The 253,746-nt window shown below is 47.4% G+C and overlaps 3 protein-coding genes across 7 annotated transcripts; 1 reads left to right on the forward strand and 2 right to left on the reverse strand.

The window, feature by feature from the left end:
* Positions 1 to 2,524: 2,524 nt before the first annotated feature.
* Positions 2,525 to 72,142, forward strand: SH3PXD2B (SH3 and PX domains 2B). Of its 3 annotated transcripts, XM_071570350.1 has the most exons (14): positions 2,525 to 2,688; positions 14,160 to 14,240; positions 32,319 to 32,394; positions 40,425 to 40,501; positions 44,597 to 44,688; positions 53,639 to 53,664; positions 54,038 to 54,073; positions 60,191 to 60,325; positions 61,781 to 61,885; positions 63,726 to 63,843; positions 65,052 to 65,269; positions 66,149 to 66,198; positions 66,412 to 66,537; positions 67,387 to 72,142. In XM_071570350.1, exons 1-14 carry the CDS (start codon positions 2,617 to 2,619, stop codon positions 68,881 to 68,883), a joined length of 2,709 nt encoding a protein of 902 aa, XP_071426451.1. In that variant the 5' UTR covers positions 2,525 to 2,616; the 3' UTR covers positions 68,884 to 72,142. The 3 variants fall into 3 exon arrangements, with proteins under 3 accessions (XP_071426451.1, XP_071426453.1, XP_071426452.1); XM_071570352.1 differs by lacking the exon at positions 60,191 to 60,325; XM_071570351.1 differs by lacking the exon at positions 54,038 to 54,073.
* A 2,199-nt stretch (positions 72,143 to 74,341) lies between these two features.
* Positions 74,342 to 211,695, reverse strand: NEURL1B (neuralized E3 ubiquitin protein ligase 1B). 2 transcript variants are annotated; one of them, XM_071570374.1, is made up of 5 exons: positions 211,616 to 211,695; positions 82,919 to 83,479; positions 80,061 to 80,768; positions 79,011 to 79,136; positions 74,342 to 78,138 (listed from the first exon to the last, which is right to left on the reverse strand). In XM_071570374.1, exons 1-5 carry the CDS (start codon positions 211,656 to 211,658, stop codon positions 77,894 to 77,896), a joined length of 1,683 nt encoding a protein of 560 aa, XP_071426475.1. In that variant the 5' UTR covers positions 211,659 to 211,695; the 3' UTR covers positions 74,342 to 77,893. The 2 variants fall into 2 exon arrangements, with proteins under 2 accessions (XP_071426475.1, XP_071426476.1); XM_071570375.1 differs by lacking the exon at positions 211,616 to 211,695 and adding an exon at positions 107,698 to 107,790.
* A 22,225-nt stretch (positions 211,696 to 233,920) lies between these two features.
* DUSP1 (dual specificity phosphatase 1) lies at positions 233,921 to 236,504 on the reverse strand. Of its 2 annotated transcripts, XM_071570378.1 has the most exons (4): positions 236,056 to 236,501; positions 235,793 to 235,941; positions 235,467 to 235,686; positions 233,921 to 234,966 (listed from the first exon to the last, which is right to left on the reverse strand). In XM_071570378.1, the coding sequence occupies exons 1-4, from the start codon at positions 236,423 to 236,425 to the stop codon at positions 234,596 to 234,598; spliced, it is 1,110 nt and encodes a 369-aa protein (XP_071426479.1). In that variant the 5' UTR covers positions 236,426 to 236,501; the 3' UTR covers positions 233,921 to 234,595. The 2 variants fall into 2 exon arrangements, with proteins under 2 accessions (XP_071426479.1, XP_071426478.1); XM_071570377.1 differs by having other exon boundaries at positions 235,793 to 236,504.
* Positions 236,505 to 253,746: the final 17,242 nt, after the last annotated feature.

Raw genomic sequence — 253,746 nt, forward strand, 5'->3', positions numbered from 1 at the left:
AGGCACCATCCAGCTGGGCCCAGACGGCTGGAGTCTGCTTAGAGCCATACAGAAATTCATTTGCACATCCGACCTGACAGCTGACTCTTCAGAAATCATTTCCACTCTTTCTTTAAATTGCTCAGTTGATCCTGCCAGAGAAAAGGGAGAGTGCACATACTTGACTCTTGAATAGGTGGTGAGTTCTCCTGTATAGTTATGTTATTTGGCCAAACAACAATTCAGCCTTTGGTTAGGGCAGCAGGAGGGACTTGTTTATCCTAAAACTCCCCACAGTTGCACCTGTACCACCCAACCTTATTGGGTGACATGTTGCTGCCAGACCTCTGCTGCTCCTGCAGCCATATCACCAGAGGTGTGGGCCAAGCATGACACTCACAGGTTACTCACAAGCCCCTCATTTGGGGTCCCTTAGCAAATGTTTGGCAGTTTCCTTGACAAATTATTGAGGCACACTAGAGTCCAAGCCAGGCTCTGCCTCTCCACAGTCGCTTCCCGGCGTGCCTCCCTCGGGAGGTGATCTGGTCAGCATGCAAAGCCACTCTGCACTCATCTCTACAGCTCTCATCAGACTTGTTAATTAAACACAGGAGCCATTTTGCAGCATTAGCTGTGATTGTCTCTGCTTGTTCCTGGGTGCTCATTAGCTGTCAGGCTGCAGCAGGTGCCCGGTGCTGTTGGGGCCAAGGAGCAATGGAGTCTCTTCAGCATGTCACAGTGCCAGGAAAGGTGATTCTTAAGTGCTTCTCTACCTTATTTTCTCCTTTTAGCATGTGAAGACCAGTAATTGTTTCATTCTTCTCTTAATCTGCTTTCTCCAGTGTTCCACATCTCAATGTACATTCCTCTTACCAACATGATACATAGCTGCTTTGGATGCTTTCCTCACCATCCTTTTGAAGATTTGTGCATCCTTTAGGGCTTTTAAAACTCTCTCTGCTCCTGCCTGGACGCTCTACACAACGTTAGAAGCTGGAGTTCTCCTGCCTGTTGGTGTTATTCCAGGCTCTTGATTAGCACTTCAAGGTCCAGCTTCAGCATTCCTTATCAATGTCAGGACTTTCCTGATGGGAGCAGTGAGGGAGGACTCCGTGGCCTCCTGCCTGTCTGCCTTCACCACATGTCTGACTGAGGAGTGCTGTGCAGCTGGTCCACATGTAAACCAGCCCTGTGTCTGTACAACCAGGAGGCACTAGGAAGGTCATCAATGGCATGATGTCCCCTTCAGACAATCTAGAAACCTCACAGTCATCCCTGCAGGGGCACAGTGGACTTGGGCTTTGCTGAGGGGTAGGAAGATGAAGATGGGCCCTTTGGGAGGGAAAATAAAGCACTGGCAACCTGCCTGCACCTCCATTAATTCTCTAGGGTGGCTGTAGCAAAGTTAATAGTATTAAAACGAGCCACATTTAAGGAGCCGCTAAGGAGTGAGATGAGTTGTTTATGATTAAATTAAATTCATATGAAAACTAATGACCTGCCAGTGTAAGCCTTGAGTAACTTTATAATGTAATTAAAAGCCCAATGGGAAAGAGAGCTGTGGTTATGCCACGTGTTGAGGAGCTGCTGGAAAGATGGAGGCCGTGAGTAGTGTTGATGCAGAGAAGTGCCTGGTCATTGCCTTGTCTCCTTTGCTGCCCCAAGGGCAGAGCTGGGCACAAAGTGTGACAGGATGGGTGGGGCTGCCAGGGCGAAGAGGTGGATGTGGTGGCTCAGCTCCTGGCTCCCAGGGATAGAATCACAGAATGGTTTGAGTTGGAAGGGACCTTAAAGATCGTCTCATTTCAATCCCTCTGCCATGGGCAGGGACACCTTCCACTAGACCAGGGTGCTCCAAGCCCCATCCAGCCTAGCCTTGAACAGTTCCAGGAATGGGGCAGCCACAGCTTCCCTCAGCAACCTGTGCCAGTGCCTCTCCACTCTCACAGTTAAGACTTTCTTCCTAATATCTAACCTAAGCCTACTCCTTCACTTTGAAGCCATTCCCCCCTTGTCCTGTCACTACATGTTCTTGTAAACAGTCTCTGTATGCAGGTATGCGAGTCGTCCTGGGCAAGGCAGTTCTGCTGATTTGACCATTCCAACAACCAAGCCAGACCTCTTCCCGCTCAATTCCTGCATCCTTGAGGCATGTGGTAGCCAAGCCAGGACCACCCTGGGAACCGCTGTAATGGGACAAGAGCAGGGTGAAGAAACAAGAACTGGTGATAGCACGCACAGGCAACCGGGGCAAGACCGGACCCTTCCAGCCCCTCAACCACCTCCCTGCCAGGGACAACCGGGCGCTGCGAAACACTGTGCGCTCAGACAGCGCTGAGCTTGGAGACGGGGTGGGAGCAGCGCGGAGCGGAGACGCGCGGTACCGGCGGTCGCTGCCGCGGGATCGCGCGGGGCGGGCGGTGCCGGTCGCCCCTTTAAGCGGGCGGCGGTGGGGCCGCCCCATCGGCCGGGATAGGCCGGGTCGGGCCGGGGCCGCCTCCCGCTCCCAGCAGCGGGCGGCGCGGCGGGGGCTGGCTGGGCTCGGCCGGCGCTGCAGGCTCGGGTCCCGGCTGTGAGCGCCAGTGCCTCCGCCGCGCCTCTGCCGCTCCCGCGGGCTGCGAGGGGCCGAGCAGCGGCATGCCCAGGCGGAGCATCGCGGAGGTGAAGGTGCTGGACGTGCAGAAGCGGCGCATCCCCAACAAGCACTATGTGAGTGGCGCGGCTCCGGGCGCCTGCTCCGCCGAGCCCGGCGCTGGGCAAACAAAGGCCGGGCGCTGCCGGCCCGTGGGCGGCCCCGCTCCCGGCACGGAGCTCCGGGAAGGGAGGAAGGAGGAGAAGGAGGAGGAGAGCGGCAGCGCCTCCAGGTCTGCCGGTCCCACCCCGGCGTCTCCCTTGCGGGTCACCCGGTGCCCCTTGCCAGAGCGGGGATGTGCCGCCTCTTGTCGCAGACCCCGCTCCCGAGGCACGCCGGTGCCGACCCTGCGGGGGACCCGCCGGAGGACGCTCGGGGGCTTCGGGCGGGAGGTGCTGGAGGCGCTCCCAGGCAGCGCGCACCTTGGAGGCGGCCCCGGGCACCGCCGCGGAGCGACTCCGCTTCTATGCAGGAGCAGCGCTTGGCACGGGAGCCGTAGGACCTGTTTGCCGCACAGTCCCGGGGCAGGGGACCACCTGGCTCCTGCATTCTGCGCCCTGGATGGTGCTCTGTCCGTGTGAGGGATCCCTCGTGTCCCCTGCACCCCTGCTGCGTGAGCTGCCCAGGCAGCACCTTCCTGCGTGCTCCAGGGCATGTTCCAAACTGTTGTGGGTTTGTCTGTTTTTGAAAGTGGTTTTGGGTTTTTTATTATTTAAACTTCGGTGTGTTTCCAGGCGTCCGTGGAGAACTGTGGATGAATTCTGGCAACAACCATAAAACAAAGACCAAAATGTTTTCCCTGCTCCATTTGCCTTAGACCAGGGTGACCCAGTGACACACTGTTCGTGATGCGTTTGAGTTGTGCGGATGTGGTGTTCGCTCTGCCTGGAATGTGTGTTGAGTCAGAGGAGCCAGGGTCTCAGAGCTGGTGGGAGATTAGAGGCTTCTCAAGCTCCCCTCGGCTGGTTTGTGGCAGTAAGCAACAATTGGAGGAAAGCTGAGGGCAGGCCAGCTCTAGGAGGGGAGAGTAAAGGGGACTGTTACCCTCTCCTTGCATCTAGGGATGTAGTGTGGCTGCTACCACCCATCCTCTTATCACCCCTTCTTCCTCTCCTGCCCTGCCTGTATCTTTATCTGGTCTCAGCTCCAGATCTGCCCCTTTTCCTGCCGTGTCCATCCCAGACTTACTCATTGTGGCTGTGTTATGCACCCGATCTTGGAGGAGCATGTACGTGAGGAGGTTTGTGAGCTACGTACGCTTCTGTTTGTCTTGGCGAATCTGTTGCATCGCTGTCAGGTCCCGGAACGGGGCTCAAACAGGATCGCCTGCAGCTGCTCCTCTGCCTTCCCTTCAGACCCTCTTGTACCCTTGCTAGGCCTGGGGTCTCTGTGCACCCCACGGGACCGGTGTCCGCTTGGCTGGGACATGCACCCCAAGAGCTGGACACAAGTGGTTTTGTGTACTGTTCCTGCTCACCCTCCACCCGCAGTGGCAAATCGGGTGGAGTTGGGCATAACACAAATAATCCCTGTGAGGCTGGAAAACTGGGACAGAAATGTTTTCTGAGAAGAGAGCTGTATGGCTGGGCAGCTGGGTGGGGACACTGGAGCAGAAGCTGCTGGGGTAGTGGGAGAAGGCGGCTGCGTGCAGCTTATGACAGCCAGCTGTGCAGTCCGGCCGTTCGGCCTCCCGCTCCCTCCTCAGCCGAGTCCTCTGCCTCTAACCTTTCCCTGTACTTGTCTTGGACCGAAATCCAGCAGCGTGAGCCAGCGTGGCTTGCAGCGGGGCTGAGCCCAGGGAGGGGCCAGCAGCTTGCAGGCAGCTGCCTCCCTGGAGCAGCGCTGGAGTGAATGGGAGTGCTCGCCTTGTTTGAGGAATCGATAGGAACCAGGCACATTCACAAAGCCAGTTAATTATATGAAACCAAAACCTTTTTTTTCCTCCTCTTGTGAAGAGAGGGAAAGGAGGGGCAGCAAATCATGGCTGAGTCATCTTTAGACTGTGTTTGCTGGCACACTGCAATCCGAGTCCACCACAAAGTGTCCATGTTAAACCTTTGCTCTCTGGCTTCTCCTTGCTGAGTATAGATGTGCTCTGCTCCATCCCCTGAGGCAGTGCTCGAGTCCCTGGGGAGGTTGAAGGACCACGCCGGCTTTTCCTCCTGTTGCACTGGCCTGACCGGCAAGTGACCTGCACTGCTTGGGCTACTCTGCATCGGCAAGAGGCTTTTCTTTGCTGGACAAAGGTTCAGTTGTGTTACTTGTGGTGAGGCCACAGCAGAAAGTTGTGAATTCCACTTTCCCAGAAAAGTGAGATCAAACCAGTGTTTCAAAGTCCTTATTGATGCCTGCGGTGGGGAGGGCTCTAGGAAAGGCTGGCCCTATTCAGACTGGTATGGTTTGCCTTTCACCTTGGTAATTGACGCAAAAATAATTGTGTTGCCTGAGACAAAAACTTGTTCTGTTGCACAATAGGAGGCACAATATTCCTCCAAACTGCAGGGCTTGGGCTGGGCAAGGACCCGGCAAGGTCCAAGGCAGGATTTGGGTAACCAGGTACCAGCTTGAACATGTGCTGAGCTGAGTGTCAGAGTCCACTGGGGACCCAAACACATCCCTGTGCTCTCAAGCTGCATTGTGCCACTTGTGTCTTTAGGCTTTTTTATGGGCAGTACCTGGCAGAGTCAGTGAGAAATGATCCTTGCATAGGTATTTGTTGCAGGATGCTCTGGGTAGTGGCTGCCCATTGTCCAGGTGAAGAAAGGGACTCCATCCTACAGGCAGTGGGTGGAGGATTGCCCTGCAGTAACATTTTCCATATAATCCAATGTTAAGTGATCACAGTTTGTGCCCCTCAGGGACGTTGCTGGCAAGGGCTCCAGGGAAATACTGCAAATCTGAAAAGGCAAAGTCCAAGAGTAAAGTTTAAAAATAATCATTCTGAGTGACAGAGTAGCAGACTGCCATTTCTATGGTCTGGCCAAGTCTCTGATAAATGAATGTTTATTCAGAAAAGACCCAAAACAAAGCCATAGTTGAAACAGACTAAATTTTCCTTTAAAGGACTTCACATAGGATCTTTTTATAGTATTGTGTTTGTTATTCTCTAGTAGAAGCCCTAAAATAAAGCTTTTCCCTACTAAATCCAGATTTTGGTTGTTTTCTTTCCCTTGGGCAAGCTTCAGGATGTTTCGTTTTAATACAGCTGCAATGTGTGTGCTGTTCTGTGTGTTAATAGCAGAGCCATTGAATCACATCTTCATGTCTACATCCTGCCCACCAAGAACACTTCCACAGCTCATGTAGTTTTAAATAGATGTTCTAGAGCACAAAGCAAAATTATATGTATATGTTTGACAGGAAAGAGAGAGCAGCATGCTGTTAGGTTGTGTTAGTTTACTGGGAAACCTGGACTATGGTCTTGCAGGACATCCATTCCCAGCCACCTTGCACGCTGATATTGCTTTGAAAAAGGGAAGCTTAAACAGTGTGCAGCATACATGTCTTTTGCAAGCTCAGTTTACAAGATGGCAAGCTTTAAAAATGGTGAACACCTCATTTGTGGCAGCTGCCTTGCAAAAGTAATTAACAGTGCATGCTGGAATCTGGTTGATAGCATCTATACATATTTTAAAACAAGTTTGAGGAAAACCACATTCAAAAACTAAATGTGTTATATTTTTGATGGGGAATTTGTGACATGGTGGTAGGTGTCTGTGTTCCTGTTCCTAGTAGGGGTGAGGCCACTTGTGGTTTCTTGGTTTGTCCAACCCATCCCAACTGCTTATCTGGAATTCATTATGGAGTGTTCAGGGAAGACTGTTTGAATGGCAACTGAGGCAAGAGAGCTACCAATCTGCAGATGTAGTGGTTCTTCAGTGCCTTATATGTATAGAACAGAAGGTGCCCTCTGAAGAACATGTGTCCTATGGGCTGTATATCATGGTCCCCTGGTCCTGACTTGCCTGTCTGGAGCAGAGCCCTGTGGGGACCTGGCAGTTTCACCGTGTTATTCTGTGTTATTTCTGCTGTTGTGAATCATACTGGTTGCTTGGCTTAAAAAGGGCATTAAGGGATGACTTCCCCTGTGCTGCACTCTCTGGGAAGGGTGGCCGTGCTCTTGGTATGGTGAGAATGTCCTGTGGGAAACCAAAGGAACTGGGTGCGTTTAGACCAAAGAAGCAGGAAGTTACAATTAATAGTGTGGAATCTATGCAGGAGCTGTTAACCAAACTAGGACTGAAAGAGAGCAAATGTATGAATCAAGAGTGAGCCCAGGAAGCTGGAGTCTGAGCAATGGTGGCCTGTAGAAGTTTGAGGGCTTTCTCACCATCCTTAGTGATGTTTTGCTGTTGTATCCTGTGGTTCTGCAATGTCTCATCCCATTTCCTGTTGGTTGATTGATGCTGTCCAGCTCCAGGGGCAGGAGTTTGAAGCCTGTAGCTGGTAAAAATTTTAACCTGTCCTCTTGCCTGGTCCCACTCTGCTGTACAACATTACAGAGCCGACCAGTCCTTCTTCCCACCTCACCCCTCAGTAGAGTTGGGGTTTAAGGGAGCCCTGTTAGTTTTCTGGATGAAAACCAGCACTCAAATGCAAACTCTCTTTTGTTTTTCTTCCCTAGTCATGTCCCTCTAGGCTGTTGAAAACCTTGAATGTCACAGTTCAATGGAAGGGCCAAATGCTGCCTATTACCTGGCCACTGAGGCGATTGCAGCTCTGCATGGAAAGCTGATGCTCGTACTCAATTCCAGCAGTGAGCTTCAGCACTGAGGCCGTCCATCGCCTCTGCCTGCTCAGAGCTCTAGTGACCTTGATCCCTCACAGCTTTGCTTTGGAGGGTATCTCTGTCTTCCGGCCGTTTCATGTAGCAGTGGGAAATAGGAAACAAAAGAATCCATATGTTTGACCTTCAGTGTGACTCAGAGCAAATGAGCGGGTGCATATGTGGTGTGACCGAGGGGTCTGAGTGGCCTCGATGGGTCGCCCTTGGGGTTTCCATGCTTGGCATAACCTTGCGTGTGTGCACTTTTCATCCCAGTAGCATTGGCTGTGTGCTCAGGCAGTGCTGTGCCTGAGCTGTACAAGAGGATACTGTTGAAGGGATGAATCAGTGCGAGGGAAGGTGACTGCTTTGTTGTCCTGATGTCTGGGCAAGCTGGCTTGGGGCTTATGCCATGGTGGTGAGCATATGCCTGTCCTGGTGCTGCCTGCAGCCCTGTTACCCAGCTCCAACTTGTTGCTTCTGCCTCTCTCTTTTGCTCGAGGGACCACAGCAGCATCCCTGATGCCCTGCAGTTGCTTCTGGAATACCTTCTCTGTGCCTTTCCCAGTGCTGTCTGAACCAGCATGACCCTTCTCCCAGTTCTCCCTGTCCACAATGCAGGACTGAGGGGGTGACAAGTTAATCTGGGGACAGAGCTGGGTGTTGGCTCCCAAGCTTCAAGCTTTGGCATCCCATGGCACATGAGCCCCCATGCTCCCCTCCCCAGCCCCAAGGCCTGAAGCAGTGAAGGCTGATGGAGGGAGGCCAAGCAGAGCAGCTTGACGCCAAGAACTTTCTTTGTTTCTTGCCACCTCCCTCCTTTTTTTTCTTTTCCTCTTACAATTTCCCACTCCCTTTTGTATGTTAAACCTGGTCTGGTTTGGCTCAGTCCCTCAGCTGCCTTGGTTTTCGTGCCCCTCTGGATTTCTTGGCACTCCTTTCTTGTGTGGTGGCCGAAGGAAGGGTGCAAGGCTCTCACACCACTTCCCTGCATTTGGGAGCTGGGGGTAGCATGGGTGGAATAGAAAAACTGATGCTTTTGACTGATGCTTTTCCCCTTTGCTGGCGAGTGATGCTTTAAATATGTGGAGTTTTCCACAGAGAGGTTTATTGTACATAGTCTCCCTGGACCCAAGACCACACAGGCTCAAACTCCTTGGAAACAGCTCTGCAGACAGCTCTGCCTCCACAGGAGGCTGTTATGTCTGGCTCTGCCTTAGGAGCTCTGCTGAAGGCTGGAGACCGACACTGGTGCCCATTGGGCAGAGCTGCATGTCCCTGCAGCTCTGTGGAGGTGTTCTTCCAAGTGACAGTGGGGTTGCTTTCCACCCTTATGTTGTCCTCATGCCTCCAGCATGGAAATTGTGGGGTCTCAGTGTGTGGGATCTCTGAGCACAGGGATGGTGGGGACACTCTGGGACTTTTGCAGAACCACCCAAGTAGGGCTGTGCCATGCCAGCGGAGTTTCTATTAGTATGGTTGTGCTACTCTTAGGGTTGAGCTGGTGTAGCTGGATGGTGCTGAGCTTGGGCTAGAGCTGCACTTAGTGCCTGGTTCAGCTGTGCCAAGCAGAGAGTTCTCAGACCAGCCAGCAGCTGCCCTCTCAGAAAGCTTTACTTGTGGGCTTCATGTGTGCCCAACCTCAGCCAGGATGCCTTGCAGGTGTCCATGCAAAACTTAGGAAAACTGCTTCTGTGGAAGGAGAAAGGCTGAAGATACAGGTCTAGGTTTTCCTGCACTTCATTCTGCCTTTTTCCTGCTCAAATTTAAGCAGTCCAGGCTGCTTCCCAGCTTGCCCATAGCGTGTTTATGCAAGGAGTCCAGACCTCTTCTAGAAGGTCATGCAGCCTTGTGTTTCAAGAATGGGAAATTGTTTCTGGTTTGGTTTCTTTTTTCAGTATCTGTTCTTAATTCCTTTGCCTCAACTCACCCACTTGAGTCATCTCCTCTTTCTACCCACATGGGTGTATGGGACAATGTACATCTTGTGGAAGGTGCAATACCAAGGGCTTGTGAAAGGCTTTGGAGTTCTTGGTCCCTTTGAGCAGTGGAAGTCACCGGGAGCCACTGCTGTCTGCAGCACTGAGGTTTTTTAGGAGTCCTTGGAAAAGTACTTCTGGTGTTTGACTGCTCCCAGGGCTTATGCTACTTCATTTCTTCAAGAGGAAGAGAAAAAGCAATTAAGTCTCTGACTGCCCTTTCAGCTAGAGGTGATTTGCTCTGGCTTCTCATTCCCTGTTATGCGCTGTAGTCCCCGTGACTCTGACCACTCTGGATTGGATCTGAGCTGGTTTCTACAACCTCCCTGCTCTTCTGGTGATGCCCGATGCTGCAGCTTGCTCTCTGCCTGGGCAGCCATCCTGCCCAAGAGGAGTGTCCTGGATCTCCCTCCAGCTTTCTCCTGCTGTGGATTGCCAGCAGTTTCCCCCGGGGCTGCAGAGCCCTTGCTGCCATCCATCCAAGCTGACTGGCAGCTCTCTTTGACAGCTCTGTTACGGTTGGCCAGGTGCCATTTGCATTTATTTTAGCAAACTGTCGGGTTTTGACAGTTCCCTTCCGAAGGTTTTCAGTCCCATTTTCCACTGGGCCAGTCTACCCCTGAGCTGCCTCTCCAGAGGTGTTGGGGAGGGTAGAGCAGTGACAGATGCCAAGTCATGCTGGAGGGGACAGAGCTCATGGTGTCACGGGGTGGACTGCAAGATTCCATGGGTCTTTTTCCATGTTATATTTCCATTTAGGGCACTTGGTTTCTAATGTGACTAAGGGGAACCACTGGAGCAGTGGTGGTCCTGATGCTACACTTCTCAAATGGTAATTTTTAGGTAGTTAGTATGTGACCAGTTACTTGTAATGTAGGGAGTTTGGAGATCCTAGGGAGTTGGGGAGCCAAATTCCCATGGAGCCTGTTAGGCTTTTGCATCTGGAAGTTTCCATTTTCTGTGAAGGATCTCTTTGACTTCTGCCTTCCGAGGGGTGGGAGCATGAAGACCATTTTGTGTTTGTGTGAACTGCTCTTCTCACCTGTCATTAAACAAGATCCACCTGCACCTCCAAAATTGTCCCTGTGGCCTCTCTACTCCCATGATTGGAAGGCAGGCCTTGTTTTCTTTACTGAGGTTCTGACAAGGTGGTCCTACTGGGAATGCCTGCTGCCCCATAAGAGGCTGCAGTGGGACTGTGGTTTCAGATAGGGAAGCTGGAGACTGGGACAGGAGTGATGGGAGATGGAGTGTGTGTGTGTGGGGGGGAATGGGGGTGGAGGGCCTCCTTTAAACCTGAAAACAGGATTTTTAGTGTATTTGAGTGGCCCTGACAACTCTGTTCTTCTCCTCTGCCCTTATTTTAGTAGGACAAATGCCATGAGCTGCATCTCAAGGATTTTGGAATCATGGGTGTGAATTTCAGCCTAACCCGTCTGACCCATGGCTGAAGTGAAGCTGAGGAGGGTTCAATCCTGGTGGATTCTGCCTCTTCTGAAAATCAACTTGACCCATTGCCTTCAGGCATCAGACCTCACTGTGGGGTTTGACTGACATATGTGCAGTGATGTAGGCTGGAATGGAACAAGGGATGGAGGCTTTCGGGGTTGGGAGGGGGAAAGGGTAAGATGTCCTTTCCAGAGAGGGGGAAAGGAGCTGATAGTTCCCGAGTTTCACCAAGTCAGCTAGTTCCCTTCCATGGTGCAGACCCTGCTGCTGGCCCAGGAAGGGTTGTAAATATTTAGATAGCTCTGCCTGTTGGTTTTGGCCAGGGGCCCAGCCCACGGGATGGGGTTGCAGAGCCCCCCTCCTGGATTCGACCGCCCAGTGCCTCCCTGCCATCTGCTTGCTCTTCCCACCCCAGGAGGAAACATTGGAGAGGGATCCAAGTGGCAGCCCCACCATTCCCAGCAGTGCTCCCTATGGGTGCATGTCCCAGAGGCAGTGCCAGCTGCAGCCCTGGGAGATCCCCTTGCTCTTTCCATGGAAAAGCCTGCTGGTGGTTTCTCTTTGTTATTTCTTTGAGGGACTGTAGAAATCAGAGCTGGAGAAGACCCATGAAATAACTGTTTCCACATGCTCTCAGCCACACAGCTGGGCTGGGGAAAAGCCTGTCCTCGGAGCAGCCTCTGCAGGACTGGGGGTTGGGGTAGCAGCTGATGACGTAGCTCCTATTGGGACAAAATTTGGTTTATTTGGGATGCTACTTCATGGTGGCTGTTCCTGGCAGTGGTGCAGTGCCAGGCCAGCAAGGGAAACTTCAGATCAAGTCCCATGTTTTCAGAACTGTCTTGATTATTGCAAGGGTGTTCCAAAAGCACCTGAGAAAGGGATGTGTAGGTGCTTGTGTGAGCTTAGTGCCTCATCATCTCCAGGCCCTATAGAAACCATCGCTGAGTGGCTGAGGGCACTGTTCAGACTTTGCCAAATCTTCTTGTTAGTTGAGGAGAGCACTTGAGTTATGTTTTCTGGTCGTTTTTTTATCCCTAGGATAGCAGGGACTGGCTTAGGTATTGGCAGAGATGAAGATGGTTCTGGTCCACAGAATACCTTGGATGGGGCCACTGGAAGGACAAGGAATGTTCCCAAGGAAAGAGGAAGCCAGCTTTACTGAGGCAGTGATTTTATAGATACTGAGGAGGTGCTGTTCCTGTGGGCTTCTGCATCTTTTCCGCTTTTCGGAAGTAGATGAGGAGATACCCCTGGAGACCTTTCTGCTGTTCAAACTGGATGTGCAAGAAACTGTTATCCTGACTCCTGGGAGATCTGCATTTCAGCAAAATAGGAGTGAGCTCATCACTTAGAAGAAGTGCTCCTTCCCTCAATAGCAAACGGTACAATAAAGCGTGGTGTGCCCTCAAATCTCATGGCTTTATTACCCTTAAGAGCTCTGAATTCATTTTGGCTTCAGTAAATCCACATCCTGATTAAAATCCCAGTCTAATAAGCTGTTGACTCCAAATAAAGGCAGGATAGGAATAAACAATGGAGAAAAGTTGGCTCTTTTTGCTGCCCCAGTGGAAGGCTTTCTCCAGGCAGGCAGCCAGCGGTGATATAACCCCGTGAAGTGCTGTGGACTGGTAAGAAAGCTGGGATATCAGCTGAGCTTCCAACCCAAATGAGCTCATGTTGGCCTGCTGGCAAGTCCTGGAGTAAGGGTAGAGGCAGCTTGGGAGCTTACTTAGCATCAAGTTAACACGTAGTTTGCTGATGCTGTGGTTCTTCCCTGGTAACAGAGTGTGGTCTATCCAGGCCTCCACAGCTGGCAAAGATGTGTTCCAGGAGCCCTCTGTCTTCCTTGTGTTAATGTGTAGAAAGTGCAGGTCTTTCGGCTCAAAACAGAGAGTTTGCGAGTGAAAGAAGAGATTGGTGGTGCTGTGACTTGCAGCTAGCTCACAGCTGTGTTTGGGCTGATCATCTGGTTTAACAAAAGTGGATGTTGAATTGCTAGGTTGAAAGTAGGGACGTTCTTCATTTTAGCAGTAAGAACTTCATCTTACTGCCTCATTTTCTATCTTAATTTGGAGGTGATTCCACTGGGAAGAATTTGACATTCCTCAGGAGTCTCCTCACTTTGGTGGGTCATGCTGTGTCAGCCCTCTGAGCATCAGAGTGAGATTTTGGTTAGATTTTTAGTACAGCATATGAGTAGGTTTGGAGAGCTCAAATAATTGAGTGCTGTATTATCCATGCGAGTCTCCTGGTATCTGAGTTTTGATATTGGGCCAGGATGTTTGTCGCATTCCAGAATATGGAAAAATGGGCATCTCAGTGGGAAAACCTGTGAAACTTTCAAGGAATTCTGTTCTAAAAACTAAAACATCAGCATTGTAAGAGCCTTCATGCCTTACTGAGTTAACTGAAGTTCTAACAGGTCCCTTCACCTGGGCTTTTCAATGTTTTGTTCCTGCTTCAGTGAATTGATACTTGAATTTCTGGTGAAAATAAGGACATGAGTTAGGAGCCAAAAATTAATGTCCACTCATTCTGCTCAGTCAATCTGTTATCAATTTGAGGTTTGCATCACTTGAGTGTTGTTACACCAGCATCTTATCAAGGGTTATCTTTGATTTCTGTGAACAACAACTGAGGACATTAGATAAAAAATTGTGTCATTCTTTTATTTGCTTGTTGTCTTTCATAGAAGAATAAATCATTAAATGAGCTGGAGTTTTTTTGAATTTGGTTTTGGTTTGGATTTTTTTTTTGCATTATTCACCAGTAAAATCTTGGTCATATGGTCTGTGAATAATTTTCAATGACTAGGATTGACTGTGTAGCATTTTAAGGATCAGGAGTCATTTGCACCCCAGAAAGTTTGAGAACGCAAAACCTCATAGCTGCTTATGGCAGAACAGATGGAGTTTCAAACCTTGAGTACTTGAGGTCTTGCAAGCCCCAGCCCAAGGAGCCAGACTGGTGAAAGGACTGCTCTGGGATCTTGACATCAAACTTGATGCTGCAGCTCTAGATGGGACAGCCAAGCCTCTGTTATTAACTCACAATGTGTATGGAGGTACTTGAACTGTGTTCTTACAGAGAAGTGCCCTTTCACATTTCTTGTGTGCCCTTATTTAGGGCTAGGGAGCTGTCTCAGTTTACAACTAGCAATAAGCATGTAGTAGACAGTTAAGTTGCAGCAGTGGAGCTTAATAATTTAAGCTTGCATATGTTTTGTATTGCTGAAATGACTTTTAAGTGCTCCTGTGAACTCCCCTGGTTGACATCAGCTGTGCTGGCAGCATTTGGGTTGTGGTGTGGGTTGTTGGCTCCCTCCTCTGATCCCTTCCTCTTTTCCCTACAGGTGTACATTATCAAGGTCAGCTGGTCCAATGGATCAACAGAGGTCATATACAGACGGTACAGCAAGTTCTTTGACCTTCAGGTAAGAATTTCTTTAGTTCTTGGGGTTTTGACTTGGGAGGGTGAAAGCTGAGGTCGGTTGAGCTGTGTGTTTTCTGCCTCAGTGACTATTCCTGCTGAGATCTACCAGAAAATGCTTTGATTTGAGGCAACTGAAACACAATTTTGGGCATCCTTGAGAAAGCAAGAAAAAAGCAATCTCAAAAACTGGATGGGCTCTTCACTCCAGTGCCCCTTGCATATCACTGGGGTCACTCCGGGTCTTTTGCAAGTCCCAGTTTTAATGTTCTGCTGTCAGTTCCTGAGCTAAGTGTGTGTAGGGCTACCTCAATGTGTTTGAGTTCCTGCAACAGAAATCTGTGCAATTGATGGGGATTTTATTAGGGGGAGGTTTGTTTGCTTTGGGGAAGGATTTCGCTAAAGTTAGGCCCAAATTCCATTCCTCTGGAGCTCATACCATACCTTTCTCAGCAACTACCACAGCAAACTAGGGCTGGCACTGAAAAGAGCTGATTCCCTGGGTTGGTGTCCCACTGACTGGCATTCTGGGGAGGGCCAATGCCAGGCCAGAGGGCAGCTGGCAGCATTGGCTTTAGTACCTGAAGGGACCCTACAAGACAGATGGAGAGGGACTTTTTACAAAAGCATGTAGTGACAGAACAAGGGGAAATGGCTTCAAACTGACAGAGAGGAGGTTTAGATTAGATATTAGGAAGAAATTCTTCCCTTTAAAGGTGGTGAGGCCCTGGCACAGGTTGCACAGAGAAATTGTGGATGCCCCATCTGTGGAAGTGTTTAAAGCCATGTTGGATGGAGCTCTGAGCATTCTGGTCTAGTGGGAAATGTCCCTCTCCATGGCAGTGGGGTTGGAACTAAATGGTCTTTAAGGTCCCTTCCAGTGCAGGCCATTACATGATTCAATTACCTCCTGGTGCAGGAGGAAGCCAGGAGGAAAATGGAGATAGGAGGGAGGAGATTGGAAAGGCAATTGGGACAGGCTGGGTTGCAGAAAACCAAAGCCAGTGTTCTGGATGAGCAGGCAAAGGGTGTTTTCCACCCCCTCCTTGGTGGAGATGAGCCAAGGGGTCTGGCTAAGCTTTATGAGCCAAAACACAAACTGAGCTGCTGGAACAGGCTCTGTGCAGAGGAGAAAAGAAAGTGCATGAAGTGATCTATGGACCAGCAGCAGCTGCCAGAAGGGCCACTGGCATGTCCCTCCTGGGCTATGTGTGAGACCAGGAGAGGAGCTGGGCACCCTTTGCCTCCAGCATCCTACTCACATGAGGCTGAGCATCGCTATAGATTGTATTTAATAGAGTGCAGTGCTTGCATGGAATTGAGGATGCCTTCCCTGAAATTGCTGCATCTAGACACAAATACACTGCTAAAATTACAGCCTGCCCAGCAAAGCAAGCCCCTAGGAATCCAGATGGCTTTCTCAGGTTCAGCTGACTTCAGGTCAGCCTGTAGAGCCTGGGCTTGTGTGAGATGCTGCTCACATCAGTGGTGCCCTGTTTTCTGCCTGACAAGGCACCTTCTGCAGAAATGTGGATCTGACCATGTTGTTGAGGCCATGGTCCAGTGAGAACCCAGATTTGGCAAGACCCTGGATGTCCATCCCCTGCCTTGTGATGCTGCCATGCGGCATCTTGCTGGACAAGGCCAGGTAGAATGGCATGGGCAGCTGCCAGTGCAGGCAGGGGTTAAGCTGCGTGCAGCTGCTTGTTGTAGCCAAGGAAATATTAAAGTAAATAAACAGGGAACAGCTGTTGGGCAGCAGCCAGGGCTGGAAGGAAATGGAACTTGTGCTTCCTTCTCCACAGCATCTTATCTTCATTGGTGCTCCAAGGTGGTGGCCAAGCTCATTCCATTCTTTGCTGCAAGGGGGGCACAGTCTTTTGGGGTTTGTGTGATAAAATAGTGCCTCCAACTCTGTTGTTTCCCTGGACTGCCTTGCTCCTTGTGGGGAAGGACTATAGGGAATAGTGGCCATCCTGCCTATCTCCATCCCTTTCTATCTTGGGTGGATCTGTGTATGCTCCTAGATGGAAAGTCTCATCACTGGAGGCTGTCCAGAGCCAGAGGCTCAAACTGACTCTTCAAAACACCTGGAGCACTCTTAGAGACAGGGGTACTTTATACATATACATATATATGCATATATATGTATCTCATGGTGCAGATGGGAAAGTTTAAAGCAAACATCTCTCCCCATCCCGGTTCCCTGCAGCTTTTTCTTAAGAAAAAAAAAATAACCACTCCTTTTTGGCTCTGTTGAAAGAATGAAAGAATCTGTGGTTTTTCCCTTCCTTCCCTGTTATCACACATGCTTCCTGGTGTCCTTATTTTAAACTTGTGCAGTACAGTGGAAATTGGATTGAAAGGCGAGGAGTGAAACAGATCCTCCCAGCGCAGTGGAAAAAAATGCTCTAGGTAGTCTTGGTGGCACTGACTGTTGCCATTGCTGGAGGCCTATCTTGTGTGACTGTTGGATGATTCTATGCCAATTTTAGCTCTTTAGGCAGAAATTTTCCATGCTGGAAATTACTCATGCCTCTGGTTATTAAAAAAAAAAATCCACAAAATCCCCACAAAAAACCCTGATTGACTAAAATGGTTCAGCTGCTTCTGAAAACAGTAAGAGGGGAAAATATTCAGGTCTGATGATCTTTTGATGCATTGGAGGAAGAATTGGAAACTTGAGTTTCAGGTGATCTCTGTGTCAAGAATCTGTCTTTCATGTTATCCAGTTGAAAATCCATCCAAATTTATTCATACTTACAGCCTTGAGCAATTGCAGTACATGCAGGTTTGGGTAGAGATATTTGTTAATTTAATATCAGTGTTTCCAGTGATTCTGGCTGTGCTTTTTGTGCTCCTGTCAGAAGCTGAGCAAGGTTTCATTTTTTCAAGAGCAGCTCTGGCCATATTCAGGTGAAGGTTGGTGCACCCTCTTTCGCTCTCAGTGACTCTTGTCAGTGACATGGAAACCATTTGATCCAACAGGAGAACTTGGTGGGGCAGGAGTGACAGGTGTTTTGGCTGACGTTTTGCTGCAGTTCAGAGCAGCCCAGGCACAGGCTCATGAGTGGTTGGGGATTTTCTCCTGATATTCCCTGTAGGCCACATCTGATTCGCTTGTCACCTTCCATTGTGGCCAAACAATTATTTTAGGAGTAGGGCCAAGTGAAACACGAGCACACTTTATACCAACAGCCTCGCTGGCTCCCACTGCAACCGGAGGGCAGTGTCTTCCCTCCCCAGCCAAGCAGGAATGACACTCAAAACAAACTGTCTGCTGAGCTGAAACAGGAGTGAAGCTTGGAGTTTACTGGTCTCTGACTCCACAGAATCATATAGGTTGGAAAAGAACTCCAAGATTTCGTCCAGCTTTTCACCAATCAATTAGACCAGAGCACTGAGTGCCATGTCCAGTCATTCCTTGAACACCTTCAGGGATGCTGACTCTACTACCTCCCTAGGCAGTCCCTTACATTGCCTGACAGCCTTTTCCATGAAGAAATCCTTCCTGCATCTGTCTGGATGCAGAGATGTCAGACCAGTTGTATTCCCTGTGCTGAAATGGAGAATGTGTAAAGCCAGTTTGCTAGTCTCAGCAGTGCCACAGCCTGTGCAGGCAGCATTCAAGGTTTTGCCTGAGTACTGTGAACTTGCAGAGCTCTTCCCTTTGGCTGTCAGTGGTGCCCAAGCCTGGTCCTCTCCTGTAGAAATCCAGGTTTACAGCTCATCACTGCAGCAGCCTTTCCAAGCACCACCCTGCACTTCCCTTCCAAGTGTGGCAAGACATCCTCTTTCTGCCTAATTACCTGTTTCCATTCCATTGACCACAGCAAGAGCCATTTGTCACGCAGGATGTCGTCACCTTCTCTGAAAGAGCTGGTGACCAACACTTGTTCCGCAATTGATCTCTCTTATCCCAGCACGAGGAACAAGCTGCTTCCTCCTGGTTCTAGGCCCGTGTTTTAAGCAGATGAAGTGGTGGCTCTTCTGCCTTGGAAATCCTGCAGGTCATGCCCTTTCCTGCTCTGGGGTCACCACAGGAAAGCTCAGTGTACCATACCAGGTGGTGAAATTGAGCGGAGAATGATGAAACCAAAGAACAATTCCGCCTCCTACATGCTGCTCATTGCAGGAGAAAACACTCAGTGACCTGGACAGACCTCAGGAGCGTTTTTGCTATGTAGACCCTCTGTCCTCAGGTTCCTTTTGCCTCTCCTCCTTGTTTTCTCAATAAACGTCACATCGCATGGCAGTTCACATGAGAGCAACTTTTTAGGGATTAGGAAGGATAAAGTTGTAATTCTAAAGTTTGCAACCTCATGTAACTATCATTTGTAGTAAATTTGTAACTGCAAATACTAAACTCAGTTCTGCATGAATCTCTTGGCTGGAGGAGTAATTTCTTTCAAATAGTACTGAGGTTCTTGCCTAACACTTGTTATACCAGATGTGAGCTATTGGGAGCAGATGGATGCTGTTCCTAAGAAATAAAGGCAGTAAGACTGATGCTTGCAAGGATGAGAGTTGTATCCAGGACACTAATTGGGGCTGGCAGGTATGCTGGGAATGTTAGCTGGCGTGGAAGTTGGTGATCAGACATTTGAGTGGCTTCTCTGGTGGACAGAGGTAAAGGATCAGCATCTGGTGTGCCTGAAAGATGCTTCCAGCCATGCCAGCAGGGGAAGAGTTGTGCAATTCCTGCAGGGCTCCATTGGATCATGTTGGATGCATCATTCAGGAGAGGGTTAACAAGTTTCTTGGAAGGATCCTCTTGAAACCATTGGATATAAGGACTGTTGGTTAGAGAACAGATCCTGGCTTGTCTTTAGTGGTTTTTTTTTATGGAAACCCCCAAAAGAAACATTTTTTCCTCACTCTGTAATTATGAGCTCATCAGCCATTATGGTAGTTATTTCAAGTCTTCAAGTGACCAGGAGACACTGTTGTCGTGCTACACTCCTGAAAGATTCTTACATCCAAACCCAACCCTTTTGCACCTTTCCTGATGTTACCAGCCCACTGTGCTGTCTCTGGGCAGGAGCATCCTCTGACTTTCAGGTGCAGCCACCTTCTCAGAGTTAGAGAATCATTTAGGTTGGAAAAGACCTCCAAGATCATGAAGTCCAACCTGTGACTGATCCCCACCTTGTCAACCAGACCAGAGCACTGAGTGTCATGCCCAGTCATTCCTTGAATATCTGCAGATACCCACCACCCTGGGTAGCGCCTTCCCATGCCTGGCAACCCTTTCCATTAAGAATTTTTTCCTGAACCTCCCCTAGTACACCTTGAGTCTATTTCCTCTTGTCCTGTCACTGGTTGCCTGGCAGCAGAGCCTGACCCTCCCACCTGGCTGCAGTCTCCTTTCAGGCAGTTGTAGAGAGTGAGAAGGTCTCCCCTGAACCTCCTTTACTGGGTGAGCTGAACACCCATCACTCCTCATACAACTTATTACTTTTGGACCAGGAGTCATTGCCTGACTCTTTCCAGTCATGTCTTGTTTTCCATGCTGTCATGTTTCAGGGGTGCCCTTCCTGGGGACAGGTTACCCCAGGGCTTTTCCCCTTCCAGTCAGAAATCTTTCCTTCAGTTCTTGTTCCAGCTGAAGGCTATAGGAGAGGGTGATGCTCTGTGGCTGCTTCTCTGCATGGAGGTTTGATGTTGAGCCCAGGGTTGGACACATGATGCAGGCTGGAATGAGGGTGTTTGCAGCACAATTCAGGGACAGACAAACTGAGAATTTTAAGCAACGTTAAAGTTTGCTCTGGCTCTCCCTCCCCCTCCTGTCTGTCTGTGCATCAAGTGTGTTTCCCAGTTCTCTTGTGTGTCCATATGTTTAACAAATCCTTTGGGTTCTTAGCTGGAAACTTTCAGTTTTGACCTACCTGGAGCCATGTCATCTTGGACAGTCATGCAGCTCTTAGGCCAACAGCTTTCTGTGTAACATCAAAAACTAAATAGTCTGTTGAAGTGGTGCCTACTTCCGTGAGAAAGTTGGCAAAAGACAATGGTCTGTGCCTGTCATCTCGATGTGGAAGACAGATTAGGCCTTTTGGAGGAGGGTCCTCACCTGTTGTGTGAGGCGCCAGGCAAAATCAGGCGGGGGGGGGGAAGTCTGTATCTTAGTGATTCAGACTGTTTTTAAATAAAACACCAAATTTAAATGGGCTTGGAAGACTGTAACTGGCACACAAAGAGGAATTGTTCTCATCAGCTTGTTTCAGGCAGTTGGACTCTTGAAAAACAAAAATGAGCCTCTTGCATTGCTTCCAGTACTGTGAGCCCTGTGTTTGCTTTCCTCTGCCTGCACTCCTCCTTTTCTTCCTGCTCCTCCTCTGCTCTTTAACCTGGCCTCCTGGCAGGGCACACAGTTCACAAAGGTGAAGTGTTATCTTAATTCTCTCAGTGTGGAAAACAAGGGGCAGGCATACTGAGTAATGTGTCCCAAACAGCACAAGGCTCCTTTAGGTGGGAATACCAGACAAGGAGCTCCTTGGATTTCACCCCTCTCCTGGGTCATGCCTGGGCGGCCTCTTTGATGGAAAAGCCCTGAGGCAGCTCTCTGCCAAGCTGTGGCTGCAGGAGATGGATGCCTTTTTGTGTCCAGGGATTGTAAACAGGCCTCCTTCAATAGCTATTTCGTAACAGGAATCTTATTTCAATACTCTGGAGATTTCTTTTTTTTCTCCAGGGTTTGTGGAGTTCAGCAAAATTCTCTGCAGTTGCGTGTGCAATGTACTTCGTGGTTTCACCCTGCCACAAAAATAAATCACAGGATCTTGCTCTTAGGCAGCTGGATCATGAAAGACAGGCCCTTGCGTGACCGAGGACAAGGAAAAACCAACAGCTTCCTATGGCGAGGTTTCTTCTACAAAGCACTAGCAACTGCTTTTTCCTCTGTGCCCAGACTGCACCGAGAGCCAGCAGCTTAAACACCATATGCAGAAGTGTAGAAATCTTGAATTCCCATAATGGAACTCGAGAGAAGGAGAAACACTTTCCATTAAATAAGGACTACCTCTCTGTGTAGAAGAAACCGCTAGTATTTTTCCAGAAGTGCATCTAAGATCTTCATCATTCTCCTTTCTCCCTCCAGAAAGAACATGTACAGTCCAATGCACTTCAGCCTAGTTAAAAGCTGGCTCCTTAATGTTTTCTCTCTCCAAATGTCTCCCATTTATAGCTTTCCAGCATTTGGCAGCGGGAGCCGGCGCATTCCCGTGCGTGCTAGTGCTGAGGCAGGTCACTGAGTTATAATTGGCTCGGGCTGGCACCCCGACTCACTTTGCATTCCATGCCTGGCAGGAGAGCAGGGCTGCTGAAAGCTGTGCCTGCCCCTGGGAATCGGCAGCTTGTCGTCCCTGAAAGTCAGTGCTGGATGAGGGTTCCCAAGCCAGTGTACACCTGGGGCATGTGTGTCTGCAGGAGAAATAATCTTCAGTTCTCATAGCTAAAGCCTTTCTTCAGCAGCTGCTGGAAAGAGCACTCACTGGCGCTTGGTTTATTCCAAGCTGATTGCTCTTTGCTTTTTCTCTGAGTGTGCAGCTCTGTACGCTCTTGCTGTGAGTCCATCTCCGCCTGCTCCCTTGTTCCCAGATGCATCGCCCGGCGCTGTCGTGGTGGACCGATTGCAAAAGAGAGCTTCTCCAAGTCTATTCTCTGTTCATTCATCCCTGTTGGCATCCTTGGTCTCCTTCCCGCTGGAAACTTGGCAGAACAGCTGGAGGAGACAGCATTCACAGCCTTTGCTTCCCAGCCCTGGGGAAGGTTTGTCCCAGGGGAAGCATCGCAGGATGAGAGATCTGGAGACGAGCCTGAGTGTAACCCATAGAGGGGGGAGACAGAAGGATGGGGAGGATAAAAGTTCCATCCCTTGGAGATGGAGTTAAGGTCTCATGCTGACAATCCAGTGTGGTTTTATTTGGTGAGTCCTTCAATAATGCAATGTTTAAAGGTTGTCCTGTAACGTGAGGTGAGGGGTTACACCTCTCTCCCTGAGTCAGGAGTGAGCTGATACCCTTCCACTCCTCGGCTACTTATTGAAAAAGCTCTAGAAATTCAGCTGCCTCATTCATGGGAGGGCTGAGCAAGATCCCAAGAGGGCAGGAGCTCACTGGTGGTCCCTCTCTTACCTGCTGCCCATGGGTTCTGTCCCTGGGGAGGTGCCCAGGGCCCTGTTACAGTGCCTGTGTGTGACTGGGAGTTTTGATGAGGTTTTTTGGGTCTGGGCTGATGTGAGATCCAGCATTTCCACGTGCTCTTAATAATCTAACACAGCCCACTTTTCTGGTGGAAAAAACTGCAATTTATATCATGTGGCAGCAGCCCTGGATCCAAAATGAACCAGTTTCAAGCTGATTGATGCTGCCTGGAGAGAAGCTGAAGATGGATAGCAGTAAATCAGTGTAAAGGAGTGCTGTGTCTCAGAGCAGTGGATTTTTAGTAAATTGGTCAAGACCTGTTTATTTTGCAAAATCCATATGATATAATATGGACTGAAGTGTGCGCCACCCACATATCATGGACATCAAAAAGTGGAAGCATCTGTGCAGTTTTATGGTGAGTGGGAGTTGGAAATAAGAGCTGGGAGGTGGTGGTTCTGGGCTTGTCCTGCCCTTGTAGAGGAAGGTGATAAAGCTGAAGGGACGATGTGTGTTTCCACAGTCCTGATTTCTCACTCTTTTCCGTGCCTTTCAGTGGATTACTTCAGGCTGTCACAGGTCTACCACAACACTGTAAATCACTGCTCCTGCACTGCATGTTGGAAGTGCTTTTGCTGGAGGATGTCCTGCAGTCTTGCAGTCCCCTTGCAAAGCAAGGTGTGAACCTCTGCAATGATCTCCTGGGGTCCTGATGGACCTGGGCACAAGTGAAGAATTTAACCACTTGCTCGCCCTTCCCAGTGCTGTGCTCCATCCATGAAGTGATGCTCTTTTTTTCCTACTTTCCTACATTCTCCTACGTGCTCTCTGCCCTGAGGCCTGTTTATCTCCTCATTCCCATCACTGGGATCCAGCACAGGATTTTCCTGGGTGTGTGGCTGGTGTCCTGTGGGAGAGACGAGGAAGGTGGGTCTGTGCCAGCTGCAGAGGCTGCTCCATTGGCTGGACTAGGGGAGACCTTGTGGGGTGAGCAAGGCTGGGTGTGCAGGATCTGCCCTTCCTGTGACTCACGGCTTCCAGGCAGTGGGGAGGGGGACCTCGTTAGCCAGAAAGTGGAGAGGGGAAAACGTGACATGGTGCCAGTGGGTGGATGCTGCAGAGCTCCAGCAGCCAGCCCATCCCCTCCATGGTGCCATTCTGACTCCATGGTTTTCCTGCCAGTGGCTGAGGCTTTGCTCCTCCACTGCCACAGGGGTGTTGCAGTGCTTCTGGATTCATGTCAGCCCTTCTGCTCATCTTCCCATTGCCTCTTGGCTCCCACACATCCCTGGGATGTGGGGTGCTGATCTACACCTTGGTCTGTGGTAACTTCTGTGTCCTTTTATTGCCTGGGATTGCAATGTGAGCAGGTCTCTGGTGGCATGAGGACAACCATCATTTTCCCATCATAATTCCCCCTCCCTGAGCCTTTCTGCCTTGCTGGTACCATATCTTGAGGCCTTTGCAGTAGGGGTGAGTCGCTGAGTAGTGAATTATAAATGATGTTTGTGGCTGTCTTTACCTGGCATCGTGGAAATTAGATCTTGGAGATTAGGCTTGGGAGGTATAATTAAGGGAGGCAAATTTATTGTTTTAATACTGCCTTTGATAGAACTTTTAAGGTTTGGGCAAGAAGAAGCTTTCATTTGGATGTAATTTTTCAGTGATGATACAACATTAACTTAGCCAAACCAGGTATTTTTCAGTACACAAGGTGCTGTTGTGCACCTTATGGAGAATTCCTTGCCCTCCCATTTTCCTGTGCAAGCTGATCATTTACCATCAACTATGCTCTGGTACTTGACCTTTTTGGAGAGGAAGAAAGTGTTTTATTGTAGCAGACTTTGAGAAATACCTCCCTCAGTGAGCAGTTTGGGTGCAAAGAGGTTTGAGACCCTTCTGGGTCTGATCCCCCTACCCAAGCTGGCAGAAAAACAGCTCTGCAAGCTTGGAGTGGATCCTGGAAAGCCAGGAATAATGAGGGGAGGAGGATGGAGGTGAGACCTCTCCCTGTCTTGTGCTGCAGGCTAAAGTTCTCTTGGTTTTTCACTATTAGTTTTCTTTAAAAGGCTTTCCCCTTGATGAGTCACTTGAAATATTTTCTAAAAATCCTTTTAAATTTAACAGTTAGATTTTACTGTTCAAATTGAAGCATTAATTGTAATGGATACTCATCTGCTGATTTTCTTCTTGGCAAATCAGCATTTTCCAGTTCCCTCCCAGCTCCAGGAAATAAAAAGTCCCTTTGGAAAGTTCCCAGGAGCTCCAGGGTTTCTGTTTGAGGGTCAGCTTCTTTCCACCTGGCAACAGGTGGCTGCTTGAAGCCCCAAAACTGTGGTGTGTTTTTTTACCAGTCAGTGCATTTGGCCAGAGGCTTTCCATATTTTCACTCTTTGGGTCTTTGTGGTAAGATGAGAAGAGCTCTCAGATGAGGGCGATTCCAGGGTTCATGCTCCTTAGAGGTTTTGTGCTAGAAAACCGTGGCATTGCTTGATCCTGGCTGGATCCTAAAACAGCAGGTGCAGTTTGAGGTGAGCAGTTTGGGCTGAATTTTGTGTGAAACCTGCATTCTCATGTTCAAATGCGCAGAAAGCAGCAGGGTTGGTGCACTTCTGCTGCTGGGGCTGCTCCACAGTGCCTCTGTTTGCTGGCTCTGGGCCCTGGCAAAGGGCGAATATCCCGGGTTAGTATGGCATTTCCTTTGGAAAGCTGCTTTTATACGTTTGCTTTATGCAGTCCCAAAGGCTCTCTGCAGGGCTCCCCATTACCCAGCACCTCAGCACCCACTCAACCCTCCCTGGTAAGTGCATTAACTCCTCCATAAGCTGTTGGGGCCCGTCTCCACCAGACAGCACTTAACAGTCAGTGTTTGCACTAAGTGGAGTTTCTTGGTGAGCTCCAGCCTTCTGGCAGGGACCGTCTGAACTCAGAAGTGCTCTGAGTCCTGTCCTGCTGTCATCTGGGTGGTGGCAGTGCCTGGCTCCTGCCCCAGCCCTTCCCCATGGCAGCCCTTCCCCATGGCAGCTGTTTGCAGAGGCTTCCTGGCCCGGATGGGGTTCTTGGGCACCTCTGAGCTTGACATCTTTAAATCCCACCCTTTCTGTAAATGGAGGAATACAAGGACAGCGTGGTCCTTGCTGGTGTTGCAAGTGTGGTGGAGATGCTGGACATAGAAGCTGGTCTGGTCAGTGGTGCTCCAGGGCTGCAGAGTTCCATCAGCTCCTGCTAGACAGAGTTTTCTTGTCAGGTGGGAAAGGGCAGAAGGGAACATGGTCATGCTAAGGACTAGAGTGTATCTATCTTCGTATGGGGACTCTGGTTTTGACAGTTATGCCTCAGGGAGCTTCAGTGGCTCATTTTCCACATATGTAATTGTCCCAGCTGCTGTGGAGCTGTGCTTGATGACACCACCATGAACCCAAGGGGAATGAAATCCTCCCTCATGTGGAGGTAAAAATCTCTTCATATTTACTTTTCTGCTGACTCTGCTCATTTGAAAGATGGGGGTTGTGTTTAGGGAAGTAACAGCAAGGAAATAGATGGTTAACAAGAAGCCTGATGCAAGAAGAGGGTTATGATGCTGGTGTTTCTGACCAACAGTACTCTCCCAAGGTGTTGGGCTGCATTGTGCAGGCCTGCCTGTAGCTCTCATGGTGCCTCCTCCTTTGTCTCATCATGTTTGGGCCTGCCACAGATTCAAAACTTTGCATTAATTTCAGAGAAGGAATGTGCTTCTCTTCTTGACTGGGGAAGGTTTTTGGAAAGGGAGGGGTGAAGAGAAATCAGATAATGAGCTACTTTGGGGAGGAGCTAGGGACTTGTCATCCTGAGGTTTGGGCAAGCAGCTCAGAGGGGGGTGGCATGTGCATGAAGTCTCTGTGACCTGAAACGCGTGACTGGACTTTGGCTATTGGTGTGAAGCACTGTGTCAGATGTGCCACTAAATCTGGTTGGAGTATGTGAGCACAGCCCTGGCCCTTACTCTGCCCTGGCTGCTCAACACATGCAGTAGGGCAAATGTCTTGGGTTTTCTCCACTGTTGTTTCCATTTCTATGACAGAAACTGAATCTAATGACTTCTTGACCTTACGAGCATGTCTACTTTGGGATGCTAGAGAGGAGGATGGGGGTGAACACCAATTGTCTGTGCAGCCTTCCCTGCAGCTGTGACAGCTCTGGTGACGGTGTTGGTGAGTCTGTGTTTGGCTATGCCAGCTCTTCCCTGCTCCCATGCCGAGGCTCCTTTCAGGGGTACTTCCTGTGTGACACAGCCCCAGCTGTACTGGAGGGATGTTCCCATGGATGGGATGGGGAAGAGGAAATGGTGCAGACCGGTGTCACCCCCGGGTATTGCTACTCTGTTCTCAAGCACGTCTACCAGCAGGAGTCATTTCCCACAGCTGGGTCATCTTGATGAGTTATGGATGTTGTGTTGGTGCCTCGGGGGGTGTTCATGCTCTGCTCCTGGTGCCCACATGGAGTTCTGCCACTTTCTGTGCTCATCTCTGCAGCCTAGGGCCTGCCTACCCAAATGCCATCTAGAGGCTGCAATTATCAGAAGTTAAGCGAAAAATGGATTAGTAAAGTTCTGTAATAAGAATGGTGACTTCCAGGACTTGGTACCAATGGATCAAATGGAAAAAGCAATACATTTTAATCACCCAAAAAGCAAACAGAGGGATATGCAGCTCTGTGAGGAAGCTGTGTGAATGAAGATCACTCAGCACTCTTCTCCAAATCTAAGGTTTTCTTTTTTTAAACACTAAACTCTCTCCCTAGTCTCTCCCGAATATATTCCTTATAGGCTTACAAAAGGAAGGAAAGCAAGCAGGAGTTGTTTGGCCTTTCCAAAAATCATGGAATCATAAAATCACAGAATGGTTTGGATTGGAAAGAGCTTTAAAGATCATCTTGTTCCATCACCCTGCCAGTGGCAGGGACACCTTCCACTACACCAGGTTGCTCAGCATCCCATCCCTGCCATTGGCAGGGGTTGGAACGAGATGGTATGTAAGGTCCCTTCCAGCCCAAACCATTCTGTGATTTATAACACACTGGGTTCTCAGGATGGAAACATCTCCTGTCCTGGGCAGTGGAAGCTTTTTGCCCAATTGCTTGTGGAGGACAGTTGCACTTGGACCAAACCTGGGAAACCCACATGCCTGGGTTTGGTTCATGTGATTTCAGCCAGCGCCTGGTGGGGTAACACAGACCTGGCTGTGGCTCCATCCTGGTCATGCCTGGGGGGCACCATGAGCAGAGAGCTCTGTCCTGGCCCAGCCCCATGCCTGCTGCTCCCTGCGCCAGGGAGCTCTTCACAGGCACCAGTGTCTGTCTAATGCTTCCTGTGATTTCATAGGAAATTTCTCTTGCAGTGGCAGCTGCTGCCAATATGTGTGGCCCTTTTTTTCAGTCTGACCTCAGTTAATTCTTTTTTTGTCTGTTACTGAGTGATGCGCAAAGTTTTCCATCAGGTTTTGACAATCCAGCCTCTGTGATACCATTTCCTAGTGCTGAGGAGGTCAGGATTGCCTGTGCCTCGTAATGTGTAAAATGTACTTGAACTTGTCACACTTGCTCAGTTGTTCTTCCCTTCAGTTCGTGTTACTGTCTGTGAACACCCAACTCTCCTTGGCCATGAAATGGGCATTATGTGGTGCCGCACCCCTGGAACCATTCCATGGGACTGGCCCCCTGAGCTCAGCATTGCCATGCTTGGAGTCTCAGCTTACTCTGTGTTAGTTCTTCTGTCTTCTGGGCTGTTGTATTTTCACCGCTTTTTGTTCACAGACAGTCCTTGCAGATGCAGGGAAGGTGCCTCTCATAGGATCACAAAGAAACCAAACAGTGGTAGCCTATGAGCCGCTGCCAGATGTCATTCTCTTTCCCAGACTATCTCCTTGGCAGAGATTTCACAAACCAGCTGATTCCAGGGTGCAAGGAGTGCTTTGATCTGCAGGAACACATTTACAGAGTCTCTGGTTCTCAGCATGCAACTGTGTCCTTCATCATGTCCCCATCAGGCTGGATCCTGCCATCATGGCAGGTGCCCCTTTCCCACTGCATCAGAGTATCTGTGAGGTGCTTTCCTTTGGTGAATCAAATCTAGAGGAGGGCTCTGCTTCCTGTAAGAGAAGACCTGGGTAATGGCCAGCTGAGCACGTGGAGGTCAGGGTGAGCAGTGCATGGGAATGTCCTCATCTGGAGTTCACCACTACAGGGACATTGGGACACGTGGTGTGCTTGGCTGCCTGTGGCATTCCCTTGCTCACGAGGGATGGGGCCGATGGGGAGTTTGGGAGTGTGGGATGAGAGCAGACTTGGCTTGGACTCATCTTTTCCCCATGGCAAGCTGCTGCCTTCTCTCAGCAGGGATGCTGTTGCTCTCACAAAGAGTCTCTTGTGATTCTGCCACTGCACTCAGCCAGACTATGAAGCTTTTTATTGAACTCTTTTTTTTTTCTTCTTCCCATCGGGTGGTATCAAAAGCTGGCTTCTCTGCTCTGGATAACAGGCATGTCTGCTGGAGGCATGGATTAGGTCAGCTCACAAAGGGGAATGTGGTTTTACACCAAACCTTTGTCAAGCAGGCAGAGCAAATCACAGAATCACCGAATGGGTCAGGTTGGAAGGGACCACAGAGGCTCATCTTGTCCCACCTCCCTGCTTGAGCAGAATCATCCCAGAGCACATGGCATAGGATTGTGTCCAGACGGTTCTGGAATATCTCCAGTGAGGGAGATTGAACATACTTTCTGGACAATCTGTTCCAGTGCTCAGCCACTGAACAGTAAAGAAGTTCTTCCTCATATTCAGGTGGAACTTCCTGTGCATCAGTTTCTGGCTGTTGCTTCTTGTCTTAGTAAAAAATCCTCTTGGTAAGAGAGGGGAGAAATTCCCATGCCCCATGCCTGCCGTTAGGGCTCATGGCCTGCCTCCAACATCAGCTCCTGGTATTGTGGAAGAGTTTGCTCTCCTTGCCTGGGTGTTTCATCACCCCCCAGCCTGTGCTGCTATAACTTGCAGTTCAGTGATGTGAGCCACCATCCCCTGCAGAAGCTGGCACAGACTGGCTTCCTCTTCTGTAGCCCTGGTATGTGCCATATAATCCTTGATGGTCAGTGATGGAGAGCCTGAGCTTTAGAGCAGCTTCACAAAAGCAAATCCCACAGTCCCAGCTACCCACAACTTGCTACAAGAGTTATTCTTTGTCCTTCTGGTTCATCATTCCTAGGAGAATTCAGGACTTCTGTGTTTACCATTTCACCCTGGCATTATACTTTAAACCAGATTTAAGTGAAGAATATTTCTTTTTCTCTCAACTTTATATTTTAGGGGCAAAACTATTCCACTGTATTATGGAAAGCAGAGAAGGAGCAAAGTGATGACGCACCTTATTAACTACTGGCACTTGGCTTGAAGTTGTGTTTTTTTGTCGGCAACTTCTCCAAGCTTATTCCAGCTGGGAAGTGATATGGCCTACTTGCAGGCTGTTAGACCTGAGGCCCTGCTCCTTCAGCAAACATATCTCTGGGGTTATGCCGTCTGCATGTTGTATCCCTGTAACGCTTCACCATTAACTCTTATTTGGGCAAAGCCCTCTGCTTCCCAGGAATACTGCTGAGCATGTACATTCCCCTCTCCCTGGGATCCCCTGCAGCCTGCGGCACTGTTAATTGATTCAATTAGGATATTATTGTACGAGTTTCCTGTTGATGAAGAAGCTGTCTGCCAACGTGTTGGCTGTTGTTACAAAGCTGCTTTTCAAAGGCTTCCCATCCCCAGCGGCTTTATCGCCTGCCCTGTTAATGGACAGCTCAGGATGGGGACAGTTGGCTCCCACAGTGAGCACAGACCTTCAGCTGACTCCAGACACACTCACTGGCCAGACATTCCTGGGTTAATAAGAAAAGCAGCTAACTGATAAGATAAATTGGTGGTGGAGATGAATGTGGATAAGCATGGCCTGACCTGACGTCCTGTTGTGGGAAGCCTGGCTGTGGACTGGATACATTGCTGGGAGCCAGCCTGGCAGCTTGTGATCTCCTTCCCTGATGCAAAGGGATCAGTGAAGAGTGTGATACAACAACTTCCTGTGTAAAAAAAACACACCAAAATGCTTTAAACTACATCCACTCCAATCTTTTTTTCTGTTTTGTTTTCTGTCACAAATTCTTTAAAATAATATTGGAAGAATGGAAACAATAGAATTATTGTTTGGGGTTTTTTCCCCTTCTTTTTTTTCCCCGACCTGGCTGGGTGCATTGTTGAGAGCAAGACTTGGCCTCTCTCTGCTCTGCTGTGCTCGGCAGAAGTGTCGCTCCAGAGGGCTGTGTGTCTGTCTGCCTCTTGTCTGCCCATCTCCCCAGAATCTTGGATGGCCCCTTCTGGGAATGTGATGTAAGCAGTGTTGTTTAAAGCTTGCATGGAAAGCCTCCTGCAAAGAGGGTTTGTGAGATCTCCCCATGCTAACCACCTCCCTTCCACAGTTTTTGCTTGATGGGGGAGTGTGTTTCCCTTCCATGACTGGGGGGGAATATGTTCTCCCGGGAAACCTGCCTTGGTTTTTCTTGGCATCTTCTGATGCCTGTCTGTGTATCCCTCCCCCAGGACTGGTGGAGTTGCTGTACTTTTATCCTTTTCCCACCCCTTTTCCAGAACTGGGCCTGTTTTCCTTGGCTTTCTGGGCAAGAGCAGTGCAGCAACCTGTGCTGTAGTCCCCATCCTGCAAACTTAGCAGGGGAAAGATGAGCCAGAAAGAATACAGGAACCTCGAAACCTGAAAACCTGCCAGCTCTCTGGAGACCTTCCTTGTCTCTGGGGCATCTGTCTGGACTGGAGCTGATCTTTTCCGATTGCTGGTTTTGTGTGTGTGTGTAGCACTACAGAAGGACCATCAGCCACAGGCTGGGTTTCTGCAGGTGTGTGCTCCTGTATCTGCTATCCCAAACTGCCTCCCGTGGTTACAGCAAGTGCTGGGCTTGTTTTCTTTGGAGTGAGTTTTAGCTGTTCTTCCCACAGGCTCATGTGTAGGAAAACTGGTGAATGAATATTTGCTGCTGCCTCCTCCAGAGCTGTGTGATGGGGCAGCAAGTCTGTGTGGGATCCATGGGACTGACCGCCTGCCTTGCTGCTTCCCCACCTTCTCCTCTTCCTGTATGTGCTGGAGAGTTCTTGTGGCACCTTGAAACCTCTTTTGCTCCCTCGAGCAGGAGAAGAGAGAGAGCTTGTGGACTGCCAGGCCTAATGGTGCCAACCCACACAGGCTCTGGTATGGGCTCTGGTGTGACTGGGGGAATACTGGTGGCACCAAGCTGGGCTAGAGCAGGGTGGTGGGGCTGCAGTGAGGGGGTCCCCACACTGAGCATCTGCTGCAAGAGGCACTTTCAGTCAAGCAAAAGGAAGTGGAGATGATCTGGACTGAAGTTCTGGATGAGTTTGGTGGGATCACATGGTTGGGAATGAATCTGGACAGAGGCACAGCCCAGGCACGTGCTAATGGGAGAAAACACAGCTTGCACCATTCGTGCCTTGGAGGCTCACAGTGCTCCAAGAGTGAGAGATCCTCAGCTCCAGTTCAAACAGAGGCAGGGAAAGCTTCCAGTGACGCAAGGATTGTGTTGCTTAACAGCAATCAAATGTGTGACTTGTTTTCCTTACCCTTTGCCAGTCACAAGCTTTCCTGAGCTCTTCCCCATAGGAAAAGCAGGGCCAGAGGCACCTTTCTACCATAACACAACATGGTTGTTTATGGAGTATCAGGAATGTGGTGTAATTCTGCAATTCTTGTGGACTGATGGAAGAGCAGGAGATCTTGGCTTGCCCAGGGAGGCTGGGAAAGGGGTGCTGCCCTGGGAGCCTGCAGTGCCTGGAGGAGGCAGGCCCTCCTCGAGCTCAGTTGTGGCTGCTGATAACCTCTCTTCCATTTCCTTTTCTAGATGCAAATGCTGGACAAGTTTCCAATGGAAGGAGGGCAGAAGGATCCCAAGCAAAGGATCATCCCCTTTCTGCCAGGTAGGAGACTGGGTTTGCTCCAGCAAAAAATATGCTATTTTAGGAACGACAGGAACTTTTTCCCAGTCTGTGTGTGAGCATACACATACTTTAGCTCTTATCTACTAAACCATCTGAGCAATAACAAGTTCTTGGTCTGCACTGTGTCCATTAAAACATGTGTATTTGTTAGCAATGTGCCCAGCAAGGCTAAACCCCTCAGTGATTCTCTTTCCTTCTAGAAGTCATTAGTGGAAGACCTCGGCTAAGTGACGCCCCTAGCACAGCTTCTGCCATGGCACAGGGCTGAGGGTGGTGTGAAGCTCCCCAGAAACTGCTCATACACTGTTCTTCCTGTCCCATTCAACTCAAAGGACCATCCAGAGAGAAGGAAATAACAATGGAATTCAAGCCAGTTGACAGCTTTGGCTTCCCCTTGTAGTGTTTAGGACTGATTGCTCAAAGGCAGGATTTCTGTTGCATGACGTGTGCCCTGTCAGCCCGACCTGCAGCTGAGCAGATGCAATGGTCCATGGCACTTTGTGGTGTGTGGGATTGCTGGTGGCTGCTGCTGTGGGGAATAAAAAGAACCCTAATATGCCTTGTGAAAATAACCAGCCTGAGGGGAGTCTTTCATGCACCCATAGCTAATGGATTTGACAATAGGGTTGTCTTTGCCTCGACCCCCAAGTAGCTAATGAGCATATTTAGAAATGTCACAGTACCATAATCAGTTCCAGTGACTGTCAGGTCCATTTAATGCAGCCCTTTGTGCTGTGCTTTGCCTCCTGGCTTGTCTAGAAACATAAAGGCATTTGTGGACTTTGCATTTCTCTGACTAGTGTGAAGAAAATCATTTACACCCCTTTTTGAGTTAGAGAATGCTGTCTGGGATTCCCATAGGAGAGTTTCTGATTCTGGCCTGGCTTGTCCTGGCATTGTAACACCAGCAAAAGCAAAGCACACCTGATGTTAATACAGCAGAAAAACCCTTGCTGTACAAGTACTCCTGCCAGCAAGGAAAACAGAAAGCCAAATTGGCAAAGGGCATAACTTGGAAAAATTGGATATACACTTTGGCTGTAGTGCACTTGCAGAAAATTCCCACCAAAATGCTTTTATTTTCCGAAGGCTGTGGCTCGGGAAGGCTGGTCGGAGCTCTGCTTCTTGCAGTGCACTCATCAATGTCTTTGTCTCCTTCTTGATGTTGAAATAGTTTCCCTTTGCTAGGAAACATGTCACTAGGATTTCCACTGGAGAAAAGAGGGCGTTGAAGTTGCTGGAAAAGAAAGCCTGGCTCTTTGTAAGCAAGCAGTTTTGGGGAGTTAGGATGACCTTCCTCTAGAGAAGCACGTGCTTGTGTGTGTGTCCTCTGCAGAGATATTTGCCCTTTTGCTCTGGTTCCCTTTTGGCAACAGGCTTAAATAATACCATTTCAGAGGGAGTCACATGTTGACTTGGAAAACTGCTAGTCCATGCTTCTACCAGGAATATTTCTGGATGTTTCATTTCTGCTGTGGCTTGTGACAGCTCAGAGGAGAGAGGCTATTGATGCCTAACAGCTGGTCCCTGCAGCTTTACCATGTGTGCTTTGAGGTGTCAGCACAGGGCAAAGGGTAATATGATGAGAGGATTCAGCATGGGATGGCATCCCATCTCCAAGCTGGAGGTAGCACTACAAGTCTTGCACCTTGCCTGTCTTCATGGCACAACTTGCTTCAGGGAAGCTGTGGTATTAGAAGTGGGAATTATGTTGCCTTTGCCGTCCTGCCTTTGCTGCTCATCGTAGAGAGGTCAGGAGCTGGTGGCTTTCCCTGGAGCAGGACAGTCACTCCTAGTGAGAGGTGTGCAAGCTTCTTCTACTCTGCTTCTGAAAGAGGACTTCACTAGGTAAGAGAAGGCCCTTTTAATAGTTGCTGGCTATGTTAGAGCATTTCCTTTACAGCGCAGCTCTTTGCCTTCCCAGTCTGGGATGACAGTGAGTTTTGTTACTTACAGCTGAATCCAATCTTCATCTTTCTCAGCCTTGGGGTGCTGTCCAGGTGAGCTCAGTGCAAACAGCCTGGTTCTCTTTCTCTGCAAAACATGCATCAAGTGTGCTTAGACTTGCTGGGGTTTGATTGTGTTCCATTTCTGTTAGTACTATAGTTTGGTCCCAGTCCCATTTTGGGCAACATTTGTAGCATCTGAATTTCATTACCGGGGGAGATTTGGCTCCAGTGGTTTGCTGGAAGTACAGTGCTTTCTGGGAAGTCCACTGTAGAGCAACATTAGACATCGTGGCCACTGCAGTTCTCAAAAATGTCTCCTGTGACCCTGTGCCTCGAGCAGCCCTGGCTTTCTTAGCAAACCCTGAAGCCTCCCAAACCCAGGGTCACTACCACAACCTGACAAGGTGCCATCTGGGTTTGTCTGTCAGGCTGGTTTCCTGGAATGGGAAGAGAGTTCCATGATTACTCCATAGTTACAACACCCAGCCCACAGGAACTCTACTTTGCGTTAGTTCATTTTGTTAATGCTTGCTTTGAGGATTTGACTTATGGGAAATTTATGGAGGCTTTGGTCTGTTGAAGTAGATCTTTGATGGTATCAGAAGAGACTTTTGTAAGTGCAAGTCCTTCAGCCCACTCAGCTCTTCTGAAATGGAGTCATAAAGGTGGGTCCTCCGAAGTGCAGTAGATCAATTACACTTGAGGTTTGAGGGCCAGGTGTTGTGCCTTTCTGGATGTTGGCACCATGCTTATCCCACAGCACAGCTTGGTGGGATCTGGTTTTGCCTGGCAGTACATCACAGTGCATGGTGCCTGAAAAGCTCTGCTGCCACAAAGGGGAATTTGAAGTGGACACTTGGATCCTTTAGCTGGCTCTGAGCCACCAGCACAGCCTGCTCAGCTTCATGGGGTGCTGGGATGACTCCTTGGAACAGCTCTGGCAGCACCCAACCCGTTCATGGCATAAACTATGGTCCCTGGAGCAGAGTCAAGAGCAGCTGGTGAGAAAGAAGAGACGTGTCACTGCCCAGCTGGGGAATGTCCTCGCCTGCAGGAGTCCACACCAAGGGTTACACACTTGTTGACTGAGAGATGACGGTATGGAGACCCCAGGAAAGAATGAACTAAGAAAACAAATGAGCTCAGTTGGGCCTGCTGTGTAAGGGCTGTGCCAGATCTTTCAGGAAACAGCTTTTATAAGGAGAGTGGAGCCTTCCAAACTCCATACAGCTCCAGTGGCCTGGAGCAGATCCTGGCCAGTCTGCCTCACTGGAAACGTGAGCCTCGGCAAGGAGGGGTTGCCTGAGGCTGAGTTAACCTTGGCTGTAAAATTGCTTTTTAGGAAGCTTTAGCTATAGACAATAGTGAACTCCCAAGAAGGGAGAAGGAAAAAGGGGGTTCAGTGAGATAATTTTAAAAAACAGAATTATGCCTCCTTTCTACTCCTTTCCCAGCCCACCAACCTGCTCAGTGTGGGATTCAGTGCCACCCACAAACTTTGGGGCTTTTTTCCCAGAACAACTGTGGGGGTGCTTGTAGCTGTGAAGGAGGTGTGAAGGCCCTGTGAAGGAGGAGGAGGACAACTCATCCATTTTCTGGCTATGGTTCCTGGCTTGCCCCAGTCCTGTTGCATTTTCATCTGAGCTGGAGATGGGGCAAGGATTCTAATTACTACTTTCTGCTCTCACAAGATGGGCATCTCTTCTATAGCCTGGTTGGGTGGATGGTCCCAGGCTTTCCTGCAATCCCTGCACAGGACTTGGGCAAACAGATGTAAGGGGGTGTGTGTGGCTCATCTTCACGAACGAAGATTTGGGAAGGGCTGTCCCCATGTGGGTGTGCCCTTCCAGCCTGCGCAGTGGATTTTTAGGTGAGGCTCAGCATGCGCAGACCTGCCCCACCGTTTAAGTCCTGAGGTTCATCTGCCACAGCCGAGCGAGCTTGGACAGTGCCAGTGAAGTCCTCAGGACTAGAACCTACAGCACCCGTAGGACTCCTGGAAACACTGCCTGATCCCCCACCCCAGGAATAGCCCACGTAGCTGGCTACTCCATGGGCTGGGATTAATTATGTGTACATTTGAGGCTGCCTTTTTTTTGAAGTGAGTTTGGAACCCATGCCAGGGAAAATCTGGATGTGATTTGAAAGGTGCAGAGAAGTGAATTCTTTCCGAGGCAGTGGGGCGGGGGCAAAGTGGGGGGAGTCCTTCAGGGTAAAGCAAGAGGCACAGCTGGGTTTCCTCTCTCAAAATATCTGGCTTGGTTCACAGCTGTGATGGGCAAGGTGATGTGTTTCGGGTTTTCTGCCCCTCCAGCTTGCTGGAGATCCAGTAACAGCTTTTGGCTCAAGAGAAGCCTCCACCATTTTGCTGGTTGAAGTCCCTCTGCCTTGCGTTTTTCAGCTCCTTGGTCCTCAGTATAACTTCAGCTCTTCCTGGAGAATTCCCACAGGAGGGAATAATTTGCAGAGCCCTGTTTCCTTGTTTGTTTGTTTGTAGAGATTAACCCCTCCTGTGGCCTGCCTGCTCTATCTCACACTGGTGGAGACACGAATTCCTTATCAGCCCTTTCCCTGAGCTTTCCTGACACTTTTCAGTCCTGATGAAGGGCTGGGGCAGCAGGAGCCATGCTGCATTTCTTTGCAGCCCCCACTCCAGAGCTGTTCCAGCACCCTGTGCTCTGGGTCAGTCAGATAAAGCAAAACAGCCTTGATTAACCAGAAAAGAGTTTGGTTCCTCCAGTCCTGGGAGAACAGAACCTTTCTGGCACCAGAGGAGTTTTCATGGCCAGACAGAATAGCTCCAGTGGAGCTTCTCTTTTTCTTCGTAGGTATCAGCAGGTTTTTAAGATCCAGAAAAAGCAGGCAGCATGTCCTGGAGGCTGGGTGCTTGCACAGGGAGACATGCCGGGGCAGCCATTCTGTACTGGTCCCTTATCTTGGTCTTCTGTTTCCAAAATCAACTTGCTTGACACATTCCGAGGTGATAAATGTTTGATCTACTCATAGCTTTGTTTGTGTGTATAAAGGACAGTGTATTTTACCACAGTTCCTTTGCAATGACTTTCTTGTGCTAGCAGGGATGGAAGAGACTCGCTGCTCTGATTGCTCATGTGTAACATTTTGTATGTAGATAAGAAAATCTAATCATTCTGAGTCCTGGAGTTGTGACAACAGTGAGAAGCTGGTGGAGTCTGCAGCAGCACTGACTTTTCCAGCTGATGGAAAACCCCCACTATCAGCAGGATGTACAAAGTTGCCCCTCCTCACATCTTCCCCTTTGTATTCCTTGTGCTGAGGTTGAGACAGGAGCACTGTCTCAGGAGGAAAATGAGTCTCTGAGGATGTTAGAATCATGGAATCACAGAATGACTTGGGTTGGAAGAAACCTTAAAGATCATCTAGTTCCATCTTCCCTACCATGGGCAGGGACACTTCCACTAGACTAGGCTGCTCAGAGCTCCATCCAACGTGGCACTGAACACTTCCAGGGATGGGGCAGCTCCAGCTACTTCTGGAGCTACAGCAATAAGGGATGCAGATACCAGATGAATAATATGATATGTTTTCTCTTCTTATATAGTCTTTGACCATGTGAAAAGCCTGAGTGGACAGCAGTATTATTCCCATTTTAGATATGGTCTTAGGAAAACATGCATCTCACTGACCCAGCAAGTTGCCCATCTTTCCCTTCCAGTGGTTTCCTGTGCTCTCTTACCTTTCAAGTTGAGGATTTATACGGCTGTATTTGGCAGCACTAAAGGATCTGCAATTATGTTAATTAGACATTTTGATTAAAATCAGCTCTTTGTTAGAAAATAAACTTCCTTATTGAAAAATACCAGATCTAGAGCAAAGGAAGAGAGGAGTTGGATTTCCTGCTGGTTCACATGCTCCATGCCTGGGCTAATTTAAGATCACTTCAATTGTGGTGATGTATTTATTCCACGAAACTATATTATTTTTATTATTATTATTATTCACTAGCATATGTTTGTTAAACACTTAAATATTCCCACACCCAGAGCTTATTATTTTAGATATTTATAACATTCCCACCCATCAATGATTTCATTTTGGCAGACTTAAAACCAAAACAGCTATTCCTTACAACTGCCAACAGAACTGGTGTGATCCATTCATCTTTTTTAAAATCATCATTCAAATAGAATCCTCTGCAGCAGATACACTGTGATTGGTGATGGAAAGAGAAAATTGTTGATCATTTGCTTGTCTCATGAAAAATATTTGCTAAGGGAATGAATGGAGCTCTGACCTGGTTGTTGTTCCCAGTCTTTCAAGACAAATTCTCTGTTCCCAGGCTATTCACCCTCAAAATCTAAAAGACAGATTGAATAGAGTGGTAATTTTTTTTCCACTATATCATAAACACTGTCAAACATGGCTCTGGCAGGCTTCAAGAAGGAATGCACTTCAGAGCAAGGCATTTCCCACCATGAATGTCTCAGCCCCTTACTGTCAGTGGGACATAAATGAGGAGCAATTCTTCTGGCATGTGCTGGGCTGACCCCATGCCTGTCAGTGGAGGGCAGGGATGAACCTAGCACTGAGTAGGTTTGCTGTGTGCTCCCTTGGACAGTCCAGTTTCCAAGGCATTTCTGCATTAACTGAGTCTAGCAGGAGATTTGGCTCTTCCGTAAAGTTCTTGTTCATGTTCTTTGCCAGCTGAAGTTGGGCTGGCTTAGTTCATCTCTGCTTAAAAAATGCATTGGCAAGCTGCACAAGTCATGCGTGGTTCAGATCCTGGCCAAGTCAGGGAGAAGCAAAGGGAGGCGACCCAGCCCTGGATTTAAAATTGTGATAAGCACGTGGCCATTTTCCCATGTCCTCTTCTTGGGTAGCTTGGTAACATCCAACTTCTGGCTTCAGCAATGCCATGGCTCCTGTGAAGACTCGCAGTAGGGGTGGAAGCTGTGGTGTGACTGTCCAGAGTGCTTTTCTCTGTTCTCATGTTGCTTGCAAAGGGGGTGTGTTGGTGTTTGGTTGTGAGGGAAGTTTGGGTTCTGGTTTGCCCCTTGACATCTTTGATAAGTGAAGGGGTTACATGGATGGACACGTTGCTCTCCCTGAGTTCAGGGGTGGGATTGGAAATCCAGGCAGGGACAAAAAGACATGAGACTTTCTTGTGGTGTTGGAGAACTGTCAGGAAGAACTTGAGGGAACTTCACTACCACACGCCCCCAAAAACAGTTTTCCAGGTGGTTGTATTGCAAAGCAATGCCAGTTCCTGGTGCCCTGGGAAGTGGTCTGAAGTCCTACCACATACCAATCCTTTTGATCTCGAGTCTATACATGTATCTGTTTCACTGTCTGCTAATGGCTTTTGTCTCCTTAAATGCCAGAGAAGCTGTTCTCTGTGAGAGCAGCTTGAAGCATTTAGAACTCATTAGACTTCAAAGGAAAGAGGCCTGTACCACAAGCCAGAAGGGAGGAAACAGAGTGGCAAGAGAATCCCATTAATGGAGAACAAAAATAAACCCCAGACAGAAAGGAAAATTCTATAGGTCTGACTCAGAGCTGCAGTCCTGACACTGTGGCTTCCAGGACCAGTTTGTCACAGGAGTGGCACAGAGGGAAACCCTCTTGCTTGGCTGCTGCCCACACTAGACCTGATTGCTCTGAGCTGGGAGGCTGCAGCAAGGGTCCCACCTGCACTGGCAGCCACAGGGATGCCATTTGCCAGGAATCTTGTCCACCCAGGACTTGCATGCCAACAAGCTGTGAGATATCAGGCATGTGCTTTGATGGGGGCTGCTCCTCCATCATCACCATACTGGTAAGAGACCATGGGGAAGCAGTTTGCTGGTAATTGTTTCCTCTTCTCTCTCCTTGAATGTGCTTGCTACTTCAAATGTGCGTTATTCTGACAAGGTATTTAATCTGTGGGAGGGAGGGAATGGGTTTTGGGTTTTTTTTTTTGGGGTACAGTGCTTTTGGTTAGAAGAGGGCATGCAGGGAATAGGTCCTGACAGAGTGATTCTGGAGAGTTTTGTGTGGGTGTTGTGCTGACATGCCCTTCTCTCCCCATCTCTCCTGTTTCAGGGAAGATCCTTTTCCGCCGGAGTCACATCCGTGATGTTGCAGTCAAGCGCCTGATACCTATTGATGAATACTGCAAGGTAAGGACAGGTTTCTAACATCCACCAAAGATGAACCAAATTTGATCGAGCTCAATCTTGTGCCAGGATCGAGAGCAGGGAGTCTGGGTTGTCCACCACTATCAAACCCTTTTTGTGTTGAAAACCCACCCAGCGATTCACTTTTCACTCATCTTGAAATACAGAAGGCTTGGAGACCCAGGCTTGCAGGGCAGCCCAGCTCCACTGCAGCTTGCACCATGCTGCTGGGCTTTTTCTTTCCCTTCTCCTTTCCTAAGATGCAAACCAGAACCAACATTCCAGATGGGGTGGAAAGGCCCTGGCTGTGTCCTGTCTGATACAGGCAGTTTGGAGTGAAATTCTTGTGTGCAGAACTAGGCTTGTAGGACACTGTTCCTCGGGGGCATTTCCCATCTCTTGGGAACAGACCTCCTGTTTTATGTAGAAGACATCACTTTCTTGGTTCCACTTCCGTGGTTCCAAACTTGAGATGTAAATTCCTGTTACTGGTTACATAAACTGGTTATTTACACAGGGACAAGGTGACTTGTACTTGCAGAAAATCATTGGAAGCCAACAGAGATAAGGCTGAGATGATTTGCTCCGTATTCTAAAAGAATGTAGAACTGGACATAACTATAAGGGAAATTATGATTTTAGGGCATTTTTTGGGGGTGGGGGGAAGCAAAATACTGAAGTCCACAAAAATTTATTTTTTCACAAGTAAAGTTTGCCACATTTCATCATATCGAAGGACATAAGTACTTCCAGTAGCTATGAAATGGCCTGAAGGTAGGACTGATACTTCCAAAATCCAGTCTGAATGCTGTTGAAAACATATTAAAAGACTGCAAAACTCAAGGGAGATGAGGAAATAGTGAAATATCCATCACATTCCTTAGGTGCAGGAGGTGTGGCAGTGACTGTGCACTGAGACTTGCATGGTGGGAGAGGCTGTGGGTTTTGGGACTCAGCCAGACCTATGGAAGGGATGTCGTGGCTGGAATAACAAGTACAAGAATAAAGTGAATTAGTAAATGCATCTTGACAGCTCTGCAGTGGGGCTGCAGATGAAAAAACACTGCGGGCCAGGAGAGCAGGTGAGAGCAGAGTGATGGAGATATAACACAAGGTGTGCTTGGAGCTGCCGGGGTGGGAGCTGATGGTGCAAGTAACTGCTTGGCTCCATCTAGGCACGATCAGTCCCCTGTCTTGTGAGTCATTGAAATGTGTCAGCTACGTAGAGATGCACACAACCGTAAATTTAATTTTGGGGAAGAAAAAGTCCCTAAGTGATAAGATGCTGCTGCTACCTCTTTCAGAACAATGCCATTAGTGGCATAAAATATAATGAATCCATTTGACTTAACAACTGGAGCATAATGGCTGATGTTATATGACCCACTTAGGGAGCTGTGCTCTCCTTCTCCTGTTGATGCATTACCAAGGAGTACTGTGTTCGCTGTGGCCTTCCAGTTGCTGCTGCTTAACCGTAAAGCAGCTGAGCCAAGGGTGGGTGTGGGACCAACCAGAGGCTGCAGAGATGTAGAATGAGCAAGGAATTGTCAGGAATAGAGAGATATCCCTGCTGGGCACATTGTGCTATGGATTGCAGGGGCAGTGTCCCTCTCTGACTGCTGTATCTGTCACTAGAGGTGGATGTTGCACATGCTTGGAGGGTGGTGGTGCAGAAATACAAAATGCCTCCTCCAGCATAGCCCTGCTGAGGTGGAGAGTTGAGGATGTGAACATGTACCCACAGAAAGTGGTGTAAGAAAGTTTTTGTTTTGTTGACATCTCCTGCTGGGAATTAGAGTTTCTTTCTTCTCTGGGAGAGCCCTGGAAAGGTGGGTGAGATTTGGGGTAGAAGCAGGGAAAAGGAGCAAGGGAGGGAACCACTGATTCTCAAGGCAGTGTTCTTAATGAAGGGCTCTATTCCAGGTCCCACTATATTGAAAAATATGGTGATTTAAGGTGAGGTACAGGAAAAGCAGAAAAAGAATCAGAGCAACTGCTAAGAGCAACCATTTGTTCAATGAGTCTTTAAATAACTGTAGGAATGACAAGAAGGGGGAGTGGGAGGCTGCTGCATTTGTCCAGTTTGTTCTCTTTGTGTTCTACATCTATTGGTCTTTTTCCTGGTGTGGGAACTGCATTCTCTCCTGTCTCAGGGATTTTGAGAAGGTGTTAGTGGAGCATTGATGAAGGAGCTGCAATGCTGAGGTGCTCTACCCTGAAGGGACTGGGTGGACCACTAAAAATACTGCTGCTAGAGAATAATCTTTTCTCACACCCTGAAACATGGACTTCAGTGCAGCAAGGCTTCTCTGGCTTTGGTGAATGGCCTCTCTCCTCAGCTTGCACGCAGTAGGATAGGTAAGGTGACTTGCTGTGTCTCCAACGCCATGGGCTGAATCTGTGTTCTGATGGCCCTCTCTAGTTCATTCCTTTGGGTGGCAAAGCCAGAGGTGGGACAGACATGAAGCTGTTTGTCACTGATTTAGTGGCCATAGCTGCTGTAGTCCATGGCCAGCTGGGCTGCAGGGTGGCCTGCTTGACTCAGCCACCGCTAGACCAGCAGAGCCAGCTCTAGGTGGGCTTCCTTCAAAATGTCCTGGGAAATGAGCTGTGGGTCTTGTCTTTCCTCCTTCCAGAACAGGGTGTTTTCTGTGATCATCCCCTGCTTTCAGAGGATATGAAGGCTCCTCCAGGCCACAAAATGAGAATGATTTTGGCATGGGGGAGATTGCATAGCTCATGGCATGCTGGAACTGGGGAGTGGTACCACATGGGAATGGCATCCATGCAAAACTTGATCTTTGAATAGCCCTTCCCTGGACCCAAAGGCTATGGAGTGAGTAGTTTTCTCTCTCCTTTCTCTCATATGATCTTGTTCACGTCTGGCCCATGATTAAGTGGTCTGCCTGTCTGCTGTGCTGGCAGTGAGTGACTGTCTGCTGAATGGCTGGAAGGGCTTTTGGGGCCAGCAGTTAGGTCAATATGAAGCCACATCTGATCTGTGTGGTAACCTGAGGGCGTTGCAAATGTGCCTTTGACTCCAATGCAGCAATGAGTGGAGGTTTGGTTTGCCCACACTGCTGTCACAAGACTGCTGTGACAGCAAATAGAGGGGAGGGGGAGTTATGAAGAAAAATTGGTTAAACATCTGCTCCAGGTCAGACTGGAGCACTGCTCCCTGATTTCAAACAGTCCCTATTTTAATTGCTTTGGGGTGTTTTACCTTTTGCAGTTGCCATCAATCTGTGACTCCCTTCCCTTGCACGAGCAGTGGGCAGGCAGGGCTCTCTGCCAGGCAGCTGCTGTCCTGCCCAGACCAAATTGGAAAGGACTTACAAGATCTCTGGCCAAGGCAAATATTGGTGCCCCAGCCTCTGCCCCCAGCTCCCCCAGCCAGGCATACTCTCACCCTGCAAGTCCCACTTTAGAGCTTTTTTGCAACAGGCTTTCTGAAAGGGAAGAAGCAAAACAGAGGCAGTTTATATTTCCTGCTATTCCACAGCAGCCTAGTGGCCTTCCAGTCCTTGCCTTAATGAGTTGGTGTCTGTGCTTTTGTCTCCTGTTGATTCTCTTCCTGCCTCTTCCCAAGATGCTGTTACCCAGTGGAACATTTTTGGGATGTACTGGTCAGAGCTGATGGCACTGAGAGTTTGCCACATGTAAACTGCACAGCCTTTCCCAAGGATGACAGCTCCATGCCCTCAGCATGGCCGGGAAACTGAGCCCTGCCCCAGTCAGGAGGCTGGATGCTGGGATGGACATCCCTGTGTCTCTTACCTTGTGAGGGAACATCTGCCCAAAAGGCCGGAGCTGGGCTAAGCAGGGCCTGGGCAGTCTCTGCTTATTCTCCTTTAGTCTTGAATTGCAGCTGGGGTGGTGTGGTGGGTGTAACTAAGTGCCCTCTGGATCTTGCCCCACTCTGGTGTGTGTTTGCTGTAGCTCTCCCCCGCCTGGCTCTGCACTCCTGTGTGCGGGAACCACATGAGTGGCAAGCTGGATTCCATGTCCCAGGCCCTTGAGCTCTGAGAGCCTGTTCTCACCCAGATCCTTGCACAGTCATGGTGCTTCCCATCACTGGTGTCTCTGTTTCATCCTCAGGCTCTGATCCAGCTGCCTCCCTACATCTCCCAGTGTGAGGAGGTTCTCCAGTTCTTTGAGACACGACCTGATGACTTGACACCCCCCAAAGAGTAAGTTGGTTGGATGGCTGCTAACCTTGGGATGGTGATATAACACAACTACTTGTTGATATCTCTGAGTCTGATGTTCATCAATGGTTCCCCCATGAGTCACAGATCTGGGATTTGGAGACTTTCTTGGAGAGGGAGCAGGGGTTGTCCAGCTCAAGGTGGACGTCTCTGCCCAATCAGCCAACTCTTGCTGTAGCCTTCTCCAGTGGGGAAGTGGAAACACTTCTCTGGGACCCCATTAAGTGTTTGTCTCCTCCTCAGTCACTTCCTACTGCAAATACCAGTTTCAGAAACATAGTCTGAAAAGCCTCATTTCACATGGTTCAAAGGCTCTTTCCCTTAGCCATGTCCATGAGCCACATCCATAACAACACTCTAGAGTCTTTCCATGCAAACCAAGGAGTGTTTGCAGGGAATCTTGTGTGCCTTATGCAACTCTGTGTGGTTATAAGTCTTGTGACTATGAGCTGCTTTGGCCAGGAGCCACGCATCTCTTACTAATCACAAGCAGCATAAATCTGAGCAGCCGCCTCCATCTCCCGCTATGCAGCTCTCTTTTTGTGCTGCATGTGACATGGTGCATGGCTCTACCAGAGCTTGAGCAATGGAGGAGGCCTGATTAATTGTGAGAGAAAAGGCAGTAAATTGATTTGACAGCATTCTCTATTGGAAGGGTGTGGAGGTAGATAAAGGCATTTTGGTTTTGTCTTCTGAGCAGCAACTGAGCCTGTTAGGTCTCCAGCTAAGTATCATGCTTGTGTGGACTATAACTTCTCTCTGGGTTTTAGATTATTTTTGTTCTCTCTCATAATTCCCCCTTCCCCCATGCCTGCTTTCCTCCTTTGGCTCCTATTCGCTTGGCCTGTCATCATTCCTCCTGCAGCTCGTGGTCACTGATGAGATTGGTCTGAGGGCCCTGGAGCCCATTAACTAATTGCTTGCTGTCAGCTGACGCTGTCATCTGTCCTGCCCAGCTATTGCTGACCACTTAACCTTCCACCCCATCGGTCATCCCTCAGGGAAGGCATCAGCTCAGGGGCAAGCGAGACACACAAGGAAAATATGGGCTTACCAAGGACATTCAAGGGGGGGCCATCACGGGGGTTAACAGCCCCTGGGGCTATTTTGGGATGTAGGGTGCTGCCTGTGCATGCGTCTTTGAGCCCTGAGTGAGGCTGGTGAGCTGCTTTACAGTGGGAGTCAGCTATTGAACCTGCCTGTGGCTGTGGCACCTTCATCCATAGTGGAGGGAAGAGCTGCTTCAGTTTTGCACCCACTTTCCTCACTTTTGTTTTGCCTAATAGTCTGAGCCAGAAACCAGGCAGGGTGTGGGCTGTGGCCAGAACAAGTAGCACATTCTGATGTGGAGGGAGACCTTTGGGTGCTGGGCAGCAACCCCAGAGTGGTGCAGCTCTGTGCCTGGCTATGTTTGAAGCTGTAGCTGCTAGTGGTCCATCCTTGCAGCAGTCATGCCATATCCCTCATCACCTCCCTGGTTTGGGTCTGACAGACAAGGGGAGCAGATATACCAGTCTGAAGCCCAATCCCAAGATTGTGCTTGTGTTGTGGGGTCCATCCTCAGGGACATCCCACCGCATGGCAACTCCTGGGTGCAAAATTGCTCTGTGTGTGTGAGTGTTTGGCCATTGCAGTGCTTGGTGGGTGAGCAGGTGATGCACCACTGAATCCAGTGGTGTTCATGCTCTCTCCTGCTGTCTGATCCTCTCTGAGGAGGAGATGCTGCCTCCCCCTTGCCCACTCCTCTCCAGGGAGGGGAGACAAGCTTGCAATGCACAGAAGAACTTACCGAGTGACTCTTTTCCATTTGCCTCCAGCAGCAGAATGCTACAGCATCTCAAGGACATCTCTATTGTGTTTCCCATCCCACTCTGAATGCCAGAGGGGTATTTATTAGCTACAATTCATGCTAATTAATAAAAGTCCTTGACACTCTCCTCTGGAGAGATTGGTGGGAGACCATTGCTGAGCCCCAAGTGCTGGCATGTCGCCAGGTTACCAATAACGAGATGGGAGCTGTGATAGACGGCTGGGCTGGATCAGACGTGATGGCGTGTCTGGGGTTTGGCCAGATGTCATCATTCATCCAGCAGATAAATACTTTTCTCCGGGAATTTGAAAGGGAGCCAGACCATGAACAGAGTGAAAGAAAAAGAAAAAAAAGGGAAAAGGCAGATTTTTATGCTGGGTGGTTGAGAGGTGAGAATGAGGGAGGGAAAAAGGACTGGTCAGCATGCTCAGTGCCAAGACAAGCAGCTACTCTCAGGGCTCTGTGGTTGGGAGCCTTCCTGCTCCCTGTCCCTTCCCTTGGCTTCCCCACTGACACCTCTGGTCCCAGCATGCCCACACTGAAGGGGACGTGCCTCTGTTGGATCCATCCTCTGCTTGCTTTGTCTGGCGTGCAGGTGAGAGTTCACCTAACTCTCACTGCCCCAGGATGTCAAACCCCTTTCAGGGGCCATAGTTGCCTGCAGTCTGTGGAACTTTGATTTAGCTGCAATGGGTGAATTTAGTTCTTGAATCTGGCAGTGTTTGGGAATGGAAAAGGAGGTTGTACGGCCCATGCATTTCTCTTCAGGCCCCTGTGGTGTCTACTTTCCTTAACACTGGAGTTCATTCTGGGCTGAGCCAGGGCTCTCTTGCTTTCTTGCAGTGCAGCTCCCTTCAGTGTCCCTGTGCTGTTGTTGGGACCACCAACACAAACAGGTTGTTGGTGGATGCCATCCCTCCAAACTGGATTCTTCAACCCTTCTCAGCCTCTCACCTGCTCTACAAGCCACAGCCTGTCCTGCAGAGAGGGACAGGGTCAAATGCTGACTTTGTGCCTCCTTCTTCCACCATTGCTTCCAGTTGGGTGTGATGTCACAGCCAAAAGTGGAGTTGAAACAGGAGTCTCCAGCAGTTGGTGGGTGGAAGAGGGAGGTGAAGACCTTCCTCTGTCCCCTCTTTCCTATGTACTACTGCTTGGAGAGACTACTTCAAACAGGAGAGCAGAGGGAGGAGGTTGCATTTTTTTCACTGGCAGTGGCTTTTGTGATGTGGATCTCTGTCCAGCAAGCTCTGGACTGGGATAGCTCAACTGCTTCTGTCCAGTGGTGGGTCAGAATGAGGCTGAATTTGAACGAATTTGCGAAGAAGTGACTCCACTGAGCAGTGCAAAGGGAGCAGGGGAGGAAGAGAAATCATCATGGAAAAAGAAATCTCCAGAAAGTTAGCAATCTGAGGGGATGTGGGATTTTTCTCCTCAGTGTTGGATTAAAGCCCTATAGTTTAAAAGAAGAGAAGTCATCAAATTCCTGCTCCCCACATATTTCAGCAGGTCTGACCAGCAGCAGGATGTTCAGCTGTTGAGGTGGGAATTTGCTGTGTACACCCCCCTTACCTCCCATCCACTCTTTTTCAGTTTAAAGCCATTTTTAACCACAGCAGAGTTTCTGGAATAAGGCTGAGGAAGTCTGAACGGCTGGGCATGAAGCCACTGCTGAGTCAAGGCATTCAGCTGCTCACTTCTCGCCAGCTGAAAGTCGGCTGTGCGGCATGAGGGAGCCCAGGTTAACTCTGTAGTGAAGCAAGATGATAGTCGTTATTAATAAGTTATTATTATTACTAAGGAGTTATTTAATCACTGACCACAGTTGCAAGTGGGAAGGGGCTGTCTTGGTGCTGCTTCCCAGGGACTAGAGGCAGGACATACCCCTGACTATGAGAAACCTCTTATGAACCCGTTTTTCTTTTCAAGTGGGGGCACAGGCACAGCTTTTAAAAACTATTTTCTTCCTTCCTTTCTATATACCTGGGTACCTTCTGATCTCACATCCCCAACTTTCCTTCCTGCTCCTTCAGCCAAACAGCCCTTGGCTGGAGGTAGATTTTGGGGCGTTTCAAGGGCAGTTGAGCTCTGCTGCTGTGGATGTTTTCTGTGCTGGGGTGGAGGTCTAAGTGCAGAGGGAGTAACCTTGGTTCTCCCTGCCAGGGAAAGCATCACTGGAGGGAGCAGGGGATGGGCAGGACCCAATGCTCAGCTGTATTGCAGCTGCTGCTGAATCAGCAAAGGGCTTTTAGTGCTGGGAGGTGCATGTGCCATCAGGGCTGGAAGGTGCCTGGAAATGAGGTGGGAGCTGACCATCGGGGGAAAGGGTGTGCTGCTAATGAGGTTATTCCTGCAGCAGCCTCACTTACTCTGTCAGTAACCCCTTGAAGTCCTGGCACAATGCGGTGATGTGGGGGTAGCACTGGCAGTCACAGTAATGGATTGATTCCTGCTCAGAGACTGACAGGGAATCTGGGCAGGCACCAGCCCAAATAAACCAAGGAAGGGAGAACTGGGCTAAAATGAGACTCAGGTCTTATATGATCCTGGGACAGCTTGTCTCTCATATGGGGAAGAATGTTGACATGTTGGAGTCAGTCCAGTGGAAGCCACCAAGATGTTCAGAGGGATGGAGCACCTCTCCTATGAGGAAAGGCTGAGAGAATTGGAACTGTTGAACCTGGAAAAGAGAAGCTTCAGGGTGACGTAATTGTGGCCTTCCAGTGCCTGAAGGGAGCCCATAGGAGCGATGGAGAGAGACTATTTACAAGGGCCGGGAGAGACAAGACAAGGGGGAATGGTTTCACACTGACAGAGAGTAGGTTTAGATTGGATATTGGGAAGAAATTCTTCCCTGTTGGGGTGGTGAGGCCCTGGCACAGGTTGCCCAGAGAAACTGTGGCTTCATGGCAGGGAGTGGAACTGGATGATCTTGAAGGTCCCTTGCAACACAAACCTTTCTATGATTCTATGAAAGATCCTGCTTAGGGCCGTGGTTCTGGTAGCCATTGTGGGTAAGGGATTTGTGTTTGGTCCAAAGTGCTGGAAGAGGAGGATTGACAGAAGCATGTTTCCATCATTAAAACAGGAAGAAAATCTGTTTCTTTTCCTTGTTTCCATAAATTGGAAGTGCAAACATGTAGGTAGTATCTTCCAGAAGCAAGTTTCTTCTCTTCCTGCTTCCCTGTAGCTTTTGTGTGCTTACCTTTCATTGCAGTTGAGCTGTGCCAGGAACAAAAGTTTTCCTGGTCACCTTTGTATGGTGTTTGAGAGTATTAGGGGCAAAAGCTAGAAAAAGAGGAGACTCAGGTCCCTGCTTCAGGATGGAGTGGCTACCCCATGTAGGAAGCCATTCCAGGAGCTTTTGCTGGTCAACTAGGGATCCATGAGTTGATGGATGTTGGTTTGCATATGGATACTTGCTGGTTTGTGGCTTTTGGTTCTTGTCCTGCTGTCCAGACAAATTACAGCTTGTATACTGAATCGTTTGTTTTGCAGTTCTCCTGATGCTTACGTGCAGATTCACCAGGATCTCAACTCCAAAATAGCCATCCTCTTCCCTTTCTGCTGGGAACTGTCTTTCCTAGGTGACAGCAGACAGAAATACCAGAGGAGCTGAATATAATATGCAAAAATACGCTTTGTGCCAGTTGCATGGAAAGAGCAGTTGGTTTTCTGTGCTAACGGAGTGTGGGGACAGGGACTCCATTCAGAGCTTACTGGAGCATTTGCTAAACATCAGCTCTCCCAAACAAGAGCTCTGTTATATCTTAGTCTCTCTCGCCTGCATAAATTTTGTTAACATCTCCAAGCTTGCTGAATACTTAGAAGATGAACTACCTCATGATAGCTATTTTGGTGACATTATTGTATTACAGAAGGAATTTTTTTTTAATAAGAGGGGGTTTTTATGCAGATGTTTTCTGGGAATGCTGACCTCAGATCCGTCTCATCTTGATGTGGCTCCTGTGTGGTTTTGCAGCAGCTGGGGTTGTTTTCCTTCTGTTGGTGCTCCACTGTCCTTCACCTATTCCATGAGCTGGCTGTGATCAGGGCTGTGGGGCAGCAGGGACAGTGCTGAGGTCCCTGAGGAACATGTTGGGGCACCTTCCTCCAGGAGTCCCACTGCAAAGTAGGCTTTTCTACTTGGCAACCTCAGGGCCACCTCCCTGCAGCTCAAGAAACTGTGGCCTAGCAGCAACCAAGCGTGCCTTAGGAAAGAGTCTAAAGCTGAGCAAGCTTGTAACAACTCTTCTTTAGTACTATTCTTGCCTTTAGGGTTTACCTCATTTTATAATTAATGACTTAGTTAACATTTTTTGCCTGAATTGTGACCCTGTTAAATCCATGAAGACTTTCAGTGTCCCCAGCATCTTGCAGTAAATAGTTTGTTTGCTTACATATTGTTGAAGAACAAAATCTTTGTTTGTTCTCTACCTGCCTCCCAAGCTTTTTGCTTTGTCTCGCATCCTTGCTGAATCCTTGTGCTCCCTTCCATCACTGGATCCAGAGGAATGGTATCTGATAAACTAGAGAAGATGCTTGAGAAACCTGACTCTTTAAAGGAAAAAAAAAAAAGAAAAGAAAAGTACCATGGGGGATTAGTAGGTTCTTGAAGGACGTGGAACTGAGCCCACTGAGACTGTCTTGTTGGCTCAGAGGTTTAAGTAAGACTCCAGTCACACAGGAATCCTTGCCATCAGTGGGAAGGTTTTGGGGAGCAGCTGGAGATCCAGTCCTGGGAAGTTTTGTGGGGCTAGTTGGTAGCACACAGCCATAGCTGTGTATTGGTGCCTTGTATTGTGACATGGGTGCTGGTTGACAGCCTGGCTGGTGTGGGGATTGGAGCTAAATGAGTTTCACAGTGAAAGGCACAGTGGCCTTTCCTTCCCTTCCGGAGGGTCCAGTTTCCAGGAAGATGTGCCTGTGAGCTCTGGTGCATGCCTTTCTCTGGTCCACAGGGATCAGACCAGGAGGAGATACTGCTGGGAGTTTATTACTGTTTCCTGTCTTGTCTGAGCTCTTGTCCCCTCTGAGGTGGTGTGCTAGGTCTGCTGGTCTTCAAACGTGCAGCTCTTTGTATCCCTGCCAGGAACAATCCAGCAGCAAAGTGAAATTGCAGTTCCTTCCTTGCCCCCTCACTCAGACGGAGCAGCCAGTGAAAGGAAACAGGGGGATGAGTTACAGTAATAGGTTTAGCAGAAGGCAGGGGAAAAACAACAGCTATTTCCATCAGCGCCCTCCTGTCAGCATAAGGATGCCATACCCACCTGCTGATCTCCAGCAAGCTTATCTGGCCTTGCTTTGTTTCCCTTCCCTGCTGTACCATTGAACTGGGACAAATTTAATGGGGCTTATTAATAAAATTCAATTTAGTTCTGCAATGCGGTCTCTGTTTGGAAGTGTCTTTGGAATGCTTTGCCCAGTAGATTCCTCCATTGCTCTCTGCATAGGGGATGTGGTATTCAGGTCTTTGCATAGTCTGTGGTCTCTGTATGCAACAATCTTCAGTTTCTAGGTAACAATGTCCCATTTGTTTCTGGTCCATCCTCGATGCATTTCATTTAATTTTATTGATGCCTCAATGGATGAGTACCAGAGGTTTAAGGTGCAGAGGGAAGGAGGGACTGGGAGGAGAAGGCATTGCCAGCAGAACATATTCCCAGGGTGGGTGGGCAGGCTTTGAAGGCAGCTGAGTCCCCACATCACCCCATCACTCTCGGGGAATAAAGTGACTACAGTAATTACAGTCTGAAAATGCAGATAAGCTTGAAAGAGAACAAAGCATAGCCCAGCTCTGGCTTTCTCACTGAGCATGGAGGCATTTCTCTGTGTGGTCTGAAAACAAGGAGAGAGGGGGAGTTTTGCCCAGTTTGGACTTGATAAGCAGATGAAGGGGCTCCTGGGGTCTGTCTAGCCTGGTCCAGCCACTTTTCCAAGCAGTGGTCAGGCAGCTCAAAGCCTGAGGAGAGGCCTCTTACCACCAGGTGAATGTTTTCCTCCTTGGAAACTCCAGTGCCTGCTTTGTGCTTGTTACTCTTCCTTGGACCAGAATATTTCATCTCAGTCAGATGGTCTTGACCAGTCACATGTGTGTGTCTGAGAAGTGGGGAAAGCAGTGTCCTCTGTAAGTGAAGAGGGAGCTGGTTACCATCAGCCCATGCTACCACAACATTTCAAGGCCAGAGTGGTGAATTATGTGAAAGTGCAGAGAGCCCTTTTGTAGCAGCATGGACCACTGTGACTTGACTGGGAACAGGGCTGGTGCGTTTGGATTTCAGGCTGGTTGGATGTCTTGGTTTGTTAGAGGATTTTTTTAGGTTTTTCTGGGCCCATATTTTCCTTAGTTTGGCTTTCCTTGTGTCTCCAGAGAGTTGTGCTTGTGCCCTGGGTTTGAGGCTGTTCAGCATCCATGTTCCTTGGCAACAATCAGATGAAAGAGACCCAGGACCAGTGGTTTTTAACCCATCTCATCAGCAGTGTGGTCAGCGGGATGGCCAAAGTGAGAATACTTGGTCTGAAGCTCCCTCATAGCCTCCCCACAACCACCAATAGCTCCTGCTTGCTGTGTCCTGAAGGCTGCACAGCCCTGGTGTTCATCCCTTTGACAACACTTTAATGACTTGTCCTCTTTTGGAATATAAACGATTGCCCCTTCCCTCCCCAAACTTTGTCCTTGAGAGAGGTGTGGAACATGGAGGAACTTCAGTATTTCCCTCTTTGTTTTCAAACTGGTGCCCACTTCTGTGGGAGCTGTGGTTTGTGCTGGGAGCAGTTTTGGGGGTTTTGGCTTCCCGCACTCCTGACTCTGCTGCCTGATCTTCCCATTCCACCCACCTTCCCCAGATGATGTGGTGGGAGTTGTAGCTGTCAGACCAAGCCACCAAGGAGGCCAGGCCAGCAACTCAAGCTCACCCTGGGAAAGACAAAACATTAAGTTACTAAATGAAAGAAGGGGAGAGATGGGCTGTTTGGAAGGTGAGTGATGCCCCATGTCACCCATGGAGATGTTAGCTGGTTGAGGAATGTCAGCACTGCTCTGTTTTCCTGAGTGGGTTTGTCAGTTGACCAACAACCCAATTGCCCTATCCCTCTGCTGATGCTCTTCCTTCTCTCTTTCAGGGAACCCATTGGAAAGAAGAGGTCTGGTAAGGACTCCGTTCCTCTCTGCTGGTTACACCAACTCCTTCTTTCACGCATAGCTGTGGTCTCCTGGAGCAGGGCAAGGGCTCGGCTCCATGGCAAGACAAACCCCTGCTCTGGTCCCCCGTGGGGCTCCCCAACACAGTGTGCCCCCTCCATCCACCCCGGATTTCACTGCAGCTTCCAAATCCTGATCCCATGTCCCCTGCGCCTCCTGTGGTGCTCTCAAAGTTGGGTCAGATGCCCACAGCTTTGTACACTGTGCTTGCCTCCCTCTTCAGTCATTGACTGAGTTGTTGCCACCATTGCTGCCATCCCCAAGTCCATTTCCCTCCCCACCTTATGCCTTGTCTCCCATTCGTTTTGTTCCTCCATCAGGGTTTATCCAGAGAACGGCCTCTTTCCTGCAGAGAGGTACTAACAGCTGCTCGCTACCTGGCACTTGCTCTTGCTTTGCCTTTCTCCAGGGGGACACCTGCTCGGTCTGGGTGGGCAAGACCCTTGCTAGAAGCTATCACATCCTTTGTAGCTTTCTGTGGTGGCTGGTGAACATGGGGCAGTAGCGGAGCCAAGGTATGGTGGGCTGGGGCTTGAGCTTGGCTGCTGCTTCATGAGCAGGGGATGTACCACAGATCCTGAGTGAAGGTCTGCAGGAATGGAGATGCAACATTTCAAAAGTCCAGAGAAATGTCTGAGATGCCGGGTGGTCATCGTGGGGTTGAAAGTCTCCCAATGCAGCAGTAGGTTCTGCTTCATGATGGCACTAGCTGGGAGCCTTTGGGAAGAAGGCTGGGGCTCAGATACTCTACTCGGGCTCCTCATAGAGGGAAACATCCCTCTAGTTGGTATGTATAATGTTTATCTGAGCTTCCCAGAGAGAGGAGAAGGAGAGAGGAGTGGAAGAGTCTTTGATCTGTGGATTAGGGAGATGTCTTTCAAATACTGGAGTTGCAGGTTTAAAAATAGTTTGAAGTTCTTCAGGAAAAAAGTTCTGAGCCTTGGCAGGATGGAGATTCTGCTGAAATAGTTGGTGGAAAGGATTTGGGCCAGAGAGTTGGCACTCCTGTGTAAGCCAATTCACTTGTAGATGAGTGAATTCCTCTTGGAAGATACAGGGGACACTCAAAGACTTGTTTTCACCTTTTTTTCCACTGGAGCTGCAGGTCATCTGTCCTTCAAGAGCTGATGGTGTCCCAGTATGTTAACTGAGTTTAGCTGTAGAATGCACATGAAAAGCCCTGATATTGTTGGCTTGAACAGTGGCTTCTGGTTTTGGTCTTTTCTCACGGGCAGGTCATAGCTGGGTGCTCTCCTGATGGACTAACAGGGTTTTGTCAGTATGGTTGAAACTTTTGGACAACATTTTCTCCTCAAACTCTGACTGCTCTCTGTCAAAGCAGGACACTGGGATGGTCATTTTAAAGCTCTCATGGGCCATTTGCAAGAACAGACTGCAGTAGTGGCTTTATTGTTCTGAAGTGGGTCTTCACCTAGCTTTGGAGGCAGACAGAAGTGTCTGGCTGTGGGTAGGGACAAAAAAAGGCTGCAAATATTTTCCTTCTCCTCTCTTACGATAAAAGAAATGTAAAATAAAGTTGGAATCTCCCTCATCTTGAAATCTTCTTTTGTGTGCTGCCTCAGCAGGAACATTTGGTGAGTAAGGGAGGAGTGTTGTGTTTACCTATGAGGTCAGTATATGCTTAGGTAACTTTGACTCCTCTTCAGTTGCATTAGGCATGAGAAGAGAAGGCCTCCCTAGGGTTGAGAAGAAGAGGAGGAAAATTTCTGCTACATGACTCAGTTCTTTGATGGCAGAATTCAATTTAAGGTTGCTGGCTGTTAGAGAAGCAGGAGCTTTTCTCCTGCTTGTGTAAACAGCTTCATCCTGCCTTCCTGCTGTATTCATAGTCAGCTTCTCTCTGCCATCCTTTGGCATGGTGGGTTTGTAAGGGACGCAGGGATGTTGCTGAGGTGAAAGAGAAAATGCTCTTTGGGATGCTGTTTGCTTGACATCATTGGGAGGGAGGGAGTGGGAAGAGTTTGGGTAACAACCAAGCCAGACCCTGCTCTGGCAGGGCAGGATGTGATGTTCTGCCCATGACAGCTGGCATGTGTGCAGAAGCCATCAGGGAAAGGTGTTTGTTTGCAGTAACATTACGAAGGGTTGATGCCAAACATGCTCAGAGACTCCTCACTGTCTTGCATTTTCTGGCAGCAGAAACAGAGTTTGGTTCTGCTGGTGTCACCCCAGCTCCTCATATACCTTGAGGAGGTTCATCAGGTCCTCAAGCCAGGCCTGCTTTGAGGTAACAAATATGCAGCAAGGCACAAAAAGCGCTCATTCAATCCTCCTTGAGAAGGGGTCATCTACTAACTACTAACAAATGAAAATCACAAGACTTTTCCAAAAAGCAGTTTCCCAATTGCTTATTTCTCCCAGCATTGCCAGAGGTAACCTGCTCTTGAGGAGAGTGTTGGAAAGAGCTCTAACCTCTTGGCAGCAGCAAGCCATTTGGAAACGGGCTTTAAGCAAACACTGGGATGTGAAGTGGGTTAAAGTGCTGCCTGCCTGCAGCCTCCTGTGGTGACCATGAGCCTCAGGTGACATTTGCTTTCTTTGCTGAGGTTTTTTACCAGTATTTGTAATCCCACTCACCTATGAGCCTCAGACATGGGCCCAGGCTCCGTTCAACCTGCAGCTTGTGAGGGGTGGATTATCCCCCAGAGTCCGGGACTCTGAAGACTTACTTGGCCACTGATTTAGGTACATCTAAAAGTAGTCATATCAATCCCCTGGGCTGTTCTGAGCATTTCTGTTCTCTCCTTATCTCACAGTTTGTCAGAAAGCACAGATGGAGAGATATGGGTTTGTTGCAGCATTGACTTAGTGCAGGGGAACCTGAAACTGTCTCCAGGGTTTATATTTGGGTGGAGCTACCCAAAGAGGCTGGCAGAGACCTTAAATATCCTGCTGCCAGTTTTGTTTTAAATGTTTTCTTACATGGCCACGTCTTTTTTGTTGTCTCCGTAATGTGCCTGCAATGACAGAGAGACCCCAAACCACAGTATTCAGTCTGATGAGAGGCCCTCAAATCCTACAACAGCCATAGGGGACCTTTCTGAAAGTCCACTGGTGAATGTTATTATTTTCCAGTTCTGGAAGAATCTCTGGAGAGATGAGATGGTTTGAGAAGAGCACAGTGCAGCATCTGCTGCCCATTCCAGATGAGAGTGGTGAGAAAGTCACTTGTGGTATTGATGTTCACAAACTCCTCAGGTCTGGGAGAGAGCTCTGGGTCTGATCAGCACAGGCAGAAGAGAAGGAAGAAGAAACTTTATCTGAAGTATGGCATTTTTGGAAGATGCATTAGGCAATGGCTGTTGTGTACAGCAAGGGCAGGTTTCAAAGCCAAATAACTGTGCCCCCTGATTTCAGTCCTGAGCTTTTGTTTCCTTCAGGAGGCACCAGTGTCCAAGTTCTTTTAGAAAAGTCCTCACTTTTGTCACTTGCAAAGCTAGTAAGTGGAAAAGCTGGAAATGTCACAAGCAACCCCCATATCTGTGAAATTTCCTGCTGGCTTTGTACATCTCAACACTTGAGTGAATGGCCAAGTCTCTGGTCAAACAAATCCTGCAATGATTTTCAGGCTGACTCATCTGCAATGTGCCTTGAGAGCAAGGTCACTGCACTGAGCAGCCCTTGGGTTGGTTCTGGGATGTGCAGAGCATCTCCCCAGTGGTTGTTCTGCATCCACAGCAAGCATCAGTTCTGCAAGTCTAATCCAAGGTCCTCATTGGTCTCTTGGCTTGATGCACATCCCTTCTCTAGGGATGTGTCAGTCTCACAAGTGGGGAGTGTTAAGGATACATAGTCTGTGCTCCTGCCTGAGCTGTCTGCAAAACTCACTCTTCTGTGGGACTATACTAAATCTTTCTCCCCAACTGCAGAGCTTCAGTGCTGTCTCCCATCTTAGGTGGGAAGCTTTACACTGCTGCTATTTTTGAGAAACCCAAATCTGTCCATACACAGGATGTTGTTGTTAACGTTAGTGTGTATTTTTGTGGTTAAGGCCAATTATACCAGGTGAAGATGCTCCTGAAATTACCACCTACTTCTTCCTCCAAGCTCAGTTTACCACTTCTGTTGCTGGTTTAATAGCTAGATTGGAGGATCCAGAATTGGCTGCTGAAACTACAAATAGCCCCACAGCAATGGATGTAATTGCAGCAAGGGAGGCAGAAAGGAGAGTACTTCTCTTCCTATAGCTGTTATTCTTTTCTCAGGGGTTGGGTAGATCCTCAGAGCACTTTAAATACAAACCTTTAACTGAGCCGGTAGAACAGATAGTCCTAAAATCCACCATTCCCTTTAGAGGGCTATTTTTAATTCTGTCTGGTTCTCCACCTCTGTGTTTTGGAATGGAGGAAGCTTTCATTAGCAGTAGCAGATCCTCTGCACTTGGCCAGCTCACCTGGACCTCTGCAGAGTGCTGTTTATAGCAGATTAACACAGACAGTTTGCCTCCTCTTCCTTTAAATAGGAGGATGTCCTGAAGACACATTGTTCATATAAATCTTGGTTGTGGTCTGTCTTTCTCAGAACCAGTTGGAGAGGTTGTGACCTTGTGCACAGGAGAACTTCTCTGTGAGGCGGCAGAGCATCCTAGGAATCCTGAAGATGTGCTAGATCTTGTCCATCTCTACTTGTACCCTTTTGAGCTAAGTACTGGACCCATAGGTTTCCTACAATGCCCTGCAATAGGTTCCCCCATAGGAAAGATCCTTCATCAGGCTGAGAACTCTCATGTGATGGGGAAGCACATGGTGCCAGTGCACTTGCCCACAGAAGCATGTTCCCAATAACACAGTCTAAATTGTTTGCTGCATATCACCTAACTGTCCCAAGGAACCTCCTCTCTCTAGGGCATTTCACACCCCTCAGAGATAGGGAGGTGATTGTCCTTTAGCAACTAGAGCCTGGGCAGATGTGATTTCTGCCTCGACCCAAAACTTGAGGCTCAGAGTAACACATGGGCACTTAAATTCAACTTAACACCTGCGATCATGTGTGTGATTCTTTGGTATCACTTGTGCTGTAATAATTAACGCTCTCCTATTTCCAGAGCATTTGGCAAGTATTAATTAAATCTTACCGCACCAGGGGAGAACAGGATAATATAATAGTGTCCTCCTCTGACAGGTTGCAAACCTGCAAGGCAGAGTGGCCATTGCAAGCCAGGGCTTGGGATGGAGGGGAGTCACGAGCAAGAGTTTCTGACACCTTTTTGCTTCTTGGAGGCTTTTGGAGGCAGGTGGGCAAGTGCTCTGGTGCTCTGGGTACCTGAGTGCCTTGTGGTTGGTTCAGCGGGAGGCTGTGCCCGAGGGAATGTCAGTGGCTGATCCTGCCAAGCTGTGGGTGCTCCATGGGCTCCCAGCACACAGCCAGCCCTGGGCACACGTGGGGAAAGGGAAGCTCTGCTCGGTTTATGGGACAAACTTGGGACCATGTTTCTGAAGCAGTGACAGGTGCCAGTGGGAAGCTCTGCTGCAGTGCTGCCATAGTAGGCAGCGCCAGTCCGGCGGGGATCCATATCCAGATGTCTATCCTAATGGAAAACGTGCTCGCAAAGCACAGACCAGCCTGGCCTTGTTGTCCTCCCGTGGCAGCGGGAGACTGGCAGTGCTCCCACTGTCCCGCATATCCAGCTGTGCTCCGTGTGTCCCGCTGTATCCCGCACTGTTCCCGGTATCCCGGCGTTATCCCTCAATGCTCCCGGTGTCCTGGTCTTATCCCGCAGTGCTCCCGGTGTCCCGCCGTATCCCGCAGTGTTCCCAGTATCCCGATCTTATGCCGCAGTGCCACCTGCCGCCGGCCCGGCTCCACACCTGGCGATCCGGACGCCCCCCGGCTCTCCTCCAGTGTCGGCCTCTTTCTGGACACAGGAAGGGCTTTGTTCCCAGTGTGTCCTGCTCGTTTGCTCCTCCTTGGGGTATTTTTTTTCTTTTCTGACACAAAATTTGGATTCGCAGGAGGAGGAGCCAGGCAAGAGAGCAGAGCAAACCGAGGTGACCGAATACCCCAGGGTGATGAGGACAGGGGATGCTGCTCTGTTCTACAAACACCGTCCACCTGGGTGTCCAGGCTCTTTAGCCCAGCAGAACCCATTGCATTATTGTGTTTTGAGCTAGAGTCAGAGATGGGCCATGCATTGGGGCAGGTGGTGCCAGTGTACAGGAAGGTCCCCCAAATGCCCTTGGTCTCTGACAGCAGGTCCATGCTGCTGTGAGCATCTGTGGTGGTGGTGAGGTTGCTTGGATGGCTGTCAGCAGGAAGGTGGGCAGCAAGCAAAAGGTCTCACTTGGCTGCTGGTTTGATGTCTCTCCTCCTCACTATTCCCAAGTCACTGGCTCACATCTCTCCCGCTGGGGTTCTCAGGGTGTCCTGGAGCTGCTCGCAGGCCAGCAGGTGCTCGGGAGTGGTGGCCTGTGCTGACCCAGGCACACGGGTCGGTTCTTGTCCCCCCTGTGCAGGAGCTGACTCTGCGTCGGTCGACCCCTTGGTGCTGGAGCAGTATGTCGTGGTGGCGGACTACCAGAAGCAGGAGAGCTCCGAGATCAGCTTGTGCGTGGGCCAGTTGGTGGATATCATTGAGAAGAACGAATCAGGTACAGAGAGTTTGGCTTGGCAGAGGTCTTCGGGTCTGCTCTGTTGTCACAGAGCAGGGGCAGGAATAGAAATCCTCTATTCTCAGTGTTTTCCTAATAGGACTTTAAACAAAACAGCCTCCAGGCACCTCACAGGGATGTTCTTGGATGTTCATCTGAGGTGGGATGTGGAGGAAAAGCTTTGGTCTGTATGAGTGTGGGCAAGACCTCAGAGCTGTCTGTAAGAGAAAGATCTGATTATCCATGTGCTGAGCGCCAGGCGCCGTCCATCTTCTGTCTCTACTTCAGGCTTCTTTGGGCTGCAAAATTTGGCCGATGGGTCCTGAGGACAAAAGCCATTCCCAGACTTGGCAGGCTTGTTTTATTGACAGAGGGGGACACTCTCATGGTGCCCATGAAAGCCACCATTGTGCATTCCTCTAAACACAGTGGGGCAGGCAGCTGAGCTATTCTCTTGCTTCAAAACTTAAACTTGCTCTTAACCTCTGCAAAGAGATTGAGTCATGTCATGGGCCGCAATTCTGGAGGTTGTTGAAAAGGGAAATTCATTCTCTGAAGTTTACAGAAGTTGCTTGGGTAGGGAGGAGTTAAAGATACATCATGAAAATAGATTTTTAAATTCTGGAAAGCTGGTCCCCAGAGGATCAGTTGCAGCAGCAGCTATGTTTGAGAATGAGAAAAATAAAAGCAATCCTGAAGCAAATGAAACCTATTAACACAGCCAGTTCAAAAGCTATGGAAAATAATGTATTTATCAAAGGTCAGCCCTGGTTTTCCCTCCCATGCAGGTAGCTGATTCCCTCCCCTACAATCTAGTTGTCTTTCTAAATGACTCACTGGTGAGGTTCTGAAGATAATACTCAGTCTTTATTTTTTCCCCTAAAGACACAAATAGCTTGTGCTTTTAATAACTGAGGAGCACACATTTATTTTGATTGGGCACACAGGGTGGCCCAGAATTGCTTGTGGCCACTGTGGAGCTGGCTGGGTTTCCGCTGGGGGAGCTCATGTTTTAATCCTGGCTTTTCAATTTTGCTGTTTCCACAAATGTAAAGAAGGCGAGCACAGCAGGAGTCAGCTATCGATTTGCAGACAGGGTATTCATCTCTGCTAATTGGCCTGGGCTTGCTGACCCAGACTGAGAGAAAATGAACCATGAAGGGGGAAAAAAAGTAAAGCAAATGCAGTGGCTGGAGCCTTTCAACTCCGAGAACCTCTTCTGTTTTTCCTGGGCAGGGAATTGTGCATTTCTATGTCATTCAGCTGCAGTTCTCCCATGCTGCTGTCTGTCCTCCTTTTCAGATAGTGCTTGGCTCTCTTGCTTTGGGGTCACCTCAGCTTCACGTGTAGGCAGCAAGGAGGGGTCACAGCCCCCCAGGCTCATGGTTTGGAGGAAGGAGGGAGTTTTTGGCTGGTGTGAGGCATTGACTGAGCCACCTGGTGTTTTCTTCTCAGGCTGGTGGTTTGTGAGCACGTTGGAGGAGCAGGGCTGGGTGCCAGCGACCTGCCTGGAGGCCCAGGATGGAGGCCAGGATGAGTTCTCAATGCAGCCCGATGAAGGTAAGAAGCTGCTAATGGCATCTACCCCAACTTCTTCCTGCTGAACTGCTCAGAGTTCCTGGCAGCACTGCATCACCCTCCCTGAACTGGGCAGGGAAAGGACAAACCCACATGTGCTGCCTGGAATGGTCCTGCCTGCCCAGCACTCTGCTCCAGTGCTGCAGCATGAGTGTGGCAGCTGGGCACTGGCAGTGTGACTGCTGGCCCCTCTGCTCCCCCACAGGAGGAGGTGCCACCTCCAGGGAACGCTCACTCCTGCCACCTCAGTGCCTCATTTAGGTCCCAGGGAGCTGTTTTACCTGCACTGGAGGAGGAGTGAAGCCCAGGTGCTTGGACAAATCACATCTTCAACACAAGTAGAACAAAGAGCACTCCTGAGCTCACATTATGGGAATAGCAAGGTTTCAGCCTTTGCTTAAAGCAAACCTGAAATGCCCCCAGAGAGCACATCCTTCCTAGTGACCACTGCGTGCTCAAAGCAGTGCAGTAGCAGGGCAGGTGGAGGTGGGAGGGGGGCCCAAACTGAAAAGAGGCCCCAGAGGGCTCAGGTGAGAGCAATCTCTGTACCACTCTCTGGTGTCAGCCCTGTCTCTTCTTGGATCTGAAGTGCTGCCTCCTTACATCCTCTCTTGTCCTTCTCCTGCTTCCCTAACATGCTCTTCCCAGTCCCATGGAGATACTGGTCTCTGCCCAGGCACGTTGGCCGCCGTCGGACTCTTGGGGACTTGTACACCAGTGGATGGGGTCAAGGTGGACTTCACAAAGACTTTCTTGGCTTCCCATGATTTGTGCTTGGAGCCTTGTTGTGTGCATGTTTGTTTGCTTTGCATGTGATGAGCCCTGCTTGTGTCAGTCCGCAGTGTGTGCCATACTTGCTCCTCAGCCTCCCATGAGGTCTGCTTATGTCCACATCCCTTTCCTCTATCAGCTTCTCCTCACGATTTGAGGCTTGTTTTGGATTCAGAGGCTGGAGTTTCTGCTTTCCCTCAGCACACATATGCAGACTTCTTCCAACTACTGCCTTAGTTCCTGCAAGATTAACATCAAGCCCTGGCCCAGGATTGGTGCAAATCCAGAAAACTTGCATGGTGGGGATATACGAAAGTCTAGTTTTAGATTTTGGAGGCAGATTTTTCCCCAAATGGCCTTTGCCCTTTTGTGGCACTGCTTAAGCACAGGCAATTATTTTCCTGTATTTCTTCCAGAGAGGACAGGACAAGGTCAGGGAAAGGAGTGGTTTAATGGACCTGTTTGACACGATGTCTGCATGGTTGTTAGGATGTTTCCCCTTCCTGCTGAAGGGAATAACATCCATATCCCTGCTTAACATCCTTTGATCTGATGGACAGAATATCAGTCTCTTCTCCAGGCTTCACACATGGCTTTGACCAATGTCTTGAACAGAAAAGTTCCTGTAGACCTGCTGCTGTTGAGTGGCTTGAGAACTGTATGTGAGGGGTTGCCCATGGGATTTCTCTCCCGTTATAGTGGACAGTTCATCTTTAAAGGCTTTGAGAAAGAAGTCTGAACTGAAATGGATGCATGGAAGAGCTTCTGTGACAAGCTGTAAAAGACAGTTTTCAGACAGAGAGGAACTGGTTTAGATAACATATTGGGCCAGAGTAGCTCTACAAAGTTTACATTTCCAAATGCAGCCGCATTTGTTTTGGAGTACATTTCACTGTCATTTCACTTGTGAATGGTTGTGTATCTCTGCATATTTGCACCTAAGTTACAACAAGAATTATCATTTATATAAAGCACTTTATAACGATTTTTCAACTGAGTCCAAGTTTCCATGAAACAGCATCTCTGTGAAACTGTGCTTTCTTTCCAACAGAGGAGAAGTACACAGTTATTTACCCCTACACTGCAAGAGACCAGGATGAAATGAACCTGGACAAGGGAGCTGTAGTGGTGGTGATCCAGAAGAACCTGGAGGGCTGGTGGAAAATCAGGTACTGTCCCTACTTTTTGCTCTTCCTTGGCACTGCAGCTGAGGCTGTGCAAAGCAGAGGCCCAGTGTGTGTGAGATGTACACAAGGGCAAGTCTGGGGTACTGAGGAGAGCAGAGTACTAGATTTCATTTCTCTCCATCCCTATAAAGACCAGTTGATATTCATGCACAGCTTTGTTTGAAGATCCCTAAAATCCCCTGGTTTCCTGTGCTGAGAGGTGTACTGTCTCACAGCATCACGTACCCCAGCAGTGCAAAGGGAGCTGATATGAAAGTGTTCACATCCTGCTGATGGGAAAACCAATGGCAGCCTGCATCTTCTGGCTCTGTTAGGAGGCTCTTACAGAAAAGGGCCATAGTCTGAGGCAGGTCTGCTGTGTGCAGGGTGAGCTGAGGCCAAAGGCTCCAGACTATCCTGAGCTGACAGTTGTTTTCTGCTGGAACCTCATTTTCTCATCTGTGGTCCAGCAAACGGCTGGACTTGATCGGGGTGGGAGCACATGCTGCAATTTTCTTAACCTGATGTTGAACCTGTGGTCTTGGCAGCAACAAAGCCCAAGAAGCACATCCACTGACTTTTTAAGCAGAGGAGAGCTGCCACAAGAGCTCCAAAGGCAATTACAAGCTCAGTAGATGGTGCCATCTGCTGCAGCCCAGCCAGCAGGGAGAGTCTCTGGCATGGCAGGGACACTCTGCGGATGTGGTTTTCCGATCAGGTCACGGGGCTGATTTCTCTCCTAAACAGATTTAGAGCAGAGAAGGGATTCAGGCTGCTGGTGTGCAGGAAGAGGGCTTGTGCTTTCTCCAAAGACCAGGTAGATCAATCCAGCAGCAGCCCTCTGGTTTTTCCCTCTGCTTCCCCTGCCAGCGCACTTCATTCCTGAACTGGTGCCATTGCTGAGGTGAAAAGAAAATGGTTTTTTTCACCATTCCTAGCCCTTGGCCTGCTGGCTGTGGCCAGTTTGTGTGGGAGCATTAGTCATGACTGGAGCTCTCCAGGTGCCCATGTGCCACTGAGCATGCAGTGAGCTCATACTGCCCAGGACAGGAGGTACTCAGTCAACATGTGTCCTGAGCTCTGGCTCTGGGGATATCCAATGGCTCCACACTACTTTGATGGAGCACAGAGCGTTGCTTCTCTGGGAAGGGCTCACAGCCCTGGTACAGCACGGAGACTGTACAGTGATGTTGCCATTCTTGTCCTCACAGGTACCAGGGCCAGGAGGGCTGGGCCCCTGCCTCCTACCTCAAAAAGGGGAATGGAGATATGTTCTCACAGAAGCTGGGGCCAGGCTCCTCTGCTCATTCATGTGCCTTGGATCTGGATGGCATCTCCCGGCAGCAGGTTGTGGCGAGCCGAGAGAAGGATGGGCAAAGGGATGGAAGATTCGACAGCCGCCCCCTGCCCAGTACCGACATCCGACGCAGTAAGTGGCTGGTCAGAGGCCAGTGGGTGGTGGCCAGGCTAGAAGCACAGCCTTGCCTGCAGCTTTTGAGTGATGTAATGGGGTGTGAGGCAGACAGAGGCTTGCAGGGGCAGTGAGTTCTGCAGCAAGGTCTGTGCGTATCATTGCACGCACAGGTGGGGCACAGGCATGTGGATCTGCTGAGGGTCAGCACATAGAAGGGAGATCACCTCCCAGGCTGCAGGTTCAGTTGGAGATGCTCTCCTCTGAGAAGCTGTGGCATCTGAAGGGACCCTACAAGAAAGATGGAGAGGGACTTTTTACAAGAGCTTGTTGTGACAAGGGGGAATGGCTTCAAACTGACAGAGAGTAGGTTTTAGATTAGAGATTAGGAAGAAATTCTTCCCTGTGAGGGTGGTGAGGCACTGGCACATGTTGCCCAGAAAAGTTGTAGATGCCCCATCCCTGAAGTGTTCAAGGCCAGGTTGGACAGGGCTTGGGGCAACCTGGTCTAGTGCAAGGTGTCCTGCCTATAGCAGGGAGTGGAACGAGATGATCTTTAAGGTCTTTTCCAACCCAGGTGATTCTGTGATTCTGTGATTCGATGATCTTAATCCCTCTTCTAGGTCAGTCCTGCCATGCAAAAGGAGTTTTTTGTAGTCACCTCAGATGCATTTCCCAGCAACACCTGAAAGCTGGTTTCCCTTCCCTTCTCTTCCCTTCAAACCTCATTGACCTGTGCTACTCAGAGTACCAGGCAGACATATTCTTCCTTTGCATTCCTTCCCCTGGGGCAGGTTTGGTCCTTGCCTTTCTGTTTTGTCTGTCACTTGTCTTTTGCAAACACATGTGTGGCCAAAAGCCAGGAACTCAACAGCATCTGGAATTCTTCCTCCACAGAGTCACCAAAGATGAGGCAGAGACCACCTCCTCGCCGAGACCTCACCATAGTAAGTGCCAGCTGATGCTGAAGAGCAGCGATGGCAAAGGGAGTGGGAGAAGAGCACTAAAAGGACCTCTGGTCACTGGTTATTCTTTGTCTGAGATCTTACCCCGGCCCTGGCCGTGCTGGTGTGTCTCCCTGCAGGCTGGTGGGCCGTGGGAATGTTGTGTAACACCTGCTGTAGAAATACACTGATGGATTTTCTTTTTTCATGTCACAGCCACGTGGTTTGAACCTGCCTAAACCTCCTGTCCCCCCTCAAGTGGAAGAGGAATATTACACCATTGCTGATTTCCAGACCACCATTCCTGATGGCATCAGCTTCCAGGCAGGAATGAAAGTAGAGGTGAGACTGTCATCTTCCCTTCACACATCTTCACATCAGTGCAGTGCTTCTAACTCCAAGTGCCCTGGGACCTATTTCAGGCAGGAACTCCCCTCCCAGGCAGGGAAGATCTGCTCACTGTGGTGTTCTGGATGAAAACTTGGATATGGTGGTACATTTGCCTCTGTATAATGTTGACATCTCAGGGCTCTCTTAGAGTGGTAGAGATACCTGTAAAAGCTCAAAAGGCTTTGGTGGCCTTTCCCTCTGTGTTTGGGCTAATGGAGTAAAAAACCAAACCACAAATGGGGTTAGAGATGGTAGTTTTTTCTTCATTAGGCCAGGTGTAAAGTTAAAACCACTTCCAGAATTGCTTTCCTGCCACACCATGTTTGCTGGCAGAATCCCTCCTGCAGATGGGATTTTGCTTTCTCCATGTGCTGATGTGATTTATGCCTCCCTAAGAGGATTTTTCCTTTAGGGCTACCCCAATCAACCGTTCCAGGTCCCAGCCCCTCTCCCAGAGCTGCAGAGGCTGGACGGTGTCCGATCCGTGCAGCATCTCTGCTGGTTGATCGCTCCAACAGTGCCACACAGTGGCCACCGCCAGTGGCACCCAGCATCCAGCTCCAGGTGACAGCTCAGAAACAACCCCTTGCCGTGGCTATTCTGTTCCTGAGGCCCATGGCACACAGGTCTCCTCCCCTGGCAAAGGAGTTCCCCTCCCATTAGATGCCAGTCCCGTGATTCCATGATCTTTGGCTGGAGAGATGCCAAGGTCATGTTCCACACTGACCTCATTTCAGAGACACCCTTCTGTGCAGAGAGGGATCCCACATGGATGTCTGAGGTTTCCTTTCCCCTTGGCAGGTTATTGAGAAGAACCTGAGCGGCTGGTGGTACATTCAGATAGAGGAAAAGGAAGGCTGGGCCCCTGCCACCTTCATTGATAAGTACAAGAAAACCAGCAATGCATCCCGACCAAATTTCCTGGCTCCGCTCCCCAGTGAGATGGCCCAGCTTCGGCTCAATGATGCTGCAGCTGATGGCAATGCCAGTGAGGAGGCGACGGGACCATGCCGCCCTCTGCCAGAGGCTCCTCCTAACGGTACGGACTGTGGTGGGAGGTGGGCCAAGGACTGGAAAGGGAGGGAGGCTCCTGAGAGCGGGGACCTATCTTTTGCTGGGGGCTATGAGGAGATCACGGACCGTGACACAGAGGAGAAGCCCAGCCTGCCACCCAGGAAGGAGTCCATCATTAAGTCAGAAGGCGAGTTACTGGAGAGGCAGAGACCTCCCCCCAAGCCCCCGGGTGTGATTTTGCCCATGATCCCACCCAAACAGTCAGCAGCCCCAAAGGACAGCAAGAAGCCAGAGCTCAAACCAGAGAAGGGCAAACTCTTCCAGCTGAAAAACGAAATGGGACTGGAATGTGGACATAAGGTGTCAGCCAAGGAGGTGAAGAAGCCAAACCTCCGGCCCATTGTCAAGCCAACAAAGCCAAAAGCCGAGCCTGTGGAAGACAAACCTGAGCCCATCACCCAGAATCCATTCTTGAAGTCTAGACCTCAGATCAGGCCAAAACCCGCTGCATCCCCCCGGGTGGACCCACCTCCAGCTGATGATAAACTGGACATTTGCAGCCTGCGAAGCAAGCTCAGACCTGCAAAGTGCCCAGAGAAACCCTCTGAGCAGGACACAGCTGCCAGCGAAATCTCCTTCAGTAATGCCATGGTCTCTTCAGAGGCTTCTGGAAGGTTTCCAGAGCGACTGAGCATGGAGAGCAAGCCCCTGCCCAAGCTGGACAGCTATGCCACAAAAGAGGCACTGCCTAAATCTCCACTGGGCCCAGCAAACACCCCGTGTGCCAGGGACCCCTTAGCGCAGCGCCCCGTTGTGCCACCTCGCAGACCACCCCCCCCTAAGAAAATGGGGGGTCCTGCCCCTGGCCCCGTGGTGGAGCTGAGGACCCCAGCACGAGAAGCACCTGAAATCAGGGCCTCTGCAGTGCCGGGGAGGCCCATGCTGGTTCCTCCAAAAGCCAAGCCCTTCCTCTCTGCCTCCATCCAAGATGAAGCCAAAGCAAAAAGCAGCATAAGCCCAAAAGTCATTTCCAAACCAGTGGAGAGAGGGGAAGCAAGGGAGAGGACCTCAAACCCTGTCTCCAGCCTGGACATCACCAGGGAAGCTCTTTATGTGGCAGTGGCAGATTTTGAAGGCGACGAGGAGACCAACAGCTTTAAAGAAGGGACTTTGTTTGAAGTTCATGAGAAGAACAGCAGTGGCTGGTGGTTTTGCAAGGTCCTCACTGGGGGGCCGTGCTGGGAGGGCTGGATCCCTTCCAATTACCTACGGAAGAAGCCATAGCCACTCCTCTGCTTGCACAGCTGGAGGTTCCCTGGTCTCTCACCTGAGTATTTAATTAGCAGATTAATTTATAGTTTTCTGTGAGGCTGGTTTTAAAAGGTAAGATAACAACTGAGATCCCACGCATCCCAGCTGGTGCCTGTTGGCTGCAGCATGGAGGAAGCAGCTTGGCCTCCCCTCCCCACCCATGTGCTCCCACCCACCCTCCTCCCTACATTCTCCCAGGAACTTGGCTCCCATGCTGTGCTGGCAGCCCAGACATGCAGCTGGAGCTCTTCTGGCCCAGCTTCGAGGCGTGTGATGGATCCTATGGTTCTCTGTGCTCAGGAGATGGACTTTGATAGACATTTTGCCACCCATACAGTGAAGTAAAGAGAAATACAGCAGTAGCCAGGTGGAGTGGTACCAACAAAGGAAATCTGGCTGCACAAAAGGATTTGCCTTTCCCTGAAGCTCAGAGTCATGGTCAAAGTTATAGGTTGCCTTGCTTAGTCCAGGTGTGTGGCAGAGCCATAGGGTGTGTGGCAAAAAGGAGGAACAATTGCTGAGAGCAAGGTCCATGTCGCTCTGTCTGCATGTGCAGACACAGGTGTTGCACTCCAGTTAAGGGCTATGCCTTTTTCCACCTGCACATGCCATGGAACCTTCCCTGCTCTGTGATGACAAGTGTTAACTTCAACATCCTCCTAATGGAAAAAAATAGAGAAATACACACACACACACTCATCTAACAGGTCCTCTCTGTGCTGATCCAGTACACCATGAAGGCTTTTACCCTGCAGTACCACAACCAAACGTCAGAGGGATTTTGCTTCCATAGCTGAAGAACACTATGCAAGGCACAGAGGACCAAAATGACACCAAAACCCCTGGAATAGGGATGCTTTTGCTTTCCTTCCCATACAGACTGCCCTGCTTGTTGGACTAATAGGGGACCACCCTATTAACCTTCCCACGACCCACTGAGCTTCCCCGGGCTGGCGGGCAGCAGCCAGGAGGTGGGTCCTTCCATAGGTGCTGATATTATCAAGTGCAATCCAGAATGTGGGAGTTCAGCTCCTCATCACAACCAGCTGTGAGGTGTGTCTGGTGCTCAGGGGCTGCCTACCTTGCTTGTCACCCCACCTGCCTGTCTTCCAGGTCCTTTCGTTTCACTCTGCGACATGTTTTTTGGGGGACTTTGGGTCAAGCAGAGCCTGGGGTTTTTCTGTGCTAACATTGCTGCCTGCCAAGCCTAATCTTGCCCACAGTGTTGCTTATCCCAACAGGAGGATGAGCATGGATGAGCTGTCATTCCCCAGTGCCAATTTCTTCCCCTCTGTCCCTGTCTACTTGAAGATTCAGGGCCACATTTCTCTCCAGAAGAGCTTTAAATGTGACTGTTGGTGGTTTCACAGAATAGTTAGGGTTGGAAGAGACCTCTGGAGGTCATCCAGTCCCACCCTCCAGCCAAGGCTGGGTCAGGTTTTGTGTTCAACAAGACCTGTTGCCCTCTCTTGTCTAATTGCAAGTGTGAGCACTGCAGCCACATTGTTTTGCTGCTGAAAATAATTAGTTTTCCCTCTAATTTGAGTCTGGCAGAATTGAAGCAGTGTTCTCCACTCCTCCAAACGCTAGCTGGCTTCCTTCTCTGTGCCATATTTTCTACCCTGGAAAAGTAGAGTTGAAGATCCCTCTGTCTGCATACAGAACAAAAATGGTGGTGCCTCTGGCCAGGATCATTCTAGAACAGTGATGGGGCAGTTTGTCCCAGCGCTGGTTTGATCTGGTAGAGAAATCCTGACCATCCCAGTCTGGCCTCATATCCAGAAACCCCAAGATACATTTTTAGCCATGGGAATTGATGCACCCCATTCTTAGGTTGATTCTTCTCCCACCTGCAGCTTTCTCTGGTGGCACGTCAGCCTCTGATCTGGATGACTCACCTGAGCTGGCAATAAGTGATCCAGTTGCAACCCAATCCAGTAACAAAGCTCCTTGCGTGGCACATTGTGAGGTGTTGATGTGCTCCCAGGAGAGTTGCAGGGTGTGTTGGGGGAACAATGCTGCCTTCACTCTGCTCATCACTCACTCCAGTAAAGCCCTTTTGCTTTGGAAAGGAGTGGGGACAGGATGAGTTAAGCTAGAGCTGCTCATCAGCCAAATTCAGCCCTCACCATATCTGGGGAAGGGTCTGCACCTGTATCTTCTGCCTCCTCTGACAGATTCATGGAGGGGTAAAGGGGTTGTCTGTACTTTTCAGGCGCATTATGTCCTTGCTTTGTCACTGCTGAATGGCCTTTTAATCTCAGAACTGTCTCTTCTTGCTCTCTCTCAGAGACCTAACTGACCTGGCCTTCCTCAGTGAGGACAGTGCTATTTGTGTGACCTCTGCACTAAATGAGGGCTATTCCTGTTTCCCTCCCAGACTGAACCTCAGAACTGGTAGTGCTTCATTTTGCTCATACAAGTACTGTATTTGGCTCATTGAGCATGTGACAGGATCTCTCCCTTGTTCCCAAAATGCTTCTAAGAGGGCAGGGTGAGTGTCCAAGGGGGATGATCACACCCAGTATGCACCAACACCTGCAGCCTTACCCCTTCCTACCACTCTTTTCTCTGCAAAGGGACCGCAGGCTGGACAATTCCTGTTGGGAAGATGCCAAGAGCCATAGAGCTGACAGGGCTTTGGCCCCATTTGATTTGTGTCCCCTGGTTCAGCCATGTGTGCCCTAAGCCAGGCTGTGCCTCCTCTCTGTAACTTGTCACATGCAGCCGAGCTCCCCGACTACCTCGTGAGGAGGAGGAGGGCAGCAAGTATCCCAAGCTTGGCCACAGGGTGCATCACCCCATCAGCCAATGCCCAACCTCCCAGCACAGTGCCGAGGTTGGGGTTTGTGACGAGGGGGGGCATCACCATGGCTTGGTGCCAAAGAGCTGGGTGTTGGGGGGACGCTGTAGTTTGGCACATCTCCGCCACGCTGTCAGCTCTGCTGTGCCCAGCTCCTCACAGGCTCCCAAAGCCTATTTGTTTGTCCATGTCTTGCTATATTATGTAAGTGTGTATAAATCTACATTACTGTGGGTGGGTGGGGGGCAGCAGAAGGTAGATGTAGCTGTGTACATGCCGTATCTATACTTTCACCTTTACGGGATGGATTTTTTTTTTTTAATTTGGGGGGTTTAGAAGTTTCTGGGGGGAGGGGGGAGGGGTTGTTTTGTTTTCTTTTTTTAAGAAATAAAAAGAAACTGCTTGACTGGTTTCAAGCACCTTAATGAACCCGTGTGTGGCTGGTGTCATTCTGGGATGCAACATGGTATGCCGCTCTCCTTGTCCAGAGCCATGGCAGCTCTGCCCAGGGAGCTGGTTTGGAGTTTGGAATGTGCCATCTGTCCTGGCAGCTGTGGCTGTGCTCCCACACAGAGCAGTGCCTGGGAGTGGTGATGTTCATGGGTACCCCAGCAAGTCCTTGGGTCTTACCTTTGTGCCCAGACTTTGATGGGTGTCCCAGCAATGGGCTGGTGTAGTGTAGCACTTGTGTTTCTATGATCTCAAGGCACCAGACTGCTGATTTTGGGAAAGTGGAGAAAGAGGGAGAGAGAGAATGGGACAGCTCATCCTGAGGGGCTTTTGGGGGTTCAGGCTGATGAGGGAATGGGGCTGCATTAATGGAAAAGGCTCAGGCAAAAGAAGTGATTAGACTCCAAAGCCCAAGTGCCTTCTGGCAGAAGGCTGTGGTATTGCACACAGGCAGTGCTTGGTAAGGGGTGAGGAAGGAGCAGGGGGAAAAAGGCATGGATGAGCAGGTTCCACTGGCCCAGTTCATCACCTGCCAGCCTGAGACATGCAAGCCTTGTCCACGCACACCCAGTCAGGTGCCAAGGAGCCTATGCAGGGCTGTGCAGGCAGCAGGTACTAGCCTGATGCCTCCACATTGGGAGCAAGGAGTGCCAAGGAATCCTCTGCTTTGCTCCTGTTAAAACAATAGTCCCAGCCACTTGTATGAGTAAGTCCTGGAATAATTAGACCTCTTTCACCCCACTTCAAACTTGGGAACTGATTCTCCTAGCAATAAAATCAAAGGGTGGGGAAGGAAAGAATTTAATCTTCAAATAATGTTATCAATCATGTACCATCAGGGCCCATCTTGCTTCACTCCACAGCTGTGTTCACTCACCTGCCTACAACACGTGCCCCCTGCCATGACAGGTGTCTGCCTGCCCACACACCATGCAGGGCTTGTCCATCAGCGCCCCAGCACCCACCCTGATGCTGCCACTTGCCACCCAGCAGCAGAATGCACCAAGTCAAAATTCAGGGCTTGTGACATAACCTGCACTAGCATGGTCATGTGGGGCTCAGCCTATCTTGGGCAGGCCCCATCTCATAAGCACACTGCTCCTGGCTCAGCAGTGCCAGCTGCTGCCCAAATCTGCAGTGCTGGCACAGAGCTGGGCTTTTGCCATGGGAGGCTCTGTGTGGGCTGGTACCTGTTTCACAGCACCCACAGGTGCAGATGATGAGAGCAGGCAGTGGTTCCTCACACTGTCCATGGGGTTTGTGCCAGCAGAGGCTGGAAGAGGTCATCTCATTGATGCTAAGTGTGCTGCAGAGCCGCTCCATGGCCTGAGACTGGCAGCAGTGGCCTGTTAGCATCTCAGAAGGATCCGCTATCTAGATAATGTGGGGCAGCAGAGTGTATAAAAAGGCATTTTAGCATAAATAGCCATTGTTGGGTTCCTTCACCACTTGTGGCAAAAAAGGGGCTTGTGTGGACACTTAACTCTGGCCATGTGCTTTGCCAGGGCAGAGTTATGAATGAATTTTTCCACTCCACACTAAACCACATCTGAGGCTGTTTGACTGGTGTCTGGCTTCGCAGGCCACATTTTGGGATATAAACAGTTTACAGAGCAGCCTTCTGTTGGCCTCTGCTTCTGAAATAGAGAGTCAGGCATTGCTCAAAAAAAAAAAAGAAAAAAAAAGAAGAAAATGAAGAAGGAGAAGCAGCCCTCCTGCCATGTCTGTATTAACCCTGGCTGGCCAGCCCCAGTCCTAGGCAGCCCCAGCCCCAGCACAGGCACAGGAGCAGGGCCAGGCTGGCAACTGCCTTGCTGGAGATGGAGTAAAAAATCTGGGGCACTTGGTGAGGGCATCTGCCACAGAACCCTGTCAACTCTGTAGCCCCACAGTACACCCTGTCCACCAAACTTGCAAGCGTTTGGAAAGTTAAATGAGCCACAAAACCCTCTTACACTTCCAAGCCCATCGAGGGACTGAGCAGCCACAGGACAGTGACTCCCAGGAGCAAAGCAAAGCCTGGGGAAGGTACGTAAGGTGTCTCTAACTTTTTTTTTTAAGCAGATGAACATAGCTGCCCTGACCCTTCCTCTCTCTATCAGTATTGCCCTACTTTGCAAATCAAGAATGAGCTCACCCCCCCAGTACAAGTGCTTTTAAACATTCCTGAGCACTCTGTACAAGCCAAAGTTTTATTTGTTTCATAAACAAGTAAAATTATATTAATGTAAAACAGGTAAATGGACAAAAGTAAAACACACAGCACTGAACACAACGCTATAGAGCACTGACATGTAGAAGTGCAGTTCCCTCCCTCGTGCGATGCCCTCCCTCCCCCGGTCCCCCAAATGATTTGCTTGAAAAGCCTAATACAGAGGTCCAAAATCTGATTCAGCTTAAACAAGATGTACAGGTCACAGTATTGAATCAAAGGTAACGACAAGAGAGTAACTGTTGCAGAAAGGGGGAAAGTAAGAGAGTTCCCCCATCTCTTCTTTTTCTTCCTTCCTTCCTTTTTTAAAATTTTTAGACAAAGAGGTTAAGCAGGAGAGGGGGGAAAATCCATGGAAATAAACACTTTTTCACTGTAGTAGATATATATATATACATATATAAAAAGCAGATTCTCAGTGAACACAAAATTCTATAAAACTACCATTCATCTGTGTTGTTTTCTCCCCCGCATCTTTTTTTTTCTTTTTAAAAGTTGCTTTAAAAAGGATAAAAAGTGCACATACACCCTTATAAGGCACAAACAGATCTTCTGTACAAATCATAGATCATTGGACTGTTTAAAAAAAATAGCAATACAAATACTAACAATTAAATCTTTAAGAGGCTACCTTTTCCTGGACATCTTTTTTTCTTTTGAGGCCTATTTTGGAAAATTCCTGTTGCTTTCAAGATAGGCAGGGTGATACATCCACTGCTCTCATGTCCCGTTTGCTGCTCAGCTGCACTCTGGACCCTGTCGGGGCTGGTTCCCTTGCTGGCACCACTGGGTGCTGCCCTTCTGAAAACTGGTCTTGGCTGCTAGAGCAAAAAATCAGCCTCTGCAGTATGTTCTGAATAGCTCAGGCACAGGCTGGGGTGGATTCGGTATTTCTCCTTGCTGGCTTAAAAATACAAAAGAGAACTACACCAAAATAAACCCCACCCCAGGCATGCACCAATCCTGCTTGCTGAGGACCTGAGGTGTTGGTCAAGCAAACGGGCTCTGCTCTGCTGGTGTAGCTGTGTGCGGTGACCAAAGGGACTGGGCACAGCTGAAACTGGGACAGCAGCCCCAGGAATGGCCACAGGTGCTCACAAGCCCAGACCTGATCCAGGCTGGCATGGCTCACTGTGTATTCTGACAGCTCTCCTTAAATTTCTCATCATGCAAAGGCTTCCCACTGCAGCTTGTCCCCAGGCAGGCACTGACCCACCTGGCCCTTCATCCCATGCTGACATACCCTGCCATCATCATGCCCTTGGTGCTGTGCTCCCCAACAGAAGCTGGACCCTGATCTGCCAATGTGGCATCCAGGAGGTCTCTGGGAAGGCAATGCCTGTGGTCCCTGGGCAGAGGGCAGCCAGGAGGTCCAGGAAAGACTCCAGATGCAGGTGCCCTTGCTACCTCCTTTAGCCAAGGTGTGAGTGAACTTGTGCCACAGTCATGGTGCCAGTGGCTCTGCTGAGGGCTGAGCATGCTTAGTGGTGGCACAGCCAGTGCCATCACCCAGGTTTCCAAAAAAAGGGCTCTGCAAAGCCAGTGGGGCCTCGCGCCAGTGCAGCAGGGCAGTGGCTGAGAGATCTCACTCTATGGCAGCCTGTCATTTATACACAATTAAAATGTTAATCAGTTCTTCAAGGAAAAAACAAAAGGTTGCCCTGTAAACTGGCAGGCACAACCTGCTGCAAGAGGAGGATGAGCTGCTCCCCTGGTGTGCTCTCCCCAATGGCAGCGCAGGGCTGGGACAGGGCTGGGTGCTGGTCAGGAACCAAACACAGCTCTCCTGGCACAGCCAAACCACCACCCAGGCACTGGCATCGCGAGAGCAGCTGCACACCCACAGCTCCCAGCACCCTGGAGGAGAGAGGGAATGGCCAGGTGAGATCACAGGAACTGACAACCTCAGGCTGCCCCTCTATGCCCAGAAGGCCTGAAATGTACAGGAGCTACTACTCTCTTTTTCAGATTAAAATTGCACCTCTCTGAAAAAGCCATTCTTATGCACTTGGTAGGACATGGTCTCCAAGCTACAATACCTGTTCCCCTCTCATCCTCTCTCTTTTTCTCTCTTGGACCAGCTGGAAACTGGCCAGGCTCAGGCTGAAAAACTGGATATAGGGCCTGTGCAAGTGGATGGAGAAGGGAGGGCAGCTCCTCCTGCTGGAGCAGCAGGGAGGACACTGAGCTCCTCACACTGGTCCCAGTGCTAGTCTCAGATGCTGCCCAGCTCATCCAGCTGCTGCCTGTAGCTGTAACATCACTTTGAAGTACCAACATCTAATAACAGCCCAAGACCCTTTTTCTTTCCTACTCCTAAGTAAAGCCAAGTGAGATAGTTCCCTGTTTTTCTCAACAAGTTCTTATCTACTGTTGAGACCCAGCTGTACTGGGAAATCTGGAAAGGCAAGAGAAAGAGCAGGTAAGATCAGCACATACACAGTCCTCAGAAAAAAGGCGAGCCTGCTGGGACTGGGTCAGAAATTAATTTCTCACCATAGGCTCCAGAAAGTCCCCATGGTGGGGCAGGAGGAAGGCTGAGCCCTCCCATGGCACTGGTTGCTGGGGAAGGTCTAGAATGGGTGAGCCAGGCAGGATGGGATGACATGGCAGCTGTGCCACCTGCCAAGAGGGCAGAGCAAAAAGCAGGTGTGTGCCTGGAGGTGACAAACACCATCATAGCCAGGATTGCAGTGTTCCCATCCAAACACTCCTCTCATCCACAGGCTGCAAATTATGGCTTCAGCAGGCCTGAGTCACCCCTTGTAGCTGCCCACTGCTGGGGCTAGCCGGGCTCCCAGAGGGCTACTGCTCCTCCAGAGGAACTCCCCAGGTTTCAGCCTCTCTGCCTGAAAGTCCCTGCTCTGCCACAAAAAGCAAAAGATGCTTTATCTAAGTTCAGACCAGCTTCTCCACGTACCCCAGAAACCTGTTCATGGGGACGGAACCCAAACAAGTGAGAATCTGGCTGTGCTACTATTTGGCCTTTGCTAGTTCTCCTTACACAGATGAACATGACATTCCCAGATCAGTTTTGTCCACTTTGAACCCTCCTGCTGGGCCTTACCCTAATTTTGTTCTACCACCGCACAAGCATCTGGCAGCAGCCCAGAGCTGTTGGGGTTTGGGGGTCAGGAAGCCCAGTGGCACCTGTCACTGACCTAGTGGTAACCTCTCCTTCCCAACCCACACCTCAGCGAGCCTCCTCCAGAGCGAGAGGAGGGAAAAAAGAACCTTTGCACAGGAAATTTCTCATTAGCAGCTGGGTCAGGTGCAAACCGCGATTCCCTGGATTCGCCTGTGGGCACACAGCCTGGCCGGCACGGCAGCCGTGCCTTTGGGCTCTACATGATCCTCAGCTTAATTTTATCCCTGAATTGTGCCCTACCAGTCAAATAAGGAAACACAGATAACGAGCCACTTGATAACGACTGACCAGCACGATAACCCATAAGCAGGGACGGAAAGGCGTGGTTACTGCTAGCGGCGTTCCCCCTTCCTACAGCGTGGGGCGGGCGCTAAGGGCGGTATATTTTAATAACATCTTTGATGACCCGTCGGCAGATTGGGCAGCAGGCGTTGAGCTGCTTCTTCAGCTTAAGACCACAGGTGTTGCAGAGGCACATGTGTCCGCAGGTGTAGATCACCGTGTCCACCTCGCTGTCAAAGCAAACGGTGCATTCCCCATTCTTGCTGCTGGATGGCTCCGGAGGGGGAAAGACAGGAGAGATGGGGGGGCTCAAGGGAGAGCTTGGAGCAGTCACTGAGGAGGAAGGAATGAAAGCATTTAGTCACCAGAATGGTGCAAACCTGACACTGTACAGCACACATACTCAAGTCAGTTTCTAAGGCTGTTCTTTCCTTAGTCATTGCCTGGTTCGTTTGGCCAAACAACCCCCAGTGTATTCCAACCGGTAGCACAGTTACAGTTCCAGGCAGAGTCTGTTACCCCTTCTCTACAGATGGGGCAAGTGCCACATCCACACATTCTTTGAACAATTCTAGGGATGGTGATTCCACCACTTCCTGGGGAGCCTGTTCAATGCCTGGCCACCCTTTCAGTTAAGAAACTTTTCCTCATATCCAATGTATAACACCCCTGGTGCAATTTGAGGCCATTTCTTCCCCTCCTGTCACTTGTTACTTACAAGACAGACCAACCCCCACCCAGCTCCCCCATCCTGTCAGGGAGTTGTAGAGAGCCAAGAAGGTCTCTCTGAGCCTCCTTTTCTCTAGGCTGAGCCCTCCCAGTTCCCTCAGCTGCTCCTTGTGTTCCAGTCTCTCCTCCAGCTTTATGCCCTTCTCTGGACATGCTCCAGCACCTCAATGACTTTCTTGTCCTGAAGAGCCCAGAACTGAACCCAGGCTTTGAGGTGTGGCCTCACCAGTGCGCAATACAGGGGGACAGTTGCTGCACTGGTCCTGCTGGCCATGCTATTGCTGATACAAGCAACATGCAGCCTTTCTCTAGGCCATGACAATCTTCCCACTGCTTTGTGTTTTCCTACAGCTCCTTCTGTCAGCCTGGCAGGAAATGTAACATCTCCCCCTAACCTTGCCCTGCTGTCTTCCTCAGCCTCATCTCTCATCCCAAATTCCTGTCTTGGTGGGTGCCAAGGGCCAGGCTGTCCTTACCCAGCGATGACTCTGAAGCTGATGACGATCTGTTCACACTGAAGGCCATGTCCGAGTCACTGTCATACTGGGAGCCGCCGGGGGATCCTGAGGGCGAGACGGTCACTGGGCTGGACTGCACCGTGCCTGAGAACACAGGAGAGAGCTGAGCTGAGTGTGCTGTGGGCAAGGGACATCCTAAGCCCAGCTAAACAACCTCAATCTGATGAGCTGCTCTCACCCCACATGCACAGGCTGCTTCAGGGTAAAGTCCACCTGCTGAGTTAAGTGCTGCCTCTTAGTAGAGATACATGATGTGATGACTTTGGAGGTGCATCATTTTGGATGTGACCTCCAGTGCCTGGACCTCATTATAGCATTGTACAATGCCTGTTCAGTGCTTTTGTGAAGCAAAAACCAGGTTATCGGATGTCTGAGGCATAAAGTAACTTTCCCATAGTCCCAACCTCTCCAGCAGCAGTGACCTCAAGCTGTCGCTGTCTCACTGTCAGCTGGGAAAGGGCATTGCTTTGGATGAGGAAAATCTGCTTTACAAAGTCATCAACATCTGCTTTTCTGATAGAATCCTTGACAGGAGGAAAGGAGAAAGACTGTAACTGGTCACTAGCAATGGATCAGAAGAGTCAACTGATGCCCAAGCTGTGGCAGTGCTTGAGGAGCAATTACTGTGCTTAAACCAGAGCTGCGTTCACAAAAATCATCATCCTTACCAAGGCAGGAGTTTAACACCTGTTGGCTGGAACAGGGACTTTATAAAGAATCCCTTTTTAAAAAAAAGCCACTTGAAAAACAGCTGCCTCCCCCCACAGCCATCCCTGCCTGCTGCTTCATCTCTCCAGTCTCATCCATTTCTGGGGGACTTACACAGGCTTCACACATCACTCATGCCACCATGTCTTGCTCACTCTTGTTTGCAAACACAAGGTGAGATCAGGAGTTGCTTCCTCACACCAGTGAGCACTGTGAGTGCAAACCTGTAGCTGTGGTTCCGGACCAGAAAACTTCACACGCCAGGTGCTCCCTGAAATCCTTTCTTTTGGCTGCACTTACCCAGTATTTTGAGCTGGTTGATTACACCATGGATTGAAAAAAACACCCAGAGAGACTGTGAGGTGTCCACACACATCAGCATTCCTCGGCTGGCTCCATTCATCCCATGATGCACCTCTCCATTCGGCAAGACCATGAAACTGAGAATGTCGCCGCTGTTGAGGGCCGGGAATGCTCGGTAAACCACCCAGTACTCCTTGCGGTCCAAGAGAAAGTCTGGATCTGCTGGGAGCTCATTTGTCCGTAAAGTACTCGGATCACAAGAAGTGATGCCAAATGAAAGGGCCCCGTAGTACGGCAACCCAAGGTGTCCTACTTCCACAAAGAGGCTTTCACCGATGTGCAAAGGCCGGTCAGAAAACACCAAAGTCCTACTGCTTTCTTGCCAGTTGGTGCACGCAACCATCCGGTCCTGAGAAAAGGTGATGTCAGGGCCGCGGGTGGGGTGGAACCGCAGGTCTGTGTCCAGGAAGGCCGGGATGCCCTGCGCGTGGTGCCGCCGGTTTGGGCAACAGGGGATGATGTGGTTGTCTGTCGCAAGTCCTGGTACCCGGCTTAGGTTTAGGTTTGCAATTTTGGCCACCACTTGATTGTTCTCTAGTTCGTTGTTGTTGAAGTTGGCTGAATCGTGGTTGCTCTGTGGAAGGCAAGTGCTGAGCCGGGCGGTGCTGAGCCGGGCCGTGGTCATGGTCTCTGCAAACATGCTATCTGTGAGACAAACCCAGGGACACAGACATTAGAGTCAAGATACGACTGCCTACTATTATGGTTGTAATTATTATTTCAGCCTACAGATTCAGTTCTTCTGAATGGAAAATCAATGGAAAACACCAGCCAGAGGTGAAACACTAATTGGTGGGGCAGACAGAAGGCAGAGAAATAGCTCTATCTTGGCACAAGCCAAGGAAAAGCAAGTGTTTCAAAGTACCCATGTGATCTGGGAGTTCCCTGCATTGGTGAACTAAGAAAAGCTGTAAACCACTGTGGTCCTACAGTTTTCTCAGTAGAAGGGTCTAATAGCTTTGAGGTTAACATTTCAGTATCTTGTTGTCCAAAGGTCTTGTGCCAGTCAAATGCACAACACAGTGATGAAGAAACACAAGCATGAATAGATATTCTTTCCACACTCCTTGTCATTGCCTTACACCTGTGTCCAAGCACAGGTGTCTCCAGGAGAGGTCATTTGAAAGATTTAAAGCCTCGTATCTCAGGAGTGTTCTCAGCCCTACAGAGATTTTGAATGGAGAGCTTGTCACAAAAGCTACTTCCTGCAGGTGTTAGAAAGATTTTCCCTTTTCACAGCAAAGGGAAAGTCAGGATGTTGATTCTTCATTCATTTCCCAGATTTTTCTCTTTGGCCATGCCAGGCTGGGGAACGATGTAAAGGTGCAGAGAAGTTTGGGAGTGTCCTTCCTTCTTCCTCCAGCCCTACCCAGAGGGCAACCTGGACACTTGACTCCTCAAACCACTGAGCAAAACTTTGGGAGAAAGAGAGAGACAAACACATCCTCTATGACATCACAGCTGTAGCAAGAAGTTTGGGTCCTCTGGTGCTCCACATGGCCATGCATTGTCTTGATTCCCGAGGCATTTTGGGGGGGGTTTGGTATTTGAATAAAAAAAACCACCATCAGAGTACAGGTGCTCCCAGGCAGTCTTTCACTCTGCACATTTGGATGCCGCAGGCTTGACAGGGGGTGTGGGGCAGAAAGAAACTCCCATCTAATGAGGAACAAGTGCTCTGGTGAAACAGCTGCCCTGGCCAACACAGCAAACGCTCCTTCTGCTCTGTGATGAGCACCAGAGGCTGAAGTGCGTCGCAATTGCAATTACAGGATAAGCTACTGGTAAGGTTTAATTACACATGTGAGACACAGCAGACAGGGAGAAATGTTGTTTATATGTAGCCTTCTCGCCTATAAAATAATTGGCACCATTCAGAGGAATATGTGATGGAGCTGCCTGCCCACTGGACTAACCATTTCACAGCTTATTGCTGGTGTCTGCTCTGTGCCAGGATGGCTGCACCATCCCCTCGAGCAGGTGCAGCTGAGCTTGGCTGTTAAAACTCAATCAGCTTCTAGGAGCCTCTGGGAAAGGGCAACACTCTTGCATTTTAAAATGATTCCCTGTGGTGTAGCCCAGTTCAAAACCCTCTATCTAACACTGAATTTATTTGCAATTTCAGTGCTGAAAAAGTCATGAAAGGAAAGTCATTCCATGGCAGTCGGCTTGGTTTGCTAATGGGAACAAATTCATCCCTTTTTGCAGCCCTCCCCAAGGATGATGCCTATAAATCAGCCAGACACCACATGAATGCAGCAATCTGTGTGATGTCCATGTGTAAGGGAAGGGTAAGCCGGGTCATATCTGCAAACCCAGACCCTTAAACTGCCAGCTGGGATGGGACCAAGGCCAAGAGTGGAGAGAGGGGCTAGGGAAGGGCTGCAGGAAACTCTTGGGCAATAGATGGTAGTTTTCCAATGGACTGGCAGTAACTGGTAGCTGGGAAAGAATGAAGTCAAGAATGGTCACCTCTGTCTCCTCAGTCCCTGGGACTTTGCTGTAAGCAGCACCATGTTTTTCCATGCCACAGCAACACACCCAGCTCAGAGAAAGCTGGGTGAAGTTACAGGTAAAGATTTCCACTTATCTCTTCAGATGGCTGCAATAATGTGCAGCCTTAGGACTTTCCATCACTAACATCTCTGCAATGTATTGCTTTCTGCATCCCTACTGCCAGGAAAACAAAAATGGTTAATCTGAGGTACAAAACCAACAGCAAAATAATTATCCTGAGTTCCCCACAGAAATGATCAACCAAATAGAGGAAGCTATGGGTCCAAACACATACTTACCTAGTATTTGCACTTCATGAGTAATTCCATAGACATCTATGAGTGCCCAGAGAGGACCGGACACTTTAATACCACAGTGAAACAATATTGGGTCTTCGTCATTAATACTGTAGAAGACTCTCCCATGACGATCAACCCAGAAGGCCAAGATATTGTCCCTCACAGCAAACCTCTCTGGCAAAGCTTTGGCCCAGTATCCAGGACGGGTCACCAGGTCTGGACAGGCATACTTTGGTATCTCATCAGAGCTCATCTGTGACGGGTCGTGGATGGTGAAGCCAAAGCGCAGGGCCCCGCTCCAGCCGTGGTGCACAGCCACCAGCTTCAGCCGGACCTTCTCGTAGAGGTGGATGGGCCGGTTGGTGAAGGTGACCCCGTTGCAGAAACTGTTCCTCCGTGTGGCCTTGCGGGAGTGAATGTCCAGGCGAACGTTCTTGCCTTTGGCTTGGGAGTGGAAACGCGGTGGCTCCGTGATGGCGAGGACCGAGCGTCTCTCATGGCTGCTGTTGGGCAAACTGTAGTAGGGGCGGCTGGAGACAGACCGGGTCTGGTGGCTTGTGTCTGCAAAAAGAGAAACCAGGGGCTCTGTCAGAAGTGCTTGACCCGAGCCATGTGTTGGCTCAGCCCTGCCTTGCCGAGTGTGCCTTGCACTCCTCACTAGGACCCGTGCTATTTAACCTTAAAACATCATGCTTAGTCACAAACTCCTCTTTGTTGTCCCAGTTTGGCCCTCAGCTTTATGCAAATACAAGGCAAACATAGCTCTCAGGGCAAAGGTTAGGCAGCTTCCCTTCTACACCCTGCAAAGCTGGATGGAAAAGAACATCCTTTGTTCCCATCAGATGCATCCTATTGCACTCGGAAAGGCTTAACACTTGTGACTGTGGCTCTGAGCTTCCTATTTGCAATGCATGTGTTGTTAACTCACATGGTGGCCAGTCACACCAGCTCTGAGAATGGTCACTGTTAAGGTCAGAGATGCTCAAGATGAACATGGATGTAGGAGACTGATTTTTGTGAGACATGGAGCCACTGGCTTCTCTGTGTCTCAATTTTGTACAATGAACAGGCACTTTTGAACAACACAAATAAACCAAGATATTTAGCAGCTGGAGCACTACCTCTGCATCACCAGGCTGTTCTTCCGGAACTTTCAACTCAGCCACTGGTTCAGATATCAGATGCAACTGGCACATTAAGGAACATTTCATCCTACAAAGCCTTGACTTTACATGGAACCTTCCATTTGAGTTCAAAGCACTTTATAAATGATGATTGTTTTCAGCTTCACAGCACTGCAGATGGCACAGAAATCCTGCCATCCTCGTTTTACAGATGGGAGAAGGAGAATTTATGGGTGAGATCTTGCAGCATTTTAAGTCAATAGCAATTTTGAGACCAATTTCAAGAAAAGCAGATTTGGGGACTTAAAGTGAAGTTCACACAAGCATGAAGCATAAATGAAAAAAGCTCAACTTTTAATCTTAAACCTTAGCTATGAGCTCCCTGAGGTGGAGACAACCTCTTCTGCATATCCTTGAACACATGAGGTTTTGCTCCAGGACTTGGGCTTCCATCACACCCCCACCACCACGGTGCTACAGGCAATTCGGTCTCCCCATTTTCCACCCACTCCACCTCTCCTCCTCACTGCACCTGGCTTTGTAAATTTTTATAGCAAAGTGGAACGTATCCTGAGTGCTCAAAGTCATCCTGTTAAATATAAAACTACATCACATGCTCACATTCATTTTGAACTATTTTGCCATGTTTGAAGCTTTAGAAGCTGCCTGCCTGGCCCTTCCTTCAAGCTTCTTCCTCCTTGTGTGTAACCCCAGGCTTTGCTTCATGACAAGGGAAGGATTTCCTGATGCTTTTCTCACTTGGAAAAAAACATCAGAAGACGTCAGGAGCTCAGCTGGGAGAGCTGGTAGGAGGCTGCAGTTGTGATACCTTTTTCTGCAAGCAAAACCATAGCAGATAGGGCAGGAAGAGGCTGGGACCTGCATTTGTGTCTGAATTAACAAGAGGCACTAAGCAACTGCTGCCTCTACAAATGGGAGAGAAGAGGGGTGGCAGGCAAGATCTGAACACAGGATTAGCCCTTGAAATCAGGCACCTGCGACAGGAGTCAAAGAGCTACAAAGGCAAAAAGCTCCTGTTTGCAGCAAGACGAAAAGAGCAATCCTAAATTGTGACAGGAAAATGCAGTGGCTGAACAAAACGGGTTTTGTGACCCTTCGTTCTGCACGTGACAGTCACTATGTAGTACCAGGTAATGGCTAATCCTGCTGTACACCGATGTAAATAAATACATGTGTGCTCTTACACCAGTGGGAGGGGGTCCCCATTTCCATCGTAGGGTCATGAAGGCAGAGTCCTGGGGCAGACAGGGAGGAGAGAAGTCCCCAGGCATTAGATCCCCTGGGACACTGTCCCTGCCCTCCCAGCAGCACTGTGGGCCAGGCATCCTCCTCCTGTACTATTCCAGTGCAGGACAGGGTTCCTGAGGTATCTGGCGTCAGCCTTGGCCGTGCTTGTAGGAGGTGGGGGGATTTCTTTGCATATTCCCAGGAGAAATCTCATTTCTTGCCTCCTGAACAGCTAAAATGCAGAAATGGCTTCTCTCATCACAGACCCACCCAGCTCATGTGGGTGCTGCTCCATGTGTCTGTGTGTTCCCAACAGATGATGCTGCTGCAAAGGAATTGTAGTTGGGGGTTCCTTAGCAGAGAGAGGCAGGATGACATGAACCCAGCCAGCAAACAGTGCTGGGCGAGTGACCCTGAGCAGAGAGGAGTGACCTCTCTCCTAACCTTCCCCACACTGGCTCCCCATTTTCCACAGGGGATTCACAGAGTCTTTGTGCTGTTCAGCTGGGATCTGAGTTCAGCAGAGCCACCAACAGGTGCTGCCAGGACAGACTTGGAGGGGCTCCTGCAGGATTGAGTGGGCCTAGTGCAGCTCTTTCACATCACACCCTGCTTGGCTGGGCAACAGCCTCCCCAGATGGAGAATCTCTCATTTTATACCCTATTGAGCTGCTTTTTCTTCTAAAATGGTTAAAAACAACACCCTCCTGTGAAAGCAAGGGCCCTGGCCTCAATGTTCTCATGTTGGCCAGGTGGCAGACAGAGAGAAGAGAGCTTTTGTTCTCCTCTCCACTATTCCAATACCCTGCTTTCCACTCCCAGTGCAGCACCAGCCTTCCTCCCACATTGACCTGCTGGAGAAAAGACACATGTGACGGAACATGGTGGGATGTGATGCCCCCAGCACTGCTCCTGGGCGGGTTCTTCTCACGCCACTTTTGAAAGGCACAGAGGACCGAGTGACAGTGCCAGCAGCACAAGTGACAGAAGAGCAATGACACCAGCACCCACTTCAAATGCAGCTTTGGGTCCACCCTGCCAGAGAGGAACTTGGGGCCAGGGTCTGGAGCTTTTTGTTTTGTTTTTTTAAAAACAGGAAAGTATATTGTGACTACACAATAGGAAAGTCCCCAGAAGGAAATGAATGAATAATTTATTTATAACATCGTCCCCTCCTCGCATGAACACCTGCCCGTTGCCACTGGGAATAAAACCTGACATAACCCGAGGCAGGAGAGGCAGAGCTTTCCCACTGAAACATGCCTGAAGCTGATCTGGGGCATGTGCTTTACTCATTATGTACTGATGGGGACTAGGCAAGCTCAACAGGATGTTTGTGCCTTTGAATTGCTCTAATTTGCAGCTCAGCTTCCATAGTTTGGAACACATTTCAGTCCCTCTGCTGTTTCTCCAAATCCTTTCCTCTCCTGCCTGTGCTTTTCTACCCAAAAGCCAGTCGGTGGGATAATGACAGCCAAGCTCGTGGCAGAAGTGCCACCCTATCCAAGGGTGCCTGACAGGCAGCAAAGAGCTATGCCAACTCCTTTTTTCAGCTATGAGATTCCTCCAACACTTTGAGCAAGTAATCTCTTCTCTTTCTGCCTCACTTCCCTGTCTGAAAGAGAGTAACACTATTCCTCCACCAGACAGGAAGCTAAATGGATTGAAAAATGCAAGGTTCTCAAACACTTCAATCCCTGAGCCCTGTAAACATGTCGGCAGGCTGGCTACATCATCACACATGAGTCCCCCTGAGTGATGCCTTGAGGTTCCATCCAACATTTTCCTTATTTTTTATTCCATTTTTCCTCCCTAGTCTCACCAACTGCAAATACGATGCTCACAGCATGTCCCTCAAATGCACAAGGGGGACTTCAGCATACATAAAGTAAGGCAGGAAAATGGAAGAAAAAGGTGAAGGATGAAGAATGGTCTAAGGCTCCTTACTGCAATGTGCAGAAGAAACTCTTTTGACAAGGCAGCATTTCCATCCATGTCCTTACAGTGTCAGACAACACTGAAATAGATTTGGGTTATGAGGGCCCATGCTCTCAACTGAACATCTGAAGGTACACCTGCTTTCTAAAAGGCCAGCACATTCACTTCAGAGGTTATGCTGACCTTTGAAGAGGTATTTTAACAGACATGCACTTTGCATTTCAAAAAGGTACACCAGGCAGACCCTGGACAAATTCCACATATTTATCATGGTTCCGGTTCTAAAAATAAACATTTTTTTCACCCAGTTGTTCACAGTATCAGGTTTGCAGTGGCACTGTAATCCCACTGACAGCAGCAGACAAAATTCAGCACAAGAGCCCTCTCTAAGGCTGCTGCTCTCTGGGGTGTGGGATGGAGGAGGCTGCTCAGCTGGGGAGTGACCTTAAACCAGATCGATCCTGCCTTTACTTGCCTGGACAAGCCAGGCAGGAATAATATCCCTAAAATGAGGGAGAGGGAATAACGTTCAAGGGGACCAGGACAACAGCAGTCACAGTGAGGGCAGCCTGACAAGAGGAGGAGAGGAGCAGTGCCTCCCCAATGCATCACTGATAAATCCAAGGTCTGCAACAAAAGACATTCCCTGGGTCCCACAGCCCTTTCCTGAGGACCCCCTCTAAGTAAACCCATGGCAAGAGACACACATGATCACAAAGGATCCTGTTTAGTGCCAAACAGGGATGTGTACTGGATACAGAGAGGATGTCAAGGGAAGAGAAATTACTGGGACCACCACCCAGCTCACAGCAGATACGGCTCATCAGCAGACTGAGGACTGTGGTCTCCCTCTATTGTTCATAGAAAGGCTGAGAGGCAGCAGTGTGTGGTCTGAATCTATCAAGTCTCACTACACAGGTGAAAGGGAATCCACCAAACACACTCACATCTTATCTTTATGGCTGCTGCTTTATCTGTTACATGAGAACCTTCTCCTATTACAGTAGATAGTTGGGTCACTGCTGCTGCAACACCCCTGTTGAACATTAAACAAGGTGTCTGGAGAGACAGGGCAGGTGGCTTTTGCTTTGTGACAGGAAAATCCCAACAGGTGGGGACAACAAGAAGGCCAAGTTCACTGCGTGACTGCAAGCTCATAGGAACACCCCTCATGGACTGAAGTCGACCCCAGTGTGGTGCATCAAAGCACAGCCCTCACCACACTCATCCCACAGCATCTCGACAGCCAGAGATGATGCAGCCAAACACTGGAAGGCTGGGAGAGCCAGACTAGGCTGTTACTGTTGATAACAAACATTAACAGCAACATGATTCTCCTCCAATGCAATCTTATCTTCTGAGAGCAAAAGAAAAAGATCTGTTCCCATAAAAATTTAGTACTGCCTAGATTTTTCTTTTAAATACAGAAAATGTGTCGGGGAGCTCTGTGGGAAGCCCTGGTGTCATCTATTCCACAGTCACCAGTGTGAATTTGTAAAGTTAGGCTACCAAAGCCACTAAAAGGCTGCTACAAAAAAAGCTGTCCTCGTTTCTGAACGTCCTGCTGGCTCAAACACTGGAAAACTCAACAATTAATAAATATCCCCCATGTAAATTCCTGTGGTTTGTATGACTAGTCCAGAGCCCTGCTTTGATGGAAGGTCTCCATGCCTGGTCCTCTAACCTGAAACAAACTTCCAGGGAGTTAAAAAATTGTTCACTTTCAATAGAATGATCCCGAAATTGAGGTGTTAAGAGCCTGTTACGAATTACAGGAAATGTGACATTTTTGAAGAACCATTTGTGAAGGAGGGGAGGAGGAAAGACAGAAGTTGTTTTTTCATTAAAAGAAGGTGTGTTGTGGGACTGAGGTGACTCTCAATGCAAATATTATAGAACAGTTCAGAAAAATCCCTGGCAGAGAACAGGGATTGATTTGAGCTTGCAAAATCAAGTTTTGCAGGTAAACCCTCTGGCTCTGTGGCTAATGCTTGAAACCAAACATTTTATGGGAGATTTAAAAAACAAATGCTAAAATCTACTTTTTTTCTAGGTAGAGGCTAACGACACCATTTACTGTGGGCTTCTGGGAGGTCCTTCATGAAAATAGAGAGGTATTTGCCCTACAGCATTTGGCAAAATCCTTTAGTTCTCATCCTTTTACTCAAACCAGCAAACACAGGCAACTCCAGCAACTTCAGGATGCTCCATCTCTTTTCTCCCACTATGTCCTCCGGAAATGAGCTTCTGCATTTCTGGAGCTCCTTTCAACTGTAGCCCTTTCCTTGCAGTGGGAAGCTCATATCAAAGTGCAATCACATCCTGAAAAAGAACGTTTGCCTTGACAGGAAATCCAAGATCTCCTGGTTATCTGAACATCTGATGACAACAGCATTGGAGCCAAAAGATGGCAAGTGCAGCTGAAACACCAATGTCTCCCTCCCAGAAACCACCAGCTGGCTCCAAGCAGAAAATAAAACATGACAGAAGTTCTGATCTAAGGATGGAAAGTGCTGATGGCAAATCCTCCATGACCTAGAAGTGATCACAGAGCCCCAAAGGCTGAGGAGAGACAGTGCTCTCCCAGATCAGGCAGGAATACTCTCACAGCCCACTTCCAGACCTTCTGCTTGACTTTGCTTTTGGTGGTAAAGGAAATCAAACATGACACAAAGAAAGACAATGCAGGACTTCAATGGTGAGGCATTTTCAGAGCAAAGTGGGGAGCCCTGAGCTAAACCAATGAGGTCTGGTGGATCAGGCTGTACAGCAGGATCTGCTATCAAAAAACCTAATGTTGGGCCTGCAAGTAAAGGTATGCCCACCCACACTCCCCTCCATCTCCCTGTTCCCCTGTCTCTCTCCTGTTGTGCCTCTCATTGTCTGCATGCAGGAATTGTGCTGCGGAGTTGGCCCCATCTTTATTACAGGCTTTTAGTTCTCCTGCATATAAATAGCACTAAGTATACACAGAAGCCAGCGATTAAGCACGGAAAAAAATCTCCTCTTCCATGTATTATTAGCGAATCTGGGTCAATGAGTCTGCAACTCTAGTAACAAATTCTTAGAGTTGGTTAATGAGAGACAGAGCGGGAGCGAGCGGGATGGAGAAAAGGCAGGATTCATGCCATAATCCCTGCTTAAGTCTCTCAACGCGAGCGATGAAAGCAGCTGCATGATAGATGAGCAGCCCTGGAAATGGCACAGCTTATTGTAATCTGTTACATGGGCTCGACACCCAAGTCCACTGGCTCGTGTCAGTCCGAAGGCCACGCTCACGAGCCAAAGAGCTTTGATAGATGTCATGGATTTGAAAGTCATGCAGTATGGGATGCAAAACTAGACAAAATTTTTGGTTACTGGCTAAAGATAGAAACATCTTGTCAAAAATAATCAGTCAGCCACTCTTTACTATAGCTCTTATTGGGAATTTTCGGACTATGCTCTCACTAATATGCTGCATATCCATTCATACACCGTGAGAGCAAACCTGTGCCCCTTACTTGATGTATTATGGCTTTGCAAAATTGTTACTTTCTTCAGAAAGTGACGTTTAACTTGTGGAGAGCAGAGGGCTCTCAACTCAATTTATCTTCTAGTCCTAAGCTCAGAGTCCATCACGCAGTTTTGGGAGGTGATCAAAAGTAATGAGAAGTGAGCAGCTGATGTCTTTCAAAGTAACTCCACAAATGATTTCTGAGGACTGCTAGATTGGAAGACTAACTATTTTCTGAATCTAAATGCTTAGCTTGCCAGTCAGTGATTAAAATATTTATTTTTGTGATTTACTATTTTCTTTGTTTTCTAGAAACAGACAATATGCACCATAACACAGAGACCATTAAAAGATGCAACACTAGTCTGGAGGAATGAACACAGCTGGAAACCCAAAGATGGGAGGAGAGGAGCAGAGATGTGGACAAAACCCTTCATGTTCTCTGGGGTAACTGCATTTTGCTTTGGTTTACTAAATTCATATAGAAATGGGGTTCAAGCTCCACAGATTGACATGCTAAACTATTTCTTCTCAATGGCTGTCACTTTGGATAGGTCTGAAGCCCAATACCAACTTCTCATGCATCAATTTGGTTAAATCAAGTGCATTGTGCTCAGTGCAAGTTAAGCCTAGCTTAGGAGATCAGTAGCCAAGGGCCCTACTTCAACAGTGGCTTTGCTGTTCTGTCACACACCATTTTCTTCGTGCACTCCCTTCTTCCACAGCCTAACCAAGGACATCCCTACAGCACGTGTCTCAGGGTGCCTTTTTCTCTAATGACAGCACCTACAGCCACTAGAGGAGAAGGACTGCCTTCAATGGCTTCAGTGCTGTACAGAATGGCTCAGATATGGATTTTCATGGCCACAAGATAGACACAAAGATATTTTAATTTCATAGGATATTGTGCCAGTGGGGTCTGTCTCAAAGATCCCTTTCCCTTCCTCCCTGCTCCAGGCCAGCAGCATTCGCTGCAGCAGCAGGGGTTGCAGAAACACCCGAAGAACAACCCAGGAGACCCCGAAAACCTCCTGTATTAGTAAGTGCTGATGGGCCCTCAAGGACACCACATGGCTCTTGCTTTGAGGAAGGGACGGACCCTGTTGTTGGGTCTGCAGGAGATCCATCACATGTTCCTGACTAATCCCTCTGCACAGAAAAGATCTTTGAGTAGTTCTGACAGATTTAAAAAAAAAAGGGTTGGTCTCCTTGCCCCCAATTCCTCTCCATTAATTCTTCACTTCCAAGACAACTTTTCCCGTACAGACAGTATAAACAGCTCAGGACTGGTCTTCAGAGCAACACATTATGTTTCAAAAGTATTGCTCTATACCAGTGTTTTCATTTTCCAGTCATGACTGGGATTTGTTGAAGAGTTACAAGAACGTATGTATGGCATAATCACTGACATTGAAATGGTCCATGCCCTCACCCTCTCCTCTTGCTGCCACAGCAGCACGTAACAGCCATTAATGCAAATAGACTCCCTGTTTCCATTGAGCTTTTTCTTCAGAACAGCTGTATCAAGTCATCTGCACTGGGGATTTATAAACAGTGACCATGTCATTCCAATGTTAACGGCTTTTAATGAAATTGAAGAATGACATGCATTCCCATTTAATATCCTCAGAGCTGCAGTTTTATTCCATCCCATGGTTTCAATACAGCGCTCATGGAAAGAGTGCTGGATCTTGGCACATCCTTCCCACAGCCCATCAATGTGTTGCTTCCAGCACAGACAGGAACAAAAAGTGGGAAATAATTTTGTTGTCTCCCTGATGCAGGAAACCCACCCATCCCCTACAGACAGGCAGCGTCATGGCACGAGGGACATACCACGAGGGCAGCATGTGACACAGGGAGAAAAAAGATTTGAAGAGTAATAGTGGCAATTTAGCTTCACTTTCGATGCATTGTTCTCTGAAAATCCCCCAAAAGCCAGTGTTTACGTTATCTTCATCCCTCAGGATTCAGGCTGTAAACAATTTACACATACGCCTTTCCCACCTCCAAAAAGCAAGTTTGGAGAAAGGCCAGGACATAAGATGTGCTGTCAGAGCCCTCCCAGGTCTGTGCCTGTAATGTGGGTGACTCAGGTGGGGTGTGTGATGCTCGAGCTGAGGGCGTTACAAGCAGAGTGTGATTTCCACACTCACTAAAAACACATAAAAACTTTGCTCTAAGCACAGGAATTGTCCAGCTCCAGGACTACAGAGGAAGAAAAGCTGCAGATGATGGGGCTCTGAGCAACCTGTTCTAGTGGAAAGTGTTCCTGCACATGACAGTGGGCTAGAACAAGAGGAGCTTTCAGGTCCCTTGAAGGGCAAGATCATCACTCAGAATGATAGAATCATAGAATTGATTGGGTTGGAAAAGACCTCCGAGATCATCAAGTCCGACCCTTGGTCCAACTCCAGTCCCTTTACCAGATCATGGCACTCAGTGCCACGGCCAATCTCAGTTTAAAAACCTCCAGGGATGGGGAATCCACCACCTCTCTGGGCAGCCCATTCCAATGCCTAAGCACTCTCTCTGCAAAGAATTTTTTTCTGATCTCCAACTTAAATTTCCTCTGGCAGAGCTTGAGCCCGTGCCCCCTTGTCCTATTGCTGAGTGCCTGGGAGAAGAGACCAACCCCCACCTGGCTAGAACTTCCCTTCAGATAACTTCCCTTGATGTTGCAAGTGCCTGGCCATTCACTCCTGTCTTCAGCTTTTTCCAAGAAAATCTTATGATAAAAGGAACAAATCTGCTATTTTAGTTTGCTTCATGATTTTTACAGAAGTCTCTTGTCTTTATCTCCTTTCTTCATGGTGGTTTTCTAAGGGTCTCCTTTTTTCTGCTCCTAATTACAAATTCTCTATACTCCAAGAACAGGAAAGAATTCAGTATAAAAGAAGAAAACAGTGGAGCTATTTCAGTCCAGAGAGGGATAGATAACCAGAGAACCACTAGACTTAACAGGGATTTTGATCTGTCCTAAGGGAGCCACAAAACCATGGGACAAGGGGGAAAAAGGCCTCTAGGAAGGTGTTCTTCCCAGCAAGCCCTGCCTCCAACACGGTGCATCATTTTTAAACTGTGTCCACAATTCCTTTTATATTTACATACAGTCTAAACAGTGATCTGGCAGTAAGAGGGGAAAATGCTCTGGGAGGAATGCATGGCTGAGGAAGTTAAATAAAGAAGTGGCCAGGTCTTCAATCACCCTATATTTTATATATACAAAGGCTGCGATTCCACTAAGCTTTTCCAAAACAGTATGTAAAGAATCCAAAACAGGACAAAGGGATGGTAATAACTGGTTATAATTAAATCGGGGAGAAAGCACAGCTCTTCCATCTGTGCCAGGCTCATTTCCCTGGAGGCATTGCTAAGCATGAAGGGACCAGTGGTGGGAACCAGTGGGACTGGTGGGACTGGGAACTCTTAATGGGTTACAGGTAAAACTGCAAAGGGCTGAGCCCAGCCTGCCCTGGTGGGTTGCTGCCTCAGGCCAACACAGCCCCAGAAGGGAGATTTCACATAAATTTAATACTGGCCAAACTCTCTTTCCAAGTCATCTGAAGAGCTGATGACTTAACTCATATACATTCCAACCTGTACAATAGTACTACATTTTTTGTTAGTTGTTTTAGTTATTCAGACAAACGAGCTGTATTTTTTTTCTAAACACAGGACAACTTCAGAAACAAATCCAAAAAATTTAGAAATAAAAAAAAAAGAAAAAAAGTAAAGTTTTGGTCCAGAAACATAGGAAAACATTCAATTAAAAAAGATGCATCCTTTTTCTTTCGCTGAAATTTTCTAAAATGCATAGTTTTCTGCTAAGCTGTGAAGCCAGTCTGAGAGGCAGGTGGTTGTGCAACACTTGGCTGCTGCATGGCTAAGCTATGAGATCCTTTTCCATGATATTTGCAGGAATTAATAAGAGGAAAGAAGACTCACTTCAAGACATTAAACTGTCCAAACTGAAGAAAATACAATCATACCATTACTGGACACACTATGACTTCAGCTCCTTCCTTTACCTCAAATGTCTTCAATTATTTCAACACAAAAAGGCTTTGAGCTAGAGAGGTTTATTTTTAAGCTTCCATGTCAATCTTAATTCCAGTGGGATTTGATCCCAGCACACCTAAATCGACATCAACATTTTTCTCCTTTTACTTTTCCTTTGTGGTACGCCAGCCAAGAGATGGTAGAGGCAGGTGAACCAAAGAAATCTGGAGATGAGAGACAATTCCTTGCCTTGTTGAAGATAAATGACCACTCTTTTTGGCCAGAAAATGGGCAAAGCCTTTTTACACTTCTTCCTCCAGAGAAAAGAATCATTCCCAAGAGATAGGTAAAGGTATGAATTACAGAGCAAACAGCACAGCAAATGTCCAGGTATCAAGTACTAGTTTACATCCTGTTCTCACCTTTTTAAGGTGGAATTTGGACCATTGTTCAGCAGAACACACTTTGCCAATATCTTCACAACAGTTCACTTCAGAGCTGCAAGCTGTTGTTATTATTATAGCTGTATTTCTGGGGGGAGGTGTGTTCTTCATAGATCATTTGCACCTATAAACCCACACTGTATGGTAAAACAGAACACTCCTTAGTAACTATGGCATTGGAAATTTTAGAAATCCCACATGGAACAATATAAACAGCTGTCTAAACCCTCCCATTTCCACCCAGATGGCTCTTGTTTCAATTAACGGAATCAAACTGATTCAGAGTCACCCACTGGCCTTGTTTGGATTTACTTGGAAAAACACACCTATAAATAACATCTGAAAAAGTGTGGGGAGAAAGAATTTGTTTCTCTTTGGGTGGTTCTTTGGGTTCTTTTTTTTTTTGTAGAACAAAATTTTACTACCAAACAAAAAATACACAATTATGTGTTGACAGCTTAGAGCTCCTGTGGTTTTGGCCACGATAAAACACTGGCAGCAGCACAACTACATGTTGTCCCTCTGCTTCTCCGAAATAGATGGCACCCAGTGTCTCCCACTTGCATCATTTCCCTGGGACTTCTGAGCTGGAGACATGCTGAAAAAGGGATGCCAAATGTACAGAAAGCCTGAAATCATCAAAATGGACCCACACAGGAGCTTTCCCTGGTCCCAAATCCATCAGACATTGGGTGCTATGGGTGTCACTGTTCATGGAGCATCTTCTTGAAATACAAAATCCAAACAGTCACTTGCAGAGCTGCAGGAAAACCCTCTCCCAAGCTCATTGCAGAGATCTGCTGCTGGCAGAAGCAGGGACACTCAGCTTCACCCAAACCTGCCTGCATCCCACAGATGGGCACATTCCCACCATTCCCAGCCATCCAGTCCCTTCCCAGCCAGCACATTGAGGAACTGGCTTCAACTGAAGTGAGCTGCACTCAAAATGTCTAAAAATAATGCTGAAAATCATCTGAATGACAGCGGCCAATGTCCATCCGGGCACAGCTCCGTCCATCAGCTCAAGTCCATTGAGGACGTGCTGCGTGTGCCACAGAAAGGTGTGCCTGCACTCTGGTATGTGTCTGATCACAGAATCAGTCATGTAGGTTAAAAAAGACTTCCAAGATCTGAGTCCAACCTGTCAACCAGACCAGAGCACTGAGTGCTGTTTCCAGTTGTTCCTTGAACACCTCCAGGGATGGGGACTCCACCACCTCTCTGTGCAGCCCCTGCCAATGCCTCACAATCCTTCCCATAAAGAAATTCTTCCTCCTGTCCAACATGAACCTCCCCTGGCACAGTTTGAGGCTGTTTCCTCTTGTCCTGTCACATGTTACCTGGGGGAAGAGGTTGACTCCAACCCTCCATCACCAACCAAGCCCTGCCCAGACAACTTTCTGAACAATGGTCACTTCCCTGGAGATAGAGCGTTTCAAGTCCCAAACCCCACAGCCCTCCAAAGCAACAGAATGTCGAGATGCAAGGCAGCATCACTCCCTTCAGCTACTCTTTCACTGCCACAGAGAGAGACAAGTCACAACCAACGCTACCAAAACCACTGTTAGTTCCAGGGTAAAAGATTATGAAAAAGACAGGGAGAGTTTTGGAAGAGCATTCATTGGGTAGGGGAGAGATTTGAGGTGATGAGTCTACAGTGATGAATGACAGCTGGAGATGCACAACAGCAACCACTCCAAAGTGATGCTCTGGCTTAGTAAAGGAATAGGCACAGAAAGGGGAAATACAGCAATATAAGCACAGGAACATCCCAAGTGCTGATCTATGCAACATTTCTGCCCATCACCTTTAGTCCATTGGAAAAGAGTGCTCAAGGAGTGCTCAACGCAGGGCTGTGTTCAGGATACAAGGAGCAGGGAGCAAATTAGGGAGGGGGAGACTATGGTCAAGATCCAGAGGAACACAGGGAAGGCTTCTCTCTCCTTCTGGAACTGTCTAATGAGGTGATACCATTAATCTCATCTCAAAGGAAAATCTGAGCAACCAGATAAGGGCTGCTTGACATGGTTTGGAGATTGATTCTACCAGTGTGTCCATAGATTTCAGTGTTTACAAGAGTCCTGTTAATTCACACGGGTATATAAACATTTACTAAATAAGAATGCATACAAAAGATGGTTTGAAAATAGTTTGGTTTAAAATGAGAAGCAGTTTTGACCTCTCTGGGAGGAATGTACCTCTGCCCTCCACTTGGAGTTGGTGAGCTGAATGCTCAAAGAGGGTGGGAGAAACAAGGAACATGGTCAGAGAGCTGGGAAGCAAATTTTTATTTTTGTTTTGCTTCTAAATCTGGCTTTTAATATTTCTAAGACCATTTTGAAAGAAACATGATCCCTCAAAACACAATTTTGAAAAGAGTCTAATTTTGAATCAAAATAAATCTTCAAGAAGAAAAATGCTAACATTCCTATTAAGTGATAAACTCTGGCTGTTCCACTTAGGGCTGGAATTTCAGGGAGAAAGGGCTTCACAGAGAATTTTATTAACTGATCATCAGTGTACTTGTGAGGCAGATGAACCATCAGCACAGCCAGAACTCTGAGCTGTGAGGGACTCCCTGGCACCCACAGAAGGGAAATAATCTCCACCGCTATTAAAAAGTGCTGGAAACCATCATATTGAGGGAGGAGAGGGCAGTTTAAACTGATTCATTAATTATGAATATTAAAAAAATCCAGTTTTGAAGATTAGTTCGTAACGAGTCAAACTTCCACTATTGTTCTGCTCAGTAAAATCAGACTCTCCAGACAGCATCTGTCAATCTGATTACTATGCAGTTAAATGAGGGAGAAAAAAATTTGTTCCCTCACCTGCAAAAAGCTATCTGTGCCTTGTAATTATTTGCCTTGATAAATTTAATTTACTTGAGTTTTCCCTTCTAGATTTGACTGGTCAAGTTAAACCATAAAGATTATTCATGGAAAAGCAACCACAGTTGGTTACTAGGATACAAAAAAATCACTTAGTACATTCCTCCAATGAATAATCCCAGCAGAACACACACAAATTCAATAAATTATGAATTTCTCTTTCTCTGTTACATAAACACTGGGGTTGCAAAGGCATTTCTTGGAACCCTTTAATATAAATTCATCTCTTAATTACTATGCAATATCAAAACAAACAAAGGGGATAGCTGAGCATTGCAGGTGAGCTGCATCCTTTGTCTAGACATGGAAGTTTTTCTGGAAGCAGGCAGGGTGCAAGCGGGCAGAGATTCATTATTGCCAGTATCTCCGTGCAGACACTGGTATTTGGCATGCTCACATCCCTTTTCAAAGCAGATGACGTCAGCAGCAGCCTAAGCTAATTTGGAAGAAGGCATTCTTATTTCAGAAAAAATCTCCCTTCCTGCACCATTCCATGGATATGAAAGGTCTTACATAAAGTGCTTCTTGTCAGATTTCTGAATCACAGAATCATTTAGGTTGGAAAAGACCTCTAAGATCATTGAGTCCAACCTTTGAGATCATCAAGTCCAACCTCTGACGAAGAGCTGTTGCATGGGCAGTCCATACAAGGCCAGCGCCCTCAGTCCAGCACAGCTCAAGCTGCTGATGGGCAAAGCAATCTGCAATCAGACAAAATCCACCCCAAGCCACTCCGACATTTTTTGAAACAACATCTAGACTCAGGAGATTGATTTTTGTTACTTAACAGCATTTGGTCTTTGTGTGTCTGTAGTTGTATATTGCACTTTCTCTTCCTATCCCTCATAATATCCCTGGATAACAAGAATCCCCAGGCATGACCAATTCTGCTGTTCAAGGCTGGGATATTTAAAGACACACTGTAGGGTCTGTTGGCTGAGATCAGTTTTTATAAACTTTAACTGAGATGGATTTCCTTGAAATTCTGCCTTGCGAAGCATCTGTCCTTCTCACCCTCTCCCTTTGATCACATCAGCAGCACAAGTGGTGCTGTTCTGCTGCTGCCAAATCACCCAGTAATTGCTATGTAAGACTCAAATCAGATGCCAGTGTGAAGATCTGCCTCGAACTCTGTAGAGGACATCTCCTTTCCAGGAGAGATCAGCCAAAATGCCTGGCATACTGAAGTATCTGTGAGCCTTCCATGTGCATAGAAAATACTCTTTATCACTACAAGTGAAGCAACAGCAGTTGTTAAATTATTTCAGTTTTCGTACTTAAAAATCCTTTCACTTTGCAGGACAAAGTAATCAAGAGCTTCTGACAGAGTCCTGAGGAAAGGAACAGCCCTTAAAGGGGTGTTTCTCCAGGACACACTGCTTTGTAAGGAGCCTACAGGGATTATCTAGCCTACCTTTACCCATAATGGGACCAGCTCTACTAATTCCATTCCAAGCTGATGAATAACAAACTTGTTCTTTAAAACCTTCAGTGACAGAAATATTGCAATTTACTGTATACCACCAAGGCTTTGCACTGGTGATAACCTGCCCAGCTGCATTCTGGAGAGCATGTGCTCAGGAGTCCTGGTCCTATCTTCACCCCAAAACCCTGTAATTCACTGCAGCATCTCAGCTGCTCCTCTTTACAGTAATTTTGGTCACCATCAGGACACTAGACCAGGCAGATCTTAAGCAGCAAGTGTTTTCTGTTACCAGAAAAAAGAAAGCTCTATCCAACTGTGTCGAGTTTAAGACCCCAAGTAACAGCAACTTTCCCTCATTAGGAATTATGTTTTCAACCTTAGCATCACACCGAGGAGGTAACTTTTGAACTGCACTCCATAAATTACAGAACGTATTAAGCTGAGAAGCCAGTGTCCCGATGAGACCAAACCAGATAACAGCCTGAGAAAAGCTACTGCCACAGTGCCAATTATTGCTGAGCAAAGAAAGATAAACTTGAATGAAATTATTTCATTTGTGCTGCCAAATGGGATAGTCTATCTTTTATCTTTGGCTTCTTAATGCAGGACTTGGGAGGATTTAATGTTTGAGTTATGGAAGAATGCAAAAATCAATTTTTTTCCCTGGCATTTGGAAACCTCATGGAAAACTTTTGCTCAAGGAAATTCTTTCTTGACTGTCTTCCGTGTTGCCACACGAGCAATAAAAATCAGAGCACTGCTTTTATGTGGTCTTTTCACCCATATAGCCATTAGACATGCCATTAGAAGCACAATCAGAGGAAAATTATTAAAATAGGAGAATTCCCAAAGGACAAAAGTGTCATTATTATGTAAATATCAACAGCGAAACAATAAAATTTCAAAAATTAAACCTGTTAAGTGCAACTATCTAGTCAACACAACACAACTCCATCCATTTTTCTCTCCTGAAAGCATCAACAGCTCTTAAAAAAATCCTAAATGTGACTTTGCTGCTGCATTGGGAAGCTTTGAAATGCAGTTAAATTTTTTTTTCCTTAAAGAATTTTCCTGTGTAATTCCAGCAGCAAGCAAGAAGCCATTTCTTATGTTCTGATTTGGTTTCTTTACACCAGTCCCATTGGGGCAGAGAGGAAAAAGAGACAATGGTTTTGCTGGAGCAGGGGAAGGACTGGGGTCTCATCCGCTCAGTAGGAGATCTCTGAGCGGCTCCACTGCCAGAGGTCTGAAAGAACAGAGTGAAAAAGCTCCTGGGTGGAAAGCAAGCCCTGCTTACACAAATCAGAGGAAGATAACTCCCTGGACACAGAGGGGAAAACAAATTAACAAGCAAGAAATCACTTTTTCCTCCCTTACTCCTCCCCAAAGTCCCAGTTCAACTGTTCAGACACCAGGAATTTAATGTTCCAGCACTCAGTAATTGAGACAACAGGGCATCCAGGTCTGAAGGGAAAAGCTGGCACAGGTATACTGAAATAAAGCTTTCAACCAGACCTCTCAGTGCCAATGATTCATGCTTTTTAACATACAGAGGGAAAACAAACATAGCCGTCATCAAGATATGAACAACTCAGAGTAAACAGCATCTCCTTCCCACCAAAAAAGTCCTCCCATGGGCATATCTAAGGGACTCGTGGGAAGGGACTCCTCCTGGTGATGCCTCTGGATAGTCCTGCTGTATTTGCTGCAAGCAAAGAGGTGGGATGGGGAGCTCTTCAGAGAAGTGGTAGGACCTTGCAAGCTAAGGGCACTGGGGTCACCAAATAGACACACGGACTATTGGCACAGGATCTGTCCCCTCCAGGATGCAGCAGATCAGTGATGCCGAAGGCAAGGGTCAGAAGTTGACTAAACAAGAAGACAGAACAAAGTATGGAAATCCTCCTACAGCAAAACTTCCTCCAGCTGTCCCAAGAAAAGCTTCCCCAACATGTGACATGGACCCAGGTCCCTGCCAACAGCCCTTCAAGCTCCCACCTCTTTCTGCACTTGTTGGTATGTGAGCACACCTCTGCCCTCTGGGTAAGTCTGAAGATTGGCGTATTTGGATGCCAGGATGCCCCAAATGTGTGGCTGAGGGGCCCATGAGGAACAGGGAAGGTGGAGGTCGTGAGTCAGCCCCGTGGTTTGGCTTCTGCAGCAAGAACCAGCAGCAGGCTCAGGACGCCAAAATGCTCTGGGCAGGAGAAGGGAGACCAACACAGGAGATAAGACACATGGAAATACAAAAAGAGATGGAGGAGATTGCACACACCTTCCTCATAAGGAAACTCAGATGGGAATCTGACAGTGTTTCAGAGAATCACACCTGGCCCCATCCCATCTTGCAGCACATGAAGCCACCCCAGCAAGAGCCCCTGGTCCTGGGTTCTCACTTGCTCTACCCTGGCCTGGTTCAGCAAATTTGCTTCCCTGCTTCTCTCCTAAATGCACCACATCCATCACGGTGACGTGCACACTCCACCTTAGGAAAGCCTGCTCTTAATTTAGCTCCCAAGCTGCACAGATAGGCTCTGTAAACAGTGGGATGCTGATGAGAAAGAAAACGTTTCCTTTCAAGGCAAACTGTGCAGCAGGACACTGACTGCCCGAAAGTGCAACTCCAAAACTCAATGAGCTTGAATGCTAAATCCACTGGAGCTAACGAGGGCTGAGGTACTCATTTGCATTCCTAATTGAAAAGCCATTGAATGTGACATGCAAAGAGGATCCTTACTAGAACAGGAAGAGAAGCAGAGCATAAGCTTCAAGGTGACTCATCCCTTTCATGTCAAGCAAACATTAATGCCCGTACATTCAAACTTCACAGCCTAAAGTTAAACACCTTAAACATACTTAAGCACTTCCATAGGTTGTCAAATTGTAATGTGCTGGGAAGCAGCTATTTCCTTTGCCTGCGGTGAGGGCTCTCTAAGGGTTTTGCCTACACACACAGACTTGGGGGTGTGATTTTCAGCATCTACAGGAGGGCGAGATGGTGACACACAGGCCCTCCTGATCTGCAGCAATTATTACAAGAAATAAAAGGGGACAGTGCCGTTTGCCAGAGATGCTACCTCTGAGTAAAGCAATTCCCCTCTACTGCATAAACAATAAAAGAGAGGGCACCTGCCCAGCACTGTGCAGTGTGACAGTGGAGAGAACAAAAAGCTGTTGCTTTAATGACACACTTGGCAATGTTCTCTGTGTGTCTGACAGCCCATCGACCATGGGGCATGACACACAGCTCCATTTAACACCAGCCTGATAGGTGGTGCCTTCCTGGATTCGAGTACAGTTGTGTATCCAATCTCAGCAGCCAAGATCCCAATGGCAGTGCTGAATTAACTGTGCCAGTTGGCTGCAGCACAGTTTTGGGTTTGTACTGTGCAAGGCTGGTTAAAGATAGTCCTCAGTATATGATCAGCCTGTTTCAGCTCTAAATCAGAGCGAAGGCTGAGCAGCTTCACAGGCTTCCTTCTGAAGAGTGGAAAAGCAGAAAGCTACTAAGGAAGCAGCAAATTAATCCATTTTTTGCACTTCTGTGACCTTCTTCCTGGAAATGCTTCATAATTAATTAACTCTTGTAAATCCATGTGAGCCAAACAGTGTTTCCTACCTTCCTTACATTCAAAGCAAGACTATGATAAAGTCACTTACTCAAAGGTCACACAGGGAGTCATCAAAATCAATGACAAGATTCTAGAAACATCAACTCCCCGCCTAAAAGATGCAGAAAAACAGGCAAAATAGGGCTGGATAAACACCTGCAGTCAGTGCTCGTAAGAGCTGAACAAACCCAAACCAAAAACTGGTCTGAACAGGTGCCTTTTGCACTCAAACCAGAACAACCTGAAGTGTTATTTTGTAGCTTTCTTGAAGTCAGACTGGAGTCAAATCAAACAATTTTCTGAACTCCTCACAATACCAAGAGCTCCTCCCACTGTGCATCACTCGCAGCTAAAAGTGAAGAAGGGATCATAAAATACATCTAAACAAAAGTGCTCCTTGAAGCAAAGCTTTAAGCCCCTGGAAAAGGCAGAGATACCTTTTCCTGCAACATGGTTTTTGCTCCTCATTTCTCACAAGAGAAGTGAATGAGTTTTATGAAAAGGGCTACACAGAAACATCATCTCTTACTCAGAAACTGTAAATTCCTGTTGCTCTGCTGTAACCAGGCCCTGCAACCATCACTGTTATTGCAAAGGCTGGCAGATGGGAGTACCAGTCTGGTGAAGGTCTAAAATTGGGATTTCTGACTTGTTGAGAAAGGGTTAGTTATTAAAAGCCTTTTTCTTAAGAATACAAAATAATTTCTTGAAACTAAGTCACTTCTGCCAGAACAAGCCCCATTCTCCCTTGTGTTTACCAGACACAAATGCCACTCATACTTGGTATTCCTCGCAGTTGTGAGGAAGGCTGTGGGAGAAGCACTGCAATCAGATCCCAGTCAGATTCTAAAAAGGGAATTTGGCTCCTTTGTTAAATACCAATGACCCTATTTGGGTCAGGATCAACAACTGGATCCCAAATGGAAAGTCCTTGACTTGTGCCTTGGCCAGTGAGTGCCTCCTGCCTGCCCTGCCCTGCCCTGCCCACCCCAGCAGCTGTCCACCTTCACCCTGTCACCACGAGCTGCCTGTGCACCACAGGGACACTTGCTGTCACTTCAGTCTCCCAGACAGTGCTCCTCACAGCTGCACGTAAAAGCTTTGCCGGGTCAGGGGAATTTTCACCTCTCCCAACCTGCCAGTCCTGAAGCCCCACTGAGTTCCCAGCATCTTCGTGCCTCCACCGGCTATTAACCATTTTCTGAACCCTCTTCGAAGTGTCTGCTGAGAAAAGCAATTAGCACAGAACAATTAGCCCCATCCACAATGCTGGGGTGTGCTGCTTGCTGCCTCTCTCATCTGTGAATTAACTCAGAGCAATCCTCTGCGGAGCACGGCAGGTAACCAGCCACAAAGCCCATGTCCATATGCAGCAACCCACCCACCACCACAACCACCACCACTACCACCACCACTATCACACGGCCTCCCAGCCCACTCTGCAGGCCAGCACAGGTTCTGCGTATTGGCTGCAAGGCTGCACACCTGCTCTGTCACCTGCAGGAGACAGGAAAACGCCGTGCCTCAATAATAAAGAATTCACTCTTGCCTAACCACCTGCCTGCAAATCATCTCAAACAATGGGGAGTGAGTGGTGAGGGGAGGCAGGCAAGAAAATAATGACATCCAAGCGTAAATTCCCACACTGTGCTGGAGATGCAGTGGAAGATCCTCCCACTGGAGATGCAGGAGGGTCGGTGATGGTCTGGAATGGGATCATGGAGGAGCCCGAAGGTTGTATCACCCCTCCGAGTCAGGCCAGCTGCAGGAGCAATGTGTCCGGTATCATTTAGCTGTCATTCAGATAAGAGCAATTTCCACCACCACCCCAGGCCTGTTGTTAAGCGTATCTGACACATCTCAGCTCTTTTTCATTCAAATGCCTCCTCAACCCGTTCAAATATAGAAGCTGCCTTTCATTAGCCACAGCCTATTACTCATTTCAATACCACTCTGGTTAGAACCTCTCTGTTAATTTGACAAAGTCTTCACCCATTGTGTGTTAACCATCAGACACTTGGCAAACATAAGTTTCCCAAGCTCCCAACACAAATTTCTCGGGCACCGATAGCGTGTGCTCTTGTGTCATTACATGAATATGTGGAGAGAGAGGATGAAGCTGTGCAAAGATTTAAAGATGTTACAAGCACAGAAAGCATTTGAACAAATGCAGGGATAAAAATGAGTTGAACTGCGTTCAACAGGATTTAAAATTGAATTCCACTGTTTGAAAAAAGGAGTAGCATTTCTATATAACATCTGAATTGTTGACTGTTTGGCTTTTCCAGGAGCCAAGTCCCTCCATATTCCCTCTACACTGGACCACACTGAAAGGCCTTTTTCCACCTTAAGCTATTTATGGTGAACAAAACGACAAAAATTATTCTACAGTGAATCAGTGTAACACAAGCAAACAAATTTTAGTTTGGGGATTTCTGTTTGGTTGTTTGTTACTGATAAGTTGCTTCAGCCCATGGGTCAGTGGATAACAATTCCTCTCTTGGTCAAAATGAGAGTGAAAGTGCCTTGCTCAATCTGCCAGGGTGAAGAAAGAGGTGTATTTTAGACCAAGAAGAGGAAAGATGTAATTCTGACTCATTATCTTTGAGTAATTTTAAACAACTCTAGCATTTATAAATAGGATTTCATCCAACAATTCAGTCTTCTGGAAAAATTTTATAATTTTCAAAAGGTCTGTTCCAAGAACAGTTCTAAACCTGCTTTCCTCTGTAATGTCATTTGGATAATGAAAGACAAACAATTCATCTGAGCACATGAATATGAAAAATTGTTGAATTGGTCCAACTCGACAAAATATGTTTATAAACTTCCAAATGGCAAACATCCAAAAGCTCTTCTTCAGCCACAGGTTAACAGCTGCTTTTAACCGTCATTATGCTGTAAAAACTGAACACAGCTGAATTTGGGGAAAAGACACATTTTCAGCATCGTCCAGCACCTTTAGCAAATGGCTTCAAGCGTCCTGCATAGCTTTGCCTTGCGCAATTTGACAAATGTTTGCAAATGGACTATCCCCAGCGAAGCAATCCTTACAGACAGTCTCCACCTGGCAGGACAGGACAGAGATTTTCTAGGCCACCAGAACAAATGTTTGAGCTGGGAGGTCTACATAAATCAAGCCTTCATTTTTCTCCATCAAACTTTTCCTCTTTCTTAAAACACTTCTTTTGAAAGCACCGCGAGGAACTCCTGAATCACAGAGCTGCGGTGCAGCTGATGTCATCCCTTTTTTTAAATTCACGTGTGTAAGGCTGAGCATGTGAAGGCTGCTCAGGAGAGACTGTTCTAGCACAGCAGAACGGCTCATACAACTCCCAGCCTTGTAGCACAGCTCACAGCTAAATCCCACGTCCCAGCAGGTACAGATATTTTTTTCTTTCAGAAGTTCTGGCCTTACCGAGGTAACCTCTCCTGACCCAAGGATATCTCCCTGCCTTTTTTTCTCACCAGGTTTTTTGCATGTGCTCCTTGCGGTTGCCTCCAGCTGAAAAGCCAACTCACAAAATGAATTTTCTCCAAGGTCATACACTCCTTACAATGCCTTTATTTGCCAGTTGGTGAAGTATTTAAAAAAATCAAAACTTCCTTATTGTGAAAGGAGTTAATGTCCCATTTAAATGTATTAGAGACTGAGAGGAGGTGCAACTAGAAATCTAATCACCAGTTCACAGCTAAACCACAAGCTTAGCAGCTTTCTTTTGTGCCCTGAAGGTCTCAGGCACCGTCTCTTTGCAAAGACAATATATGGCACATCCAAATGCAAATCTATTCCTCTCTTTATTTCTATTTCAGCTCCCTGGCTGATTGCAGGGAGCCATGTGCGTGTGTTCAATAGGTCCTCCTGCTTCTTTAAATAAGTTTAATAATACCCTTTTTATTTATGGGATCCCGAAGTACAAAGGATGCAAAGCAGGAGCTCTGCAAGAGCAGAAAAGAGAAGAAAAGCAAACTAGCTGAAGATACAGCCTGGCAGGGGCTCAGTAATTCAACACTGTTGATTCTATAGAGACCAACTGTTTTTATTATGCACAGATTCTCTGAGGGGGGAAAGCCCCACAGTTATGAACTTGCAAAGGAAAAGAATCTCTACATTTCTTGTGTAAGAGCAGAATTCACTAAAAGGCAGTTTAAAAACCAGGGCAGCCCAACAAACATTTCAGACCTTATTTCAAACAGTTTTCATCTGGTGACTCTGAACAATTAAGGTCTCTCCACATTAAAAAGTTACATTAAAAACAAATAAGACGGGAAAATGATTCGGCCAAAGGGCTGGGGATCGCCCCATCAGCTGCAGGATCAGCCCCACTTCACCCGTGTCCGCGGCTTCCCCGTGGGCGCAGCCGTGCCCCGCGCTCAGCATCACCCCTGGTGCCCGCCGCGGATCAGTAAAAACAACCATATTTAAAAAATCCTTGACACATTTCTGACTTCTCCCGGGCCGCTCCGCAGGGTCGCCGGGGAGTCGGACCCGGGGGGTCTGCACAGCCCTCCCGCCCCGGCTCGGCTCGGCTCCCCCCGCTCGCCCTCAGCATCCCCCGGGGCAGGACGCGCCCCGCAGCCCCGCGCCCCCCGCCGATACCTGCCAGGGTCTTGTGCACCGTGTTGCCCATCGCTCGCTCACTCGGCGGCGCGGCGGAGCCCGGGGCCGCCCGGAGCTCCGCAGGGCCATGGACAGCGCCCGCCTCCCGCCGCCGCTCCGCGCCCGCCCCCGCCCCGCCCCGCGGCCCCGCCCCCCCGAGCCGCGGCCGAGCCCGGGGTGTCGCTGCCCCGCCACCGTCCGTGCCCCGGCGCCTCCCCGGGGTGCCGCTGCCTCGCCACCCTCCCTGCCCCGCTGCCTCTCCGGGGTGCCCGGGGCTGCGGGAACCCGCCCTGCGCGGGGCGGGGACGGGGGTGCGGAGCTCCGGCGCGCAACCCTGGCATCTGTTGGAGCAGCTGCCAGCCGGGGTTTTGGGCAGACACGGGCTCGGCTATACCTCAGAGCCGCCCACTGACCCCCGGACAGACCTTTTGCTTATCCCTCTTAGGAAAAAAATAAATCTTCTTTCCCCCATAGCAAAACCAGCGGTTTGGAGAGCATCCAGCGGTAGCCGTAAGAGTCATCAGGTGTGCATCAGCTACACTTTGCCGAGGGGTACCAGCTTACACTGGGAGTCGATAAACCCGAGCTCTTTGCCTCTCCATGCCATTTCTTTACGGGTGACCTCGGCTAAGCCACTTTGCATCTCAATGACACGACTTCCCCACCTGGGAATTGAGGGAATTAGCAAGAGTGTTGTGTTGGGAAATGCATGATTAGTTTGAAGCACAGCAATCCCACGGTGATGAAGGACACCTCAGTCCACAGGCTCCAGTGCAGTACTGACAATACCGGGTTCACAATTTCTCTCCCTTCTGATCTCAGATAGAAAAACATGTTTATAGCCCCATCAGAGAAGAGCAAGGGTTTCCTTCCTCCTCCTGGCCACACTTCTGCTGCCGAGGGGTGATGCTGTTGAGGGGTAATGATGCTGAGGAGTGATGCTGCCAAGCCCTTCTTCTCTGAGGCAGCTTCCATAGTTTTAAGATTGGAGAACTGGGAGCCTCAAGAGATACAAAACATGCTGGTAACCAACACATTGGGCTGATGCCGAAGTGCACAGCATGAAAAGACACTGTGTCCCTTAGCAGAAGTCACACCTGTGGACTATCACATGTCCTGGAACACACATACACAAAAAGAAAAAGCTGGAAAGCAGAGGAGAGTCAAGGAATAGTAGCTCAATAGCCTGGCAGAGATCAGTCTCTGATGTATTGTAGAGAAGCTAAAATAACAAGCCTTTAATCCCTAGATCATGTTGAACAGGTCAAGTGTGGCTCAGAAGATGAGAGAGGACAGAAAAACCTAATTTCCAGTATTTTTTCCTATCATACAGATTTGTTAAAAATGGGATTATTGAATGAGACACCAGCAGCTGTTCTTAAAAGCGTTTGCACCCATCTGCTGTCTCCTTGGGTTAGCACATGTCTCCCACTGCCTTTGGTGCCCTGAGCTGTAAACCACGGACAGGAGCTGTCAGAGGGCAGGAGGAGAGCGCTGGAACACAGAGCTCCCCTTGAGGGAGAAGGGAAGGGCAGCACTGTCACCCTATTTACATAGAGGGAAAAGTCCTTGTGTCACTAGACAGCGGGGAATGGGAGGCTTCAGCTAATCCCGGCTGGTTTCCCTCAGCAGGGAGTGGTAGTTGTTATTTTAGCGCTTAAATGAGCACTCAAAAGCCGGAGGCAGCAGCAGAGGCTCTCCACAGCTGGATCCCTGCAACTTCCCGGGCAGCTCATGTGTGTGCCACGTGTGGGTTGGGTGTCACCTCCCGGGTTATCTGCCCATATGCCTCCTTCCACACCCCGGCCACATCAACCCACAAACAGCACTGCCTGTCCCCAGGGTGTTCCAGCCCTTCCTCCTGCCCAAAATGATGCAAAAATAGAAGACAATAAAATGGAAATGCACATCCTTAGGACACGGAGGCAGCCTCCAGGAATGCAACCAATGCTCCTACTTCTTGGCATGGTAAAAATTTAGAGCTTGTTAAAATAACCCACTCCACACAACGCAAAACGATACGCATGAGAAATAGTTCAGTGAAGATGATTTCATCCTCCCCAGAAACCACACTGAGAAAGTACAAGACAGCCAGAACTGGACACAAAGCCAGGACTGAAAGGCAGGGCAAAGTCAGCCTGGAGAAATGCAGAAAGGAAACCAACTGGCCCAACTGAGGCTCCACAGATGAAAGCTCATTAGCATTTTAAAATTCTTTCCGCTCCAGCAAGTTTTGATAACTTTTGATAACACACTTCAGTAATTTCTTCTGTTAAGCCTGGCAGATGGCTGCTTCTTAAAAAATCCCCTTCCCTCTCTCCCCCTCCTTTTGACCAAGAGACAGGACGACCTGCACACAGGTGGCATTTGCTTTGGTATCTGCAATCTCATTCTCATAGATATAAAATAGTAATATCATCTAAGCACCTTCCTAATATTTTTCATTATTAGGTCTTAAACCATTTTGCAGACAAGGTGAGTGACATTATCCTTATTTCATAAGGGATGAAACTGGGTCACAAAGGAACCCAAGAAACATGCCCAAGGTTATCTCTCAGCCATCAGCCAACTCCAGAGCTCTGCTCTGGAGAAGAGAATCCACAAAACACTGACTGTGTTGAATCCAACTCACAGGACTGGACACTTCTAGTCACTGTACTGCAGCTTCTCCTCAAATTCATCTTAGTGAGATCAGTGGAGTGTGATCAGGGTAATACCATGCAAGGGAAAAAGTCTCTGGAAGACATTGTGTACTACACTGATGTCACGCATCTGCTTCCCAGCTCACTATAATCACCTCTAAATCTTACTGTGCATGGACGTGTACCCAGGCCTTTAGCATATGGGACTAAAAAAAAAAAGAAAAAGGGAGACAAATTTCTTTCTGAACCAAAAATGTGATGAATTCTACCTGAGGTTTTGTCACAGACAGTGGTCTGATACAAACCCTCTTATAAGCACCTGCACAGGCCAGAGCTCTCATGAGAGGGTTTGGGCTGTGCTGCCTGTTAGCAGTCATATAAACACATTTGTATAAAGGTAAGGTTCCCAGAGATGCAAACAGCTTACAAGGAACAGCTAAATTCCCACTGATTGATACCAGCCTGGGGAGTAACTCTTCATATGGCATCAAATCAGTTGCATTGTCTTTGTAAATCCCTTGGGGGCTCAAGTTTTGGGGGATGAAAGATGTTATGAGATGTAAGGTATCACTGTTAGCAGCTGCCATTCTTGTCTCTCTAACAGATGGCAGTAAATAATGACAGACTCGGCTCTTTCAGCAACAGTGAGATGAAACACTGAAAAATCTGTCTTTCCCATTGGGGCAGGGAGCCCTGCTGGGCTTAAGTGGAGCTGTCTCCTCTGATCCCCAGTCTCAGCTTAGGTCAGGATGCACCTTCCCTGGCCCACAGTCACCCGTGCTCCTGGCTGCCTCCCAGCAAGCACCAGTTTTACTCCTCTGCTCTCAAATTGGCCCTGTTCCATCTTGTTCACAGCTGAGCTCGACTGAAAACCTGTGGACCTCCCAGATTTATCAGTCTTTTACCAAAGACCAGATTGCTGCGTGCAGACATTTCCCTCCAAAGCTGTGTCTAACCCTGCTCTGCAGCCTGGGGGTTGTCAACTCTTGCTCCCATTTCACACCCCTCCACCTTCAGGTCTGGTTTTTTCCTTTCTCTGTAATTCTAAATCTGAGTAGATGCTTAAAGCATCCTTTTCTCTTTCATCTCCATCTGTCTGGAGCTCTGAGACTGTCCAAACCTCATTCACTTCCATCACATCTCACCTCAAAACCTCTCTTTCCCTCCCTTACTTAGCAAGAACTTCATGGGAATTCTCAGAGACTGTAGTCTGAAAATACCCAGGAAAAAGGCTCTTCCACATCCAACAGAGTGCAGTTACTCTGACATGCACATCAGTGGCACAGAACACATTTTCTTCAACAGGTACTTATCCAGTATGGATGCATCAAGCAGCATCACAGAAATAATTCCTTCCTACTGACAAAACTTCATTTCTGTAGCTGTGCTGAACAGTTATTTTGTGCTTGCCCTGTAATAGTCATGCTCCTGACAGTACCTCGTACTTCCTTTCCTTGTATTTCTGGCTGAAGTGACTGTCCAGAAGAGAGCAGATTTGACTGATAAAAGCAAATGCTACTTGTCTCACAACTTCCCAGCCTCCGCACCTCGCTTATGGAAGGAGTACTAATAAGCCTCTCTCCTACTTGGAGTAGGAAAAAAAAAAGAAGCTGTTCCCTGAATTCCCATAACACACATTTAAAGAGGTATTTGTTTAGGAGGGATGCATGTACGGAGCGTCCTCCAGCACTGCGCAAAGCCATCCTGCCACCCACGCCTCCCAACTGCTGAAAGCAATTACTTCCCTCCCTTGCTCTCAGCACTAGCACAGGACGCGCAGGGTCTCCACAGGTCACGCACAGAAACTGGTTCTTACTATTTTTTTGTGTCTAAGAAATGAAGGGAAGCAGGAGCTTCCAGCACAACATTAGGAAAATCTTCCAAGAGGCTTCTTGAACTGGCCTTGACTATGCAGCAATTGAAACTGTTTCCTGATCCAAGTCCTTACTGCCTGCTGGAGGTTTGGCTGCTGTGAGGCTTATTTACCCAAAGCTGGGGAGACTGAACCACATTTTCTGGAATATAGGGCAGGATGGTGTTGGGCTAGAGGTGACCCATGGGATCTGAGGCAGACAAGGAAAGGAAGTCTGCAGAGATGAACAGGTCCCATGGTCAAACAAGTGGCTTCAAAAGAAGCAGTGACCATCTGCGCAGACAGACTTCTCTATTCAAAGTGCAGCAAGTGGCTATGACATGTTCCAGCCATGCAGGGTATGAAAAAGCAATCTCTGACAAGATGCCAGAACAACTGTCAGCTGAAGAACATGTGGGAATTCCTGGCAAAAAGGATTTTGCAATGGATTCCTCAGCCACGGGAATTAAAGCCCAGGCATAAAAAGGAAAAGGAAATGGTGAAACCACAGTGCAGCAAAACACAGCTCAATGTCACTCACACAAGCCACAACCCAAGTGGCTTTGGGAAGCATAATAACACAGTCCCCAAACAGCAACAGAGGCCATGCTGAGGGGCAGAAGCCAAGGTGGCAGTGAGGATGATGATGATGCAGTGAGTAGCAAGGAGAGTGGAGCCAGCAAAGAAAAGAAAAACATCAACAGGGAGAGTCAGTGAAAGCATCTTTTCCTGGGAAAAGTGTACTTGTTCTGCCATGTTATTAACTGCTTTAGATTAACTGTGCTTTGTCTCCACCCTTTCCATAGGCAAGGGGAGAACAGGGGCTTCTGGCAGTGACCAAACACACTGCAGCCCAGAGGCACCAGCTCTGCCGGGAGATGCTCCATCTGCCAGTCCCAGACGAATGCCCTTTCCTTTGACGGGGGTGGAGGGTGGGTTGGGCCCATGTAGGGAAGAATTTCCAATTTAGAAACAAACAGAGGCAGTTCCTATTATTGTTAGTGGAATGTCAGCATCTCTGGTCCCAAGCACCACTGTCAACAAACAGGCTGACAAATGCTCCTTCAGCATCAGCCAAAACAAAATCCATGAAGGCATCTATAACTCAGCATTCACTACACACACAGTAAACTCTGCTTTTTCTTTTTAAATCCAGTTTTGTCCACGTAATTTTAACATAAAGGAACTGGTTGCAGGCTGTGTTACCAAATGAGTCATCATTTTATGTGACAGTGTAATATGATTTAGAGAATTCTTGGCACACTAGTATGGATTATGCATTATAATCTCTTAATTTGGACTGTTTCTGCCATGCAGCAGTGCCCAGAGCAGGAGGGAAAGAGCAGTTCTGTGAATTACAGTCCAAGCTCTGCTCTTGCTATGCTGTGTGACCTTCTGCCTTCCTTCCTTCATTTGCAGAGCAGAAACACATCTCTGTCTTACAGCAGGGTCAGCTAATGTTCACCCTGGAGATCTGAAGAACATTACATAAGTGCAAATTATTATTTTAATAAGGGAAGGAAAGCAGGACTTTATTTCCAATGCAACAGGCTGATCTTGGGAAGTACTGTCAGAACTACCAGAATACAGTCTCTGGGTGCTGGATACCAATCACAGGCTGATTGGGGATAATGATTTTCAGAAACATGATGGATAGGAGGTGCCACAGGAAACTTAGAGATTTGCAAACCAGGGCTCTTTGGAAAATGAACATAATTTCTGTTAAACACTGATGTGCACAAGATAAATAAGAACCCTTGGAAAAACTCCTTTCCCCTTCCCCTTGGGGAAACTCCCTTTCTTCTTGGGGAAACTCCCAGAATGCAGGTGGTGATGAGCAGCCACCATGGAGGAAGTGGAAGTGCGTGTGAATCAGGGGCTGTGCACACTTGTCCACTTCAGGCTGGACTAAAATACCGGAATCAGTTTACCCAGTCAGAGCGGAAAAGTTTGGGATCAGAGTGTGCTTGGGAGATCCAAATAAACAAACCCAGAGCCCAACATCTGCAACAGTTACTCCTGACCCCCCAAGCTTTCCATTCCCTCTGCTTCTGGTAAATATAAACTGGCCCATCTTTAGCAGAGGGTCACTGGGCAGGGAGGAGAGCTGGCACCCATTTCCAAATCTATCCCACTCCCTTCAGCTAGCTGAGTCTGACTACGTCAGCAGCATTCCCACAGTCCCTGGTCTGGGATTAGCAGGGAGCAGTATTTCTACAGTCAAGGAGGATGCATTTTTATGAGACACAAAAACCACATGATGAATTTTGGGAGACTGAGAAATCCTTTCCAGAAGGAAAAAGAAACTTCTCCAGAAGAAATGAAAAAAAGCACTACCTACATTTGCTGGCAGGAGGGTTTCTTCTGAGCTCTTTGAAAAGTAGCATGCTGCTGTCAAGGCAAATCTGTCACATTTGGGATGCATCTGGGGTAGAAAACCAGCCTTTCATGGGGCTGACTAAAGACCAACTATTTCCTAGTGAAGGAAGAGTTGTCTCTGTAACAGAAAGGTGAAGCAGGCAGACAGAATTGGCTGACCTCTGGGAGCTCTGTGGGGAACAGATGACAAGCAAGAAACACAAACAGAGGAGGACATCTGCCCGTGCCTCCAGCTCTCTCACCTGTTACTGATTTCCCCAGACAGGACAATGACTGAAAGGCCACTTTTAAATTCACTAGTTGATAATATTTTACATCTTAGGAGCTCATGGGAAAAACAAATCAAAACAAAGCAAATCCCATGTCACCTTCTAAAACCGAGAAGATGCCTCTGTCACCTTCTAAAAACGAGACCAACTTCTAAAGTCTCTGCTTAGGAGCTACTCTCTTGAAATGACGCAGAAAAGTGTGCACAGGGATAGTGGATAGAAAACTATTAAGGAAAAAGCATCTTTCACTTCTTGCTTGAGCTTCCCAATGTTTTCACGCATAATATAGCAAAAGGGAATTGACCCTTGATGGCTTGTAGTTAATTTATAAACAAGAAGCTCTATGTCCAAGGGATGCCTGTGCTGCTGTGCCAGCTATCCAGGCACAAAGCTATTGCCTCATGGGCTGTGTGAGAGCAGTTCATGGGCCAGGGGTAGAGCAGAGCCCATCAAAACCCTGCACCTCTGCTAGGCTGGACCTGCCATGCCAGAGCCACACAGGGAACTGTATTCAGCCATCCCCAGTGTGTCATCTCAGAGGAAAAATGCACAGAGGGGTCAGCGAGGCAGATGGAGTATCCACGTAGAAATGAGCAAAGCCTTTTGTTCCGCACACCTCCTGCATTCCATTCAGTGTACCCAGTGCAAGCCAGGCGAGGGATGAGTCAAAGTTCTCACAACAGATGTGCCTCTCCAAAGGTGCTCCTTGTTACGGTGAGATCAGAGCCCACCTCACCGACACAGATCCATGCCGGTGCCACCCACGCACCCCTGTGCTGCTCACTCACCATGCTCAGCAAAGGAGCCACATCCCACCCTGCTTCACCCAGGGAGACAGTCACCATGATGTCTTCCCATAGACAGAACTGCCTACAGGGATTTAAGGGGAGAATCCAAACTGGCACGAGAGCATGCTCAGGATATCCATAGCCACAGGGCTGCTCTTGGCCTGAGCACTATAGGGGTTGTTGTGTGGTCTGACAGCTCTTCTATGGGGGCTTTCCTAGAAGAGATGCCCCCTAGGCACAGCCTCAGCTGGCAGAAAACAGGCTGAGGGGTTCAGGTTTGCTCCTGCTGTGGGCTCCCCTTCCAACTTGCCCCAAGGAGGGACCTCCACAGAGAACTGATTCTGCTGGAACCCAAGTGCTGCATATAGGTCACTGGTTTGGGTAGGAGGGCTCTCTGGGAGACAAATGTGGTTGTTCCTCAGGGCAACTGGCTACTGAACCCTCCCCTCCCTGCCCAGAGTATTTCCCAGAGGACCCATGGTCACAGCATGGGTGCTTGCAGGGCACTTCAGCGCCTCTCACAGCTCTGAGGTTGGTACCAACTCCCACCATCAGCATCCCACCTTCAAAAATCATCAGTGGGACAAAGCCTGATCAAAAATCCAGCCAAATCAGCACAAACACAGCAGAGCATCCCTGAGCAGAAGGGCAGGAAGAGGCAGCAATGGGCATGGTAGTGCAAGAACTGGGATGAACAGCAACAAGTTATAGCAGCAGTGACACCAAACACCCAGGGTTTCAAACAAGAACCTGTGCATTGCTTGGGGAAAAACCTCAACATTGGAATAGAAGAGAACCCACATAAGAGACACTCACTGAACTTTCCCTTAACTGTGAACCCTTCAGAGCAGCATGAATGTTGTTATTCCCTTTGTGAGCTCTAGCTCTCACAATAAATGTTATCTCCTCTATTCCACAGATTGCCCTTCCGGAGCTGCAGCATCGAATCCTGACCCCATGTGTGAAACACTATTGCCTTTATCCCTAGCACTGAGAACATGAAATCAAGTGACAAAGAATTCAATCTCAGCTGTCCTCTTTGGGGCAGAAGAAGACGTGATTTATAGATTTATATACACACATGCCCATCTATTCATCCTCTTAGCAAACAGTTCATGAAGTGTGCCTTAAGCCTTTCTGAATCGAGCAATTCTCTGCTTTAGACAATCAATTCCTAACTGAGACTCTGCAGGGAAAGACATCATGTTGCAGGAATGCTGCAGAAGCTGTTGCATATACTGTTCCCTTTGTTGAGAATAGCATCTTTGCCTTGGATATATTTTTTTCCTCCTTAGCCATTCAATTTCATGAAACAGGGCCCAGTTCCAGAAGGCAAGAAGAACATAGCTAGATTTTACTTCTCCTTTCCTGAAAGGCTGAGAAACCAGATTTAAAAAATGTGCTTAGTGGGCGTTTGGTGGGACGAATTCTCTCCCAGAGTTTGGCATTTTTGAGATAGAGCAAGCAAGAGTTACATTGCATATGGTGCCTGGTTTTTCTTCTGTAGCAGATAGCCTAGACAGTTGCTGCTTCCCCTGCATGAAAAAAATCATAGTACCTGGTTAAATATAAAAAAAATCCTGCAGGAGTCTTCAGGTTAGACCTTTTGTCAAAAAGGCTCAGTGCAGAAATTTGTAGAAGTGCTTATGTGTAATGAAAAACAAATTATACCTTGACAGCAACCTAAAGGGCAGGCAGCTCTCTGGGGCAAGGCCTGTCTTGTTCTCTAAAGCCCAGCACCAAAATCACCAGGGATTCACAGTACATGGCTGGGGTTTTGTGCTCACCTATAACCATAGTAACAATAATTACCCTTCTGAGCAAGAACTGATTCATCCCTCAGAAGGACTGTAAAACCAGATGTAGCTCCCTTGGACGTAACATGGATGACAGTAGGATCAAAGTTTCTACACACATTTGAGTCCAAGGGCATAATTCTGTCCTTGCAGAAGTGCCAGAAAGGCAGAAATGGGACAAGTTTCAATCCTTCCCTGTCCTCTGTTGTCACCCATGGTCGCAGCAACTCTCCAACCAAGCCTTTCCTCTGCATCCCCATTATGGGGAAAAAGTGTTGGAGCTTGGGTGGAGAAACCATAAAAACCAAGGGTGTTTCCATTGTAACCAGTGACCATAAACCATTGCAGAATGATGGATGTGAAGCCCTGGCTGATTCAACACAGCAGGCATTGCATGCTGGGTGTGCAGGAACAGACAGGTGGAAATCTCCATGTGCCTTTGGGAGAGCATTGGGAAACCACATAAGGAAAAAAGCAAAAAGTCCAAATGAATGACACTCTTTTTTCTATGTGTTCTTATTAGCAAAATAAAAAGGGGAGAAAACAATTGCCAAGATCTGCTACATCTGCACAATTGTCTCCAAATTAAGTGTACATCCATGTTCTATAAATATCAGCAATTCTTCTGTAAGCATCAGTAATTCTTAAATTCTACTGATTTTTTTAGCTGCCAATTTTAGAGACTTCCCAGGAGATACTGGCCTGAACGTGCTATCTCAGCTATTAAATAAAGACAGGATATTTTTATTAAAAAAACCAAAGCATCCCCTTGAGACTCAACAGTTTGGACTCAAGATAATAACCCCTGAGTCATGTAAAATGAAGTTAGAGAGATTCTGATAAATCACAGCATCATAGAATGATTTGGGTTGGAAAGAACCTTAAAGACCATCTAATTCCAACCCTGTCGAAAAGAGAAGGGAAATAGCTGCAGTTACTAAATCTTGCCCCAGTGTTGCAAGTTTCTAGTGGAAGAGCGTTCATCCTCCTCTGTGTGAGGTTGTGCAGAAAGTGACCTGCCTGAAGGTTGAGGTTCCTCATGGGTAACATCAGAAGGACCATCTCCTGAGGATACACCTCCCTCAGAGGGTTCTGCCCAGGCGAGCACTCAAGACTGAGCTTGCACCAATTAATACCCTCTGGGTTTTTCCCATATACAAATCAGAGGTCTGAATTTCTATGTCTTTTCCACTATGATTTGGATTGGGATACAGGATTTGTCTCTTTCCTTGAGAGGCACTTTGAGATAAGCAGCTGAAAGACTACTACTACAGCACCACGTGGATTTGGGGATGTTTACAAAACTGCAGAAATCAGAGCTGTCTAATAGAGGGAGAACGCTGAATTCATTACGCCCCCAGGTTGGGCTTGGCCTCAAAGAAACTTCAGATGATGAGGATGTTATAAAACTTCCCAGGACATTACAGCCTTTCTTCTGTGGTGCCAGAGAACCAGAATTTTGGGTTGACATTCAGCCTTTCACTTTGAAAAAGGCTGAGTCTCATCATAGGCTTTACATGCTCACAAAGGAGGACCACACTGGCATGTCTCAGCATAAGGCACGAGGTAAGGCAGTGACCTGGCTTTTCTGAAACAGCCAATACATGCCCAAGCTGACATGCACTCCTGGAGAAGGTCCCAGCAAGGTCTGGAAAACAGCTTTCCAAAGCATCTCATGCAGACTTATGAGGAAAACAAGGCCACCCCAAGCTGCAATATATACAAAATATTTCTGCCAAGATTTTAATAGGTTTTCTTATTTCAGTGCCCAGGCACATCCAGAAGAGGGAGGTGAGCTACAGCTTCCCAAGGAGTCTGATGACATTGGCCAGGGAGGGACATGGACTCAGGGCACAACTTGATGGGATGACCTGTGAGATGATGCTGGGACACCTCAGCTGTGTGCACATGTGTTGGGATGGATGTAGGAGAGCTGCTGCTGCCCATGGATGTGGTAAGGGATAGGGAGGTACATGCAAGAGAACTGGCACCAGGCTGTGCGAGGCTGTCTTGGCCAGCTCAGAGATCACAGAGGTTGTGACAGAAGCTCTGTAGTTACCAACTCCAGCAGCTTCTTGAAGGAAAGCTGCATTGATGGACATAGTATGGGAGGGGATTTCAATCTCTGTATCTTCCAGCTAGGTCATCTTTTCCCCTTGGACCAGCTTCATGATGGCAAGCAGATATGTGGCTCCAAGCCCCTTGTGGCAGACAGCTTTCTTCATCATGCATCTATTCTAGCTCATCTCACTTGGTCTGGACTGGGTATTCCTAGTATAAGAATTGCGCTGAGTTTTGAGATAAAATCAACCAAAAACTTGTCATTGATTTTCCTATGACCATGAGTTCACTCTGTGTGTTTTAAAACCTCATCTGTCCTTAACTAAAGGACTTATTCTAGCAGTGCACTTTGTTGCTGAAGAGCTTTATTTAAAGAAAGAGGAAGCAGCATCTTTTATGCATCTCTGTGCAGTGAAAAGGAGGTGATGTCTCACAATACTTGTGACACTTGGTATGAAGGACAACAGTTTACAAGACATCATCTCCACTGCCTGGCAAGGACTGCCTGCTGCCTTTACTATGCACTTGGCTTACACCAGCCCATCCATAACCTGCCTTTTTAACTGGCAATGATGAGGAAATTATGCATGCGAGCAGCCATGTGCACCACAGGGTGTAATTTCTAACATCCCATAGCAAACATTTTTCCTGGTGCTAGCAGGTGTTTCAATCCTTCATCTGGACTTTTATGAACAGTGCTGCTGGGTATCTCCTTCCAGCTGCTCCCACTATCTTCCTGTCAGATGGGTGCCAGCTGAAAAAAAACACGAAAGAAACTCGAAAAGGGAAGGTTTCCAGGTCATCTGTAGTAGTTTGGTGGACACTGCCATCACCCTGGAGCTTGGCCTTAAAGGCTGGTAGAGGAAAAGGCATGAAGGTGATAACAAGCCCAGCTGCTGGCTCCTCAAGCTCCCTCAGACTCAGTGGATTGTGTGACATGAAACAACTCACCCTGGCCAGGCACAGGACCCTAAGCCATAGGGAGGAGTGGAGGAGGACTGGACAAGGGGGTCACTCAGCTGCTGTCTCCCCAAGTTCATATTGGTCTGAGCTCTACCCAAACACCAAGGCAGTGCCCCCACCTTCTTGCTGCCTCCAAGCGGAAGTGCCCACAGCAGGGAACATCACCTGCAAGGCTTCTCCCTGCAGCTCAGAAACAGCAGTCACAAGTGCTCAGGCTCTGCCTTCTCAGGAGGGGTGTTCATGACACATTTTCCCCACACATCTCATTGCTTCATAAAATACAAGCAGCCTCCGAGCACTCTGAGGAGGTGGTGGCTGTTGCATTGCATTCTACACAGAGAAACCAAGGCACAGAGGTGTCACAGAGCTGGCTGCAGCCCACTGAAATCACTGGGAAAGTCTCCTACTGCTTCAGTGGGAAGGTAAGTTGGAGCCTCTGGCCTTCTCCAGGCAAGGAAGCCCCTGGCAGGGATAAGCAGAGTTTGCTGTTGCACAGCCAAGGGAATTGCACCTCACCGAGCAGCACTCCAACATGTGAGAGGACTCCACCTTTGGAATGAACACTGGGCCTGGCTGACAGCAGCACCTCTTCACATGGCACATGTTCTGCATCACAGCTGGCCAAATCCCTTTCCACTCATCATCCTCACCCAGCCTGGCACAAGATGTTTATTCCTAGAATCAGTGGGGCTTTATTAGCTAACCTAGACTTGCAGTATCTCCCCAAGTATTTCTGGGCCACACACAGCCCTGTTCAGCCTAGAGATGCAGCTCTCTCCTGCTCCAGTCCTGGAAAGGACTCAGGGTTAGACTCTCTAAGCAAGGGGCTCTGGGCTGCCACCAAGCTTCACATCAGGCTCCAAAACAACCCTCATCTCTGAGCTGTGTCAAGCCACTCTTAAAAAAAAAAAGACCCTGTAGTGCCTTCAGCAGCACTGTCATCACAGCAGTCTGTAGTGGATGGTATTTCAGGATCTGCAGCCATTTAAAGTTCCCAGCAATTACAGACAGAGTCCTGAGTCTCTCTCTGAAACAAGGCAAATCCCTGATTAACAATAAATGGAATATGGAATAACAGGACATGGGTTTACTTTCCTTATTTCTTTTGCTGTAAATGTTCCAGATCTGTCCAAGGAAAGTATCCCTCATGGCTTATCAGAGCAGCCACCACAAAGGAGAACAAAGGAAACACCAATCATTTCTAGTAAATCAAAAAATGACAAGCTTTAACCTTCAGAAGAGAGCAGATTCCTGCGAAGGGTTTGGCTGCTCTGTCTCTGAGTTTCCCTTTCCCCAGTCCCAGTTTCCTAGCAAAAGTTTCCTCAAACAATAGCGATTGGCATCAAAAGAAGAAAGAAAAAAAAATTGAAAGAGCCCTCCTTTTACAAATAGGTTTAAAATGGAAAGACAGGGTTTGTCACATGAGAGCCATTGGTCACTCTTGGCAGTGCTGAGGACTCAGGTCAAGCACCACAGCCCTGGGGACAGAAAGATGGTTCTTGGCTCCCTCTCCCTTTCTTGCTATGAGTAGGAGAGATGTTAGGGGATGGGAAGAGGCTGCTTATACCACATAGAGTATGAGTATGAGGTACTCATACCTCATAGAGCTGTTGCAGAGTACGACTGCACACTGCAGCAGTGACTGCAAGGCTAGTGAGCCACCAGAAGGGTCTGGGAAGAGTAAACACAGACCAAAGGAGAGTACAGCCTTCCTCAGACATGTACTGCAGCCAGGCACAAGCTCAGGAGGATGGGGTAGTCCACAAACAGATCTGGGAACTGTGTACAACCTCACCCTGCTCCTCTCTGGCAATAATTCTTCTGCAGTTTTTCCCAGTTCATGTCCATCATAATCCTCAGATGTAAAACAGACTTAGAGAGGTCTCCAGAGACAAAACCAGCTAAATTTGGATATTCTGGAAATGAGGGATTGGTTCAGACACCACACTGACCCTCCCCTCCTTTCAAAAAAGTGCTGAGCAGCACATGCCTCTTATCCAGCAGAATTCTATGGGAATTCAGTCCAGCCTGAGGATGCACTGGTTTAAAAGACACTATCACCTAAATCTAGAGGAATAAATAAACTGCACAGCTGCACACACACCTGTGACTGTCAGAAAAGACAACATGCAAGGTAAGGAACCAAGAGATTCCTTGAGAGTTGCAGATGTTAGGTACAGCTTATAATCGCTTGGGTTGCTGTAATTCTAAACACAAGGGGCTCTTTTTCATGGAGGAGACTTTTCAAAAGCCCACAGGGAACAATGAAATCCTTCCTATTTTACCCACGCATTTTTTCCTCACCTAGTGAGAAAACGTATCTCAAGCCTTCTTTTCCGTGGAACAAGACACCACCAGAGAGTCACAGAATCACAGGGTCATTTAGGGTTGGAAAAGACCTCTATGATCATCAAGTCCAACCTGACACTGATCACTACTTTGTCAGGTAGACCAAAGTACTGAATGCCACATCCAGTCATTTCTTGAACACCTCCAGGGATAGTGACTCCACTATCCACAGGGAGTCACATCCAAGGAGAGCTCAGGTGTATGGTGGGTTGGTGCTGTGGGCTGGCTGCTGAAAGAACTGTGTCTCCTGGTGTGATCAGCCCTGACTGAGCACAGAGGGGCTGCAGCACAGCCTCTTCCTCCCCCATGACCCTCCAATTCTGAGTGAATCAGCTCAGGCCAACCAGCTGTGTCCAAGCACCTGCCAGAAATCAGCTTAGCCCTGGAGGACACAGCAGACACCGGTGGGAGCTGGTGGTAAGTGTGTATGATGGCAGTGATGTGAATTCACCCAAACCCACAGTTCAGTAAATGCCTTCACCTGCGGCTGCTCCCACCAGAGCTCATCTGCTATCCTCCATAGTCACCATTCCCACCCATCCAGTGGGTCACAATGGCTGGGGGGAGGTCTCAACAGGTTCATACCATGCATGTTTCTCTATCTTCCTCTTGTCCCAATTCAGACCCTATTATTTTACCATCTTTTAATCTAACTGGGCAGGTAATGATAGAAAAGGTTTATTCTGCAGCGTCACTGGGGAAGATGCCGTGGCAGACCACAGCTGAGACAGGAGCTGTAAAACGGTAAGTGCTGCTCCCAGGAATGTGCACCAACCTGAATGACAGGGTGTGCAGAACACTCTGCTTAGACCTTTGCTGGAGCCAGAATTTGAGCAGCAGGGACAGCATAGGCAGAGACTTAGCAGCTCATACAAATGACTGTTCCATGTCTGTGCAAAACCCTGTGTGCCTCAGACAGGGTTCACCTACTCTAGGTGAACCTGCTTGAGCCAGGGGATTGGGCCAGATGTTCTCCCAAGGTCCCTTCCAACCCCAACCATTCTGTGATTATGGCAAAATGAAACTGTAGATTTTCCTGGTTACCACAAATTTTCACTCAAGGGTTTATTTAGCAGAGGGGAGAACTGGTTTGCTGAAGCAGAAGAAGGTGATAAAAGCTACAAGAAAATCATCAGGAGAACACTTCAACCACAAATACTCCTGCTGAACTGAATTGCTACCAGGGTGAATGAGGCAAGGCACCCTTGCTTCTCTGAAGAGGGATTGTGTCCCTAGAGCAGCCATGGGTTTCACTCGGAGAATTCGACTGTAGTGATGTTTCCTTATAAATAAGCATGCTTTTGCCCTTCTTCAGTAAGCCAGGCCATCATAATTACAATATCCTGAGCACTGATGAGCCCTCTTGCAGCCTGTTTCACCAGTTCTGTGTGTGAGAAGTGACTCATGAGCACACTATCAGTTTACTGGATCGTGGCCGCTGCAGCCACTGCGCCTGCCAAACACCCTAGGGGAGAAATTCTTTCCTGCTGCTCTGGCACGAGCCCTTCCAGCATACATGGAGGTGTTTGCAGAACATTTTTGCTTCAGAGAGGAAAATATTATGGATTTACATCTGTGCCATGCTCATTGCAGCCATAGGGTGGACTGGGAGAAAGAGGACAATGCACTAGTCAGGGTCACCCTCCATCGGTTATGTAGGAGCACCTTCTTCTCCCCCACATGTCTGGGAGGAGAGGATTCAAGGGCAGCTTGCATCTACCCAGCATCATGCTTTGAGGGATGGTTTTCAAAGACACCTGAACTTCCCTGTCCCATTTGCCATCTGTGTTGACAGTTGATTGCCAGGGTCAAACTGTTGGAGGGTAATTTCTGTGCTGTGGAGCCATTACCGGGGATCCATCCCCACCAGCTTCTCCATAGATGGAGACAGTGGCCCCTTCATTAATGTCAGTTTTCCAGAAGGCCCAACAGCTCCAGATAAAAGCTGTTCCCAGTGTAACAGGTGCTGCAGTAGGTTGCAGGTTATTTGTAGGAAGATAGGAAAAAACAGGAAAGGAACTTGGACTTCCTTTGAGTGACTGACCCAAACACAGCACTCCTATCTCTGAAATCTGCTCTGATATCAGCTGCACAGCTCCTTACCCCATGAAACACAGCTGTATGAAGAAAATGTTATGCAAAAGCTCCCATCCTTTGCTTTGCAGATTTTCCCAGTACCAAATTCAAACTGCCCATCCTTCAAGCTCCATCATTCCAAAATATCTATCTCACATCCATCAGATGCTGCTCAGAGTCTCTGGGTCCACTACCCTTACGAGAGTCCCACTGGAATGACATTATTCACGCAAACCAATGCACTGAGCAGTCCACAACAGTGGGCTACCAAATCTGTCCTACAGGGTCAATCTGTTCTGATTCAAGTGGAGTTTGTGTCTGGGGTCAGTGTGGAATTAAACTAACTGAAGTATAATAAAATCTCAGGAATAAGCCAGGCTTATAGAGATAATTTGCTAAAGCACTAAAGCAAAGAGGCATTTGCTCACTGCACACTCTGGCTTTTCTCAATAATTCTGCTGGAGTTAATCATGCTCCTTTACCTGGCCCTGCCTCTCTGCTTCAGTGAGCCCTCTCTGAGAAAATGCTGACTTTTCCTCTGCCAAAATATTAATGAAAATGAGGTGAAATCTCTGTCAAAATGTTCAACTACAAGAAAAAAAAATCCATCCTAAAAAAGTAACAAGGCTTTTATTCAAAAACTTGGAAGCACTTTGTAAAGAAAGGCTTTTCTTCAGCATTTCACGTGCTCCAATATGAATTTCACTGTTGTAACATCATTTTTGCTTTGAAAATGGTCAACTTTTTGATGTTTCAGTTGACTCAGAGCAGAGTTAATTATGTTAATGAGAAACAGGGTACACCAACAAGCATTTTCATCAGCTCAACATTGAAAATCTGTGTAGCTTTGAGTTTTTGCACTATGTGCTTGCCCTGCCATTCCATCAGCTGTTTAATCAATCAGGATGACTGAAAACATAAAACAAAGAAAGAGAGGACTATGTACCTCTTTGATTCTGGAGCCCCTGTATGTGCATGGCTTGGCTGATGCTCCTGTGGGTCCTGCTGCGAGTGCTGCCACTGACCCAAGGGCTCACAGGCTGCAGCTCTGTCAGCTCACAGTCAATAAAACCCAACACTGGCGACACTAATTCATTGTTCTTTTAACCTTATCATTCTTTCCCTCCAGGTTAGCTGTAACCCAGGTCACTTACATACTCAGTTCACACCTTACACACGTGGGAGGAGCCAGTGTGAGGGTAGGACTGTCAGAGAGGTTGCAGCTTCTCATGAAAGTGGTGGCTTTTGCCCCTCAAAGTGTAGGTAAAACCCTGCCCTTAGGTGTTATCTGTGCCAGCAAAGGCATCTACCACAACCAGTGTGAATGAAAAGTAACTGCTTTCATCACACTGCTGTTTCTCTGTGTGGATCACTCCCTGTGCTGTTTTGAATGGTGTGAAAATAAATAGTAATTTTTAAAATTAGCCAGTTTATTTTTCTCCCAACAAGACAAGTTCCCTTTGAATGTGCTCAGGTAGACCCAAAGTGATGCCCCTGAAGTGACTGAACCACATTTCCTTTGCCTCTGGTCAGGTTCATGGCCATAGCTATAGATTGTGTCCAGGTGTCCAGTGACACACCTTGGAGCAGGACACAACCTGCAGCTACCCCAGCCCACCCTGCCTGCACTGGCATTGTCTCTTTCTTAATCTTTTAAATGGCTGGTATAGAGAAAGAATTGCTACTAAGAAAATGCTAATGGAGGTAAACCAAAAAGACCCTTAAAATTATAAACAAAAGAAGCGCACACAGCTGTCATTTTATATAGATGGAACTCAGAGCTGTGGGAGTCTTTCAAATCCGACCCTTAGAACTACTAGTTCTACAAGCTGATTTCTCCTACCCATGTTATTCACATGCTGGTGTTGTTCCCTGCGAATTATCCTAGCCTGACACTATTTTTCAAACATTTCCTTTTGAAGATGCAAGGCTCTTGGTCATGGGGCTGCAGTAAAAAGGAACTGAGCAGTGAGAGCAGAAGCTGTGAGTAGCTCACTACGTGAGGACAGAATACTTGTGTCCTCAATGAGAGCAGACCCTTTGGGAGCACGTGTTGGCTCCTTTGATGTGCCATGAGCATTTCAGATAGGGGCACATCCAAGAAGAGAGGGCCAGGGTAGCTGCCAGGTTTATGATTTCTAGGATGAGGATGGTCTCCAAGAATAGTCCCCTTGTTCTCCAAAGACCATCAGATGAAGTCATAGGATGGGAGGAACAAGGGGGAAAACAGAACAGGCAGAATGTTTATATGTAATCAAAGGCACAAAGATGTGCTCTGGCCTCTGCTCGTGACTCCAGGGAAGGGCAGAAAGTTTGACATCTGGTTATTTGCTTTGTGTCTACCATGCCCTTCAGACTGAAAACTGCCTAGAATTAATGGGCTGACAGTCACTGCTCAGAGACATCAAAGATCTCTCCTCCTGGGGACATAGAAAGCTGCAGACCAGCCTGTTCCGTCTGTCCCAGCCAAGGGCCTTCTGCCATTTGCTCACCTTGCCACAGAGAAGGAAAACTAAGATGGCATTTAACTCAGGCAGCTGCTAATTAGGAACTATTGTCTTACATGCTCCTCATCTCTGATGCCTTTAATTATAAGGTGGGGCCCTTAGCTCCATTTGCCTTCTCCCAGGATAAGGAAAAGTTGGAGACAGTTAAAACATCTCACCTGGTTTCCTTGTGTGACTGAGTGCTGTATGGACAAGATGCCAAGTACAGATCCACATCTCCGTGCTCTGCTGTGCCTGCACATGTGCTGTCCCTGCATACCAGGCCTGGGTTAACTTTGCTCCAGTTTGCCCCTTTCAGAACAAGGATGTGGCTGGAATGCCAGGACTTGAGACACACAGCAGCACTGGTATGTGGTATCTCCCAGCCTCTGTGTCCCCAGCCAGCTCTCTGCCCTTACCCTAATCCAGCCCTCCTGGGCACATTCAGCAGTGCAAAGTTCGGATGCCTGCAACCCTTGCTACTCATTCCCACCCTTGTGCCCTGCCAAATGTGCCTATAGTCCCCCTTTCTTACTTGTCTTGATAAAACTGCCCAGCAAGTCCTGCGAATCAGGGAAAGAAACTGGTCCACCTTGCAGAAAAGAAACCTCTACTCCAGTTCACAGCCAAGCCTTGGCACAGGACTAGAAATAGTATGGTGCTTCCAGCAAAGACTTTATGACATAAATGTATTGCTTTAAATCAATCTACACGGCAGCTAATTGTGGCTGAGTGTGGTTTGATCAGGGACTAAATAAAATGCTCCCTGTGCCAATGAGACACTTTGCACAAGCATCACCAGCCCTTCAAATAAAAACCCCTGACCAGAGCACCTGCACTACAGACTGTGGGCAGTTCAAGATGAATACATTTCCAACCCAAACCCTAAAGATAGAAAGGATCCACTTGGAAAAGGGATCCCTAAACATATCCTTCTGTGGTAGGCAGGATGTGGACATAACCCACAATTGTCAGTCCTTGTTCTTAACCCAAGGCATCCATGTGACTTAGAATTGGTCCTTGGTGTTAAACTGAAGTATGTGTGTACTGTTAGGGTTAAGACAAAACCAGCAACCATGCCAGATCTTGATTTTATCATACTGAGAACTAAACACATGCAATTATTCTGTTCTTAACTAAATACTAAGCTGAGCAGACCGTCTGCTCTCTTTCCAAACAGTAAGTGTGGATGCAACCCTGTCCCACAGACAGATTAATATGGACAGAAGAAGCTGGTGGTTTTAGGGGGTAAGGTACTTTCCAGAAAACAACATTACCATCATCTGCATGAGACTTAAGTTGGATCACAGAGTTAACTTCATATGCCTATGTACATTTGTGTGGTGTGAGAATATGGCATGACTCCTGCAACAAAGGAGTTTTCCCCCAAAGCTTCCCATTTTTAGTGGAATGCAGAAGACCATCTTCTCAACCAGTTCAGCCCAGCCTGGGATGGCTGACACCCAGCAGAACAGTAGTGAATACTGGCCATTCCTCAGATGCTCAGGCCTGTTTGTGCTGGGGAACAAAGGCAGCACCCCTCTGAGCAAGGCTGTGCCAGACAGAACAATTTGGTGGGGAGAAGCATCTTGGTGCTTCTCTGCATCCTCATCCACATTTTGCAGAGCTGCTTTTCAGACTTACTAAAGGTACAATGTTAATGTAGTCAAACATTCAAAAGATGGATGGATGAGCTAAAATGTGTGAAAAAGTAAGAGCTGCTCTCATTTCTGAAAACAAGGCACCTCGTATTTGGCAGGAATATGCACCCAGCATCTCAGATGTTTTCCCTAGGGCCATGACTTACAAACACATTCATGCTGGCAGCAGAGTTTTAATCTTCCTTCTAGAGAACAGCCACTAACTCACTACAAAAAAATCCCATGCCGCACAATCTTTGTTTCATGTTGTTTTTCCTGTTCAGAAACAGAGAAGTTTCCATCTGCAACTGCTAACAAATCCTAATGTACCTTCCCCACACTAAAAGCTAAACCAAGTACCTTCTATCTTACCCTTTCCCTACACTATTCAAACCTTTGCATTGACCAGCAAACAAAACTGTCTCCTGGATGCCTGGATCATCTTCGCCCTTTGGGAGATCTGTCAGAACAGAGAACAGCAGCTTACAAGGGACAGGTCCGCACAGCTGCGAGAGAGTAAGAGCACAGAGACTTCAGCTGTAGGTGAAGCTTTATTGGAAGTCATGTGCATGAGGGTAAGACTCCACCAAAGTTCACAACTCTTCACATAATGGCAAGAAGTGGCTCTGTGATACTGAAATAGTGTATCTATCTGGATTTTCAACAGGAAATCTATTTTGGGACCTAGAAGGAGGACTCCATAACCTTCCCTCTTGGAAAGAATTGTTGATGATCTCACTACATGGCTATCAGTGTCCTGGGCCAAATACTCCTTATGCTCTTGGACTTCTGATCAACTAACAAAGCAGATGCACAAACTAATTAAAGAAGCAGAGTCTGTGTTTTCTGCTTCTTAGACCTCTATATTCAGTAGCTGCTACATGACACCTTGTGAGCTGATGCTTGTCTGTCTGTGATCTAAGATGAAAGAAATATTCACCAAATAATCCAGGGGAATGGGAGGCTGAGCACTCTCTGCCCAGGCTGTTTCAACATATGGAGAAACAAAATCAATTGCAGAATCCCAGATTCATGGGCAGTAGTTCTCAGGAATGCTATTAGGAAAATAACCTGATCCCTTCTGAGTGGAAGTATCTCATACCTGAGATGATATCACCTGGAATGTGTAATATCATTTTGCAAGAGGACAGACTGTGAACAAGTTCCATAGGCCTTTTCAGTCTTTATTTATGGCAGCATATTTAATCCTGTAACATATTTCATAGGAGGCAACAGACTAAAACAAAGTTCCCCTGATTTAGCACAGAAAAAAGAGCGTAAGTAATTTCAATGCCACTGGTCTGTCACCTACTTACACTCCAGAAATTTTACAAGGCACACACAAGGAACATCATTAAAAATAAAGCAAACTAACCTGTAATTTAGAAAAGAAACCTTCTCTTTCAAGTTACTTATTAACTGGTTAAAAAGTCTGTCAAGGCCTTCTTAAGTAATTAACAAGCAGTTGGTGAGACTGGGACAGAATCCCAGACCGAGCTGCACAATTTAATGACAAGAGAATCTGAAATGTATTGTTTTCCTTGAACAAACACTGATCTGCAGCTGCACACAACCACCTATCCCCCAAATCTCTAGGTGGAGCTCAGAGCATCAAGTCTACAAACACTCAGCAGGGGCTATTCCCAAAACACCAAGGTAACACAGGAATAAGGTGACCATAGAAACTTCTTGCAGATAAACATCCAATGAGGATGACGTTCCCATACACCCAGTATTGAGAAACATATTTGACTGAGAAAGACCATAGAATCATGGAATAGTTTGGGTTTTAAGAGACTTTAAAGATAATTTCATTCCAACCTCCCTGCCATGGGCAGAGACACCTTCCACTAGAGGAGGTTGGTCAGAGCTGCTTCCAACCTGGCTTTGAAAACTCCCAGGGATGGGGCAGCCACAGCTTCTCGGGCACCCTGTGCCGGGGCCTGCCCACCCTCACAGGGAAGAATCTTTTTCTAACATCTAATTTAAACCTACTCTCTTGTCCATTTTAATATAGAAAATATACAACCTATCTAGCAGGAAGCCAACAGAAATTACATGCATGGTAGAACAAGTGCTGGGAGAAATAATGACCAGGAAAGCAAACCTTTCAGCCTTAAATGGTCACAAATGGCTATGGGTGGGCAAGAAAAATAACAAATGGCGACTGGGAGCAGCGACTCTCCCACACCAGGTGTGCACCCACCTTCTCCATCTCAGCTTGGCTCTCAAAGCTGCTTGAGAGCATCAAGTTTTCCCCAATAACTTCAGAGGCTGGAACAGACGGGTTGGCTGAAGCAGACATTGAGGGTATACAATAAAATAGAATTGTTTAAAGTCTAAATAAAATAAATCAAATACTGTTAGGTTTGGATAAAATATAGTCTGCATGAAAAGCAAGCATGTGGGTTTGTATCACAGCTTCTGAAGAGGTGAGTGCTCCTGCTTGTCCCTGGCACCCTGCAGATGCTTTTGAACCTGGTACTTCATTTCTTTTCATTTTCTCTAGACCTCCCTCACATCAGGATATTGGAGTCTTTAGGAGAAGTCCACTTCTGGGTACATACATCTTGCTAAGTTTTCCTTGTGGCTACAATTTGATTCCGATTCTGTGTCTTACTGCTTCCCTCTCTAACAGTTATTGCAACCAGAGTTTATCTCCACTTAGAGGCGAGACTCTGAGTCCATTTAAGAAGTTCTACAGAATAATCTTTGTAACTACTTGGAGTTCTTTGTGCAAGGACTTCATAAATGGTGAGAATTAAACTCCCCTACTAAACCTTGGTTTAATATTTCTAGGGAGATGTCCAGCTGGGCTCTATGAAACATCCCTGCCGGCACATCTACAGAGATGGACAAATCTGAGAACCTGACAATGCAACCAACTGGGCTGGTTTCATGTCATGTACTACAATAATTGCTTGTGTGAGTGGAAAGAAAAACTGAGTACAATTTGTTTATCCCCAGACATATGTCTCTACAAAATAAAAGGATTCAGTTCAATACAAGACTCCTTTGGGCAAGGACATGGCATTTAAGTTATGTCTGTGGGCACAAAGCACATGTCTGATGTACCATAAAAATAAAGATGTTCTCATAACCATTATCTACAAAATGTAAAAGCATCAGCATTGCTGGAAAACTGTGTTTTGACATTTCCTTTTCCCTACCACTCTCATGGGTATCCTTTGGGCTGGTCCCAAATTAAAGCTGAAAAACATTCTCTGCCTCTTTCTTTTCAACTTCATCTTAAGATTTGGAAGTTTCTGTCCTCCCTGGGGGGCATAAATGATCTTTGACATGCACACCCTCTTCAAAGCCTGCATTAGGGCAAGGATAACCACTGTGCTAACTGGTAAAAATCTGATTTACTTTATCTTGTCCTTAGAAATTTCAAGCAATGCTATATTTTGGTCACTGAAAATGTCTGTGGTAGAAAGCTGGATTTTCATGCAGATACAGCTGTATCTGAAAACTAATGACAACACTCTGGAAGGAAACCTTGCTGCAAGCTTTATTGGAAGAATCTCAAGCAAACTAGATCTTTCAACACAGTAAAAACAAGCCAACTCCCAGCTGCAGGTGGAGATCAGATAAGGGAAAAAACATTGTGAGTAGAAAAAACCTTTACATCATCATCATTTTTTTAGTATGGTTATCTTAGGTTTCACCTCCAAGTCGACATAATAAATTGTGTCTTCTTTCAAGATCCTTCAGCTGAAAAATGCCCAGCCATACTCCCCTCGGAAAATGGGGTTTCCTCCCCACCGCCTGGAACATGCTCTTCTGAACTAGAAACAATTACTCTTTTCCCCATTGATTTTGTCCCTTTCCAGTTGAAAAATATCAGCTTGTGCAACTTCCTTTCTTTCTTAGGGGCCACATGCCAGAACAGCTCTGCCTTGTTCATCTCCTTTTCCAAAATCAGCATCAGTAGCTCCCATCAACACTGAGGACACCCTGGAAACATGACTTCTTCACCAGTAAGGCATGCTCTGCTCTGCTCACAGAGGAGAGTGTGAGTCCCACAGGGTCCCACTGACTTGTTTTTGAACTGCTGTGATGGTTAGGAGAGAGTGCACCAGGTCAAGATGCTCTCTTGTCATGTTCTAATCCTATAAACTGCTGAAATCACCCTGTTGCAATTTTCCTGTATCTTGGATTCTCCCCTGAAATAAAGTCAGTGACCGGGACATAGTTGTTGTGGAAGCATAAGGTGACCTGATGTCCAGCTGACAATTTTTGATAGTTTGGTAAAAACGTGCAATGTGTCAACCCAGAGGAAAGGAGGGGAGCAATTGGGTAACAGAGCATTTGCAGTTGTTTTCACAGTTAATTTCTTAGCAGTAGCCGCATCTCCCATGTGCAGTTTCCTTCAAGCTCTTTACTACTCTGCTTTATGTGACTGTACTCCCTGGTTGCCACCATGTCTCACCATGTACCTGTACAAGAACACTTTTCTACCTCCTTCTCTCTACTTTATAAATGCCTTTGGAAAACAAATTTCTTTTTCGCTTACATTTTGCTTATGGGTAGTCAACAGAGACATTTGTCTTGTTCTCCTGCCTCTCAGCATCCATAGTCATGCCTGGGGCCACTGGTGGATTTCACACTCTGGTTTGGCTGGTGTAGAGCCCACCTACCCCTTACCACAGCAAAAAGAGGACTTGTCCTTACATTCAGTGAAATAAATTGTCCCATTGACCCCAGCTGCCTACACATATGATGCACCTGGCTATACTATCTGGAGCTGGAAATATGGATAAAAAGGTACGTGACTCCAGGGAATACTGAAAATAACTATCAACTTGTATGGTTCTTATCCTTCACTAGATTCATTTGCCTCATGGCCAGACATGTTAAAAATGTCATCTCTCTCTTACAGAAAGTTTTTTTAGAGAGGAGAATGCCAATTGAACGCACGTAGAAAGACTAAAGTTTCAATTGCCAAGGTCTCATGATTACTGAGGACAGAGTCTAAAACCAGCTGGAGCCCACATCCTGCTCCCATTCCATCAGGATTAACCCCAAGATCTGTTATACTCATTGGAAGTACCTTTTGTTTTGTTAACAGAATGAAAAATGAAAAGCAGGACCAATGTCAGTGAATTTCCACTATTTTCCTGGATGCTGTTAGAGGTTAATTCATGGATGTGGGATTCAAGAACATCATATCAATCCCAAATGCAATCTGCAGGGTGAGACTGGAAGGGAAGGTCTAATTTACAAAGCTGGCTGCATCTGGGATCTGACCTCCCATTTGGAGATCTGAGAGCTACACTGGCGGGCAGCAGACCTGGCCTTTCCTTCGTCTGATAGCGCAACAAGTAAGCATGAAGGCAAAGAAAGCTCACAGCTGTTGTTACAGAGTAGGAAGAATCTGGAAAAGCAGGAAATCTTCCCCCCACACCCTCATCCAAAAGGACTTTGTGCTCATTAAAAGTCAGAATTTGCTGACAATTTCCAAAAGCATGGGGTGACTGGGGGGACACCAGGCAGCGATGCCAATCACCTTGCTGCCTTAGTCACATCTGACTCTGCTTATGAACCACGGGATTTTACAAGGCAATGAGAGCTAATGCAAGATGATCTCAGACCATTCCTGATGTCTTCACTAAAACAAATCTTTTTGTGATGGTACTGAGATCCCTGACTAATCCCCCTGTACAGGATGTTTGAGCAGCCTCATGGGCTGCTGACTTCACCTTCTATTTTCATGAGCCTTAGTCACTTTATTTGCAAGAATTATTTACAAGAATTCCTAGTTCAGTTCACAAATCTGTACAATTGTGCAAAGTGGTCAGGAAGGTTTGCTTGAAACCATGTAATTTCTTGAAGCATCCTACAATATTACATCCACCCAGGACCTGAAGAATGATGTTCAGATTTCAGCCCTACAAACACCTGTACACTCCTAGAATCACAGAATGGTTTGTATTGGAAAGGACCTCAAAGATCATCTCATTTCAATCCCCTGCCATGGGCAGGGACAGCTTCCACTGGACCAGGTTGCTCCAAGCCCTGTCCTGGCCTTGAACACTTCCAGGGATGGGGCAGCCATAGCTTCTCTGGGCAACCTGTGCCAGGGCCTCACCACCCTCACAGGGAAAGAATTTCTTCAGTTGCAATTCTAGTTCATTTGTTCAGCGATATTTTCTGTTATTTGAAAACGAATCATCTCAGTGATCCTGGTCTTTTCATGCCCCTCTCTGCCTGGTACACCATAAACTTCTGGCCTCACAATGCACCTCACAATGTTAGCCTGTTACTGAGACCCTTTGCACACCACTACCCTCCATCCTGCTCTGTATTTGACTCTACACTGTAACTTTTAAGGTGTTCAAGGCAGTTTTGGGTTGGAAACCACTAAACAAGAATCTATTGTCAGGAAAAGTACTTCAAAACGGTTTAAAGCCTTAATCACATGGAAAGAAAACTACTCTGTCTCAAAAGCAAACTAACAGCCATGAAACCATGTGTACAATAAATTTGCTTTTAACTTGCACACATTTGCCAGAATCATACAGCCATGCAAAGCTGACATACCTTTTAGACCTGCTGTTGAGAGTCTAAAAATCCAGACCTTAATTCAGAGAGCAGATTGCAGACAATTTTCTGTGTTATTTTTACTTGCTTTCTAGTAAGAGAGATCTTCATCCATCAAAAGAATACCCTTTTCTACACATATTTATCCCTAATCCCCTGCCAGGTCTTCAGAAAGCGTTGCTGTGGAGACTGGAGAATGGTCATAAGCTCCAGTGTGGCACAAAGAAAAGGACTGAGGTTGTGCTAGCCCCCGTTTCAACTGTAAAAAGATGTCTGTGGGGAAGGAGGTTCTCAGCTCATAAATGCAATTTGGGGACCTACCAGCTGCTCTCAGATGGGCCCAGCAGAGGCCCAGAGCCTAAGGCTCATAGTGGGATAAAACCTGCACGGCTGCAGTGGTCTGAGCTAACCTCCCATGGCAGGGGGTTGGAACTGGATCATCTTTAAGGTCCCTTTCAACCCAAACCATTCCATGGTTCTGTGATGCTAACAGCTCTTGAAGATAATCCCAGGCTTTACACTGGTTTCACTGTGCTTTGAATGACAGCAAAAGGCAGATCTTCTCCTCCACTCCAGTGCTTTGAATTACCAGAGTTTTTCTCAGGGGGAAAAGAAGCCTGATTAAGTTCCCTGTTAGGAAAGAGACCAAAGCAAACATGAATTCTGAAATCCTCTGAGTCTTTTGTGTGAAGGTGCATGCCTTTACCTCAGTGATGGTATTCAGATCTGGAGAAGGAAAGGGTGGAAAAAAGATTTTTAAAATCGTATTTCAAATCAAGACCCATGATCTTGTTACCAACGTATTTAGGATGTTAAAAAAGACAGACTTCTGTGGGTGGAAACGAGCAAAAAGATCAACTGAGACTCCAGTTTCATGTAGCTGTCTTCAGCAGAAGATTGCATGAGAGGGGAAAAAATTCCCCATGCAAGAAAGACAAGATGAAAGGAAGCTGGTTAGGGAAGAGAATGATCCTGACACCAGAAGATCATATGCTCCTTAACGGTAGGCTGAAAGCTGTACCACTTCTTTTTAGGAATTGCCATAGACTAGGAAGTATCTCAAATGACTTAAAAAGATACATAAGTACATATGCATATAAAATATATATATATATATATACACACACACATATACATATACATAGAGAGAGGCTATATATAAGGAGAGATCCCTGCAGCTTTTAAGGCTTAAAACCAACTCACTTCCTGCTGTGCTCAGTCTTTGATGCTCTGCAGCACTCAGGACTCCAGACTTGCTGAAATTGGGTAGCTCCAGATCAGCATTTTAACTAAACTCTATTTTCTGAAGAAGCAGGATGCATCTGGGACCCCAGCTGAAGAGCCGCCTCTTTTCTTGGCACACAAGAGTAGCTCATGGGAGCCACAGGTCCCATCTTGGATGTTCCTAGATAAAGGATGCAGTCTACAAAATGGGATCTGTTGCTTAGGTGAAACTCAAATTCCCATTAAAAGCTGAAGGAGCTGTTTTGTACTGTGTATCACAGGAGGAACTTGTGAGCTCCCTGCAAACTCCTGGATGCAGCTGTGGGTCACATGGGTTTGGGGTGTCACTAGCTCAGATCACGCACATATGTAAGGACTGGGGTGGCATAAGCACCAGACTGCATTCTGATGCAGCTGCAAAAGGCCAAAATATGAATAGCTTGAAACAAACCCAGTCAAAGACTCATTTTCAGTAATGGACCTTCTGGTTGGTCATTGCAAACCCCAGCTCCTCAAAGCACAAACTCTTGTGATTGGAGAGAGAACTGGGCTATTCACAAGTACAATGAAAGACTATATCAATTTTTATCATTCTTATTAACAGCACTGGGTCCCAACAAGTGTCACTGATAACATTTAGTTCATCAACACAAGATTAATTTGACAGGACAAGAATAAAAGACTTCAAATGCACCAGGGTATGTTCAGGTTGGACACCAAAAGGAATTTCTTCATGGAAAGGCTTGGAATAGGCTGCCCAGGGAGGTAGTGGATACACCATCCCTCCAGGTGTTCAAGGAGCAACCAGATGTGGCACTAAGTGCTCTGGTCTAGTTAACAAGGTGGTGATCAATCATAGGTTGGCCTTTCTGCAGCCTTTCTGCTACTGCCAACAGCAAGGGTTGGCAGAGGGGTAGAGAAAAGCCTTGCAATGACCTGAGGCATTTCTTTATCAGTGCTGCCCTTCAAAAATGCTAGTCCTTTCTACTCCAACATAACCCTATCCCACCATGAGCAGTAGACTCTTTTTCTCTGTCACCCATCTCCAAGCTTTGTGCATAACCTTACTTCCTCTGCATCTGTCTCTCAGGTGCAACTGCTCCAGACACACAGAGATCCTATTGCTGTGATTTCTCCCTGTCTGACAGCATACATTGTGGAGATGAGAGAGGATCCCTCCAAGCCTGCAAGCCAACACCTCCACCCTCATGAGACTCTTCCTCATCAAAAGTCAGGCAGGTGCATCCCCTCATGCCTCTGTACTGCACACCAGTGTATTTGTAAGGATACAGCCCCACCACTGCTCTCCACAGAGCACAAGGGCAGGTTATTTCAGCTCTGAGGGACACCCTCTCCTCATTCCCAGGGAGATGCTGCAAAAAGGAGTGAGGACTAGGCAAGACACATGAAGGAGATACAACCTCATTGGTTTTCAACCTGCAAATTCTGCAATCCCCAGGTCTGACAGGAAAGAGAGTCTCTTGTTCCCTTAATTTTGAGCCTGACAATAACAGTGACTATTTCCCCCCTACATTTAGCAGCTACATTACCTGGCACTAGCATGTTCTGTCAGGAGTAGCTCTGTTTCATGGCAGAACAGTGAGAATATCGAGTTCTCCTGTGTTTGGGTTTGTTGATTTTTTTCCTCTTCCCTTCTCTCCAAAACACTCACACAATTTCTTGCAACACAATCTTATCTCCCTCCTGGGCAATGCTCTCAGCTGTTATCCTGCATCATGTGCTTCTGCCTTCGCTGGATCACTTACACACCCCACACCACTTTCCCCAGGTCTGTCACAGTTATTAAAACCTCATAACAAGCTGCTTTGCGTTTAATCCCATCTGTCATCAGATCCTGTTTAAACACTAAGAATTACCACTTTAATGAGACTACTTCCTAAGACAGGACAGCTTTCTTCCACTGATCTCAAAGAGTTCTGCAAAAGAAGCTGAGCATCCCTGAGCCCCTTTCTCTGTATGACGATTGATGCAAGATGAAATAGGGCAGCCCAAGCAAAATAAGCAGCCCAGGATAACAGCACACAAAATCTGAAAGACCACAGTTTCAAGTTTGAATACATGCACCAGTAAGAAGAAATCCCCTTTTCCCCTGCACAGGAAGGACACGGACCCACTGGAGCAAGCCCAGAGAAGGCCACCAGAACGATTAGAGGGATGGAGCATCTCTGCTATGAGGAAAGAGTAGACAATTGGGATTGTTCATTCTGAAAAAGAGAAGGCTCCAGAGTGACCTAACTGTGGACTTCCAGTATCTGAAGGGAGCCAATATGGAAGATAGAGAGAGACTATTTACAAGGGCATGGAGTAACAGGACAAGGCAGAATGGCTTCAAACTGTCAGAGAGCAGATTTCGATTAGATGTGAGGAAGAAATTCATTACTGTGAGGGTGGTGAGGCACTGGAACAGATTGCCCAAAGAAGTTGTTCCCATCCCTGGAAATGTTCAAGGCCAGGTTGGACAAGGCTCTGAGCAACATAGTCTTGTGGAAGGTGCCCCTGACCATTGCAGCAGATGGAATCAGATGTGCTTTAAGGTCCCTTCCAACCCAAACCATTCTGTGATTCTTTTCATGGCCAGAGAGAAGTGATGCCAGCCCACACAAGCACTCCCTCACTGCTAAAGACTATCCTGAGCCTGCAACACAGGCTGCAGGGCTTAAGCCCATTGGGCCCCCCCATCCCTGAGGCAGAGCTTAGGGCAGGTGGCTGAACAAGCCAATAGCACATTATTTTGTAAGAGAATGAAAAAAAGAATTGGGAAAGTTCCTTTGTTATTACTCATTAAATGCACTGGAGCTGCCTTATGTGCTAAATGTTCTTACCCTGATGATCTTACCACCTAATTAAAGAAGACTGATGAAGTATGATAGAAGCAATGTGTTAATACATCCAAACTACCAATGGAAAATTGAGGCAAAGAGAGCACACACAGATATATATTACCTATATGAAATACAGAGAGCATATGAAATTCTGTCGGAAAGCCAGCCCTGTTCCTGCGGATCAAAACACTCCTTCCTCCCTTTGAAATTTTGTGCTCGGATGACACATTTGCAACGTCCTCCCTGACGAGCTAATTACCTACAGTGTAGTGCAGGCCAACAGATTTGGAGAGTCCAAGATTGCAGATTGGTGAAACTGGTATCTAACAAGTACTAAAGCTGGGGAGGTTTTGCCCCAGCAGAAATGCTGGCCTGGGGCCACTTTTGGAATTGAACTTGAATCAAGCTTTCTGGAAGAGCTTATTTATATTTATATGGGATGATGACACCAAACATTGGGATACCACAAGAGAGCTGGTTCTCATGGAGTTTTCCATCCTACTTTTAGGACATTCAGACTGTCAAATGGCCCAAAGTCCTTTAAAGGAACTCCAATTCTGTAGCTTTTGGGTTTCCTCCAGAAAACAGCAGGACAAATAGGCAGAGCTCAGGTTACAACTCCAGTTCCCAATACTCCATCCAGATGAAAATGTCCAAGTTAGGTACTTAATAGGCTAAGTCAGAACCTGTGTATCATAGCCAAGGAAAGGAGTTCAGGTTCAGGTTTAGCTGTTCAGTCCCTACCCTACTTATGTTGGTGTATTAATTACTATGCATATTCAAAATGCTAGGCATGTAAGTGTTAGATACTACTGCAATGAAATCCTTGGCATCCGTACCACTGGACATAAATCTTGTGAAAAAATTCCTTGTGATTTAGCTCCTACTTCCAGCCAGACTGGAATTCCCAAAGGACAGTGTCTGTCAGTAGCTTGACATCAGAAATTACAGATGGTTATGAAAATGGAAACAACCTCAAGAAAAGCCAACCTAGTTTGTTGTTTGTTATTTTTATTATTCAGACAACTCAAGAAATACAGATTAAGGTCAATTCATAGGTCTTGTCTGGTTCCTGCTTTATGTAAATCTGCTTGCTCTAAGCATGGCAAAAGGTCTGGATCCTACTTTCATCCACTTCAGAAGAAGGAAGAACAAGTCCAACAGTCACATTAAAAACCACAAAATATGTTAGATCTTTGGATTCTGGTTCATCAACCACATCCTAAACAAGAGTTCATCCAGCTTCAACGATGTTTGGACAAGCCAAATCACTGCTTGATATTTAACCAAACTACTTGATGGTTCAACAGCAAAATTCCTCTGATTGCAAGCAATGCTGAGTTGCTAAGCTTTACACAAAAGAGCTCTGTGTATGACTCGCCTAACACAGAGATGGTATGGGATACAACCTGTTCCTCACCATGCAGCCTTTTGCACATGCAGAGGGAAAGACCCTCTCCCCTACTGAAAGGCGGGGAACGAGGTGGCAGCAAGCCAGGAGAAGGATTTGGTGGAGGCACTGCAAGGCAGGTTCAACCAGTTTGATGCTGAAAGACAGGCAGAAAGACGACCAGCTGGCAAGTGCGCGTAGGTGGGGAGAGTCATGTTGTCCATGTTTGCCAAAGGGGCAGAGAATAACACATGTTCCTATGTCTCAGTGGAAGGGGAAGTTCCCAGAAGCTTGCCTCATCTGTCTTTCTATTCTTAACCCTTCTCTGGCACCCTCTCAAGTCTGGGTATTGATAGAAGATCTGCTCTGCAGAAAAACAATTTGGAAAAAGCAGCACTCCCTAGCCTGGAAGAGAGCAGGCCCTTTTTGAATCTGCAGCACCAGAATGGCAATGGGCAAAATGGTTTTTCCAGTATGATGGCATGTGAACCAGCTCCAAAAGCCTTGTTTATAGAGAAATGGGTTATGAATGTAAACAAGGCATAAGAGAAGGGTTCTCACCTCAGCTAGAGCTCTCTCTACATCATCTAATTAATGCTCCAGTTGCTGGTCCCTGGCTCAGTGAGTTACCTCACATATTGTAAAGAACAATACAGTGTTTCAGAGAATGGAATGACTCAGATAAATATTTACAAAACTAAAGGAAGGTGCACTGGCTTGGTGCTTCATCTAATCCAGTGCAGCATTGTTAGATGGAAGATGTTGAATTTTACCCAGAAGCATCTTGTGTGTCAAGATATGTCCATTCCCTTGTCAGAATTATCATCTCTAGATATCTAAAGGTCTGATTAAATGTGTCTATGCCCAAAAGGTCCTTCTGGCAGCATGGGTCCCACTTCTCATCAAGCTTGTTCCTGTCTCCTGGGCTAGGGGCAGCTTCTATCCCACAAGTACAGCTCTTGCTGACCTGACTTTGAGCAGAGGTAGGACTGAAAGGTCTCCAGAGGTCTGCCAAATTTGATGACTCTGCTGCTGTGAATGACCTCCAAGTACTGACGTACATCAATGCTAGAGGGATGCAAACCTTCAGGTCTGAGGTAAAAAAGCCTAAAACCCATGTAGGATTCCCAGGGCAAGAAAGAAGTTTTCAAAGCAACAGACTTGAAAGTGATTTTTGAAAGATTTTTTTTTTAATTCTGGGAAAGAAATATTCTTCTCTCTCTACTTTCCTCTGCATCATTCCCAGGTCACTGCTGTGAGATACTCATGACAATGAATTTGACCACAAGGGCTGGCACAGTCTGTGCTCTACTCCACCTCAGGTTTAGGACAAGCTGTAAATCTGGAACATAGACAAGAGGTCATTGCTCCTTCCTAAATTCCCAGATGCAGCACTCAATGAAGCTAAGAAAAAGCAACAGCAGGATCGAGGGGAAAACTTCTCCCTGCCTCCCTTGCAGGATAATTTCTGTAGGAGGCAGACTGGCCCTCAGGTGTAGTGGTCATTCAGTCTCTGAGTTATTCCTAGTTTCTTTTTCAAATTGAATGGAGTTTCCAGTATTTGTCATTCCAGCTTGGAAAAATGTAAACTGATCCCCTGATTGGTTCCTTCTTAAAAGCTTGGAGAACTTCAGCTTCCTGCAAATTAACTATCAACGCTGGGAGGGACAGGAAGATGGGAATGGCAGATTGGGGCACTGTTACAAAGTTAATGAATACAGAAGTACTTTTAATCTCTAGACCTGAAGGAAGTTTACAACAAATTATTTTCCTCTACTGCAGATGGAAGGCAAGGAAAACCTGGCAGTGGGTTGAGGAGAGACAAGCAAGGAGGTGGAAGAGCAAGAAGGGGACCTGCTCCTCTTGCTCCTGGCATGTGTTACCCAAACCAGACCTAGGGAAGGAGCAGGAGGAGGCCAACCCACCAGACAGGCATGGACTCAAAAATCTGTGTCAGAGGGAGCTGGAAGGAATGGAAGGGGATAGAACAGAGGATAGATTAAATAGTGATCTCCCATCCCATCCTCCAGTAAAACAAAAAAGCTGGGACAACCCAGAAGGCTGTGCAAAGGCACAGGCGAGGAGGTTTGGTGTGCCTGTGCTCATCCTGTTTGGGGGTGAGCATGGCTGAAGGGAAGAGAAAAACAATGTACCGAGGAGGGTACAATTCTCTCCAGGTTCACACGTAGCAACATTGCAAGTTTCTATAGCAACACCAGAATTATTTTTAGCATTAGTCACATTTTAACAGTAGCAACCCAACATGGAGCTGGGGCGGAGGGGCTGCATTTCACCCTCCCAACGCTTTTCCTTTCCTCCCAGTGCTGCCGAAGCACACCCTGACAACTGTTTAAGTGCATATACACAAACCAACCATGCCTACAAATAAACTCCAAAGCAGAAGACGTCAGGCAGAAAAGCCCTTTTCTTTGCCCGTGAGGCTCCTTTGTTGATGTCCCTTCAGTGAGGAGCAGAGCCTGCAGTCCCCAGTGACAGTGGGGCCACCCAGCCCACACAGGACATTTCCATGGTGTTCTTGGAGTTCCTTCAGCCTTGATGGATTCGATAAACATACAGGTGAGAAGAGAGGAACAATGTGCCTTTTTTGCTGCTGTGTGCCATGGCAGCAATGAAGGGATTGAGTGATGGCTCTTATACATGGGCTCTTTCCAGGGGGACATTGGCTGCAGGCAATTGTGGCAGGAGGAGGTAAAGACAGCACAGAAGTGTGCAGAGTGAAAGAAAAGGTGAAGAGCACTGGAGCCATGGGGAAAAAAACCCACATTGCTGAAGTTCCCTGGTGTGTTGCCTTGGAGAGGGGGAACAGTGGGACTGAGAACACCTTGCAGGTAAGACCTCTGACTCTGCAGATATACAGAAGGCCAAACAGACCAACGGATACAGCTTTTCAGCTCTAAAAACCGGCAAACATATTCCACAATGCCAGTCCCTATGGCTGTGACCGGGTGAACAATTCCTTGGAAATTCTTGTTCTACAACACCCAGTGCAGCACAAACGACAGCCTTGCTTAACTGCTACATGAGCCAGGGACAGAGCAGATCCATGACAAGATCCAGACTTGGCCAAGCAAAAGCAGGAATACAAATTGGCCAAGCAAAAGCAGGAATACAAATTATAACACCTCCTAAGTATCTCTTATCCACCCACACACCCACAGACAGTTCCTATTGCCACTCAGAACAACCCAAATCATTAGTAATAAAAATGTGTGCTGTGATAATTAACAATGTACCTTGCATGCAGTTTCTTTCATGCAAAGAAAAGCCATTGGTGCTCCACAATTCATATGGCCACTGAACTTCAAGCAGCATGCTGCCGAGACTCTGCTAACACTACCAGGAGTCTTGGGTTGTCTGTGCATGCCCTGAAAACATCCTGATCCTGCTAGGCACCTGCTTGTCCTGGGGCCTCCAGGCAGGACCTGAGCCCAGAAGCACAGAGGTATACAAGGCACCTGCTGACATCTGCTATGCTGCCCTTCTTGGAGAAGTGATGTGTTCCTAGACATTGGCCTGAGGTCAAGTCAGAAGTTGGAAATGGAATCTTTCCCTTTCTATGGGTCTTAACATACCTTAATTTATCATGTGAGTATTTCATTGCCCTGTCACTTCCAAGAGGAGGTGACCCTGAACTGCCTTTCAGGCTGGGAGCAGGGAGATGGTTCCCAGTCTGTGTCTTAGCAGTGTAATAACATCCTTTGCAGAAGCAACTGATGAATAGACAGTGGTACATCGGTCTTCCCATCCTCTGAACTACCTCCTACTTTTACTGCCAGTCAGTTGCTTTTTTCCATGGCACATGGATCTCCACCTATTCAGAGATTATAAAAAAGATAAAATCACCTGCTACAGAGCAGCTTACATATTTAACAGGATCCATTCAAGGGAATGCCTCCACTAGCAATGCTTAAGAATACACAGACTAAATCAGGTTTTAAACACCCATCAAGTAAGCCAGATTCTGATCATGTCCATGGAAAGAATCTCTGTTCTTTCTCATCTCAAGATGACTCAGTTCTGCTCGCTCCAGAGTCTGTACCAAATGAGGTACACTATGAAGTCCTGCTTGGAAGAGGTCCTGGAAACAGCTACAGCAATCTATTGTAGGGGGAAACAAGTCTTCCACCTTTATTTTCCCCACTGTATACAATGTTTGCCACACCATCCACACCACTGCATTCAAATAGCCACCTTGCTATCTAGGAATCACTACTCATGGTTCCCAGCACCACTAAACTCCTGGATTGTCCCTGGCACCTTGTCCAGAGGAGCATTTTGCCCAGAAGGACTGGAGAAGTTGGTCCTTTTTTTGCCCACTGGGTTATACAATCTGTGGATCTCCCACGTATTCTGGAACAGGCAGCAAGTACAAATGCCCTTGGGGAAAGGCCAAGTTTGTGTGCAAGTTAATTGCCCAAATCCCAGCATCCAAAAAAGCCACAAAAGCTCCTTAGAGACAAGCCTGCTGCCTTGTGCAATTATGGATGCTGTTTTACCACTTCAGTAAGTACTCGGTGTCCCCAAAAAAATGGGAGGTTGATTAAAACAATTTGCTCTTCAGCCTTCGTCCATCTGCTAAAACACACTGATCTTTCCCTAAGAAGACTTCAGCATAAGCCAAGTCCACAGGAGCAGAGAAGACGGGAAAAGCTTGGATAATTGGGCTGTCACTGCCATAAGGGAACTGTATAATCTGGGAGAGGCAAAAAAAGGCTTGGTGGCTGCCTGCCAGGAGGGCTGTCATAGCCACAGGTGAGCTAATATTAGACTCTGGGAATGGAGTCAGAATGAGCCGTTTGGGCTGATCCCACCTCGGTTTCCACACGGCTCCAGAGACTGACTCCCAGTACCTGGCCCCACACATCTCTCCATGTTGGGAGTGTGTTATCTGGGAGCTATTTTCAGGCTGTGACAATGAGTAGCAGAAAGCCCCACGATGCCCCAGCTGAGGGAGCTGCAGCCGTCACCATTTGAAATCTTCAGCACCTGTCACCTCTGGATTTGCCATCCCTCCCCCATCCCTACTGGGATGGTATCATCTGCTTTTCTGACTGTATTTCAACATCTACCTAACACGGAGTTATGCAAATTCCCATGACAAAGAAAATCTCAGCAGGGCACAGGGAATTTAAGGATGCTCCTGCTGTGGAAGACAGGGATCTCTACCTCTGAGTGTCAATCTTCATCATGGTTCTGGCTGCTGATCTCCGATCTCAGCACACACAGGAGGCAGACCAGACCTCATTCATGTTTGGCAAGCACTGAGAGCTCTTTGATTGGAAACCACTGGAGAAAAACCAGGCCTTCTGGTGTTTACAGAACCATAGATTCACTTAGGTTGGAAAAGACCTTCAAGATCATCAAATCCACCCTGTAACTGATCCCCACCTTATCAACCAGACCAGAACACTGACTGCCACATCCAGTCATTCCTTAAACAACTCCAGGGATGGTGACTCCATCACCTCCCTGGGCAGTTTCTTCCAATGGCTGACAACCCTTTCCATGAGGAAATTCTTCCTGATGTCCAATTTGAACCTCCCCTAGCACAGCTTGAGGCCATTTCCTCTCCTCCAGTCACTTGTTACCTGGGAGAAGAGACCAACCTCCACGTGGCTACAGCCTCCTTTCCTTGATTTGCTCAGGTCACCAGGGCTGTGCATCCCATATTATCCCAGGACAGGGAGGGGCTTCTGGGGGAGGCTGAAGATGCACAGGGCCGCACTGATGTTCCACCAGGTACCCCACAGCTCTTGCTGCAGGTTTATTCTTGGGTTTAGGGTCATGGTGGGTTTTCTTAGTGTTTTACACACTCAGAGCTCTTTTTAAGTGGTGGAGGTCATTTGAAAAGTATTTTATTTTCAGGTTTAAAAAAGGATTTGAGCTTTAAAGGCATACTAGAGTGGCTAGGAATTAGTGTGGGCTAAGGTAAAGAAGACAGCTCTCACTTTTAGCCTGGCAGCTGAGACACAGGTGTGTCACTGAGTTGCCTGGAATTTCAAGGAAGAAATCCCCTGCCTGAGGATTGTCCTACAGCACTCCCCTACCCACACAATCAGATGAAAAGCAATAGTTTATTATAGAAACCACTGTGTTCAGGTCCCATACAAACTGTCCCAATAGCCAGCTGTTGCCACGGGAATATTGCAAAAGCCAAGTTTTCCTGATACTGTCTCTGGATGAAGATTAAGTGCTGTATTTCTGGAACTAGCTCTGAGCTACAGTAATAGTAAGACTTCTCGATGCCAAAGCTGTCATGGGGAAATGCAGGCAACCAGAACCAAACATACTCAATGGGGCTGGGAGCAGCAGATCAAGAGCAACTTTCAGTCTCAAAAACATCACTTCAAAGGGTTTGGAAGATCCTTGCAAGACTGCAGCAGAGCTGGTGACTCAGGAAAAATGAAACAAACCAATGAAAGTTTGCAACATGATTGTTCCTAGAAGATGTGGGTTTGGTTTTGATTTTTTTTTATAATGACACTGCACATGCTGGCCTGAGCTGCTACTTGTAGGAATGACCTGGAAGTACTATAGTGATTGCCATTTCATTTGTTTACACTAAGGCTCAGCAACTATGTTAACCAAGGAAATTAATTTTTGTTGTTCTTTATTCAGTCCTCCATTATTTTATACATGCTTGGTGTAAGGAGCTTCCTCATAAGCCTGACAGAATAACAGCTATTTTCCAAAATGAAAATCTACCTCTTGCTCAAACCATGACACCCAAGGAAGGAGATGCAGGGTGTCTGACTGTAATCCAGCCACTGCCTCATAAACAGCCAAATTCAGCACAAGCTCCCCAGTCTCCTGTCCTGGGAGAAGAGAGGGCAAAAAAGGCAAAAAACAGCCTGCAACTTTGGAGAGGTCTGCTCTCCCACACTGCATATCCACAGGGATGCTGTGCTGGGCTGATGGAGCACAGTTGTGCCTTGCCTGCCCTTAGTTACAGTATGTTTCACGCTTCCCCAAGGAAACATAGAATTTTTCTAATTAAGCATTAAAGTGATTCAATTATGAGGAGTGCTCTCTTGTGGGGCTAAAATCCATCCCAGACAAGAGTACAGCAAGGCTTTGGACAATTCTGGGGAGGCTTTGCTGACTGGTGGGTCAAGAAACAGCACATCTCTGAAATGGGATTTTTTTTCTCTTATGAAAAGTACTGAATGGTGCTCTCTGGAAGTGCAAACGGCAGCAGAAAACAAGAGAAAATTATGCAGACAAGGAATGAGAAACAGAGACAGGCTTCTTGAGTGGCAGAAGACAGGCCAAGCAAAAGCACACAAGTGAGGATTTCAGGCTGCTGGGGCTGTTAGTGGAGGTGCTGCCCCAGACCCTTCCAATCTGGCATGGACAGGAGGAGGTTGAGTTTTGAGTAGCCTAGCAGAGTGCCTTTTGTCAACACATTCCTCACAACAAATCTCAAACTCCTTGATGAGACTTGTTAATTGGCACATCCAACTACAGTGACTGACAGCTGTCAAGCCAACACAGCCCAGTGTCAGCTCTGCGAGGCAGCGGAACTGAAAAACACTCCACATCTCATGAAAGGTGCATAATTATTTCTAACTTGAAAACAAACTGCTCCCCCTACCCACAGGGCAGTGGTCTGTGACATGCCAGCTCTGTGGTGGCTGCAGCCCTGCCTGGCTGTGGTGCCCAGTCCAGCCCCAGGTTGGGCTGCTGGTCCCACTGGGGCCAGGCTGCAGTGCACTGTTCCAAAGAGAGCAGCCGCTCAATTACAAAAATAAAATAAGTAGTAAAAGAACCCATTACATACACTGTCTAGACAAACATAGTCACCTTCCAGGCCTGCCTTCCTTTCCATCTAGTCCATTTGCCTTCACTCTCCAGCTGGCCTGTCCAACAACCCTTCCTGGTCTGCTAATCCCTTCTGCTCTGTGCTAATGGTGTGTTTAAGTGTCTGTGAAGCTGCTCCCCAGCCAGCACCACACACTCGCAGGGACAGCAGCAGCACAGCCAACCAGCCCCACAACTGCAGCCCCTGCAGCCAGGGCTGAGCCAGCTTTACCCTGCCTGGAGGGGGCAATAGGAAGCACAGAGCTGTGGCAGGTTGAAGTTCAGTCCAAAACTTCACCAAGAAACTGCATAATTTGTTGGATTGATGGGCTGAAGCAAAAGTTATGAGGTTCAACAAGGTCAAGTGCCGGGTCCTGCCCTTGGGTCACAATAACCCTGTGCAGGGCTCCAGGCCTGGGGCAGAGAGGCTGGAAAGCTGCTCAGTGGAAAAGGACCTGGGGGTGCTGGTAACAGTGGCTGAACATGAGCCAGTGTGTGCCTAGGTGGGCAAGAAGCCAATGGAATCCTGGCCTGTATCAGTAATAGTGTGACAGCAGGACCAGGACAGTGATTGTCACTCTGTTCACGGCACTGCTGAGGCACCTCAAGTGCTGTGTCCTGTTCTGCAAGAAAGACACTGAGGGGTCGGAGTGTGATCCAAGGAAGGAACTAGAGCTGAGGAAGGGTCTGTAAAGTCAGTCATATGAAGGGCAGCTGAGGGAGCTGGGGGGGTCAGACTGGAGAAAATGAGGCTCAGAGGGAACCTTCTCGCTCTGTACAGCTCCCTGACAGGAGAGGGAAGCCAGGTGGGGGTCGAACTCTGCTCCCAGGGAACAAGGGACAGGACAAGAGGAAACAGCCCCAAGCTGTGTTAGGGGAGGTTCAAGTTGGATTTCAGGAAGAATTTCTTCACAGAAAGGGCTGTCAGGCATTGGAAGGGGCTGCTCAGGGAGCTGGTGGAGTCACCATCCCTGGGGGTGTTCAGGAAATTACAGGATGTGGTACTCAGTACTCTGGCCTAGTTGACAAGGTGGTGATGAGTCAAAGGTTGGACTCGATGGTCTTGGAGGTCCTTTCCAACCTCAGTGATTATGTGGTTCTGTAACTATTCGTGCAGGCAGGATGCCACAGGCTTCCTGTTGCTGCTCTAGGCCAGCAGCTCAGCTACATCTGCAAAAAGGACAAAACCCTACGACAGAAATCTCTGCCCCTCATCAGATCCACACTCTGCAGAATTCAAAACTGCATTTAACTGATGAGGGTGGTGAAACACTGAACAGATTTGCCCAGAGAGGTGGCAGGTGCCCCATCCCTGAAAACATTCAAGGCCAAGGAGGACAGGGCTCTGAGCAACCTGATCTAGTTGAAAATGTCCCTGCTCTTTGTAGATGACTTTCCAACCCAAACTGTTCTATGATTCTTGAAACCGCTTGGCCTTCTCAGCAGACAGGTTGGATACAGCAAACTCAAACAAAGAGGTAGCACTACGATGGGTGTCCTTCCCAAACTCCTCCTCCACTGTTTCACAGAAGTTCCATGAAAAAAGTAATTTTTTTTACATTTCCAAATCAATCTGTGGAAATGGGTTTCTGTCCGGGGTGGTGGGCTGACTCAGAATGTCCCATGTTCCCACAGCCTCAGGGCACCAGCTCCCACGGAAACAGAGCACATAGGGCTGTGAAACAAGCGTATAGCAGTAGGTGACCTTCCATGACCCAGATAATTTGTGCCCTACTTTACTTAATCCCTGGAAATCCTGGACCATAACCTCAGGACCTGCCTTCAGCACACTGTGCTAAAATTAAACCAACCTTTTTTGAATGAGGTTTACAGACCTCAGGCTTGTATTTCTCTCCTCAGAAATTTTGCAATTTAACTGTTTCCAGCTCAGAAAGGTGAACTGTGGAGATAGACCTCAGCAAGTGTAGAAGAACCACCTCTGTGGGAACACCGGTCTGGGGCAGCATCAGTGTTGTCTGATTGAACTGTGAGAGTTGAAGGCCTTGTTTTTGCCACCTGCAAATGGAGATGATGATCCGCTTCTTCACAAAGCATCTTATGTATCCCAAATGAAAAGTGTGAGGAAATGTCTAAGGACTGTTTTTCGGAAGTATAATTAGAATTGAAAAAGTTGAGGACAGGAAAAGCTCTGATAGTTACTTGGGAATAAGCAGAGATCATTGCTGATACATCCTCTTAGTTAATTCTCTTTGTGTCCATACACATATCTTGGCTCACTGCTCCAAATTTGTGCCTCTGTGTCCCCTAGGGAGGACAGAGGCTGGTTTTCCATCCAGCTGGAGAAAAAATGGTGGCCAAGAAGTGCCTGTTCTCTTCCCCCCAGCAGGAAGCAGATGCCATGTTCTCAGGCTGGCAGATTCATCCTCAAAGGGATGAACTGTATCAAATGAATAGTTCAATATAATTTGGCCCAGGTTCAGCTGACCTAAATTCTGCCTAATTTACCAGCCTAGTGTGGTCTGTGGGAAGACTCACAGCTTTCAGCAGCATCTGCCAACAGCAAACATCAGACAGAGACAAAGGTGGAAATTAGGGCATCTGAATCTGGGCCAGTGCTCTTCAGTCCTGAGATCCCATCCCTTTCTGCAGTCCTGTGCCTGCCACTGGAATGGGAGACCAGGAGCCCAGTCATTCACCATCCTGAGGATCTGGGATATTATTTTGCTTCTAATGTTGTACTGACAACAAGAAATTAGGAGGTGAAAGAGCAGACTTTTGGGGGAGAGAAAAGGAAAGGGAACCCCTTAGCACTAGGAAAATGACACAAAAAACTTGGTTTAAGAGAAGATGAAATACTGAAGTCTCACTGACTCGCACTTTGTTAATCAAGAACCTCCTGGCATGGTGTTTAATCCAGGCTGTGGTCCCAACTGCAAGGCTGTTCACATCCAGAGCTGATGTAGTTGTGAATGAGCAAACATGCAGCAAAAGGTAGATCCAAGAGAGGTGACCCATCAGCTGGCACAACACGTGTATTGCTAATGCTGCCTGTTCACAGCCCTCATGGCTGTGCTCATCTCCTCTCCCTGAGCATTACAAGGCCAGGCCAGCATGTGATGGAGACCGGGAGCTTCAGCTGAAAATCAGGAGCTACAATTCACAAGCAAATTGTTTCCCCATTCATTATTCATCCATTTCAAGCATTGCACGCTACTTTTCCTGCCACTTCACCACATTTCAATCATTTGCAGTAAAGCAAATCAATCATTACATGACTTACTATTTGGTTCATCCTACACACAGCTGAAAAAGACAAGGGCTCTCCTTGAATGAGGACAGCACGCTACTCAAACGAGGCTGACAAGAACAGGATCTCTTTGGCTCATCTCCTGCCACTCACTGACAGCAATTTAGCAAGGTCTGTTTGACAATAATTTCCTCTTTACATTCTTATTCTGCCTGACTGTAAAACTACCAGTGCATTAACAAAACAGTTCAGAAAAGACAATCAACCATTGGAATCAGGTTCTTCTCAATTTACTAGCTGAGATTTGGAATAGTTTTTGAGTAAAAGCAAGGAAGACTGCAGGCTCCATGGCAGGCTGCCAAAATGGGTCATACCTCCTGGGCATCATGCACTCTTCCCAAGGATGCTGTGACTTTTAAGTACACTGTATCACTAGGATGTCCCTCCTGTTTGGGGGGTACTGGCAGCACTGAAAGCTGTGTGGAGGGTCTGCAGTGCTTGTTTTGGGATACTTACTGGGCTCACTGCTCAGGGCACTCTCAGCCCTGGGCTCAGTCACATGTAGAGCGATGATTTTTGGAGCCTGATGCATATTCCACAGATGCATCTCCCTGCTACAGAGTCTTTCAGATGCTTTATTATTCTTGAGGTCTCCCCTCTTGCAATCCTTTACTCAGGCACTAAGCCACTCTGCTGCTGAGCTGCCAGAGAATTTACTTATGCATGTCTTCTCCTTGGAACAGTCCCAAAATCACTGTCAGCCATGATCACCCTCAAATTCCACATCAGGCAGCTTTCCTCACCTGCCTGGAAATGTTATTATTTTAGCCTGCTGCCATAAAGAGACAGATTGGAATCAATTTTAGATCAAGCTATTTAAAATATCACGTCCTCCTTTTCAAAGCTGACTAACTGTAGGCCACACACACCCCTTCGAGATTCCTGAACTGCTGGTGCTCATCATGGGCATAAATCCCCATCCACAGATTGCACCTACAGAAGTCAATGACTGTGTGTAAAAACTTAGCCCCTGAGTTGTGATGCTTCAACAAGGAGAAAATTTACAGCAGGGGAAGGAGAGGGCTATGATTATGAGAAAACAAAATCAGGGATTAGATGGGAGGAAAGGAAGCCTTGCAGGAGGTCAGCATCTCACAGACGTGCTGCCAAAGGGCTGCATGTGCTGTCTGAATGTAGATAAGATGAAGCACAAATAGGACTGTAGAAGCCAGTCTATTCTAATGCAGGTGAGATCGAGGTGTGCAGGAAATCCCTTCTGAGTATGCAAGAAATTGTTTCCATCATGCCTGTATAGCCTGTACTGAATTACATATACTAAGGAACACGTGATTCCCACTGTGGGGAGAGAGTCCTTTGACAAAATCAGGACCTTTACTGCATCTTTTATGATATGCTTGGGGATGAAAATCCCTTCTCCTCTGCCTACGCCCCCCAAAAAGCAGCTCTATCAGACATTTCTCTATCTATAGTTGCAGAGGTTGTCAGATTAATCCTAGCCCTTTTCAAAAATCCGCCCACTGTATTTTCCCCTTAGAGACTTGTGTGTCTGCAAATCTTCTGTGTGGCTGCGAGTTCACATCCCTGAAACACAGACTGCAAAGGGAAGAGACATTGCAGGCCTGATCACAGCACTGACACCACGTTACCTGTGTAGCACATCAGCAGGAGCGAGAGGTCGGGGACCTTCTCTTTGGCTGTCATGTCTGTCTCCTCAACATTGCCAGAAATGTCTTGGAGGTCCACAAAGAAACAATGAGGATGAGATAAATAACAGGAGCCTCAGCAATGAGGAGAAGAAAGTACCCTTAACACAGAAGGAATATGAAAGAGAGCAGAGGATACTTTCCTCACTTGCTTAACTTCAAGACAGACAGTCAGGCTAAAGAGATTTCATATTCAATCTTTTTCTTTGCCCTTTTCAATAAAAATATTCTGATTTGCTGCTGACATTCTTCTTGTCAAAGTGCAGGGAATTAGGACTACAACAATACCAGTTTGTCTTCTATACTCATGAGAACCAAACAGGGAAGAAAATATTTAAAAACCTGCTCAATTCCAGACTTCCTTTATGTACTGTGAAGAAGGACACAATGATCAGAGCATCTACTTTTCCCAGTCACCTTCAACATGAGGCACACAGCAGGCTGTAGGGTTCAATCCCAACTCTTGCATTCATTGGAGGAAAATGACTGATTTATGGGACTGTGGCATTGCTCCTGGGCCAAACACAACCAGAGGCTCAGCACTGAGATGTCTCATAAAGCATTAGCCTGGCTCTCTTTTCTGCCGGCCTTCTGTTTGTGCAGGCAGGAGGCACTTCCTCTGTGCTTTGCTGTGCTTGGCAGCATCTTGGGAATGCTAAGTCAGGCAGATTGCCTTTCAGGCATGGGAAGATCTTGACTGAAACCATAAATAGATTGTACATCTTCATCCGCAGCTTACACTGAGCTTATCAGCACATAAACAACATGAGAGAAAGCTCAGCTCATCACCCACACCCTGAAGGGGCTCTTCTGAGGGACCCACACAAGCCCACATGAAAAACGGACCCCTCAGCCTCTCCCAGCAAGGGAGGCACAGCACAGGCCATGTGCCAGGCAAACCACAATTTGTAGGGCCCAATGGAAGGGCTGATGTCTCCAAGTCCAGGAAAAGTCCTAATATATCTACTAGGATGTGATCAGCTGTGCAAAAGACTGTGCTGGTAAGACACAATAGGATAACTTTACTTACTCAGGAATTTTATGTACTTGATGCATCGATTTTCCTTGTCAACACAGAAGTCTGGAAAGCCTAAATATCTAAGAGCACTTGTGTATATACCCTGTTTCTAGAGGCAGTTACTCAGACCCAGGCATGAAGGCAAGGCTATTTTTGACTCCTTGACTAACAAAAGATTACCCATGTCCTCCTCTCTGATGACAGCTCATCCTAATCTTCTGCATCCATGTTACATGTTATATCACCCATCTCCCTTGTGCTCTTCTCAGGCCCAATGGGATCCCACAGTTCCCTGCAAGCCAAACATTTACCACTGGACTATTTCTCTGCTGAAACCAGAGCTTTAACCTTAAGAGATTATTAGTTGCTCCTAAGAAGAGCTTCATGCTGAGAGGGACCCAGTGGTTTCCACAAGGAGGAGGTGGCCAATGAACAAAAGAGATTACAGAGGGCACATAGATGCTCACAGAGGTTGGATGCTGCAGAAGGAGAGTCAGGACAGGGAGTCACTAGAGGCAGCAAATTCCCTTCTTCAAAATGTTTTTCACCTTTCTGCTTCTTTTCCTGGTCTCATCCACCAGTTCCTTGCATCCCAAGCCATGGTTCTCAATCACTTCTCTAGCATTGCATGTTGCTTTTCTGAGTTCCCCTAGCAATTTGCTCTAAACATTCCTCATGAATATGTTTTCCCCTTCAGAAGGCATTAAGAAAACACATGAGAGAAAGCAAAGGAACCAAGTCTAAACAAATCCAGGGCACTTCAATCTGAACTTGAGATCACTGACACTTTGCCATTAGTCTTTCCAGCCTCCACCCTTTCAGCTTAATGCTTTTGTTTAAGCTACAAACTCTTTGGGGCAACATCTGTTTTATTCTGCCCTTGACACATTCTTTGGGGAATAATTGAAGTCTGAAGTGGGCAGAAACACAGACTTTTTGGACTTCACAAAAGCCCAGAATCTCCTTCTCTCATATTCCATCAGCAACTGAATGGTTGCATATGAAAGGCCAGGAGCAAGAGCTTGAGCTGAGCAACTGGCTAACTCAGGGCATGGCAGCTCACACACCATCTGGAGCAAATCATAACAGTTTGGAGCTGAAAAGTGCCAACTGGCACAAGCTCAGACCCAGCCCCAAAAGCCACAAGTGCAGCTCTGTCAGTGAAGACCAGGCAGTCAAGGGAACTCCCTTGGACTGAGCTGGATACTCTTGGAAAATGGATCTGCTGCAACAGAGCACCAGAGGGGCTGTCCATGTGCTCCACTCCAAACCCCAGCAAAGGTTGCTCACCTCAAAGGTTCCAGCAAATTTCACCATTTCACCTCTTGTCAAGGAACTACCTCCTGTCTTTTGCTGAACAAATGTTTGAAAGCAAACGTGAAGTGCCAAGGGTCCAACATTTAAGTGGTGGCTGACAGGTTTCCCAGTTGTCTCAGGGAAGCTTGGCTTGATGCCATAGGGTCATATGCACAAGAAATCCAGAGCATAAGTCTGCTGGCCAGGCTGTAGGCAGCTGAATCACAGCCAGAACCTCCTCCTCAGCTTCCTCTGCTCTATCCCCCACTCCAGCCTCCAATTTTCTCCCTCTTTTCAGACCACTGCCCTTCCTCTTGCAATGTGTGTCCAGCCCTCTCACATCCCTCACACACACCACAGGCACAGCAAAATACATTGATTGCCCCACACAGACCAGCTCCCACCTCTCTTTTCCTCTCCATCTCTCCAAACTCAGCACAACCCCAAGAAGCCCATTGCAATCAAACATTTTATGGGCTGACCTGTGAGTTACAGCTCTAGAGCACTGACTACAGATGTGTGTGCCACTCTGCACTCCTACACAGCCTCAGAGATGATTCCCAGATATCACAGTAACCATGGCATCTCAGGGGTGAGAGCACTAAAAGCCTCTGCCCCAGGAACAAAAGGGACTGTTGCATTCCAGCCTGATGCAGAAAACCCAGGACTAGCACCACTGGGAATCTGGACCTAAACAAACTAGTATGCAAGGCTTTCCAGTAAAGCCCAGCAGAGCAGTGCTGTCACTCAGGGACCAGTCCACCCCCACATCCCCCCACCTTCCCAGCCCTAGTCTTGTTGATGTGCAGCCACAACACCCCAGCAGTGTTGTCCTCCCTGCCACTTTGATCAGTCATCCCTCTCCTGCCATCTCCCAGCTACATTCCCTCTGACAGGAAACATCAGCTATCCATCCTCTCATCCATGTCCCAGTAGTGGCTCTCATCTTTCTCAGTTCTGATTTGCAATATTCTCTGCCATTGCTTTTCCCCTGTTCCTTTTTCCTGGCACTTGGACAAAACACCTCAGTGTTGACTTGTAACATTTTTTGGTTTATTCCTTCCTAGGAGAACTGCCGGTCATGTCACACTGACCCACATTGTTCAGTTATTTCTGTCAGGCAGAAGCATCCTTTTCAAGAAACAAATGCTATTTTCCCCTGTGATCTCAAAACTGATGGAGCCCAGGTTCTTCTTGGGTGATAACAACTTTATGAGTTACTTACACAACCTCTTTGGCATGTCAGATGAAGAAAATAAAACAAATCAGAAAAGAGAAAACCTAATATTTAGGTTGCAAAAAAAATCCCCAGGCCACAGTACAGCTGCTCTTCCCAGTGTGATACAAGTGCATCATGGACCTGTTCCAGAGCTCAACATGACAAATTATGCCCTTTACAAGGGGACTAGAAGACAATAGTGAACTTGTGACTTGCCAGATCCTAACTAGCTCTGACAGGACAATAGAGAAATTCATAAATAGAAAAGCAACATTTCTAGACTGCTTTCAATGTGTGAGAAAGTGACAGAGGATTTTGAGTGACCTGAGCCTAAAGAGAGAGGAAGTCTGGATCAAGAAAAAACTTTGAAAGGACTTGATAGAAGATATCCCTGATCTTCTGATATAGCTCCAGTCTCAGCCAAGGCTGGAAAAGCCAAAGATTGTATGGTGCATCTGCCTGAAGCATGTCATGGTGAGCAGTCAACCACTTTGGTGGGAAGGTTGGTGGGAATCCTATTTCAGGTAGGTAGTGCTATTGGAAGGTTGTTTCTCTGTATTGCTCTTGTAACATACAGAAGCAGGCAAACAACTCCAAAACCTCATCCTAAAAATCAGAATATATCCATCCTCATTCCCCTGCAAACAGTCTCTTAGTTTTCCCAGAGAAGCTACATGCTTAGTGTCACTTCTTACGTCACTTTGCCTGTAAAGCCAAGATGATGAAGTAGTATTTGAATCCAGATCTCTTAGAGATAAAAAGTAAAATTCATAAAGTGCTATAAAAATCCAAACCAAAATAGACCCCACACAGAGGATATTTTTAAGATTTAACTTCCAAAATACAGTCAGAGTTAACAGCCATGACGGGTTAACAAAAGGAGGTTCCCAGGTGAAATAGAGCACCCAACATCACCAAAAAAACACAAAACTAGCATGTCTTAAATTCATCCTACACATTGGGTTCAATTTGTCCTACGCATTAGGTTAAATCTGACATCCAGGAAAACCTCCAACATCTAAACCCAAGCATATTAAAGTATTTATCTCTGCCATGGCAACAAAGTAAAAGCTGTGAAACACCTCCAGTCTGAGGCACACCCACCTGATGGAACCATCAGGCCTGTGATGAATTCAGTCATTTTGAGTAAGCAAATTAATGTGCCGTGGATGTCATAGTGAGGTGGTCTAAATTTGGAGAGTTAAATACACACTGCGACTCATCTTGCATTCACCTCCACATTAAATCAAAAGCCAATAATTCTTGATCTATGGCCTCGTATTCAATTTGCTCAGTTAATTTTGTAACTTAAAAGGCTATTTAATACCTTGGAGAAAGAAAACTACACAGATGTGGTAGTTTTGTGATCTCATCAGATCCTCTGCCTGCTGGCTGCAACTGAAGCATTAGCACAGCCAGTTCAGCTGTTCCCACTGGGAAGAGAGCTCAGAGTGGGTTAACCAGGAGAACACTCTGTTGTATATAAGTCCTCCAACCAAATCCAAAAACGTTTGCCTTTTTTTTTAACATCTATCTCACTCTTTTTCTAAGTAGCTTCCTCCTAAGGGAGTTCCAAAATACGTGCTGCAGAGACATGATTCCAAACCCTGACACCTGCAGTACTGCACTTTTAGGCATTCCCAAGCTGAGATACCCAAACTCTGCTTCAGCACCCTGTGTACACACTGGCACAGAGGTTTCCATGACATGCTTTTCCTGTCTCCAGCATCCTGGGCACCAGCAGCATCTCCCAGCCAGGGAATAATACAGGACTTCAACAACCAATTCCAGCAATTCCAGCAGGGAGCTGGGCACTTACACCTTGGCAAACCTGCATCTACACTGCTTCCCTCTGGTCGTCCGTAGTCTCACCACCCGAGGGAATGGTATGAAGCTACATCGGTGGAGGTTTAGGTTGGGTATCAGGAAAAGCTTCTTCCCCCAGGGGGTGGTTGGGCACTGAACAGACTCCCCAGGGCAGTGGTCATGGCCCCAAGGCTGCCAGAGCTCCAGAAGTGTTTGGACAACGCTCTCAGGGACAGGGTGGGATTGTTGGGGGTGTCCTGTGCAAGTCCAGGAGCTGGACTTGGATGATCCTCATGAGCCCCTTCCAACTCAGGATATTTTATGATTCTTGCACAGCAAGAAACTAGCCCAGCTCTGGAGAAGCCATATCAGTGCTGTACCTAGTGGGCCACCACATCTCAGGAAATGCTAGGCATATTTCCCAACTAAGTAAACTTGAACCCTTAGCACAGGGGAAAGAAAAAGAGGCAGCTCCCACTGGGCTTGGGGTGAATTCTTGGCAGTGGTTGTGTTTCTCATCGCCAGTGCAGCCACAGCTAATGTTTCCTTTAGTGAGTTATCTTTACAGCCAGGAAGTGGGTCTTTCCATCTGGACAGTGTCAGTCTCTTGGCTTATTCTGCCTAAATGTTAACAAAATCCTGCTGCTGCCTTTATTTCCCCTCCTCAGGGATACTTGGAATTTTTATTTTTCTTCATAACCACCGAAGAATACATATTTCACAGAGTCCCATGATCTTATAAAAGGACTAACAGCAAAAGAAAATCACACTGGGCCTCGAGGTTATCTGTTTAGCCTAGAAAAAACCCACGCATAAGAGAAAACACAAAGACAGAGGTTGCACAAGAAATTTGCAGGGCCTTAGGGGATGAAAGTTTCATTTTCCAAATAGATTTCACAGAGAAATCCCATGAGAGAAAACAGACTTAACTAGATATAAACATATTTGCAAAAACAATGTGAAGGGTCTGTTTTGAATGGATATCTATAGCTTGCTGAAAGTGAGATGGAGAGAGGCTTAAGGGCAAAAATAAAACCCATGGCTGAGCACGCTTGAGCGGAGCTCAGGAGGGGCTTCACCCCTCTGCTTTATGCATGGGTGACACATCACCATGGGATGAACAACTCTGAGTCTTGAACAGCCTCAGGGAATACAACCCATCATGTTTCACCCCTCTCACAACTTGGAGACAAGAATCTTCTCTACAAACAGTGGGCTGTTCTCTAGGAACTTTACATCAGTGTGTAGACCACTGGGATGCCCAACACCTTCCTTTACCACATTAAGCCTCCTGTGGCAAGAAAAGGTCATCCTGTTTTACTCCACTGCAGTTCTCAACACCCATTCTCTTCTTGAGTACAGAAGAACAAGGATGGATGCACACTTGAATCATGCTTCTCCTGGCAGGGCTGGAGCAGCAGTGGGGACAGGATAAGAGGAAATGTCCTCAAGCTGTGCAAGGGGAGGTTCAGGCTGAACATCAGGAAGAATTTCTTCACAGAAAGCATTGTCCAGCATTGGATGGGGCTGCCCAGGGAGGTGGTGGAGTCACTTTCCCTGGAGGTGTTCAAGGAATGACGAGACATGGTACTCAGTGCTCTGGTCTGGTTGACAAGGTGTGGATGAGTCACAAGTTGGACTTGTTAACTTGGAGGTCTTTTCCAAGCTCGATAATTTTCTGATTCTGAGGGGAGCCCTGTAGGGCCATGCTGCTGGAAGCACTGCAGCTCCTTTGAGTTTGGGAGGAGAAGCAGCTGTGCTTGGAAGCTACAAGTGATCATACTAATTAGTGCTGTGCAAAGTGCCTGTGCTGTCAGACACAACTCAGCTCCTTCAGAGCAGGAGACTTACACCCACAACCCATCACTCCAGCTATTTCTGTCCCCCCCTGAGGGGACCTGAGGTGCTGGCTTAGGAGGTCACATAAAGGCAGAAGAGCCAAACTTTTGTAAAAAGTTGAGAAAAGCTACTCTGGTTTAACTCCCATCAGGTGTTAGCCTTTGGCATCAGCATCTGTGAGACATTTTCCTCTCCCCCACATTAGCTGTCATTTAGCCAAAGGATTCTCATCAGTCTCCTCTTAATTCTTCCATCCCTGCTGCCTCCTTTCACTGGTGCCCCTCAATATTCAGAAGATAACCTCCACTTCCCACCTTTCCTCCACCAAGTGGAAACAGCCATTCTCCAAAGGAAGATGTAGTTGGGGGCAGTATCCTCAGATTACAAGGCACTGGAAGACCATGAGGCCTCTTTTCCTTCCATCTTTCCTACTCTGTCCCTGTATTTTAAAACAGAGCTATGCAAATCAGTAGTGTTTTGCTCTGCCTTCTGCAAACAGGGACAATGGAAGAAACAATTTTTAAGTGGTGTAATTTCAGAATGCCCCAAAAGTATTTTATTTTCTCCTCCTTATTGGCCTGAAAAACGTAAATCATAGAATCATAAAATGGTTTGTGTTGGAAGAGACCTTAAAGATCATCCAGTTCCAACTCCTGCCATGAGCAGGGACACCTCCCACTATCCCAGGTTGCTCCAAGCCCCGCCCAACCTGGCCTTGAACACTTCCAGGGATGGAGCAGCCACAGCTTCCCTGGGCAACCTGTGCCAGGGCCTCCCCACACCCACGAGGAAGAATTTCTTCCTAATAACTAAAGTAAACCTGATCTGTCAGTTTTAACAGTTAATATGGCCCAGATACAATGTTTTGTTCATCCCTAAGTAAAACACTCTGGAAATTTTGGCAAAGACAAGCAAAAGATCAGACTCCAAAGGACCAAACTCCTCCAAAACAGCTGAAGAAGTTTCTTTTTTACCTCCTAACCCAGGGGTTAAAGAGATCACCTGAAAGATGGTCCCATGCAACACACCTGCTCCACACTAGATGGAATCCTCCACAGGGGACCCTTCCACGGGATCCTTGACAAAGCAGCTTTTACTCTGGGGGCAGGGGAACAAACTTTAGGCAAAAGAGTAAATTGCAAAACTCCCTTGCCTTCCATGCTGTGGGCAGCTCCTCAAACTTCTGGAGCGGAGGTGAACATCTCTTAGTCCAATCCTTAATTTTAATTCAGCTGTCCCAGTCCAAAACATTTGAGAAATGTCAAGAAATGTCCATTCTAGACCAAACTTGTGAAAAGTTTTGTCGTACTCCAACCACATATTTTTCCATGGAAGAATGACTCATCAGGGGCAAAATATCTATTTTAAGTCAAGTTCATCTTCTCTACAAAAAATACTCAGTTCAAGACAGGACCTAAGAGGGCAGGTGGTTGCTACGCAACTCCTGACAGAGGATAGCAAGTCAGAAAGGTACTTTCACAGAATTGAGATGTTTATAAAGTTGAACCAATCTCATAAAGTGCTATTTTCACTGTTCCATGTTCTATTTAATAATTATAAAAATCTGGCAAACAAATCCAAATAACGAAAGGATGATGTTTCTTGGAGCAGATGAGCTAGGATGTTTAACTGGGAAAATTCTGTCTTTATGGAGAAAATATCTGTATTTTCACAAGATAAGAATTGTGCTTTTCTAAAGGAAAATATACTAAATAGCCAAGAGGACTTTCTTGCCAAGTTGAACAACTTTACAATCCCACTCCAAGCTGCCTGCATAGAGCACCATGAAGTTTTCACATACAAGTCCTGCCTCCCCCTTTCAGGGCGCCTGTGCTGCCCAAGCCTTCTGTAGCTTCCCAGCTTCAGGCAACCCTGCTTTACAGAACTTTCAGGCAAGGTTACACCATATCTTCCTCTGACAAACTCTCAGAGAACCCTTAAAGACGGGCATAGAGACTTACAGGCAGCTGCTGCTGAGAATCAGAGGTAACTCAACAGGATTTGAGAGAGATAAGAGGAATAAGTGTGTTTAAAAAATAAAAAAATAAAATAAAACAAAATAAAATAAAATAAAATAAAATAAAATAAAATAAAATATAAAAGTGTGGATAGTGAGATGAGTCACAGCTCCCCAGATGGGAGAATCACTTACTGCACATAAATATTCCCCCAGGTTTGCTCCAGCTAGGTGGACAATGCTCCTTGTCTCATCCTGGGCCATTCTGCACTAGCAATGATGGACGGACATTGGACAGTCACCGCTGAGCTATGGCAAAGGAACCAGTGAAGGCCTGCAGCAATTTGGCACCTCATCCATCTCCAGGCACTGTTTTGAATTCAAGCTGCACCGGAGTGCAAGGTCTTTCCATGCAGATTACTGTCATTTCAGGGTCAAAACTATATTTAATCATTCCTGGGCATTTCTGTGGTGTCTCTATACCAAGTCCAAGCTCTTAACTTTAATCACTCTTCTTACTCCCTTCCATGAATCAGAGCTATCTCTTCTGTCATTTCAGCAGTCAGGCACAACACGGCAGCTGCAGACGTGACAGTTACTAGAAGGAATTCAGACTGATTTTGGGACGAGCTGACCCATATTATTCGTATCCTGAAGCAACATAAGCTCCCTCAATAAATGCTCTTGGGGAAGGAGAAAATAATGCCAGCTAGAGCTTTTTAGCTCTGCAAGAAGCATTCCCACACTGATCCTAACTACAGTCTGGGACTAGATCACTCACTAATGAACAGTGAGGAAGATGTTAACGGGATGAAAAATGGCTCAAAACTTGCAGAAACTTTTGGTATTGTCACTTCATAAGATATGTGATGCTCCTGCATGTAGTGGAAATGTGCTTTCACCAGGTGAGGGAAAGGAGTTGCTCATCTAATGCCAAGATATCTAACCCATAGCACCAAGACAGAGAAGGAGAGGTTTGCTGGTTTCTAATCACCCTCCATGACAGCCTAACACACTATTCCTATCAATCCATCATGATGGAGCAGGTCAAAAGCCCCAGCCCTGTCCCACCCAAGCCAGGAGTTGTTGTTGTCCAGCTCTGAACAATGTGAGCCCCTTGCCAGCTTCCTCCTCTAACACAAAGGAAGGCAAGAATGTCCCAATGCAAACGCTGCTGGAACCAGTCAGCCCTGGCAGCCAAACCCTTCGCCAGCTGACCATGGTGCAATTGTGTGTCTTATCAGGGGCTTTCCCCACAAATCCAATACACGGAGGCGCCGCGTGCGCACTGGCCAGAAATAGCAGCTGTGTTTGAAATAAGGGCAAAGCCCACGACATCCTGGACATGCACATCACGGGCAGCAGGGGAGGCCAAGTCTAGAGTCCAAGAGCCAATTTGAAGACGCAAAGTGCTTTCCAAGGGGAAACAGAAGGGCACCTCCCAGTCCAGTCCACCAGGGAATGCTGGGGTTTTGGTCTCCAAACAACAAGGCCAAGTGGCCTCTTGTTATTTGGTTGATGGTGACTGTAACCTTTTGTGCCAGACATTGGAGACACACCCTCTGCCCAAAAGTCTGCCATAAACAAGTATTTGGACCAAGACTGCATTTTTCCAAGACAGGAAGAGGGGATGAAAAGAATAGGCAAAAAAATTGGTTAGGAATGGGAACATAGAGACGTAGTTCTTTTCTTTTGTTTTGTGTTTCCCTCCAAGTTCCCAGCAGTATAAGCAACTGATTCCCAGGTAAGGAAACAAGCCTGTTGCTCCTTTCTGCTGCCTCTGAGAGAAGGTGAAGTTTTAAAAGTGCAGAGGCTGGGGAGAGGAGGAGAATGCTCCATACAGAATACAAAAGCAGCCAACCCACAAATCTGTGCATCAGCATCAACACTTGGCAGCAAAGAAGAAAATCACCACATGCAATTATGGCAGATAATCTTATTTTCGAGTTTGAAATCATTTGTCCTGGGATGGAAGTTGGGCATCACAACCACTTACCCAGTAAACCACATACAGCAATGAACAGCTGCAGGGAGGAAAGGGAGGATATAATAATCTTATTTCTATTCAGCAAACCATACCACTCACAAATTGATATTCCCACATACTTCAGGATGTCAGTTCAGGGGAGATGCAGGATTTTTTTCCCTTCAAGACTGCCAGAGGAGAAAACACAGAGGAAAGCAAGATGACTACTCTATCCAGCCCGGAATACAGCTCTGATAGCTGCTCCCAGATGGGTTCCCAAACCTCCCAACAGGATGCTGTTGTGCATTATCATCAAGGCACAACTTTCCATGTACATTAATGAGAAACACTGCTGTGCTACCAATTTGTCTGGCTTGGTCTTGGCAGTATTTCTAGGCTGGAAATTCCATAGTTCACATAACTGGTCTATTCTCCCCGCTGCTTAATCTGTCTTCACTTGAGGAGATGAACTCCATATATAAACATGCAATGTTGTATATAAACAGCCCCCAGGCCCATGGACGGCAAGAATTAAGCATTGCTCTGTGTATATATACGTATATGGGGAAGGGGGGGGGGAAGCGGGGAAAGAGGCTGTTGTTTGCTTGTTTATTGTAGTATTCTAAATTGTAAATGCAAAGTTATCCAGATCCCAGGCTGGGCTCCAACCTCAGAGATAAACCCTAACCAGAGAAGGGCTGACAGGCTTGCAGGCGACAGGATACTCTACTGTTTGTTGTGCTTGGCATTTTAGAAGAGATTTCACTCTTTCTGAAACAAAATTAGGGGGAAAACACCTAAAACCAAGTGATCCATCCTAATTTCTGGAAAAGAAGATGGCTCATGAACTGCAGTAAACTGGCTTGGCTGGTGGGGCAGGGGATGAACTGGCATTATGTGAGAGGGAGACGTAGCTTGCTCTCATGTCCCGTCAACCTGGAACACTGGAAATTCAGCTGCTTGGAGCTCAGCCCCCCCTCTACCCTCTCAAAACACACACATCCTGCACACACACACACCCATTATGGCCCCTCTCAGAGGCACAGACTGTTTCTTATAAAGAGATTACAGCAAGGAAGATCATGTTTTCCTGCTTATTCTTTACAGAATTTGTGAACTTAAATGAAAACAAATCTCTGATTCCTTAATAATTTTCTCATGCTTTTTTAGCTGGTGTTTTAATTCTTTTCTTGATGTTAACACTGACTTCTCTCAAAAATGTCAGATATTATCAATAAAGAGTGAAACAAAACAAAACAAGAACAAAACTCGCCTGGAAACTTTCAAAACAGGGAGGGAATTCCCACATGCATCACTGAGCAAAATCCCCTGGATTTTCAGGAAGTGCACGTGGCTGGCTGAGCAGTCTGTCTGGCTGAGGGATGTTGTGTGTACCAGCAGCAGGTCTGGGCTGTGCAGGAGGAGCAGAGCACATCATGTGCTTGTGACAAGCACAGACACTGTGAACATCTCTGCTCTGAAAAACTCAAGCCCCTGAAATAAGGAATGGTGGAGGAAAGTGTGTGTATTGAGACCCAAATAGCCAGGGCTCTGTGCAGCTCCTGCCACGTTCCCTCCAGCTCACTTCAACTGAGGGCAGAGGTTCCCACAGTGCCCTTTGAGACTCACACACATCTCATTTTTTTCCTGAATAAAGACTGAGGAGGGAAATTAAAGAAATTAGAAACGCCAAAAATTACTATTTTAAAAACTCCATATTTTGAAGGAAGGATTATCACAGGCAGCATCCACTATACCAGCAAAACTCTGAGAAAAGGAGTGGGTAGAAAACCCTGATCTCCAACTGATTACTATTCTGGGGACAGAAAAGAACAAAAAAAAAAAAGAGGAAAGAAAATAAAAAATGTGGTGCCTGGGTGGGCAAGCAAAGGTTTTAAATTCACAGCCTACCCCATATCAATGCAAGTTGCATTTCACTGGTCTCAGTCCCTGCTGGCTGAGACCAGATAACAAATTCACCAAAAAGAAATAAATTTAGTTGGAGATATTATGTTTATCCTGCATCCAAGCTAATCACCGAGTGCACAGCGTGTACTGTGCTGTTACTGATTCGTTCCTAAGTGCCTCCAAACAGCCTTCAACAAAACAAGAAGGAATAAAGAGAAACCAGGGAGATGACAGAATGAATAAATTAGACACACGTGGCCTCCTGTATTCATCTCCCTTTCTTCCTGAAAGGAACAGAAGCTGTGCTGTTACCTAAACCCAGACCCACAACAACAAGGCGTATGGTTGGAACAGGTGCCTGAAGTCTTTGGGCGTGCTGTGGGAGGTACACAGTGAGGAGAGTGCCTTGAACCTCTCTATGAAACACAGACAGCTGGCCTGGCTCCAAGTGTATCCCTGCATCCTCAGAAGAGCCACTTTTGCAAGCACACAGTTGAAAACCCAGGCACAGGTTATGTGTGTGCACATAGAACCCTCAGTGTGGAAGGAACTGCGCCTCCAGCTTGGCCTTTAGCACATGATGCCCAGCATCTCAGAGGGCTCTGTGCCCTCTACTTCCTGCTGTTACAGTGGAAACAACTGCTGGCTACAGGAAAGCTGCAAGAATTAGTTCTGGAAAGCATCGCCTTGGACAGGTGCTCCTAAAGCATGGACTTGTTTGATGTATCTGGACTGCACCTGGAAGCAACCAAGGCGATGAAAATTTTTGGAGGAGGACACCCATCTTGCAGTCAGAAGGAAATCCCCACAAATTACAGTTGTGCATATAGTATCACAAAAATCAGAGAATCACTGAGGTTGGAAAAGACCTTCAAGATCAACAAGTCCAACCTGTGCCCGATCCCCACCTTGTCATCCAGACCAGAGAGCTGAATGCCCCATCCAGTCACTCCTTGAACACCTTCAGGAATGGGGGAGTCCACCAGTCCTCTGAGCAGTCCTTCCCAATGCCTGACAACCCTTTCCATGAAGAAATTCTTCCTGATGTCCAAACTGAACCTCTTCTGGCACAGCTTGAGGCCATTGCCTCTTGCCCTCTCCCTTGTTCCCTGGGAGCAGAGTCCGATGCCCACCAGCTCCCCGCTCCTGTCAGGGAGTTGTAGAGAGTGAGAAGGTCCCCACTGAGCCCCCTTTTCTCCAGACTGAGCCCTCCCTGCTCCCTCAGCTGCTCCTTACAGGACTTCTAATGAGACACCTACATGGAGATGGATGCAAGAGTTTGTTTAAAATCCGAAGGACACACTTTCACTGGTGTTCAGGGGCTGATGGAAGCTTTCAGCTGAGGGAAGCAGCTTTTTTTCCTCAGAATGTCAGCATTCTTAACAGAACTTACTGACCCAAATATGAAAGGGATTTCATTTATGCTCTTCTGCAGACAGAAATCTACAAAAGAGTTCCAGAAAGGAATCACTGACCGTCACAGCAGAAGTGCACATGGTTTCTCTTGAACTAAGAACAGTCAAGGAAAAAAGTTTAACTGCTTTATAAATCACATTTTAATGGTCTGGAAAACAGAGAATTTCAGAAACCACACATCTGTCTCCTTTTACTGGACCACTGTTTGTCACTTTTACAGTTGCCATGTCTCAGCACAAAACTCAGTATAAACCATGAAAATGAAGTGCTCTAAATCAATAAACCATGGCCCTGCCACATTCTCTGCAGGTTTCTTACCACGTCCATCACCTGAAAGACAATAAGGCTCTGCTGCAGCAGGATGCTTACTGGGAGGGAGACATATGAGAATTGGGAAATCAATCACAATCAGTTCATTCCCAAACAGCCTTCAATGAAACACAAATAGAGCAAAGGGGACCTGGAGAAGACAGAGCAAAGAAATGAGACACAAGTGGCCTTCTGTGTTCATCTAATCTGGCCAGGACACACTACAGGAAAATCCTCTTGGTCCTATTAAAACATTAAGCAACAGGCATATTGCAGAGACAAGCTGGGCTTTTTCTTTTTTAAACTGTACCTAGACAAGATCTAAACATCAGCAGTTTTCTTGCCAGAGCCCAGAGCAGGCTGGAGAAGTTGAAGCCCTAGTAGCTCGGCTCAGAGGCCGCAGCCTGACAAAATACCACCTCATTTCCTGGGAAGCAGACTCAACTAAGTAGCTGGTCCTGGACCAGAAAGTGTCTGCTTGGAGCTAGACCTTTCCAGGACTTGCAGTTTGGCCAGAGCCTCAAGCAGCTTCAGGGAGCAGAGCAAGGGAGACAGCCCAGGCTTTCTGCAGAAGCCAAAAATGGCAAGTTCCAACCTTAGCTGCACTAACAGTGGGGAAGAGTAGAGTTTTTGCCTCAAGGATTGATAGTACTTACAAAGGAGGGTCTAGAAATAAAGCAACCCAAATCGACAGTCACATTGCCAGTTCGTGTAAGCCAAGGCAGCTCAGCTGCAGTCAGTTGAGGTGCATCAGCCTACCAGGAGGGATTTAATTCAGATTCATTACTCAGCTTCGGGTGCAGCATGTCCTGTCTGGAACGTAAACAGTGACTTGTACAGTCTGTCTAGCTCCTTCCATCACAGAAGATTTTAGCACTCTGGGAGAATTGTTTTACCCCACAGCACAAGGCAGTAGCTACCAGAGGAGAAGGCATCAGCTGCTTTCGTAGCACACAGGCCAACTGCAAAGAAAGGAAGCTGGAAAAGCAGAAGAAACTACACAGATTTTCTCTCCAGACTCAAAAACAGTCCCTAAAATTTGTCTAGAACACCACGGCCTTAAAACTACTCTGAGAAAAGGTGCCAGGGATTTTAAGTGCCTGTCATCTGACTGTTCTGTACTTTCTTTTACATGGATTGCACATATTCCCAACAAAACAGATAACCACTGTGCCAAACCACTGGGTGTGTTAATTATGAAATTTTAGGGCAGATTTAGCATTCCTACCTTGCAAGATGCTGTACTTCCCCCTCTGTACTTCATTTCTCAGTGACATTGTGCCGTACATGACCAGATACCTTCCTCAGCTGCTTCTCACCAGAGGGCTGATCCCAACACAGAAGCCAAGAAATGCCCTGGCACACTCACATCCGCTCTCCAAGGAGCGGCTCAGACTCTGGGAGAAGGTCCTGGCTCTGGTTTCAGCTCTTGGACACTGAAACACCTTCCCAGGGGCTGAGCAGACAGCGCTGCTGCCTTCTCATCTCAGTCCCAAGCAGGAGAACCCAACACCAGAAGCAAGAATGGGATTGAATTCCCGACAGAAAGCTGCAGGACCTGCCTGCCATATGGGCACAGAGGGATTAATTACCACGGTGCCAGGTGACTGAGTGAGCATAACCCAAGCCAGGACACTGGCGAGCGGATCTGTTCACTGGGGGGTCATCAATTATGCACACAGGTGCATAGTTAGTGTAGCTTGACCCACCCATGGGGTTCTTAATTCTCCATCTCATTAACTCCAGTTGAAGGTCTGCTGATGGCTAATTTATATCTCTTGAGATGCCTCCTCTGAGCTCCTTCTCACCTGTTTATCTAAGAACATTTGGCAAGTACAATGACAGAACTTCCATTTTATGAGCGGGGAAATGGAGACATCTCTTTTCTACAAGCAACTTCTATTAATTCACAAAATCCCAGAGAGTCAGGATCTAAGGCAAACAAGTCCCATCAGCCTTCACAACCACTCTCTGCTCATGGGGTGACAAGGGCTTGACACACGTCAGAAGAAAGAAGCAGAGAAGCCGGTTGTGAGCCACGGAGCAGTTTTGGAATGATTCTGCTCCAAATCATCACCACAGCAGAGAATTCATCCCCATACTGTGTCAGTTGAATATGTCTCTTAGAATTAGTAAGGAACAGAAGGTGCAGGTTGTTTCCAGTGTTAAACAATGTGTGACACAGCAACCTTAGAAGTTAAGTTTCCTCATTAGAATGTTTTTCCTCCCAAGGCTGTAAGGACCTCAAAATTTCATACTGACAGCATTCACCCTTTTGTTGAGGGTATTGGCCAGGAGGGCAACGAGATGCTTTGGGTGGCTTTGAGGATCAGGGAAGAGTAGAGACATCTCACAGAGGCAACCCTGCAGTCATCCAGTAGAGTTACCCAAGTCTCATTGGAGCTGCCTGGGAATAAGAAGCACTGATTTGACTCCCCGGCACAAATACGTATCCACCACAGAGGCAAGGTTTGCAATAACCACTAGAGGATTTCAGCTCTAAGGAAAATTCCTTGCAGGCCATCAGGCCATTAAGAGATTTCTAATTCTTAACACTGAACAAACAAATAGATGCTGTTTCTGCAATGACTGTGTTATGAGTAACTTTATTTTTACTTTTTAAATATAAACCAACTTTTCAGATGTACTTTGAGACATTCCTCAAGAGCCAGACTTCCTACTGCCTCAGGAGGATTGGATCCAATCCCAGCTCCAACACCAATTCTTGCTGACCTGAGGCAGTTCACCTCACTTGCTGCTGCTCACACTTTACAGGTCTCAGTGGTGCTGGGAAGGTTTATTATGTGAGTGCATGAGTGTTTGGAAAGACATCTACATGTTAATCGTTAAGCACAAGATTGTTTAGACACCAGCTTTTAAGAACAGGTTTAGATGTTACCATCATGTCAGTGACAAATGCTCTAAGGAAATAGGTTGGAGGAGTGGGAGCTGTTTAATTAAAATCTTAATTGAGATAATTAAAAGTATAACTCATTTTTCTCTAGTTTACATGGACATACTTATCAGGTAGAGAAGCAGCAATGCAAAGAAACTCAAAAGGAAAAGCAACAGTCATGTAACGAATAAGGCAGATGTAAAAAACCCAAAGGAAAAAAAAACCTTCCCCAGAGGTCACTGCAATGTTCCAGAAACATTGAAAGTGTCTGCCTCATATCCTAGTCTAGGAGCAATGGTCCTGCTGCTGCTTCTTTACAGCCTCTACCCAGAGATTGCTATTGATTTCAGCAGGTCAGGCAAGTCCTATAGATTGGCAACTGTTTGCTAGTCAAGGCATGTACTTTGATAAATGACCATCCTGCAGAAATCAAGCTATGCAGACCCATTAACCTCCAAGTGGGCAAACGACTACATGTCCCAAAAAATGAGCATCATAATTAATAACTAGAATGCTTGGTCTGCAGTCTCAGAGCTTTGCTCCTCAGAGTAGTAGTTCAAACTGAAAGAAATGTGAAACAGCTCTGCTGTTCTGCATGCACGTGGCACTCCAACACCTCTATGGAACCTCTGCTAACACAAACCCCAGCAACAGACTCTCCAGTGTTCTACACTGCCTGTTCCAATAACAAGAGTTACAGAGATGGCACAGATAAAGTGTAACCAGTCTACCAAAGTAAGGCAAACAGGAAATGTGGGCATTTCTGCTCTGATCCCACCATTTCACACAGTTGCATAGCCAAGGCAAGAGCTGGGCTCTCAGGGTGCAGCCACATGGAGTTGTGTCCCTACAGTAGGCACCAGCATCTTTTCTCAGGCCACCTATCATTTGCAAAAGCTCATCTCCCTTCACCTCCTTCCCTCTCCCTCCAACCTGCCCAATAAACCACCAGCAAGGCTTTTTATCCTCTTACTTTTCTGATTAATTTCTGTCAGTTTTGTGCTTGTTTCCTCCATGGGACCAAGACAGGAATCCAGGCCAGAATTTTGCAGCAAATAATTGCCACTACTATCACAGAGGCTGCAATTTGGGCTGTTCTGACACATACACTGCAAACAAGGGTTCAAAATCACTACTCTTCTTCAGGAAGCTGTCACAGCCCTGGCTGTTCTTTAGCACGTTAAAGCTGAGAGCATAACATGGTTATTAAATCAGCCTATGAAGCATACTATGGGTTTGTACTGCATGCAATACTTTATCTAAAGCAACACAAGCCAGAAAGGCTTTGCACTTTCGAAGTGTAAACCACTGTTGCTGGAGCAGGAGAATTAAATCCATTAGAGCTGACTCAGAAGCAGGTCCTTATCCAGAATGCCAACCGCCCACTGGTAAAGACATGATCTCTATACATTTAGCATATGTAGGTAGAACAGGGAGTGTGGCTGACTCTGAGGCTGATCACAGTATGTTCTCCTGCTACTACACAGCACACAATTTAATTAAAATTGTATCAAAACCCAAAAAAAACCCAAACAAAACCATTTAAGTAATTTAGGTACTGGAACCCCATTTATTTTCAGGGCAGATTTAAAATCCTAAGACGCTTTTGAAAGAAGTATTCTGGTCCTATTAACATTTACCACTAGTTAAAGAAAAGAATAAAAGCTATGTCACAAATAATCTTCCAATATCTAGAGCTCCACGGCCAGAGACTGATCCAAGAGACTATTCTCCTTTGAAAAAGTCTCATCTGCCCTCACAGTTTTGGGTTAAAACCTCATGCCAATAATATCACCAATCAAGACAATGATACTTTTATCTGTAGCCAACATCCATATCAATAGATACACTGCTTAGGGAGTTAAGCCAAGACTAGTTAGTAGCTTTTTTATGTTTTTAATCACATACAATTTCAAAGTGGTCCACAAGAGCCTTTAAGAGCTACCAGCATTAGCATTCTAGGAAAGAAATTCAGTTGCAAGGGATAATGGCTTGCCCGAGTTCACATCCTAAGTAACTATCAAGATGTAGATAGTGAACTAAAAAATTGCCAAGTAAAATAAAAGATTCATTCTTCTTATGTGTGCTAGATAATTTTACCACTAAAACCTTAAGATTAATTAGCCACAGCTGCTAATAATTTATAACCACTCAGAGAAACATATGAGACATCACATGCCTAAGAGTTTCATAAAAAAAAATTGCCCAGTTCCTCTAGCCTTAGGAGAACTAATTCTGAGAAGCACAACTGCCCAAGGCTCCTGCTGACTAATGACCCAGCTGGACAAAGCAGGCCATTGCAGAGATCCACTTTGAGAATCACATTTATTCAACAATTATTTATAGAATCATAGAATGGTTTGGGTTGAAAAGGTCTTCAAAGATCATTTAGTTTCAACCCCCTGCCACTGTCAGGGACACCTTTCATTATACCAGGTTCCTTCAAGCCCCATCCAACCTGACCTTGAAAACTTCCATGGATGGGGCAGGCACAGCTTCTCTGGGCAACCTGTGCCAGGGCCTCAGCACCCTCACAGGGAAGATTTTTGTCTGTATATCTAACCTAAATTTCCCCTCTTTCACTATGAACCTATTCCTCCTTAATTTCATATAGGATGAGTATTTCATTGAGGAGGAAACTGTGTTTTCTTTGTGGGGGTGAGCAGCTCTTCCTCTTCAGTGCATATTTTATGGATGCAATTTTCTTTTCTAAATGGTAAGGATAAGACTTAGGAGAAACATCTCAGACATTAAAGGGTCCAGACCTCATGTACACAGGTAAGAGGCTGGGATAAGTGCAGTAGCTTGGAAAGGACAGCACAGCCCTGAGGAGGTTGGAAGTCCCTGGGAAAGCAATAGCAAGGAGAGCAGGAGCTTTCACCTAGTTTTGCTCCACTGCTATTACTAGAACAGTGATAACATCGTGCATTAAACAATTAGTGACTTCCGACCATGCATTCCCAGCACCAGCTCAGTATCAACCAGCCCCTCAGGCTGAAGTGGGCAGCTGATAAGGAACTCCACTTGGGATGGACTGGGTGAGCTCACTGCCTTGTACAGCATCCAGGGAAGGAGCAAAGGTCTAACTCCCACAACAGGGGTCTAAGGGTTTGCCTAGAAAAAGCAGATCTCAGTGAGGTGGAGCACCAGTGCTTAGCACAGCCCTTTGGCTGCCCATCTGGAGACCTCCATTTCCATCTGCTCAGGTCAGAGGCAAAATGAGTTCAGCAGCCTCATTCCTCCCAAAAGCAGCCGGTACAATAAGTCACAGTTGAGTATGATACATAGTTCTACTGGGCCAAAGCCCAGAGCTGAGACCAGACAGAGTGCAGGTGATGATCACAACATACTGGGGGAGCTGGTGGAAAGCCCACAGCCAGAGCACAAGCTCAGGACAGAGCTTTTTCTGTTGGATGAAAAGAGTTGATATTTCTGGAAGGAGATCAAATCTTATAGAGGCTTTGTGGGTGCTCTGGACTGATGGTCTAGGATTTTTTTCTTGAAAGATATAGCTGTGCCTAAAGGTGTGAACACCCTCCAGCTACCTGCAACACATCATTCTGACAAATGCTTTTTCCATCACTTATCAGAGGGAAAGAAATACCCACTGGTTCTATGGCTATGCAGAGAGGTTTTTAGGAAAAGCCGCAGGAAACACAGCAGAAAACACAGAGATTTTAAGAAAAGGCAGAACAAAACTAAGAAGCTGGAAGAGTCACACTTTCTTCCCCAAAAAGTAAAAAAGAAGAACAAACAGGAAAACCAAGAAGAGTCTGAGCAAGGGCAGTTCTATTCCCCATTTTTCATAAATTAAATATCACCAAAAAACCCCACAAACCTTACTTGAGACATGTTATGTCTGTGTCTCTCTAAATGTGTCTGGACTTCCCTGTATCTCTAAGTGAGTCTCATCTCATGGTTAAGCTTATTATTGCAGGATTATTCTGGGATAGCCACTTACCAGCACCACCCTTGTCTGATGACACTGACAAGGAGATAAAGCTGAGGCCACCAGTGCCTTTCCCTTGAGATATGTAGGTGATGGTATGTGCCACTTCACCTCACATGGCTTTTGTCCTAGAGGGGTCACTCCTTGGGTCAGAAAAAGGCACCAATGGATCAGCAGCTCAAAACAAATCATGGATATAAGGGGTGGATTATGTCTCATGAGAAGTTGTATTGAAATGGATTTATGGGTAGGAAAAGCAGCTGGATGCTCCAGCTCCCTATTTGATTGATCACAAAACACCGTTAGCTCTGATGGCAGCAGGCTGGGTGCAGGTCTGACCACTGCTCACCCCCAGCCTATGGACAGAGGCTGCCATTGCTCCCCTGCATCACTGTTATCCATTCCCAGTCTAGGGATAAATAGGAATGTGCTTTACTGTCCTGCCTTAAGAAAAGATACTTATGGAAAACTACTCCTGGTGCACAGGAGACTCTTTTGTTTGGAGATCTAAGGGCACCACATGTCCAGACATCCAAAAGAACTAAACAACTGAGCAGTTTTTAGGAAATAAGAAGCTGGAAATTTGCACCTTTATCAATGAATCAGGTTCAAGATTGATGCAAATCTCATTGCAATAGAGCATCGTCAGGAAATAACCTTGTTTCTCCTCTTCCACTCCTCCCATTGCCTTGGAGAGGAAAGAGCTGAGCATTTGAAATATCATTTCTTTCACACTAATGCTAAAGTGGCTGGAGCAGCCACGGTTTTATTAACAGATGAGATCTTTCTAAACCACCACCATCCCCCTCACTCCCACAAAAAAAGGGAGATGGGAAAGTAAAGGAGACAAAGGCAAAAGGAATGGAGGTGGAGGAGGGTTGAAAGGAAACATTCATTTCACAGAGCTCACATCAGTGCATAAAGCTGAGCTGCAAAGAGGACAAAAAGCAGATATGAAAAGTCATCAAAGCCTATTCATGAGAATGACCATCTCTCCCTGGGTCTCTTCCTCAGTCTGCCTCTGACTTTCCCTGGGGAATGCAAGAACATATCCCAGCCTGCAGAGCAATTGAAATAGGACTTTGGGGTTATTTTTAATATAGAGTCATTATGGCCCTTGTGACTCACTGAGTTGTAATGATGGAAGTATGTTGTTTGATCTGCAGACACAGGCATCCAAATAATTTTGTTTTTAAAAAATAGGATCCGGGGTGGGTGGGGGGAACCTTATTTCACAGAAATAGCAATAGAAAGATGGTTCATTGGAGCATGGTTTCACACTACCCACAAGCATAGTGCCAGTTCTACCTTTTGTTTTGGCCTCCCATTTTTAACAGCTCCTCACCCTTGATGTCCTTGGCTTCCCAGGGCCCATTACAGGGCTAGTCCAAGTAGTTAGTGGATAGTAGCATACTTGAGAATGTACAGGGACTGGGATACATTGGGATAGCCTAATTGGAAAATAAACCCAATTGTGATCAACCTCTGAAACACACTTCCTTCCCCTCCAGTTCCCTTTTCCCAAGTGCCTTTTGTGAACTCAGTTTGTCCTCCTTCTCCTTCAGAGTTCTTTTCCATGGATGGTTTTGGCTAGTTTTCCTGGACAGAAATGGCAGTGGAAGACAGCTGGCAGGAAGGACACCCAGAGTAAGCCCCCTGGACGTTGCTGGGTGTACAAATGCCAAGGCAGGATCAAAGTATTGCTGGTTTGATAACCTCCAAGTGATATTCCTAAATTATAAGTGGAAGTGACCCCAGAGGCATTTCAACCACTGCATGACTTAGAGGCTGATTTTCTAACACAGGCAAGAAGAAGCCACTCCAGTGTCTTAGAGACCACAGCAGAAGCCCCCAGAGCTAAGCCTAACACGTGTTTTCACTGGTCTTTCACTTACATAAAGGGGCAAAGCAGAGCTGCCCTGGTTTCTGCTCCATATAAGTCACATGGCCAGGGAGTGAGGATCATTTTGACAATGAATTAATATTTCTGGGTTGCTATTTCTGTTCCTTTGTTTGCCCAGACACAAAGGCTCAGCCCTTTCTAGTTCCCAGATCACAAAGTCCATGTTGCATGAGATCATGTTTGTGCTTTTGGACATGCCTTTTTTTTGAACAGTGCCTATTGAATTCCCTCAGCTCAGCACTTTCCTTTCTCTCACTCTCAGTTGATTGGACAATATCCAGTGGAGCCCAGGAGCTACACACATACATATCCTTGTGTTTTTAATAAGGCTGGAGCAGGTAGTTTGCTCTCTGTGGTAACTTTCTGGGGGGTGAAGTGCAGGAGAGAGGAAGTACCTGACAAATAAGAGGCAGCTGGATAGAGAAGGCCACAGAAGGAGCTGATGGACAAAGCAGCAGGAGAAGAAAAAAAATCAGAAAGCAGTGACAGTGACGGTAGGGATGAGTGGGGCTGAGATTTGATCCAGGCAAAGTCCTTGTTTTGTTCATCGCAATCTTCCCAGAAAGAACACCAGAAAAGAGATAACAGCACCAGGTTGGGAATCATAGAATCATAGAATGGTTTGGGTTGGAAAGGACCTTAAAAATCATCCCGTTCCAAATCCCTGCCGTGGGCAGGGACACCTTCCACTATCCCAGGTTGCTCCAAGGCCCATTCAGCCTGGCCATGAATACTTCCAGAGATGGGGCAGCCACAGATTCTCTGGACAACGCATACCAGGGCCTCACCACCCTTGCAGGAGAAAATTTCTTCCTAATATGTAATATAAACCTTCTCTCATTTTGAAGCCATTCCCAATTGTCCTATTACTACATGCTCTTAAAAAGATTATGGCATACAGAGCATACAGGAATACAGAGCAGAAGCAGCTCAAACACTTAAAGAGAAATAATTTTTTCCAAGTGACTTTGGAAGAAGGGGAGAGGGATGCTGGGAGAATGTGGGCAATGCTAGCACACCCTTGGTGCTAAGCACACAGTTCTGGTGCCCATGGGGTTAGGAGAAGAGCTCTGAGCCTGGAGGGACCCTGATCATAGGATTTCTGTATGTTCACCCCCACCCTCTTGAAACCATGGGACAGCGGAACACACTGGAGATCTGAGACAGATCTGGAGACTGCCGACAGTTTGGGATGGGCTCTGACTGTAGCTGGGGGCTCTCTCTGTGCTGACACAGCAGAGGTGTGGGGCAGAATGCCAAAATAATACTTAGGTTGCAGCAAAACTAAGAGAAACACATTTTAGAGAGACAGATGCTAATTCACTCAGTCAGAAACAAATCTCCAATTTCCTGGTCTCCCCACAGCTGGAGCTTTCAAGAGGAAAGAGGATCATAAAGCCCTGAAGGATCAGAAATCTCCTCTCTCCATGCCAGCTCACATCCTCCCAACAGGACCATAAATACCATATCCCCCAAACAGGAAAACAGTAAAACAGGACAGCTAATTAACAGTCCCTATCCAGCATGTGCTTTAGAAAGAGGGACTCTCTCAAGCCCACTTCTCTCATCAGTATCCCTCCCCTTTATAACAAGCAGTGGAGGTGGGAACTGCCCAACAGGATGGTCCCAACAGAGGGACAGGGTCTCACACAGGGGCTGCCACCACCTGCTGGGACTCACAGGTCCAGCCCAGCTGTCTCACAGCAACAGGGACTGCCTATAAAAAGAGCTGACAAGATTTTAAACAACTGCTACCAATAACCTTGCCGCACTCCAGTTTTTCCACTGACAGACATCTTCAGTTTGTTTTCATTCCTTTAAATTATGTCTTATTAAATTCTCTATAAATAGAGCTAACAAGCAAAGTGCACCATGCAGGCAGTTGGGAGAGCAGTGCTACCAGCAAGATGCCCAAAGGGAGGAGAGACAAGAGCTCACAAATTCATGAGGGAAATGAGTCATCTTCAGCTTTCCACGGAGACCAGACCAGCCTGGCATTGGGACCAGTGGTGCTACACAAGACCAAAGTTCAGCCTCAGGCCCTCTCTGTGCTGTGATGCTGTAAAAGCCAAGCTACTGTCTTTTGGAGAACACAGACAAGTCCCATAGCGCTCGTCTGCGGAAGGATTTTGGCCTCTGCTGCACACACGTCACTCATGTTGGCAGAACTCCAACTGACCTCGATGGATGAGAGACACAAAACATCTGCACCCAACTCAACACTCTCCAGTAAACATTTTCTTCTTAAGAGGCAAGGCTGAGTTGTCCCATGTTCCCATGCGGGTCAACAGTGTACAGGGCTGTGGGGAGAACACAGCCAGGAACCATCCCATTGGGCTGCCCTCTCCAAACTAACCAGCCACTCCAACCAGTTCCTAACACTCATCCCACCTTGCGGTCACCACATCACCTCTCAAAAATCTTGTCACATCAGTTCCATGCTCTGGACTGGTCTCTCATGAAGAGCCAGTTGGATGCAGGGTATAAGAAAGACTTCATTTCATTATCACCTTCTTGTCTAAGATGTTTCTATGGGGCGGAGCTCTGAATTTAAGTGTACAAATCTGGCAACTGCTTCATTCTCAGTTTTTGAGATGAGAAACCAAAGAACAGCAGGAATAAGTGATCAGTCTATGCTCATATTGGAAGCAGAAGGCAGGAAAGGGGCAGTCCCAGAGCAGATCATCCTTCCTCTGCCACTGCAGAAGGGCTGACAAGGAAGTGTAAGGGGAGATCCCTAAGCAGTGCAGCAGACATCCAGCTTTCCCAAGCAGTGGAGAATTGCAAGGACAGCACAGGGATGTGCCTGAAGTGCTCATCAGGTGTCAGCAGTCCTGCCTGAAAACCTGCCCAGATGTTTGTTCAGTGCCTGTGATTATATTCTGGTTTCTGCAGCATCAGACATGCTCTCCAAAGTGGAGTGTCCCATCAGCTTCCCCTTCTCAACAGGAGAATGTTAAGAAAAAGAAGATAGATAAATAAGACAGGATTTTTCTTTGTTATTTTGGAAGGGCAGCTTTTTCTCAGCAGCTGCCCAACCCCACAGGCAGAGCCAGAAGGGCTGCAGGGCAGAGAAATCCCAGTGCTATTACATCCCAACAGTGTCTTTTTCCCAGTAACCAATCACAAGGTTTATGATGCTCCTCAAGATGGCCAGAAAGCTGTCCATAAATAACCAAATGAAACATTTATTGACTGCAGAGCACTTTTACTTTCACCAACCATTGTTATGGTTAGTCATATTAGGACCTTTGTTAGCTCAAGTCAAGTAAAGGGCTGGGGTTTTCCAGTCATTATCTGATAACCATATGGAAAACTTGAGAGCTTTTCCCCAAATAATATATTGTGAAGTAGTCACTGTAAATTAGCATTTCTATTAAAGTTGCACTCCAAACTAAAACTGAGAAATAATTAGCATTGTGCCAATTCAAGGTGAACTTCAGCAAAGCAGAAAAGTCATTGACCCGACCACAGACACACAGTAAATCAGTCACAATGCAAAGGATGTTGTAAGTCTGCTCTCAACTGTGCAGAACCAACTCAACAGCACAAAATTATTCTGTATCTTTATTAACAAAATACATAATGATAGAACGTTCTTAAAAAAAAATTACTGACCACCCAGTGCCCCAAAGAATTTTGAACCAAGTGGGCCCCTCTTGTGCCATCCCTACATCTTCCCTGTGAGGGTGGTGAGGCCCTGTCACAAGTTGCCCAGAGAGGTTGTGGCTGCCCCATCCCTGGAATTTTTCAAGGCCAGGTTGGAGCAACCTGGCGTAGTGGAAGGTGTCCCACCCCATAGCAGGGGGTGGGAACAAGTTGGTCTTCAAGGTCCCTTTCAACCCAGACTATTCCATTCCACCACCAGCACACCCTCCCTAGTGTGATCCTGCACCAGGCTCCCCTTCTACCTCGCAGCACAGACATGTGCTGTTATTCCATCAAAGAAAAAAGCTAAACCAGACAGAGATTGATTGCTGCCCCAAAAATCACACTGGGAATTCTCTCTCAAAGCCAAATACAACAAGAGGAGCCCTCTATGCTCGGCTCAGACAACTCCTGACCTCCTACTGCTGCCTTCTGTATGATAAATTCCACAGTTTTGTGGTTTATTTTTTTAGGAATGAAAATAATCCTTGCCCAGATATACAGGGATCACAATGCCATCTCCAAACAAACACTCCACTTGCTGGCAAGGAGTTTGTTAACACAGTTTGTTGTGCTGAACTATACACGTGGTTTGCCTGAATGTGTTGAAGTTACAGAGATTGTCTGAAGCCCTCGCCCCTTTTTTTGAAGCCATATCCCCAGCAGCACTGAGTGGGAAAGGGGCACCATTTGCCAGCCAGCAGCTCTGGGGAGCTCAGCTGCTCTGCTCCAAGTCATGCTAGGGGATCCACAGCCAACATGGCACAAGATCTCTTGGATTGACCTGGTACAGTTCCTTATGGAGCAGGGACAAAGAGAAGAAGGAGAAAAAAGTGGTGAAAAAAAAATCAAGTGATATACAAGCTTTGATCAAAGGATTTTCAGCACAAAGTCTTCATGGTCCTTAAACTGGATTGCAGCTATGCAAAAACTCCTTGTGCTAAATCATTGACTCCTAACCTAGGACTCCATCCTACACCTGAGCACGGAGAGGAGTCAGAGACCACTCTATGCCTGTGAGCAGGTAATTCAGGTTATTTTAACCCCCTTTTTTCTCCATTCACCCACAGCACAATCCTTACCTCCTGCACGGGGAGCGTGACACTAGTCCAAGTCACCTGCCAATTTCATTTTCAATCATATGTCTTCCAGCATTCCCAAACTGTTATTCTGTGTTTCTTTGCCTGACACATTGTAAAAAACCCCAGACTGTAAAGCTTAGTTGATGTTTACAGGAGACTGTGAAAACTTACAGCTCACAATAATTAACTGTAAATATAATGTTAAGCTCCATTAAACACAAAATAGAGGGCAGTGGGGGAAATGCTCTGAACTCCACCAGTGGAAGAGAGTGTTCTCTGGGTACAAGTCAGTAGCATCTATTAGTGGGAGAATCTCAATGGATTAGGTGAGCTAACAAAAGTAACAATAATTAACATTAGTCACATAAAAGAGAATTGACTTCCAAATGCTTCTAACAATATTTTTTCTAATTAAGTTGCTGGAAACTCATCAGAGTTGGCAGGATAGCTTATCAGGGAACAGCCACAGTCAGCAGGATTGGCTGCTTAGTGCCGAAGCGTGATTCACCCTAAGGAAGAACTGCTTGTTCTTCCCAGCATCAAGAAGGAAATTTTCACTGGTCAACTCTTTGCTGCTCTTTCGTCCCCTTCTCAGGCATCAGCAGCTCAGCCTGGGCAGGCAGGATGATTGAAGGACCCACGCATGAAGATGCCTGCCAGGAATCAGTTGTCTTTTTTATAGCTCCACACTGATTTACTTGTGGTCATGGGCAAGAGCCTTTCCTCTCTGGTTTGTTTTGGGTTTATCCCATCAGAGAAAAGTTTAACTTTGCCCCTCTTGCACATTAAGTTGTACATGGCGTCCGCTCAAAGCTGACTGCTCTGGAAACCAGACCTCATCCTCTGGGTTAAGTGCCTTTTCTACAAAACCTTTCTGCAAATAGCAACTTATTTCACATTTTGCAGGATGACTTGTTAAACCCTGAAGCCAAACTAATATTGCAGCTGCTCTGTGACACTTGCCACATTCCTTGCTGGATAGGGTCCTATGGAAACCCTTTCTGTCCAGTGAAGGTAAGGGCAGGCACAGGCTCCACAGGGCAGAGACTGAAAATTAATTTCTAGACAAAGTGAACTTCACTTTTTCCGCAGTTTTTCCCAAGCTTGAACACACCACTATCCTATCAGATCCCTGTCTCCCATCACCCCAAATGTATCTGTCCCTGCTGACATATCCAAATCACATACACTGGTGTCTGTCCATGGTGCTTCTTTAGCACCCAGGGACTCCTCTCATTTATTAGAGCATTCCTTTCCCACATGGGGCACTAGGATCATTCATTTAAAATGTCCCGTTCCCAGGTGCTGCCTGAATAACCACATAGAAACATAGAATGGTTTAGGTTGGAAGGAAACTTAAAAGTGGAACTTAAATGGAACTTTAAAAGGGAACTTTAAAAACCCAAACTCTGTGCCATGGGCAGGGACACCTTCCACTCAACCAGGTTGCTCCAAGTTCCATCCAATCTGGCCTTGAATGCTTCCAGGGATGGGGCAGCCATAGTTTCTCTGGGCAACCTGTGCTAGAACCTCACCACCCTCATAGGGAAGAATTCCTTCCTCATATCTAATCTAAACCTACTCTCTGTCAGTTTGAAGCCATTCCCCCTTGTCCTGTCACTACATTCTCTTGTAAAAAGCCCCTCTCCATCTTTCCAGTAGGTTCTCTTCAAGTCTCTTGCATCACCCTGAACATGCGCTTCCCAGCCCAAAAGGACCCTGCACACAGGCTGGTAGCAGCAGCTGATGGTCTGCTCTGTGCCTGACTGACACATGAGGTGTGCTCAGCACACTGCCATGAGACCACCCAGCACCCAGTGCTGGGGATGTTGTGCCATTACCACCAGCAACAGCACCAATGGGATCTGTTCCCAGTGACTGCTGGGGACTGCCAGCTGGAATAACGAGGTTGACTTAGATTGTCATCTGTTCCTCCCTGAGGAACAGTACTGCCTTTCAACAATAACAGTTCATTGAGAACTAATATCCTCAACATGGCATGGTGTCAGAGTGTCACACACCCCCATCCCTCTGCCCCAGCTGGTGGCCTTTGTCTGACATCACCATTTGTTCCCTGCTCATCAGTGGTCAATCAGCTCTAACAACAGTGGCCCTCATCAACGCTTCCCAAGAGAATTTGGAGAGGACGTTCCCACCCACCCGTGCCTCTCTGCAAACTGCCCCTCATCATCCTCAGGGACTGGGAGGCTTGGACTTTCCAGTCATTGTAAAATTCCAGTTCACACTGGCTCAAAGAACCTCTGGTAGAACAGAAAATCTTGTAATGGAGAATCCAGATCACATTTTTCCACCCTGAGCTCTATCTTGTTTGTGCCCTCTCCACCCTCCTGTCCCTTCCTCTCTTGCAGCCAAGCTGGCGGGAAACTCCATGGGGTTTTTTTCCCCTCCAAGCAGATGTTTCATCTGCCTTTGTTGCTACAAGATGCAGGTCAAGTCCTGGCAATGCACACAAATCCTGAGCTACACAGCTACTAGCATCTGCTTCTGAGATTAATCAAGGAGGTGGGAAAAGGCACATCCATTGCACTAGCAGCAAAACATTTATTCCCCAGGATTTCCAAGAGGTGGGAGAGGTGCCTGGATTGCTTGGCACCTCCTGTTTACTGGGGAGTAGGGTTAACAGAATTTCTTCTTCCACCTCAAAGTATTACATTCTGGAAGAGATCTGGAGAGAGATCCTTTGTCTTCAAGAACAAAAGGAACACCTCCCTGTTTTCAGGGGAGCTCTGCACACTGTGGCTTGACCTATGCTGGCAGTGTCACTACACAGTTATGTGACACTCCCCAGGCAGTCACCCTCAGATGATGGAGCTTCTGCCACTCACTGTATCCCCACCACCCTTTTGTCATGGCTTGCTCTGGACCGTGTGCCACACTCCCAGCCTGTCTTTTCTGTCACCAGTGCTGCCACTGCACCTCTCCAGGCATCCCACTGCAACACACTCTCTTGTCCCCTTCCAGCCCTCTTGGCAACATCATTTTGATGATACGCAGCTTGGAAGAAATGCATCTCAGAGCAGTTTGAGAGGTAGTGACATTCTTCCATGCAGCCCACACTGCTCCCAAGTCTGTGAGGCACCAGGAGGAACTGGAGCCAGCCTGTCTCATCCAGGCTCTGCAGATTCCTGGTGTGATTCCCCAGAGATGACAAAATCTCTGAGACAAAGCCTGCTCCGCTTCATGTCCCCAGAGACATCAGGGATGACAGTCAAACCCACCCAGTCCTCCCTCGCCTGCCTGCGAAGTGTCCTGTGTCTGGAGACCCACACACAGAGCTGAGGATCCTTTGAGTTTTCCACTGACCTCTTGCCACTTCTTCTTCCCCACCCCATGTTCCCAGGAAGCCCCAGGGATCAATCTCATGCCATTTTGGGGGATAAGACTCATAAAAGCTGCCTCAGAGAAACAGAAGGGAAGGCATCACAGTGATCTTGCAGGCAGACGACTCCCAGGGGTGATCCATTCCCCAGGACAACATCTGGAGCCTTACCAGCAGTTGGCCTGCTTCCTCTCGATGGCCTGAGGAGGTCTGGAAGTATTTAACACCAAAAACTCAGGTCTTGTGTACCCTACCCTTTTTCTCTTAAAGTCTCTGTGGACAACGGGGAATTTAGAACAAAGAGATTTGAAGAAACAAGCCCAGAGGAACTGCTGACTGTTGCTGACTCTCTACTTCCCTTTTTTTTCCTAAGTTCTCATTTTACAGTCCTGTCTGTTGTTTTCCTCATGGAGGATAAATGATCTGTTGACATCCTCAAGGCAGAAAAAGTTCCCAGTGGGCAGCTCTTCCTAAGAGGCTGCAACAAAACCAACCTGACATGACATATTAAATATTTGTAAGGTTGGAAAATAAGTAAGTGTAAAGAAAAAAGCAACAGTAATTTTCAGGGTTCATGACAAAGCAGAACAGTAAGCACAAGTTACCCAACAAGCCACCTTTAGGCTACAGCCATCTCTTTTTAATGACAAAGCTCAAATAAATGTTTCATCACTGTTTTCTTAGTGTAACCATCAGATTACAAAGCCTCCTGGAAATAAGAGGTGAGAGCGAGCAAGAGGAGATCCCAGTTGCCCAAGATAACGTATCTCCCATGCTGCTGCAAGGTGCCCTTGCTGGGTGTGACTTCCAGCCCTTCCTCAAACACTTGGGGTGCCAGCAGAGCCCCCAGATTCTCACAGAGATGGTTTGCAATGGCACAAGCACCTATCCCAGCTCCCACTAATCGAACAGGATTAGTGTTACTTCCCTCCCTCTGCAGGAGAACTCCATCCACGAATGTCTGCTGAGAGCCAGGCATGGAAAGGTCATTATACCTTCACTGAGCAGGGAGGAGAGGCCCCTGCCAAAAATTATTGCCTATCTGGGCTGTCTTCCTTCCTGCCACAGCAGTCCAGGGCCAGTTCACATGTTTCCCAGGACAGAGACTCCCATGTGGACATGATCCTGCCTTATGGTCCCATCAGGGACCCCAAACGCCTGTGTCACTCTGCTTTATTCTGCCTGAGCTACCCACACTGGTACGGGTGGGTGTCCCCAAAGCCACACACAGGGCTGTCAGCTCTGATGTCCCTTAAGGAGATGTCCACTTCCTGCCTCCCAATTTTCATTATTTACAGGCACTAACAAATTCACTTCTTCATGGACCTGGGCCAAAACCAGCAAATGACTGCTCCTTCCCCCTCCTGAGGGCCCAGAGCCCAGCACAGAGAGAAGGCATTACAACTATGTAACCTGGGGTCATATTTCACCCTGGACTCAATTACCAAGGGTTAAAAATGGAACAAGTCTTTACTTTCCCATAGGAAAGTTGCTCTGTGTTGCCCACTGCCTCCAGTGGCCTTCTGACACTACAGAAAAGAGCATCCTACTCAGTTCTGGTTCATAGGGAATTTCTCCAAATTGCCTTCCATGCTGGCAGCTCCCCAGTAGACAGATCCTCTCCAAGCCACCACATCCTGCTCCCATGGAGCATCCCTGGGTGACTCGTCCTGCTGCGAGGGGAAGTGCCTGTCAGCCTTCACATGACAGCAGCAAAACCAGAAAAATCATCACAGTCCTGTAAAAAACCCTTGTACAAAACCCCCCCTCATACACACAGGCTCCATAAGTAAGATGGAGATTTCTGCTGGGAAAGAGGATTTGGGAAAATTGCCTACAGGAGGGCATGACTGAGGACAGCAGTTTGGGCCCCGCAGCCACATCAAAAACCTTCAGGGAGAGGGCTCTGCTGTCTTGCAGCACAATTTACTCTTCCCTATCCCACCAAGATTCATCCACCTGAGGAAAGAACAACCAAAGCCACCTGAAACTGTGACAGATCTCCTGATAGGGAGGTCCTTGTCCCAGTACCAGTTTATAGGACATGGGGACCTGTGACACTGCAAGGTCACATCCGGAAATGCACAGGGCAGTCCAGACCACCTGTGGATCACAACAGCTTCAGCCTGTTTATCCTCCCCTTTCCCTCCTTGCTCTGGGACAGAGTCTTAGGCACAGTGACCATGGTTTGTGGTTCCATCAGCCAGGTCTCCCCTAACAGCTTCAAGCAGTGTGACGTGCATCAGAAGAAATGTGAGAGATGTTTTACTAGCACACCATTGGAAGCAGAGTGAGAAAACGCAGCAGCCCTCAGACTGAAAGGGCTGTGCTGCAGTTTAGGAGGTTTCCCTGGTGGGCCAGGGGATTCTGGAGCCACTCATGCACAATGCCTGGACAGAAAAGATTATCAGTGGGAAGAGCAAGAGCTCAATCCACAGATGCAAGTTGATGAGCCTTGTTTATAGACTCTGCTGCCGTCTTTGTCTGTCCTGTTATCTCACGCAGTCATGTTGCTGTGTGAAGCTGAGGGAGTCCTCCTTGTGCCCACTTGTGGACAGCTTTGCCCCATGCCCACCCTGCCCAACATTCCCTCACACTGCCCTGAAGCAGAGTCGGACACTTAATGACCTGAACAATGTCCTGCTGGTCAGGACTGGGACAGTCCATCCCTTTAGAAGTGCTCAGACACCCTGGTTCTCATCTGAATGCACTCAGGCAGCACAGAGGAAAGAGGAAGCAGAACAGGGCTCTCCTGGGGTGGGAGTTTGGGTCTCCCCTTGCTCATGTGGGCACAATGGGGGCCAGGTCTGCAGATGGTTAAGGCTCACTGCAGGGGTCAGGTTTCCAAGAGCTCCCACTGGGACACATCTCCAAAGAGCTCAGCACCCAGCACAGAGGGGTGTCAGGAAACCTGGCCCCTGGGATCCAGAATGCTTCAGAAAAATACACGCAGCAACGTCTATTCTCTCTCCCACACACTCTGCAGCACATATAATTTCCACCACAGCAAGGGGAGAGATATACATCAATGATCGTCTTTCATTTCTCTTGCTGAAAGCTGCTGGCTACAGAATTTGGCAGCCAGCAAGCTGGTGGTACAGCTCACACAGCCACTCCAAAGGGGAGCATCAGCTCCATACACAGTCCCAGCCCTGGCCTCTGCCCTGTAACAGGCCAGGCTCATTTCTATAGCTCATTAAAGAGGGATAAAAGTAACCTTTAAAGGTTGCTTTCATGTGAAACAAATCTAAAACCAAACAATGACTTGGCAAAGAATGAACTGGATTTTTAAAAGCAATGCATTTTACTGGAAATCTTATTTCTTTCTTCTTTTTCTTTCCTCTTTTTCTTCCTTTGAGCCTGATGGTGGATTATTTTTCCTTGACACAATCCCGCCTCCGCTGTGATAGATGACGGCACATTTAGCAGTGTTCAGCCAAAACTTTTTATCTCCATATGGAAGATGGATGGATGAGGACTCTGAAGCCTGCATCAATTCCTTCAAGAACAAACAAGGATCCAGCCCAAACCCCCTCCCAGGTTTGTTTAAAATACACAGAGCATAGGGCAGATAATGTGAACCTATAAAGCTCCATCTGGCACCATTTTCAGTGTTTATGAAGCAAAATGGAACGTGCACTGCCCAAGATATCCAGCCGTCTCCCTGGAAAGGACGAAGGACAGCTGCAGCTTGGATGAGCTTTGTGCTGGGGGCCAGGCCACCACCTGTGTCAGATGTATAGCAGGTCAAGTACTGCTCTGTGGGGCAGGGTGGGAGGCTGAGGAGACGTCCCCAGCCATCTGAAGAGGGATCGCATGCTGCTCCTTGAGGGCAGAGGCTGGAAGAGCCAGAGAAGAAGCCAAGTGGCTCTTGTAAAAAAATAACAGGCACTGCATCACTGCAGCCATCCTTCCTAGAAGTGAACAATGCAGGAGAGTAATCCTGGATAAGCAGAGCAGAGCAGATCGTAGAATCACAGAATGGTTTGTGTTGGAAGTGACCTCTTGTTCCAAGCCCCTGCCATGGGCAAGGACACCTTTCACTAGACCAGGATGAGGAGGCCCTGGAGCAGCTCTGGGCTTTGAAGGTTGCTCACCAACACAGGCAACTTCCTTGCATCATCCCAGGCCAGACACCATTTTCTGAGGTGAGGGAGCAAGCAGACAACATTCAGAACTTCAAGTGAGTCAAGGGAAACAGGAATTCACCAGCATCACACTTTTTTCTTTCTTCTCTTTACTTTTCATAAGAGATGGGCCACAAGCCTTCATGAAGCTCCTCTGAATGCAAGACCAGGAGTGCTACATCCCACAGGACCAGCTCCCAACCCTTTGGCCTCTCTCATAGTGCCCCTTCCCAGCTGAACTGAGAACTACAAAGAGCAGAAGTTATGGGTAGATTTTCCTCCCTTAAAAATGTTAGCAAAACTCCAGAGGAAACTTGCTGTAGGACCACTTACCTGAAGCAGGTTGGGTAGAAAGGACAGCACAGGATGGACACAAGAGGTGAAGAAGGCAGAGAGTTGTACGCACCTGTAGGAAAACTCTATGGACACATCCTGGCATAAGGCTCAGCAGCAACAGCCATTACACGAAACAACACATGCACCACAGCACTCACACACCTCATTAAGATTGTCTAGAGCTCCCAATACGACATGCCAGAGAAGTTACCTAACCAGCAATAAAAGCTCCTTTGGCCCCATCTCTGGTACAAAAGCCAACACCCTTCATCTCGTAAAATTCAAAAAGCCCCCAGATGTTTATAAAACTCCATTGAGCAGGTCAGTGCAAATGTTGTTTAGCATCAAAGCATTAGGGATCAAAACTGACCATCCAGCTGACAGGAGCTTTGTAGATGTCATCATGTAGCAGCAGGATGGTCCTATCTGGCTTCTCTTAGCATCAGAGCAGTGCCCTCAATCCCTCCACCTCCTGTCACTGCAACTCATTGAACACATCTGCTTTCAGTGCAATACCAACACCTACTGTCCCACAAGAGCAGTGGGCAGGAACTAGTTTAGATTAGATACATGGAAGAAATTCTTCCTTGTGAGGATGGTGAGGCCCTGGCACAGGTTGCTCAAAGGAACTGTGGCTGTTTGAACACTTCCAGGGGTGTCCCATTCCTGGAAGTGTTCAAGGCCAGATTGGACAGGACGCTGAGCAACCTGGTCTAGTGGAAGGTACCCTGTGGCAAGGAGGGGGACCCAGTAAGGTCCCTACCGTTCCATTCATTCTATTTACACATGTACATACGGTCACATATGCGTGGATGTATATACAGGTAAGTGGAAGATGCTGCCCACATGTAGCACATCAACATGGACATCATGGGAAGGCTTGCTGCATCCACATGGCTCCTGCTGTTTCCTGGGGACTCTTTTGAAGGATACAGTGCACGTGGGTGCCCTGCAGCCCACTCCTGCAGGACTGAGCACAAAGGCAGCTGGCACAACTCTGTGCCACAGTTGGCAGCACATGGTGAGGCTTTAGACAGAGATGCTCCACAGGGTTCTCCCAGTGACAAACACCATCCCAGCTCCATGTTTAAGACCAGGCCAAGTAAACACAGAGTATATTTATTCCTCCTAGGAAACGCTTTCATTTTTTTCCCCCCTCCTCCTCCATGTTCAATTCGATAGCAACAGTGAGCTACGAAATACTCCCTCCATGTGGTGCTGTTAACCATGGGAAGTGAATACATGCTAGCTTGGACAGATCATTATCCCTTCATGCACGGGGCTGAGGAAGGGGGTGGCAGTCTATAATGATGCTAATTAAGTCCTTAAGTGTCTTGGTAAAGAGCAGGTAAGACTTCAGTAGAAGGCAGAATATTCCATTAGGGCAGGCTTCACCGTAGACACAATGCTGCATAATGGGATCCTGTAATTATGCCTGCACTGCAGAGACTTTTTAAAAAAGGAACCCTGTTTTACATTCTCTAATGCAAACAGCATGAAATGATGTTGCTTAGAAACCTTTACACTCCTACAGTGTGTGCAAAAAAGTTATTCCAGACATCTGTATTTAAAGTAAAATTTAAAAACAATCCTACCGCACACACTCGCATAGATCTTGGCTTCACGTTGAGTGATGAAGCCTATGAAATGTCAGAGGAAATTTAAATTAAAAAAAAAATAACACATGCATTTAAAAACTTGAGCAGCTTGTTAAGTCATTTCAGGTTATGTCTGGTACTGTTCCACCTCACCCCTTCACACAGAGCTCCATCTCTGTGGATTGATGGTACCATTTGTACCAATCCAGACTGAAAGGCTTATAATTGTTTCCCCAGTCATGCTGACCTCAAATACCTGGAAAGGATTTTCTTTTCTAGTGAAACCACCCCGGGTTTTGCTCCAGAATTGGCACACACAGAGCAGAGCACTGTCCAGATGCTGGAGCCACAGAAAAACCCCTTCGGTGCAGACAGTGGGACAGTTTTACATGCAAGTCACACTGCAGGGCACAAGACCCAAACCCCCACTGCTGCTGGTCGCTGCTTGGTTCCTGTCCTTAGGCTGAGCACGGGTGAGGGAAAAGGTAGTGTGCTGAATTTTCCTACACCTAAGGCAATACAGTCAGATCTACAGCAGCCCGTAAACAGCATTTTACCAAGTATCATCCTGATACTTCCTCCCGTAATTTGGGCATCACATCCCACAGGGATGGCAGGGCCCATCCAGGAAAGCTTCATCTCAATCCAAGTAGACAGGTGGGGATGGGGCTTTCTGCACCCATGACATCAAGCCAAGTGGGAGGGATTGTCGGCTTCACTCCATGGATCCAAACCCCAGCCCTGACCTGAACCACTGGCACAGCACAGCCCCATCCAAGGCTGCCACTGCCTCCCACCCACCCATCGCTCTTCTCCTCACCATCTCCTCCTCCTCTCGGAAAAGGTCACCCCTCTTTGCCTGGCAACAGGAATGCTCAGCAGCAGGAACGGCTGATGGATGTGTCACAGCTGCCACCACACTGTCACATGCCACGCAAAGGCCAGCGGTTACTACAAGAGGAGTGCTGGGGATGTGACAGACCTGAGACAGAGGGATGTATCCCAGCTGGCTGTGTTTGGCATGATGCAGAAAACTGAGCTGATGCTTTGTCCCCTTTCCTACTCCCTCCCAAACCCCATCACTTGCAGATTTCTATAGGGTTTTTTTGACTATTCCCTGGTGGCAGAGAGGGATGGAAATAGAACACTGAGCCTGTGTGCCTTTATCTACAGAGAAATGTGAATATCCTAAGGGATGGGCAAAAATGGAAACTCCTGTCCTATAGGGAAAGCCTTCACTGATGGGAGACTGAGGTGCTGTGCCTCTGATGCCTGTGGGTCTCTCCCAACTCACCGCATTCTCTAATTCTATGAATAAGATCCCTGCATGAAACAACTTTTTTCAGCTGTCCTGGTACCCACCTTCTCGGTTCTCTCCCAAGGCTTCCTTGATCCTCAAGACTATAGTAGCCAGAAGTCATTTATCTTAAAATCTCCCTTTAGAACTGCCACTTTTTCCTCTGTTCACTGCAAAGAACATCATCATAAGAGCAGTTAACTGTTACAGCATTTTAAATGGCAAAGAAAGCGCTTTCTCTGCTCATGCTTTTCTGTTGACACCTGGGAAGATCTGATCCTTAGGCAGCACCATGGGTGAACTCCAGCTCAGACTTGTGGCTCCTGCAGGTGTCTCAGCCTCCTGCCAGAGAGCTCTTACTGGTTGTTCCCCACGCTCTGCTTCACCCACAGATGCCAAGGATCCAAACCTGGAGCCTTATTCTCCTGTCTCCAGGCTTTGCAAATTCCTTTGCATCACTCTGGGGCAGGAAGCATTGCCTTTTTGATCCACAGCCCATCTCACCCCACAGGGGTGAGATGGGCTTAACCTTAACTGGTTATTGCAAGCAGTGAAAAGCCAGAGCCAGACCACAGGCAAAGAAACTAAATAAAAAGGTTTAACATTGTGGGTTTGTGATGTTGCTACAAGCCCTGCTGAAATCACAGGGAATGGATGGTCTCGAGGCCAGAAATGCATAAAGCACTAATTCATGGGTCTTCAGCTACCCAGTTTGTCCCCAGGAAGCAGCTTTGCCTTGATCACCTCTGGCTATCACAGAATTGCCATCACCAGTAAGGCTGAAGGTTCAGAATCTCCACTGAGCAATCACTTCCCTGCAAGGCACCCCAAGGTCAGTCCAAGAAGAAAGAAGGTGAGTGGACAAAAAGCCCTATAGTAGAGTGCACAGACCATTTGTGACCCCAGGCAAAGGACTGTGTCCTGTACAGGTGACAGCTATCGGCTCTGAGACAGCACCAGGACCATCAGGAGCTCATGGAGGGATCAGAAAGGAGCTCACAGCAGAGGCACAGGACAGCTCCCCCTCTACCAACCCTTGGGGTTGTCCACATCTGCTCTCTGTGCCCCTTATCTCCCACCACGGGCACATGGAATGCAACAAAGCTGCTAACACATGGATGCAACAAACTGAAATCGAGCACTAAGATGCTTTAAAGCCTTCTAGTAAAATAGGCATGAAAATTATTATCAAGTTGTGAGAACTTGTACATCATCCAGAAGGCAGATGTTCGGCAGCTGCCAAAGGCAAAGGATTGGCAAATTCCCCACTGCACACTGCTCTTGTCCAACTGGAGCAAACTGCAGAAACACATTGTTCCTGGGAGAATGTGCACAGAGCATGGCCTGGGCAGCTCTCCTCTGCTGCCTGCTCTCCTCCCGCCACGGGAGACAAGCAACTTACAGGCACATTCTTCTTCCATCTTTGATTGTTGCTAAAAATAATCAATATGAGCTACGTGGCTCAGTCTGTTCTCACCATTGTTCCTTGTGGGGTGAAGTCCAGATCAGATCGAATGTAATTCCATGTGCAGAATGCTGCTGGTCTCCCAGGGCCCATAGGGAAGCATTGTCAGTATCTGTCTGTCCATCAGAGACAGGCAGTGCTAATGGGCATGTGTGTGCACACAGATATAATGCACTTACTGGGCCTGCAGCAACTTGAAGACAAGAAAATATTCATAGAAATGGAAAATTAACATAAGGAGCTGAGTCTCCCCCGTCCATGCAAGTAGGAAGCTGGAAATCCTGTGATCTTTGAAATAATTAGAGAATGTTTAACTCTTTATATCTGCACAACACCAGTTATCTCCTCTCTGGTATCTGCACAGCCACCTGAAAACTCAGTGTGTGCTCCCCAAATCTGCTGGTTATCAAAGCTCAGGTGTAAACCACAGCAGCTACGCAGTTGTTTTTCCTAATCCCAGTATGGTGAGACCAAACAGTTAAATGACAAGCCCCAAGTCTGAGCCATAATACTGCAAAATACAACATACTGGCATCTTCTGCCCATGCTCCAGAACAAACTTCAAAACAGCAAGAAGTTTCCATTCCTGCTTGCAGCTCCACTTTGAGGGGCCCAGAGCACATCTGACTTTTTATGAATAACTAAGCAAAGTACAGGTTTCATCTGGCTGCCCTCTGCATGGATAATGGATATTTTACAAGAGGAGGGGGGTAGTGAATAGCCAAGAGAAATATAATTAAAGTCTAAAATTGCTATTAAAGATGGGAAGTCAGATGAGCAGCACCTGCAGAGCCCACGGGATCTCTTTACCTCCTACCCCAAGCAACAAAGAACCACTTGGGGTTATTTCTTCTGTGCTGTATTTAACAGCCAGTTTTAGAGACTTGATTCAATGCCCACAGCAATGCAGAATGTTCCCAACCAGCTTCAGCAAAGAGTTAAATGCAGGAAACCTGTTGATTAATTTGCAGGCAACAAGCTGCACTAATAAAGCCCTGGGGACATTAATCAAGCTGTTTGCTGGTTGCCAGACCAAAGCAGGAAGATGGGCAGAGCTGTCAGGATGGATTAGTGTTTGCCCACTGGCAACATTACTCCTGAATGAAAGAGAGCGGAGGGTGGGGGGGGGTAGAAATAAACACATAAAGGTCTTTTCCAGCCAGAATGATTCCATGATTCTCTACAAGCAGCTGCAGAACATGGAGAGGAAATGATGTGCCTGGCGCTAGCCAGAGCAGGGCCCGAGGCCGGATGGCTGCAGAGCTCCAGCCTACGCAGGGGAGATAACTCAGGAGGTGGGTTTGGATCTTGGGTTTTATATTCACCTCCATTGTTTACAATTCCTTCCAAAAAGCTGGGAAGGAGAAATGTCTTCCCTTTTCTATTTAAAAAGATCCCATGCTTTTCCATTCAATAATTTTTCCTGTCCTTCATTCTGCTCCTGTTCTATGGAGAGCTGAATGAAATAAAGTTGTTTATGACTGACCCCATTTTGAAAGGTTTTGGTGACACACATTGTGGGGAGGATGTTTTACAAATTCAGCTTAAGTTCAAAAGGAAACTTATCCTTACATTATCGCAAGGCCAACTTGGGTGCATTTACTATTCTGACACAGCACCATTGGGTTAATGCAGCAGAATCCAAACAAAACCTCTGACTTCCCATCCCTTAACCAACTGCAAGGAACCCAAGTGGAGTCAGTATCGGAATAAGTAAGAATTACAGACATGGACTACGTTTCTGGTTATATGCAGGGAAATTTTTCACCTTTTAAGCAGCTAAATTTTATCTAACCTGACAATCCTTTCCATCAGAAGCATGTCCCTGTGTGCCGACGGGGAGCATCTGTCTTGGGGTTCCAAATTAACAGGCTGCTGTGTGCCCAAGAAGATGTACAGAGCTTGTAAAACACTGACTCTATACAGGAAACAGCATAGAAACCCAAAAGGTTTATTTTATTCAGCTAAAATTTAACAGATCAAAACAAAGAAGCAGAGAATTGCTCAGCTGTGTATCTTACTTACACAAGGCCATTTTCCCAACCAGTTTTCGGCTGTTCTAGCCAGCAGGAATGAAATATCCTGTGGGCATTCCTGCAGCTGGTATAAATTGCTATAGATCCACTCAGCACAGTTTTGATAATTTATACCCACCAAAGATCATCTTCTCCTTTGTTTACAGCTCCACTGAACACCACAAGGGACACAAGCAGGATCTTGACACCTCCTGACTTGCACCCATGGATGAAGGGGATGGTGAGCACTAAGAAAATGCAAATTCAGCTGAGGATTAGCAAAAGCAATTATGAAAAACAAGTAGTGGAATGATTCATCAGGAGTTGAATCAGATATTGAGCCCAGTCCTGCACTCAGTGGATTTGGTGACGGCAGTGAGGATTCCAGGCCTACAGAAATAATTTTTAAAGCTGTTTAAAGGAAAAAAAAAAAAAAGCCAGTGCTAGTTTTGCAACATCACGTTTTTGTCTATCCTATCGTATAGACAGCTCAGGACCTTGGAAAACACTTGTGACATCCTTCTCACCCCACAGATATTTCTCTCCTCAGAAAAACTTTGAGTCAAAAAGAAACACTGCATAACGTTGAAGCCAGATTGCATCAAGCCAGAGGCCAGGCTGAGTGAGTGGTTGGGTCCCTGTAACCACAACACTATGTATATACCTGCCTATATTATTTCCTAGCAGATCTCAGAGAGCTTTCAATATGCTTTAGGAAATGGCAATGTCACAGTAGCCTCATTAATAGCTGGAAGACATGGAGGTACAAAAATGCAGATGACCTTACTCAAGGTCATGTATTCCAGAGGGGACCCTGGATGCTCTCAGCCACCATCTGCTCCACCTGGTGAGGAAACACAACAGGCCCTGCCCCAGGCACAGCCCCAGCAGCCAAATGTCATGTCAGCTCTACCCAGGGCTGAAAGGTTGCTCTCCCTAGGTAGAAACATCGACAATAGGCATGGTCTGTGCCTTGAGCTGGAAAGAACCTGATAACCAGAAACACCCTCTCATGAGACAATATTTCCATTGCTTTCATAGGGAGCAGGATCAGATCCAAAGTTGGAGAAAGGCTGGCAAAGAAACCTGAAAAGGGCTGAGGGCCATCAAACCTGGGTTAGCTCTCTTCACACCAATTAAATAAAATGATCTTGCTCTGTTACTGTCCACTCTCCATCTGTAAAATTTCACGTTAAAACATTACAATTACAGAATAAAGTCAAGTGTCAAGTGAGTCACTACCATAAAGATTAAATAAGAAATTTGACTTGAATCCCTCCACCCCACTCCAGGATCAGCAGCCAAGACATTTCCCCCATCAGCTGCAAACTTCCTGTGCTGCCAGTGAAATCACAAGCAAAAAGCCAATATTAGCTTTTTCCCCTCAGTGTTCAAAGTTGGATTCCCACAGGCTGTAATTTCACCACCCCTCAGATAACTCAAACCCCTGCCAGAAATATGTTAACGCCACACTGATACACCACATCTGCCTGGCTGGTTCAGCTCTGCAGAGACCATTGAGAAGGGGCTGTGCTGGGAATAATTCCTGTTACTCTTCCTTGAATAAGGAGAGCTGGTGAGGAAGCTTTGATCATATGGACTCAGATTTTTGCCTACCAACAGCTCAGGTGGGGGTGAATGAGCCTCCCTGAGGTAGAACGTGGGCTCGAATACAAGGGAGAACTTTCTGACATCAGCTCTCACGTCACAAAGTCACTGATGAGCCTATACTGATGAGCAAACTACACAAGACCATAACAAAAGGGGTTTCCTGGAACTCCCTCACCTCCTCATATTTCCTTTGATGGGTTAAGAGTCTAACTAGGGTCTTTACCAAGATCTAACCCATGTTTGTAGTCCCAAGATGCAAAGCTGTCAGGTCGAACCTCTGAGAAGGGGAAGAAAGAATATCCTTCAGGGTATTCATGCCCTTACAAGAAGCAGCAGGTACATGCCAGACAGACATGGACTAACAAGCAGGCTCAGTATCAAAGTGAACAGTAGAGTGGGCAGTGCCACCAAGACCCTCAGCATCCCAGCTCCCAGTGCAACCAGTGCAGGAGAGTCCTTGTCATGGCCACACAGGTTGTGGCTGTTGACAAAAAGCCAACTCTGCTCACAGGCTGCCTCAGCCCTGAGCTTTTTTGCTCAGTCCCCTCTTGTGGTCACATTATTTTTTGGTCACCAAGGCACCACATCCCCAGAGCTGTTGGTAGGTCCTGGGAAAGACAGAACTACTGATCCTGTTCCAGCTCCATTTTTATTTAATAGTCCCAAGGGTCACAGTAGTTCTGGGACAAAACCCCAGGCAACACTCTGCCATCAAAGAGGAGAAAAAGCCTGGCTAGCCAAGAGTAAATCAATGGCAACAACTGAAATGCAATTTCCCAGTAAAAAGACAGAATATAAAGACAGCAGAGGCAGTTCATAAAAGAGATAAAGATAATTCAGGGGAGACAAAAATCTGTATGGAAAGGGGTGAGGAAAACACCAATGTTCAGAGTTTAGATCACACCAAAAAAGTAAATAGACAAAATACCTATATTTTTCTTCACTTATTGCAGCAGAAAAATGATATAAAAATATAGAATATAATCTTACTGAAGCCAGTGAAGCATGACCATAAATTATAGCTGCCAAATAGCTGAAAACAAAATCAAACCAGGAGATAATTTTCAGGAGAATTTCTGATGACTCTGTGGGTCACCTCGATCTCCAGCAGTAATGGAAGAAAAGGAAGGTAGAGAGGAACTAAATTATTTATGTCAGTCAAGCTTATCTGTCACAGGGCTACACCTTTTTTACCACAGCACATTTCTGGGATTAATGATGAGGCACTATCTGAAGCTGGGCAGAAGAAGCAAAACTGAAGTGATTTGGTTATGCAGGGGAAAAAAAGAAATATGCATTACCTAGTTCAGCTAATATGAAGTTCAGAGGAATATCTCCCTGAATCAGTAAAAAGATACACTTTGTGATAACTGAAAAAAATTAAACACTAAAGAATAGCAAGAACAAGAGCTCTGCTGCAAAGCACATTCAGGAATGACAACTTGGTTAGTGTGGTGCCAATGCCTGATAAACTAATTAAGATGCTAATTAAAATCAGAGCACTTTCCCATCTGGGGTTCCCAGCAGAGACTGGCTTTAGGCTGAACAAGTCTCACCAGGGAAAGCGGATGGGGGAATGAAGAGAGCAACTGATTGACAACAGATTTTTATGCCCTCTTTGAAGAGACACTTCACAAGAGGCTGTTGAAGAGTCCACAAAGTCATGGGAAATGGCAAAGAAACAAATCAATTAGGGAGGGGATAAGGAGGAGAAATAAGCAGGTGGTTTCACTAGGGCAATTTCCTCACCTTAAAAGACCAACTCTCCATTGCAATCAGAAGTTTATCAACCTAGAAAACAGGCTAAGGGGTTAAAAATCTCTCTCTTCCACAAATTACTCCCAAAGGAAAGCTGAGAAAACTTCAGAGGAGTGAGACAAAAGGAGCTGATGGGTAGTGGTGGCTCCCGCCACACTGACACCTTGTTCACCCACCATCTTGGTGAGCACCCATGCAGGAAGGGCTCTGCACAGCCTAAGGACAACACATGCCCAAAAATATGTGCAAGCAAAATGGAAATCAACTTAGTGATGTGGAACAAAGCTTGTGAGCCCAGTCTGTCCTCGTGGAGACCAGCACTGAGGGTGGTGCAGGGGCTCAAAGGAAGGAGAGGAAACATCGATCATAAGAAGGCAGAGTAAGCACATAACAAATGGAAAATCCCAGCTTTCACTTTCCCCTTTCCGAGAAACTCACTGATTTAAAAATATTGATGCTGTGAAATGAAAGTTTATAAAGTTAGTAACTGACAAAGTTCATGTTGGGTAATCTTAACTCAGCAGTCCTGGATACTCTTAGTTTCCAGGAAATGGAACAGGTGTCTGCCAGGAGTGGGAGAGATGATGCCTTTAAGGGAAACCATTGTGTGTTTGTCTTTGCCACCTTTCAGAATGTTTATTTTTGTTTGGGTGTAGACAGACTCCTTAGAGGAAATGATTTAAAAGACACCATATAATTGCACAAAAGCACATTGTGAGGCAATAATCCTCCCATGAAATTCATCATCAATGTGCCATCACTGCAGGGCTCCCACAAAAACCCTGCAGCGCAAACCTCAAAGCCTCAGCTCAATTTCCAGCCCTCTCAGGATAGCTTTCACCTGACTTGTGGTGGCACTGAGGGCCACTTGACTTAACACAGGTCCCATGCAATCAGCTCACCCCCCAGACAGTGACAGGAAATCTTGCCCACACCGTGCACGTGTTGTGGACCAATCCATCAAGAGGGTCTGCAGAGCTAAAAGGGTGTTAACTGGGAGTGGGAGAGAGCCACCAGTCCAAGAAAAGGTCTTGCAGAATTAAAAAGGCAGTGGCAGTGGAGGTGGGCATGGGATCTCCTGGAAGACTCTTCTCCCCTCTTTCCTTCCTTTCCCAGGGCTGGGGAGCCATGTGGTGCCCCAGGAGCTGTTATGTGAATGCCACCAGCCCCAAATGGGCAGGAGAGGCACCCAGGGGCCATCTGTCCTCACCATCAGTCCAGGCACAACAGGCTTTTTGGCACATCTGAAGAGCCAGGAGAAGCTGGTAACACAGTATCGCTGCCCATGGGCAGCAATCAGCAGGCTCAGAGGGAACAGACTGCACAATTATCTAAATAACAGGATGATCTAGTATTATAAAAGATGCTGATAACAGGATTTTCATAAGTACTTCTAGGGCATGTTACTGCTGCCCTTAAGATAGTCTCAAAAAAAAAATCAAGTAACAGTTTGAGAGTCAGGGATACATTATTCCACCTGGAATTTTACAAGGCTCCTTCTACCATCCCCTGAAGGATCTGAGAGCGTTGGAAAAGGCTGATCCATGGGAAAGGATCCCTGCAGCAGTGCCTAAGAAAAGCTCCCTCCCAGTAAACCATTACACTGTGAAAAAAGTGGGTGGAAGGGGAAAGCAAAGGGTCATTTTTGGTTTCCACTGGCACCAATTATGCTTGCTTATGGCACATTTATATAATTTTTTTTCCATAATCAAGAGTGAGGTTAGGCTTTTTATTTTTAAATAAACAAAGGTTATAATGGGCAATCTGTGCTGGGGCTTGTCTGTAGCCTCCAGCTTATCAGAGCTGTCACGGGACACAGAATTTTTGTTAATTTTATCTGGAAAAAAAAAAGGGCACTGTAGCCCACAGACCCAGCCCACAGGAGTGGAAGGGAGGTCCCCTTTATCTCCAGCAGATCCTGGATTTAGCATGTCAGCTTTGACTGGAGGTGACAAGAGGGCAAACACACCGCAATTAGCAAACAAGCCACCGGGAGCTCAGCTGCACTGACTAGCAATTAAAAGTTCAGAGGGAAGCCCAGGATACCCATCTCCAGGGGCACATTTCTAGTCCTGAGAATGTCCCTTGCACAAAGATGCAGCCCAGAGTGGTTTCCCAGTGTCCCTACCTCATGTTCTCATATCCTTGTCCAGTTTAACGTTGAGTGTGGTACCCCCTGGCACCAAGCCAACACTTCCCACGGTCAGATTGGATTCCATCTAGCAACAAGGTGACTCAGGGCCCCCACATCACCTCCCCTCGGAGGGGCAGTACCGGGGAGGGATGCAGAGGGGTCACTGGCAAAGGAGGGTACCCCAGGTTCTGTCTGGGCTTGCCTCTCCCAGCCTTGCTCCCCCCCATTTATGCATTACTGGGAGAGTGAAAGTACTTGACAGCTGCAAAAAAGCAGATAATTCCGCCTGCCATGCCTGTGTTTACGCAAAATCCACTGGTTTATGAGGAACAGCTTAGTCAAAGCACACAAAGAAACACCCAGCAATATTTTTTGAAGAGGCTGGTTTTTTATTGCTCTGAGGAGCAAAAGGTTACCTACAGAAATAGAGAGAACAAGGCAGCTTAACAACTGCTTCTTGTTTTTCTGATTCTGTTTACCACCAGCTCCCCTTCCAGCTGCTCCCCACACCCAGTGCCCAGGGACCCTCCTGCTCCTGCCTGATGCTGTTGGCATGGCAGACCCAGCAAGAAGCACCCAGCACCTACAAAAACATGCAGCTGGGAAGGAGAAAAGCCTCCAAGCATGGTCAGGACAGCTCAGTTTGTACTTGTTTCTCCACAACAGTACAGGGGAAATGAGAGAAGTGGGAGATCCTCCATCTTCCTCACACTCTCCAGCATTCTCCTTTCCTCAGCTGCTCCCTCTGCCCTCATTCCTCCTGACACCAGAAAACTTCACCAGCTTCAGCAGCCACACGGCACAAGTCCTGGCCTTATCCTGCCATAAGTGCTTTCCCCCATCTTGATCTGTGCACGTGCAGGTGTGGATATAAAGTAAAACCTGGAATTACCATCCCTGGTATCAGCAAGAGCCCTGAAGCATCTTAAAATCACTGTTGAGTAAACTGATCATAATGGAGAGTCAGCTCAGCCCCAAGTTGTCACAAGGCCTGGGGTGGCTGTGACAATCAAAGCCATTCCCAAGGGACAGGGACCAGGCAGCACCTGGGGCACAACCCACAGCATGAAATACTCAAGTTATTGTTACCATGTGGCATCTAAAAGTGTTGTTTGTCTCAGCCGCATTAGCCTTTAGAATATTACAGAGAAAAAAATTATAAAACAAAATAGTAGCAGCTCTCAGGCTCTGACCAACCTCCTTCCCAGTTTGCAATACAGACTCTCTTCCAAAGACAAACCATGTTATCCCAGTTTGGGTAAGGAACGAAACATCTCCTGTCTCTACAGCATCCCACCACCTTCAGCTCATCTCTGCAAAGCACAACTGGACAGGAGAGGGAAGGGAGGGCTCTGCATCTCCCAAAAGAAAAGTGGGTTTTGTTGCCAAAAGGCATTGTGGCCATGCCCTTCCTCACATGTAAGGATGTGGCGCAAAAAGTTTGAACCCCATCATTTGGAATCACTGAGCTGGGATCCAGAACCATCCTTGGATGCAGCTGAGGCACAAGCGGCTGCATTTCTTCAGAGGGTTTTGCAGGTTGAAGGTTTGAATTTATTTGCACAGGAGTGCCACATGCAGGAGAAGAGACACACACACACATTTCTGGGAATTGCATTCTCCCACTCACAGGGCTGAAGTGAAAAACAAAACAGTTTTGACAGAGAACAAATTAATTCAGCAAGAAGAAGCTCAAAAAAATAAAAATTATCTTTGACACACGAAAAATAGATAAATCCTTGAAAAAGATTACTTTAACAAGGCCAAAAATCCATCACAATGCTGTAGAAAGGAGGCATAAATAAGGCTTTAAAACATATGTAATGTTTTTATACCCATGGGCACTGAGAAGGCATCACGGTTCAGAGATGATAGCCAGGATCTCAGCCAAGAGTCCTGACCTGTCCCAGGATTTGGGGGATTGCTGTAGCCAGGAGAAGAGAAACCCTCCATCCATAGCAGGTGTTACAAACTGCTACAGATAAGGTGTATCATCTCATGCCTTAGTTTCCCTTCAGGCAACCAGGACAGCAGGACAACCCCATAGTTGTGGATTCTCTTAATATTTGGATAAGTGTTTGGTATGAGTGTTGTGCCCAGAAAATGCAACATGTGAGGCAGCCACGCATACATCATTCCCATCTTCAGTTTTTCTGAACTCAGTGCTGGGTTTTAAACCCTCTCTAACATCCCTTTTAATTGGGAATCCAGCCCCCTGGTACTACACCCAAACACCATGGACCTCTCTCCAATTATTTCAGCAACTCTCTGCCTTCTTCACTTTGCCTGTCTAAGATTTCATCCTTGAGCGCCACATAAGAGCAACTTTTCATAGCATTGAGATTGTCTTGTAACTTCTTAAATACACACACACTTTGCTCTTCAAAAAGCAGAGTGGCACAAGCACCTGTACTCCCCCCCAGAAAACGCAACAACAAAAAAATATTCTGCCCCATCTCCTCAGGGAAGCTCTTCAGATTTGCTGTTTTATGGACTCCAGGATTTCAGAATCCTGCTCGATTTTCAGGCCGTCCCCTCATCTTGCAGCAGACTCTCCAGTTAGTGCAGTTCCAGAATTCAGATGGATTCCCCACTCACACCACTGCAGCACAACCCTGAGAGATGTCACCTCCAGCACATCCCTCTTTTGCTCTCCTTTCCTCCTGGGGAATTTCCAACCTCCCTTCCATGCCCTGTCCTCCCAAACATCCCGCAACAATCCATTCCCTTCAGCGTGGCCTTTAGCAAGTCCTTTTATTGTATTCCTCCTATTGCCAGAACAAACACGCTCCAGGTTCACAGCCTCTGTGATACTTTTGTAGCTGCTTTCAAGCTGGGCACATGTTGTGACACTTCAGGTTTATAATTATGATCTCCAAAAGTTTTTACGTATGTACTCCTGGCCTCGTTATATAACCAAGGACACTGAAGGGTAAAAGGCTCATCCAAGGTTCAAACAGCAAGACAGAAGAGAGCCACAAGTGGAAGATAATGCCTCGACTTTAGACCATAAAAAGAGCACCCAGGCACAGGCCATACAGGTTATTCCGTTGTACAGGCTGCAGTATATTATGTAAACTGCATCCAAGGTCCCTTCCACTGCCAGTTTACAATATTCCAACTTGTGTTAAAGAAATCCAAGTTGACTTGCTCAGCCCAAAACCTCCATCTCCCCAAACCCAAACATGCACCACGTCTGACCTTTGCATGTGTTCTAAATTCGAGTGCACATTGTATTTTGCTGGCCTCTTGTCTGTGTTTTCCATAGACACAATGACACAAAAGAGGCAAGGCCTGCGAGCCAAGCCCTGCAAAGACTGTAGCTTTAAATAGCCTCTTTGTCTTGCTTTTCCTTGCTGAAATATTGCACATTATTTAGAACTGAGTTTTAGTTTTATCAGAGACCCAGAAATAGAGACAATGGAGGGCTGGGTGAGTTTTCACATCATTTTAGGACCTAAAGTTTCTCATTCCTTTCTACCCTCACCTCATCTCGCCCTCCACTGCAGGATTTGTACCTGTATCCCAGGAACCAGGTAGGGCACATTCCCTGAGGGGCTGTCAGACCCACAGGAGTGATCTCAGCCAGGAAAGGAAGAGGTAAACAGAGTAGGTGGGACATGTGTGAGCAATCTCACCTCTGCAAATTGAGGGCAGAATTGTAAAAACAAAGCTTCTGTCGTTATGAGGAACACATCTGCAACATCAGCAGACTTCAGGCTGGTACCCAGACGAGGTCAGAAATTAAAAGATGTCCCAACACTAATTTAATGGGAAAACTGTCAGGAGAGTAACAGGAGTTATAAACATTTCTGTTCCAGTTCAAGGCAGAAGCAGACATTTATAACTGTGTTATTTGAATGCCAAACATGAACACTGGAGTCCTTTCTAGTCAGGGGACATGGATGCTCCTTTTTAGGTATGTAGAGCAGCCACAGAGAAGATAAAGTGCTTGGCCCCAGCGAAGAGCCCCAAAGAAGGGTGTTAGGGGTGACCTCATGGAAACACACCCACGGAGGCATTCCAGTCTCCCTCTGGGCTGTAATCACTGTGTGCCCCACTGCTCAGGACAGTCCCCTGCCCTGTGAAGGTTTGTTTCAGCATGAACAAGCCCATAGGGCACTTTGTATTTGTCCCAGAGCAATGCAAACCATGAAGAATCCAGATCTGCAAAAAAGGCATCACTATAAGCATCAACTTTTCTTGAGCCTCAGCTCTGAGCAACTTGATACAGGGGACTGGAACAAGATGAGCTTTGAGGTCTCTTCCAACCCTAACCATTGTGTGATTCTATGGAACAGGACTGCAGGGAATCCCGCAGGGCCAAACTTCTGGGCTGATTTGAAGCAGCACTGTGGATTGAAAAGGAAACACTCTATCATCACCTTTGTGATATATCCATGTAAATGTTCATTTGTCTATAAAAAAGTCCACCTAAGGCTATTGAGTACAGTTCAATCCTTAGGCACAAGGTGAGCTAAGCTTGGCAGAGTCCACAGCACTTTGAGCTAAACTGCAGATCTGCCGAAGCAATTTGTTAATGAGAAAACAGACTCTACAGTGTGAAATGAAAGTGTCTCTGAGCAAACTATGCTTAACAAGAAGGGAATGTGCTATTTCCCCCACAGCTAACCCAGCCTGCCTGGAGCCTCATGTGTGCAGGTTAATCCAGAAACCTTACTGCTGTGAATCTATGCGTGACAGGCAATGCAAACATAGTCCATGTGGGAATTTGCTGCGGGATGGAATATTTTGGCAGTTGGGTACAATGACTTGAGTAAGGAGCACAGCAATAAGGACAAAACATGTGTTGGGTAAGTTCCCAGCTGCAGGAATCACAAGATACCAACCAAACCTTTCCCTTAAATCCACGAGGCAGAGCCAGCCTCGCCTCTGCTCACCATCGGCTTCAGCTCATCGGTAAGGCATAGGCTGAGCCCAGACCTGCGCCACAGGTGAGCAAAGGCGAGCAGCTGGCAGTGCTAAGCCCCAGGTTCTCGCTGGAGCAGGAGCTCAGGGCAGACAGTTCAGGAACGTCCTTTCCCGAGCCTCTGGCGCCACCTAAGCCCAACGATGGGATCCTGCATCATTCCCGCCCTCTTTCAGAGCAGAGGGAAAAGAAAACCTTTCGCTAACTCCTCTTGCTTCTCTACCACGGGATCCTTGGTGAGAACTTCGTACAGAAGCTCAAATTCGGGAGCTAAGAGCCGAGAGAAGCCCAGAAAAGACACCTTTGGAGAAACTCAAGCACTGAGTAAGGTCAGATACCAAAGAGCTGGGGCACTTCAAAAACCACATAGGGGCGTTTCCTTTAACTGTCCAGATCTCGAGAGTTCCCCTAGTATATTTCAGGGAATTCTTGAATATTTGCTTGTCGCTATCCAGTTGAATACTGGGCACAGGACAGACTTTCACAATTCAGGAGTTCAGCTGCCCCAAAGTTGAAGGAAGACCAATGCAGAATGGGCAACAGGGGCCCCTGAAAGCCCATGTAAGACAGTGGTGCAGCTCAGAAACAAACCTCAAACACTGGATGAGACGCAGAGTAAAGGGTCAGAGAGGGACTCACCTGGATGTTACTGGCAAACCACACACAATGACAACACCTGTGACAGTGGGCAGGACAACACTTGCCAGTTGGAGGGACAGAAGCATGCAGGGTTAGAAGGGGCTCCTAAGTGAAGGATGGGAAAGGAAGGGCAGAAAGTGCATTCTCAGACAAAAAACCTGCTGCTGACCGAGTGGTGAAATTAAGCATGACAAGAGATGTGCACCTGCCAACATTTGCAATCATTTTTATCATCTACCCATAAATACAAGAGGCATGTCCAGTGCTCCAGCCCAGCTGATGGCTAACAGGAGTTTTCAGACCAACAGTTAAAAAGTAATCCAACACAGAAGCCTGTACCCTGTGCTGACCTGTAACACTCCCCAGTACTGCCATTTGGTTTTACACTCAAAGACCATTAACAGAGTTCAGTCAGGGAATGATTGTCTAATACAGGCATACGTCAACTTGCATTATTCAAAGAAAACTTTCAGTGACTTTTGACCTTGCTATGCTGCACAAGATGCAAATAATTCAAAGCTTCTCCCACACTGAGAGACTTCCTGCTGTTCAGAAGGATGCCCATTGCTCCTGGAGGGGACTGCATTCGGTCAGCTGATCTGAAAGAAGATTTGGGGGAAAAAAAAAAAAAAGAAGAGAGGGAAAAGGGGGACATAGAGACAGAAGCTCTCATTGGATTCTCATTGAAAGAAATGCTTCTTTGGATCAAGAGATAATCACATCTTGGAGACTTCCCTGTCCATTGCAAACTTCTCCAGAAGCTGAAGCAAACGCTGGGATTTCCAGCCATCCTGTTCATATTTCAGGCAAATTCCCAACTAAAGCATCTCATTCAGGCATCAGCCCCCAGCTGAAACAGTCCCAGGGAAGTGTCGGCCCATTGTGATGACACAAAAGGCAGCCACACTTTTAGCAGAATAATTACACAACTGTCCAGATATAACAAGTACTCACGCTGTGAGCACAGCGAAAGTGTCCCAAGCCATCAGCCTCACAGAATATGCTGAGTTGGAAGGGACCCACAAGGATTGTTGAGTCCAACCCTTAGCCTTGCACAGGATCACCCCCAAGCCCCGTTGATTTGCACCAGATCCCTTAGGGAAAGGGGGTCACTTTCCATCTTCTGCAGGACATGTGCACACATGGACATTCCAGGCATAAGAAGAACTCACTCCCAGCTGGGTCCTCCTCAGAGGTTTGCTCACCTGAGACCAGTTCTGTACATGGTTATTTGCTTCTCCTTTGATCAGACTCAATCCCTTAAGCAACCCCCTCCACTGTGTCCTTTTCCTGGCATTTATTCAGCCTATTTTTTTACCAGTGAGTTATGGAGCAGCAGTGCCGACTTTTTATCTGCAGCTGCCTTCCAATGACAGTCCCCACCCTCAGGGCCTCACTGCCCACCTGGGCTCTCCTGGCCAGGACGGGGCGATCTGCACCCTGCACAGCTCACCTGGCTGCACAGCTCACCTGGCTGCACAGCTCACCTGGCTGCACAGCTTCAGCCCAAGCCCCAGCTCTGCTGCTCCATATAAGAGATGTACAAAGCAATAATTCTAAATTGAAAAGCCTCCACGCCTCATTGACAACTCCAGCTTTTAAGGATTTACTGATTTTATCATCCCACATTCCTGCTTTCTGCTCAGCAGTACCTCAAACATAACTAAGAAAAGGAAAGAAAGCTTAGCCCCCAGCAAAATCAGAAATTCACAGCAGCGAGTAGATGTCAAGAACTCCAGTGTTTCCCCAACATTGTCTGTGTTTTATAGATAAACTAGGACAGACCTAGACTTTAGCTCAGGAGCAAGAAGACTTTACTGTGGAGACCACAGAGGAACGGAGTTCCTGGCCGTAGCAGGAACACATTTGATATTAGAGAGATTATTTATTCCCTTTCTCATCCTAGAAAGAGATTAACCTTCCAGTAGGGCTTACTCTAGATAAAAATACAGCAAATCAGTTACCAAACTCCAAGTCCTGCTGAAGGTGGAGAAGAGACAAAGCAAACTTTAGCACAGATTGAGAATGATGCCAGCAGCCCAGGATCCCAGCAGAGGGGGTGCTCACATTTATCAATCCCTGAAGCTTTCTGTTCCTGAATAGAGATCAGGCTCCACAAGTTGCTGCATGGCAGCCCCATGAAAGCTGTGTTGAAGAAAGTGGGTGGCTTGACCATGGGAAAGGAGCACAGCTGAAACTTCAGCAACAGGAAAACTACAGAAATCAGCTAAGGGGGGGTTAATGGGAATAAATAAAAGGCTACTGATTTTGGAAAGGGATTTCTCTCATTTCTGATGACTGTTGTGCAAGTGGAGAAATTACTTCAAATTGAGAGCAGATTGAGATCTCTATGTGATCTTTCTTTCTCAGCCCTTGACAATTCGTTCCATCTTGGTTCAAATTCTTGCATTCAATACTGGAAGCATCACCAAATGCATTTTTTTACCTTCACTCTTAAGCAAATGGGAACAGCAGTAGCTGTTGACACAATGTATTATTGAGGTCTGACTTACCTGACAGTTCATTAACATTCAAAATGTTATCTCAGATTCTCTTTTGCAGTACTAGCTTTATAATCAAAGACTTGATGTTTGGATTTCAAAACAAAAACCAACAATAGGGAGCATAGTTATTCAGCAGTTAGAAATAATAATCTTGCATTACACAGCAAACATGTAAATCTGATGGAGACTGACCACCCCAAAACCAAACACAGCACAAGTAGCTTCCAGGAGAAGGAAATACAAGAAACGTGAGAACCTTTTGCAGCAGAACATTACCTGCATCCAAAGCACTCACTCGTTAGGAACAGTGAGCGCTTAATCCCCTGGGGGTAGTAACACCCCACAGAATAGCTGAGACCCTCCCTTAAGGTACACACAGCTCTGAACTCGGTGTTGCGCCACACACCTGAGAGCAATTGCCAGTAGGAAACAAAGCTCAGGAGTAATTTGTTCCGGTTTGTTCTTTTGGTTTTGTTTTTCTTGTCCACTGCCGGCAATTGTCCAGTTCTTGAAGTGAGAAATGTTTGCTGCAGGTTTAGACACCTAAGTCTCACTTTGCATTGCCCTCTATTCCTTTTTCTTCTGCCATAGGTAGGACTCGGCACCAGTGGGAACCTGCTCTGGAATTCTGTCAATGCGCTTGCCATTCAAGGCAGTGCAATCTCATGCTCCAAAGGTTCCTGGCACAGATCCAGAGGGACCTTTCCCTCCTCTCCATGCCACACACACCTGAACAGAGGCTCAGGCAAGAGCATCCATCAGTGCAGCTTCACTACTCACACGGCTGCACATCACACTATTGAGCTGACACATTAAGTAAATGACAACTCCCTCATGTTGCCAGAAGCAAAATATCTTGTGTTTCCCCAGAGGGAAACAAAACGAAGTACTTAAAGCTTATTAAAATAGGTCATCAAATCAGACCATGACAGAAAAAAAAATGATCAAATTTCTAACACCAGCATTAAGAGTCAGGTGTGAAGAATGACAGTTTTCTTTAAAACTGAAACTGTAGCAGGTCACACAGATGGCAGAAAAAAAAAACTGTTATGTAGTTTTTGCAAATCCCAAATGCAGATTCCCAAGGCCCCAGGACAAGGAAATGTTAACAAGAAACAAGTTCAGGCTTGCTGATACTCACTGCTATACAGTAATACAGTAACTATGATGCTGCTTCACATTAGCCTGCGTGTTACTCAATACTTTTCATATTCCCACCCAGGATTATTTGTATTCCAGAGCGCTGGCACCTCGTGCCGGTTGGCTGAGCTCGGTTATCAGCTCCCTTCAAATCCAGCCAACCAGGCTGGCGGCTGTTGGGCTTCTTGGACACGAAAAAAAAGACGCATAAAAGGCAACAAGAACCTGACACCCAGCTGTGCGGCCAGCGCCAAGCCGTTTGTTTTCCCAGCTCTGTTTTCCCAACCCTGGAGCTGGGATTGGCAGGCGATTTTGGACCGAAGGACTTTGAATTACGGCGCGTGAATTTGGCAGGGCTTTTGCGCGGGCAGCAGCTGCAGGGGACGAAGGAGCATTTATGGCCTCATTTCTGATTTGGGAAAGGGAGAAAAAGCCGACAGTCCTCTCTCCCATCCCACCCCGGCACCGTCTGGAGTCGACACCAGCGCGGGTGATCAAAAAGCTCAGCCCTGCGGTACCTGCCCCGAGCGCGGCCGTGGTTCACCTTGTGAGACACTGACATTTTACCTGTCACCTCTGTCCGTGTCGCCGAGGCCCTTGTCACATCCTCCCCACCCCGAGGAACACGTCGGGGAGTCCCCCCGCAGGGTTTGTGTCAATCAATGCGGCAGCACCAGCGCTGGGGGAGCCCCGGGCGGGGTCTGTCCCGTCCCGATGGGGCGCGGGGAGCAGGATCCGCACCGACCCGCACTTACCGGTGCCGGCGGCGCCGCGTGGGACGGACTCGGCGTTCCCCATGGTCGGACGGAGCGGTCGGTGCGGGGCGATGGGACGCAGTCGGGCAGCCCTGCGGTCCCGCCGCGATTCGAAGCTGCCGCCCCGCCCCGCCCCGCGCGGCCACCGCCAACCGCGGCCGCGGGCGGGGCGGGCTCGGCTCTGATAGGCTCGGCACGGCTCAGCCCGGGCTGGCCTCGGCTCAGCTTGGCTCGAGTTCGACTTGGCCGGATCGAGCTCGTCTGGTCTTAACCCAGATTCGACTCAGTTTGGACTCGGCTTGACACAACACGGCTCGGCGCGGATCGGGGTCGGTTGTGCTTTACCCTGACGCGGCTGAGCTCGGCTCAGCCTGGATTCCGCTTGGCACCATCCGGACCCTGCCATGCCAAGCCCGGCCGGGTTGGATTGCCACTGATCGAGTCGACACTGGCTGGGGTCGGCACTGATCGGGTCGTCACTGGTCGTATCAGCACTGATCGGCACTCACGCAGCGGTGCCGCCCCGCGAAGGGCGCTCCCCGCGCCCGTGGCAGCCGCAGGACGAGGAGCCCACCCCCGTGTCATCCCGCCCGGGCTGACCCTCCGTCTGCCCCGGGGCTGTGGCCGTGCCTCCGCCAAGCCCAAAAGTGCCGTTCCCCTCCCTGTGCTCACACTGTGCCCGCACCAGCCCTGGGGACAGTGTCACTTGTCGGGACATGCTGAGATACAGACCACGGGCACGAGGCAGCAGAAGGGACCTCTCCATGGGTCCTGACAACACTGATAAAAGTAACACACCAGAATTGTTTCCTTTCTGAAAAGCCCCACAGCACAGCAGTCCCCCTGCACTCATCTGTCCTAGGGCACAGCAGTGCTCTGGGGCACGGCTGCTCCTACAAAAGAGCCAGTAGCAGGAAAAGGCCACTGCCACAGAACAGAGTGAGGATTTCTTCCCCATGACATCCCCTCGTGCCACAAGACTGGGAGATTTATGGCAGAGATTGATCCAGCTGCCCCTGGACATTCTGTTACCCATTATCTCATTTGCTGTTCTATTTTGCATGTGACTGATGTAGAGGAAGTAAAATAGCAAAACAAAAGGGTTGAAATTCCTGAGTGTTTCTACTGCCATAGCAGCCCAACCACTGCTGGGAATAACAGAAAGAAGGAAAATTACAGTGGTGAGGCCACCATTTGTCCCAGTGGCGATTTCCTCTTCCACAGCTGCATCCACAACATCATTACCAGGTACCACCAGAAGCTTTCAGTTGCTCAAAGAGAAATGAAGACACATCCTGCCCAGAAAACCATGGCCAAAGTAACAGGAACATGATGTGCAGATGAGAATGTTGCTGCTTTGAACCTGAGAGCAGGCTGAGTCCAGGAGGAAAGCAGCAGTGATGCTTTTGCAGGAGCACTGCTGCCTTCCCATTGCTTGTATCAGTCGCAAGAGTTATGGGATGGGAATCTGCCTCAGGAAGGGATGTCCTGCTTGAGTGTGAGCAAGGGGGTGACAGTGACATGTGGATACTCATTATCTGGCTGCCAATGCACTTTTTATCTCCTTCCTTAGGTGAGAGCAATGTGACAAGGCCTCTCATACTTGAGCAACCTTCAAAGCAGCCTCCTGAGCTGTTGGTGCTGTCCTCACTTGTGGCAGTTTATGGTCACCTCATCTCCAGGTTTGGGGTCTTTGGTGTGACCTGGGTTTCTAATAATAAACCTGTAACAACAATCCCAATCCAGTGCTGCCTGGAAGAGAGTGAGGTCAGACCTCCTCAGGGTCTGCAGTTTCCTCCTGAGGGGCAGCACCGACATCTGCTCTCTGTGATCAGGACCCAAGGAAACAGCTGGACCTGTGTCAGGGGAGAGTTAGGTTGGATATTAGGAAAAGGTTCTTCCTCCAGAGGATGGTTGGGCACTGAACAGGCTCCCCAGGGCAGTGGTCACAGCCTCAAGGCTGACAGAGCTCAAAGAGGATTTGGACAACACTCTCAGGCACAGGGTAGGATTGGAAGATGAGGAGAAGGCTGAGGTACTTAACACCTACTTTGCCTCAGTTTTCACCAGTAAGACAGGTGACCCTCAAGACAACTGGCCTCTGGAGCTGGTGGACAGGGAGAGGGAGCTGAATACCCCTCCTGTATTCCAGGAGGAAATAGTGACCGACTTACTGAGCCAGCTGGATCCTAACAAGTCTATGGGACCAGATGGGATCCATCCCAGGGTGATGAAGGAGCTGGCAGAAGAGCTTGCCAAACCGCTTTCCATCATCTTCCAACAGTCCTGGCTCTCTGGGGAGGTCCCAGATGATTGGAGGTTGGCGAATGTCATCCCAATCCACAAAAAGGGCTGCAAGCAGGACCCTGGCAACTACAGGCCTGTCAGCCTGACCTCCGTGCCTGGCAGGGTTATGGAGCAGTTCATCCTGAGTGCAATCACACAGCACCTTCAGGGTGGACAAGGGATTAGACCCAGCCAGCATGGGTTTAGGAGGGGCAGGTCCTGTCTGACCAACCTGATCTCTTTCTACGATCAGGTGACCCACCTGGTGGATGAGGGGAAGGCTGTAGATGTGGTCTATCTGGACTTCAGCAAGGCCTTTGACACTGTCTCCCATAATATACTCCTGGAAAAGCTGGTAGCCCATGGCCTGAACAAGTGTACCCTCTCCTGGATTAAGAGCTGGCTGGAGGATCGGGCCCAGAGAGTGCTGGTGAACGGAGCTGCATCCAGCTGGCGGCCAGTCACCAGTGGTGTTCCCCAGGGGTCTGTGTTGGGTCCGGTCCTGTTTAACATCTTTATTGATGATTTAGATGAGGGGATTGAGTCCATCATCAGCAAATTTGCTGATGACACCAAGTTGGGAGGGAGTGTTGACCTGCTGGAAGGCAGGAGGGCTCTGCAGAGGGATCTGGATAGACTTGAGAGATGGGCTGATTCCAATGGGATGAAGTTCAACAAGGCCAAGTGCTGGGTCCTGCACTTTGGCCACAACAACCCCCTGCAGCGCTCCAGGCTGGGGACAGAGTGGCTGGAGAGCAGCCAGGCAGAAAGGGACCTTAGAGTACTAATTGACAGGAAGCTCAACATGAGTCAACAGTGTGCCCAGGTGGCCAAGAAGGCCAATGGGATCCTGTCCTGTATCAAAAATAGCGTGACCAGCAGGACCAGGGAAGTGATCCTTCCCCTGTACTCTGCGTTGGTGAGGCCACACCTTGAGTACTGTGTTCAGTTCTGGGCCCCTCAGTTCAGAAAGGATATTGAGGTGCTGGAGCGGGTCCAGAGAAGAGCAACAAGGCTGGTGAAGGGACTGGAGCATAAGACCTATGGAGAGAGGCTGAGGGAGCTGGGGATGTTTAGCCTGGAGAAGAGGAGGCTCAGAAGTGACCTCATCACTGTCTATAACTACCTGAAGGGAAGTTATAGCCAGGTGGGGGCTGGTCTCTTCTCCCAGGCACTCAGCAATAGGACAAGGGGGCACGGGCTTAAGCTCTGCCAGGGGAAATTTAAGTTGGATATCAGAAAAAAATTCTTTACAGAGAGAGTAATCAGGCATTGGAATGGGCTGCCCGGAGAGGTGGTGGATTCACCATCCCTAGAGATTTTTAAAACACAGATTGGACATGGCGCTGGGTGCCATGATCTAGTAAATGGACTAGAGCTGGACCAAGGGTTGGACTCCATGATCTTGGAGGTCTTTTCCAACCCAATCGATTCTATGATTCTATGATTCTATGATTGTTGGGGTGTCCTGTGCTAGGCCATTACCTGGATTTTGATGATCCTTGTGGGTCCCTTCCAACTCAGAATATTCCATGATTCTATGACTAATAACTGCAGCACAATGCAGAACTGCTGAGTGTTCTCAGTGAATGCTGAGCAAGTCAGGACTGGTGGCACGACACAAGCTCAGCCCTCAGGAACATCAGCCAGTGCTACAAAAAGGCACTAACATCTCAGACTTTCTTAAAGCCAAAGGGAGGAGACGTCTTGCTCTGTTTGTTCCCAGAAAAAACTTAGACATACTCGCATTCCTAAGTAGGGCGAGTAGCACACAGAGCAGCTTTCACAGCCCCGTAATAACAGGGAAGTTGCTTCTACCTGAGCAGGTGCAGTGGGAACCTGACTCCAGGGACAGCACACGCAAAATTGCCTCCTCCCAGGCAAGGGGCCCCAGAGCCAGGTGCTGCACAAAACCTGTCTTTTTTTCTGCACCTGGGTCTTATCTTCCTGGCAAGAACTTCCATACTGATCAGAGCAGCCTCCCTTTATCTACATCTTCTCCCATCACTGCTCCAGCAGCCACTGGGCTCCAAGGAGAACAACCCTGTGCAGGTCACATTGTGTCACTCAGCCAGACACTCACTGGCACTCAGAGGAGGCTGAAGGGAAGCTGACACCTGTGCTCTGAGGGTCAAAGATAAAAATCCTGACAGTGGGATACAGGGGAGTTGTCTGGCTCCTTCCCATTTCACTCCCACTGATCGCTGCCCTGCCCCTCTGGGACAAGGCTCTCAGGAGGCATTGCCTCAGCTGCCAGGACAGCACAGAGGTTCTGAAGAGGGTGTTGTGACATAGATTGTCTTTTTTCTTGGGCAGCTGTTGTCAAATCACTTTAATCCCCTTGTGAAGCTTACCCCCGTAAAGGAGGGATAACACCACGTGGAGACAGCTGCATGGTTGTGTTTTAAATTTGCCTGTAATGTTTGACACTGTCTTGAGTAGGCAAAGGGCTATTGAGCATCACATTGCCCCAGATAGCCCCAGCCTAATCCTGGACTGTTCCTATGTTAGTGTCATGCTCTAGACAAAGACCTGATTAGGCTAAATTTCCATAATATTTTTTTTCCACAGTTGCAATATCATAAAAAGCACAGATTTCACAAAGAGATTTGGGGCCAAAATGCACCCATCTTGACTTGAAGAAAGGCTCTTTTATTCCTCCATGCAGTTTTGCTAGCAATGACCATAGTATGGATTTCTTTAAAACACAAACATCTGTCTCTGCTGGTAACCAACCTGAGATTCATCGACTCACTCCATGCCAAGACCACCAAGCAGCTGTGAGGCAATGCTAACCCTCAGCATGTCTTATTGGCCTGGAACCAAAACTCTTCAGCAAAGAAAGCTTTAGCTCCCTTAAACTCTCACACCTCAGCTCTAGGGACACAGCATCTGCATTGCCAGTCAGCCAGTACAGCTCCATGGTGTAGTTTTCCCAGCATGAAATGAGGAGAAATACATTGGTTTGGAGTCCAGCCCCATGTACACACCCTTGATCATTTCTGCTGCAGTAACAAGTCCAGTCAAGGCTGGGTCAGATTGGCCTCACATCTGCAGAATTAGTTAGAGGATGTCAGCCTTAACTCTAACACTAAGCACTGGTCTAGGCACAGACACCAGAGAGAGGTTACATGAGGCCACATCCCCTCAGCAGCAGAGCAGTGAATTACTTCAGTGAGTATGAAAACATGCCTTTTGCATTCCACTCCTCTCCCCAAATGCCCTTGCTCTAAGACCCCTGGAAGAATAGCTCAATACACCGAACACACAGAAATGAGAGCAACCCTTACACAGGCAGAGCACTAGAGAGATTGCCAGGGGCACATCTGCACTCAGCCCAGTCCCTGTCAGCACACAGAGCAGTTGTGTTGCAAGTCCTCAGGTGGCTGTGCACTGGCAGGTGGTTATGAAGAAACCCCTCAAAATTCCCTGTCCTCTTGCACTGACAGAATGATGCTTGGAAAAGGTGCAGACACATGGATGCAGAAGATACCCTGAATGGAGCAGTGTCTGGCAGCAAGGATCAGGCCCTCATTAATGCCATGATATATTTGGTTCTATCAGTGTGATACTCAAAAAAACTTGTTTTCCTTTCTGGAACTCTGAGAAATGCGGTAAATAGCAATAATGCTTAGCTGGTTTTGCAGTGATCTCATTGGCAGATTTCAAAGCCTTTCACAAACCTTGGTCCCCAAACTGGAGATCTCAGTCCTCAAGGAAGGGGAGAAATAATATTTCCATCATGGACACTCAAATGCTGTCCTGGTACAACCACCCACACTTCCCAGTGCTCAGACTGGGTTTGTATCCCACAATGTCAGGGCAGGTGTCCCTGCCTATGACAGGAGATTGGAACAAAATGGTCTTTAAGGTCCCTTCCAACCCAAACAATCCTGTGATTCTACAAGGTTACTCAAACCTTGGACACTGTGTGCCTCCCCCCTTGACATTGAAGATGCTGCTGAAGAGCAGAGTTACATTTAGTCACTTTACGTTTTTCAATCCACAACTCTGTTAAGGGCTGCTTGCAAAATGATGAAACTTTGTTCTCTCTTCGAAGAACATCTGAGCGACGTGACAGATTAGCACAGTTGTTTCAAGCAAGTTTCCCTCCAGCATCACTTGAATCCTGATCTTGGATGACTTCAGCAGGCCAGGTCCTTCCCCTACTTTTCCAGCATTTTCACTCTCTGTATAAAGCAGATAACAATACTACTGAATTCTCTCAGGATGCTGTGGGAGTTAAACAGGCACCTACTGATAAGAAAATGAAGGGATTACTAAAAATGCTCTGAAAACACAGTTTCAAGGACTGGATGCCTCAGTACTATCATTACTGTTGTTCTTGTCAAGGCAATTTAACCAGTTATGGAACCCCCTTGTGCTGGTTCTGCAGAGACATGTAGTAAATGCCTCTGCCTTGAATTTACAGAATCACAAAATCATTTATGTTGGAAAAGATGTCCAAGACCATTGAGTCCAGCCTTTGACCAGACACCACCTTGTCAACCAAACCAGAGCACTGAGTGCCATGTCCACTCATTCTTTGAACACCTCCAGGGATAGAGACTCCACCACCTCCCTGAGCAGCCTCTTCCCATGTCTGACAAACCTTTCTGTGAAGAAATTCTTCCTGATATCCGACATAAACCCTTCCTGGTACAGCTTGAGGCTATTTCCTCTTGTTCTGCCCCTTGTTCCCTGGGAGCAGAGCCTGACCCCCACCTGGCTCCATCCTCCTCTCAGGGAGTTACAGAGAGCAGGAATGTCCCCCCCCCCCCCCGAGCCCCGTTTCCTCCAGGCTGAGTCCTCCCAGCTCTTTCAGCCTCTCCTTGCACTCCAGACCCTTCCCCAGCTATGTTGCCCTTCCCTGGACATGCTCCAGCACCTCAATGTCTCTTTTGTCATGAGGGGCCCAGAACTAGACACAGGACTTGGGGTCCCTCAACAGTGCCCAGCACGGAGGGACAATCACTGCCCTGGTCATGCTGGCCACACTATCGTTGATACAGGCCAAGATGCCACTTGCCTTCATGCCCACCTGGGCACACACTGGTTCATGTTCAGCCGCTGTTGATCAGCACCCCCAGGTCCTTTTCCGCCGGTTTTTCCAGACACTCCTCTCTCCGGGAGCAGGGAACGCGCTCCGGCCGCCGACGCTGCGGGGATCCCCCACTAGAGGGGAGTTTCTCCCTACTAATCGCCCGTCCTGCAGCGGCAGGAGGAGCTCGTCCCAGGCTAAACTGGGAGACGGATTTTCACGGGTTGTTTTTCCCGAAAACGATCCTGTCAAGCACTGTCAGTCGAATGGGGGAGATTCTGTCTCGCTTTAGCTCGTGGGAAGGGACTTATGCTGATGGTTCCATGCACACCCACTGCCGTCCTGGCACCTCAATGTTCACCTCTGGAAGGGAATAATTACACTCCAGCTGCTCAGATGTACAAAAATGATGTTAAGGATGTACTAAAATGATGTCAAGGCAGCCAGCAACAGCTGAAGAATGACACCTTCCACTGAGCTAGGCCAGGGTCCTCCCCAGACAAAACAGAACACCTTCATGTCATTACAGTATTTTGCAAGATGTTAAAAACTCTGGGAAAGATTTCACTATGAGGAAGCTCTCTGGAGTAACCACAGACCCTGCAGGAGGGGAGGGAGGTGATATCATGCAGACATCCCTTCACCTTCCACTTCTGCCTTCCTGCAAACAGTCTTCCCTAGGACAGGGAGGGCACACACATTCTTGTTGAAGCCTCAGCAGCCTTTTGAGACACCTCTGGCATATACCTACATATTATATGACATATCTTCTCTTCTAAATATTATCTGAGAAGAGCATGGAAAACCAAAAAAATACAACAACCAAAAAAACCAAACAAACAAAAAAACCCAAACCCTCACTCATCAGATCACTCGCAGTTCCCCACCCTGGTCCTAGGACTTTGTCCCCCAGAGACTCCTCAAGCCATCGCTAAAGAGAGGCATCCCAACTCATAGCCTAGCCCAGCAGAGGGCACACAGACACACACAACACGCTGAAATTACAGACACGGCTAATAGTGAGGTACCCAACACCTCCCAACCACAGTGCCAAGTTTTACTGGGCTGAACATGACAGGATGATGTGACTATGGCACTTTTGACCCTACAGCTCGTTCAAGGCTGGACATGCCCATTTCTGGCCTGTGAAATAAATGCTTTTTATGTTCAGTGGATGCAGACAAGTGTACATGTAAGTGTGCACTCCCTGTGGCCTGTCCATAGTGAAAGATGCTCCTCTGACCCTTTTCATCCTGTTCCCTCCTCCACAGCAAATCTCTCTTGGGCAGCTCCCCACTGCCCACAGCCCATTCAGGTAAACTCAGGTAAACACTCTTCTGGCCTCACAATATCCAGGAATCACAGATGAGTGTCCCAGTTCCTTTAATTCAGCCTGGAAAAAAGATTTCTACATAGAAAAAAAATCCTTCCAGAGAACACAAAGAGCAAGGCAGCCTTATTTAAACTCCTGGCAGTTATTTGTTTACTCATTTTGCCACAGCTATTTTAGAGGTTGTCATATGAGAAGCACACTAAAAAAAACTCTTTTGGCTAATGTGACAGTGAAACCAGACAAGATGAATGTCTCTGAAGATGGATTGTATCTCTGTGGGTGGCTTAGGTGGCTTCAGCCCACCTATCTGGGATGAACAGTGGTGTGACAGTGACAGCAGCACTATACCACAGCCTAAAGTAGGAGATGAGAAACCACAAGTCAAATCACATTTAGTTGGGTTCTCACCTACATTTCCACCAGACTGAAAATCTAGTGTGACACTTTCTCATCACACCTTGAAGATAAGTTGTTTACTACTGTGGATACACCTCTCAGTGCCATGTAAGAGTGGGGTAGTACTGCAGGTTTCAGAGCAACAGAGAAGTGTCAGCAACAGTTTGACGTGGGGCTGGAAGTCCAGATGTGTCAGTTGTCTGAGAGCAACTTCTGCTTTGACTTAGCATGAGTCACTCCATCACTCCCATAAGCCATAGGATTTAGTGGACTTTCATTTCAAATGGAAATAAATGGTGGGAATTGTGCTAAGGAACTTTTCGAAGTGAGCTGGAAGCTGATAAAAGCACTGGCATTTGGTGCCTGGGACCTGGCAAAGGTACTTAAGGGACCTGAGCACCACTTCTCTTTATTCCTCTCTCCTTCATTGACTTTCTGGATGATTTTTAACAGGTCGTGATTCAGTCACCTCTTTCTTTTGTGTGAAGATGGTGGAGACTCACCTCCTTGATAAAGCACAGCAGGTTCTACAAAGATGTGACTCCTGTGTGAATAAGAGCCTGAGATCACTGAAACCGTCATACCTCTGTGGTGGTCACTGCTGACGCAAGGTCTCACAGAGTGGAGAGGTATTTACTGACAAAACAGGCACCTCCACTAGTCACTCAGCAGGTCCTTTCTGGGCTGACACTGCTGGGTCTCCCAGAGAGGCCATTCACATGGGCTCAGCAGAGGTTTCCTTCCCAGATGGCACAATTTTGCTTGAAAAGAGGCACCGGGATTTATTTTATTTCCTTAGTAGGTTCCAAATGGCCTATTAATGTCCCATCATGGCTCTGGAGGTACTGGTCAATAAGTCACAACCTGCTTTTCTCCTCCTTAGTTCCCTCTGCAGTCTGCATTGGCATCTAGGTTTCCACTGTGAAAGCCTTGAGTTATCCAAGCATATATTTTGCTTTGTCCTGGGAACAGGCAGCTTCAAGGCCACACAGAGCAGAGCTCTTCAGTGACAAAAAGGACACAGAAACAGCACAGCTGGGACAAACCTCTCTCGGGGCCAAGGAAGGGCCTCACTTTACCAAGCAAATGCCAGTAAAGTCCAGAAAAAAAGATCAAGCAGCAAATAAAATTAGCACTGTGGGCAGCACTTACCCTGCCAAGAGCTTATTTAGTGTGGGAAGGGGAAGTGCTGGAGGTAGCATGACCAAGGTATGTAGGAGGAGGCAGAGAAGGAAAGCTGATCCATCCCACTCCTTTGCACTGCTTCAAAATAGGAGACCCAGCAGCCAGAGGGGGGAGGCTATAAATGGCTAGTCAACTGAGGAGCAATGAAAGGACTTGCTGTGTCTGCAGCACTCAGCAAGCCTGAGAATATATGGCCAGAAGGGTCAAGAGAGCACAATTGTGCAAGCAAATTTTAAAGGACTGGCTGGTTTGTTTCTATTACCAACATTTGAAGTTATGATAGCATTAACCTCAGCTCCTGCTGCATAGCATCAGCTGGTCAGTATTGGACCAGCCAGAAGGACTCAGCAGGACTGCCTCTACCTCCCTTCCCTCCCTGACCATGTTGGCCAAGTAGTTTCCATCCCCATCAGAGGCAGAACATTAACCTGGGCAGAGGATACAATCCAGTATGAAGTCAGCCTTTCCTGGCATGCCCATCTACACCCATTCTCCCATCTACCAGTTTTCTCTGCCATCTAAAATGCTTTTCAGGCTCCTACTAAAAGGAGGTTGTACAGAGATTGATCAGCTTCCCTGTGCCAAGCCTGCATGCAGCCTGGGACCTCTCCTGCACCTCTGATCCCGGTTTCTATGCACTGGAAGAAAGCACTGGTACCTCTGATGTGGCAGACTGGCACGAGGTGCATGGCAAAGTCCTATCCAGGAAGGCTGTGGGGCTGGAAGTTAGGCAGGTGGTACCTACTCACACGGGGACTTATCTTTTTGTGGGTCAGAGTCAGCTCCTGAGCTCCCACAGTTCAGGATGGCCCAACACAGAAGACTAGTCAGGCACACTCTAGAGACAGGCAGCAGATGTGACACACATATGAGCTCACATTTTCCTGGAGCTCCCTGCAACTTTGCCTCCCTTCCAAAGTATATCCCAGGACTCAGTAACCCTTCTGGATCCAGGGTCCAAGTGGAAGCCTTCAAGGCCAGGTTGGATGGAGCTCTGAGTAACCCAGTCTAGTGGGTTACTCCCTGCCACAGGCAGGGAGTTGGAATGAGATGATCTTTAAGATCCCTTCTAACCCAAGCCGTTCGATGATTCTATGACCTTCTCCAGGGATAGTAACTAACTCCCTTACTTCTCACTTTGATCCTGTGAAGGCTTGAGGGGACAACAGATGACTTGCACATCTGTGACCAGAGGCTCCAAGCTGTGCCCAAATGCAGTGAAGGGAAGATCAGTGCAGAGCTGACAGTTCAGGAGGCGGAGCAGGACAGGCAGCACTAAGGCTCCTGCCCTGCCTGCACAGCCAGTTTCAGGGGACAGCTGGGCTAGGGAGGTTCCCTGACTGCCCAGACCAGAGCAGCCCTGCCTGAAATGCTCCCTGTTGAAAGGGGTGGAAGTCTTCAGAGCATCCATAATAATCTCTTCATGGGCCCACATCCATTTCCTTGAAGCTTTGCCTTATTCTGTGCTATGAAGCCTGGGCAAGCCTGAAAAACCCGTCTGGTTTTGTTTCACATTGATTTTTTCTTTCCTCCTTGCACGGGTGCCAGCGCTGCTGTGCTGTTGCTATGTTTTGTGGTGGTTAAGCACAGCACAGTTCTCATTGCCAGCGCTGACGCGAACGCTGAGAATCTGGAACAAGTCAAACCAGCCCTGCAGCACTGCAGGGAGAGTGTGGGGCTTCTCCTGCCCCACAGTCCCCTCCTCATATCCCCAGCACCCTGCAGAGTGGCCAGGAGGGGAGAAGAAAAGCAGCAGGTCCACATTTCAAAGAGATTAAAACTTTTCAGGGAAGGTTGTTGCCAATGACTGTCCCAGAAGAGCAGGAGCTCAGCTCAAAACCTTCCTGAGGATAGTGAATTTTTGCACCCTTCAGGCTGAGGTTGGGATAAGAAGGTTGTAGCAGAGTGGGAGATCAGCTTCTTCTACCAAGCAACAGGACCATAGAAAATGGCTTCAAGCTGTGCCAGGGGAGGTTCAAGCTGGACATCAGGAGGAATCTCTCCACAGAAAGGGTTGTTAAACTTTGGAATGGGCTGCCCAGGGAGGTGGTGGAATCACTGTCCCTGGAGGTGTTCAAAAACAACCAGACATGGCACTCAATGCTCTGGTCTAGTTGACAAGATGGTCACAGGTTGGACTCAATGATCTTGGAGGTCTTTTCCAACCTAAATGATGCTATCATTCTCTGATGCTGGAACACTGCTGGTGGAGAACATTCCCAGTGTGAGTTTGTGGGTCTGACACCCTGCAGGGACATCACCCAAAGTGTTCAGGGCTGTACTTGCTGTTTTACAAGGCAGATGCACAATACGAGTCCTCAGACTCTCATCACCCCACTGCCACCCATTGTGGGGTGCACAGGGCAGGAGGAAAGGGCTGAGGTGCCCCCCCCCCCCCCCCGCCAGCTCCCTGTGCGTCAGGACAAGCGCAGAGCTGCTGCTGGGATTGCAAAACACTCGCCTGTGCCATGTTTGAGGCAGGTTTTTGCCAACGTTACTAGGGTACAGAAGTGACTAATACTCTCCGAACTTTCAGTTTCAGCCTCAAGCACTACATTTCAGAGGGACCTGGTGTGTGTTGTGCGGGTAAAAATCCCTGAGACAGCTCTGTGCTGTGTCTATCTAGGGCAGAAATACCCAGATCCAGCCTCATCTCCCTGGCACTGCGCTGAGCCAGAACCAAACCTGGCCCCAGAATGCAGATGGACCAGGAATGAGCACACTGTCCACTCTCTAACTCTCCTACAGCTGCTGAAGTGCTGCTGGCCAAAAAAATAATTTGCATTCTTGTAAGACAAATTAAATGAATGTTGCAAAAAGGAGAATATTGGCAGGCAGAAAACTGAGAAAAAGCAGTGAGCAACAGACCTTTTAAGTAACTGCTATAAAAGCAATCCCTGGACACTCACTAGACCTAAATCAGCAAATAAGGAGCAGAAAGAGGTGTGAAGGGCACAAGGACATGGATACTTTTACTTGTGGGGAGCCTGTTTTCAAGCACCAGTGTGTGTATTCCTCCTGCTTTCCAGGAGTCCTCAAGGAAGCCGTGGGGCTCCGTCCTGCCTGGCAGACACAGCAATGCTGTGCACATGCTGGAAAAGTACAGCCGCTGCGAGAAGTCTCTGGATAAAGGCTCCGGGGCAGGGAGGGGGGTTTGCTTCCACCCTGGCGTGTGAAAAGGAATACGGGTCTGGAAAGGTGCCATGGAAATGGCTTTCAATAACAGCCTCTGGAGACAGGCTCATGTACTAAGGGGGAGGGCGGGGGGGCGGGGGGGGGGGCGGCGGCACAGAAGGGAGGGGATATGGGGGCCCCACACAGCTATGGGAGGAATGTCCCCTCAGGAACTCTCTGTTCCTTCCTGTGGCACCGACGTCACTGTGCAGTGCAGGAGTCAGGCAGGAAGGCTCTCACAGCCCCTCTGCTCACAACCTCCTCCAGTGTGGATCTTGTGTGCTTAGCCCCACACAAACAGCCCCACCATCAGGAGGCAGGGGAGAAGAAGGAAGTGCATGGACCTGCACAACCATCTGCTTCCATTGCTGATGATGAGCTAAAGAGAGGCCAGGGACACACATTTCTCTGAATGTACGGGCAAAGGCCAGTGGTCTTGCAGAGCCCTCTCTCATATGAGCCCCACCAAGGGTCATGTATGGGGTTCCCAGTGCAGCCAACACATCCAAGGGTGGGCATGGCTGTGGTAAACATCTGCTCCACTTTTCTGTGAGAGGAGAAATCCAGCACACCTGGCTGGTTCCTCTTCCACCCCTTGCATCCTCGGGGGCAGGAGCAGAGCTTTCCTTTTCATACTCCAGGAGTGTGAGATCCCCACTATAAACGGAGCCTGCAGCACTATTCTGGGCCTCTTGGTATCACTATGAGGCATGTAGTAAACAAACAACTCCTTTGGGTAAATTCTTTTTAGGAGCTTCTTTAAGCCCTGGTGAACAAATGGTGTTTTGCTGCTCTTGAGATCTAGTTGATCTGGAGCAAGAAACGGGTCCAAAATTGGTGAAAGAAACCAGCCAGTTTACAGCTCTGCATTTAGCATCCCTGTTCATCCCTTTCAGCCTCATTAAATGTTTTGGAATCTCAAACTTCCCCAGCAGCCTATTTCAAACAAATGCAAAGCCCTCCAGTGTCCTCAACAAACCCCAGCTGTAAACCAAACCCAGGCCTTTTTGATTCCTGATCCATGAGCAAACCATTGGCAATGAGCATTCAAGAAAAGCAGCAAGCGCAGATCTCTCTCTCTGGGCAAGACCTTCATGGCCACCAGCTCTCCCTGTTTTTTCTTGTGTCTCTCTTCCAGTCGTGCCCAGCTGTTTCTTTCCCTCCCTGCCTCCAAACCCATGTGTTTCATATGAAAAGATCTCTGCACCCTCCACCCAGGAAAATCGTTTTGCACCAGAAATAGAGCACGCTATACTTGGGATGCAGCCCAGGCATCTTAAAAATAGCTCAGCGCGTAGCTTGTGGTGCCACGTACGGCTGTGCCAGCTGCCTGGACAGACAGACGGGATGCCAGTGGGCAGGCCCTCCCCTCACAAGGCCATAAATGACTATGGTGCTCCCCAGCAAACCAATTGGTGCCTGGCAGGGAGGGCAGGGTGGGCAGCATCACTTTGTGCCCGAGGGAACGCTGCCTGTCCCCCTCCTGCCCTCCTCGGGCCCCTCTCGCTGTGCACTCCACATTCCTGCCGCTCATGGAAGGCATTAACACCAGATAAAAGTACGAGGAGCCCAAATGGAGCACCCTGACGTCAGCCATCCCTGGAGCCTGGAAGGGAAGCTGTAAACAGAGGAACAAAAGGCAGATATAAACAATATCTTCATTGGCGCCTGCGGACCGGCATTTAAAGGATAAAGAGAAACAAGGGAAGGTGCTGAAATTTTGGGGCTGCTCAGTGCTGGGATGTCTGCTGGCTCTGGAAGGGAGGAAAATCTCCTCATGTTGTTGGAAGAGCGAAAGACAAAGATCGAAAGGATAATTTTTTTTATGCTTGCAAATAGCTTTGTTCCCTTCTGTTCCTCCCAGTCAGTAGGAAAGGGTGGGGACTATTGTTCGATCCTGCTGTTCAGCTGCCTCTTCACACAGCTTCCAGGGCAGCCAGAAATCCTTCGGCTCAAAGTATCCCAGTGACGCAACAGACATTCCAGCCAAGCTACAGCAGCTGACAGGGTTTCAACATTTGATCAGCTTCGACTGTCCCACTCACCCTGCGCTCATCTCAGCAGATGCTGCAGTTTGCATTAGTGCACCTGGTAAAGCCCTGGGCAGTTGGATTCCTTCTACTCAGCCTGCAGGTGTTTCCAGAGATCATATTCTCCTCTGAGGTGCCAGGTGTTTTCCACCTAGACCTGGGAGTGGGAGAAGTGGCCATCGCACAGACATGGGTATAGGATGACATAATGGTTTGGGTTGGAAGGCCCCTTAAGAATCATCTTGTTCCAACCCCCTCCTGTGGGCAGGACTCCTTTCACTAGACCAAGTTGCTCCAACCCTGTCCAGCCTGGATTTGAGCTTTTCTAGGGATGGGGCAGGCACAGCTTCTCTATACAATGTGTACCAGGACCTCACCACCCTCACAGAAAGAATTTCATCCATACAACTAAGTTAAATTTCCCCTCCAGGATCCTTCCAGGCTCAAGAGCTGGGCTGGCACCTGGACCATCAGCTGGAAGCTTTGATCTCCCAGCAAAGCCCAGCAGACGCAGGGGAAATGCCACATGTGCCCAGACACAGACAGAGTTCACCACTGATGCTATCGCAGCCAACGCGTGTAGGACTCATGACTTTGTTTTAACTACAAAGACCAAGAAAACATCCTGTAATGTAACATTTAAACCAGCACTTACGTGATTGAAAAAGAAAGACCCACTACCCATAGTTACGTAGTTTATGCCACTTGTTTATATTGACAGTGTTCCTGTTGCCTGGCTAATGGGAACAAGCACTGGGCACTTTAAATTCCTGAAAAGCAGCAAAATTCACATCTTTCTGTCATGTATTTTATGTGCATGATGGATTCATAGAATATCCTGAGTTGGAAGGGATGCACAAAGATCATCAAGTCCAACTCCTGTGCCTGCACAGGACACCTCAACAATCCCACCCTGTGCCTGAGAGTGTTGCCCAAACACTCCTTGAGGTCTGCTAGCCTTGGAGCCATGGCCACTAACTTGGGGAGCCTGCTCAGTGCCCAACCACACTCTGGAGGAAGAAGCTTTTCCTAATATCCAATCTAACCTTTCCCTGACACAGCTCCAGCTGTTCCCTCAGGTCTTGTCACTGGTCACCAGACAAAAGACTGTATATGCGTTTGGGACTGCAAACAATGGATCCAATCTTTAATATACTAATCACCAAAAAGCCCCTGAAATATATTTTTATACATATGCAATCACCAATATCTCACTGAAGAAGACAAGAAAGGAAAGAAGTTACTAGTTGGTCTGCAAGTATCAGATTATCAGGAAAGACTACTAGAGTTAACGAACATCTGCAGTTTATATTCCCCCTATATTAGCAAAAGCTACCATCAAAACTACATGGTGCTATGACCCAGTTGCCAATTAACAAAACCTTAACAAGATTTGAAAGAAGAACATGGTATTAATGTGCGAGACAATTTTACCATAGATGATATTTTAACAAGAATTTAGAGAATGTAGCGAAAATAAACCACCTCTTTTCAGTGTGTAAAAGACACAAAAAAGCCATCATTAGATATTACCGCAATTGCTGGGGAACACAAAACCTCCTTTCAAATAAAATTAAATTAGAAGTCCAAAAATTACACTGTAGTTTGTTATTTTAGTACAGGTTAGAGATACGCTGGGCTCCGAGACAGACTATGATTCAAAAAATACATTGTGTAGTGAGAACCTGTTAATTTGTAGCCAAATGGTTACTGAGTAAGAAGGTAACTACGTCATATTAGAGTCCTTTGTGAATGTATTTTTAAACACAGCCTATAGCTTGGGAATGAAAAGGTATTGAAATGAGAGGGATTCATGTCATACATAACATTTTTATGAGAAATGAAGCATTTTCTGTGACACTCGTGATAGCCCCAACATGGCAAATACAGTGTGGATACTGTAATGTGCTGACTTATGAAATTACTGTTCCCACAGCCCTGACTCACCCAGCCTGAGCAGCAAACAGGACCTAGGTGAGATGTAACGGGGTTACTAATGTCCACTGTTAATTAGCTGTGCTTCAGCCCCATTCCCACAGACTATGTCCTCAAACGTCTTATCTTTTGGCTCTTGAAACATGTTCAATACTCCAGACTCCAAACCGTCACTCCTGAGCACCCACCTGGAGAACGTCCCCACCCACTGCCAGCCCCCATGGCTGAAGGTGATCTGCAAGCTGCCCACGGGTGTCTCATCTCACCCACTCTCCTGCGTGCCAGCGGCTCCAAGGGGAAGCCCAGACCAACTCATCTCTGTGTCTGGCAGGAAACACATGCAAATACACGAGCTTGAGAACCCTGCTCAGGAAAGCCCCGTCCCACCAGTCTCCTGGGGCCCTCAGCCCCCTCAGTTGTGCCACAGGGCTGGCCAGGATCAGTACACACAGCCTGGCACAGCAGAAGGGATGTACAGCCACATGCAGTAGTTGGAAAACCCTGAAAGTGAAAACTCCCGCAGGGTGGAAAAAAACACAAACCCACACCTGGAGAACAGGCTGCCCACACCACATAAGGACAAAGAACAAAACTTTTTCCCCTGGTTTGGGCCATGAGTCTTACAATAACAGAGCCAACTTGCTCCATGTGACTAACAGTACCAGGTCCTTGTAGGACCTTGGCACTGCTCTCCAGGCAAGCACAGGTTTGTACAACTGCACTTCCAAAATGGGAAATAGCTCACAAAACCAGGAATCCATTATCCACCACAGCAGCAGAGCAACTCAGCTGCTTCCCCTCAGGTACCTGGGTTCATCTCTAGGAGGTTCAGCTGAGTCACAAGGCCATAGCCTAAGCCAGGTCTCCAGCAGGGCCAGGCTGAAGTCCCCACAGCAACACCAAATAAATCAACAAAACATCAAGAGATTCTGCATCTCCCCAAAAACTCTCAAATTTCTCCCTTCAGGCCTACTTTCCCTTTTTAATACCTTGGCCCCATTTAACCTTCTATGCCCTTCGTAGGTGCTAACAGGGTCCACCTTGGCCATGCCTCCCAGCCGCGTTGCCAGTTCCCCATCAGCTGTGGCCTCTGGCTCTGCACTGTAGTAAACAGAGTGTAATAGGAACCACACGCTGCACAAACCTCAGAGCTAATTTGTTCTTTCAGCATGAGTGGATTTGAGCCTCTTTTAACTGTTTTCCCAAACTCCCTACAGCTTTGGATGGCAGCAGATTTGGGGAAGTCAAAGCCCTGAGTGGAGTCTCATTGGCTGCACTCTGAGAAGGTGTCTGTCACAGACATTGCTGTTAGACCACAGACATTACTGTTAGGGATAAAAAACAGGTTTAGATAGGGTTTGAGGTGTAGTGATTTCTCACCACACTAGACAGTCACACACCACAATCTTCTCTCCTACCCCATCACTCTGAAACTCAGTTACAGAACTGGAGTTTGGGATCTACAGAGCTGTACTTAAACCCCACTTCCAAGTGAGTCTCAGTGCCCTTTCTACTACCTTTGAGCCAAGTAGAGGAAAAAACCCAGGTGGTAATCCAGCAAACAAGATTTGCCTGTGTGTGATCTGGATGTAATGTTCTTTTTTCAATGTAATGGCATCACACATCCTTGTGCCCTGCCACTCTGATTCTGGGGGTGACTAATACAGGATAGTCCCTAAGCCTGAGTACACTCAACACCTCTCCAAGTGCTGATTACAAAAGAAAGGCAAAAGCTTTAAGACAAGGGGATTACCCAAGACACGTCTAATCTGGAGCTCTGTGTCTGCTTGTCATGTGAGAACTGGGTATATACTGTATCCCCTGAGTACTGCATCTTGCTGGGGATATTACATGTGGCTCATGTGCTGTGTGTTCCTGTGTGGGATGGCCATGGACATCCCTTGGCTGTGGGGACCCATCTGTGGGTGCTGGATGGAGGCCCATGTACTGTGTTGGATTAAGTGCTGCTGTGACTTGTATTCTCTTTGTAACCTTTGGGGTGTCAGTGTTCATGCTCTGGCATATTAGGGGCCTGAAAGGGCTTGTCTGCGTGTCCCCATCCCTGCTCTGCACAGCACACAATGGCCATTGTTTGCCTTCAGGGCGGGTGAGCAGCCTCTGGCTTGGGAGGAACAAAGCCTGGAGCCAGTTCCTGAAAACACAAAACATGCCTTTTTTATCACTTCATGACAAATTGGTTTGTCAGCAGCAGGAAATGATGTTACTGTCGTTCTCACCAAGGGGAAACTCCTCGTGGTTTCCATGGGGATGTATGCAACTGTAGAGCCACAGGCTTATATAAACTGAAAGCCCCACGAACGCCTGCTGTGTGCCAGGATACTATGGATTGCATATCAGGGGATGGGTCTCAGCTGAGTCCTGCTAGCACAAGGGGACAGCCAGCTCATGTTGGAGCCAGGGAAATGTGAGTTCAAGTCCTAAACCAGGATGAACAGTGTGCCTTGATATTCCAAACAAATAGAGCAGCAAAGCTGCGAGAATAAGTAATGGTCAAAAATAAAAGATATCCTTCCCAATACACCCACAGTGGGCAAAGTTCAGCCCAGCTGTGCCATCAAGTCATCCTCTAGTTCTGCCACTCCCCGTCTCAACCCCTCATGCCTTGTTGCCCAGCTCATACCTCATCTGCCCCACACCTGGCCATCCCCTCCCACTCCTTCCCTCCTGCTCCCAGCAACCCCCCAGCTGAGCCAATCTGTCTCCCCAAAACTGTCACTCCAAGATGACATTTGATATTCTCACTCTGATCTCTCTTCCCCGCTTATCCTCCCCTTGTTTGCACCAGGAGGAGTTTGGGATCTGGGTGCAATCCTACACACAAAGAGTTTGCAGGAGTCTGAGCCTGGGCACTGTGAGACTCTGATTATGCAGAAAAGCACAAGGATCACGATAATGACTTGGAAAAGGACATTGGATGTGCAAAAGTTGGAAGTGCACATCGGTGCCTTGCTGGGATGCAGCCCAGCTGTCCTGGCTGATCCATAGAGGGCTTTGTGCTGAAGCAGCTCTCTGCTCCCCTCTGTCAGGTGCCTGCTTAGGTTATAAAAGCTGATCGGCTGCCAGGTAATGAGTTTTATTGTTCCAAGAAACACATAAACAAGCTCCCACGGCTGACAGGGAGCGGATTTCTGTTTGAATTGCGATTAACAGGCAGGATTTTTTTTATCAGTTGCATGGCCAGGGCTGCCAAGGTTGTATTTTTCCACTGAACAAGCTCTGCTTTGCTTTGAAGGTGAAAGTTTGTTCCACCCATTACTGCAGGTGTAAAAAGGCTCACATAGTCAGAGACAGTCTTGCAATTTTAACCAGCAGAGCAGCGGTAGGTGCAACATGCCAAGGCACTTTCCATGGATGAAGGGGTTTTGCAGGATTTGCAGCATGAAACAGACTTTGGGGAGGGGGTACTTTGAGGTTCAGGTACACTTTAGGAAAATAAGGGTTTCTAACTTCACTCTCAGTGCCCAGGGATCTCTTCTTTTAGCTGCTCCATTTTTTTTTATCCCTCAGTGTCAGGTTGAAACTTGGTGATGGCTGACGCGAAGTGCTGACGACAGAGCTGCATCCGAGGGGCAGCTCATGTGGAAGAACTTCAGAGGCAGCGGTGCAGCATCCTGTCCTTCAAGGGCACCTTCTCCCAGGAGAAGAGTCCTGGATTTTAGCACCATTAATACTCCAAGTAACTTGCAAAATTTCAGCATGAGGTTGTGGTGTTTTGGTTGTCTCCAGTTAGGTGACAGGAGCACAACTCACAACTGCTTTATGCTTACAAAAATCTTCATCTATAAACTTAGGATCACAATGCCTTGATTAGGATCAAATGGCTTGATGTTTCAAAGTTACAACCTGCTGCCTGCCCAAGCAAAACCATTTTTGGCAGGGGCAAAAGTAGGATCTGGCTCCTTGAATATTAGGTATGCAAGGACGAGTGGCTCCCTTCTGGAGCAAATACAGGAAAACAATGTCCTACTTCTCCCTCACCATCCATCTCTCTTTTACTACCCTGCCTAACAAATCAAGCTTTCAGCTGCATTTCATCCCCATCAGCTTCCAGGGGCAAAGGGCTGTCACAGCAGTGCTGCTGCCCTGCCCCACACAGCCCATGGAGACAGTGCAGTTCTGTAAGAGCACCCAATATTAACCTGCCTGCTTTGCTGCCTATCACCCTCACCCTGCAGCTCCTGCCCCCGGGGGCTGCTCTTCCAGCTTCCCGGACTGGCTTTTGCTCTGCTACATAAATTCTCTTCCTTGCCTCAACTGAAACACCAGATACAAAGTCACTCTATTGATAATCTCCAGCAGGAAAGAATTTATTTGTGTCTGAGTAAGAAAACTGGTGACTTGTTGGTTACCTGATCTCTTGTCAGGCCTTGGTTTGTTTATAGAGATGGCCCAGCAAGCCAAACACCTCACTCCAGACTCCTGAGGCAGTCTGAGTTGCAAAAAGGAATTAGGAAGGTGGGACAGAAAAAGAAAACATTTTGTGAGCCAAGCCTTAGAGATCAGTTACTAACAGATTAATTTTTAGACTTAACCTTTGAAGCATTAAAAGTAAAAATGGAATAAAGAAGCTTCTTCCTCCTTCTTAGAATATTTTCAATTCACTGTAGCCCAGTGTCCAAGTCTCAGCTGGTTCAAACTATTACAATTCTATGGCCATTGGTGCAGCCAAATCCACCTCCCAGCTGAGAAACCAGCCTCAGCTCACTGCCACTGCACATAATTATATGGGAACAAAGAAAAGCTCAGGTTTAGAAGCTGCAGTAGTTTCTAATCAATTATGTTGTTTAAACCCATTTTTCTATAAGTCAAGCCCTGAGGCCAGCAGAGTTATAGCTCTTCACCAGGGAGCTTCCACATGAGTTCTCAGACTGTGAAACAGAGTACTTTAAAGAACATAATACAGATCAATAGAAATATCATAATTTATTCCATTTGTATAAAAAAGTTATAATCATGTAACAAAACTATGTCTTCATAAGAAGAAATATATTATTTCACATCATAAATAAACCAGCAAACATACAACCCTTGGCAACTCAAAAAAGCACTCGCCTGGTGCTTTCATGTCAGTGCTTGGGAAACAAGAAGAGCTGACAGATATACACACAGGATTATAGTACCAAAAAAATACTGAGGTATTTGGTTTCTCTAAAAATGAAACTTGAAGTTTGTGATGGCAAAAAAACAAAAGCCAACAAACAATTCTAATGTAAAAATAAATAAATAGGACTGACATACAAAAGGGGACAGCATCAGTGTTGCTCAAAGTGTTCAGGAATGGGAATACTGGTGAGCATGCTACTAAACATGGAGCAGGCTTAGGACAGACAGGAGACAAGGAGGAAGAGCTCAGGAAGAGCCAGTGTCCTTTGATCTCTGTGTAGACATCCAGATATTTGCTTGTGAAGTCAGAAACACCTGGTTCTCTGGCATTAGGTGAACTCCTCTCTCTTTACAACACTGTTCTGAGATGCAGGAATGACTCCCCACAAAACACAAGTGACTGATGACACTGTCCCTGTAGTTATTGCACTTCTGAGACAGCAAGTCTGAGTTCTGACTGGATTTTCATCTGCTTCTCAGCAGCTTGGGGAAGTAGTGATGGGGCTCTGAAGGTAGCTTAAAGCACTGGATGGGGTGTGAACAGGGATGGAGACTGGGAAGTTAAAGACTGTGGTGGTGGAGGCTCCTCTGTCCAGTACTGCCATAGCAGGGCTCCCGGCTTCTGCTGAGCAGTTGGGGGCAAGAACCTGCGACTCAAACTGAAGCAGCTGACCCATGAAGCTGAAGTTTGGGGAGATGATGCTTCTCCTCTGCTTGACAAACTCAAATGCTTCATCCAGTTTGACTCTGTTGGTCCTCATGAGATAAGCAAGGCAGATGGTTGCTGATCGGGAGATGCCAGCCTGGCAGTGCACAAATACCCTTCCTCCATCGTTTTTAACAGAGTCTGAAAGAATTAAAGCACAGTTAGCAAACAAGTCCCACTGCTTCCAAAGGTGGGAAAGCACAGACTGCTGTTTTACATTTCTTTAATCCAACCCTTCCTTATAGGTGCACCCGGAGCTTTTGAGACAAAGGGAGCCTTTGTCCTGAGGAAAACAGCTACTTTCATTCTGGGCTCCAATTCCAATTATACTAATAGCTCCTCCAGGTCACTTCAACAGTCTTGCAAGATTACTTTAATACTGATCTGCTTAAATTCACTAATTCTTTTCTACAAGACCAGTACATCTTGATTCAAGATTTCAAACAGCTTTATGAAGCTGAGATTATGCCTCTGAGTAGATTAAAATTAATGGAAGTGTTCCCCGAATATATCCTCCCAATGGAATGAAATTCCCCAATCTCAAATATACGTTTTACTGGGGGAAAACAATGCCCAAAAAAGTCACTTCCCAGGGTACATTAACTTAGAAAAAGAGCCAGCTGTAAAGAGAGCTCATTTACCTATGAAATCAATCGCCTCGTTAAACCAGGAGCTGATATCCGCCTTGTGGTTGTCCTCCACGGGGATACTTTTATATTGGTAGTGCCCTTCGAAGTGGTTGGGGCAATTGGCCGAGACATTGATTAACGCCGTGATCCCCAAAGCGTCCAGCATGTCTTTTCGGGAGGCGTGGTACGCGCTGCCCAAGTACAGGAACGGCAGGATTTCCACCGGCCCGCCCTGCAACAGAGAGGAGAGACCACCGGTTACCCCCGCCCAGTGTCCTGCGGCATCTCCCGCTGCTCTCGGAGCCGCAGCAGCTCCCGCTGGACCCAGCCCCGCTCACCTGGTCGTACAGCGGGGTCCCGCAGGAGCTGCATCCCGAGTCGGCGCTGCCGGGCGCGGGACTGGCGCTCAGGGGCAGGCTGAGCCCGGCGGGGGCGGCTGGCTTGGTGCAGAGCTCGGAGCAGGCGGACGCGAAGGCTTCGTAACCTCCTGCGGGGGCAGAGCGGGGAGAGGGGCGCGGGGTGAGCGCCGCACGGCCGGGGGCAGAGCGGGGCGCCCCGGCCCGTCCCCCCCCGTCCCCTCTGGCGCCGCGGGGCCACTCACCCTTGAGGAAGCAGATGCGGGCTCCGCGGGCCTCCCTGCAGAGGGTGCCGAGCGCCAGCAGCATCGTGCTGTCGCGTTTGGGCGCATCCAGGTCGGCGCTGCGTTCGTCCAGCAGCACCACGGTGTGGAACAGCCCCTGGCGCAGCCGGGCGCGGAGCTCCTCGTTGGGCACGACGTGCTCCAGCGCCAGCGCGCCCTTGGCGCGGCGGCGGACAATGGTGCTGAGGCGGACATTGCAGGAGCCGCGGATGTGCGCGGCGTTGAAGGAGAAGAAGGAGCGACAGTCGAGGACGAGGCACTGCGCGCCGCGCTCCTGCAGCAGCGCCCGCAGCGCCTCGCACTCCAGCGCGCACACCCGCAGGTTCACCATGGCTCGGACAGGGGTAGGAAGGCAAAGAGCGAGCCGGAGGTGCCGCTGTCCCAGAGTGTCCCGGAGCGTCCCGCCCTTATATCGGGGCCGCGCCGGCCGGCCGGCGTTTTCTCAATGGAGAGGGTCACGTGGGCGCGGGGAGGTGACATCACCCTGGCCGCGCGCCAGCGCGGGCGCGCCCGGCCCGCCGGCGTGACGTCACCGACCGTGGAGCGGGTACGCGCACACCCCCCATACACACACGGGAGCGCGCGTAGACACACAGAGACATAGACACACACAGAGACATAGACACACACAGACACAGACACACACACGTATATACACACACGGGAATATGTAGAGATGTATCTGGTTGATGAAAAGCTCAACGGGACCCAGCCGTGTGCACTCGCTGCCCAGAAACCCCCTGTGTGTGTCCTGTGCTGGTCCACAGCATGGGCAGCAGGTGAGGGGGATTCTGCCCCTCTGCCGCCTCAGGTGAGACCCCACCTGCAGAGCTGCCTCCAGCCCTGGGGGCCCAGCACAGGAAGGGCATGGAGCTGTTGGAGCAAGTCCAGAGGAGGCACCAAGTTTGATAAGGCGACTGGAGCAGCTGTGCTGTGGAAACAGGCTGAGAGAGTTGGGGCTGTTTGGCAGGAATAGAAAAGGTTGTCTGGAGTCCTTACAGCCCCTTCCATTGTCTGAGGGGGACCTATGAGGAAGCTGGAGAGGGACCCTTCATTAGGAACTGGAGTGACAGGACAAGGGGGAATGGGTTCAAAGTGAATGAGAGGAAATTAAGGTGAGATAGTTGGAAGAAATTCTTCCTTGTGAGGGTGTTGAGGCATGGGTTGTCCAGAGGATTTGTGGCTGTCCCATCTCTGGAAGGGTTCATGGCCAGGTTGGATGAGGCTTGGAGAAACCTGGTAGAGTGGAAGGTGTCCCTGCCCATGGCAGGGGGTTGGAATTGGGTGATCTTTAAGGTCGCTTCCAACCCAAACCATTCTGTGATTCTATGATATATAACATATACACTTATACCTTGTGTGTATGGGACCATAGAGACCACATAGTGGTGGACTTTAAGTGGTGGGTTAAGGGTTTTACTCAATGACCTTAAAGATCTTTTCCAACATAAATGTTTCCACATGCCCCCTTTTTGACACTCATCCACCCACCCACTCAGACCCCCACACCCCTGTGCCCACCACACCTGGCCCAGGAGCCACTGGGCTGGGTCAAATCCCTGCTTGCTGTCCCCATCTCCTGCCTGGAATCTCCAGGCCTGGCTGGGGTTGGGGAGCCTTTCTCCATCCTCCATCACCAGCTCTGGCTGCTCCCCCCTTTCCCACAGAAACAAAGGGAAGGAAGCTGCTGGAGCAGCAGTGTGGGGGGGCTGCCAAGCCTTTGGTGCTGCTGTGCTTATTCTCCTAAAATACATGTATAAAAGGAGGAGCATATATATATATATATATTTGTATTCATGCATAGGCCTATATACATGTACAGACATATCTACACAAATATATGTGTATCCATATATTTGTATATATTTATTATGTAAACAGATATTTGAGAGCTGTTCCCATCATGTTTTATATGTAAGGGAAAAAATGTAGTAGAGCCATGAAAAATTCATTTTTCCACACTGAGAACACCTCCAGGGGTTGGGGCTGCCCAGTAACTGGCAGTGCAGTGGTGGGAGGTCTCTTTTTCCCCATCTTTGGTAGTGCATCAGCACTTCCCAAAAGTTTTCTTTTTTCTGTGGATGACTGGCTCCCACAAGCCACTTGGGTGTTTCTTACTCAGGGCTTCCAGTCAACGCCACTGCCACTTCCCCTGCCTCCCCTTCATGCCTCCCTTTCCTGCCTCCCCTCCATATCTCCTCAGCCTTCCCACCTCCCAGCCACTTGCTGCCCGCAGCCACTGCTGTTCCCAGCACCTCCTCCCACTTCAGCCCTTTCCCCCAGCCCTTCCCCACCAACTCCTCTTCCACTCATGCTGCCCTGCTGCTCCCAGTTGCTCCTTCTTCTCCTCTATCAGCATTTTCTGCTTTCACTTTCCCCCCTCTGATCTCTCCACCCACCCTTCACACAGGGACTCCTCTCCCACCTTCCTGCCCCACCAGGCTCACAGGCTCCTAGCCATCCCTCAACAAATTTTTTGTCCTTCCCCATCAGTGTCTCCCAGCCTTTAACCACTTGAGACCAGCCAGGCTCTGTATCTGGTTGAGATCTCCAGGGTCTTCCAGGTTCCCACAGGGGGCAGAAGGAAAGGGCACAGAGAAGCTGAGTGCATGGCAGCTCTGGCTCACCCTCAATTATGGGGTTGCCTGTGCTCTGCTGAGCAGTGGGGTTTTTGCCAGAACCGCAGCCTCAAAGCAAATCTGTTTTTTTCAACACATTCCTAAAAATAAACACAGGATTGCACTTTTCATTCTATTTGTTTATTGTTGTTCTTTTAACAGCTGTTGGAAACAGATTGCAAGAGAAACACTCATACACTTTCATGCTGGGAAATAACTCCGGTCAACCACTCTGGCAGCAGGGCCCCCCAGGGCAGATTGCTTGGTGTGGATCATGGGGACCACCAGCTGGGCAGGTGACACATGTCCCTTCACCCCCAGGAGTGTACGAGAGGCAGGCAGGGACCACACCATGGCGGCAGTGGACCCATCTGTCCTCGGATGCAGTCCGAGCCAACACCTCAAAAGATGTGGTATCACTGTGACATCATGCCATGACCAAGCTCTGCTGACCTTGCACATCATCTATCCAATACCAGCCTACCCAGATTGTTCTAAGGAGCTGAACAGCAGGAATTCTCAGTGATGATTCCTTGCCAACTTTCTGCAGCAGAAGCCAATACAACAGATGGCCACAAGACAGGACTGTATTCATGATCTTTTCCTAGAGGAAAGGGACCTCAGACGCTGACCTTTCTATAGGTCTATACCCAGGAATCACTTCATTTTATTCCTCTGGAGTGTGATGTGGGAGTGATTTAAGGCATCATCTAGCAGGAGCACAGGAGAGGCAGACTTGGCTCAGCCACACCAGAGTATCCCTGTGGGATTAGAAGCTGGGAACCTCCTTAGAATCATAGAATCATAGAATGGTTTGGGTTGGAAAGGACCTGCCACAAGCAGGAACACCTTTCACTAGACCAGGTTGCTCAGACACCCATCCAACCAACCCCTTTTCCCAGAGGACTTGATCAAGGAATTGCATTCCTCCAACCTTGCACACTGCGGGAGCAGCAATGGGTTAGGAGACCTCCCTTCAATCCTTTGATATAAAGCAGTAATTTTAATGGTGTTGTGCCACTAGCACAACATTCTTAGTGGGAATGGCCAGCTCTGGCTCGCAGACACAGGTATCCCTGTGTCACTGACAAGCTTTAATCTTCTTGTCCTAAACCCTCTCAGTGTCCCACACAGAAAACAAAGCTAAAAGATGGGTTTTTTTCCCCCAGTTTGGCAACTTCAGTTTTTCCTGAATTAAAAAAAGTTGCTATATCTGGCACCTGCTCAGCCGAGTGACCATGTGCTCTCAATGACAATTACTTTTCTCACCATAATGTTAACCAGCATCATACAAATATTGAACATAAGCCAGACACTGTGGGCCAGGTATCTTGGCTGCTGTGATCCCATGCAGGGATGACATCCCACTGAGGCCTTTGAACAAAGGGAATTTACCTCCACAACAATGATAATTGCTCTTCAGTGCACTTATGTAACTGTGAGACTTTTGAATCTGGTCTTGTTTACACCCAGTGCAAATCAGGAAGAAAAAAATTCAACACATGTGGCAGTGTGTACTTGATCACTTATAATCCTGGACTAGCTATTTCCTTGCTTTATTTTTGTTTTCTTTTCTTAAATAAACCTGCCATAAGAATGAAAGAAAGGAAAATACAAAACAGGGCCGAAGTGGCTTTTAGAAGCTCACACTGACTTGAATGACTTTCTTAAGGGTTAGTTTTCCTGCCCTAACAAAAGCCAGGAAATACAAAATTAACCCATTCCTCCAAAACAATCCATGTTTGCACTTGGGCCACAATGCCTTTGTAAGCATAATAATAGAAACATGAGCATGAAGTGTGGGGGTGGGAGGTGATGCTTTGATTTGAGCAGATGGGACCCATTGCCGCCTCCCTTTATCCCCTGGGGCTTTAACAGTTCCCATGTTGCTCTGCCAAAACATGTACAAGTCCATGACGACACGAGTGTGAGCCCTCACTCGAGGCATTACAGACTTCTTGGGAAAATGACTTCTTGGCAATTTCATTATATCACAGCTGAGCGTGTGGTCTTTGTCTCAGCAGGACCCAAGACCTGTCTGGTTTTCTCCAGAGACCGCAGATCTCCCAGTGCAACCTGGCTGATGTTTCTCAGAGGTAACAGAGACTGCAGAGCCCTTCTGCACTGCCTGACACCAATGCCAATTTGTCAGCAGCGTGGTGACAAGCGTAGATAACCCCTGGCCTGGAACAGGCCCATTGCACAAACCAGTTACCCAGTAACACTGGTTATTCAGGCTTTTTAACTAGTCACCCATGGCCAAAATCGAATGGAACAGCCCCAGCAAAGCCAGAATTACAGCACCAGTGGACCTGACCCGAGCCTGGATCTCACTGCCCTTGGTGCAAGTTTTGCCTGAATAGAGATACAAAGTATCAAGCCCCAACACTTGAGACACAGAACAAAAATGCATGTGGGAACATTTGGAAACCGTGCTGGATGCATTTCTTCAGCATGTGTAACATTTTCTCTGAATTCAGTTTCACAACCCAGCATTTCCTTTTGTAAATATTTGGACAGATTTTACAGAGACACAGATTCACAAGAAACAGAAGGAAAAAGAAATGAAAGATACATGGGCAGGGAAAGAAGGAAGAAAGGAGGGAAAGAGGGAAGGAAGGAGGGAAGGAAGGAGGCAAGGAATAAGTGAAGGAAGGGAGGAAGGAGGGAAGGAAGGGAGGAAGGAGGGAAAGAAGGGAGGAAGGAGGGAAGGAAGGAGAGAACAAAGGGAGGATGGGAGGGAGGGAGGGAGGAAGGGAGGGAGAGAGGGAGGGAGAGAGAGACAGAAAGGAAGAAAAAAAGGAAGAAAAAAGGAAGAAAGGAAGAAAATAGAAAGAGAAAGAAAGAAAATGATTCAGAGATGAAAGGTCACAATAAACAACACAAACAGTATAGAATGACTGATGACTCACACTGCAATAAAAACATTTTGTTTAATGTATTTAAATCCAAACATGTAACCCTTTGGCCAGGGTTTGGCTGAGCTCAGACTGCCTCAGATTTTTCTTGTTGGAGTTGATGAAGTGGGGAATGGGAAGGCAGAAGGGTCAGTCCCAACAGATGTGGTTGGGGTCTCACTCCTTGGGAGACTGGCTAGTACAACCTGGTATGTCTTTATTACTGTGTGCCACGTCCAATGTGTAACTATTTCTTGCTGAGTGGATAACATTTGGTTGAGCAGCTCGGGTAAGTCAACTGAGCACACATCCTGGATTGCTGATATATGTTGGAGAATAAGGAAAGCCCCTTACTCCCAGCCCTGCCTAAGAAAATCTCAGCTCATGGTTTCCCTGCCTGCCCCAGACTGCTCAGTGCCTCACTGGCAGCATTGGGTGCCTGTCCTGCAGACCACAACGGTCACTGCGTGGACTGCAGGCTCCTCTCCATGAGCCTTTCTCTGCTGCTGTCAGCTCCCATTACTTCATGATGGTGCAGGCAGCACTACCCATGCTGCAAAACATGCAGGCCCCCAGAGCCAGCCCTGTGTTGGGGGTTTGCCAGAGCTCTACATCTGCCACTCAGTGATGCGACCTGAGGTGCCCAGACAGCACTGTGTGACCCCGCACATGTGTGTTTGCCTGTCATAGGGCCTGGCATATGGTTGTCGTGACCTGAAACCCAAGACACTTGGAAAGTTTGTAGTGTGGACAGTCCTCCATCCTAATTTTGCAAGTCTGCTTGAGCAGCTAATGCAAGTCAGAAGTTGTGCTTTCTCTTCCAGTGACTCACCGAGCTGCCTTGGGCAAGTTGCTTAGTGCTGTGTTTTAACATGATTACAGGCATTAGAGAGCCAGTCTGGGATACCATGGATTTGATATTCAAAATCATTAAATACCTGCCTCCAAAGGAAAATCTCTGGGAATTAGTGGCACTGATACACTTCACAGCTCTGGGATCGGCTTAGTAGGGCAAATGATTTAGGCAATTTAATCTTACATTTAATTGCCTCTATTAATCTGCTATGAATCATGCCTTGCACTAGGCATGAGGGTATTTATTCAATAAAATCACTGTATTTGTAAAGTTCTCATATTTCAAGATGAAAGGTATTAGATATACAATAAAATATACTTAGGGAAAATTATTCTTCCTGCTGCTTGAGTGTGTATTTTCTCAATAACATCCTCTAATGGCTGGTAGGGTAAGGCAAGGCTTCTGTGGGAGGAGGCTGAATTTGAATTGAAAACAAATGACGTACCTCACACCACGAAGCTGGGAGAGGCGTGTTCTCCTACCCAGAAACATGAGCTCTGGGTTTATTGATAGTCATGTGATGTCAGCATTTTGTGGGCACAGTGACTATGTATGAGCTTCAGATTCCCAGAACCATCCACTCTTCTAAAGATTGAGATAAGAGCTGCTGAGGCACTGCCATTTGTGTGTTTCTTCTGTTCTTCTTATCTTTACAGAGAGGTGAAGGCTTCATAAATGTACGTGGCACACGTACAGTCAGAGATGTTGAACCTGGGATTACTCTGCCCTTTAGGATGGAACAGAGCTGGAAGGGGTAGAGCTGGAGTCTGGCATCTTGTTACCTGTCCTGAAGGGACCACAAACCTGTTCTCCACTAGTTATAGCTACATCTCTTCCCACCAGATTGTGGGTGCAAGGCTCTGTAAAGCCAGTGCAACCAGCTACTGTGGGAAAGTTTCCTGCTCAAAGTCCCCCCACACACTAACTGCTTCCAACTCACAAATAAATTTGGATGGATGAGGCCAACTTGGAATAATATAGGACTTTCAGGGCTGAAAGCCACAGAGCTGATTGAAAGGTATTTCTCCTCCTGAAGTCCTGTGCTAAGTGCAGGAATCAAGGACCCCACAGGCAGGTCCTCCTGCTGTACTCTCACTGCTCATCCGTGCCACTTCTGCCATCCTTCAGGTCTAAATTTGTCTCACCATCTAATGGCATTGAAAGGGGTTGTTTGCTGAGGAGACAGATGGGGAGGATGCAACAGCAAAAGCAACTGGAAACTGTCCGAAATAAAGTGAGATTTCTGTTATCAAAAGCCACAATTCCTGCATTCTTGGACTATGGAATAACTCAGTGTGGGGACTCAGGAGTCATCCTTCATAAAAATGGATGTTAAAAAATAAAGGAACCTGTAAGGGAAGCAAGACACAAAGAAATCCCAGTGGATATTAAACTGCACACACTCCAGCTGAGGCCCTTTGTTACTCATATACCTTTTCCTGTGCTTTCTTAGGATGTACTCCTGAGGTGTTTATAGCCAATCTTTGTATTTAGACTGTAACTGTTAAAAAATACCCGCATATTGGTAATTACAGAACTGCTTATTCATTTTCTGCTATGCAGTTTGTGAAAATGTTTGCAATATGACATGATTCTCTCATGTGATAGAGTGAGGTGATGTTTGTGTGTAATAGCGGTTAGTGAAAACACAGCATTAGTCATAGGGGAGAATAACACTTAACTGTTTAGAATATGAAAACCTTTAGGCTGTGGAAAAAGCCAAACTTTGGCCCACTGTGTTGTTTTCAGAAGTGCATGAGAACACATGGGGCAGAGTGACTCACAGTGCAGTGTCCTCTTAGTGTCACTGGAGTGAGGCAGTGCATGATATCCAGGAGAGGGATCTAATGATCCATTTCTTTGTCCATGAAATGCCTTGTCACGACCGCTCACAACCCACCCACATTGCTCATGGCCCACTCAACATATTGAAGCTCAGCGCTGAGCTGATCTTGTTTCCTTGCTGTGAAACCTTCAGGTGAGTCCATCCAGTGTTTGTTCTGCCTTTCTCTGAAACCTTGGACAAACTGTTTCTTGGTGAGGATGAATGAGGAGTGAGGTCATACAGCAGCACTGGCTCAAATGAATTTGCCCAAACATGGGATGTTTCTCCTGGGGTGGCCACACGTGTGGACAGACGCCCTGTGGCTCTTGGAGCCTGTCACAAGCTGTGATTTCACCTCGACTGCCGCACGAAATCCAGAGTTCTGTTTAGACAGAGGCCCAGCCAAAGGGATGCTTATGGAAACACACTTCTGAGAGTGTTTTTTTACAGCTGCTGTGGTGTAAAAAACTCTCTTCCTAATAATATCTTATAAAAGCAGCAGGATGAGTGGAGCCCTAAAATGGAAGGAGTTGAAAGCTGAGGGAGATTTTCATCTGAGTGTGGCAGCTCCTGGATGGCATGAACAGCCAGAGCCCTACAATGGTCACAGCTTCATCTGGATGGTCAGAGTTTCCCCTGGACAGTCACAGTTTCCCCTGGACAGGGACCCTGGGTCTGGAAAGGGGCTGCACTGGCAGTGAGAGAGGCAGAGATGCTCTCTGAGTTTAAAACTGATCTCATTACTGCTGGGTTATGCTGAGAAGCAAAGTGTCTCAGATGGAAAGTGGGGACAAGAGTCCAGTTGTTTTCCCAAGGCCTGACATAATTATTTCCTTATGTTCTTGTATATCTTCTGGCTATCCCTGAGAACTCTCGCATGTAATCAGGTAAATCAATAATTAATACCATCTCCCAGTTAATTGGTTGAGCCAGTCACAACCATAATCAGAGATCAGAGAAAACAAATTAGAAATGAATAACTAAGAATAAGGAACTACTGTTAAAAAAAAATAGATAATTATACTGGTTATATTTGAACATATGTATTTGAACACAACCCCTCACCTGAACACACAGAATATCAAAATGTTTGAAATGTGAGCCAGGGGCTGAACTTCACAGTTTGGGCTCTGATCAGTTTAATAATTCAGGGTAGCTTTTTCCTCTCTGTCCAATTCAGGTTTAGTTCACGTGCCAGGTTCACTAGTGGGATATGTCTCACAGGATCAACGACTACTATACTATCCTCAGCACTTTTTATTTCTCTTGAAAAAGAGGAACAAGAAGTGAAATTAGTTAAAGGAATCAGGCACATTCTCAAATGGTAAATAGAAGACGGGCATGAATCATCCTCTTATAGAAATGACGAGAAAGGATGGAAAAGGTAGTGGTTTGGGAGAAGCAAGTTAAGTTCTACATGGCTGATTCAGCTCTCGGGAGTGAAAATGAATCATCAGAATATTTAAATCATATTACCAGTATTAACACACACAAAACCCCCAAGTTCAGGAAGCCTTTGTTATGAAACAAGAGTTTGATAACGGGCAACAAAAGAACAAAGGACATCTTGCTGAAAAACCCTTTACTACTCAGTTCTCAGCGCGTCCCATCCCACAGAACCTCAGAAAACCAGAGTTTGCTGCAATTGCCATCACAATGCCCCAGCCACAGCAGAGCACCGCAGAGCCTCACAGCCTCAAATCCTCCAGAAATCAACAGACTCTCCTGTACCTTCTAGAGCTTTTACACTTCAGCAGTGACACGAAATTTTCAAAATGAAGGAATTACCCACTGGAGACTACATTCTCCTGGGTAATTACTCCTGAGTAAGGATTCATTACTCCTGAGCAGCACCATTAGTAAGTGATACAGACATCAGCTTGGAGACCTGAGTGGGAGGTTTGACATTGAACCTTTTCTTATCTAATTGTACCTAGCCCAAGTTACAGCATTAATGAAGCTGTAACACATCAGATTTCAGGCAGACTCCAGGTGGAGATAACAGAAAGGTTAACGGATGGTTTAAAATCCCCTTATCTTCCTGCCACCATTCCAGCTCAGCTTAGCTCAGCTGGGACAAAAGTATGTCCAGGGATCTTTGCATAGGAAATATCCTATACCAGGATATATAACAGCAGTGAAGCAAACCAGAAGACTCTTTTACATAATAAGATGCAAAGGTTTTGTAGTGAGGTATCTTGTCATATGAAATACATTTGTGTATTCCATAAAAGTCTGTCACATTAAAAATTCTCACTACCAGAAGAATCAATAGCTGGAATCCTCAGAGAGATCAAGATGAGGTAGAAATCCATCTCCAAGTTTTGGTTTGTTTTTTAGTCTAAATATTTCAGCTTCTTTCTCCAATCTCCAATTTAGTCTTTCAGTACTAAGGAATGAAAGCTTTCATTCTCTGCTAGCAAGCAAGAATCCTAACAAAGATTAGCCAAAAATCCTGACAAGCTATTTTTAATGAAAACATTTAATAAAGGAACGTATTCCTGAAGTAAACATGGACAGGAAAGGCAGAAAGGGAGACTGACAGGCAGGGAGACAAACGCTTCTTCTTCGCAAAGAAGCTTTTGAAACATCTGGAATGCTGCAGTGAAAGGTTATTTACCAGGAACGTCAGCCAGTCCCAGTGCAGATGGTTCTCATTAGTCTGAGATCAAGAGACCAGCAAGGCTAAAAATATGTGTTTGCTTTTTTAGTAACTGGACTTCGTTTTTTGTACTTTAAAAATAATAATCACTCTTACGCAACTTTTGTAACTTAGAAATATTTTCTTGGAATATTGTTTGGCATGCTGGTTGGGATGCAGGCTCTATGCCATTGCTATTACTCACACAGCCTTTCCCCCTGCGGATTTTGTGATGTATCTTTTACTTAGAAGCAGGAGGATGGCACATTACACTGAAACCGATGACTTTTGTTTATAAAGTGTCAGTGACAAAATAGCTGACTTTCTGCTCCAGGCCAGCCCCTTGCCTGGTGTAAATGTTTGCAGTTTCCCTGGAGTCCATTGGAGTATTGTACTGAGCCACTGTGGGGGCCACAGAGCCACTGCTCCCAGGCAGATCAGCAACACATGCCATGCCAAGCACTACACCTGGGAAAGGCTGGGAGTGGAGTGCTCATAGTCTTCCTGGGAATCTATTTGGAAATAGTAGATTAGACTCAATGGAAAAACATGGAGTTACATCAGGCAGGAGCCTGGCTCAGTGAGGAGAGCAGGCAACTGTGTGAACAGATCCTCACTTCTGCAGCTAAGGGAAGATGAGAGGTTCTGATTTCTGTTTATGAAGCTCATGGTCAACTCCCCAGAAATTCACATGCCTTGGAGGCATTTGGAACTTGAGTAAGATAAGCACATCTAGCATTACTCATCATAACACATTTTATATTGAAAGCGCTGTTGTTCAGCCAGCAGAGTACAGGGAGAGAAAATGTTTTTTCACAGGGAATGATTCAAAGGTTCTCATTGGGGTTTCGCAGGTTGAATTCAGATTTTGAAACCAACCAATTTACTTTCTCAGCATGAGTTTATCAGAAGGGAAGGAAAAGGGGAAATGTGGATGTGGTCTAATGAACAATTCTTAACTAAAAGATTTGAGCTCTCAGTAGAAGTAATGAAGAAAATTGTTCACATCTTTGCTATGAACCCCAACTGAAAAACAGGCTTTGGAAGAATGTGGTTGATAAAATGGTCCCCACTGTCATGGGTCTTGCAGTGGTAACCAATTCTAAGCAGAAGAAAGTAACAGATTATTGGAACTTGTTACTAAATACAACATTTTTATTTGAGAAAGAGAATTAAGGAGATACCTGAGCATGCAGCATGAGCAGAGCCTGGCTCTAGGCCTGGGTTTCCTAGCTGTATCCTGTCCTGTCCATGACTGCCAGCAGACCCACAGGACATCGCAACTGTGACCTGACAGCTCAGAAACCTTCTTTGATAAGCTGGCAACTTTCAGTCTGCACAGTGAGGGCAGCTCAAAAAGCATCCCCTGCTGATGGCATTTTTATCTGAGTTCAGATATTACCAGGACCTGTACACATACATGAGCCAGTAAAACATAAATTTTGCCCCAAAAGCCTTGACTTTTAAGCCAGTGTACAATAAGGTAGTGTGACAGCCAGCAAGAAAACTAATCAGATGATTAGATGGGTGCACTCTGTGAGTTAGTTTAGAATAGTTTCCTTTTTTTTTTTGTTGCAAGTACTGACAGAAAAAAATAATGTTTCAAAGGGGGAAACTGTGATTGCTACTCTCTCATTGAATTTCAATATGTGAAAGATGATTTCTCACAGATGCTGGCTCTCTGAGATGGGAGATGGTTTCAGATCTTTCCTCCTGGAGAGGCGATCTACAAAAATGACTCTTTGGGCCTTTATCAGCAGGTTTTGGTTTGTTTTTTTTCCAAGTGGGACAGTAGAAAAAGTGTTACTGGTGTCTTTCTGCCAGTGAAGAAATCTAGTTCAAGTGGGCTGCAATGGGAGCAAGGAAGCCTCTTGTCTCCTTAAGAAAACAGGGCTGAAAGGCAACAAGAAACTGATGCACAGGAAGTTCCACCTGAACATGAGGAAGAACTTCTTTCCTGTGCAGTGACCACACACTGGAATGGATTGACCAGAGATAGTGTGCGGTCTTCCCCACTGGAGATATTCCAGAACTATCTGGATGCAATCCTGTGCCACATGCTCTGGGATGACTCTGCTGGAGCAGGGAGGTGAGACCAGCTGACCCACTGTGGTTCCTTTCAACCTGACCCATCCTGTGATTCTGTGAAAAACCAGAGGCAGCCTCAGAGGGCAGAGCAGGGAAAATTTGCCACTGCCCAGACTGAACCTCTTGTACATAGAGAGTATTGGAGCATGTAGGGATGTCTTATTGCACCTACCAACAGCATCAAATTCACCACAGGAGAAGAATAGCAGCAGATACAAAAAATGTGAAAGTCAGAGTGGCGCAGAATGAGTAAACAAACCCCCAAAGTATTCAGTGACAAATTCCAAGTCCTCTCATCCACAGAGCTATTTCTTTTTGAATCCAACACTAACCATTTCTTGAAATAACATCAGTCCCCATCCAGGGCTGTGCACTGTTCAGCAGGGCTGTCAACTTGGCAAGTGGGCGACCTTCTGTGTAATGTATAATTCAAGTATCCAATACACAAATGATTGCAGCAGAGTCAGAGAACATGCAAATTATGTCCCACATCCTGCTATTAGTCATTCTCTTGGGGGAACTCACCCCTACAAAGCCAGTATCTCAGAACACACTGTATATTTGCTAATCCTCACTTTTTAAGTGTTTCAACAGCAGCAGAAATCTCAGAGCCCTTTTCTAGAAAATATCTGTAACCTAAAACTCCTGCAGTAAAATACTCAGTCCTTTCCCTAAAAATAGCAAATGAATTATCCATATTTCGTTTTACTGCTGCATAACAGTTAGAGGTATTAATTTAAAATATGATAGTAAATTACATAGAATCTTCCATCAAACAGGATCAAAGCACTTTGCATATTAATTACATTTCAAAATAAGACTCTGAGCTAAGCTTTATTATAGGAGATAGTGAGTTCTAGGGATTCATATGGGTGAGAGGAAATCAGGACACCTGGTGATTTACTGTCTGTGACTTGCTACCTAACCTTGTACAAGCCCTTCACATCCTTTGTGCCTCAGTTTCCCTGTCTGTAGGAGACAAATAGTTATATTTAACTTGTTTGCAAAGGCTGAAAAAAAAAAGGCCTCTGGCAAAAACGATGCCTGAGGTTGCAATTACAGTGCCAGAGCCTTACATGTACTATGTGGAGTAGGTGAGGTGACAGACTTATCCAGTGGAGTCCTAAAGCTGCTCTGTCTGCCTGGCAGTTTCCCACTGGGAGAGGGTTACCTTGGAAGCACCATAAGCACTCCTTCCCCCTTCCTCTTTCAAATGCTCCTGGAGACAGAACAGAGACTACCTCAGCAGCCCTCACTATCACAGCCCTGAGCATCTCATGGGCTCGGGAAGCTGCCACTTTCACTGTGACTTTCTAGGATATAACCTGCTGTTTCTATTTGACTGCTCAATGCAGTCTAAGGATGACATTGTCAAGGTTTTCAGGGGCTATCAACAGGAACTGGATAATAAAGCTTCTCTAACATTTCAGTTGAGAGTGATCTAAAGGCTTCATGCATGTGGCCCTGCCAGTTCTCTGTGTGCTCAAGAAACCTTTCCTTCTAGGAGAGACCAAAGGGAAAAATCCTGCTCATTTCTTAGTGTAGCTGGGACAAAGTAACTAATGGGAATGAATTTAGCGTAATTTTCTCGCATTAATGTCATGAAAAGTCATCCCATTTTACAATACCGATAAACAGCAGCTCATGAAAAAAAAAAGAATCAAGAGCAAATGCTTTGGACAAAAGTTATTTTCATTTATGCATCATTTAAATAGGTCATGTAGAATGATAAATGCACCTGTGACTAAACCTGAAAGGCTCCATGTCACGAGACCAATGATAAAACCATGAAAATCAGCAACAATAAATCAGTGAGAGAGGATGGGCCCAAAGAGCATTTACTCCCTCATTATCAAATATGTGAAGAATAACCAAAACAAACATTTAGTCCAACCTCAGGTGTGTATGTGATTAGATAGGAGTGTGCAGAAATATATTGCGATCCCAAATTATGACAAATACCAACTTCCATTTGGACTTCAGCAAATAAAGAGAGGTTTTTGAGTGATAACTTGAGTGCACTGAGGTGGGCTGGACTTTGTTTGCACTCACACAGCAGGGTCATAAGTCTGTGTGTTGCAGGGAGGTCTGTCCTGCTATTGCCAAAGCCTATTTATCTTGCTTAATCATTTATTGGAATTAAACCTAGTGTTCCCTGAAACAGCAAAGAAGGTGCTCCTATAGACAGGTCAGTGCACTGGGATGGTTTTTGTTCTCTTAGAAAGTAGAGTGGCCTGTACGGCACCTGGGAGGAAGGGGAGCACAGCTTGTCCCATTTTACTGGGAGAAAGTCAGTGAGTGGCAGCTGAAAAACTGGAGGGGAGAGCAGTGCTCTGGGATGAGACTAAACCTTTTGCAACCAAACCAGCACTCCCCAAAAGGCTGCCCTTCCTCTTTTCTACCTGGCATTGCCAGCAACAGGCCAAGAGAAAAGCCACAAACGTCACAGTGGCCTTGCTTCAGTTCCGTTTGGCAATTGGCAGAGAGTCCCTTCCCCAGACAATGATGGTGCAGTTTGGGGCAGGTGCTTTCTGCAGTTTTCATGAAGAATCCCTTGATTAAGTGCTCTTGCAGTTCCCACTGAAAGCAAACAGATCCATTCAGAGACCCTCATCTACTCCTAGGAGGATGTGACAGGGACCTCTCCCCAGCTCGTCTCATCCTCACGCAAACAAGGCACAGCATGACAAGAAAAACGAAAGGCCTGGAGGCTTCTGGGTTGCCACTGTCAGCACCTGACAGAGTTGTTCTGAGATTTGGCTTGCTAATATCTGAGAAGTTGAGATGAGAATGATTATGGAAATCAGAGACAGGAGTCTGGGACAAATGCTCCTGGATTGCTTCTTACAGTGTATGTTCTCATCTGCAGTCCTTTGTAATTGCAAAAAATGGTGCCTTGCAGATACCTTGAGGAGACTGGAGACAGACAGATGCATCTCATCATCAGGAAGTCTGTCTTGATAGTCAGCCAAGATCCAAGGGGAGCGTGCATTATTTACTATTATCATCATCATCATCATCATTATCATCATCATCATCATCATCATCATCATCATCATCATCATCATCATCATCACTGCCACTAACCTCATTTCCCTAGAGATTTGACTCCAGTATAAATGCATGAAGCCCTATCCTGGCATTCATGATGTTTTTGTTAACCATACTGTCATACAAGCCCCCTCAGGCTTCTCATGGAACTTTCTGCCTAAGGAATGGGTCACACACAGCCTGAAGCCCTCTGAACCCTGCCTTTTTTTATTGCAAACTGTACTTGAAAGCCATGTGACAGGAAAGCAAAAAAAATGGATGTACTGTGAAATGCCTGCAGGGACTGCCTGGCTACATGGCTCCCCACAGACATTGACTTCAGTGGAGAAAAGCAGGACAGCAGAAAATCAATAGCAACAAGGAAAAATTGTTTATTTGTGCCAAGACGGAATTATGAACCCCAAGATTTTTGCATATTGCATGTGCAGGAACATGATGTCAACACCTCCGTGCTGCAACAGGAAACAAAAGATAAGACCTGGTGAAGCATCAGCTTTTCCTGAGCACTGACCTGTCACTAAGTGTTTATGTTATGCTTTACAAAGCCAAGGTTACCAATAAAAATAATCTTTTTGGTGACTTCAGCCTTACTTTTATTTTACAAACCACTTTAAGCAATTCCCAATGCATCTTTTATTTTTAAATACTTGCCTAATTTTTAACATGTATACAAATGCTACACCATCTGCAGTTTAGGATGTACAGTCACAACGTAGACCCTCTTGACTGGATGACAAAGAGAAATGAAAAATAAAATGAAAAATGATGTGCTAGTCATAATTAGCAGGCATTGCAGAATACATTTCTGGAGAAGCTATTTGTCCTAAAGATTCATATGCCTGCTTTATAATTGCCAGATGACTATGCAAATATTAGCAGTGACATGACAACAAATGACATTCCCACACACATGGAAATGAAGCAGAATGTAAATTTACAAACCCCTCATTTTCATTATTCATCTAAGCCTAATCACAAACACTGGGAATTATCACTTTAAAATCCAGTGAGTGCTTATTTATTGAACTGAAAATCAGGGGGCTGTTTCCCTCCTCTGACAGCACACTGAATTTAGCACACACACTCCTGGTGTGCTCTCGAAACGGACCATTTGAATTTCTGGGGCACTGATGCTTGACAGGCCTGAGAGTGATGCTCCATGAGAAGCACTGCTCCTGAAAGGAACAGAAGCCAGCACAATGGAGCCACTGATTAAGGAGAACAATCATGGAGGATTTCCTATTATGTCGAGCTCCAGAAGGAAACAGTAAGCAACGCAAAGGAAATGAGTGCATTCGCTCAAAATGAAAAGGTCAGCCAGCCACAAATTTTCAGCTTTGATATACATGTAACATTTCAACTCCCATTTTTATCACAAATTATAGCTTCCCGAGGTCCTCAGGAAGTTGACAGAGAGATTGTAAGGTTATTGGGTGGTGTGAGAACGGAACTAAGTATGATTTACAAACTTGCCATTGCAGCATATCCACTTCTGTGTAGTGAAGAATAAAGCAAACACCCTGACAGTATCCCTTTTGCATCTTCATCACACAGTTTTAAATAACAGCTCCTGTCAGTAGCAGAGAGATTCAGAACTTCCCCCTCAAAGCCCCCTGCAAAGCCAGTTTAACAGAATACAACCTGGACAGGGAAAAGCTGAGACCCTCCTGTGAAGT

This window comes from Pithys albifrons, chromosome 15 (genome assembly GCF_047495875.1).
Source record: "Pithys albifrons albifrons isolate INPA30051 chromosome 15, PitAlb_v1, whole genome shotgun sequence".
Taxonomy (NCBI): Eukaryota; Metazoa; Chordata; class Aves; order Passeriformes; family Thamnophilidae; genus Pithys; species Pithys albifrons.

Coding starts and splice junctions, on each gene's coding strand:
- SH3PXD2B (XM_071570350.1), top strand. CDS start 2,617: ATGCCCAGGCGGAGCATCGCGGAGGTGAAGGTGCTGGACGTGCAGAAG. Junction 2,689..14,159: donor GCATCCCCAACAAGCACTAT/GTGAGTGGCGCG, acceptor TTTTCCCTACAG/GTGTACATTATCAAGGTCAG. Junction 63,844..65,051: donor GAGGGCTGGTGGAAAATCAG/GTACTGTCCCTA, acceptor TTGTCCTCACAG/GTACCAGGGCCAGGAGGGCT.
- NEURL1B (XM_071570374.1), bottom strand. CDS start 211,658: ATGGGGAACGCCGAGTCCGTCCCACGCGGCGCCGCCGGCACCG. Junction 83,480..211,615: donor ACGCGGCGCCGCCGGCACCG/GTAAGTGCGGGT, acceptor CTCTTTTTGCAG/ACACAAGCCACCAGACCCGG. Junction 80,769..82,918: donor TCATGAAGTGCAAATACTAG/GTAAGTATGTGT, acceptor TTTGTCTCACAG/ATAGCATGTTTGCAGAGACC.
- DUSP1 (XM_071570377.1), bottom strand. CDS start 236,425: ATGGTGAACCTGCGGGTGTGCGCGCTGGAGTGCGAGGCGCTGCGGGCG. Junction 235,687..235,792: donor GGACCCCGCTGTACGACCAG/GTGAGCGGGGCT, acceptor TCTCTGTTGCAG/GGCGGGCCGGTGGAAATCCT. Junction 234,967..235,466: donor CGAGGCGATTGATTTCATAG/GTAAATGAGCTC, acceptor TAATTCTTTCAG/ACTCTGTTAAAAACGATGGA.